Here is a 288358-nt window from a genome sequence, read left to right as displayed (position 1 = left end):
GAACACCGCCTATCAGAAAGAAGGAACGAACGCCGCAAGTTCAGGAGTCGATCGTATTTTGCCGGCTCTTCCCTACCGGCTCTTCCTACTCCATCCTCACTTCCCAAGGAAGAACCCATGCAAATCGGGGTCGTCTGGGGTCCCCTCACTGTAGAACAACAACAACGCTGTAAAGAGTAGGGCTTATGCGCATATTGTGCTTCTGAAAAACACTCTATCCAAGATTGTGTGGAATTTGCTGGCCGCCGGCCGGGAAACGAATATCCTCGGAATTAAAAGGGACGAATTCCCGAGGATACCTTTCCAGTCCCTATGTTTCACTAACAGTTTCAGCCTCCAAGATCCCAGAGACAGAGGACTCTAGATTTATGGTGCTCACTGTACAGCTGCTTATCAATGGTGTATGGTCGGATACTTTGGCCTTGTTAGACTGCGGCGCAGCAGGGAATTTCGTCGATACGCACTGGGCACTCAAGATGGGAAAAAAAAGAATCGGAAAACCGGAGAGCCAAAAGGTTGAAGGGGTAGATGGAACTCCGTTGTCATCTGGACCGATCACTAAACTCACGGAAGAAATCTCAAGATCTCTCATCATTCAGAAATCATAACCTTTGACATTATCAGGGCCGGCAATTTCCCAATCATTCTGGAAATCTGATGGCTTCGTCGACACAATCCTCACATTGACTGGGCAAAAAATCAGCTGGCATTCGAGTCTGAATTCTGAAGAGATCATTGCAGTCTACAGACTTGTCCAGTTCGGGTCCAGGCTGCGATCCCTACCGGGAATCATTTGGTGGGTATTCATGCCTTACTTGCGGAATATCACCCTTATCAGAACGTATTTTCTGAACAAACCACAATGGAACTACACCCACATAGACCATAGGATTGCGCAATAGAGCTGACACCTGGGGCACTGGTACCCTTTGGACGGATGTTTTCTCTCTCTCTGGTAGAAAGGCAAGCACTTCGGCAATATCTGGACAATAATCTCAAAAACGGCCTGGTTCAACCCTCCAAGTCACCCACAGGGGCTCCCCTCTTCTTCATCCCAAAGAGGGATTCATTGGAACTCAGGCCATGTATCGATTTCCGGGGTTTGAACAAGGTCACAATCTGGGACAGATACTCGATGCCACTAATTTCCGATATCTTGGAAGCCATCACCAAACTCGACCTACGCAGTACCTACCATCTCTTGCGCATTCGAGAAGGGGACGAATGGAAGACCACATTTCGCACCCCATTCGGCCTCTACGAGTACCGAGTGATGCCGTTTGGGTTAGTGAATGCGCCTGCGGTGTTTCAGAGATTTATGGACCGTTTGTTCTCTGATCTCATGTTCATGACTGTCATCATCTATCTGGATGATATTCTGTTTTTTTCTAAGGAACCAAGACATCACACTCAACATGTCTTGGAAGTCCTGCACCGGCTTCAAGTCAACCATCTATTGGTCAAACTAGAAAAATGCGTGTTTGGGGTTACCTCGATACCTTATCTGGGATTTGTGCTATCCCCGGAAGGGGTGTCCATGGATAAGCAGAAGGTATCGGCTATTCTGGACTGGCCCAGGCCCTCCTCTGTGAAGGAGGTCCAGCGATTTCTGGGATTGGCTAATTATTATCGCCGTTTCATTCAGAACTTCTCTAACGAGGTTCTCCCCATCAACTCTCTCTTAAAGAAGGGCACACTTCCATTCCATTGGACTCCTGAGGCTGAAAGGAGCTTTGAATACCTCAAGGGCCTTTTCTGCTCAGCCCCGATACTCAAACACCCCAATCAATCCTTGCCATTTTTTGTCAGAACTGACGCGTCAGCTGCTGCCATTGGGGCGGTACTGCTCCAGTCATTTGATGGGGTTGAACATCCCATTGCATATCTTTCTAAAACACTAACTTCCAGCCAAAGAAACTATTCGGTTCTTGAGAGAAAATTATAGCGATGAAGCAAGCATGCGAAACCTGAAGGCATGTACTCCAAGGCGGAGATAAACCTTTTACCATCCGTACAGATCACAAAAATCTAAAGATCCTAGAATCCATGGAGTGTGTAAATTCACGCCAGGCCCGATGGGCGCATTTTTTCGCACAGTATGATTTTCGCATCACCTACCACCCTGGAAGTCAAAACATCTTGGCTGACGCTTTATCCTGGAAAGACACTGGAGAGGCCATCACTTCAAGTCGTGAGCTTATGTTTCCCAAACCTCGCCAAATTTCTGTTGTGGACTCATTTCATGCTCATTAAAGAAGCATCTATACAAATGCCTCCTCAGTCTCTGCAGGGTTTCACTCAAAGGGATGGACTCTAGTTCAAGAATCAACAACTCTATCTCCCCACGGAAGATCTCAGACTCAAGGCTATTCATTGGTGTCACGACAGTCTCATCGCAGGTCACCGAGGAGTGAAGGGTACACAGGACCTAGTCGGACACTATTATTTTTGACCACAGATGGGAAGCCGGATTGCTGAGTATGTCAGGAGATGCCCGGTATGTGCCAAGGCGAAGTGCCAGACAGGCAAACCCATTGGTCTCGTGGAACAGCCAGCAATTCCCACTCGTCCTTGGGGAGTAATTACCACCGACTTTATCATTGACCTACCCCCATCTGCGTCAAGTACATGCACCATGATGACGAATAACTTTTTTTTACTAAGATGACCCATTTTTCACCGCTACCTAAGTTACCATCCGCAGAGGAGATGTCTCAGGTCTTTCTCCGGGATATTTTTCGCCTACACGGTATCCCAGACAAGATAATCTCGGATCGGGAACTCAGTATACCTCGAGATTCTGGGCAGCATTTTGCCAACACTTGAGCATGGAAAGAGCTCTTTCGTCTGGATATCACCCACAGACTAACGGCCAGACGGAAAGGGTCAACGCTACGTTGGAACAATATCTCCGCTGTTTTTGTAATCACCAACAAGATAACTGGGCATCACTTATTCCCACAGCAGAATTTGCCTACAACAATACCAGACATTCGGCCACCAAGATGTCTCCATTTTACTGTACTTATGGTCTACATCCTAAAGGCTTTCAACCAGGATTGGTTAGTCGGACAACCATTCCAGCAGTCGAGGCGGGTTTGCATGCCATTCGAGAAGCCCATGTCAGCGCTTCAACTAGCCGCGAAGATTCTGCACAGTACAACAAGAGACAAGCCGATTCACATCGCCAGCTTGGCCCTGACTGGAAGGTGGGGTCTAAAGTCTGGCTCTCTACCAAGTACCTATCCCGATGGGCCCATCCATCCAAACTGTCCCCCAGATATATCGGTCCTTTTTCTATTCTCGCCAAGATCAACCCTGTTTCGTACAAACTTCACCTTCCTCCTAATTTGAAACGTTTTCACCCAGTCTTTCACGCATCTCTTCTCAAGCCTTTCTTTCAGTCTCTTGGACGCTCCACACAGAACCACACACACCTTAAAGCTGTTGGTGAACAGGAAGAATATGAGGTGTCCCATATGTTCGACTCCAGGTACCATAATGGTCACTTGGAGTACCTCATTGGGTGGAAGGGGTATCCCAGATCCGAGGATTTGTGGGAACCCTTGTCACACATCCACGCTCCACGGTTGCTTAGAGCATTTCATCGCCTCCACCCGGGTAAACCGGGGGGGGCCCTCGGACGGGGGCATACTGTCATGTGCCCGAACACATGGAGGTTATGGCGGCGGTTTCGATGGAGCGGGCATTAGATGTTCCAGGTCTAGTCTTTTTCACGTTCTGGTTGTGACCGTCGACAGCCGAGAAGTATTTACTTCCGGGTTGTCGGACTGTCGGCACATTGCAACGTCTTAGCGTCTCTCGCTGCCTTGTTGCTGTACGCTGTGTTTTTTCTCCTTTCCCTGTTCAGTGGTTACTTCCCACTGTTCCCTTCTGCTTTCTTTTCTCCCCCTTCGTGGTACTTTCGGTTCGGCATTTCTCTCTCTTTATTTCCCGGTTCCCGCATTTCGGCGGGAACCCCCCTCTCACCTTCGCTTTGCTCTCGCTCACTCTATTTCCTTACCTGGACAGTCCTGGTCCCTTCTCCTGCTTCCAGCCCACTTACTTGCACAGTGAACTCCGGTTCTGCGGAAGTTGTTTCATCCGTTGTTCTCCCCTCCATTCCACTTGGAGCCGTACAACTCTCCATTCCACCTGGATGTTCCGGATTCTACAAGGGTTTTTTTATGCCTGTGGCTTTTTCCCCAAAGAATGCCTTTTTGCAATGACGGGGCCGTCGCGGCCACAGTTTCTTGGGGCCGCTGTGGCTTCCCACCGCGGAAGGTTCTATTCTTCAGCTGCGCACACTTCCGGGAGTCCTCCAGCTATTCTACAGAATCAAGTTCATCAGGTGAGGAGACGGAGGTGGGAAGCGGGTTGGACAATTCTGACTCAAGTTGTGACATGATGTTAAATGGGTTTGGCCCTTATGACTGTCCGCCTCAAGCAAATTGGTCACAAAGAGGCTCTGTAGGAATTATTGACTGCATATATGTAGACATTGAGTTATTTTCGAAAGTTGAACTGTTTACAATTGAAAGAAAAGTATGTAGCGATCACAGAATGCTATGTCTACAGTGGTCTACAACAGCATGACAATTAACAAATACAAAACAGAAAGGGTCGGGCACCCTATTTGCTAATAATAGTGTCAATTGAGTACGATGGACTGAAGAATCTATCCCAGAGCTAGGTCATCTGTTAAATGATGCATTTAACAATTCTAAAACTTATCAGGTTTCCAGTGCATCCATTTATTATGACATCATACACAACATTGGGATCCTATGATATTAAACAAAAAGTTTATGTTCAAAGAAATCATACTTATGACCCGGAAATAAAGAATAGGAAAACACTATTTCGCAGTGAAAAACGTGAGGCAGCAAATCTTCCAATAAGTGTGCGATATAAGACACTAAAGCACATAAAAACCACCTATAAAAACTGGATACGTGCATACAAAGCTCATATGATGCAATCTGATGGTGAAAAAATGCTAGAAATTATGAGAGATACGAATACAGCTCAAATGTGGCAAGTAATTAAGAAAGAAGTGTTAAGCAAGGGTGCATCTTGGCGTTGGATCTATTTAACCTATTCATTCTAGACATGGGAAATGCGTTCAATGACATCGAAAGTGATGCCCCGAAGTTAGGCTCTCAAAAAATAATGTGGATTTTGTATGCTGATGGTTTGGTGCTTGTATCTCAAACTCCTCGAGGATTGCAGAACTTGCTTAACTGTTTAGATAACTACAGTGTCAAAAATAATCTGACTATTAACACAGATAAGACACAAGTGGTAATCTGTAAAAAAATAAAAATCAGTAATCGTACTATAAATCTAAGGTGGTCTTTGGGCAAGCAAAATCTTACTGTTGTAGATAGCTTTAAATACCTAGGCTTGCCGTTTTCAGGAAGCTTAGGAAATTCTATAGAGAAACTGACTCTAGATGCTAAAATCCGAACGCTGGCCTCACAGGCATCCATTTTGATGCGCAAATATGGTAAGTTTACCACCAAACATGTGATGACTTTTTATAAACAAAAAGTGATTCCAAAAGTTTCCTATGGCTCTGAAACACAACTGCCCAAAGCAAGAAACTATTGGGATCGATATGAAGAAAAATGTGGAAGTCAGTCTTCAAAATACCTGGCTGCACACCAATTTCACTCTTGCGATATGAACTAGGTGCTATTTCAATCTACTGTCAGATAATTTGGAAAATGTGTAGCTTCTTAAGAAAATGCCTGTTAGGTGCATCAGCAAAAAATATTTTAAATTCCATAGCACACTATCTTCTGACCTCATTAGATAAGTTTCCTAATGCTTGGTACAAGTGTGTCCTAATTGCATTGGATGATGCTAATATATCCCTAGAACTGCTGATTCTAAACCCAGCTAAAGCTAAGTTAGCAGTATATCGACAAGATTGGATTGACATGAAAACTCATGTAAAAAGTATGCTGATTATTCTATCTTAACATTTGGTCATAAAAATTTAGGAGCAATGGAAAAATATCTGCAAAAGTGTCCCTCAAGCTATGTTAGATCACAAATGCTGAGAATACGATTAAACTTATATCCAACTAATGAAATTCTTGCTAGACGTGGAATTGTACCAAAAAGTCAAAAGTGGTGTCGTTTTTGCAAGAACAATAAGCAGACAGAGTCTTTATCTCATTTAGTAATTAGATGTCCTGTGTTAAACTTTCTGCAACATAAATATGTTAAGAACTCATTACAACTCTTCTGTTGTCGATCAGAAGAAGAGATTTGGGGCTATGTAGTAACCAGTTGTACAACATCAATGCACATTGCATTAGTTCAATTTGTGTCTGCTGTTCTGCCAAAGTGAAACTCATTTTATATGAAAATTGCATGTATTCTTTCTCTTCTTTTACATTTTGTAACTGTAAATGTATGTGTAATTGTTGTGTTGAAAATATGCTTTTTGTTTCATTTATTTTGTACGTAATATTTGAAAGGTTGAAATTCAGCCAAACAAATAAGAAATAAAATAAAATAAAAAGATCTGTCCAGGTACATCCAATGTCATCCAAGGATAACCACGGTGGCCAAGATGGAAACAAAGGGCAAAAAGCCAAAATCCAGCTAGAGTTGGATGCAATGATCAACTAAATGACATAGCATGAGGGCATGGTATTCAATCGGCATGGGCAGCAGGCTAGTACTGCAGTCAAGAAAGTACAATGGACTGGCCTAACAATAAACATCAACACTCTTGCCGAGGTCCAACGTACCACCAAAGAGGTGAAGAAGAGCTGGAGGAATATGAAGTGGTGCTCCATAGAGTAACTAGTGGACCAGCATGCTCATGGAGGAGTGCACTTGGGGAGTGTTGCCAACAGAAAACCAGAGTACACCTGGAGAGGAGGTTGCATTAGCAATGCTGCATACAGTTGCAGTTAAAGGCACCCATGGACTAGACACAGCAGACCAACAGCCAGGGGAGCGTTTGCAAAAGTCCATTGTCCTACCTTTATGTGTTGACATGTGTTATGTTATGGTACTGTGCAGTGGACAGTGATGCCAAACTGTGCACTCAATATATCCCCGCTCCAGAGAATGTATAGTGCATTGAATGTCACAAGCAGGCCAAATGGTGTCCTTATGTGTGGTTTATTTTTAGCTTCACAATGTTCACACATGTGGATTTGCCTACAACACTGCTATAGTGATGGTGTGTGCACTGAGTTTGGCCACGCCTACTTAGTGTAGGTTAAAACAAATGATACCATGGGAACATCCTTTAGATTAATCATAGACAGTATCAACAACTCTATGAATGAGTGGCTGGATAGCAGCATCTATGACCTTAGGTACACATTTGTATCCCTTGCCATAGGGTCATGACAGCATATGTGTGCAGTGCTTTACTATACAGGTATACTACATTCCAGTGCATGTGGCGATGTGACTGGGTGTGAAATCAAGGGGCTATGAGTCACTCATCAATCCAAGAGTAATGATCAGTGCAGACATGTTTTGATTTGTATCTAGCAGATCATGACATATACACACCAATAACCCTCCCCTCTCCCAGTTAGTTTCAGCTCCACAGGAAAGCCCTAGTGCCAAATAAGATCCAGGAATGCCACCGCTTGGGGGCGACAATGAACAGAATCAAGTCCTAGATGACCCTGAAAAGCAGAAATTCTTGCTGCTACAACATATCTGTAATCCTGGGTGTGGTTGCCCTCCATTGTTCCTCATTGTTGCTGTTATCATCTTGTAGGATGAACAGGTGATGTAAGAGCCCAGCTACAACCCACAACACCAGTTTTTAGACAATGCTGGGAGACCATTTACTAACTCCCAACACCCTATGGCAGTATCACCAATTATCGTGGGCGGTGCAAGACACTGATCCAGGGTACTGCAGATGTTGAAGCAGAAGACTATTTCAGATTCAGGGATCAGAATAGGGACCACAGGTGTACTGGGCAAGAAATAGGAGGAAACTCAAGAGTTGGGAAATCCAAACAGTTGACCATGGCTCAGGCAGCAAACAGTAACAAAAAAGGTCAGACATACAGATGCAGACAGTCAAAAGACAGAACACCTCATAAAGGAAGACTGCAGAAACAGTGGCAGAAGAGTAAGATTCAATGTGTGTCCTCGACAGTGCAAGTTATGAAACAAAGTTATTGGATCAATATTTCAGTTTGAAACACCTGAGTTACCAAGATGATGCTGAGCCTTGGTGTTATTGTTATCCGGACAAAGTGTGAGGGTGTGGTAAACCTTGCATTCTGCCAGCAGCTTCCGTGTTCATAACTATCAACCATTTGTCTCGCAAAGGCGGGTGAAATCACCTGATATTGTTTTTGGCGGGTGAGACACCCATTGGAATTAATGGGCGTGCAGGAGGTTTGGCGGGTGAGTCAGCCCTTTGCAAGGCGGGTGACACCCGCCAAAAGCGGGTGAGTTGAGAGCTATGCGTGTTCCTCGCCACCTGCACAACCTTCTGAACCTGGCAGCGCCCAAGAGGCAAAGTCATATGGTGCTTCTTCATCTTCAGCATGATGTCGGTTAAAATCACTAGGGCGGGAAAGTGTTTGGATGCCAACAACCCCACTAACAAGACACCAGAGCAGATGCAGGCGCCAGGAACAGGATACGTGAAAGCGCTGCAGGAGAAGTGAAGCACTGCCCCCCTTTTCTGAAGTCTAAACACCATGATTTCCATAGTAATTATAGATGGGCAAGGCACGTTAACCTGGAAGGTATGTTCCATTGTGTGATGACCTGCTGCATAACATTTCCAGTCGCTGAAAACAATGCATGTGTCTAAACAATATCTAAGACTTATAGATGGAGCTTATTTCATACTCCAGTTGTCTATCAACATGGATCAGGGATGATCGTAGGACTGCATGTTTGCCAGATTCTGGGATATATTGCTTCAGTATTGATACGCAGAGCACAGGATGCTTTTTCCCATGCTGCTGAAAGGTTAAGGCAGTAGCTTACAGAAAAGAGATAGCTTCAAATGTAGAAGGGACACAAATAGTGTGGTGCCAGTTCCTGGGGGTGGGGGCAGAGAGTCCAGTTCTTAGAGTTAAGACATACCTTGCGTTCAACCTGGTATGCTCTGGTGTTCGTTTTTTGGGCTTGCTTGTTATTTTCATTTTGGGCTTGCTTGTTATTTTCATTTTGGGCTTGCTTGTTATTTTGCGATGCGAAAGACCGCAGATGATGAATTATTGTATTTTCTGCAGCATTCCATCAGGTTTAAGCACCACACTGGCAGCTTTGGGAAGCAACGGAAGCTTTTTTGAGTTGCAGGCCTATTACAACAGCACACATTGTAGTCATTTGCCAAATGTTTTGAGTTGTGTTAAGCTATCTCGGCTGTATCCAGATGTCAGCCATACCATTGATGTGCAATGCGACTCTACAGGCATGGTGCTTTATGCTGATGTGGCGAAATATCATGGGCAGGGCACTGCTGGAGGCAGCAACTAAGGCAAAGTGTCAACCTAGTCTTATGTTGGGTGATGGAAGAAGAGATGGAGTGTGTCAAATCCAAGTACTTTTTGGAACTAAAATAAGCGTTAGGGTGAGAGCAATGAGGCTCCCATTCTGCCTAATGCAACCATCAAAGAGGGGGAATTTGACCTGACCAGGAGGTGCAGCCCGCAGAGGTGAAGCATGTTGATGACAGGACAATGGTTCCTTTTGAGTTCTGAGTACAGTGTTGGGCTCTGAGTTTCTGATGCCTGGCTTTAGGGAGAAAAGTCACAGAAACCTGTAATAACAAAAAAAAAATGGAAATCCCGTCCTCAATGCTTTATGGATGAAATGCTGGTGGCCAATAAATCAAGAAATTATTAGTCATGCTTTCTACAAGCCCACACTCCCCGAGTGTGACAGATTTACAGCTGTGACAGGGAATGTTACATTTTTTTTTTACAGTTTTAGGAGCTCTAAAAATGGATTCTGCCAGGAAGGTCAGATGTGCTAACTAATTCTTTGTTTTCAAAACTGGTGTTGGCGAGTTTGTACCCAGGTAGGCATGCCAACTATTGGGTGTTTACTTGAATTTAGCAACATCCATACGTATTACATGTGAAATAATGGAGGATGAGTTCTTCCCAAAGTTCCAGGCTGGAGACCACAGGTAAGTTACATGAGTGTTCATTCCATCCCGATGTTCACTAGCAGTATAAGTGTATGATACACAGACGCAGGCACTGGCAAATCCATACACCGCTACAGCTTCCACCATCTGCCTCTCACAGAACACTTGCTCACTCAACCAGCACACAGCATTCGATAGAACCTTCCACACAACAACTTCCAATAACATAATGTATGGTCCAGCACATTACTACATATCTCCCTCCATTCACCAAGCACCACCACACACACCTTACAGCATCTATCCCTCTGCTCAACGAAATGTTGGGACCACAACAAGCTACCTGCTAAGAACTGAACAGGACCAGAAAGGCAAAAACCATAAAGTACTGTGCGTCCTAGAATGTGCCCACAACAAACTGCAAACAAACGGCTGGTAGGCAAAGCTAACAAGGATGACAAGTTAACGTTAACAAGGATGACCAGTTGACAAACACTACCTCCACCTCCACTCCCAAACTGGACACCAGTTCAAACTCCACTTCCTCCTTCAACCGCCACCAAACCAGAGCAACAACGGCATGGCGTCCACTGAAATAGCCAAAGGACACTGGCACTAAAACTGCCACCACTACCCAAAAAGGATGACTATAGATAATTAAACAAAAACTCCCTTTAGCCTGAACTGTGCCCAAGAACCTCAGGCCTGCCCATACCTGAGCAGAGACTTGCTCTCCATGAGCAGAAAAACTACCTACAAACCTGATCATCCAAAGAAAAACGAGCCTCCTTTTATCCTGGGCTGCACCCCAGAGCATCTGTCCTGCCACACCTGAGCACTAACCTGCTCTCCTGTAAGCACATTTTCCAACCAACCTGAATCCTGTTGGACAGCATTCACTGTAAACAAATATTTTGACCAACCGGTTAGAGGGTTTCTGTCCCACTCTAATGCACCCGCATCAGTCAGGGTTCATCCTAAGCCGTCAAACACTTAACATACGAAAGTAACCCATCTAATAGAAAAAGGTCCACAAAACATCGGCCCTCGTCACTTTCCCTCCCTCGACATTGAAAAAGCTTTTGACCTGGTGGAATGGTCATTATTGTTTAAAGTCATGGAGAGGATGGGCCTGGGTGCAGGATTTATTAAGATGGTCCAAGCAAATTATAGGTCCCCTTCGGTGAGGCTTTTCATATTATTTGGAGTAGGTTATGTACCTTCAATGGCTATGTATGTATTATATGCTCAACAAAACTGAATAACCAGAGTTAAAAAAAGAAAGCACAAGGCACACTGCACCAGGAGGTCCTTTTAAATGGTGTTGCAGATTTGCATCACTCAGACACAAACAATTATGGTGACATCACATGCGGGAGGTGGGAAGAGAGAAGTCAAAGTAATCGTGCTATAGTTGTTCTTTAATGCCCCATGCAACTGGCACACCCAGATTTATTCCCAAAGAAATGCCACCTCCTAATAGCACAAGGTTTAGTGCATCTGGCCCTATTTAGCTTGTGTAAGTTGTTTCAGGCCCAATCACCAGTATTCCATCTCCTGACCATCCGGAAGTAGGCAGCATCCTACTACTGGTCTGTGTACTGCCCTAGCCAAATCGAACCTGCCTACTGTTGATTTTGCACTGCCTGAGCTAAAACCGTACCTGCCTATTGTTGATTTTGCACTGCCCTAGCCAAATCGAACTTGCCTACTGTTGATTTTGCACTGCCTGAGCTAAAACCGTACCTGTCTATTGTTGATTTTGCACTGCCCTAGCCAAATCAAACCCGCCTACTGTTGATTTTGCACTGCCCTAGCCAAATCGAAACTGCCTACTGTTGATTTCGCACTGCCTGAGCTAAAACCCTACCTGCCTATTGTTGATTTGGCACTGCCCTAGCCAAATCGAACCTGCATATTGTTGACTTTGCATTGCCCTAGCTAAAATTGATCTTACACCTACCATGCTCCTTACGGCGCTCCTCCTTTTATTGTTCCACTCCCTGCCATCGGAAATAACAACCTGTACTCAGCCACACTCGTATCCGATACGGCTGACTCACCCTCAGCCACACAACACTATATTTCGCCTCAGCCTTGCCCCCCAGACTCTGCGCATTGCGACCTCTGCTATGACACCCATCCCTGGCATCCAACACCCCACCACCAACTTCAATCCCTACCTCAATGATCCAGCCCTCTGGCTGGAACACTTCGCTAGCAAACCTTCTCCAAACCAACCATGCCCCCCATCTCTCAGAAATAAAAGATTAGGCACCAGATTCCGCATACGCCCTACTCGCTGCAACCTTCCCAAACAATCACGGCACACACTCCCTGACCCACACGCTGCTCCTTACAACTGCAAACCCCCCAGAGACGCAACTGCCTATCATCAAAGGCGCCCTTATCAATGCTAGATCCCTCCCTGCCCACGCCCTAGACATAGCAGACCTTATTACAACGTCAGATCTTGACTTCATCGCCATAGCCGAAACTTGGCTACATGCCGCGTCTGGCCCTTCACTGTCCCTCGTCATACCACCTGGCTTTAGCATAATGCCATGTGACCGCACCTCTACCCCCCACGCTAGAGGTGGTGGCCTTGTCATTATTCATAAAACCACTTTGCACGAAACGACCAATGCCAAACTCGAGTCAGCTGAACTATAATCAGTCAAACTCACTAAACCCTACCAAACAGCCACCCTCCACTTAATCTACCAGCCCACAGGCCCTTCGCCCTCCTTTGTCGGCGACCTATCCACCCTCCTCCTTGATAACGCCAAAACTAACTCACAAATCATCATCCTTGGCGACATCGGACTCGGTGACCCTAAAGATCCTACGGCACTTGATCTGGAAAACTCCCTTTCCAACTCCGGCTTCACCCTGCACATCCATGAGCCCACGCATTCCAAAGGCAGAACCCTTGACTGGCTAGCCATCTCTAATTGTATTATCAATGTCTTGGCCATTACCCCCTGCCTCTGGTCAGACAACCACATTATCACCTTCAATATCGAAGCTGCCCCCTGCATCCCGACTGCAATAGCACCTGCGCTCCCGACCAGAAACAACAAGGACATAACCAAAGATAAACTCCTCCCTCTACTACTCCCTACACTCAAAGAGACCACAGACTCCTGTAACGACCCAACTGCCCTAGCTGACATCTATAACTGCACCATGCTGACAGCTATAGACTTTCTGGCCCCCATCAAACTGAGGAAGGCCAAACCACGCGCACACTTGAACTCCTGGTTCACCCCTCAGCTAAGAGCACTCCATAAAACCAAACGCCGCGCTGAAAACCGATGGAAAAGCCACCCTTCTGACGCCCATAAAGATAGCTTCTTCCTGGCCTCGCTCACCTATAAAACAGCCATTATAGAGGCGAAAAAAGAATCCCTTAACAATCACATTATGCATGCTGACTCCAACTCTAAGGAACTATTTAAGATTCTAAAAGAGCTCGAAACCCAGGTTACCCCCCCCGACACCTGCATTAAAGACAGCAATTGGTGCACCAATATTCAGGCAGCATTACTGAATAAAATCACCATGCTTCAATCCAAGATCACAGCCAAACAAATCAGCCTGAAACGGGACAATCTCCCTCCCACCTCCGGAGGGGCCCTCGACCCGGACGTCCCAAACTGCAAACGATTTGCTTTCTCACCTCTCACTATTACGGAGGTAGAAAACATCATCCTGAGGATTAAACCATCCAACTGCCAGGGCTATCCCTGCCCTGCCCCAATTATTAAGGAATCCGCCCACGATCTGGCCCCTTTTATCACATCCTTCATCAACGCATCCTTTAAAATGGGAACTGTCCCCCACAACCTTAAGGATGCCTGGGTGATCCCTCTACTTAAAAAACCCTCCCTCGACCCCAGCATACCGACCAGCTACCGACCCATCACCACTGTCCCGTTCCTGTTAAAAATTATAAACCGTGCAGCATACCTGCAAATCCAAGAGCACTTGGAATCCAATAATCTTCTCGGCCTTAGAGAATCTGGCTTCCACCCCAGACACGGAACAGAGACAGCTCTACTTGACTTAAAAACCCAGATCGAAGTGTTAAAGGACAACGGTAAACTCTCCATCAGCTACGGCCAGGATTAAATCATTCTTGAGTAATAGATCTATGCGGGTCTTCTCTCAATCTGCAGCTGCAGATCCTTCCCCGATTCACTGCGGTGTCCCCCAGGGCTCCTGTGTGTCGCCAACGCTCTATAACATCTTCACAAAACCACTCTTTGATGTACTTGACTATCTGGGCGTCTCTTATACGAACTACGCTGACGACACCCAGATACTCATTCCCATCACTGGTGACACCAAGGCCCTGAATGAGGTCTACCTGGTCATCCAAGCCTGGATGTCTAAACACCAGTTATGCCTCAACGATGACAAGACCGAGCTCCTCATCTTGGGCACTTCACAACGTCTTAGTAAACTTGAGCCATCCTACCGATCCTCTATCATCGATGGCAACACCATCCAAGTCTCGAAAGACACCCAAACCCTAGGCGTCTATCTTGACGCCACTCTATCACTGTGCCGACAAACAAATGCAGTCAGATCCTCCTCAGCCTACACTTGCAAACTAATTACAGCATGCAGGCCATTTCTGACCACCCCCAACACGGTCACCTTGGCCAGAACTCTCAGCATGGCCAAAATTGACTACGGGAACGCCCTCTGCCTTGGAACGAGCCAAGAGAATTTGAACAAACTGCAAATCACCCAAAATAACGTTATCAGAGCAGCCCTAAACATCCCACAAAACCATCACATTTCGGAGTCCAGATCCAACCTACACTGGCTATCGGTCAAACAGAGAATCTCATTGAAAGTCTTAGGCCTCACTCACAAATGCCTAGCTAACCTAGCACCACCATACCTTTGCAGCCGGCTATCCCGACATGCGCCTTCCCGCCCGCAAAGAACGGCTCAGACCCACTGCCTAACCATTCCTAGGTTCAAACTTCAAATAGGCGGGTGGATCAAGCTTCCCCGTCCTAGCCTCCAAGTTATGGAATGCCCTCCCCCTCACCATCCGATCTGAAGAATGCTTCAGCACCTTCAAATCTAAAACCAAATCTTGGCTCTTCAACCAGCCATGATGTCTGGACCATCCCCGGGAAATGCCTGTCCTTATCTACGACCTGTAAATATGTATATTGCTGTATGCCTCTAATTCTTTGTACTGAGAATGTGTTGAATATATGTAATTGTATGCTTAATTAACCATGTCCAAAGTTGCGCCCTGATGCCTCCGGGCCTGATGGTGCACGTTACAAATAAAACAAATACAAATACAAATACTGTACACCACCTGAATGCAACAAAACTAGCCGCAGAGCAGAAGAATATCCCAAACCCTAAAGAATGCCCACAGTGAAAACCTCAACCACCAGGGCTTAAGTATCACAACAAGGTGACACTGTACAGAAACCTAAGGTTAAGACCAATCACCACACAACAATGTAACTCCTCCTCAACAGACATGCAAATCACAGCAGAACGGACCCACACCACACAACTACCATAATGGGCTCCATTCGCCAACCATAACAGCAACCAAAAGCTGGCAACACCGGGCATCTCAACATATAACACAAGAACTGTAACCAACAATTTGATCCAACAGTTTTACCCCTAACAACCCGTACTATGCACCTCACATGGCAGATAACACCTGTAACCAACAGTTTTAACCAACAGTTTTACCGCTGACAACCCATACCCTGCTCCTCACATGGCAGACAACTGTAACTAAAAGTTGGCCATGCACCACACACCAACCTCCTCAACTATAACCAACAGTCAACCATGCACCTCAAATGGTGCCCAACCGTAAACAACAGCTATGAAACTCCAACAGTCAACGAGGCATCTCATATGGCATTCGACCTGTAACAACAGCTACGAAACTCCAACAGTCACCCATTCACCTCACATAGTCCCCAACCATAAACTACAGCTATTAAAAACCAAACACACCCTGACTGTAAACATCAGAAATCCATGCACCTCACATGACCACTGACTGTAACCAACAGTCAACCATGCACCTCACACGGCCACAAAACCCTTCCCAACAGTCACCATGCACTTCACAGGGCCACTGACGGTAACCAAAAGTCAGCCATGCACCTCACATGGCCCCAAAGCCCACAATGTTACCAATGGCCTTGACCGAACTGTAACAAAAGATACTGGCACCATCTGAGCCGCCCGGTGCTGATAAGACACACCATATACCTAAAACATCCAACACACCCAACGTCAAACCACTGATACCAAATAGCAATGGACAAACAACCGAAAACAACAAAACCCAAATTTATGATAGATTCCGTCCGCACCCTTAGTTCCTCCAGAAGATGTCAATAAATGTCCAACCAGAAACACCCACATATGCAGTATCAAACTGGATGGCAATGGACCTCTGCACGGCCACAAGTCCCACCATTTTCAGCAGACCTCCCTGCTCCCTCAATTCCCCAAAGCTTCCAGCAGACCTCCCTACTACCTCATGTCCACAATGAGCACAACCCACACCCACTTTACCCCAAAATATGCATTGAAAATAACACAACCTTAGACGTGTGAGAATACACAATTTCTGAATCCTAACACCACCTACAACCTAAAAGTGAGGACACAACATGTACACACCATCATCATCACAGGCCCCTAAACCTAACATGCCCCCCTCCACTCCCTAGAGAAAATGAATCCATCCACTAAACACCAACAAGGCCATAGCACAAAACACAAACAGCATTCTAAACAACACCAGCCTCCCCCATGTACAGCAAACTAAGACTATTCTTATTCCTCCTCCATGTTGCACAAGTTCCTGAACTCCTGATAGAAATCCCAAAGATCAGGATCCAGTTCCTTCAGAGCAACAATGAACCTCTTGCAGGGTGGACACACATGACCGCCATCCAACCCCTTCGCACTTCAGACAACAAACTCCTCAGAAATATCTACTTGCCCATCTATCCAATGCCTGTATCCAGTGGTATAATGGCCACCGCTGACATCCATGTAATGCTCTTACCCCTTCCTGAAAGGCACACTGTGCGGTCACTTCCACCAGATATACAGCGCTGGAAGCAGTGCAGACCATCATGCCGCCCCATGACCTGGCCCTGCTTATTATATCTTCAGCATTGGCTACCATTGTGGCACCACTTGTCTTACACCCCCACAGGGCCCTGTTCATCCACAGTGTTCCGCTCCACCCCCAACACACTGTGACCAGACACATGATGAACATTCCCGTTGTTCTCCTTGCTCATCGCCATTGGTGCATTGGGTGACATCATCAGTCTCTCCCAGTCCAATGTCATGAACAGTCCTTCTATACCCGGCATTGAGTCCTGCAGGCAACGCCATACCCTTCATGGACCCTCCTTAGAACTCAGTGCTTCCCGGCCACTGCCTGCAACTCTCATTGGTCCCCAATGCACCGAAAATGGCCCCTCCCCCAATATCCAGCCACTAGCAAGCATGGCAGTTGGCTCACCGCCCCTGCAGCTGCCATCACAATCTACTTTCTGAAGCACCACCTGGCCTGCAATCCACCAAGGACAGGACTATCCAGTGTGGGTCTCAGACCTCTGACTCCTGAAACCTCCTCCTCTCCCTCTCTCACCGACTAGCCTGCAGGTCCGGGAGCCGCCTTCATTCTTTGATGGCACCACAATTGATGGTGTATGGATGGCCATCAGGGCAGTGTATGTGTTGTCTGCTCCTCCTCTGCCGCAGCTTCAGCCACAACCATAGTCCCCTCCACTCATGGACTGCCGACTTCACCAACTCATCGCCAATGAAATAATGGAGGATGTGGTTTTCCTGAAGTACCAGGCTGGACACCAGAGGTAAGTTACTTGAGTGTTTATTCTGTCCAATTGTACAATAGTAGTATAAGTGTAAGATACACAGACACAGGCACTGGCCCATCCATACACCAAGCCAGCTTCCGCCAACTGCCTCTCACAGAACACTCACTCAACCAGCACACAGCATTCCACAGCACATTCCAGACACCAGCTTTCAATGACGTAATGTACAGTCCAGCACATTACTACAAAAACCATTGTACTTGTTGCTGGGCATCAGTAATTGACATGACAGCATCATGTTAGAGGCACCGGAGAAACACTTTTACACAGTGCCACCGTTGATATGCTCACTAAAATGTGTAAACCTGATTTTCATTGGCAATCATACTACACATGTGATAGAGATTACAAGCATTCCAGGCAGATGGCCTCCTAAAGATTTCATGCTGGACGGTCAAGAATCAAAGTATTGTACATTTAATTTTGCCCTTTTTGGAATAAAGTGAACAAAGAGGTTCCAGGTATAACTGTACATCCACAAGACTTGTGGCAGTTTGGTTAAATATAATAATTCTGCTAAATCTAGTTTGATATGGTCTTTGAGAGGTACAGTTAGAAGTGACACAAACTCATCTGATGTCTTTTTATTGTGCAACTGGTTTCTTGTGACACAAACTAAGGTCAGAGTTTCAGTATATCACTCTCTGGGGCTATGTTTCTCCCAAAACAGAGGTGCTCATTTTGCTCTCTGCTGGGAAGGCTTCACACCTTCCCAAGTGCACATGATATGCCCTTAGTTATACAGAGGGGATCAGTGCTACATATTAAACCCAACCAGCACAAGGGGGAAATCAAATCAGGTCTGTAATATCTGGAGTGCCTTTGGTGTAAGTCAAACAGAGAGAGGGAGCAGTTTAGAGTAGCCTAGGAGAGATGCTACAACCAGGAGAGGAGTTAAAAACTGTTGGACATTCCCTGGTCACACACACTTCCTGTGCCCCCTTGCCACTTCGTGTAGACAAGGCCCTCTGGGAGCTGACACTGTAGGTCAAAACCCCTGTTACAGCATCTGGGATTGTCCCACTACAGAGGGCTTGAAATAATCCAGTTAGCTGTGGTAAAATGACTATGCAATGGAGTGAGACCCCCCCCCACCCCTTATTTTAATCATCCTTGCACTCAAGAAGAAGACATATTTAACTAGAAAACTACTGAAATAGAGTCTACACAAAGTTCTCAGCCACAGGGGTGAAGATTAAGGTTTCCAAGGATGGAATCAGATCCTCCCCTCAACTACATCAGAGGAACATTTGATGTGACCTGCTGATGGCAATGCTTGGAAACTGGCAACCAGGATACTGGCTGATGAAATATCAAACATTGAAAGTGCCCTTGCCAACCTTCCAGGACAGGAAGGGCAGATGAAAAACTGCCCTATCTTCAGAGACCCTAGACAGGACCTCACAGAACACCAAGGACCTGCTTCTGGAAAAGGAGGACCTGCTATTTGGAACTGGTACCCCAGACCCTGCCTGCTGATGGGGCAACTCTTGCAAGTGCCTCTGACAAATGTTATGACTGGGAAATGTAAAAAAAAGGCTCACTTTTCCTCTGAGACCTTTGACAAGGTTTCACAGTATCCTAAGAACAGAAGCTGCCTGTGGCTCTCGCTGCATGTGCACTACAATGACCAGAACATCGCCTCTTTGTCTCAAGCATCTTTTAACTAGGTGTTGTTGCCACTTTTAGAACTGAACCAATTTTGAAAATCCTTGAACCTGATTTGACACACTGGGCATTTCCAAGAAACCCAGGTCAACGTGGTGAAGCTGCAGGACGAAAAATAAGATATTAAGGTATCTATTATGGTTCTGTTCTCCTGACCTTGTTCTATGGCAGCCAGGGGCAATTAAGTCCCCTAACTTCTTGTGTTTTAATAAAAGACACTATAAGCCCTCATTACAAGCTTTCAACGGGACACTGGCAAACTGACCTACTATTTCCATCGCAAGATAACCTGGAATTATTGGGATAATGCAGGTGGCAGAAATGGCAGTACATCTCCATTCCCTCGAGTTCCATAGGACTCCATGGAGGGAATTGCCAGTATTTCCAGTGCCTGGAAAACCTGTAGTTTGCTGGTCTGGGAAAAGTGCCAGTCATGGTATTAACGCCACTTTTACTGGCTTTTTTCCAGACCAGCAAACTTTTAATGACAGCCATAGACTCAGCAGTGAAGACAGGGTAGGGCCTGAACAGGCATAGCCCACCCAAAATCTTTAATGTCTACTCAATGCTGAGCAGCATTGATGGTGGTGAGATAGAGGCGCACCAGCTACACAATGCATATGTGGAAGTAGGAAGCTCTACCTGCTTCCTGGATCCTGTCTGCATGGAGTCCTGGAGCCAGAGTCCCAGAGAATGGCATTAAGTCTGGAGCTTATTGGGAATCAGGAAGGGGAAAATATATTTTGTATGTGTGTATGCAGTGTTCATGAGAAGATGTTGGATTTGAATGTATGTATGAAGGTGTGGATGTGAGAGGGTTTTAGGTGTCAGTACATGTATGAATGAACGTGTAGTGTGAATGGCATGTGTAAATAAGAATGCATTGTGAATGTTCTGGGTGCATGTGCAAATTATTGAGAAACGTTGAATGGGTGTCTGACTGGTGGGCGAATGGGCATGAATGTGTGTGTGCTCATATGAGGCTTGGGTTAAAGGAGTATTAGAGCATGGACATTTTCTTACAGTGGCAATATTAGACAAAGACAACTTATTACATGGAGGAAGGTGTGGTTTGTTGTGTTTCTGTTTTACTACAATGGGGCAGACAAGCTGAACATGCTCTTACTGTAGCATTGCATTTTTCATTGGTGTTAAGGGCAAAGCCAACATGATATGTTTTCTTAAATGGCCGAGCGGAGGGGGGATTGTACAACCAACAAGGAAATAATCTTTTTTTTTTTACAGTGGCATTGCACTTTTACTGGCATTAAGCACAAAGCCAACATGATGTACCGGGAGGATAGCTCAGCGGCAACGTGCTCGCCTTGGAAGCAAGACGACACAAAGCAACACAGGTTCAATCCCCGTGTCTACGCTTAGAAACCTCTGGGTATTTAAGCGCGTTATAAATACGCAACTAAGACAAAAAAAAACAATTATGCAACTAAAAAGCAAACACTTCCTGTAAAAGTGCTTCGATGCCTGCGGGCTGTGTGAGCGCTTTAAAAATGTAAAAAATTAAATGGAATGATGAGTGAGGATGATTTGTGATGCAGCCAGGACGTTTTCTGTTGCTATTGCATGGCTATTTCTAATGACATAAATGGCAAAGCCAATGTGATGTGTGTTCTTACATGTTGGGAAACATTTGTGGCGCAAGCATGGATAGTTCTTCTTACTGTGGCAAGTCATTTTTACTGGCATTAAGGGCAAAATGTACAGGACTATGTTCTTATGTGGAGATAAAATAATATATTAGAGAAGTCAGAATGGACATATTTTATTATAGTATCATCACTGACATTATGGGCAAAGCAAACCCGATATGTTCTTATGTGGTAACTCTGTCACATATTGATGAAGCCAACATGGACAAGTATGGGGACAGTCAGCATGATTTTTTTTACCTGCATATGGTTGGCAAGGGGATCATGAAAATGCTTATTTTCAATGTTGGTGAGTTGGCATCTAATGGAGCTTTTCATGACTTATCCTATGAAATCAATTGTAAACTGGATGTTTTTTGTTCTTATTTTTTCACAGAACGTGAAATTGTCTAAAATCTTTTCACAGTGGGAGAACCGCCCCCCAAATGTCCCTTGGTTGTTTTCGGCTCCCTCGGTCCATCCCACATACTTGGCTGATAATGAAGCCCTTCCTTCTGTGGCTGTTACGCAGAATTATATGCAGTACCCTTTGGGAACACCACACACAATTAAGACTACAAGTGACAGTACAAATGCACCTTTGGTACAAGCCTGTACTACGCAGTAAAGTGGTAGTGATGGCTGAGCAGCCAGACTTATCTCAAGAGCAAGTGAGCAGTATCAATAGTTACACAAAGGACAGAAATTAATACGATTCAAACAAACACTGACTCAAGGTTTCTGAGTAAAAGAATATACATTAATTTACACATCAGTTGTATAACATCTCACTAAAGTGAAGCAGTTGAGAAATCACACTCTTAATACACCACACCACTCCCAATAGATTGTGGACAAGTTAAGCTCAAAAATGAGTGTGAGCAGAATGGCACTCCAACAAGTTAAAAAGGGAGGGAAAGACAAAGTTAGATACAAATTGAGCAGCAACAACAGGTAAGTAAGCAGGGCAATCTAGAGAGAGGAACTACAGTGATGGAATCAAATCAAAAAGCCTTAGGGCCAAAGTCAACAGGACAAAAGTCTTTTGCTCAAGATCACACAGTTCAGGGTAGTTTTCAGTTGAGTCTTTGCCATGAGTTCTGGACGAAGTTGGTCGGCAGAAAACCTAGGTTAAAGAGTAGAGAAGGACAAGCCCTTGGATTGCAGAAAGGTTTCACACACCTTCACCGTGGCTAGGCGAAACGAACAACCGGATTTGCACAGTACCTTTAAATGGAGAGGAAGCTGTAGCTGAGGCGGACATTCCTGGCAGGTCCTGCAGGCTCAGGGTTCCTGAAGCAACTGTCAGACTGACATGAAGTAGGAAGACTGGAGGGTCCTACATTGACCAGGGAAGAAACCAGCAGCAGAGCAAAGCAACAAATAAATGGTGCGCTCCTTAAAACCTAAGCAGGGTCCGACCTTCCTGGTTATCCGGTTCACTGTAGCTCTGTACAGCGAATTCGACCAGAGGAGGGTCTCCTGGCTTGCAGTTTGGGTGAGCTGGTTGGTCCCACCAGCTCAGGGGAAGAAGAAGCCTGGTAGATCTTCTCTGTCTTTGGAGCTTGAAGATTCAGACCTGCAGCAGGGCTTCACCGGTGGGTTCAGTCGTTGTAGGGGTCCTCTTCTGTCAGCTCCTCTTCAGTTCTTTCTTTCCAGTGGCGACTCTGCCTTTCCAATCCCAGAGACCGGTTTTTTATGCAGTTTTCCCCCATTCACACAGCCTGGCTGTCAATCACACAGCAAGGTGGCTGTCCCGCCGGGACAGTCAATTAGCCAATCAAACAGGAGTGCGACTTGGGTTACCAAGGGAACCCATGGCAGGGGTCCTAAAACCCCTCCCTCACATCCTGCCTACCCAGACTTTCAGGCACCTAAGGAGTGCTTCTGTGGAGAAGCCCGTGAAAAGACGGTGAAAAAAGGAACCAAACCTGGTTTGGCGCGCGGACTAAAATACGAGAAAGACTTTTACAACAAGAAATGGTGAATAAACCCAGCCAGAACCGTATTGTTTAAGTTGGATGCTAACAAGATAGCCTAAAACAATACCAAGTTTATTTAAGATAACCGCGGTAGGAAAAGTAATAGTTAGTTACCACTGCCACCAGCCAAGTCTTGATGAAAAGGGAGTGAAACACTGCTCCAAGAAAAACAGACAAAAAGGGATAAGTATTAACCCTTTCCAGTACTCTATGTAAGATAGCGTGTACTGGATCTGTGGATTTTAAAAGACTGATAAAGTTAATGGCAACTCGACATGTTCTGGGAGACAGTAATCAGTCCCAGAAAATGGATTCTGAGTTGGGAGGTCTAAAAGACAACCCTGTGTCACTGCACTGAAGGTGCTGTGTAACACACAATATAAAGATGTTGCCTATGGAGTAGTTGAGGCTCCACAGTCTATGAACACAAGAAAATGTTAAACACACACAGCAAAATACATGTAAGAGTGGGAAAAAAGGGCTCACACTCTTACTAGGTGAACACAATAAATCCGAGCAATCCAGCAAAGCTGCTGAGGGACTCAGTAGGTAAGGAAAATTAGCCATGCTTGAGAATTCTCCCTAACAAGAATGTTTTGACCTTTTTCCTATTTAATTTAATTCTGTTCCACAAATGCAGAGTTCACCCGGATTTGTAAAGGAAACGTGTGCCAATTAACCTCACTGGGACCTCCTGTTCCCCATGTGAGCAGTACACTCACAACAATGCTTCTACTGCGTTATGAGACAGTCAAAGATATTTCATGTCTCCATTTGCTCCATAGTTAAATAATGCAACTTATTATCTTCGTAGAATTTGCCATTAACAACAATTAAAAGTGTCCCCGATATTACACACTTTAGTGAAGTGGTAAAGCCGTGTTTTGAGCTCAGTCGGCAATTTCAGCATTTCGCCTTCATCACCTTATTTCCCTGTTCTTGCAGCAAGGGTTTCCGAAAGTTTTACTTTTTAGAATGGAAATAGTACTGTTTTGTAGACATGTTTTTAAAATACCAAGATCACAAAATCAACTAACCAAAGAGTACACTGTTCGGATCTGACGCTGCATCCTGGAAAATGCAGTAATAAGAAAGTGTCCAAAGGAGATTTTTGAGAAAGATACCCCTCGTGCTGGATTCTGGGAAAACTAGGACACTTTGGAAAAAGTGCAAGTCTATCCAAAAGTCTTTTCGTGAAAGAAAAACCTGATGCTGCAACCTCTGAAATATTGAAAACAGCAACTAGAGTAAAAGACTTTGAGAGAGGGAGAGCAGTCAAAATACAAGACAGTGCATTCTGGAAAATTGCATTAATTTTCCAAAGAAGAAACAAGACAATCGGACTAGAAATGCCATCCTTACAATACTGCTGGAAAGCCTTTTCTCCTCTTCTTGACCCCTGCAAGTCTCTGTTGAGACTCCATAAAATGGCCCTTCCCATGTCCCTGCAAGGGCCTGGAGGTCCATCTAAATACAATTCTGAAAACAAAAACATTACTCTGTGGGGCTTGATGGGGGATTTTACTGGTCCTCGGTTGAGGATAGCCTGAAAGCCCAGAGACGGCTTTAGTTACCTACTCAAATGTGTGCCTTCGCTCAAGAGAGTGAAACTGAGTTACGCAATATAGTCACACCACAATGTTATTTCAATGATGTTTGCTTGTTGGCACGCATAAAAAGATTACATTTTTGTTTAAATTCAAATTTGCAGAATAACAACTTGCACCAAACAACGACTGCATGCAGGCAACCTTGTTTGTACTCTGCATGTTGAACATACTTCTACAGCTATGGCTGGTAAAAATATGTATTTGTCAGCTTGGTTTAGCATGTGATTTGTGTGGTGTTCATGTCATTGCTTTAGAAGAGTATTATGTTAGCTCTTGAAAACCAAAGATGAATACATATGTGTATCAACCAGAGCGGAGAGGATTTGCAGCCAAATTCCACAATCTCAGACTGGAACCCTGGTTTCACAATGTGTTATCCTATGTAAGCCATTCTAGCTTGCTGTACCTTATCTAGGAGGCCTCAATATGGAAACACCAAAACAATTTTCACAGTGAACGCTATTAAAAAAAAACTATTCATATATAGCATGTTCAGCATTTGCGTCTTGGCAACATCTTGTTATGTAACTTCCCATGATGCCCCTCAGTATCAAAGAATAAAGTAACTTTCTGCGATGCCACTTCCACTTATGTAATTATGCATGCAAATTAATGGGCTGCCTGTGCCATTTGCACCACAGGTCCTCGTACAACCTCGAACCAGTCCTGGCTGCAACACAGAGTACATGTTTTGATTGGGAAAGAAGCTGAGTACGGAATTATTTTCACAAACATGTATGTAGTTTTGGAAAGGCATAAATGCAGTATGCTAAGACTTTAAAAAGAAAAGTACATTGCTGTGAAACACAAATAAAAAGTGCAAGGGATCATCACTACAACAAAGCACCACGGCAAGTCATAGCTAGTTCTCTGGCAGGAAATCAGCTGTGATTCTATGACAAGACTGGAGGCGAGCATTATGTTTCAACTTCTTTATTACTACCCTTCAGCAGTTTCAACAACTGTAAAAACAACAACAAAGAAATGTCCATGTGACTTTCACTTTAAACTACAAATCCCAAAGTCTCTGTAGTCCTTCCTTCTCTCCAGCTCAGTTATGGCCACATCCTGTCCCTGAGCTCCTCCTCTTCTTTTACTGCTCTTCAAGCAGATAAGTGATTTTTTTTCTACCTCCCAGCTATTGTGTGTTAGATAGGATTACTGTAAGATTTAATGAAGTTGAAGATCTGAGAGTCTTCAAAGCATGCTTGCGCAGCATAGTATGTGTTTTACTCTAATGGCTTTACGCAGATAGGAAGGTTTTTGCAGGACTTCGGTCGGAGCGCGAGTAGCCTCCGTGGCATGCGCGAGCGTTGTGCGCGATTATATTCGGCTGCCTCATAGCAGCATCAGGAGCTCCGGCGGCTGCTAGCCCCGTGCCGTATTCCCGGCACACCAGGGGTGCGTTGCGGGGCCGCGGAGCTCCCTCGAGCCGCCCCTACAGCGGGAGCGGACACGCTTAGGTTTCCCCCCCTCCCTTGGGGAGGCGGGGTGACCGCCAGACGCATCGAGCCCTCGCAGAGGGCCGGGAAGGAGGACTCCGGCCCCCACCCTCGTGGGGGCAGAGTTTTCGAAGCGCCGAGCCCCGGCAGCAAGATCCTTCCTCTGATCGCGACGGAGCTTCATTGCGGCTCCCAAAGGCATTGTTTTTCTACCCGTACCCGTGAGGCACACGGCGAGCGAGGGCCTGCGTAGTCTCAGGAGAAGGCGGAAGGCACGGGAGCTTCCCGCAGTGTAAAAAAAAAAAAAGTGTGCAGAACAGTGCGAGCAAGCACACATATACAAGGCTTCCGCCTCAGAAAATAAAATACAGACCTATAAGCCGTTACAGGCTCAACAGATCAAGGGAGTCGGTGCAGCCACAAAAAAAAAAAAAAAAGGAGACTGAGTATATCTCGAAGAGACACAGAGGTTGTCTCAGAGCATCTGCTAGGAAGTGGGCAGCATAAGACACCTACAAGAAGGTATTGAGGCACGCAGCACCCCTATCATATCGGAATTCGTGTGGAGTGAGGAGGAGCAGTCCCTTGACTTGGCGGCTAGTTTCAAGGAGGTGCTGGGGAATTCCCTAGTAGATGCAGTGGCACAAGGGGTGAGACCCTTACAAGAAAGGCTTGAGACACTGGAAGCCATGCTTCACCAGCCTACCGAAAGCACCAAGAAGCCTAGCAGCTTGCCCATCGAACTGGAGCAGGGTCTAAGGGGAGTATTCAGGCCCGCAAGAGGAAAGCCTCTGCAGACCCCCAGGGCCCTACGGATGGGGCGGATGATAAGGCCCCGGAGGTCACCGACGCCTTTGCGAAGCTTAAGCAAGCATACTTACAGCGTCAGGCCGTGCCGGACCTCATGACCCCCTCTCCTGGGGAAGAAAATGAAGGAGATGATGACCTAGGCTCGGAAGAAGAGCCAGAGGAAAGGGGTTTGTCCCGTCTGGAGCCGGAGGAGCCAGTCGACGAAGAGTGGGCGAAACCCAGTGGAGGCAAAAAAGCCCGAAAAGAGAAGCACCTCGATGAGGAGCAGGATGATATGTTCGACCCGGATACTATCAGAAACTCAAGGTCTTCCGACTGGCAGCCTTCTCCAAGAGTGGCTCAATATATGGCAGCAAGGCTGCGGAAAGCCTTGGATAAAGAAGTGCGACAGCGTCTTCGAGCAGAATGCCCCCGACCAGACTTGCCGGGGAAGGTAGCGGAAACCACCGAGTTAGATCCGAAGATGCTCACCTTTGTTTCGAAGACCAATAAAGATCCCTGTAAAGGGATTGATAGGTCAGTGAAGAGTTGCCAGGAGAAAGTCCTGGATTTAGCCGGCCCTCTCGCTAAGATCATGGACTTGGCGGAGAGAGCGAGAGACACTGGTGAAGAAGTGGACCCAGAGGCTCTTGCCGGATGGGCCCAAAGAGCAGTGTGCCTCTTAGGAAACGCAAATTGCGCTATAGCCTCTGAGAGAAGAAGAGGGTTACTCCTGAAGATTGACTCGAAGCTCAGTGACCTGGCATCCTATGAGGCCGGAGAGGCAGCCCAAGGCTTCTTATTCGGTGAGACTTTCGGGAAAGAAATGGGCCGCTTCGTAGGCACATATACGTCCCTGGAGAAAGCACAGGCGTCCATTCGCAAGATCTTCCCGTAGAGAGTTTTTGCCGGGACCGGCCGTTACAGGGGTCGCTCGACCGGTCGACAACAAGGAGGCAGAAGACCCCGAATCACAGAGCCCAGTACTGGGAGAACAGGCAGCAAGACACCTTCTTCCCGGCCAGAGGTCGCAATAGAGGACGGCGAGGAAGAGGTGCCGGATGTGGCCAAGGGTTCACGCCAGGTAAGGGCCATTACTTACCCTCCAGTGGGAGGGAGGACAAGTATGTTCTGGGGAAACTGGCGTGCGCTTTCCAGCGATGCCTGGATTTTGCAAACCGTCAGAGGTCTGCAGTTAGAGTTCATGCAGGACCCAGTGCAGGCAAGGGCGCCCCATCGCCCGCAGCTAGCGAAGGCAGAGCTAGAGGCCCTCAATGCCGAATTGGAGCAGTTAGTGAGGAAAAATTTCCTCAGCAACATGTTTCTCGTTCACAGGAAGGAGAAAGTTCGCCCAGTTATCAATTTAAAGGAACTGAACGGATGGATAGTGTACCATCATTTCAAGATGGAGGGGATCCATCAGCTCAGAGATTCCCTGAGAGAGGGAGACTGGCTGACAAGGTTAGACCTAAAGGACGCATACCTGACAGTGCCTGTGCAGGCGTGTTTCAGAGGTTTCGTAGCTTTTCGCTGGAAGGGACAGTTCTGGCAATTCAAGACAATGCCATTCGGGCTTGCGTCAGCGCCTTGGGCGTTCACGAAATTAATGAAGCCAGTAGCCGCAGCCATCCGAGAGAAAGGGATTCGGCTGATCATATACTTGGACGATCTATTACTGCTGGCGGAAGATCGGGGGGCGCTGGAGTATCAGACGCAGTGGGTACTAGACCTGTTGCGATCACTGGCGTTTCTAGTGAACACAGAGAAATCGGATACCAAGCCAGCACAAAGGTTAGACTTTCTCGGCTTCATCCTGGACACAAGGAAAGCCACCCTGGAACTTCCAGCAAGGAAGATCCGAGACATCAAGAGAGAAATCAGAGCATGTTTAGGGAAGAAAGTGATTTCTCTGAGAGTTTTAGCGAGAATTGTGGGCCTCCTAGCGACCTCCATACAAGCCATTTTTCCAAGTCCCTTACACTATCGAGTCTTGCAAAGATTGAAAATCAGACACCTACGACAAGGGTTGAGATATCATCAATCGGTTCCACTAGACCAGGAATCCATCACGGAACTGGAATGGTGGTTGCAGAATATGGATGCCTGGAATGGGCGTGCCATATTCGGGGACCGGCCGGACCTAGTGATAGAATCAGACGCCAGTCGTATAGGATGGGGAGCTCGATGCGGAGAGCTGCAAACTTGAGGGAATGGAGCTCAGAGGAGGTGAGCCTGCACATAAACTGCTTAGAACTCCTGGCGGGCTCTTTCGCGATAAAGGCATTCACGAGAGACAAGGTTAAGTCATGCGTACTGTTAAAGATGGACAACATTTCAGCGGTACGTTACATAAACCACTTAGGAGGGACGAAATCCAAGATGCCAGCCGAGCTAGCGAAGGATTTCTGGCATTACTGCCTGAGGTCCGGGACGCCAGTGACAGCGGAATACTTACCCGGAACACTGAATGTGATAGCGGATTGAAACTCACGCTACCTCACAGACTCCAGCGATTGGAAGCTGGATCCAGCGGTATTTCAAACTCTGAATCAGCGATGGGGTCCGTTTCACACAGATCTGTTTGCCTCTCGCCTCAACGCTCAGATACCCAACTACTTCAGCTGGAGACTAGACCCAGACGCAAGAGGAACTGACGCATTCCTGCAGGACTGGGCAAGCGAGGCGCACTACGCGTTTCCCCCATTCATGATGCTGAGCAGAGGGCTAGCGAAGTGTCGGAGGGAGAGAGCAGAACTAGTGCTGATAGCACCACTGTGGAAAGCTCAGGTGTGGTTCCCGACGCTGATAGAGCACCTAATAGATCTGCCGAGAGTCCTCCCGGAAGGGGAGCGATTGCTCACGGACCCAGTTGGGCAGTGTCATCCTCTGAGAGCGAAAGGGACTCTCCCGCTCATCGCGTGCAGGATATCAGGTGACGATGGGAGCTGCCAGGCATTTCGCAGCAAGCTGCAGAACTTATCGCCGAATCCTGGGCTCCATCGACTAGGAGGAGCTACGACGCGGCTTGGGCTAGGTGGACGAGCTGGTGCAGAGGGAGAGGTTTTCATCCCATTTCTGCGCCTGTAGTGGCGATTCTGAATTTTCTAGCGCAACTACTACAAGATGGGAAGGCATTCCGCACTGTAGGGGTGTACAGATCTGCGATTTCTGCAGGTCATGTACCGATTGAGGGTGTGCCAGCGGGTGAACACCCAGCAGTCTGTAGGCTCGTCAGAGGTGCTAAGTTTAAAGTGCCGCCAGTTCCCAGATATACGGAACTGTGGGACGTGACGAAAGTACTGAGATTATTAGAAAGCTGGCCAGCTAATAGATATTTGTCTCTCAAGCAGTTATCAGGCAAGTTAGCGATGCTATTGTGCCTAGTGTCTTGTAAGAAGGTGTCCGATGTTAGAGCATTAGAGATTAATAGGAGGACGTTTGGGCTGGAAGGCGTAACCTTCATAGTAGTGCAGAGGACCAAATCAAATACATCCACAGTGCACTACCCCTATTTCCCAGATAATGCTAAATGCTGCGTAGCTAGCTGCATCAAGGAATACGAAGCTAGGACGGCAGAGAACAGAGCGATGGGTACAAATCAGTTGTTAATTGCGCGTAGGAAGCCTTTTCAGGTGGTCAAAACAGCTACCATAGCGAGATGGGTTAGAGAAGTGATGTTAGTATCAGGGATTGATTTGCGACAGTATGGTGCGCATTCAGTGAGAGGGGCCATGGCGTCTAAAGCATATAGGACAGGAGTTCCCTTGCAAGATATTATGGCAGCAGCAGACTGGGCGTGTGATCGTACCTTCAGAGAATTTTTTTTTAAACCAGCTGAAATTATAGTGAGTGCAGTGTTGGGACAGCTTTGAACAAGCATAATGCTCGCCTCCAGTCTTGTCATAGAATAAAGATTACCCCTGCTAACTGCGCAGGGAGTATTAATTCTATTAAAGACTAGGAGGCGAGCATTAGTTCCCACCCGGGACTGTTTGATAATCATATGGTATGTAACAGTGTATGGTTATGATGACAAACTAGGTGCCACCCTGACATTATATTTCTGTTTTCTCTAGGGGAGGAGCAGAAGAACAATTGAGAGAATGGACTAGGAAGGACGACGAGAGTTCAGTCGTTCCAGAGTTATTATGTTGGAGTTTAAGAAGTCCTTGCTCAGTTGGCGGGACGTGAAGTTTGGGTATCAAGACATTAAGAGCACGTAAAAGAGAGGAGGAGCTCAGGGACAGGATGTGGTCATAACTGAGCTGGAGAGAAGGAAGGACTACAGAGACTTTGGGATTTGTAGTTTAAAGTGAAAGTCACATGGACATTTCTTTGTTGTTGTTGATACAGTTGTTGAAACTGCTGAAGGGTAGTAATAAAGAAGTTGAAGCATAATGCTCGCCTCCTAGTCTTTAATAGAATGAATACTCCCTGCGCAGTTAGCAGGGGTAATCTTTATTATGCGCCCAGATTCCCTTGGGCCAGGTGCGCAATACAAATAAACTAAATACAAATACAGAGCCCAGCCAGCATACACTTCAGAAGCCGAACTCAGATGCAGCTGAGGGGAAAGATGGACATCAACTCTATCCAAGAATTTAAACTTAGTAAGTGACAAACGTACACGTTGTTCAGTCCCAGCTATAAAAATAAACATCTGTAATAAGAAATTGTTTCATATTTAAGTGAAACAAGTCGTATTTTTGCAGGGAATGCAGGGGGTGGTGGAGAGGGGGGGTTGTATGTGCTTTTACATGCGACTTAAAATTGACTGCAAATCCCGAGCTTTAACAAGGCCTTAAACAGTGAGTGATGCCTGGCCTGCTGGTCAGGGGTGCTTTAAACACGGACCAAAAAACACATTACAGCAGTGGTCGAAGTGGGGGGAGATTGGAGCAGTGCTCCTCTACTTTTTTTAATTAAGTTTTACCATTTCAATAACTTTATTTTAAAATGAAACAATTCCGGAATGATTTTGCTGTGTAGGAAGAAGTTGAAAGGTGCACTTTCAGTGCACTGCACTGAGCGTTCGCTTAAACAGTAGGAGTATGTGTTTGAGGATTTATATTGTGTGGGGGGGGGGCATGGTGATAGGTTTTGTGGGGAGTTGGGGCAGTACAGTAGGGAACATAGTTCCACTACTTTTTTTATACACTTCGACCACTACATTACATAAAAGAAACTCATTAAACAACGAACTGTCCATGCCTCGTTTTAAAAGACATAATTTGTGTGAATTCCAAATCCGTACTGTAAAATTTATTTACCGAACTTTAGGCCTCAGAAATGGTGTACAGTAGACCGTGATCCCTCCCTCTTCACTCCTCTTGACATAGTCTACGACCGCAGTCGTGGGAGAAAGGAAGCCCTGTCCTGAGCATGAGCTGTGTGCAGCCTTAATTGGGCCAGAGAACACTCGCACCCAGCTGCCGGTGCTTTGCTACTTTTCTGGCCTTCTGCCACTGAAAGGCACTAAAGAATCTTCACATCCACCTCAACAGCATCCCGCTGACTCCAAGAAGAGATAATCAAAAATAGAATGTGCTGCCTCAATTACAGACTGCGGCCCTAGGCCTGGGCCTAAATGGCCTGATTGAAAATACGTCACTGGGTTTACGCCTGCATGAAAATCTCATACAGGTGTAGAAACAAATGCTTTTCTTAGTCAGAAGAGGAAAGCAAAGTGAACATGACGTCTCTGCTTTGCTGCCCTCCAATGCCTTGGAACTGCACATTTATGCTTTCACTTTCCACTCTGCTACTTATAAAGTGACTCTTACATATCTCCTTGCAAAAAGAAACTAAGCTCTCTTTGTCAGTAAGATGATAATGTGGTGTCAAAACTGTAGTAGAAAGGCAGCTTTTTTATATGAATGCTGCTGAATACTGCAAGGTCATAGGTAGTGGAGGGCCTGAGGGTGACAGAAAAGTCAGCCTGTAACGTGCACGCCGAAAAGCGCACATTTAATGTACTGAATTAAAGGTGTATTTTCTTCAGACTGCCAACATGTGGGCAGCAGCACAACCACTGCAGGTTCAAAGTCCATTTCAAATGAAAAAAATAAAAGTGATGTTGAAAGGTCCTGAGTGCTTCCATGGGTGCTACCCATTTTGCTGGAAGTAATCATGCCCCCCCTCAGAGCATCCACCTAAGCCTTGCACCATCCTTACATCATTGGCACATAGCCACATCCTCTCACAAACCAGCAAGTTTTGAGCAACAGCATCTCCACGCATTGCAGGCTTTATCCACTAACAGCAGCTGGTTGCAGTTTATCATTCTTGTATTTTTTTTTAAAAGACTTGCTGAAAGCACGAAGCATAGGGGGCAGACTAAGGTGCAAATGAGTTATGGGCCACTGCAGTCCCAATAAGGGGGTTGGAAGAAGTTTGTTTTTGGATCCTCAGGGGCACTGTAAGCATTTCACTGTTGGCAGGGTAGCGTGAAGGGGCAACGTTAGGGCCAAAGGCATGTTATTAGTGGCGTGCACACTGGTAGCACAAGGTGCAAAGGTGTCACATGGGGGCTGAAATGAGGAGAGGTGGTTCGAGATGGGAAAGAAGAGTGTGCTTTAGTGCCAAGAAGGGGGTGAGGGTTGCTGTAGTTTGTATCTGTGTCCCAAGGGCATTGGAACCATGTCTTGTATCAATGAGAGGGTGCAATGGCACAGTTGGTACTGAGCACATTGCCAACCAAATGTGCTAATTTAGTGACTTCACAGAAAATTATATTACAGAATGAGTCTTTGATACTAAAGGCAGTGTGCCTCCATCTCCCCTGCCCATTCCCCTGGCACAAAATATCCCTCCGCCCAGCCCTCCCACCCGACCTGATTGGTCCTCCTCTACTGCCCACAACACAGGCCCAAATATCAGGTTGCAGGCACAAGACCCGCGCCATTACCACAGCCATCCGAAGCCAGGTAAGTGTGTGCTGCCCCAGCCCCATAGCCAGCTTAAAAAATATGCATTTGTGCTTAAAAAAGCACGTTGAGCGCGGTGTGCCTCCCTCTCCCCTGCCCGCTTCCCCGGCACAGAAAATCCCACCTCCCAGCCCTCCCACCTTACCTGATTGGTCCTACTTGCCTGCCCACAACACAGGCCCCAAGACCAGGCAGGCACAAGACCCGCGCCATTACCGCAGCCATCCGAGGCAAGGTAAGTGTGCGCTGCCCCATAGCCAGCTTCAAAAATATGCATTTTTTCTTTTAAAAGCATGTTGAGCGCGGTGTACCTCCCTCACCCCTGCCCACTTCCCTGGCACAAAATATCCTGCCTCCCAGCCCTCCCACCCAACCTGATTGGTCCTCCTCGCTTGCCCACAACACAGGCCCAAAGACCAGGCTTCAGGCACAAGACCTGTGCCATTACTGCAGCCATCCAAGGCCAAGTAAGTGTGTGAACTGTGAATGGTAGCAAGTGCTATACTTAGTGAGAATTGTGAACATTAGCCTGTGTCGCATTGAGACAGAACTGTGAATGTTAGCAAGTGCCACACATAGAACTGTGAATGTTAGCAAGTGCTACACATAGAAATGTGAATGTTAGCAAGTGATACACTTAGATAGAGTTGTGAACATTCGCCTGTGTCGCACCCAGACAGAACTGTGAATGTTAGCGAGTGCCACACTTAGAACTGTGAATGATAGGAAGTGCCACACTTAGTTAGAATTGTGAACATTAGCCTGTGTTGCACCAAGACAGAATTGTGAATGTTAGCAAGTGCCACACGTATAACTGTGAATGTTAGCAGGTGCTACACTTAGATAGAATTGTGAACATTAGCCTGCATCGCACCCAGACAGAATTGTGAATGTTAGCAAGTGCCACACTTAGAATTCTGAACCTTAGCAATTGCCACATTTAGTTAAAATTATGAACATTAGCCTGCATCACATCTACTCTTCAGGACTCTGATATCTAGGTCTGGCCTCCACCTTTGTCTATTGTATGGTGAAACATTATGTATTGTGAATCCTATGCCTCTCTTCCACCTTACGGGACTCTCAGGTCTAGGTGTGGTCTCCATCTTTGTCTATTGAATGGTGAAACGTAGTGTGTTGTAGAGCGTGGCCCTTTCCCCCACTTTGCAGGACTCTCAAATCTAGTTACAAGACTCCATCTTTGAGTATTGTATGGTGAAACGTAATGTATTATGAAACCTAGGCCTCTCTCCTACCCTACAGGATACTCAAATCTCAGTGAGGCCTACATCCTTGTCTATTGTATGGTGAAACATACTGTATGGTGAGACCTGGGCCTCACCCCCACTATACAGGATTCTCAAATCTAGGCATTTAGCCAAACTGCGAAGGCCAGCTGCGAGACATACAACCCACTAACCAAAAAGCTCAAAATCTCTGCATACTTAACTCATACAAAAACCCACACAAACACCTCTCGCACAGCAAGCCGCATGCACTTCACCACATCTCAACAACAAACAAACAAAACATTAGCTGCACCAACAGCACACGAGGGCTGATATCAATCCGATACTCGCACCAAAGCTCAGTGCACAGTGTTAACCCAACTGAAGCTGCCAACATGACACCACTTCTCTCACCATCCTACTCCCTCTTCACCTTACTAACCCAACCTGCCTTCTCGTTTACAGATCTGCTTGAGAACCTGGGGACCAACTCCATTGGTGATAGTGCGCGGTACAAATACCTTTATCATTTAACATTAACATTTAAAGGGCAGCATGTTGAGCTACATTAAATGAAATACCCGGAAATTAAGCAAGAGACAAACTTTGTGATGGTGAATACTTGAAAGGTCACAATTATTGTATATGGATCGATAAAGTCTTTGCTACTCGAAATATTTTTTTCTTATCTCACTGTGCCCTCCCTGCCAGAAGTGATTCAGGTAACACTGTCCAATAATGAAAAAAATAAACATACATCTTGGTAGTGCAAGTTATATTTGCTTAGCTTAGCATATCTGGCACATTTCTATGGTTTTTCAATTGTACTTGTAACAATAATGTCCCTTTAACAAAGATTTTTCACTCAATTTCATATGTCTTTATTAGTGCAACTTAACCATAACATCCCTTTAACAAAGTTTTTTCTCACAGAATATATATATATATATATATATATATATATATATATATATATATATATATATATCAGTGAAGAAACCTTCTTAAAGGGACGTTATGGTTAGGTTGCACTAATACAAACCTATGAAACTCACTGAAAAAACTTTAAAGTACGTTATGGTTACAAGTAAAACCAAAAACCCCCAGAAAATCACCAGTTATGGTAAGTTAAGCAACCATAACTCGTGCCACCACGTGCACTACTAAGACTAACACCCAGGACATCAAAGATGACATCTACAAATGTCATTGATGACATCACTGATGATATCACATATCTAGGACACTTGTTTTTGTTCACTGACATATCTAGGCCAGGTGTTTTTGTTCACTGATAGTCAGAATATGAACATTGAAACGGTGCTATTTATCTATGGTTGCTTAGCTTACCATAACTGGTGAATGAAGTTTTTTGGTTTTACTTCTAACCATAAGGTCCCTTTAACAAAGTGTTTTCACTGAATATATATTGTATATAGCTTTCAAACCCCAAGTGTACCTTAGATGACAGATAGGAATAGCCACCTGAAAGTTTGGTGAACTCGGTCAGGAGTTCAGCTTCAATAGATGATCTAGAAATAGTCTTTGCTTTTATCCGATCCCCATGGGTAATACCCTGTGCATTCTGGCATAGAGCTGACAGTCCCTCCCATCCTCCCCATCAAGTTTTTCACTTGCTGAAGCCATGGCAGGGATCTACCTCCTTCAGCCTCCAAAATATGGCGAACAGCTTCCTGATATCTATACAGCTCTCGGACAGACCAAAGCCTCAGCCAAAAGAACACCGGTTTAAAACTAGCCTCCCTTTGGATGGGTCTGAGTCCCAGTTGCAGATATATTGGGGTACTCAGGCTTGATTTAGGAAGACCCAAGAGTTTTTTTAGGAAGGATATTTCCGACACCTCCAATTTATTACAATCTGCATTGCATCATATTTTGGAGCCGTACATGACTGATGATCTAGCCTGTGTTGAAAACATTTTAATTATGGGGAAAATAGGCCCTTGACCATGGGAGTAAAAATATGTCACTAACCCCCCTGTATTCTTCTAAGTGCAGGGTGAATTCACCCATTCGAAGAGGCCAATTCCCTTGGTCATTGAACCTCAGACCTAAGTAGTCATAGTTTTGGACTTGCTTGTTAATGGGCAACCGCACTTTCTTAAATTTGCTGAATTTTGGGTGAAAAACCAATACCTTATTTTTACAATATTTATCTCCAAATACAGCTCAGTGCATTTGTCCACAAAGGCCTCCAAGGTAATTCTAAGGCCTTTAGGCGATGTTGCTAAAATAACTGTGCCGCCTTCAAAGAGATGCAGTGGGCATGTCTCAAATCCCATTTTAGGGGGTCAAGGCATTGCATCCTGACATGCTCTACTACCTTGTTGATGTACAATGGCAAGAGAAGGGGGGGGGCTAGGATACATCCCTGCCTCATCCTTCTCTAGAATTCAAAGGGGTCAGTGAGGTCCCCACCCATTCCCCACCTAACAGAGGTGGTGTTACCAGAATATAACTGGATAATTATCTGATCTGTAGGAGGCCAGATGGTATTCCCCTTTTTTCTAAGATTTTCCAGAGGGTTGGTCTCGACACAGAGTTGAACCCAGTCTTGAGGTCAAGAAAGGCAGAATATAACTTCATCTTCCTCAGAAGTGTGTACTTCTGTGTTATCATACTGTGTTATCATATGCAAGCGGAATGCCTGTTCTATTCTGTTAATTCTAGGTTGGGGTACCGCCTGTAGGTGATCAATAATCTCATTTTGCGACACCCAATCCTGCAGGTGCTCACATATTGCTTTCACAAAAACTTTCCCTGCCCCATCCAATAGCAAAATGGGCCTAATCTTCAATGGGTCCTCCCTCCCACCCTTCTTATAAATTGGAATTATAATATGTATAATATAATAATATATAATATGTATGCAAGAACTACAAACCTCCTTTAAGAAACATATTTTTGCAACACATACTTATGTCTGTCATTATCAACAGCGCATGCTGGGGATGGAAATCATCATTCAATTGCCTGCGGCATAAGGCTCCACCATGAGCCCAGTCAAACCAAACCACCCCTATTATTCACTGCACCTACCCTGCATCCTAGCTCATTGTCCACTATACCCTAATAATGTAACCAATGGCCAGTCTCCAAATCCAGGGGCCACTACTCAGACACCAAATGTATATCACTAGTTTTTCTACTTACATTCTTACACTTTGGAAAAATAAAACACAAGACATATTTCCAAAAACATGCTTGTAAGTCCTTGCTAATGCTCGTCACGCAAGTTTATTGTAATCTAGTCTGCCGCTGCAGTCTGTAACTGCAAGCAGAATATTTGTTCGCATTCAAACCTACCACTTTGCCCATGCTGCATGCCCCAATTAGTAAATCACAGTACACATTTCTCCTTGCTGACGGCCAGGCCCATTGCCCAGACACAAATGTTATATCACTGTTTTGTATACTTACATGTTCACACTTTGAAAAAAAAATCAGGATATATTTCTGCAAATTCATCAAACAGCAACGAAGTTATAAGCAATCTAAAAATGTTGAGATCCCCCTCTAATTTTGCCCCATCTTGACAAAATCCCACCAAACTTTGCAAAAACATTCATCTCTAGGTTTAAAATCTGATTGCAAATGTGTGTGCAGATTAATCAAATGGCACCACTTTTATAAGCCTTTAAAATATGTTGGGAACCACCCTCTAATGTTGTTCCCTCTTGACAAAACAGCTCCACCCTTTGCAGAACCATTCAAAGTCAGGTCTAGAATGAAATCCGAAAATGTCATGCAGTTTCATTGAGTGGTGCAAAAGTTATAAGCCATCCAAAAACTGCTTTTCACCACCCCTGTAATGCAGAAATAGGCATAGATGGCCCCGAACATGTCAGACGTTCACAAACAGCACACGACCGCCCCAGCCAGCTAGACTGTTCATGAACATCGGGGTTGAAAAAACACCTGTTTTTCAGGCTTTATAAGTCCTTATTCTATCCCATCCTCATTAATCTCACCTTCCAAGAGATTGTTTCATTAGTTTAGCAAATGCAATGTTGTGTTTTAATATGTTTTTACGGCACTCTTCACAGACACCGTCTAGGCCAATCAGCTGCCCATCCATGGACCGAACAGGGAAGTGACTCCGCCGACCGAACCCAGATATCACAAATTATTTTGACCTACTGTTTGGCATTTAAAAAAAAAGAAACTACTGGACGGATTTATACCAAATTTACAAAAGCACGCTTTCGAGACGAAGCTCCTGCTCCTACCGCAAATTTGATGAAAATCTGTCCAGCGGCTTGGTCTGTAAGCGTGAGCCAAATGCTTTTGCCATTTAGTCTATGGGAAAAAAATCAATTTTGGGATCCCCCCTATAACTTTGCCCCCCCTGCATGAGACCTCACCATACTTTCCAGGATCAATCTGACAGGGCCATATACTTTTTTTGTAAAGTTTCATGAGGATTCGTTCGGGGTGGGGTGGGGGGGGCAAAGTTATAAGCCACCCAAAAAGTGCTCTTGTTATGGGTTGAGCAACATAACCATGACTAGAGTGCCGGTACTGCAGGCCGCCCTATAGTTAAGGTGAGTCGGAGAAACATAGGAACCCCTCACAATTCTATTGTTAATACCTTTTGATTTGAGTACTGGATTTGGCTTAAATTTCAAAAATAATTAAAAGTCTGCGCCCCCCCCCCGACTACAAAGTTTTGTAAGGATTTGTTAAAAAAAAAAAAGTTACTAAGTGTAAAACATTATTTTTCCCTATTATGCGGCCTACTTCCCATTCATTTTCCCACAGACAAAATCGGTCAATATTTGCCAAAGCGCACAGCCTAAGCTGCTGGACAGATTTGGACCAGGTCCAAAAAAACTTGGCCACGAAGCATTGACTCACGATTCATGCATGGTTTGTGGTTATTCTCTGCTGTAGTTATTTTAAAATTTGATGGAGAAGGGGGCGCCCGCTTCCCCAAAAATGACAGTTATATTTTCCTTGGTGCCCTGCAGCATCATGATTTTCTGAAATAAAACAACCTCTTCTTGTTTTTCTCTAGATGCAAGAGATATTTGTGGCTGTAGATGAGGTTATGGGAAAATGAAACACAGTAAAAAGCTATTTGCAGGTCAAAAACCATACAAACACCATCAGGGTAGAGGTGGGGTGATGGCGAGAAAGCAGTGAGTGGAATTTGGGAGTTGGAGGGAGTCCAAGGACTGAGTTCACAACACAAAGCTTTGCGTTGTCTCGGCTATAGTCGACATATGAAAACAAACTGCATCGCAGAAGCAGCGTGTGCTCTCAGGTGAAAGGGAGAGGGCAGGGAAGGTGAGGAGGCTGCCTGGAGAGTGGGGGGAGCTGACACAGATGAGGGAGGCACTTGGTGATGGCCTGGCTGTTTTGCTGATATTTGCCGCTATATCAGAGGCTACAAAGGACTACAGATTACCGAAGTATGCGTAGTTCAGTATCTGCTGATGTCGGGGTGAAAAATCACTGGCTATGGCTGAAGGCTATGGCAAGTGACTCAATTGCTATCCAGGTCTCCCATTCATGCAGTGACCAGGACAGACTCTGCTTAGCTTCAACGAGAGGAAGCAACCAGCCTGCTTTGGCGATATTGCCTGATACATGAATCAAACTTACAAGATCTCTTAGATGAATGGGCAGGCCCTTTTCTTGCTTTGAAGCTAAGCAGGGTCAGCCCCTCCTTGAAGCTAAGCAAGGTCAGTCCCGGTTACTGCATGGATGGGTGACCGAATGGTCATCTGAATTATTTACTTTTTTTAAACCGTGCTACTGTCAGTCCTTGCACTCAGAGACAATGTTATCCCTTTTGCTGGATCCTTCCTCGCTTTGAAACTAAGCAGGATCAGTTCAGGTTACTGCATAGATGACAGACAGTCCAAAGTCCTGAATGCCATGTGTTTTCTTAGTTTTAAATAAATCATAACATATGGCATCCGCATTTTTATGAAACTGAACAAATGAAATTTCAAAAAATCACATTTATGCTGAACACTGCTATCAAAGAACCCTGGCCTTAAGGAGTTTGAGACGCAGCACTTAACCATTATGCTACAAAGATGTAATTGTTTAGATTTTCAAAAGTTTCTTACCTAGCCTTTTATCATTGAACATATTAAATTATAGGCTAAGTATGAAATGTATGCACCAAGAAGCACCAAGCTATGGCTTGCCCCTGAGCTCTGGCAGATCAGGGTTCAAGGCTGTACATTTTCCAAATTTTATTTTACTATTTTATTGTAATTAAAAGAAAAGCAATGCAAATGGGAGGTGGCAAGGTTTGTTGCAGTGCAGTCCTGTGATCGTATTTAGCATGAGAGCATTTAGAAGTGGCTGCAATACCAGCAACGTCCAAACATCCCTTGCACCAAAGAAACAGCGCCAGAATGGCTTTCTCCCAAAAAAGGGCGTGCCAAAATGATGGTGCTGAAAAGGGGTGTACCACTTGGAGAACGCTGCTTAACCAAAGTGTGAGCTCCATGCCAAATAATTTGATCTCACTGCGCATTGCCTAAAAACTTTGTGAGTTCTGAAAGTTTCAAATATCTTAGAACACACGACATCAGCATTATTTATTTTTAAATCAAGCTACTGCCAGTCTTTAAAAGTTTTGCACTCAGAGACAATTCTTTTGCTTTTTGCTGATTTGCATTCTGCTATTTGTGGCCTCACAGTCTAGATGGGGGTAACAATGCCACAATTGTACAATTTTGCCTGACATAATTCTATAAGGAATTATATATTTGAGTGACACTATGGTATGTGTACTTTTGCAGTTACATTTATAAAGCAGATTATTGTTGAAAGACAGACATGGTGGTGAGGAGGGGAAATGATGAGAGGACATGTAAGTCATGAGTATTTGCCTATGATGTGGCATGAGAGTTTGCAATCCTGGACACTGGTACAGTTATTTTCTCCTAATTATGGCTGCTTTTTAAGGCACCAGTAAAGGACACATGTGGGAGGAGAGTGTAACTTTTTTCAGAGAGCGGAGCCAACCCCTTCAGTTTTTTTGAGGTTGGTAAGCTTGCTCAAGTATTTGGATACCAGGATTATGTTCCCAGTGCAGACGCTTACCCACAAGACCACAAACACATATTGGGATTTTGATGTCCATGGAATATTTCACTACAGATTGCTGGTTTTAAAAGGTGAGCACCTTTTATACTTTGCCAGCATATTTATTGAAAGATTTCCTCTCTCAGATTTTTTTTCTGGTGTTCATTACTTTTTTTAAATGTCAAATGCTATTTTGTCTCTCGTACTATATTCTAAGAAGAAGGTCAATTGAACTGCATTTGTATATTTCACTTAAAAATATGCGGCCACTTACTGTGCTTATATTCATGGGTACCAGCTTTTGATTTTTGCAATGGGGGCAAAAGTACCTGGGCAAATGTTATTCTTGCAGCCGATCATTTTTTACTCTTTTCTGAGCTGCTTAAATGTGGGTTGTTGGGGTTGTGCAATGTATCACAACAGTCACCAAGACACCGGCCATAAAACAAGGGGTTTGTAGCACGCTGCCTAACCAAAGTGTGTGATCCTTGGCACATCATTTAATCACACAGGGCCTTAACTAAAAGCATTGGGTGTGCTCAAAGCCTGCAATGTTTTATACATAATAGAAAAATAGGTATTTGTACAGCTACAGTGACATTGAGAATGACCCAGATCCCCCTTTCATGCAATAACCAGGACAGATCCTGCGTAGCTTCAAATTGAGGAAAAGGCCAGCCCCCTCAGGCCATGCTGTCTAATAAATGACGCAAAGTTACAAGACTACTTAGAGCAACGAGGACTGAGGGGGCTAGCTCCTTCCTCACTTTGAAGCTAAGCATTACTGTGCGTATATTCATGGGTGCCAGCTTTTGATTTTTGCTAAGGGTGAAGAAAATACCTGGGCATATGTTATTCTTGCAGCCGGTTATTTTTTCCCATTTCAGTGCTGCTTAAATGTGGGGTTGTGCAATATATCACAACAGTCACCAAGAGACCGACCATAAAAAAAGGGGCTCGGAGCACGGGACAGGACATTTCGGTATGGCCAGTTAGGTGCACGTCGTTATGGCGTGACCATTTCGCAGCAGGTTCTGTTTGGGCTCGCCCAGTTAGATGCAGCCAGTTGGGGCTGTGACCTCTCAGTGCAAGGATGTTTTGGTGACTTGGGCCTTTCTGCCCTAGCAGGTTGCATTATCTCTGGTGTGAGCATTCAGGGACTTGGCTTCACTTGCGCTTATTGAGTATAAACTTCCCCACCCCCTTCAATTGGACGTTCTGTCCATGGACACCGCAGTATGCTATGGATGGCATGTGCCACATCCGAGTCTTTTGAAGAATAAATAAATTAAATTGAGTTAAAACTCCCCCCAATCCCTTCGATATGATGTTCTGTCCGCGAATAAAGCTGAAGTCAGTGGACACTGCACGTATGATCTGGGTCATTAAAGGATGCCTGGCATGTAAAGGGGGCTGCAGAGACCATGGACAGTCATTTGTGTCTGTGGATTTCGGGGGATCAGCCAATACGTTTTCCTGGGTGTGGTGTACAAGAAGAGAGGGTACCTGGAGTTTTGTTTGGTGCGAGGACTGAAGATGGCTCTGGCTATGTCTTTGAGGAGGCAGTGTATGGATTTTGGGGGACTCTTGGATCCATTGGCTGAATGTATATTCAGGGCACTGTGGATTGGCTGAAAATCTTGGATTTCATGAATGTGAAGTCTTATAGTATGGAATGTAAGTAATGAAGTGGGAAGAAGTACTCCCATTTTGTAACCAAAAAACTCCAGAAATGTGCCAGTTATTTCAACAAACATGCGTGATGAGTATCAGCAAGGACCCAGAAGGTATTGGAAATCTGTCTTGCGTTTTATGTTTCCAAAGTGTCAGAATGTAAGTGGAAAAACTAGTGATATATATTTGGTGTCTGGGTAGTGGGCGTTGCCCTTAGCAAACACGAATGTGTACTCTTATTTGCTTATTGGGGACTGCTGAATGACCAAAGTCCAAGCCCCATGGATTTGGAGACTGGCCATGGCTGCAAGCCATGAGCACTGGCCATTGGTCACATTATTAGGGTATAGTGGACACTGAGCTAGGACGCAGGGTAGGTGCAGTGAATAATATGGGGGGTTTAGTGGAGCTCGGGTCATGGTTGACCCTCACGCCGTTGGCTATTCTATGATGATTTGTATCTGCAGTATGCACTGCTGATAATGATTGACATAAGTATGAGTTGCAAAAAATGTGTTTGTTTCATAGAGGTTTATAGTTCTTTCGTATATATTAAAAGAGGAATTATTAATAACTTATATACAGTGATGTAACTACTCCGCTCAACAGTTAGCAAGTGGCCTCCCACCTTGGCATCCCTTGGCACTTTCCTTCTGGGCTCCCATAAGCACTTGCACATCTGTACTGCACTTCTTTCACTGCACAATGCATATGTGCATTTGTTAAGTGGCAGTTGGTGTGTAGAAGTGTAATATGTTGATAGGGTTATATGTAGAGATTTTGAAAGTGATTTGTAGATGGATGTGTGACTGTTCAAAAGTAGACAATGAGGGAGTGTTACCAATATAAAAATAAAAAGTACAGAAGAGCTATCCTGTGCGATGGTCTCCACATGCCATCCAGGTCTTTTAATGATGCATGGCCTGGAAAGGGGACTGCATATAACGTGAATAGTTCTAAAAGCCCATGGATTATGCTCCTTATTGTAGGCTGAGAAAAGTATTTGGGAGAGAAAATGTTTCTGTTCTTTACCATTTTTCTCTAGTTTACAATTGTCTGTTATTTCCATTGGTATAATACAAAATGCTAATGGAAATGTTGGAGAATCTTATTGAGCCTAATCACTTTGTGAGAATTGTAAAGTAGGTGGAGTCTAAAAGATCATTTTATTTAGTTCTATTTTTTAACTGTGAAAGGTGGTTCCTAAAGGAACCTTTTTTGGTATTTTTTTATTTTGTATTTTTTTTTTGTAGGAGAGACCGGGAAATAAGGTGGGGGAGTGAAATGAGGGAATGGAAACCAACCACAGATAAGGAGGCGCAAGCGCACAGGGCAAGAGGTTGGGTGTGTGTTAAATGCAAGGTAGGGGGCAGTTTTTCTCATGGTCCTTGATTACAGCCTAACCGGTATCAGAGCAGTTCTGTTGTTAGATCCCTCAGCTGCTTTCGATACGGTTGACCATGCCACTTTGCCTCTCTGCGGCTGGTCTTTCAGGTCAAGTTGTAAATTGGTTTAAGGGCTTTCTGGTTGATAGATCTCAATCCGTATCCTTGCCCCCTTTCCGTTCTGATGCAGTACCTTTATTCTGTGGGGTTCCACAGGGCTCTGCACTCTCCCCTATACTGTTTAACATCTATATTAGACCCCTCCTGCATCTTATTCAATTGTACGGGTTCTGTTATTATTCCTACATGAACAATACCCAAATTCTTGTCCGCCTTGACCTCACTGGGAGCCTGGATGGGAAGTAACTGGCTAAAACTGACTGTCAGTAAGACTCAGGTCTTGGTTGTGGGTACTGCATCCCCCACCTGTTCTGGACCACTGAGTTCTGGCCCTTGTCACTTGTCACATCAGTAAGAAACCTGGGGGTTAGATTCTCCTCATCCCTTTCTATGGATGAGCAAGTGGCAGCGGTATGTAAATCCAGCCATTTTAAGCTCTGCATTCTCTGTAAGGTTCTTCCTTTTGTCCTGGCAGCCTGCCAGGCACCAGTGGTTGCTGCTTTAGTTTTAAGTGTGCTGGACTACTGCAATTCCCTTTATCTGGCCCAGCCTCGCTACCTGATCCAGCAACTTCAGCTATTGCAGAACACGGCAGCCAGAGCAATCTTTCATCCTCCCTTTCAAACACATATGTCTCGTTTACTTAGGAAACTGCACTGGCTTCCAGTAGCAGACAAGATCTCCTTCAAGTCCTTGTGTATTGTACACAAAGCGTTCTACGGGAGCGGTGCGGAATATTTGCAAACTAAGTTTTTGTGCTATGTACCTACTCGAGCCCTGCGCTCTCAATCAGCTCATCTGGTAGTAGCACACCGTTACCGTTGTGCTCATACTGGAGGACGGGCCTTCTCCGTGGCTGCTGCGAAAGCCTGGAATGACCTTCCTTTTGCTCTTCGCAGCACTGCTGATCACCTCCTGTTCCGTTGTCTATTGAAAACAACTTGTTTAAATAAATCCTTGCCTCTGTTAGATCGTCCTATCCTGCTACCCAGTGCCAAGATGCCTTAGGGTGTACGTGTGCTTTCCAAGTTTGGTTAACATAACATAAAATAACATAACATAACAGCCTTGAAAGCACTTCAGAACTGCTCCCCCCTGCAGAATGGTGTGTTGCAGTATATACAGAGTACTGTTGTCTTGGAAAGATATGGATCAACAGCCTCTTTTATGGCTTGCAAGGTAGCTGGTGGGATCTCCTGCCCCACAGAAGTGGCCTGTGTGCTGGCAGTAGCGGTTGAGGAAGATGAGGTAGAAGGCGAGAGCCTACTACTTCTTGACAAAGGAACAGCCTAAGAGCAACCCGCTGGTTGGATTTTGTGTGGTGTCCCATGGAGATGGTCCCGTAGGAGTAATTCCCAGGTTGTCCATGACTGAGTATGTTGCACTCAGTGCATTTAACCTTTGTACATCCCCAATCGTGGTAAAATACTTCCACAGCTATGATTCTCTCTGGGTGCTGGAGGTAGTCATTTCCTCTATTTCATCTTCCTGGTCCTCTTGATTGTTTTGTGCATGATTGTGCTTTTTCCACTGTGGAGGTCCTCCAGGCAGTGGTGGCTCCTGGGGAGAAGGGATGGCCATGGCTGAGGCAATTTTAAAAGTTGAATAGCAGTTGTTCTAATATTGTTCCAAGCATGTGCTTTCATCTGGATTGCAGATGAAAATCCATAAGAATAGGTCTAGGAGATGTGCATGGGTACATTTTCAACTTGAAATGTCCTAGATCAGTGGAAATATGCAAATTGAAACTGTTTGTGAAGCAAACACGCATTCGCAAACATGTCATTACACCCTGCACATGGTATCTTGACACTGTTCGAACAGTCCGCAGTGACGCCAGAGGTCCGCAAATGTCAGTGGACAAGAAACAGTGTTAAAACGTGACTCTGAGTCTGTAGTCAATTTCAGTGTCCACGGACACCAATTCAATGGCAGGGGGTTCAGGGTGAATTTTGTTATTTGAAGGTGTACTGTATGTGCTTGTTATATGGTTTAATTATGTTGTGGTGGTTGTGGCCTGTGGCCAGATTCTTGGGGGCATGGCAATAGGCCATGGCTCTAGGAATCTGGCCACTGTCCAAAAGTATTATAGAAATATGTGTATTGTAATTATAGGTACTGTAGGGGAAGTAGAACGTATGTTGTATTTATGATTGCCAATTTGGCATGGATACATACACACATCGTTCATTAGGGATGTGCTCTTGTGAAACATGGTTGCAGAGAGTGCACATATGTTTGCACGTGTATGATATCTGGAATATTTCATGTATAGGGATGTTTTTGGTTTCCAGTATTGTAGTAAGTACATTAGGAATTATTGTGGATCTTCCTGCCTGTTTATGGTAATTTATACCATTTCCAGCACAGTAGCCCAATTACTGCTGTGTACCTGAGATACTGTAAGTGTTGTCATGATTATTTGTGGCATTTCTATGAAGGATGAGCATTTGCAAACAAAACTGGCCCGGGCCGTTTAAGTAAATGTTGTGAACAATTGATGGTAATTGGAAGAGAATATTGATTGTTACATTTTCATAGCAATTTACTGTAGGTTGTGTTGCTGAATGTTAATGGAGCAGTGAGTTGTACCTCTGCATTGTTTGATGGGCCTGCACATCTTTTTTGCAAAGAAATATTTTTCTGTTTGTCTTCTGGTGGAAGTGCAGTTGAGTTTGTAATAGACAGTTTGTGGTTCTATTATTTGATGGAGAAGTACTTGGTAGTTGTTTCTTTGGTGTTATTATTGTGAGATGTGTTATAGGTTCTGTTTGTATTCGTGTTCATTTTAACGATTTAATTTCTTGAGCTACAGTGTACATATCTAGATGGGGGATGTAAAATACACATAGCCTGTTGTTTTGTACCATGCAAGTGATGTCAGCATTGACTTTGTTTGCATCAACGTTAACGAGGAATAGACCATTAAGTGTACAGAGATGTAAAAGTGCTACAAAACTCATACCTTTGTGAAAACAAAAATCAAAATATCGAGGCTGAGTACCCCAAAAGGAAACATACCAAACACTGGTTACAAGGCAACATACAAAGTACTTTATTTTATACTGAATCCAGTTACAAAAACAGAGCAAAATCAGATAGCTATCGGCCCTCAGTACAACACAACTAACTCCAGCGTGGTTCAGTGTGTTCAGTGAGAGATGCTGTACATTAGAATGCATTCACTTTTTATACACTTGGTGGGCACGATGTCCAGCCCCACTTCGGGTTAATATTCCACTTAATACATCACCGATCTAGGGTTTGTGCCAAGTCTCGAACAACCGCATATAACTAGTTTGCCTTTAATACATGTGTCAACAAGCCTATACAGCAACGGTGTATTCTAGGATTTTCCATGCAGGCCTTCTCAAACATTAATACAATGTAGTTAAACAAGTGTTCTACGTTCAGTATTTGAATACATTGTTTCAACATATGCTTGTGGTTTAGTTTCATTGCACGAGTAATACTTTTACACACAGGTCAACGAAGGACAAGGTCTCAGTTCTCGACCTCAACAAGTGGCCTGCAGGCAAGTTACATATTAGCTATGTACAGAGGTCAAGATGGCCATGTTGTATTTTGGAATGACATCGACCACCATTTCAACTCACAGGGTGACTTTTACAAAGCGAATCCTAAAATGGCGATTGGCCTAAAATGGCGGCTTACATTGATTTAAGGTCAGGACCTTGCAACACGGATTTTCGCAAGCGACTTTCGAGCAGTTTGCGTAGGCCAATATACATATATTTATTGCAATAGGAGGCACGATATAATTTCTCTTTTGACAAACCCTCCTTTTGGCCTATGCCAAATGCTAAAACTACTTTGGATCTCCTTGCAAATAACTCCATGCATCATCGTCCATGCACCCTGAATCACTGTTGGAAATATCTATTGCCATTAGGTCATTTGCTAAAATTTCTTTCAACACATATTCTTTGGAAGTTTTATCCGGGGCATACACTTTATGTCCTATTGAACCTATCGCTTGTGGGCAACATCCCCCTAGCATCGAACACATACCAGGTAGACACTGAATACAGCAACAAAGAAACAACAGGATTCCCAAAATAATTAGCAAGACTGAAAGTACCTTCCAACCCCAAGATCGCAAGAAGTCCCAGAACCAAGCGCTTAGATCCCAGTTTCCCTCAGGAACAAGCACTTCGGAACTAAGGACGTGCAGATTCTGTATTGTCTTGAAGATAGTTGGGGAGGAATCTGGACGAAAGCACAGCAAGCGGACCCTACTAATTTACACACTCCACCACGCTCAGCCAGAATGACATCTAATGCCATCCGGTTTTGAAGCGCTACTAGTCTTATCGCCTTTTGTTCTAACGTCATATTATAGTCCGTGGTCCAGTTGATGGTTCTCTCCAGTACTCTCGCTAGCTTTCTAATATCTTCTGAATTCGCTATCTGCCCCCAAAATGGCACAACTGATTTAGCTATATCTCCCACCGTGGACGAACCTTTGAAACTTCTCTTGTACTAGCTATAAACACCCCCAGGTAACAGGATCCCTGCCAATGCCTGGGCAACCATGGGAATGTTACATTACCGCGGACAAAGTAGACAGGTTCGCCTACCTACAAAGGTCTTTTTTCCCCAGTCAAATTTGCGACTTTGGCACAACCTAGAAAATTTCCCATTGACTGAGTTCCATTCCTCTGTATGCAGAAGGAGACTGAATCGGGGCTATGATTAATAGTGTAAGAAGGAGGCATGGCATCCTTATTGCCTATTGGGCCATTCTAAAGGAAATCAAAGATTGGAAAGGATGAGACAGTTTATCAGAAGGCCTAATAGAAGCAACATTCGGTTTACTCCTGTTTGCGAAAAGCGAGCATCCCAGGGGAGTTAAAACACGTTTCTCAAAACTATTCAAATTGGTGCCATCAAAGTTCTCTGAGATGCTATCATTCCACCAACCAAAGAACAGTGCTCTAAGAGAAGCATAGCAAGCAGTTGTCAAAGGTAAAGGATGAATATACCTACCTAGCCCCTTATCCCCGTGTTGTGGTAAATGTGAGCAGACCCAAAAGTTAGATTTATTAAAAATGGCATGCGTAGCATTCATGATAAGCAGTAGAGTGCTATTGTGGTACCTTTGCCTATGCTGAGAATCCCTAGGGGATAGAGTATGCAAATGTACAAAGGGAGTAGGAACAATAGGTGTACTTTCAGTAGACAACAAAAGTTCTAAAGAATGAGTTTCCTCAAGGTACCACAATCCTGAGGCAGTGACTATTAAAAACACAAATATCATTATAAAAATACAGCAACACATTTTCAGGGCCCAGGCATTTTGTCCATTGTCCCGGTTGGTCACACCCTTATTTACAAGTCCCATACAAGTGGTAGCTGTAACAGGCATTGTAGTCTTCTAATGGATACCCCAATGTTCGTTGCTGACGACCTCCCGGTCGAGCGACTTCTTAGTCCTTCCACAAACCTAGCCAACAGAATCCCCTTTCTCAAATTTGGACAAAAACAAGCCTTCAATTATCCTTTTCTTCTTCAAATGCACAGCTGAACTGTGCCGTAAGTCTATTTTCTTGGACGCAGATTGTACCTTAGTTTTCCCAGTACTGATTGATCCGGAAACAATATGTCGTCACTTCCTGCTGGAAGCAACGTGTCGAAAGCAAGTGAAGATGGCGAATTTGAAATAGCAGTTTCCGGATGCAAAACTTTTGGAGAGTGTGGAGACAAAATGGCAGCTTCCCCAAGCCTCACGGGCTCAGAGAGATTCTCCGACACACTCTCTGTGCTACTTACTGCTTTGGGATCGTTGGTTGCAGTATCAGCGAGGGGTTCTGTTTCTTCTGTAACGTGTGGCACATGGTGAGGAAGTTTCATACCGTGGGACGCGTGGATCCAGTTCTTTCTCCCAGCGACCTGCACCGCTGTCTGGATGACCAACAGGACTTGGAACGGCCCACGCCAGTGAGGCACGAGGCAAGAGCAGCGCTCGAACGCTTTGATGAGCACCCAGCTTCCAAGCCGTATGCTGTGGCCCGGGCCCTCGCATCGCACAGGTAAAGCTTCTCGTACCTGGTGATAAAACAAATACAGATTTTTAGTCAACTGGCTACAATAATATGAAAGTAATACATTTTCAACATTTCTCAATGCATTGCATTTAGGAAGGTTCCCAATATTGGCAGGTCTCCCCATTACCACCTCAAATGGAGAGAGCCCAGTCTTAGTTTGACGGGTTGTATGCATGGATAACAACACGATCAGTAAGGCGTCCGGCCATTTTAGTTTGGTGCCCGCACACGCCTTAGCGAGCTTGTTCTTAATGATACAGTTGTGTCTTTCTACTAGTCCGGCGCTCTGAGCATGTCTGGCTGAATTGAACCGTTTGTCAATTCGTAATGCCATACATATCTGCAGAATTACAGCAGCGACAAAATGTGGACCATTGTCCGACCAGATAACTCTTGGTAGCCCGAACCGCGGGACGTATTCCCTTAACATGATTTTTGCAGTAGTCATAACTGTAGCATCTTTAACAGGGAAAGCCTCAACCCATTTACTAAAAGTGCAGATAACCACCAGCACATATCTCTTATTATCACATCGTTCCATTTCAATAAAGTCAAAGTGGATCACTTCGAAGGGGACAGAGGGTGGCCAAAAACTTCCCCTTGGAGTTACTGTCCCCTTTCCCACTTTGTGTTGTAGGCAAATCATGCAATCCTGGACGTAGCGCTGGGCAATTTTCGAAATCTTGTCATTTACCCAAACTTTCTCATCTTCTGGCCACATACATGCGTAGGACCATGGGCCATGATGACCATCATCATTGCATACGCGTCAGGGAGTAGCCATTTCCCTCCCACTATATCCACCCAACACCCGTCTTCATCAGGTTTCCCAAAGCCTTCAGCCCACCTTTTGAATTCTTCTAAAGTGGCATCAGCTTGGATATCCCGTACAGACCCAACACCCTCATCCATCGCATAAGCATTTACAGTCTCCTTTAAAATGTGCATCTCCGTATGGAAATCGGTAGCAGTTTGTCTAGCTATCTGATCAGCGAAAGCATTCCCTTTCCCTATATCATCTATAATCTTTCAGTGTGCTGCACATTTCATAACTGCTAACTGAGTAGGGAGCGCAAGCGCTGAGAGTAGTTTTACTATTAGGGAGCCATGTTGGATTTTGATACCATGTGAAGTTAGGAACCCTCTCTCTGACCAAAGTCTCCCAAAGTTGTGAACCACCCCAAAGGCATACTGACTATGAGTATATATATTTACTGCAAGCCCTTCGGAAAGTTCACAAGTTCAGGTTAATGCTATAATCTCTGCGGCCTGTGCAGAATTATGCGTGATTCTCTTAGTTTCCACAACCGTGCTTAATGTGATCGCATAAGCTGCTATGGATGTACCATCCGGAAGTTTGAAGCAGGAGCCATCACAAAACAGCTCTATTTGCGGATTATCCAAAGGAGTGTCTTTCAAATCAGTTCTACCCTTTGTCTCTTGTTTGGTCGTATACAAACAATCATGTGGCACTTCATCGCCAAAAGTAGTATCTTGCGGGAAAGGTAGGAGTTCAGCCGGATTAAGAACACAACACCTCTTAATTTGAATGTGAGGAGCAAACAAGATTAATTCATATCTTGTCAACTGTGCAGAAGTGAGGTGTTGCGTTTGAGTTCGGTTCAGTAGAACATCTACAGAGTGAGGCACCATCAGGGTTAGATCATGGCCTAGGACCATTCCCTCACTCTGTTTTACAGACGCAGCAGCAGCGACAGCTCGCAAACATCTTGGCAAAGTGCATGCTAGAGGATCAAGGGTGGAAGAAAAGTAACCACACGGCCTATTCTTCCCTCCATGTTCCTGCATTAATACAGCCAAAGCACATCCATCACATTCATGCACAAACTACACAAAGGCCTTTTCATAGTTTGGTGTGCCCAAAACTGGTGCAGAGCATAATGCAGTCTTAAGCAAGTCAAACGATTGCTAGTGTTCCGCATTCCATGGCAATGGTGAAGAAATGCCCTTCTTCGTCAAAGCCAACATCGGTTTGATCACTAGTGAAAAAGTTGGGATCCACAACTTACAGTAAGAATCCATACCTATCAAGGCTCTAACTTCCTTCTGTGTATTTGGGACAGACATGCCAGAAATGTGTTTTATTCTTTTAGGTGTCAATCTTCTTCCCTCCTTTGACAGGAGATAGCCTAAATAGGCGACCTCCTGACAACAATATTGACATTTTTTAAGCGAAGCTTTGTGACCATGCTGAGCTAGATGGATAAGCAATAAGACAGTGCCCTCCTCACAGTAACTCTCAGAGTCAGCAGCTAAAAGCAAGTCATTAACGTAGTGAAGCAATGTACAGGTAGAGGGCAATTCAAGGGTATCAAGTTGTTCTTTCAAAGCCCTACTATAAATGCTAGGACTCTCTGTGTACCCTTGAGGTGCATGAGTAAATGTGAACGAGTGTCCCCGTAAGGTGAACGCGAACAAGTATCTACTATCCTTGTGTATAGGAATACTAAAGAAAGCATTCTTTAGATCCACCACACTAAAGTAAGTAGCTGTAGCTGGAATCATGGTTAGGATTGGCGTTACATCAGGCACAATTGGAAATTGTGGAGCCACAACGTTATTAATGGCACGTAAATCAATTATGAAACGGAATGGAATTGTATTATCGCCTTTCTTGTGCACAGGTAAAATCGGACTTTTACACAAACTTCATGAAATTTCTTCAATCACCCCTCGATGCACAAAATCGTAAACAATGCATTTCAAAGCTTGCTCGCCCTCAACTGAAATCTTATACTGGGAATGCGTGGCAGCTCAATTCCATGCTTCAAAACTATCTTAACAGGTCCAATCTGTAAAACACCGACATCATTGTCATCAATAGCCCACAAGCTCTCTGGAACATTAATGAATTCTGGCGGCAAAGATCTAGTCAAGAATTGCGAGACAGAAGATTGCTGTGGTGAAATTGTCAAGCGCACTCCATCAGAAGAACAATAAATCACTGCATTTAATTCTTTTAACAGATTCAACCCCAGAAAGTTCTCTCCACAATTCCAAGTCAACAGAAATGGACAGTGGTCCGTAAAGGGACCAAAAGAAATAGGTACCGGCAAAGAAACCGGACAAACAACTGGTGTGCCAGAAAACCCTACAGAAACATTGGTTTGCCCTGACAGTGCAATGTTTGGAACCCTTGAATGATCAATGGAACACTTCTGCGCTCCAGTGTCTATCAAAACTGATGTTTCCTATTTCCCACCACCATTTCAACGTAGGGACCTTTCTGATTGACGGGAATAGGTGTAGGTTCCAAACCCTGCTTCTGGCAATCCTAATGAATCAGAATGTCATCAAAAGGAAGCTCTTCAGATAAATATGCAGCAGAAGGATGATCAAATATGGTCCTGGTGTCCACACTCGAGATCTGATTATCCTGTGAAAAAGGTTGCTGAGGGTCCTGTGCAAACTGACCTCTACCAGGGCCCCCTACACCCGGGCGATCTCTGGATCATCAACCCATATTTCCAAATGTATTATTTGACCTTTGTTGAAGGACGGGGCATTGTGCTCGCCAATGACCCTCTCGACGACAATAAGCACACTGGTTAATGTTCACAGGACCCAAGGGCACATTCCCCTATGGGACATACTGACCTCTAACCTGAGAACTACCCCCTCTGGGGCCTCTAACAATTTGCTGTAATAGCACTTTAGTTTTCAAATCGCTTTTTCGTTTTTCAACCCAATCTTTTTAATTATTGACACGGTTCTTGTAGCACTGAGCCATGTGCAGTACTTCTTTTTGTGATTTCGCCTGCCAAGCGCTCTCAAAAGACATAATTTGTGACTGGATGTCAGGCAGCAATGCTTGCACAAATTTGTCCACGAACAACCTTTTCCCAGACTCTGTGCCTATGTCTTGTCCACTGAAATCAAAGAATACCTGTTCGATCCGATTAAAGAACTCGGTAGCACACTCAGACTTTCCTTGGACACAGGCCGTAAATTTGTCCCATATAATTCTTTTTTCTGGAATATAGTTTTCAATTTTGCAATAATTCTATCAGGCAAAGTTAGTATCACCTGAGGCGGTCTTTCACCAGCTGGCCTTTCTCCATCGAGTCTAGTTATATTCACCCATGTATCTCCCAACTCTGGTACATCGTCAATAGTTCTAACTTGTTTCCACAAATCTACGGGCAGGAGTACAGGGAATAACAAATCAATATCGCCTAAGGTGAATACTGGGGATTGCAAGACAGACTCTATTTCTTTATAGAATCCTGATGGATTTTTCCTAATATCAGGAATGGATTGCCTAATAGTATTCACTTCCTGTCTTGAGAACGGGACGTGAACGAACTGTGATACATAATGTGCAGGAATGTTCACAGCAACTATTCCCTGTGCAGCATCGGCCGCAACCTCAACCTTCGGGACAAATGTCGGAGGAACCTCTCTCATAGGCAACTGAGAAGTAGGTGACTCTGAACGCTTACTAAGCAACAAAGTTAAATCGAGCACTGAAGCAGTCGAAGAAGTGTCAAGTGAAAAGCTCTCTTGTAAATACTCAATAACTCTGTGGGACAACTAATCTTTCTTTTTACACAATCATCCTGTAGGTACTCTATCATTACCTGTATCACTTTCCTCTGCATTTCTGGCGTATACTGACTATATGTGTCATATACTTCAACTGGAGTTATCAACATATCCGAAATCCATCTAAGTGCTTCCTTCGTACAAATTCGTGCTTCCTTAGATATCGATTTACGACAAGGAAGGAACCGTTTCTATACATACATACTTTCCTCCTCGTCATCCTCATTCTGTAACATTTCTAACTCTTTTCTATACCCAAATAACCTCTCGACATGCTCATTTACCTTCTCCACAGTGTCTCTAGAAAACGCTAAAGTATTTAGATCCCTTAACCCTTGAGGGAGATCTGTATTATTTAATTTTCCCCACATTATACATAACTGAATCCCTAACCCTTCAATAAAAACATTTTTCTCAGGAAAATTATCCATATTACAAAGTGTGGCAAGAACACTAGCTTGATCATCCTTCTCCATACAATGCTTAGCCCATGGAATTAACTCACGTTTCTTCTCCGGTGGTACAGTATTACGAGTGACAACCTTTGACCCTGCACCTCGATCGATTACAAGCGGCTCAGGACCACTTGGAAGAGAGGGAACAGGCAAATTCAATGGAGGTACTGTAACTGGTGCGATAAGAAGAGGTGGAGGAGCTGGAGGAAGGGGAACATTAGGAGGAGCAGGAACAACGGGAACAACAGCAGGTAGAGCAAGAATAACAGGAGGAAGAGGCAAAGCAGCAGGAAGAGGAACATACAGAGTTGGTGCAGAGGCACCAGGCCTTCGTTCATTTAACAATTTATATATAAATTCACCGGAAGCATGGAGGTCTTTGGACGGATATATTTTTTGAATTCCAAGTGAGAAAGCCCTGTCCATATTTCTAGTTGATTCAGAATGTTTATCTTGGTCATACAATAATGCTTTTTCGGCATTCGTCTTATGACGGCACGCATGCTTCTCTCTACTTTTAAGTTGTTACAACGCTTCTTTTTTCCAATTCTGCAAAACATCAAATGCTGCAGGTCTAGCCTTTTTCTTTAATAGAATTGACTCTAAATACTCAATACGAGGGATTTCGAAACTACCATTGATTGGCCACGAAGTTCGAAGGCATGTCTGGTTTGTCTGTGTCAAATGTCATTAAATACTATACTTCCAATGCCATGCTTACAGTACATAGTACATGCCGGCAACCCCTCCTGTGGTGCGGGATGGCTAAATTCCAAAGATTGTCTATCGCTGCGGAACAATGCCCTGAAGCAGGTAGACAATTTCCCAATCATATCAAATTATTGGTGTTACCTGGTCAATAATTTTGTCTGCAGATCCAATGCGGCAAATTCAAATTTTCAGGGTTGAATTAAGAGTCGGGTCATGACTCACCTGAACAAACCTAAGGAGGTCCGATCGGATTTCAAAGAATCTTACCTAACTAATCTTACCTCGTGTATGGTGATTTCGGCAAATCTGTCCACCTCGATAAGTGGACCCTCGTCAAGATGCCATCTCAAACCACAAGCTAATCGTCCAGGGATCGGGTCGTGCAGCGCTGCTGAGGTGTCAAGTCTCGTTCAGTGGGGCCCCTTTTTGTCACACCGTCCGATCCCGGTCCGATAGCCTACGTCAACCTTCAACAATCCGGCATCAATCTTTTGAGCAGCTTGGCGTAGGCCAATATACATATATTTATTGCAATAGGAGGCACAATATAATTTCTCTTTTGACACCTTCTTTAAATACTGTGCTGCCAATGTCAATGAATGAGTGATCTAGGGTTCGACCTTGAGATTTTTGAATAGTGCCAGCATATTCAAGAGATGGAAGGAATTGTTCTCTGTGTACGTGCATGTCTTTGAGAAGAAGGAAACATGCTATTGTCTGGCCAATTTCTTTAATTTGTCAAAGTGGACGTTGACAAACTGAATGCTGTCATGTGGATATGTTTGGAAACCAACACCTCTACCAATTGCTCCATTGACTAAACCTTGTTCAATGCCAAGGTTAAGTTTTAGAATTACTCTGCACTTTAGACACAAAGTTCATATTTTTTCCAATCCAGCTGTGATGGAAATACATTTTTCTAAGCTTCTAAGCTTTTCTAAGCTTTTTAGTCGTGTTGTTGCTTGTTGACACATATAGAGTGTCGGTATCCAGTTAAAATGTCGAAAACATTTGGTCGAATGACAAAAATGTCATAAAAAAATGTGAAATGCTTTCTTTTTTTATTTGCATGTTTTTTTTTGGTTTCCGAAAGTAAAAAAATAAGCATTAAAACAAAAATAAAATTTACAAAGGGGGGTTAGGGGGAACCCCCCCATTTCGAACAAAAAACAAACAAAAAAAGACATTCACATTTTTTTTTCGACATTATTTTTTCGACATTTTGACTTTCGACCAAATGTAACTCGAAATAGTCACTATAAACCTAGAGTGTCGTGCCATGCATTTCTGGTTTGTCTGCGGAGCTGATACGCAGTATGGGTTGGAGTTATTTTTTAACATTGTCTCATTGAATTCACTAGAGCTTGCAAGGTTTGGCATTAAGGACATGCATTTTATATTTTGTTGAGTTAAATTTTCCATGACATCAGGGGCAGATGTGTTTCCACCATATAACTCATGGATTAGTCTACTATTCAAGATGGATTTTGCATCTTTAGTAAGCCAACAAGTTCCAATGATTTTTAAAATGTTAGCATAGATGAGGTCTGCAGACTAACGTTTTGTTGTAGGCAGTTAAACCTGTGGGGACAGTTACAACAGCCGAAAGGTTGTTGTTCGTTAAGTTTTGTAGAAATATGCTGATTATTTTAATTAAGAACGTTTTACTGGAGCCAACTTTACCACTTACATACAGACGCAGAGGTTTATGATGTTTATAGCTACAAGTTTTAGTTTCATGTTAAAAAACATGTTCAATTAATTCTAGATAAATGGTGAGTTGTTCATCATTTAGCTGTGATTTTAGCACTGACAAGTCTTCTTCAGATTGTTTAGATTGATACATGATATTTTCCACCTCTGTCATGGCTATTTCTGCTTCATTTAGAAAGAGCGATTCTCCAAGTGGTTCTTGGTTTGCTGTAAGGGAAGGTTGACTGCACTCAGGGGTGTCTGCATCTTGTTGAGCTTCAATTGTTTCCTCTTGTTAGCGTCATTGTCCACAATGTCTTTGCATTGTTTGAAATTGGCATTTGTTATATTGCTTTCATTTGCATTGAATGCAGCTTCAAATGAGTCACAGTCACCTAATCATTCTTCTTCTTTTCTCCAAGGTTTAAACAGTTGGAGTAAGGGCATGTAATAAAGTGCTCTATGTTGCAGAGATTTCAATGATACATGTATATAATTAGGCTGGGTTTGATAAGTTTGACTAGCTTTCCTTCACAAGTTGAGACTGAATATTTCCCAGTTGTCTCATCTGTTGTCTCATCCGGTGTGACATTGTTTTTGTAGGAGTAGTTTTGGACTATGTTGTACAGGTACTTTTGTTTGGGTAGTATTTATCAATTCAGTTTTTTTTTTTTAATATCCTGGTTGATGGGATCATTTGTGGCTATTATCTCTAGGTAGGATTTTAGTATTCTCTTTCAGGATGAAGCTGGACCAAGGTTTAGCCAGACTATGAGTCAGGATTTGCCATGTAAGGCTGTACCTGTAAAATGGTTTTCAGCTTGGTAGCATCTGCATTCTCTAGGGGAGAGCATTTTTTATACCGAAGCTGTACAATATTTGTGACAGCATTTTCTCATGCGATATGTTAATTGCAGACGTCTTCTTAGCTCTCTTTTCTCAGCATAGGTGAGATAGGCTGCGACATATCTTGCAACTGCAGTGGAATTGTCTGCAATGTAGTGTATGTTTATGTTTGCATTCCACAAGAGGGCAATGATTGCGTTGTAATCATTGATGTACTTGGATGCTTCGTCCCTTTTAATGTTGTATGTGTATTTATGGGATTTCCTTTCTACACTGTGTCTAACAGAAGACATGAAGCTATTTGCTTATCCTTTTTTGCAAACTGGTCTAGGGAAGCCAAAGTGACATTTGGTATACTATTTACCTTTGTGTTATATTAACATTGGCAGTATTTGCCACACTTATGCTTTTGTAAGTGTACGATTTGTGTATACTTAGATCACTATGTATGGTTTCTGAAGGGATGTCGCAGGCAAAGTAAAACTGTAAAACAGTGGCATCACTGTCATGGCCAAATTTGGGAGCATATTTTAGCCACAAAAGCTTGTGGGTGTGTTGTGCGGCTCTGGATTGATATTCTTTTCTCCAAACGAAGTATTTCACTTCTCTGAGTGGAGGGGTAGTTTTATTACAGATGAAATGCAGCATGGCAATGAAGCAATGGTGAAAGAACCTTGATGCATTGACAGGGTCAAGACAACAGAGTTCTCCTGTTGTGTATATATATATATATATATATATATATATATATATATATATATATATATATATATATATATATATATATATTATATATTCCATCTTTATTTTGGTTTGCAGTGTGTAAGAAGTTGTGCAAGTCCTCCCATGCCTACTCTGCACAACTTAAAGTAACAAACAATATGGGTGGGCCTGGGTTCCTTAGCATACAACATACATCAGCGTGACGTAGGAACCATTATTATTTTGTACCACACATGTTTGCCAAAGATTTGTGATACTTGAATATGAAACTTCATCTTTGTCTTTTATTTTTGAAGTAGTTTTGAAGTGGACATGTTTAAAAAATTAGAGCCTGTTTTTAATGTGTGTGCAACTGAATAACATAGAGTTGTTAGTTCACCTTCGAACATGAGGTGGGAACGTATTCTACATTTTGTCTAAATCTGAGGTCTTCATAAAATATTTCATGCAAGTAAAGATGTTGGAAAGCCCTTGGAAGTGGGGATATTAAGTTATTAGTGATTGCACGTGATGGCATTTGGTTATTGTCAAACTTTTTATTGCAGTATGTGCAAACTATTTAAGGGTCATTTATTTTGTAATTATTTTTTGCTGTTACATATGAAGCTAATGGGAAACATTGGGATTCCTCATTGTCCTCTATTTTGTAGGCCATATCTACTTTTTTATGCTTTTCTCATGAAAAGTTCTGCGACAACAGACACATACTTTGTCTGGTATTTCAGCAGATGTGTTTTGAAACATAGCCATTACTTTTTTGTATGTGCTTGTTAGGAGATTGGTTTTTGTGGCTTTCCTTCATGTTTTCTAAAGTTACCGCATTTTCTAAGTAAACTTCAGTTCCAAAATATTAACTTTGGACGTGCTTTATTTTTTGAAGGAGTTCTTTGGCTGTTCAATGTAGGAGAATGTTCTTTAAAATATGCAGTTCTAGAGCAGAACCTTTTGCATAGATATGCCTATGCACAAGATTCTGCATATCAGAATGGTGTGTTGCTACCATTTTGATGTAGTTGAAGGTGCTCTTTCAAGCCGTTCCTGAAATGCAGGCTAATAAATGTCCTTGTAGCCCAGTGTGGCTGCGCACTCGGCAGTAGTCCATGGTTTGTAAAGTTTTTATTCTACTTTTGTTTTATGGTTTCACATAGTGATTGAGGAATTGCCATGAAGATTTGAAGGATTGTTGACGTATGTTACACATTGAGCTATATGTCCATCTGTACACAGGATGGTTTGTATGGTAGAAAGGGGCATTTGGTTGAAAGATTGTTGGGCACGCTTTTTCTATGAGGGATTCTTTTGCCATGATGGTGCCTCCTACCATTTCATACCCTCAACCTTGACTGTCTACAGCAATAGTTTTTTTTTTTATTATTGTTTATACGCCACTTCATTAGAATATGGTTATGTGCTGCTTGTGAGAATCCATTCACCTTCACAGAACTTTGAAAAGGTATCTTTATTGACATTGTGCATGTTTGATATGATATGATATGATTGATATGATTGTTTATTTATATAGCGCCTATACACAGAAGTGTTTCAAAGCGCTTCAAGGAGGGAGGGAACATAGGAAATACAGTACATTCAGTAAAGTCCTTGAGCAATATAGAATGTGGAAGAGAACTACCATAATAGGCCTGACGACATTTCTGATAGTGCAAGTGCCAAAAAACAAGTAGGGTAGGAGGGAATGGAGAAGGGGAACAAAGCAAGCAGTAACATTACTATGTCTGTCGACAATTTACGCAGTGCAGGAGGAATACAAGAGGAGGGTTGGGAGGGGAGGGCAAGGATAGAGGGGGTGAGCGGGAACAAGACAACTGCTGAGCCAAATTCATCAGATAATTTAGAAGCAGGGGAGGGGGAAAGGAGAACAAAGGGTAAGAAGGGGGACAGACAAGCAACTATCATCGGTCAAGGAACAGATGATAGGAGTAAGTGCAAGGAGGGAAGACCTTGAGGAGTGTTTAGGTCCCCAGAGGAGGGGGAGAGGCAGGCAAGTGAGAGTAGGAAGTAGAGTGGGAAGTAGAAAAGGGTGGGTTTGAGGTGCATAGGACAGGGTAGGCAACTCAAGAGAGTGCGTAGGGTCAGCTCAGAGCAGGGGTAGGAAGGTCACGAAGGTCCGGAGGCAGGGGCAAGAAGTGGACATGCAAATGGCATTGTCAGGCCGTAACGGGACCAAGTCTAGGCAGAGGTGGGCATGCTTAAGCATTTAAGGAATGGGAAGAGAGAGGGAGGGACACGACCAGAGGGAGAGGGGTGGAAGGGTCAGAGCAGGTGTACAAGGCACAAAGTATGCAGAAGTAGGCAATCAAGGTAAGTTAAAAACAGTGAATGCAACACAGGAACATGCATAGATAATGGATCAAGCATATGCAGTGCGTTTGTTTAGAGGAAGGGTGAAACATGAATGAGGTACGGGTAAATCCCCCAAAGCAATGGAGGGCAGATGTGTGGTATACAAAATTATTGCAAGACCAATACAAGCAGTATTAACAGTGTTAAGTTACATGAATCCACTGCGGTGGAATTAGAGACTGTAGATGACCAGCTCAAACAAAAGTCAACTGGTGATGGAGGGCAGTGAAAGAGTCACGTTGGTGCTGCAAAGTCAGATAACAACAGTGCTGGGTTTTTCGGTAGGTTCTGGGGGGAAGGTGGACATGGAAAAGGAGGGGCAAACGCAGGTGCGTGCACACCTTACCTGTGTGCCGTGACTCAGCAACAGGTGTTGCAAAGAACGCTGGGTGACCAGGAGGGTAGGCTGCAGGCAAAGTCCATAGACAAGTCCATGGAAAGGACAGGGAAAAGACAGGAAGGAGCCCTTAAGCGCTGCCCTTAAATGTGCGGACCCGGCTCCGCCTCACGGCTAGGTCGGGTCTCTGCATTTGAGGAGGGCAGGGGCCAATCAGGAGGCAGTAGAGGGGGACGTGCCTCCAAGCACCGAGGATGGTGCAGAAACGCAGAAGGAAGTACGGCGGCCATCTTGGCATGGCCTCGTCGGATGCTGCAGGGATGTAGAAGACAGCATTCCGGTTCCCACGGTGGTCGAGGGGGCCATCCTTCCAGGTGGAGGGCACAGGGAAAAGACAGGAAGGAGCCCTTAAGCGCTGCCCTTAAATGCGCGGACCCGGCTTCGCCTCACGGCTAGTTCGGGTCTCTGCATTTGAGGAGGGCAGGAGCCAATCAGGAGGCAGTAGAGGGGGACGTGCCTCCAAGCACCGAGGACGGTGCAGAAACGCAGAAGGAAGTACGGCGGCCATCTTGGCATGGCCTCGTCGGATGCTGCAGGGATGTAGAAGGCAGCACTCCGGGTCTCACGGTGGTCGAGGGGGCCATCCTTCCAGGTGGAGGGCACAGGGAAAAGACAGGAAGGAGCCCTTAAGCGCTGCCCTTAAATGCGCGGACCCGGCTTCGCCTCACGGCTAGGTCGGGTCTCTGCATTTGAGGAGGGCAGGGGCCAATCAGGAGGCAGTAGAGGGGGACGTGCCTCCAAGCACCGAGGACGGTGCAGAAACGCAGAAGGAAGTACGGCGGCCATCTTGGCATGGCCTCGTCGGATGCTGCAGGGATGTAGAAGGCAGCATTCCGGGTCCCACGGTGGTCGAGGGGGCCATCCTTCCAGGTGGAGGGCACAGGGAAAAGACAGTAGAAGTATTTCTTGTAATCTATTGATTAATTTAGTTAGTGGTTTCATTCTGTTTAAAATTAATATAAATAACTTTCTCTTTAGTAGAAATGCGCTGTCAATTAGAGCTTCAAGGATTAGTATTCTGCTGTCATTTTTAAGGGTAGATCGTGACTTTTCAGCTGTCTTTATAAGATTGTGAAGAACTCTATGGTGGAACATTGTTTGTAAAATTATTTTTTGGAATGCTTTACTCTGGCTACATTAACATTGGTAGATATACTGTTAGGTTCATTGGTAGCTTTGCTTTTGTTTATTCATTTTTTTTTACTTTTAGTTTTGGAAGAGGACCCTGACTTTTTTTAGTGGTCGTTGGTTTAGTTTTGTTGAGTGAGGTTACAAGCTGTTTTGTTTTAAAGTTTTCTCTAAATTGTTTGAGATGTGCATGACTATATGGCTTGTGTTTACTATTATCTGCTTTATTTTTTCTTTGTTTTCTACAGAGTTGCTTTTTAGTAGGCATGAGGTTCTGTCTGTTGGGAAAAATGAAAGTTTGAGTTTGAAAATTGTGGAATATACATATATGTATTTTGGATGCGTGTCCGGGTGTGATTGTAGAGATGAAGATAGTCCTGTGTGATTGTGTAGTGGGATTATAGGTGTAGTTTGGAAGGTTGTATGGTTAAGAGTCTGTGCAGGTGTGATGGGCTTGGGTAAGTGAGTAAGGGAGTGGTGCAGTGATTGCATAATTAGGGACATTATGATGTTTTGAGGAAAACAGTGGGTGCTGCACTGGTGATATTTAGATGGAAATAGAAAGAGTGAATGTTGCCATATATGATGAGTAAGAGTGAAATAAATGTTGTTGATTTGAAAAGAATACTATAGACTGATATACAGTGCAAGTACACTGTTACATTTAAAAAGTTATACATTGTATATTAAAGTATTTACTTTTTAGGATCTGAAGAGTGTTCTTTTTTCGGTAGTTGTCTTTGCCAATCTTCTTCTTTCCTGTAATTATAAAAGAAAGTTAGTGGCTATATGTGATAATGTTGAAGTACTTTTAGTAAGCAAGGTTATTTTTTATTAAGGTTGGAGGAGTTGGTGGGAAAGAAAGTTAATGAAGTTGTGTTATGGGAGGTGTAACTATGTTGTTAGAACACTTGCATTATGTAACATGGCAAAAATGGATCTGAGAAAATGGTGTATATCTAGCTTATTTGTGTGCTGCTAATTTTAATACAAGCAGTGCTGTGTCTGTGGTGTAATGTGTTACAGTATTTTTAAAGAATAGGAAAACTGTGGCCTAATGGTAATGCAAAGCAATGGCAGATTGTTGCTGTAGTAGTGTTTAGTGTTTTATAGCAGAGGTTGTGAAAGAAGAGTATGTTATATCTAAAGTGAAATGGTGTATGTAGATACTTTGGTGGTATACACATATGTGTGAGCAGGTGGAGAATGGTGGCAGTGTAAGGGATGTAATGAGAGAGGTTGGAAAGTGTGACATTTATAATGATTGGAAAATGGAAAATGCGGGCTGTTTTTAAAATGTTTCTTTTTAGGAGCATTTTGATGAAAGTTAAAAAATGTAGATATGCATTTATATCAGCACGGTGTGTAACTTTTTGGTAAAAGAAACAAAAAGCAGGTGGAGAAGATTTGTATCAATGTTAAGTGGCAGTTGGTGTGTGGAAGTTTAAAATGTTGTCAGTACACACACATTTGCCAACATGACCCATTGCAATATGTCGCTGCTTATAAAGCCTTGGTGTTTTTCTTTGCATTTTGGGAGTTGTACTTGCACCTTTTTCCAATAGACAACTTGCAGTGCAAGCCGCAGAATGCATAGAAGAAACTTGGACTGGATTAACACCTACAGATTGGAATGGATGATGGTAGCAAGTATGCTGTCAAGACCGGCTAATTCACCGTTCCCTTCTCCCAACTCCTCCTCACCTGACGTGTTCAATGTGTCTGAAAGTAGTTCTGTCTTCTTTCTCCTTCTAGGTCTTGGTGGCTTCTTCTCCTTCTTTTTTTTGGATGTAAATAGGGGCGTGTCTCCCCGGTGGCCACCATGACCGTAAGGTGACCTAGTCTCTGGGGCGCCCGAGGAGTAAGCCCCCCAAATCCAGGGAAAAAGCTGATTGGCTGAAAAAAAAACAGTAGCTGATGGTATTACTGTAGAGGTGGCGGAATGTTACCAGTTGCAATCTTGATCCTTTTGTTGTGAAGGGTTGATGACCCAATGTCCAAATGCAGGGTTGGCGGAAACAGCAGTGTGATTAGAACCTAAACAGTATGTAATGTTTACCACCAAGTTCAAAGATAAGTATTCGCAGAACGGTAAGAAGTGCTGTGTCAGGTAACACCGAAGAATGCTAACTGGTAGCAGAGAAGGGTTAGCCAGCAGCACAGTGTCCAGTACTCCAGTGGATGCTAGATGGCAGCCATGAAGAGTCTGCAAGCAGCGTGGTGTCAGGACCCCAAATAACGTTGCATGGCAGCGGTGAAGAGTCTGTAAGCAGCGCAGCGTCAGCACCCCAGAGGACGCGGTATGGCAGCAGTGATGAGTCTGCAAGCAGCACGACATAAGGACCCCAGTGGACTCGGTATGGCAGTGGTGATAAGTCTGCAAGCAGCGCGGTGTCAGGACCCAGTAAGGGGTCAAATGTATAAAAAAAGGTAACACGCGAGTAGAGAGAAAAAAGAGAATACCGCAGAATTATTAGATAGAAATAGTATGAAATACAGAGATCCGTTAAGGTAAGTATAGGTAAGTGTGGGTATTTGGGTCCTCCTGGTTTGCCCGGATACAACCGGTGGAACTTTTGGACTAGTTCTGGAGCATGCACATGAGATCTAGGTTCCCATGTTCTTTCAGATTTGGGATATCCCTTCCAGTGTACCAGATAGTGTAGTGTCCCACGTCTGTAACGAGAATCTACCAATCTGGCCACCTCATATTCTTCGGGTTCTGATGGGGGGTTGATTCTGGTCCTCTTGACTGTTCTGTGAAATGGATCTTCCACATAGGGTTTGAGAAGTGACACATGAAAATCCGGGTGGATGGACCGCTAAGGCAGAATCACTTTACTCCATATTAGGTGTATCTCCATTTAAGCCAAACCCTCCATGGCTGATGCATTACATATGCATGTACTGTGAAGATATTGAACTTCCATACACTAAGTGGCAGTTACAAATGTTGGAGAAATATGTTGCAACTACTTTTTGTATATGTGCATTTTGTAACTAGTGATAATGCTCCTTAAAACACATTTACTTAAGTGCTCAGTATTTTCAATGTTTCATTTAATTTAAATGTGACACTTTCTAGTTACTAGTTACTAGTATCCCTCACAATTTGGGTCAGGATGCGCTAGAGAAGCTTTTATTACAAGCAGGATCAATAGGAGCAAATAAGGAATTTCTAATGGTTCTATTGAAATGTATTTCTACTAATTCATGCTTTGAATACAATGGAGTCTATTACAACCAACAAACCTGCACCACAATGGGTGTGACAATGGCACCAGCATACGCAAATTCGTTTATGTATGACTTTGAAACCACCTGTATAATTGGAAAAGCACAATGGAAAGTTCACCTGAAGAAATGGGTAAGATACATAGACGACACCTTTGGAGTGTGGTCAGAAAGTAAAGAGGAATTGGAAGAGTTCTTGGTATATCTAAACAATATAGACAGCCGTGTACAATTTACTATGGAAATCGGAAACCCAAACGTACATTATTTAGTGGCGAGACATTTTCATGACAATGGCACACAGTTGAACAATTAAGGTTTGCAGTACTAGAAGTCGTACCAACAAGTGGACAGAGCATAGACATGAAGAGACGGAGAGCCCAACAAGAGACATTCTGGATCCAAAGACTTGATGCGTTAGCACCAGAAGGAATCAACGAAGAGTTTGACCTGAGTTGTTTTTTATAATGGCCTCATGAATGGCTATAATATAATGGCTAAATGTATGTTTGGTATTTTGAAATCTCAACATTATTTTACATTTTATTTATTTTTTATGTTTTATTTTATTATTTATTATTTATTGTTATTACTTTTTCCAGCATTGGAACTATGCTTTATTCCCCTTACTACAGCAAAATATCAACACAATAAGCCATTTCATTTGTTGTACTTTGGACGTTGTGCTTCTAACTCTATAGGGAACACTTTTCTGCTTCATCTCTATTATTTTGACACACAATTACATTGTCTAAATCCGACATGATTCATAACCACATTGGTAATCTTTTCAATAACATTGATGGTTTGGTTGTGAAAGAAAGAGTTACAACCATGAGGGCACTAAGTGGGAACTAGTAGCCTAACAGAAGTGCCATATGATATGTGCCAAGGTACTATAGGAACTCCAGTTTATATACAGTCACCGCTACCTGTACCTGATTATAATAATATAAACATTTGTGCAATATTAGACACAGGATAAGATCAACAGTCCAGACACTCTGTAGATATTTACAGCCTTATACAATATCATGATTGAGTCATAAACTTGATAGAAGAGCAGGAAGTTCAGAAGGAATGTACATATGGATCGTGTTTGGTGATGATGAATCATACATAGCGGTATGATGACAATATATGGATAGATGCAAGATATACTCTTCGTTCAGATCATGACAATATATTGATTAGAATGCAATAGTACATAGATTTCGATTAATAGTATACAGTTTAGGTGGACAATTCAGTACCTATTAGTTGTATGAACGTTGAATAATTATAAGGTATACACTTTTATTCTTTTGCCACGAGGTATGCTCTCCGTATTCCACAGTACTATTTACACAGATATCAGATTGTTGACTTTTCTTGTGTTAGTTCTATGTGAATTATTCACGAGTAAACTTAAACCTATCCAAAATTGGCTGGCGGAGTTCTTTCCCCATTACCATGACAACGACATACACAAATGAAGTAAGTCGGCCATACACACATTGAAATACTTGAACGAACATGCTGAACTTGAATCTGCGTTCTATTTAGGTTAGAACATAGTCTCTGTATCCATTCGGGTTGCGCACGTAGAATTTGAGATTCTTACGAGTTTGCATTTCTTCCCTTTCTTTCAGAATGCATTGTGATGCTATTTCGAATCAGGTCAGTGTCTCATACAGATTAAGTTAGAATAAAAGAGAAGAAGAGAATTACTATTTACTTTGGTAATGTGCATATGAAAATTTTGACGCTTGCTCTTTATTTTATTTTTCACCCGGGTCCCTTTTTGCCAAATGTTGTGTTGCACCCACGACGGTAATGTATTATATTAAACATACATTCCAATTTCTTTCATGGTTGTGCATTAATATGGACATTTGACCTTCGGACATGGTGGGGGTTTGTACTCAATTCAATGGTCTGTAACAACTAACTAATACTGCTTATGGACATTAACTTGGTATATGATGTCTTTATCAACTGATGTGAACTTAAATTATTTCTCTGTGTGGAATATTAATAATGATTTTTTGAATGACGGTATGTGTCATGTGATCAAATTGTGCATATGCTGTTCTACTGCATTACTTTGATGGTATATTATGATTATATTACGATATGTGTGGATTTGTGGACTTCTGTACGTACATGAACATAGATCTATTGTAGAGATCAATTCTTTGGCATGATATATATTATCACAGGCCCTGAAGAAGGACATTGAATGTCCGAAATGCAGTGGAATTAGGGTGTGCAGCCCACACCGCTGGCCTCAATGCCAAACTCTCTTCACACTTTAAAAATGTTGCAATTTAGGCCTGACTATTTTTTATTTGCATTCTGGGACTTGTAGTACAAGTTGTGTAATGGGAGAAGTGGTTTTAGAAGTCACAAAATGCAAAGAAACAAGCCACAACATGACAAACAGCTATAGTTTGTAATGGGTCATGTTGACAAGTATGCATGCACTGCCAACATATTAAACTTGCACACACAAAGTTCCACTTCCACTTAATGTGACACTTTCAAATTGTTGCAATGTAGGCCTGGCTAGTTTCTATTTGCATTCTGGGACTTGTAGTACGAGTTGTGTAGTGGTATTAGAAGTCACAGAATGCAAAGAAAGAAGCTGAGACATGACAAACAGCTGTAGTTTGGAATGGGTCATGTTGGCAAGTATGCATGTACTGCCAACATATTAATCTTGCACACACAAAGTTCCACTTAACAATGTTGTATACATCTTTGTTCTCAGTTTTTCCTTTCCTTTTAGAAAAAAGTTACACACATATGAATTTTTTTAACATTTATGAAAATGCTTCTAAAAGGAAACATTTTCAAATGTACAGCATTGTAAGTAAATGCCACTTGTTGTGAGCAGGTGCTAAATGCTGCAATACATGGAATTTGAACGATGGGTTAGAAAAGACAATATGCTTATTGAGCATCTTATTACAGGTTAAGTGTCAGGAACCCTGCATATATACATTTGTAAAAGAGTTAACAAAAATACTTAAAAGTATAAGCATACCTGTACTATGTCTTGTTAGATGAAGATGTTGTTGAATCTGCAAATAGAAATCCTGGAGAGTTTCACAGTAGCATTTGATGCAGGTGGCTCTGAGTAGCAGGACACATGTACTCTGAGAGTTCAGGAGTACATCTGAATTGTTGAACTGAGATGACAGAAATACATGAAGACTTTTTGGATGTGATTGGTGGATGGATGTGTGACTGTTTGAAAGCAGACAATGAGTGAGTGTTACAAACATGACAGTAGAAAGGGTAGAATGGCTGCCCTGTGCTACAGTGTGCCTGGGCACTGCAGTACTCCGCGAATGGCATGTGTGACATCTGGGTATTTTAAGGATGCCTGGCATGTAAAGGGAACTGTGGGGATTAGCCAATGAGGTGTTCTGGTTGTGGTTTACAGGAAGACAGGGTAGCAGGTGTTTTGGTTGTTGTGTGCAGGGAAGATGGCTGTGGCTATTGCTAGGAAGAAGATAAATGTGTGGGTGGTGGGAGATTGTTTAATGAATTATTTGAAAGGTTATACTGAATCTTGAAGATTCACTGCTAATATTGTGCAGGGAATGGACGTTTGGTGATATACACTTTCTGGGCTAAACTGGGTGAGTTTATTTTCTTTTGTCAGAGTATGGATCATTTCCAATGTCCAGATAGTATTATTGTGCATTGTGGAGGAAACAGTTTGGGCAATGTTACTCCAGTATCTTTGCAGGTTGCATTAAAGGATATGTTCCGAAGCTTCATGGAACTATTTCCACATGCAAAAATTATTTTTCCTGAAACAAATCCAAGGGAAATATAGAGATGTCTAAATGTGTTTTGTGTACAAATGGCAGTCAGGCACCATGTGAATGAAGGTGTATGTGTTTTTTTGAATGGCTTAGGCATAGCATCTTTTCCAAGTGAACATTTCATGTTGGATGGTGTAAATAATGTTTGATAATTAAGTGGATTTAAATAATATTGGGATTTCCGCCAACATCAGGGGATCAGCCAATAAGCTAATCAGGTTTCCTGGGTGTCATGTGCGATGTGGAGGAAGACTGGGTAGCAAGAGTTATAGTTGTAGTCTGCAGTGAAGAGGGATGTGGCTATGGCTTTGAGTAAGCAAACTGTCTAGATTGTGGGAGACTGGGGGATCCATTGGCCAAAGTTGTATTCTGAGCACTGTGGATTGTCTAACAATCATGGATTTGATGGATTTCAAGTTTCATGGTACAGATTTCGAGGAATGAAATGGATGGAATGCCTCATGTTTTGTGAGAATATGGTTAACTTAAAGCATCCGGGCATCATTTTAGTGCATTGTGGCAGCAACAGTGGGGGCTATGTTACCAGGAATTTCATTAGAAATTGCAATGAAGGAAACATTTGGAAAGTTAATGGAACTGTTTGCACATTCAAAACGTTTTTTTCACAGATAGCCCAGAGACAAATGTTGATGCATTCCACAAAGTGAGAAAGCAAGGCCCAATGTCAATACAGTTGTATGTTGTTTTTTGTGGAATGTTGGTTGAACATCGTTCCATAATGAAAATATTAAATTTGATATTATCAACATTTTTTGTAGAGATGGAATGCATCTCAATGATGTGTGAAAACGTTCAAAATGCATTAAAGCAGTTTGTGTGAACATACAGAATACGGATTAAAGTATTCTTTGGTAGTTGAAGTAAAGAAAGGAAAAGCGGAAACAAATTGGAAACAATGAAACTGCTCCCCCCTACAGAATGGTGCTTTGCAGTACAAACATAGCACTGTCACCCTCGAAAGGTAAGGGTCAACTGTGTTCTATATGGCCTGTGAGGGGGCTGCTGGGATTCTCTGCCCCAAAGAAGTAATCTTTGTGGTGACAGGAGTGGTCGAGGTAGATGGGGCAAGGCCGTCAACCTACTTTTTCCTGAGAAAGGTATTGCCTTTCTCAGTGCACCTGGGGGCTGGATTTGGTGTGGTGGGGTATGGAGGGGGTCCCGTAGGAGCACAGCCAGGATTTCTGTGACTGAGTGGCACTCAGTGCGTCTCACCTTGGCTGCGCGAGCCTTTCGTACACCCCCAACTGTGGTGAAAAGCTGCCAAACATAGGACTCACTCCGAGCACTGGAGATAGGGAATTCCTCTACCCCATCTTCAACTTCCTCTTGATCCCCATCTGTATCTGCATGCCTTTAACCTCTGCAGGCCCTTCAGGTTGTTGTGGTGTTGGTGGCAATGAGTGAAGCCATTGGTGCAAATAAAGGTGGTCTGCAAAGCAGGTGTCACTGCTGATGCTCTCTCATGGATAGCCAGATTGACAATGACTGAAAGTAATGGATGGGTCCCTTCAGAGGAGCTGTCCACGTACTACTGAGTCTAAAATAGGCCTTGGAAAGTTGCAAAAAGTTGACAGACCAACTACGAATGTGTCTAGGAGCTCTCGAAGGGTACAGTTCTAAATTGATACACCATAGATTGGCCGAAAATGCAGTTTCAAACTGTCACGGTTGCAGTCACTTGATGAAATCCAGGAGCGTCCGTGGCCATGACAGCCATCGGCAGTCACCATTGGGTGAGAGACTCAGGGTGCATGCATGTGAGTGTCTGTAGAAAAGGAGAGCTGTCCTTGGACTAATTAAAAGTGTGTTATGCAAAACTGGACATGTGCAGACATTGCATGCTGTCCAGGGACACCCCATTTTGAGATAAGAAACCCAGGGTGTCTGTTCTCAAAATGGGGGTGTCCCTGGATAGAGGTATAGTCTGTGGACTATTACTTGGAGTTTTAAACAAAATAAAAATGTGACAGAAAAATATAAAAGATATTTATAGTATACAAAATAAAGGTATTTATGAAAGGGATGGGGCATCCGAATTAGAAACAAAAATGGGTGGATTTGGAATGTCTGTACAATAATGATCAGGGGAGGAAGGGTGTGAAGTTTCATCAAAGCGTCTGTCACTTATATTTTGGGAATTTGATGGGGATGATTGCTGGGGACAAGGGGGACAATTGCAAGAAGGGCAGTGATAATATACATGTTTTACACAATTTAGCGTCATTACTAACTTTATCCAATTTTACAGACAAAGGGCCTCATTACAACCCAGGCGTTAAGGGGTTAACGGCACCGTATAAGGTGTTGGCGCCGTTAAACCCTTAACGCCTGATTACGAGGTCTCTTTGCGGGTTGCACTTTCACGCCTGCTTTTAGCAGGCGTTAAAAAACCAACCCGCAAAGGGACCTAGGAGCTAATTACGGCACCGTAATTTACGGTGCCGTAATTAGCGCCTTCCCCAGTCCCATTGAGCCCCATGGGGCAAAAATGGGAATGGGGAAGGGCCATGGCGGCATGGGGAATTACTGCCCCGCCAACCTTGGAATGGGGTGGTATTTCCCCATTCCACCATGGCGGACTCGTTACAACACCGGCACCAACCATGGTGCTAATAGTGCCATGGTTTAGCGCCGGGGTTGTAATGAGGGCCAAAATCATGATTTCATCATGTACAGTTAGGGAAAGAGATTGGGCCTCATTCTGAGTTTGGAGGTAAGTAACCGTCCTTACCGGCATGGAGCAAATACTTTTTCCATGAAGTCAAGAGCCAGCTAATAGAGGGCTATTAGAAGTTTGCGTGCACAAGCTTTGCGCCATGACATTATGACATGACGTAATGACATTACAGCCATGCCTTTAAAGGCCTAAAAATAGCCCTTAGCGGCATCATGTAAAGCACAGACAGACACTACCGGCCTAAATTAAGACGGCATTAGCGGTCACTGCTATTAGCGGTGACCACTAATAACGGCCATCTTTAAAAACACAATCCATTGCTATCCTCAGCACCCAGGACCTGGAGTATATTGCTGTGTACCTACATCAACCCACAACTACCATATAATGCCCAAGGCAGTGAAAAAAGGCGCCTCCCACCAGCGCAAGGAGCGCTTTAATGAAGAAGAGCTCACCATGCTGGCAGAGACCCTGGCTGAGAATACCAATGTTGTATTTGCTCAGAGCCTCAAGAGGGAAGCAGTCATCAAGAAGAAGGAGATCTGGGCACTAGTTGCACAAAGAGTCAGCGCGGTTGGCAACACCCCCCGCACAACTAAGGATGTCCGCAAGAGGTGAGATGATCTGCGCTTGCGAGTCAGGAATATCCTGTCCGCAAACAGGAGCCAAGCCATGGCCTCTGGTGGAGGAGAAAGCTCTCTGATAAATCTGACCAGGTGGGAGGAGCAACGTGCCGGCATAGAGGCCATCGAAGGCGTGGGTGACATGAAGTGTGGCGCCACCTCATCGGTGGAAGAAGGATAGTGTCCTAAGAAAACACTGTAATACAGAGTCTGATGATAGTCAACCAATATGTCTGTCTAAAGAGGCAAGCCATGCCCCAATACATACACATTCCCAGCCTAGTTGTCGTCCGCAGCAAAGACACATGTCATACCTGACACAAATCACACTAAGATGTCAATGGCATAAGTCACACTGCATACAGGCCACAACAGATATGCATGTCACATAGCATACGTATGCCCCAACATGAGTGACCCCGACGGAAGCCTGCATTACCCACCCATATAGCAAGCAACGTGATCATCCAAACTCCACTGCCTATTCCCCTCTATTGTGTAGATGAGCAATTATACAAATGTATGCATGATGCTTCTGAAACCATCACTCATGCCATCCCTCTCTCCGACCCTCATAGGCTCAGATCCTGACAGCGAGGCCCGTTACTCACCCCCACAGCCAACAACACCCCGGAAGAGGGCCACCCCCGAAGAGTGCCAGGAATGAAGGCAACAGGCCTTCCACCTCCAAAGCCCCACACAAGCCACGGCAGGCACTGAAGAATAAACCTCCTCAGGATGCCATGGCACTAGTCCCGTGAGGCCAATCACCACGATACACACAACTCCTGTGACACCGGCACAGGAGACAGTTGAAGGGGCACTCTCCGCAGAGAACAGCTCTGTCGGGGAGGCAGCAGCTACAGCACCCCTGACTGATGACAATGTGCAGGGACAGGTGTCTCTGCCCGTGGAGGACGACTCCTCCGACCTGCCAGCCACACCAAGTCCGGCACCATCCCCCCAGCTCACATCGGTCGACTCCGACCACGGCACCACCCCAGAGCAGTCTGGTGGGGAGTACATCCAAGGGAGCATGAGTCCCATAGAGGACCCAATTGCATTTGAGCATGACACACAAGCACCCTTCACCTCCACTGGTGTACTGGTGGGGGGGGCAGCAGGCAGGGCACGCTTCACAGCGGCAGGAGGAGCTAACTGCACTGGTGAGACAGTTTGTCACTGACAATGCCCAAGCAAGGCAGGAGTGGCGCGAGAACACCGCCTCTCTGGGGAAGATCATTGCGGATAGCACCAGTAGACTGTGCAAGGAGGTGTCTGCCCAGTGGCAGGTCCTCAGACGCATAGCAGATCCAATGGAGGCTAAACGTTCGGCCCCCCAAATGGAGAAGGTGGCCACCCCATCTTCCTCAAGCTGCACACAAACCAGCCCACTATGCAGATCGGCGCACACCCTGCACCGCCCAGACATGCCGCCACAAGGTGCAGGGAGTGGCAAGATGTAGACTGGCTAGCCTGATGAAGGCAATAGACAATTGCTTGGACACCATGCGTGGGGGAGTTGTAGGGGGAGGTGGAGGGGGTTGAGGGTGTGTGGGGGAGTTGTGGGGGGAAGGGGAGTGGGTTGAGGGTGTGTGGGGGAGTTGTGGGGGGAGGGAGAAGGGTGTTGAAGGTGTGTGGGGGAGTTGTGGGGTAGGAGGGGTTTGGTGGAGGGTTAGTGCACTTTCATCTTTATTGGACAGTTAAATACACCTGTTGTGTGAAAAAAATATCTTGAGTGGACATTCCTCATTGTGCATGTGTAATTTATTCATATACAGTGCATAGTGTATGTGTACTCCCACACCCAGTGCCCTCTGTCCAACTATCATGTCAGCTTCTGCAGCCATGTGTGTTAGAAATATTGTACAATCACTGACTGATGCACAGCACATCCCTCCTGTGCATTGGCACCGCGATGATGTGCATCCACATGTTCTTCATCCCCTTCATCATCACCAGTGGTAGCAGTTCAATGTCAGGGGGCAGGGGCACATTCCTTCAGATACACATGTTGTGCAGCATGACACATGCCATGATGATCTTGGCCACCTTCTCATGCCTGTAGAGGAGTGCAGCTAAACCGTGCCTTGAACAGTCCAAAGGTCTGCTCAATGACCACACGGGTACGGGTGTGGGAATGATTGTAGTCCTCCTCGTGCCTGTTCTGTGGGTTTCAGACAGGGGTGAGGAGCCATGGCTTCAAGGGGTAGCCACTATCACCTGCATGGGCGACAATGAAAGGTATATGGCAGTGATTCATGATGGACAGCTATACTAGTCACACATGCCTGCAGATTATCGTTGATCACATGCACATGTCCCTGGTTGTAAGCACGCCATTGTTATGCCCTCAATGTGTCCTGTGCCATGGACAAATGGTGTGGATTGATACACGGTGTGCACTGCCTTGATGTTGCTCATGCATTGTGGACGCATACAGCTGTGTTTGTGTCAAATTTGTGATGTGTTGTGTTCTGTAAGATTTTCTGACTGGCAGCGTTGGCAGTAGGCTCTGCAATATTAGGCATTCAGCACTGATTTTTCCCATGGTGACATGCTGCACTACTGTGGTTGTGGCGGCCATGTGACAGACAGTGGATTCCCTTGGTGGTTTTGTTCAATGGACTCCCATGGATGCTTGCCCTGTGTGGTGATTTGCTGGATACAGCAACATAGTGCATATTCACTGCAACTTGCTGCAATGGTGTTACAGAGGGTGAGATCCGCTGATGAGTGGTGCACCTGTTGTGGGATGTGGGGTGGTTTACTGTTTGGCATGTTGTGATAGGTGTCCACCTTACTTCATTCCTATGGGATTTGGTTTTCATGTTCTGTTTGCGATGCTTTGGGGCACAGTGTTTAGTGATGTGCACATGGTGCTGTCACATCAACATTGACACCATGGTGGTGTGTCATCTCTCCCCGCATTTCACTGCCATGTGCCTGTCATGCAATTTACCAGGCAGCCAGGCACGTCGTCCTGCATCTCACTCCATGTAGCGTGGTGGCGTGGAGTTCCGCAGGACCATTGAGTCATGAGTTGATCCGGGATATCGGGCACAGCAATGTGTGATGATCTTGCTGGCGTCACATACCATCTGCACATTGATGGAGTGGTATTGCTTGCGGTTGCGGTACTCCACCTCCATGGTATGCGGGACCACCAACTCCACGTGGGTGCAATCGAGGGCACCTATACAATTTGGCATGCCTGCCAGTGCATGGAAGCCAACTTTTGTATCAGGAATCTCCTGGGGAGTCCGTGGTAGGGATATGTAGTCCCCTGTGTGCTTGAGGAGGGCATCCAGCACTTGGTTCAGAATGTGAGAGAATAAGGGTTGTGATATGCCATGCATGTGCCCCACTGTGTGCTGGTAGATGCTTGTGGCAAGGAAGTGGAGCACTGACACTACCTTCAGTTGAGTGGGGATGGTGGTGCATATTTCAATGAGGCTGACAATGTCATTGTGTATCATGTCCACGATGGTGGTGATGGTGTCCCGGTCCAGAGGGTACAGGGTGTGGATCTGCTCAGGGGTTGGGTTGAATGGACTGGCTCTGATGCGAGGGATTGGGGGCTGCCTGCGTGGTACCACTGGCTGCACTGGTGAGACATGCTGGGCCTGTCTCACCCTCCTTCTCCTCCTGCGCCTCCTCTGTGGTGGCTGTTGTTGCTGTTGTTGTTGTTTTTGCTGGTGTAGCAATGCAAGCATGTCCTCCATCCCCAGTATTGCTACTACTAGTGGAATCATTTTGGTGTGGGAAGGGGTGTGATGTGGGGATGTGCTCCTTTTGTGCTGGCCCAGACTCCAGTGTCTCCACCTGTGGTGATTGTGTGCACCTGACGCAGTTGGGAACGCTGCACATAGCATTTTACAGTTGGTTCACGATGCCGGTATTGCTGGCATGCAGGTATCCCCTATTAGCGCCTTCATGATGCCGGTATTTGCATGTCCAGCTAACTTGTGATGTCCTCCCATTAGCGGCATGCCAGTATTGCCGGCATGATGGGCCGCGTGCCCGCGCCCTTGCCGCTATTAGAGGTACCGTTGTTAACCTCTAACACCCGGGTCTTAGGTCGGAATAGCCCGGAGCAGTATGCAATGCTGGTAATCCTTTACCGGCATTGTTTTTCCATTACCTCCACCCTCGTAATGACCCCCATTGTCTTTGTCATTCTTGGAATTCTCCATAATTAAATGTGGGTGTTGTTTGTTCATGTAAACTATGTACTATAAGAAAAGAAGACATTATTATTTTACTGACATCTGTAGAAATTGAGCAAGAGCAAGAAAGCACATTTTCTTCTGCCATTTTCCCCAGTATCCACGGCTATAACAAACAGAGGCAAGCAGTTTCATTGGTTGTTTTCATATGGGCGGGTATAGAACATTGTGCTGACATTTTGAATAAAAGTACAACACAGAAACAACGCGTGTTATGGGGGAATTTGAGAGGGTGTTAGACCACACAATTTTACAGGAATTTCTGTAAAATAGACCACACAATTGTGCATGTATTTCTGATCCCATGCCCTCACCACTACCCTAGTCTCATTTGAACTTTTAAAGGTTGGAGGCCACAGCTATAACATTCCCTTGGGTAGCCACGGCTATCAATTTGACTTTATAAGGCTTTAAAGGTTGTGTAAACCAATGTGTGATTACTTCACTGAAGATACATTATGAAACATGCCTTATTTGAGGGTGGTGTTTACTTTCCACTGTGCTGAGTGGGTCCTGTGTCATTATCAGTTGTGAGGTTGAAGTGTGCATATTAGATATTTGGATATTTGACGGGATATTTGTGGAACATTTTATCTGTTGAAAAATTGATAGAAATACTGACGAAGACAATGACAACTCTTGCACTGATTTTTCAGGTTCTGAATCACTTACTGAACATTGTGGAGGAATAGGTGATTTAGATATACAACTAACAGTGATGTGGAAGAAATTGGGGAATATTTTGAGAAGCATTGGCTAAGTTCTTTTTTGGGTTTGAGGATGGTGGTGTGACAGATCTGCTGCATGCATGATGTGTGGAGAGAGCTTTTTTGGTAGGGAGCAGAAGATATTTTATTTTTGGGAAAAGTCATTTAATACAACATCTAAGGAGGCAAATTGAATTTGTTTTTTAAACCTCAAGTGGAACTCATAAGGGAATTTAAGAGTGTGACACATTGGTCCTCATTACACGGATGGCGGTAACCATGGCGCTAGTAGCGCCATGGTTGCCGCCGGAGTCCGGCATGGTGAATGGCGGGATTACCGCCCCATTCCAAGGTTGGCGGGGGCGGTAATTCCCCATTCACCATGGCCCTTCCCCATTCCCATTTGAGCCCCCATAGGGCTCAATGGGAATGGGGAAGGAGCAAATAACGGTACCGTAATTAGCGATACCGTTATTTGCTCTGAAGTCCCTCAGCGGGTCCCATCCTTAACGTGTGGTCTGACCACACGTTAAGGACGGGACCCACTGAGGGACCTAGTAGTAGGGCGGTAAGGGATTACCGGCACTGGTGCACTTACCGGTGCCAGTAATCCCTTACTGCCATCCGTGTAATGAGGCCCATTGTCAGAATTAAAAAAAGTACTCAAAATTTGCTGAAATACTACACTACCCCATAACCTCAGCCATAAAAAGTGATGAACACCATCATCGCAGTTATAAAGAACAATTCTGAAAAATATATTTCAGCAGAATGGTAGCAAGTGGATTTGAAGCACCACTAGAAGTTGTGGCTTCAACAGTGGTTGAAAGCGTTGCAATGTTGGATGGAGCTGCAGATACTCGCGGATGTGACAAACAAGGCCCATGCATCCTCACCTTATGGTGTTCAGGGGCCTTCCTGTATGCATCAGAAACATCGTTCCAGTGGACACAAACTAGATGATTTATAAGCACAGATGTGCCCAAGCTCTGTGATGGAACATTCAAAGGCCAACGTCGTAGCAGATTCTGGCACAAGGTGCATAACACCTACTCTTCCTCCTTTCGGGAACAGTGTTCCTTGACACGGAAGTACCTCTAACTTACAACAGAAAATAAATACAAAATAACTGACCCCATAACAGTTTGCACATACTGCAATATAAAGCTTGGCAATAATCAAATGCTATCATGTGCTATCACTAATAACTTAGAATATTCCCACTTCCAAAGGCTCTCCAACAACTTAACCTATATGAGAGCATTATAATCCAAACAGGCCACTCATTTCAAACTATAGGACACCATCAACTGAAAACAGCAAAATTACCCCCATCTGAGTTACTAAAAAGTATTTGTGGCAAAGTATTATATTTGCCATTAGATTTTATAGAACATATAGAAACTCTAGGAGTACAATGGCCGATAGATCAATCTTTGATTGTACTAGTTAATGGTGTACCAACAAAAGACAAACTATGTGGCAAACACTAGGTGACTTAAACAAAGTTAGAGAAACCCTACAACATCTCAAAGAAAACAGTGAATACTACAAAGTTATAAAGATAGAGGAAATCTTAAGAGAAACCAACCAAATATTTCAAGATTCACTGCCAACTGGACAATTTAAATGTGTAGATCATGTTACTGCAGCCAACATTTTATCCCAATATACAATTCACCCACTACACTCTAAAAACACCCTAGACGATGCATTAGAAAGATATCAAATGCGTCAAGCCGAAGGATATCCAATAAGCATATGGGAGGAAAGTGTAGAAGCATGTTCTTTTCCTCTATTCTTTCATCCAGGAAAAGAAGGAAGATATGATGAAAGATCCACACAAATTACTGCATCAGAATATCACTTTTTACGAATGTATTTTGAAGACCCCAGATTCAGACAAAATATAAAATACATTTTCTACCTCCTGTTTGAAAGTTAACTAGTATGTTATGGAGTTGGAAACACATTAAAACAGGCTCTAATTTTGTAAGCATGTGCGCTACCCAACTGCTTCAGAAGATAAAAGAAAAAGATGAAGTTTGGAAGTCAAGTATCACAAATCTCTTGACAAACATGCAAAGAAAAGTGGTTCCATCATCACAATGATGTATGTTGTATGATAAAGAACCTAAGCCGACCCACATGGTTTGTTATTTTAAGCTGTGCAGAATATGCAAGGGATGACTTGCATGATATGATAGTTTATTTATAACGTGCTCAATACCCAGAGGTTTCTAAGCGCGGACCCGGGGATCGAACCTGTGTGGCTCCATGTCGTCTTGCTTCCAAGGCAAGCACGTTGCTGCTGAGCTATCCTCCCATGATATCTTACTTACACTAAGTTTGTACGTTATGTTCCTAACTGCTCTCTGCGGCTTCTGGTCTGCTCTGTGTGCCTTCTTTTCGGCTTTCCCGGGTAGGCGGCTGAGCATTCTCAATTGCAGCAGCGCAGCTGTGAAATGCCCTCCCACTATCGGTGAAAATGTTATCTAATAATATTATCTTCCGGAAAGCCTTAAAGACTTTTCTGTTCTAGTTAAGCATCTCTTCCAATCGGCCTTTCTGTGCCTTGGCTCCATGACCTCCTCTCCTCTCTAGCACCATGATGCCTTTGGGCGACCACGCGCTGTACAAAATTCCATAACATAACATAACTGCAAACCAAAATAAAGAGGGAATAGATATAAAAACACAAGAAGAACTGTGTTCTCTTGACCCTGTTAATGTATCAAGGTACTTTCACCATCTCTTAACTGCCATGTTGCATTTCATCTACAATAAAAGTACCCTTGCACTCAGAGAAGTGGAACACTTATTTTGGAGAAAAGAATATCAATTCAGAGGAGCACCACACATCCACATGCTTTTGTGGATAAAAGATGCTTCCAAATTTGCCCTTGACATTGATGCCACTGTTTTACAGTTTATTGAAAAATGCATTACCTGCGACATCCCTGCAGAAACCACACATGGTGACCTATGTACACAAATCGTACACTTCCAAAAACATAAGTGTGGCAAATACTGCAGATGTAGATATAAAAACAAAGGTAAATACTATACCAAATGTCGCTTTGGCTTCCCTAGACCAGTTTGCGCAAAAGGACAAATAGATAGCTTGATGTCTTCTGTTAGACACAGTGTAAAAGGCAAATCTCCTAAAAACACATACAACATTAAAAGGGACAAATCATCCAAGTACATCATTGATTATAACACAATCATTGTCCTCTTGTGGAATGCAAACATAGACATAAAATATGTTTCAGGCAATTCCACTGCAGTTGCAGGATATGGCACCAAATATCTCAACAAAGCTGAAGAGCTAAAAGACCTCTGGGATGACATATCATCTGACAAAAAACGTTCACAAAAACTGTACAGCTTCGCCATAAAAAAGCTCTTCCATAGAGAATGTGGGTGCTATGATGCTGCACAATGTTTGACAGGTACAGCTTTATATGGCAAATCTGAAGACATTGTCTGCCTAAACCTTGGTCCAGCTTCATCCCGAAAAAGAGTACTACAATCCTACCAAGAGATAGAAACAATAGCCACAAATGATCCCAACAGTCAGGACATTTTGAAAAACAATGTAATTGACACAAACAACCCATACAAAGGTACTTCTTTGGAAAACATAGCCCAAAACTATTGCTACAAAAACAATGTCACACCAGATGAGACAACTGGCAAATATTCAGTCACAACTTTTGAAGGAAGCCTAGTAAAACTTACAAAACCTAGCATAGTTAATCACATTAATTTATCATTTAAATCTCTGCAGCATAGATAACTTTATTACATTGCACTACTGCAACTTTTAAAACCTTGGAGAAAAGAAGAATAATTATTAGGTGACCATGACTCATTTGAAGCTGCATTCAAAGCAAATGAATGCAGTGTAACATATGTCAATTTCAAACAATACAAAATAAGTTGGACAATGAATGACAACAAGAGGAAGAAATGTAAGCTTTCCTAGATAAAGATACTCCTGAGGATAGTTAACCTTCCCTTGCAGGAAGCCAAGAACCACTTGGAGAACCACTCATTCTAAATGAAGCTGAAATAGCTATGACTGAGGTAGAAACTACCATTCACCAATTTAAACAATCTGAAGAATTGTCAGTGCTCAAATCACAGCTAAATGATGCACAACACACCATTTCTCTAGAAGTCACTGATGAACTTGAACATGAATGGTTTTAAACATAAAACTAAAACATGTAGCTGTAAAAATGCTTAACCTCTGCTCCTGTATGTAAGTGGCGAAGCTGGTTCTGGTAAAATGTTCTTAATTAAAATAATCAGCAAATGTCTACAAAACTTAACACACAAAGTCTAGCTGCCTACAACATAGGAGAAGCTGCCACTGAAGTACGCAGAATTCTGAAACAAGTGAAAGCGCTCCTGATAGATGAAGTAAGCATGGTTTCCAACCTCATTTTATCTTTAATTCATATCAGAATGCAAGAAGTCCTAAAAACGGCCATGTAGAACTGTTTGCGGGAAAACACCTCATTGTTTTTTGGAGACTACCCACAGTTAACACCAGTAAAAGGTCAACCTATTTTAATAACATCAGGGCAAAAGCAATCCCATAACACGCTGGGCAGCATTGGAAATGTACATTTCTGGTAACATTCTGGTAACATTTTCGCTAGAGTACCAACTCAAAACATGCATCAGTCTGCATATCTTACCTATTCTAACATTTTAAAAAGCATTATAACTGGTCTGCTTACTAAAGATGCAACACCCATCTTAAATACTAGACTCTTGCAAACTGTAATCAATTCAATGATACAGTGTTAAAAAAATGAAATGCAAACCATACTGCATATCAACTACACAGACAACTAGAAGTGCATGGCATGACACTCCAGATGTGTCAACAAGCAACAGCATGAACAAGTAGCTTAGAAAAATGTATCTTCAACATAGCTGGATTAGAATAAGTATTAACTCTGTGTCTAAACTGCAGAGTAATTCTAAAACGTAATCATGACATAGAACAAGGTTTAGTCAATGGTGCAATTGGTACAGTTGTTGGTTTCTAAACATATCCACAAGACAACAACATTCAGTTTGTGAACATCCATTTTGATAAACTTGCAGAGTAAAAAAAAGCTACACGATAGCATGTTTCCTTCTTTTCAATGACATGTATGTACGCAGAGAACATCCTCCCTATCTCTTGCATATGCTGACACTATTCACAAATCACAAGGTCTAACCCTAGAATACGCATCGATTGACATTAGTAGCACAGTCTTTAAAGAAAGTATGAGTTACGTAGCAGTATTCTCGTCTGCGTACACTTGATGCTCTATTCCTAGTTAAGCTTGATGCAAATAGAGTCAACGCTCGCATTCCTTGCACCCTGGAATACAACAGGCTATGTGCACCCCATCTAGATATGTACCAGGCACTTCAAAAAATAAAACCTTTAAAAAGAAAACTAAAACAAACAGCACCTATAGCAGATCGCCCAAAACTACTGCTAAAGAAACAACAAACAACTGCTGCTCCTTCAAATAATACAACCACAAAACTCTCAAGACCAAAATTAACTGCATGTCCATCAGAAGACAAAGAGAGAAATGTCTCTTCTCAAAATCAACTGCAGGCCCATCAAAGGTTGCAGAGACAAAACGTTACGGTCCATTTAAATTCAGCAACACAACAGTAGCAAATTGCAAAGCAAATTTACCAATTAATCTTCTCTTCCAATTTCCACCATGTGTTCACAATATTTACTTAAACGTCTCTGACCAGTTGGGTTTCCAAATGATTGTCCTTCATAGAAATGCCACAAATAATCCTAACAGCACTTACTGTGTCTCAAGGATAAGGCAACAATTGGACTAATGTATAGGAATTATAAATATTCACCATAAACACACAGGAAGATCCTCAAGAATTCCTAATATACTTACTACAAGTACTGAAAACCAAAAACATCCCAATAAATTAAATCTTCCAGATTTAATACATGTGGAAACATACATGCACTCTTTGCAACCATGTTTCACAAAAGAACATCCCTACTGAATGATTTGTGTATGTATTTCATCAGGTTCTGTAATATATTTATTATAAGAACTGACATAGAGTAAGTATGGTTTATTTCTCTTTATTTTGTTCTTTCATTTTGTGTTAAACAGAACAGTTACTGCCTTTTTGTACATATATTCTTACATGTCAATAGATCTCCATTAAATCTATGTTTATTAAAACCTTGCATTACTTTTTCTATTTATCAATGTCCTTTAACAAGGGATGAAAGTGTCTGACTTTTGTGTGTGACACTAAGGCACTCTTTCAGTGACAAATGAGTGCTTTAGAATCGCATAATGGATAGAAAGCACATTTCCATATTGTTCTGACGGTTTCTCTGAGACCTGTGGCACAGAAATGAGCATCACAGACAAAAGGCTACTCGTTTTAATATGTGTTTGTTAAAGGTTGAATTGAATTTTAAGCAATAAAACAAAAAACAAAACAAAAAAAGGCTACTCAACAGGGTTTTTTGAAAGCTTTGCCTGGATCACTAGTGGTAGCAATGTTATAGCAGTCAAGTTCAACTCATAGGAGGCGGACAGTTGGTCATTCATTGTAACCTTTATACATTTAAACAAGATAATGCAAATACAGAAATGTTAAAAAAAATGATTTACATTCTGTGAAGGCACATCAATGCTGCCAGGTTATGATAAAGTAGACTTTCTTTTGAAAGAGTGTGTTCCAAATTGAGGACTGCAACCTTACCTATTAAGCTAGCATTCAATGTCCAGGTGCAACTGGTCCTGCAGGTGCCAGATTTGGCTAATAGTAAATCTGTGGTATGAGAGGGCCTGTATACACGAAACCTCTTTTTGGAATCAACAGGTGACATGAACTGCTTTCTGATTGTTGTGCCAAATTCTAGTCCTGTTGTTGTGGTAAAACAGCATTGGGTATTGCCCCAATGCTAATAAAAACGGTCCCTTTCTAATTATCCGGATGACACTCGTAAGAATGTGACCCATGGTAAACCTTGCTAGCAGAAATCTGTGAGGCTACAGGCCCTTAGCAGTGCATGGTTCTGACCCTCGAGAGGTTGCAGAACAATTATGCATACTTGTCTTCTCCGTTGGTGTAGAAACAGTTCCTGTGGTCTGTGGAACTCCTAAAGCGGTGTCTGTATCACAGTAAACATGAACTACTGAGACTGAGGAGGAATGAAGTTTATTCAGGGGGAGAAGGGCCAGTTCTGGGGCCAGATTACAGACACGTTGCACTGGTGCAAGTGCAAAGTTGCACGGTATTAGCACTAGGGCAAAAGTTGCCCTATTTATAAACAAAAAACATTAGGACACATTAGAAAAACATTAAACCATGACAGGTGCAGTTTGGCATATTGTAAGCACCAGCGCAAACATTGCACTAGTGCATTAAAGTTGCATTTATACTAAATGTTTGCACCAGGGCAAAGTTTGCCCTAGTGCTAATACAGAATGGTATTAGCACTAGGGCAAACTTTGCCCTGATGGAAACATACATCACAAATGTGTCTTTTCTGCACTAGAGCAATGTATGTCCTGGTGCTTTGACTATGCCAAACTGCACTTGTTGTTGTGTAGTGGTTTTCTAATGTGTCCTAGTATTTTCTTTTAAATAGGGCAAAGTACCGTGTAACTTTGCACTTTCACTGGTGCAGAGTTTCTGTAATCTGGCCCCTGGAGTCCAGTTTTGAGACCTATTACAGTTTGTTCATGTTCTTTGCTCATAATTTGCTTTTTGTCATATAGGTCTGAGACTCTGTTCAGTACTGTTTCTCGGATTGTCCAATGTCTGCAGCTCTTTTTGTCGGGTTTGCGCAGGGACAAGCATGAAGGTCTTTCATTGGGAGTCGAGAGTCGTGGGATTTGCAATTCACTTACCGGATCTAATGGAGGGAGTTTTGAAGCCTAGGTTTTCTCTGGTTGCTTGGGATTGTTATATTCACAGACACTGGCTAACTCTCCATGTTTAATTGGTCTTGACTTTCAGTGTGTCTTGGTTTTCTTATGGGTGTCTTTCCCACGGTCAAATTCCATTGTTTGGACATTATGGATGCAGACTCCCAGCTAGTAAATAGGGAATTGTGGATGTGAAAAAAACACTCAGCTATCAAGGGGAAGGGTGCATCTTTTCCAAAACTTGGCAGCCAGTTTCAATTGTGTGTCATAAAGGAGCTCTTACCTTATTTAATGTGGCCAATGGCCTTCACGACTTTGATCATTTAATAGCCATCAAAACAATGGGGTTCTTGTTGATAAAAGGGAAAGAGACCTAAAGGGTGGGACTCAATCAACATATTTGAAATGCACGAATGAAGAACACCATGTCTTCGCATTCAGGTCTGGATCAATGGACAGATTCTGGGATTCCAGAAAGGGATCCATGAGCAGCAAACAATGGCAGACCATGTTACCAAATCCATTCAATAAACAGGAAAGCATGGGGAATAAAGAGGTGTTAGAGGCAAGGGGGTACATTATGCAATATTAGACTGGACATTGGAAATGGTGATGTACTCTGTGGATGGGAAGTTTCACAGTGCTTCAGTAAGTGTTGAAAGCCATGATGGGGTCGGCAACATCCATTGAACACTAGGTTGGGTGCCATCTTAGTTGAGGATTGAAGAGGAGTGAAACAATTTGCCATCCACCTTCTTGATGGCATTGGTATCTTGCAGGATCATACAGCACATGAAAGAAGACGGGCACCACAGAGAATCACTGTGATCATTGCCACCAAGAAAACACAGACTGGGTGAGGTTAGACCTGGCGGTGACAGCCACCCTATCACTGGGTGGTTGAACCATTCAACATTGAAACTGGTATGGGCCTCTTATCACTCATCTTTGTATGTTGCCTCCCTGATGTAGATTACATCTAGAAATCTAGACATCATTCAAATATCGGGCCAGATGCTGTGTTATATCTGTAGCACTTGCTATTCAAGAGCAGGCAGGAGCCATGACCATATGTGTACATATGTGTGTCCCATTCACTCGTCAAGTAACAAAGGAAAGCTGTTCGACTTGTCACTGGATTTCATAGGGAGGATTCTGGTAGGGTCACGCCCGAGGTACAGTAAGATGTGCACTAAAATAGATGTACAAATACACCATACACTGCTAACAACAATAGAGGCCATACGCTTCTCTCCACCATAAAATGCATATCCATGAGGCACTCTATGAATCTTACCAAGGGGTCCTAATACATAGTGCCTCATTACGATTTTGGCCGTAGCCATGCCACTATTGGTGGCATGGCTGCTGCCAAAATCGGGTCCGGGTTCCCAGAATGGCAAATTACCGGGCCATTCCGAGTTCGGAGGGCCTGGTAATTCCTCCCTCCAGGAACCCGGGCCGGACCTTCCCCATTCCCATTTCAGCCCCCATAGGGCTGAATGGGAATGGGGGAAGGAGCTAACAACGGGCCGTTGTTAGCTCCCTCTTCCCCTCGCGGAACCCGCTCTGCACGTCTGGTGAAACCAGACCTGGTGAAACCAGACTTGCAGAGCAGGTCCCGCGAGGGGACCTCGTAATGTGGCGGAATGGTGTTAATGGGTCTGCATCCTTTTGCGGCACCCGTTAACCCATTCCGCCACTCTTGTAATGAGGCCCATAGTCTCATCCTGAAGGAGTAATCGGATTCAGACATTTCCAGGAAAAATTGTAAACCAGTTAAGGAAAAAAGAAGAAAAAATCAATATCGTTCGAAGACATATAGTTTCAGACTCAATTTCACTCTGATAGCTCTCCATTTCAAGTGGAGGGAAACAATGATATTGTACAGATGTGATATGCAAGGACAGCGACGAAAATAGTAATGTTAAGATCATCCGTAGTAATATCATTATGAAAAAATGTAGTGGCAGTAATTGCACTCATGATAACTGGACCGTGTGGAAGATGTTTGTTTACACTAGGAGATTGTTGTAACATTTTCTGGAAGAAAAATATTCAAATTTGTTCAGTCAGTAAATTCAGGAACACTGCGAAGAAACGTAGTCCATAATTCATTTCCTTTGTCAGTTGAAATTGTGCCCTGCAGGAAAGCAAAACGAGCTTGGGTACTTTAGCAAAAAAATGTTGACCAAGAAAAAATATTTCCCAGAGTAAAATGACTTTCAAATAATGAATGCGTGCGTATTTTCTGCCTCTTCAGATGGTAAAATGCGTGTGCACAATTAGGGTTATTACAGCTGACACTGTAGGCTATGTTCAATATGGACAAATGCAGAAATGAAGTAGTCGCCCATTAGACATCTGGACATGTTAGCGAAGAGAGGCAGAGTATTCCATGCAAAGATAATGCGGAAAGAAATGCACGGGCCCGCCAGAGAACATTGTCGAGTTAATGTTATTATTTTCAAGCAGTTGGCAATGTTAATTGAAATGAAGAATAACTAAATCATAAAAGAGGAAAGCAAACTATTTCAAATGCGTTCTTTCGATGCTATAAATCCCGCCTCACCAGCATAAAATGTGCGGCATTATTGCCAAAAATGCTATAAAAAATGTCCCTTGGAAAACTTGCTCAGAACCAGAAAAAAATACAGGAAAATTAAGCTTTTTTAAAAAAAATTCCCTGATTACTTGCTCACTCTTCTTTTGCCCTAGAGCACATGACCAATGCTAGCATCCACCGATTCACCCGTCGCACCAAAGTTGAAGATATGAAGGAAAATAACACAAATAAAACAGAATCAATAATAGTGTCCGGCAAATGTGAGACCTAAAGGGTTGTGAGCCGCAGATAGGCAGCTGTCAGGCAGGCCACATGCCGATATGTGTGAAGGATTACCTTGCCGCTTTTCCAGTCACGTGATGCCACTCGGGTTAGGTTGAGTTCAATGATCCAGTGAAACGGGTTGTTAAAGCCGCCCTGAAGAGATGTAAACTGAACAACAACAACAACAACAACAAAAACACATGAACTAGCACGCATGTCTTAAGATGTAGGTCAAGTCGGCATGTATACTCCGATGGTACATTGAAAATATGGTACATATTTTGTTCATGATAGCCATGACTTGAAAGACTACACAAGAAAACGTCATCTGAAGAAACTTCCAGAATCATATTGAGTACACCCAAACACTCACTAAGCTGTACCTCTGGACTGTAAGTATCTGTGTTGGTTCTCTCCATATACGTCTAACTCTACCTATAATAGTATATCTTTCTGTTGCACTTCAACTCCTATCACATGGCGTGGACCCCCAAATTCACATGTGATAACTTAGTAGTGTATTAGTGCATTGGAGTGATGTGTTCACTCATGTGTGTAGCCTTGTTCTTTTCTCATGTCTTTACCCAAGCATGGATTCTGCTACTTGATGATCCAACCTTCTCCCCACACCCCGGCTCTGTGTCATCAAGCAGTCAGTTCATTTGTTTGTGAACATGGGGTTGAGTGGGTCGTGCCAGCATTTCATACAGGCCATGAGTGTTGGAGTCTGATGTGCAGTTGCATGCATCCGTCACCTCTGGCATTATACAAGTGCTTTCTTGGCATTGTTACATGGTCTTCCACGCAGATCACAATTATTATCATCCTACAGTGCATAATGAGCTTAATGGATTGGGTGTGGCATGTAAGATGGTCACTGAGTATTTTATCACCAGGTAAGGCAAATGGGTCATGATTTGTACACAGTGCAGTAACATGCATGCTCATATCATATATAAGTCATTTATAATGTGCCTGTACACATCTGTTTCTAGGTAAGCAAGGGAGGTATGACTCAGAACAAGACAAACAAGCTTACTAGGCCTTGTGTCATTCAGATTGTGCAAGTCTGGGAAAGCTAAGGGGGGGAGGGGAAGAGGATGGGGCAAGTCGAAGGAGGGGAGGGGAGAAAGAAATCAGGGCAGCAATGCTCTGAATTAGTGCAGCCAGGAAAGCGTGGCTATAAGTAAGTGCAAGGAAGCAGGGGACTGTAGGGTTTACAGTTACAGCCCCTAGTTTGTGACATGATCAGAGGCAGTGCGGGGGAGACCGGTCAAGAGGAGCCAGGAACCCAGTGGGACTCTGTGGGTAACCAAGCAGTAAGTCAGTGCAGCAGACAAGTGTGACGGCAGGGGAGGGAGGCAGAGAAAGTAGAGGAGAAAAGGAAGGTTTTGAGCTGACTCTGGAACTTCAGGAGGTCCAGCTCATGTTTGAGAGGGGCAGGAAGGCACCTTCAGAGGAAAGTGATCTGCCCCCTACTCTCTGCCTGGAGATGCGTCTGACACTCAGAGAGTTGGAGGTAGCAGAGCAAAGGGCTTGAGAAGGAAGGTTTTTAGGAAGAGAGTTTTGAGTGTAGTGCATGCCCAGCCCCAGGAAGCCTTGTGGGTGATGCAGAGGGTATTGAACTTGATCCTTGCAGTTACCGGGAGCCAGTGGAGAGATTTCAGGGCTCGAGAGATATAGTGCCTTGGTTTGAGTCCAAAGATAAGGCTTGCAGTCCTGTTCCAGATTAGTTGCAGAGAGCCGAGTGTAGAGGAAGGCAGATTGAGAAAGAGGCTGTTACAGTACTCCAACCTAGAGAGAACCAGGGATCTGCAGATTGGTTTCTGGGGGGAAACTGAGAAAAGGAAGTGTACCTCTGAGGAGGTGCAGCTGATAGTGGCACGTCTTGGAAAGGTCTGTGATATGAGGGGAGAAGGAGAGAGTGGAGACAAAGATGACACCAAGGTTTTTTGCCTCAAAGGAAGGAGAAGGTAGAGGGCCCATAGAGGGCGGCCTGAGTGGGAGAGGGAAAGCTGGATCAAACAGGGGTCCCGATGAGAAGGATCTCTGTCTTACTGGCATTAAGGCAGAGATCATTGGAGGCACACCCATCCTGAATTGCGGATAGACAGTCTGGAATGTGCGAGAGAGGAGAGGAGGCTGTGGGAGCCAGAAAGAGAGCTGCATCCACATAACACTGAATGTTAGAGCAGAAGTTGGAGATATGGTGGGCCAGAGGGGTCACATAGAGATTGAAGTGCCAGGGTGAGAGGTTAGAGCCCTGGGGAACACCACATGTGGAGAGAGAGGTGGTGGAGAGAAAGGCCCCAAGTTGACCTGGGAGGCTAGGTCCTGGAAGAAAGAGGTCAGCCACTCCGGGGCCCTTATCTGTGATGCCCAGGTACTCACATAGTTGGTTGATAAGGATGGTGTAATTGACTGTGTCGAAAGCAGAGGAAAGGTCGCAGAGGATGAGGATAGAACGGGAGCTGGTGTTGAGATTGGAGAGCAGATCTTCAGAGGTGTTCAAGAGCGCAGTATCTGTGCCACTGGCTGCTCTGAAGCCAGACTGGTGGTCATGGAGCAAGCCAACAGTTTCACTGTGGAGAGTAAGCTAGCAGAAGGCCAGCTTTTCCAGAAGTTTGCCCAGGAAATGAGTGGTAGAGATCGGGTGATAGTTAGCTGGACAGGTAGGAGCGGCAGAAAACTTTTTAAGGAGGGGGTGCATAAGAGAGTGTTTGGGGAGAGAAGGGATAGCAGAAGTGCCAAAAACTGATTGCAGAAATCACCCAAGGCTCGAGCGGGAGTGTCAATGTGGTCATTTATGGTTCTGGAGGAGCAGGGGAGCACATGTTTGGTTGACACTTTCATAGATTGGACTTGTCTAGAAACATTGTCAGGTGTTATCAGAAAGAAAGAGGAGAAAGAGGGGAGAGAGGAAGAGGCGGCCAGAGGGGAGCTGTGGGCAGAGGAGGGAAAAGAAGAGGAGAGCGAGGACAGAATGTCCAGAGTTTTAGTAGTTAAGTGAGAAGCCAGGGCTGCACAGAGAGCCTGGGAGGGAACAGGAGAGGTGGAGACTGGAGGAGGATTGTCCAGCTCCTTGCAGATTTTAAAAAGTTTAGCCGTGTTGTTAGAGGCCGCAGAGACACAGGCTTGAATGCAGACTCTCTTCTTGGTCAGGACAGAGAGTCTATTTTGCCGTTGGAGCAGGCTGCATGCCAGTTTGTCAGAGGATGCCTCTGAAGCCCTCCACTTTCTCTCAGCCACCCTGCACTTGTGTTTCTGGGCGGCGAGGTCAGAGTCATACCAAGAGTTGCACTTGGAGGTAGATTTCAGACGGATTATCATGGCAGGGGCAAGGATGTCCACAGTTTTGTAAATGGCAAGATGCAGATTAGAGAGGGCTGTGTCAGGGTGTGTGTCATCCGCAGGAGTAGGAAGAGCAGAGAAGAATGAGGAAAAGGCATCAACTGACACACGCTTCATGGGACGAATGACAGAGAAGGTAGGTGGCAGCGTTGGGATGGGCTTTGCCTGGGGGGGCACAGAGTGTCAGGTGAGAGGAAAGAACAAAGTGGTCAGTCTAAGAGAGAGGTGTAGTGAGACAGTTAGAGAGAGGGATGACTGAGGAGATTAAAACATCTGAGGTGTTTCTGGCAGTGTGTGTTCGACCGGAGGGTAGAATGGAGAGAGAGAGAGAGAGAGAGAGAGAGAGAGAGAGAGAGAGAGAGAGAGTTGCAGAGGTTGCCAAAGAGCCCTCTAGAGGGATCAGAAGCATCCAGGTGGATGTTGAGGTCTCATAGGTGAAGAAGTTGAGAGGTAGAGGCAAGGAGAGACGTGGAGAGGTCAGCCCACTCTGAGAGAAAGAGGGCATCCTGGCCATGTGGCCTGTAGATGGTGGCCACAGTCTGAGAGAGGCCAGGAGGAGAGATAATGAGCCTGCAGACCAGGCATTCAAAGGAGGAGTAGGCCTGCATAGGAATAACAGGGGCAGGCACCCACTCCAGACAAATGGGAGCTGCTCCCCCTCCGGGTTGGTTGGTTCTGGGCACAGAGAGGATCTTGTAGCCATCAGAGAACAGAGTGTCAAAACTCGTGACAGAGTTGACTGATGACAGAGGTGTCTCAATGAGAATGAGGACATCCAGGTCAAGGTCTTCAAGTGGCTGGAAGGTGTCAGAGTAGTGTTTGACAGCGGACAAAGAGTTGAGAGTGGCAACCTGGAGCATGTTGCCACATTTGAAAATCCTCCGGGGAGGGGTACAGGCTTGAGGTGCACCCGGCGGAAGAGGTAGAGGTGCCTGAGAGTGGGCAGAGGTGATAGCAGGTGGTGGCAGGGTAGCCAGAGAGGAAGAGGAAGGTGCCAGAGAGGAGGTAGTGGAAGGAGGTGCCAGAGGGGCCAGAGAGGTGCTAGTAAGAATAGCAGGAGTAGGAGGGAAGTTGATACCACGTGGGAGATGCCTATCAAAAAGAGCAAATGGGGCTCAGTGCCCTGGACCAAAACAGTGCCATTCAAGTCAACATTAATGATGGTCTTGGAGGAGTGTAAAAAGGCCAAGAGGTTGAAGTGGGAGAACGGAAGAACAGGCTCCCGCCCTTCCCCTCTCGCGCTTGGCCTAGAGGATCACGGCCTAGACACCCGCCACGAGAGGAGTTTGCCTATCTACCAGACGACCAAATACCCTGGTACAGGAACATACGGATGTGCCCACCTACCTGCCCAGCAGCCCGCCCTCCCCATGCCGACACCTGCGGCATGGATCAACTCGACTAAACCTACACGTCGTTAGAGATGCCATGACGACCTAGCCAACGGTCAGCACACCTGTGCAAACATGCACACCGGACACTCCCACACCAATCCACACGAAGAACATACTCAGTGCTATGACGTAGGCGACAGACATACCCACGGACGTGCATCTTTATTATTTTCCACATAGGCTCTCAAAATGCAGAAACGCAAGACGCATAATGAACTTATCTAAAAAGGCTTGCTCACGCTTCTTCTAAGAACCATGTACCATAATGAAGAATATAACAGAGACACGATACTGAGGATAGAGCAATATGATACCGTAACCTAAAGCACTCTGCATCAAACGGTTCCACCTATGCACCAGGCCCAAGTAGGCCGCAAGCAAAAGCTTCCATGAACATTGAATGAGTAAGAGCTCGGTTGCTGACCCTGCAGAATGAGCCCGGCGAAAGCACACAGCCAAGGGCACGATGTTGCAATCTTGCACGCCGCAAGCCAACGTCAAGGTCGCACCTGCAAGATAAACCAGGCACACAGCGGGAAAAACAGTATTAATTGTGCTGAATTTTGCCTCAAACACGGTCCCAACTCACGTGACAAAGCCAAACCTGACAGGATGCCAAGCCCAGCAGGAAGGAGACGCCTGAATCCCACATTTCAAGACACAGGCAGATACAATTAAAAGACTCATTGGACATCTGCAGCAGTGGGAGTAGTCGACCTCCCAACATATGATTAAATCCTCACATTGTTTACACCTACCCATAGTAAAACATTGTTGCAAATGACAGGTGCACCGCAAGCTGGGAACAGCGATAGTCCCAGACTGGGAGGCTCGCGAGCGGACCAATCAGAACATGGGGCTTTTATCACTGACGCCATTAACATTGACCAATCCTCAGAGGTCTTCATGTAACAATTTTCATGTATCAAATTGAAGGGACAGCCCAAGTATATCACCTGACTAACCCTCAACCACTAACACCGTTCTCTATATGTATGCTATACTTACCCTACCACTCGAGTAACCAATCCAGAGTGGAAATAGGTTTTTTGCTAAACTTTCTAAGGTGACGCAAGTAGCGCGTCATACTAAGGTAAAAAGGGACTGCGAGCCCCACGATTGTGTGTGTGTCAGGACGGACGCGTACGATCCTTGACCCATCCCTGCCGTTTTGTCTAATAAACAGCAGAATCACCTTGCTTCTTGCGTGTGTCTCATACTCTATCTCTTATGGGATATACGGGAGGAGTTGGGGCCTCCCTGCCCGGAGGTCTACGGACGGCCTGGCGACCCCGGCAGAATTTCCCCCCGACAAGTTGGAGGCACTGCTGAGATCTGTTTAAGATCTGCTTTTCTATTTTATTTTTCCAGGTACTCCTGTTGCGAGGAGGCCCGGCGGCGCGGCCCCCTCTGCCGTTGCCCCCTTCTGAGAACTACAGGACCATCGCGGAACTGCGAGAAGACCGGACAGCGCAATCCGGATATTGGCCTTCGGGAGCCGGTTGAGAAGTATCCCGCCCGCGGTTGGCGAGTGTCCAGACGTGGTCCAGACGAGGGAAGGTGGCGAGCCGCTTGGAGGGGTGCACGCAGTCGAGCGGCCCCGCATCAAGCGAACTTGGTGAGCATGTCACGCATAACAAGCAATGTGAAATTGTGAGGGAGGGGGGAGGAATTAAATACGGGAGGTGGGAGGTGTTGCACAATTAGACAATTAGTGTTGGCAATGAAATTAATGGTAGCCGAACGAGTGCGAGAGCAGTCGGCTACGTTACGCGAGAGAGGGGGTGGAGCATGAAAACATCACGTGCGGCCGCTCGTAGACACTGATTGGCCTAGGTCGCGACTACGTGTAAGGGTGTGTGTGTGTGGTTTCCTACGATTTGGCATTTATTGATCAATGAGTAGATGAGGATCCCTATTGTTCGAGCAAGAAACTCGATAGGTAGATGACGTTTCCCTGTAGGCGGTAGCTAGTTAGTTGCCCAATACGGAAGATAATTGGCTGGTTAAGCCCTTCTGTCGAGGGGCGTATCACACGCGAGGCGACGCAGCGTGCGCAGTCCGATTATATTATTGATTACCTTGTTCCAGGAGTGACAGGAAGACAGCTGTGAGGTTAACGGGGGTAGATTGCAAGTGTATTTTGGACTTAAAAAAAAATATATATATGAAGAACTTACCAGTAGATCGAAGAGATTGGTGGCGTCACCAGTAGGGCTTTCATAGGATATCCCGAGCACAAGGCATCTTTCTTTCTGAGAGTGGTGGGGAAGAGAACTGTGGTAAGGGAGTGGAAACGGAGATAAACGGTAATGAGTTGATCGGGGAAAGGCGAAACGGGGGACGTGGCTGCGCACGGAGAACGCCGGCCACGGCAAGTGTAGAAGAAGGAGGAGGAGCAAATGAAAATAGGGTGACTGTATAAGAACGTCACAAGGGGTACGCAGCCGCATGGGGCTACGTGCGCCTCGGCCGCAGGGGGCCGTAAGGGTGTTGTGTAAAGGAAGAAAGAAAGAAGAAAATATACAAAATGTAAATACTATATTTTAATAATTTTCCTTAGCGGACTATCGCAAGTCCCCAAATTTACGGGGCCAGGTAAAGGTATAAGGCTGTGTATTGTAAGTGTTAGTAAGATAATAGCTACCAAATAGGGGAAGGATAACAAGTGAAGCGCTACTATGTCACACGGGACAGGATCGGGAGGGTGGGGGAACACCCTCACTACCCCACTACAACACATATGTATAACACTGTCACCCCATAGGGAGAAACTGATCAAGTATAGCATAGAATGGACACAGGGGACAGACAACAAAATGATAACACCATGGCCGCCTAATGGTAGCTTCGATCCATATACCCAACATTCACTATTAAACCATCTGCATAATACATACAAAGGGAAGAAGTTGACACACCAGATGGAGGTGTTTAACTTATGGAGGATGTTCCAAGGGTCTCGACCAGGACCAAATGGAATGTTCACTGTGGGGGAAATACCGGAAGAAAAAGAGATTACGGAGGAAGGAGAGAATGGGGAAAAGGGGAGTGAAGACCCAAAGAACATGGGGAACAGACAAGAGGGAGGAGAAAAGAATAATAACTCAAAAGAAAATGAAATAAAGAAGGAACAGAGCAACGATATACCCCTAGCAAAGGTAGTGAAAACAGAGGGAGGGGGGTTGTACCCTTTAAGAGAATCAGGAGAAATAGAAAGAGGACAGGTAAGGGCGGCTGAGGGGTACTCGAACCCGGCATACAGCCCGCCACCATATGTGGCTCATAGGAAGATGCCAGCAGGGGAGGGGAGGACGGGAGAAGAACAAACTGTGGAAATAGGACATGATGAGTGGGTAGCTGCACAGATACTATTAAAATTACGAGGTTCATTAACAGGAGAAGAGAAGGAGGTAGTAAGGAAAATAGACGAGGATAATACCAGGGAGAGTGGAATGAGAGGGGAAGAGCTGTTACGACAAAAGGAAGAGATTTTGGAGGAACGACTAGCAGAGTTAAGGGATGAGCAGAATGAACTGATCAAACAGCTCGAGAGGGAGGAAAGCGAGAGAGCGAGGGAAAGGAAAGAAGGTAAGAACGAATTGGAAAGAATAAGGGAACGAACTGAGGAGCAAAGGAGAGAAGCTGAAAGGGTAAAAGCAGCAGCAGAAAGGGTATCAAGAGCAGTGCTACGAGAGAGGAAAAGGGAAGAAGAAGAGAAAGAAAAAGAAATGGCAATGTGGAAGAAGAGATTACTATCAGAAACGACTAAGAAATACGAAGAAGGGAGGGTGATAGAGAGTATATTAGAAAGGGAGAGGGTGAGATGGGAAAGGAAGAAAGAGGATGAAAGGATATTGGAAAAGATGAGTAGTGAAGTAATGGAGGAATTAAAAAGGAAAAGGGAGGAAATTGGTAGAGAGATGGAGGAGAGAAATGAAGGGGAAAGAGAAGATAGGAGAGGGGAGAGTGAAGTAAGGGGGTATGTATATAGAGACACAGAAGTAGCAACAACATCAGCGCAAACGGGAGCAGTTGGTAAAGGAGAAAAGGGAGAACCGGACCTAATAGACTTAACAACAGTAACGATCAAGGGGAAAAAGACAGAGTGGGGGCTGCCATTTACGAATGACTTTTGTAGTGAGGAAGAAGAAGTAATGGAGAAGGAAGGAAGAAATAGTGAAAGGGAAAATCTAGATAAACTATACACCACCCGGACCAATACAGACTCACCATGGATCTGTAGGAGAAAGGATGAACTCGAGAGAAGTGAGGAGGAAGAGCAAGGAATAGCGGAAAGACAGACACATGAAGCCACACCGTCACCATCACACCCTCCCCCATCCCACCCTACATGCTCAACCACCTCACGCTCATTACGTACAATCAAACTCGCGCCCTTCACAAACGAACCGACACCCTATGCAGGTACGCTTAGAGACCTCCCTAGACGCAGGCCGGAAGGACGAATACACACGCCCACATTAAATACAGGAAATGATGGAAGAAGGGGAAAAGATGGAGAAGAAAGAGTTACGAGCAGGGGAAATATGGATGAAATTGACAATGTAGGAGAGAGGGAAGAAGAGGAGGGGTGTGAGGACTCGATTTTATGGAACCCAAGGGGTAAAACGAGACACAACTTAATGCCACTTCTGGAGAGGGGAGGGGTTAGACCACAATACGTCCTTTGGAAGCATACAGACAAAGAAAATATAAAGTGCAGGCTCCCATCATTAAGTGGTGGTGCAGGTAAATGGATATATGAAATGGAAAAACACACCGCAGGACAGAAACTGGCAGTAGGAGATGTAAAGGGCCTTCTAATATCAATATTAGGGGATGCAGCGGATGACATTTGGAAGAGAGCGGGATTCACTGGGGTAACAATAGCAAACACATCGCACGATGGGGCACCATTCGCAAACTGCAGACACGCACTATGGCAGGCACTGAGGGTACAGTACCCAGACACATCAGACATAGGAGCAATCACCTCACGCAAAATGCGTGAGGACGAAGATCCTGTTGATTATATCCAGGAAATCCAAGAGAAGTGGCGCATGGAAACTAGAGAACAATGGGACAAAACACCAGCAATATTTTATCATATATTAGTACAAGGGCTCCCAGAAGGAGTTCAAAAACAACTGAAGAAAGTAGTGGGAATGGAAGCAAAAGCATGGCCAGAAATACAACTGACAATAGTGCATCATTGCAGGACATGGCAAGGAAAAATGAAACAAAAGGAAGAGGACAGGAAAACGAAGAGGCTAAATTAGTACAGAAAAAACTTACTAAATACACAATGGAAGGGGCACTAATAACTACACCTACAACAATGACCCAAAGCCCCACACAAGTAGTGGCTGCACAAGATCCCTCCCAAGTACCACCCTCACAGACTATAACACAACAGGTGCCGCCACTCCAACCATACACGACCAACATGGGAGGAGGATACTCAATGCCAGGAGCTGGGTATTATAATTATGACAGGGGAAGAGGAGGAATTATGAGAGGGAGAGGATACGGATATAACACACAACAGCAGGTGGGAGGACTTAGAAATTCCTACCCCACCGGGCAACCAGTATACCAGGACAACACAGGAAGCTTTCCATGGCAGAGTAGGGAACCACCGGTGTGTTGGAGTTGTGGATTAGTAGGGCACATGTCACGCACGTGTAGAGTAAGACCAGGAACACATCATGGAGCGAACAGGGACAACCAAGGCCAACACAGGAACAGCAGGGCATACAGCAACAGCAGACGTTGCAACAGGGAAATGAACAGCAACAACTAATAACACAACAACAGCCACAGACATATTCACTGCCACAACAACAGGTAGCAATAACACAACAACCCCAAGCACAACAAACACAACTGGGTAGGGTGACGGTCCTGGGACACAACCCTTACACAGGAAATGGTCAATCGTTGTACCCTCAATAGGACAGCCCACAGACGGCCTTGGTGTGTCCCATCCTGTCAGTAACACCTAATAGTGCGGAGGAACCACGCATAGAGGTAACGATAGGTGACAAAAAATTATCATTCCTTGTTGACACCGGGGCGACCCGGTCTTGCATAAGGGAAGGTAAATTTTAGATGTCGGGCGAAGCCATGAACACCCAAGGATTCTCTGGGGCTAGAGGGTTGGTTCCCTTTACTGATAACATTCCCTTATCTATAGGAGATTATGACATGTCAGTCCCACTTTTATATTATAGTGCCTCACCAGTAAATATACTGGGGAGAGACATCATGAACAGGTTGAATATGATGATCTCCTTTACGGAGGATGGCATAATTTGCTCTACTCCAGGAATTAACATGCTCACAGCATGACAGATTATGCAAGCATACTGCGGACAGACAGCGATTAGGGCTGAGCCAGTAGATGGCGAACTATTCCAGTATGGGACAGACATGGCATTTGCATGGATGCCAGGGATAGAGGGAAAGATCTGGAGGAGGCCAGCAGCCTATTTGTTCAGACCAGAAACACCAGCCAATGAACCAGAAGGAAAGGTGGTTCCAGTGGACATTGAGAGCATTATAGCAACAGCTGATTACATTGCGGTACATGCCCAGGACAGAGAAGGAAGAGCATGGAGGGCAGTGATAGCACTAGCAGAAGGATGTAGACTCACCCAGGTGTCAGATGAGGAGCTGTTCTCAGAAGAAAAGGAGGAAGGTGAAATGGTGTTTATGATGAGTGTGGAAATATGGCTAAGAGTGGCGTACAAACAAGTGGCACAGAAAATTGCAATGGCACTTGAGGCACCACATCCACCCCAGTTCCCTTCTTTGAGGAGGATATGACAAAAGTACCCACATCATTATGGACTACTAGACCCTATGACGTAGGGTGCATAAAAAGCATAGTGGGAGTAAGGATAAAATTGAAAAAAAGTGCAATACTCCCCAGAGTGAAACAGTACCCACTATCAAAAGAGGCAGATGAGGGCATATATGAAACCATAATGGCCCTTATAGATAATGGCATATTGGTCCCCTCAGAATCACCATGTAACACGGCTGTATACCCAGTGCGCAAGGCTAGAGGGGGGTCTTGATGCTTCATACAGGATCTCAGGCCCTTGAACAACATAGTAGAAGCAGAATACCCCATAGCCGCAAACCCGGCCACAATATTGTGTGGCATTCCAGCAGAAGCATCACGATTTACAGTGATCGACCCTAAAAATGCTTTTTTCTCAATACCATTGCACCCAGACTCACAAGATCTGACAAGCTTCACTTACAGAAACACAAAGTGGAAACACACCAGATTGCCACAAGGGTACTGCGAATCAGCCTCAATCTTCAACAGAATAATACAGATGGATTTGGGTAACATTGAAGTGGAAAGCACAGTGTTGCAGTAAGTCGACGACATAATAATTTGCAGTACAAACGAAAGAACATGCAGAGAGGACTCATTAAAGATGCTGACAATATTGGCTGAAAAAGGTTACAAGGTAGACATGGAAAAGTTACAGTACTGTCAAGAACAGGTACTTTACATTGGTCAGCTCATATCCCAACATGGAAGAAAGATTGCACCACAAAGAGCACAGGCCATTTCAAAAACGCCAGTGCCACAAACAGTGAGGGAACTGCAGCAGTTCCTGGGTCTGTGAAACTACTGTAGAGCATGGGTATTTGATTACAGCTCATACATAGGATCCCTGCTTGAGGCGTTAAAGGAAGCTAATAAAGGGGAGAAAAAGTTGGGGTGGACAATGGAAATGAAAGAAGCTTTTGATGAACTGAAAGATGCGATATCAACTGCTCTGGTACTGGCAATCCCAGACTATGAGCGACAATTCTTTATATTTTCACATTGTGACTCAGCAGTAATGAAAGCAGTGTTGGCTCAAAAAACAAGCATGGGCTACAAACCATTAGCATTTTACAGTGGCCACTTAGATCCTGTGATGTTAGGTCATTTCCCTTGCGAACAAGGTCTCACCGCAGCTGCTTTTGCGGTAGAGAAAGCATCAGCAATCACCATGGGGTGCCCAACTACACTGTTTGTGGAACATGCACTATTTGCAATATTGAATAAACCTAAGTCCACCCTAACCACGCAAAGGGCATCAGGTTATGAGATCATCTTATCCAGAGCTGAACTATCAATTGTTAGATGTAGCACGGCCAACCCTGCAAGGTTCCTAGCAGAAGTAATTGAGGAAGGAGATTATGCACACGATTGTACGCAAATCACTGAAATGTACTCATGTACTAGAAAGATTGAAGAGAACGCACTAGAGGGAGGTGAGCTCCTGTTCATTGATGGGTCATCAACTATCGACCAAAGGGATGGTATAAGGAGGACTGGGGCAGCAGTGGTAAAAATGATGGGGGTACCGGTGTGTGTGGCAATGAAATGTGTACAACTACCACAGCATTATTCCGCTCAAGCAGCAGAATTAATTGCACTAATCTTGGTGTTGAAGGAAAGCTTTGACAAACGAGTGACCATATATTCCGACAGCGCATATGTTACGTCCACTGTCCACTCAGGGCTGTCGAAATGGAGAAGAAGAGGGTTTAGGAGAGCTGACGGCACTCCAGTGCAACATGCCCTCCTATTGGCTGAACTAATTGAAGCAATAAATGACCCCCAAGAATTAGCTTTGGTCAAATGCACCACACACACCAATGGTGAAGACCACATTTCAAAAGGGAATGCAGCAGCAGACGCACATGCGAAGTATGCTGCATATTTTGGTGAGATATGGAACCCCCCAGAGTCAAAGAGAGGGAGAGGGAGGGGAATGGCTAAGGAGATGTTGATAAGAGAAGGGTACACCCATCTCCCAGCCACACAGATAATGGAGCTACAAGCGGCTGCACCAATGGCAGAAAAAGAAATATGGGTAAAAAGAGGATGCACAATGTCACCAACTGACGCACTATGGCGCCAGGGTGACACTGGAAAGATTGTAATACCACTGGCACTATTGAACACCGCCCTGAGCCAACTACACCACCCAGCCCACACAGGCAAGGAAGTAATTGCAGCACGAATTAGGGAAGACTGGTTCTGCCCCAAGTTAAATTCCCTTGTGTCAAATTTTATCAGCAATTGTCTCACATGTCAACAGTTTACGGCCGGTCACACTCTGAAGGTGATAAGAGGTACTATACCCCGGCCAGAGGGACCCTTCCGACATCTCCATATTGACTATGTTGATATGATCAACGTATGTCAAGGAAATAGGTAAATGATTGTAGTAGTATGCCCATTCTCGAGGTGGATTGAAGCAGGGCCCTGTTCACACCCAGATGCATTCAGAGCAGCTAAATTCCTAGTGAGGGAGGTCTTCCCCAGGTGGGGAGTGTGCGAGTTACTGCGGTCAGATAATGGCCCACATTTCGCAAACGAAATGTTCCAGCACATCACATCCTTACTGAACATCAAGCATAAATTTGCATGTGCATACCACCCACAGGCCAACGGTATATGTGAACCCCTGAATGGCCTATTAAAGGAGGCAATTGCAAAAATACAGCAAACAACAAAGAAGAGTTGGTTGTATTGCCTTCCACTAGCCCTATTTGAGCTAAGGAATAGACCAGGTTCCGGCCACCACCTCACCCCTCACGAGGTGGTTACCGGACGTCAAATGCGCCTTCCCCTAATGCCAACATCAAGAGCATTTACCGACCACGTAGTACTGCAAATGTCCTTGGTGATGAAATGTACCAATATGTGTCTTCTTTGATTACTAGTGTAGTGTTTGTGTCTCAACAGCTCGAGCGCACGCGGGGCGGGTCTAACAGCGATCAACAAGAAGACACGGATAAAGAATTGGAAAAGGAAAGACTGTGCAAAGTTGCTAAAGGTGACCACGTACTACTTCGCAATTTCAACAGAAAGTGGAACAGCCCACGCTTCACTGGCCCCCATCTGGTAGAGGAGGTATCAACGAGAGCAGGAAAGCTACAGGACAAACGTGCCTGTAACCACCTACACGACGTAAAGATCTACAAACTCCAGACCCGCCCCAGCGCCACCGACAGGGCCACTGGAAGAACAACAACAGCGTCACCAACGGAGGAAGAGACTTCTACCACAACTAACGGCCTAAGTGTCCCCATACCCTGCCACCCCTCAGATTCCCCAGAGACAACTACTAGAAAAGAAAGTGGTGATCCCCATACCGCCCACCCCATGGTTACACGATTAAAGAGTAAAGAGACTTCCACCAGTTGAGCCCCAAACCCTCTGCCCATTGACCCCCTACCCACTGCGTGATAACTGAACTGAAGGACATTGTCTTGCAAATATACACATGTAAACACCTGAATGTTCTCTTTCTTTTCTCTCACACATGCAGGTACAGCGTATTATTGTACTACTAAGAAAGTAGATAACTAACAAATTCACTGCCCAGGAGTAGATAGTACCCTCAGACGATAATTACCCGGAAGAATTGTCACACCAATTTGTATATGAAATAAAAAGGCCAACGTACCTGAAAAGAAGGAGGGTACGTGTCTACTACATAGCATTCCTCTTGGCCATAGAACATTCAATGGCCCACCTCCAACCATACTTGCCTGCCCTAAGAGATAGATCGCTTAGATTGGCGTGGGAACAGCTCCTTGCCTGGGCACTGAATGACTACTTGATAGGGAGAGCTTAAAAACGATAACTAACACTAATAACAAGCATATTAAGAATTTTCAGGCGGGCAACTGTAACGTCGCAAGAATAAGCTGCCGGACTGCAGCAAGGTAAGAGCAAAATGCCGGTGAAATTAGCATCTGTAATAAAATTGATAGGGATTTTAATTACCACCGGGTTCTTGGCTGCCTCTGTATGGCAGTACAGCTATGCTATCAATATTATTGCTGTACCCAAACCTAATACACCCCCACCCCCAGCTGCAACAGGTGTTACGTCAGGTGGTACTAGTAAAATCCCACACAAGGAAAATAGAGTTAAACGCAGCACATACTCAGATAATAAAGGTATTGACAACTACATACAAGATTCAGCACACATCTCAAACAACATATGGTACCAACACATGACCCACATAGGTAAGCAGACAACAGAAGACAGCTGCTACGTTTGCTCATTAATCCCATACGCCATGAGCGCTTCCCGAACATTTGTTGCCACGGAGATAGATGAAAAAATAGCACGATGTATAAGATACCTGGCACTGTTCCAGACGAAAGGAAGATTTCAAGGGACAGTGGTGCAACTGGTGTGGAAAACACGAGATACATATCCATATGAAAACAACTTCCTCAAGACTTATTTGAGTTACCACAAGAGCAGTTTACATGCTGAAGGATTCTGGTGCATAACAAGTGGTCCTGAAAAAGGAGAAACAAAGAAAGTATCACTACAGTACCTACCATGTGATTGGTACGCCACTGAAGTCCCTGGTAAAAACGGATGTTGGGAAAGACCACTGATGATAATAACAGGGAAGGTGTACATGAACAACAAATGGGACATAGGAGTGGTTGGCAGCAACATGGTAACAAGAGAAAATATTTCAACTATTGATGGACACAACCATAGATGTTGGGCGACTTGGGTCAAGTACGTACCCATGCTCACGTGGATGGAGAAGGATGAAGACCCAATAACAATACTGCCGCTAACTGCGCCTAAGGTATGCTACCAACATAAAGGGGAGGTGGACGTAGGATACAACACCAACTGTGAAAGCGTGATGGAGTTACCTGAGGGGGGAGCAGGAACAGCAGTAGTAATGGACCATTACTGGGCCTGTGGAAAAAAGGTATACCACACACTGCCCCCTCTGTGGAATGGTATATGCACAATGGTGCACGTTAATGTACCATCACTAGTGGTACCCCATAAACATGTCAATGTGGCGAACTTCCCCAAAATGGATGAAGGGAACAAGAGGAAGAAGAGATCTGTACAACCTCAGAAGGGGCCAGAGAGCAAAACCGACGGCAATAATACTGTCCTGAATAGAAAGAAAAGACAAGGAGAACCTCTGACAGGAAATTACCTATGGGGAAGGTCGGAAACAGCACTCACTTCAATTCCACCAGAACACAGACTATTCAGCAGAGCAGCAATGTTCTTCTCCTCAATAATACATCCAGGACTACAGGCTTCCGCAAACGCAAAATGGCTCCAGATAACTCGATGGGAACTAATGATGACTATTAATTCTACGGTAAATGGATTCAACGCAATAAAAGAGGAACTGCGAGCTGTGAGGATGGTAGCACTTCAGAACAGATATGTACTGGACCTCCTCACAGCAATGGAAGGAGGAGTTTGCGCTAAAATAGGACAATCATGCTGCACATTCATCCCTGCCAACGATGCTGACAATGGTACACTGACAGAAGCAGTTTTACAATTGGCCCAGATGCACTCGAAAATGATGGATGAAAGTAAAGGTGTGAAAAAGGATGAGAGCTGGTTTTCAATATTATGGTCATGGACGCCATCTTGGCTGTCAGATGGACTGAAGATTATAGTTGGATGTACTATTTTGGCTGGAGCTACACTGATCATAATAAGATTTTGGAAGGCCTGGAAGGCACGCACCACAGACGAGATGATCGAAATGGTTGGTATGCACCTCTTGATGCCAACAGATGACGGCCAACACACAGGCACAATCATAAAAGAGAGAGAGAAGTTGCGCAACCAGATCATCACCAACCACCTGGACCCACCATCTGTGAAGCTTGAAAACCCAAGAAACCCAAGGAGCTACATAGGGAAATGGGTATACTGCACTCCTGGAGGAACCTGTGCATATATGTATTGGTCATTTGAAGACCATGTTAACCACTATGGACATTTGGGAGGAATAACTAAAATATGGAGAGTGAGAGGAGATAAAGAAAAGGATATGTTTGTGGTCGACAAGTCGACCAGAGGGGGGACTGAAGTGGGAGAATGGAAGAACAGGCTCCCGCCCTTCCCCTCTCGCGCTTGGCCTAGAGGATCACGGCCTAGACACCCGCCACGAGAGGAGTTTGCCTATCTACCAGGCGACCAAATACCCTGGTACAGGAACATACGTATGTGCCCACCTACCTGCCCAGCAGCCCGCCCTGCCCATGCAGACACCTGCGGCATGGATCAACTCGACTAAACCTACACGTCGTTAGAGATGCCATGACGACCTAGCCAACGGTCAGCACACCTGCGCAAACATGCACACCGGACACTCCCACGCCAATCCACACGAAGAACATACTCAGTGCTATGACGTAGGCGACAGACATACCCACGGACGTGCATCTTTATTATTTTCCACATAGGCTCTCAAAATGCAGAAACGCAAGACGCATAATGAACTTATCTAAAAAGGCTTGCTCACGCTTCTTCTAAGAACCATGTACCATAATGAAGAATATAACGGAGACACGATACTGAGGATAGAGCAATATGATACCGTAACCTAAAGCGCTCTGCATCAAACGGTTCCACCTATGCACCAGGCCCAAGTAGGCCGCAAGCAAAAGCTTCCATGAACATTGAATGAGTAAGAGCTCGGTTGCTGACCCTGCAGAATGAGCCCGGCGAAAGCACACAGCCAAGGGCACGATGTTGCAATCTCACACGCCGCAAGCCAACGCCAAGGTCGCACCTGCAAGATAAACCAGGCACACAGTGGGAAAAACAATATTAATTGTGCTGAATTTTGCCTCAAACACGGTCCCACCTCACGTGACAAAGCCAAACCTGACAGGATGCCAAGCCCAGGAGGAAGGAGACGCCTGAATCCCACGTTTCAAGACACAGGCAGATACAATTAAAAGACTCATTGGACATCTGCAGCAGTGGGAGTAGTCGACCTCCCAACATATGAATAAATCCTCACATTGTTTACACCTACCCAAAGTAAAACATTGTTGCAAATGACAGGTGCACCGCGAGCTGGGAACAGCGATAGTCCCAGACTGGGAGGCTCGCGAGCGGACCAATCAGAACATGGGGCTCTTATCACTGACGCCATTAACATTGACCAATCCTCAGAGGTCTTCATGTAACAATTTTCATGTATCAAATTGAAGGGACAGCCCAAGTATATCACCTGACTAACCCTCAACCACTAACACCGTTCTCTATATGTATGCTATACTAACCCTACCACTCGAGTAACCAATCCAGTGTGGAAATAGGTTTTTTGCTAAACTTTCTAAGGTAACGCAAGTAGCGCGTCATACTAAGGTAAAAAGGGCCTGCGAGCCCCACGATTGTGTCTGTGTCAGGATGGACGCGTACGATCCTTGACCCATCCCTGCCGTTTTGTCTAATAAACAGCAGAATCACCTTGCTTCTTGCGTGTGTCTCATACTCTATCTCTTTTGGGATATACAGGAGGAGTTGGGGCCTCCCTGCCCGGAGGTCTACGGACGGCCCGGCCAACCCCGGCAGAATTTCCCCCCGACAAGGTCCTCCCACTGAGTGCCACATTAGTGGAATAGGAGGAAATTGGAGAGAGAGCTCAGACCATATGGTGGGTCCATTGCTCTGGTGAAGGAACAAGAAATAGGATGTCGGTGAGGCTCTGTCTGGAGGAAGCACTGATGTAGGTATCAGCAATAGGGAGGCCAGGGTTGGAAACCAGGATGTCCCTCTTGAACTTCTTTCTTCCAGACTTAGTGAGACAGATAGGATAGGAGATAGAGTAGCAGTTAGAGACGATGGGAGAAAAAGAGAGCACCATAGAAGGTGCGAAGGAGGAAGGTGGGAGGAGAAGGGCACGAAAGCAGAGAGAGAGAGATTCACAGACCAGTGACACACTGCAGGAAGCGCAGAGGGGGGCAGGTCACAACAAAAAGGGAAGACACAGAGGTGAAAACACAGGAGGAGAAAACAAGTGACTCACAACAGTACAACAGCATGTGTGGAACCATGTTCGTGCATGTGCTTTGTCTAAAGGGCATCCTTTTTTTGTGGGGTCAGTGCTTGTGAGTCCTTGATTAGAATAACATTGGTCTTACACCATCTGATGGAACATGTGCATGTCTTAACAGTATATTTGCCTTCCACGCAGTGTCATGGGGCATGTGGTTCTGAGGTTCCTTATGTGTGCATGATGTGTCACCTTTCATGTTGGGGCTGAGGGGGCAACATTGCCTTTGTCAGTCAACCCCAGCTGAATGTGATGTGCATGTGTTGATAAGTGTGCTCAGGTGTGCATATGCATGTGTTCTGTCTCATGTAGTCTCAGTCTCCCATGTGTAGGTAGAAAGTGAGGTATGTGGACACAGGAACCATCAGGGAGATGCCTTGAGGGGGGCATTCATGGTTGATGTCAGGTCTATGTATTGATGATCACAGAGGGGGCTGTCTTGAGGCACGTGTGGTCATTCTGGGTAACAGATTGGTGTCAGACTGTCACACACTTTACCCAAGAGATGTTGCAGGAATATGTCCCATGCATACAATTCACTCACCCTCAGCCCCAGTCTCTACTCCTCAAATTCCCTCAAGTATGCTGACATCAATGACAATCAGTGCCTGCTCTTCTCATCGCTCGAGATTCAGGTGATGGTGATCCTCCTGTTTTCGCCAGACACGCTGTGGTTCCTCACAACAAAGTGTTGTCGCTATGGCATTGGCATTTTCCGAGATAGCTTTCCAGATCTTGTTGCACTGGCTTTGTGTGATCTTTATACATTCAGAACCCACAAGGTGGTCAGCCTCCTTTGTGACACCCTCCACTAAAACCTTCAACTCCTTTTCAGTGTACTTGAATTGGTGCAGCTATGTCGTGTGTTGGAATGCAAGTGCAATGGCCTAGTCAGGTGAACAGGCGAAGAGATTTAGACTGCGAAAAATATATTAGAGGCATCCAAGTGCTAGCAGTTCTCATTTGACACAGCAGAATGAGCATTTATTCATTTGTTCTTAGCTTTGACACATAGAAACACCATATAGCCATAAAGAAAGAGCAACAATGTATTTATGTTGCGGTTGCAGAGGTTAAAGATAGGGTGATGTATCTACTATTTAATGGTAGTTTACAATGTTATGTTTTTTAAGGGATGTGCGGGTAGGTAGCTGACGTATGTAGGCGTATGAAATGGAGTCAGAGAGGTGTTACAGTAAAGGTGAGGTACGGGGCTACTGTAGCAGGAGTTTCGCCATGTTGGATTCTAGGGCATGTTACAGGATGTGTTTTTGAAAGTAGGAGAAACAGGCTCTCCTTCCTTCCTCAAGAGAAAAGTTATGATCTCAAGGTCACAGGCAGTCGATAACAGTTAATTGAGTCTAGCTGCAGAGCTTGGAGGAGCAGGGAAGGCAATGTTGGGTTCAGGGAGGAAGGGTAGGGTCAGTGGTGGGGCCGGGGGGGTAAGAGAGGTTGGCCCCCGCATTGGCTTCCCCCAGTTAACCAGTGTTCCCCCCAGCTTCCAGCTGGCACCCTATTATTCATCCCCCAATAGCAAATCTGCCTATTGCAACTGGGTAGGAATGTGTTTTTGAAGGTTAAATTCATGTGAGTAGGGTATGGGGTTCCATGATGCCAAGAGGCCTAGGGAAGATGTAGGGCACTAATGCACCCAAAGAGCGGTCATCTTCTTTCATTGCAGGCACCACACTCAAGGGACTAATAAATAAGCAAAATTCAGACATATGGGTGGTGCCCTGATCTCGTTGTTCATGGGCACCTCGGTTCCCAGGGACATACGGTGGAGACGTGCTAATGCTGTACCATGATTTGGGACAGGAGGAGCAAAGTGTCCTGGGATTACAAACCCCCCAAACGAGGAGTCGCAAAGCCTACTGATCACTCATTCCTCATATTCCCCCACATCAAATTAAGTCCAAGTGTTAAACAAAGGTTTCATTTTATGCCCAGATGATCATGATTATTTTATAACTCAGATAGAGTTGCAACAACTTTTTTGGTAGATACATCTATAGCAGTATTTTCTAGAGAATCCATTGTAAGACCAAAACCCTAAACTTTACAAAATCCAAGTACTACAATATCAGGAGACGACAAAGTTCAATTATAAAAGAAATAGCAGATGATCGGAGTCTGACTCTAAAACCGGCTGACAAGGGAGGCGCAATAGTCATTATGGATACCACTTACTGTGACATTAAAATCAATGAACTATTGTCAGATCAAGATACATACATTAAAATCGACCAGGATCCTATTAAAGACATCACAGCTATGTTGAAAACTGTATTAGATCAAGCCTTGGAAAATGAATGGATCTCTGAGAAAACTAGAACATTTCTAACTAATGAGCATCTGATCACTCCTGTCTTTTATGGACTCCCTAAAATACATAAGGTATTACAAACTCCACCGATGAGACCCATTGTTGCGGGAACGAATAGCGTCTTCAACCCCCTTGCAACCTATGTGGATAAAGCCTTGCTACCCATAGTACAGAGTACTAGCACCTATTTGAAGGACACTATGGATTTTCTCAACCATCTTGCTACACTTACAACCATCAAGGCGGACGACACACTAGTCTCCTTTGATGTACAGAGTCTATATACATCGATTCCGCTTCAGGACGGACTGGAAGCATTAGAGTGGGCATTGCTGAACAACAATTGTGAAGCCAACAAAACTTTTATTCTGGAACTCAGTAAGATTATACTGGTTAATAATTATTTCAGAAACAAATCACAATTCTATCTACAAGCATCAGGCACATCTATGGTCTCTTCGATGGCCCCAGCGTATGCTAATCTGTTTATGTTTCATTTAGGGAGCAAACAGATACTTAATGCACAACAATGGCAACAGAACCTAATAACATGGAAACGCTACATAGACAACATCTTTGTCATATGGAGTGGTTCCAAAGACGATCTACAAACTTTTTTGACATTCATAAATCACCTTCACAATCGGATTAAATTTACAATGGAGGTGGGAGAACCCAAACTACACTTTTTAGACGTTGAACTATGGATTGGACAAGATGGAGTGATTATTACGAATGTTTATCACAAACCGACAGATGTCAACAACTCATTACACTACCTGAGCCATCATCCAGTTGATCTAAGGAATAACTTACCATATAGCCAGTTCTTACGGCTTAAAAGAATAACGTCAGACACTACGACATTACAACAAGAAAACCAGCTGCTGACCGAGAAGTATAGACAAAGAGGCTACCCTAGCAACATCATTGAAAAGGCTAAAGACAAAGTCGATAGACTTGAAAGAAAGGATCTCCTTATTAATAAGAACAAATCAAAGGACATTCCATTTCTCCATACCTTGAGATACTCTGCACAAAGTCATCACATTACCAGAATTATCAAGAAAAATTGGAATATTATCAAAATGGATCCACAACTGGACAGACTATTCCCGAAACCGCCCCTAATTGCATACAAGAGGGGAAGGAACTTCAAAGATGAACTAGTGAAAGCAGAAAAGATCAAACAAGACAAACAACAGACTTTGGAGAAGAAGATGACAGGCACATTCCCGTGCTTAAATTGCGGGAACTGTAACAATGTGATGAAGGGGAGCTATGTGAGGCACCCCAACAGTGGACAAAAAATTCGATTGAATCATTACACCACATGTGACACCAAATCAGTAATTTATGGTCTCAGTTGCCCCTGCGGTATTTTTTACGTAGGTCAAACCATCAGGAAAGCTAAAGAAAGATGGAATGAAGACAAGAGTAATATCCGAACCAACAGTACCAGATCTCCTGTCGCTAGACACTTCTCTTTGAATAAACACACAGTAGCCCAACTTAAAGTAATCATTTTGGAGGAAGTGAAAAAATTACCTAGAGGGGGAGACCATGACAGACGCATGGGGCAGAGAGAATTACATTGGATTGAAAAACTGAATAGTCTTTCCCCCAACGGTATGAATGAAGAATTTAATTTGGGTGTTTTCTTATAAGCTTCCTCATGAGCTGACTGCTATACTTTCAAATGTTTTTTGATGACCAGCTGTACTAACACAAACATTTTTTGAATTGATGTTTATAAATATCCAACACTAGCACAGCTCCCTTACCATCTAAGGAATAATCTCTCTTGTTGCAAATATATCTAGACTATTAGATTGTTTGTGTCCTGAACACCACCAATACTTAATAGGACTTGTATTTTCATTGTTTTATCTTTTGTCGTCTTGAAATAATGAAATGTATACACACACCCACATTAATGCCACACGTTTGTAATCAATTGAAATAAAAGAAAGACATTCAGTTTCAACAACAGATAGACTGTGAGCAGGCTGGATTTTTCCTCTAATCACAAGTCGACGATAATTCTAAATACTATTCTAGATTCATGTCAAAACACAAGGGACCTACATTACTCACCAGCATATATGTTCAAAATATAGATTCCAATTTAGCCTTGAAGACTCTACCCTGTCCTGCTTATGCCACACATTGTATCACGTCAAAAGTAAACATTGTGACGTCAAGACGTTCACACGCATTGACGTCATCAGGCTATATAAACATCAGAACGGCCATTTTTGTTCAGTTGCCGTTCGTATGAATTTCAACATAGGATACATGCACAAAGACGTCCCTTTTTGAGGTAAGCTAAGTTAGAACTTTATACTCACCACATAGAATTATCCTACAGGATTTCGGTAACTGATAAAAATAGCCCCTGATAAACCTCTTTCCGTTTTACAGGGCCCACGTTTTCATTGATCGTGCTGCTAAGATCCACCACAGGAGCGTAGAGCTTTAACAAAGTGGGAGATTACCCAAAATCCATGTTACAGGATGTGTTTTTGAAAGTAGGAGAAACAGGCTCTCCTTCCTTCCTCAAGAGAAAAGTTATAATCTCAAGGTCACAGGCAGTCGATAACAGTTAATTGAGTCTAGCTGCAGAGCTTGGAGGAGCAGGGAAGGCAATGCTGGGTTCAGGGAGGAAGGGTAGGGTCAGTGGTGGGGCCGGGGGAGTAAGAGAGGTTGGCCCCCGCATTGGCTTCCCCCAGTTAACCAGTGTTCCCCCCAGCTTCCAGCTGGCACCCTATTATTCATCCCCCAATAGCAAATCTGCCTATTGTAACTGCGTAGGAATGTGTTTTTGAAGGTTAAATTCATGTGAGTAGGGTATGGGGTTCCATGATGCCAAGAGGCCTAGGGAAGATGTAGGGCACTAATGCACCCAAAGAGCGGTCATCTTCTTTGATTGCAGGCACCACACTCAAGGGACTAATAAATAAGCAAAATTCAGACATATGGGTGGTGCCCTGATCTCGTTGTTCATGGGCACCTCGGTTCCCAGGGACATACGGTGGAGACGTGCTAATGCTGTACCATGATTTGGGACAGGAGGAGCAAAGTGTCCTGGGATTACAAACCCCACAAACGAGGAGTCGCAAAGCCTACTGATCACTCATTCCTCATATTCCCCCACATCAAATTAAGTCCAAGTGTTGAACAAAGGTTTCATTTTATGCCCAGATGATCATGATTATTTTATAACTCAGATAGAGTTGCAGCAACTTTTTTGGTAGATACATCTAAAGCAGTATTTTCTAGAGAATCCATTGTAAGACCAAAACCCTAAACTTTACAAAATCCAAGTACTACAATATCAGGAGACGACAAAGTTCAATTATAAAAGAAATAGCAGATGATCGGAGTCTGACTCTAAAACCGGCTGACAAGGGAGGCGCAATAGTCATTATGGATACCACTTACTATGACATTAAAATCAATGAACTATTGTCAGATCAAGATACATACATTAAAATCGACCAGGATCCTATTAAAGACATCACAGCTATGTTGAAAACTGTATTAGATCAAGCCTTGGAAAATGAATGGATCTCTGAGAAAACTAGAACATTTCTAACTAATGAGCATCTGATCACTCCTGTCTTTTATGGACTCCCTAAAATACATAAGGTATTACAAACTCCACCGATGAGACCCATTGTTGCGGGAACGAATAGCGTCTTCAACCCCCTTGTAACCTATGTGGATAAAGCCTTGCTACCCATAGTACAGAGTACTAGCACCTATTTGAAGGACACTACGGATTTTCTCAACCATCTTGCTACACTTACAACCATCAAGGCGGACGACACACTAGTCTCCTTTGATGTACAGAGTCTATATACATCGATTCCGCATCAGGACGGACTGGAAGCATTAGAGTGGGCATTGCTGAACAACAATTGTGAAGCCAACAAAACTTTTATTCTGGAACTCAGTAAGATTATACTGGTTAATAATTATTTCAGAAACAAATCACAATTCTATCTACAAGCATCAGGCACATCTATGGGCTCTTCGATGGCCCCAGCGTATGCTAATCTGTTTATGTTTCATTTAGGGAGCAAACAGATACTTAATGCACAACAATGGCAACAGAACCTAATAACATGGAAACGCTACATAGACGACATCTTTGTCGTATGGAGAGGTTCCAAAGAGGATCTACAAACTTTTTTGACATTCATAAATCACCTTCACAATCGGATTAAATTTACAATGGAGGTGGGAGAACCCAAACTACACTTTTTAGACGTTGAACTATGGATTGGACAAGATGGAGTGATTATTACGAATGTTTATCACAAACCGACAGATGTGAACAACTCATTACACTACCTGAGCCATCATCCAGTTCATCTAAGGAATAACTTACCATATAGCCAGTTCTTACGGCTTAAAAGAATAACGTCAGACACTACGACATTACAACAAGAAAACCAGCTGCTGACCGAGAAGTATAGACAAAGAGGCTACCCTAGCAACATCATTGAAAAGGCTAAAGACAAAGTCGATAGACTTGAAAGAAAGGATCTCCTTATTAATAAGAACAAATCAAAGGACATTCCATTTCTCCATACCTTGAGATACTCTGCACAAAGTCATCACATTACCAGAATTATCAAGAAAAATTGGAATATTATCAAAATGGATCCACAACTGGACAGACTATTCCCGAAACCTCCCCTAATTGCATACAAGAGGGGAAGGAACTTCAAAGACGAACTAGTGAAAGCAGAAAAGATCAAACAAGACAAACAACGGACTTTGAAGAAGAAGATGACAGGCACATTCCCGTGCTTAAATTGCGGGAACTGTAACAATGTGATGAAGGGGAGCTATGTGAGGCACCCCAACAGTGGACAAAAAATTTGATTGAATCATTACACCACATGTGACACCAAATCAGTAATTTATGGTCTCAGTTGCCCCTGCGGTATTTTTTATGTAGGTCAAACCATCAGGAAAGCTAAAGAAAGATGGAATGAAGACAAGAGTAATATCCGAACCAACAGTACCAAATCTCCTGTCGCTAGACACTTCTCTTTGAATAAACACACAGTAGCCCAACTTAAAGTAATCATTTTGGAGGAAGTGAAAAAATTACCTAGAGGGGGAGACCATGACAGACGCATGGGGCAGAGAGAATTACATTGGATTGAAAAACTGAATAGTCTTTCCCCCAACGGTATGAATGAAGAATTTAATTTGGGTGTTTTCTTATAAGCTTCCTCATGAGCTGACTGCTATACTTTCAAATGTTTTTTGATGACCAGCTGTACTAACACAAACATTTTTTGAATTGATGTTTATAAATATCCAACACTAGCACAGCTCCCTTACCATCTAAGGAATAGTCTCTCTTGTTGCAAATATATCTAGACTATTAGATTGTTTGTGTCCTGAACACCACCAATACTTAATAGGACTTGTATTTTCATTGTTTTATCTTTTGTCGTCTTGAAATAATGAAATGTATACACACACCCACATTAATGCCACACGTTTGTAATCAATTGAAATAAAAGAAAGACATTCAGTTTCAACAACAGATAGACTGTGAGCAGGCTGGATTTTTCCTCTAATCACGAGTCGACGATAATTCTAAATACTATTCTAGATTCATGTCAAAACACAAGGGACCTACATTACTCACCAGCATATATGTTCAAAATATAGATTCCAATTTAGCCTTGAAGACTCTACCCTGTCCTGCTTATACCACACATTGTATCGCGTCAAAAGTAAACATTGTGACGTCAAGACGTTCACACGCATTGACGTCATCAGGCTATATAAACATCAGAACGGCCATTTTTGTTCAGTTGCCGTTCGTATGAATTTCAACATAGGATACATGCACAAAGACGTCCCTTTTTGAGGTAAGCTAAGTTAGAACTTTATACTCACCACATAGAATTATCCTACAGGATTTCGGTAACTGATAAAAATAGCCCCTGATAAACCTCTTTCCGCTTTACAGGGCCCACGTTTTCATTGATCGTGCTGCTAAGATCCACCACAGGAGCGTAGAGCTTTAACAAAGCGGGAGATTACCCAAAATCCTGACTACGACCTACTGATCAGGTAATCATCTATACCCTTTCTCTAATGGACATGTTTGAGAATGCAAACATGGTTGCAGTTATTTTACATCTTTACTTCTCATAACGATAGGGATTTACAACCCCCTTTTTTATATTTTTCTAAATATATTTTTTTAGGATTGACAAAGATATACCGATCAAGATGGAATTTGTATCTCCAATTGAGACCACACTAAGAAATGAACAGGTGATTATACATTAAGAAAAATCCAGTCATGACAGACAGGGATTATGATGTATCATTATGATTAAAATAACAATATACTTTCTACTGTCGATACAGATAAATTGAAGAGAAAACACGTCTAGTAGACATCTTCTGAAGAAGGGGTTCTATTCGCCCCGAAACGCGTAAGGCATACAGTACATTGAAAACCTTGACTCTGCCTACTAAGACTCATTGGATTAGGAGTTCAAATCAAGTACAAATTGTCTACTATAAGTCATTTGAACTGTAAATGTTAATGTTTGGTTGTCTGGACTATGAAAAATAGTTACTATGAATACCATGTATTGTAAAAATCAGTTTACTTTAGGTTTTATAGGTTGATTATAAACTGTGACAAATTGTACGTTGAATTATTATTTGTCTAAACCAACCCCATTTGGGGCACACAATTCATGGATGACGAAATCATCCCTTTATAAAGTTTTATTTTTGAAATTACACAAGAGAATTTAATTGTGTTTTCAACTACACGGGTGTGCAAGGGACGGGAGTGTTCCACAAAGGTTGTGGACACCTGCTGTTTTCACATAATTTGGTACAACCCAGTGTCAGGGTTGATATTCTCCCCTGCACCCCGCTAAGTATCTTAATACTTCCACCTCATTTAAACTAAAAGGTGTGCACTAGGCAAACTTGTTTGAGATCCTGTTGAGTTTGGACATTGTTTTGCTTTAAAGTAAAATACCACAGAAAGCGACACTCAATACGGTAGAAGAACTCCTGCTTTCGTGTGACAAGGGGGTATCACTCCTAATTCTTTTATTCTGTGGTGCACTGAGATGGCATTAACTGAAAACTATTTTCAATTTAACAATAGATTTTACCAACCGATACACGGCACTGCCATGGGGTTGGCCGTGTCACCTATTTTAGCCAATCTATATGTTGAATTTCTTGAAAGAAGTAACATATTGAGTGATGATGATCCCTTCAAGAATAACATTGGAGTTTGGAAGAGATATATTGATGGTGACTGGCAGAGTGACATGACGAGCATGGCAGCATTTTTCAAGTGGCTTAACAAACAAAACCCCTACTTGAAATTCACAATGAATAACAGCAAGGGAGAGCTGAATTTCTTAGACATCACCATCTATGCTGACAATGAAGAAAGGATTCTCAAGTGAAACCGTTTCATAAAACTACAGATGAGAACTCACTTATGGTATATGACAGTTTCCACCCGAGAAACATCTGGGAGAATTTACCAGTGGGACAATTTTTAAGGCTGAAGTGTAACAGCACAAATAGAGACGAGTTTGAAAAGGAGGGAAAAGTACTGAGTGCGCATTTAAAGGAGAGAATGTATTCAAAGAAAATTGTCAAAAGAGCTTTTCAAAGAGCTCCAAATAACAATTGTGAAGGTTTATCGGAATATAGACCAAAAGTTGAGCCTAATGACTGTATCGTGTTTATGAGCATGTTTAACGCAATGTCCAATCAGGTCAAGAGAATAGTCAATAAGAACTTGCATATCTTATCTAACAGAACTAATTTGATTGTCAACCCTAGATGTGCATTTAAAAGAAGCAATAATTTGTTAGAACTGTTAACTAGGAATGATATATATGAACCAGACAGTCCACCCTAACAGAGGCATGGGCCTGACAAGAATAATGGTCCATAGCGCCTGTGGTAATTGTAGATGTTATATTTCTACAGCTAGAACCACAATGGTAGACATTGTACTGAATACTCTGTGGTTACAATGACAATTCACTACTTACAATACCCCATGGGTTATCTATGTCATATGGTGCCCGTGCAGAAAGCTCTACATTGGCAAAACAGAACGACCAATCACAGTTCATATCGGGGAACATAAAATTTGCATTAGGAATAAAGTATTAACAGTGCCGATGGTGGGACACTTCCTGTTGGCTTGTCATACTTGCGATGATGTGAAGTGGTCAATACTCATTAAATTGTACCAGAGGTAAAATATACAGTGAGATAACCAAAGGTTAACAAAAGAGGAAACACAGATGATTTTTCTAACCACGAGCCATGTGACCGGTATGAATAACAATATTGATTGGCACAACATACATTAATGCAAGCTGAGACTGATAAAAAAACTATTTGTTGACTCCGCTTCTAATGCTACAAGTTTGATCTTGAATAGGTGCATCAATAGTGCCATTGCATAGTATTTAATTTTGGATCTCCATTGTTGTCCTTAATTTAGTTAACTGCCAATAGATTAACATCAACATCTGGGAATCAACTAACCCCATTTTTCCTACGGGGAAACTAATGTCAATCAAGATGACCATCTCACCCACGAGTACACTGAACATGCACCTTATCTACAGCCCCCCCAGCCCAATTTCATCCTTTGAGGCTGACATAGCTCAACTCATGTCCACCAATACCAAGACTAATACCCACACCATTATATTAGGGGACTTCAACCTGGGCTTCAATGACCACAAAGACCACCATGAACTGACCCTAGACAATACCATTTCCTCACTAGGATTCACGCAATGCATACATAACCCAACACATAAGAAAGGCCGCACCCTAGACTGGCTTATCAACTTTAACTGCAACACCACTATCACCTCCAACTCCCATTGTCCCTGGTCGGACCATCACCTAATCACCTTCAACATAGACAAGAACTGCTCCCCATGTGCCCACCACACTCACCAGAAACGAAAGAACGATCACAGCCAAAAACATCCTCCCACTGCCCAGTCCCCTTACAACCCTTCACTCCTATGACACCTCAGCACTAGTCGACCTTTACAACCAAACCCTGCTAACAGCCCTCAATAAGATATCACCCATGACTATTCGCAAAGCCAAACCCCATGTACACCTCAACGCTTGATACACACCTAACCTAAAAGCCCTCTGCTATCTGAAAATAACACTGGAATCAAATTGGAAGACATTTCCAACATCATGGAATAAATGTGCCTTTGCTACAGATAACTACAAGCAGGCAATCCTGCATTCTTAAAGCACCGCCTACAACGAAAGAATCTCAAATGCTAAATCTAAATCCAAGAACTCTTCCCAATCCTGAGAGAACTTGAGTCCCCAGTTACACCTCAAGAAAAGTTGCAACAAAGATGAGAGATGGTGCTGCAGCATCCAAAAAGCCCTAACTGACAAAATCACCCTCCTGCAAACAAGGATTGAAGATAAAAGAATCAGCCTTAAGCTAACCAAACTGGCTCCCTAATCCATTTTCCACAAACTGGACAGACCCTTTGAATTCTTTCCGATCTCCAACCTGGATTCCGAAAAAAATATCTCTAGCCTTAAACTGTCAAGACAATACATGGCCGGCCTCTCTAACTAAAGAATGCGCACCTCAACTGACACCATTCAACACTAGTCTAATAAAATACATCCTTCGAAAGTGCCTCGGTCCCTACCAATCTCAAAGATGCCTCACTATTAACAGGCGGCTGCAGCTTCCTGGTGATAGCGGCCAAACAGTGGAATAACTTACTGGCAACACAGAGATCTGAAATCTCCGATTGCGCATTCCGCAAACACCGCAAAACTTGTCTGTTAACCCAGGAACTTGATAAATAATATCCCCACCCTGTCCTATTCAGCAACCAGACCGAGTATTATAGCTTGACCTGTCTCTCTCACCTTGTATCGTGTTACTGTTGGCAACTATGTAACCCCACCACATGAAAACAATTAATTACACTGTGCTTTTCTGTATGATATCGACAATGCAATGTCTGCCACTGGCAATGTGTGTAACCACTCTATGTACTGCATAGTATTGTATTGCACTGCAACACTACAAATACGTCAATTGCAACTCTGTAACAACTGAAACGCTCTCTTTGGTTTATTTGTCATGAAATGCAGCTCGATGCTTTGAGCAATATATAAATACCAAATAAATAAATATATAAATAATCACTGATCTCTCCCTATGTTCGTTTTCCCTCCAAAATGACCGCTATATACTATGTGAGTTACATATAGATGCGGTCTAATCGTGGATTACTTAACACGTCATGCTAGATCACGGCACGGTAGAATGATGAGTGCGTGGTTGTTTGAAAGCCGAAACTAGTGAGGAGCTGGTGGCCACGTTACAGACATGAAGGTTTAAGTAAGTAAAATTGCTTGCATTGAGTCTTCAATCATGCATCACCAGACTAGATGCTAGTGTTTGTCTATCGCCTATCCAGTCCCTCAGTAGCCCCGGTACTAACGTACATGGTTGGCCTTCTTATTTTGGTCCCTCTTTATTGGGCTACACAGCTCCTTCCATTCACGCAAATTGATATGTATACGAATAACACGTGGAATAGTGAGTACATGTAGGGCCTGATTCACATAACATTTTCCTATGGTATTGCACCATTATGAAACACTTCTGTGAATCAGGCCCTTAGAATATTCTTCTCTATACTGACTGTGAACAAGAGTATGCATTCCTGTCACACTATGCACTAAAACTATCTATAATCTGGTTATGAACTGACCAGTTTATGTGCAGAAATCTAAGTAGACTAGAAACAACGAGCACTGCAATGTTTCATTTTAATTGTAGATGGTGTCTGGTGCCTACGTTGTGAAGAGAGGAATGTTTGCACTAAGAAGTCCTTTATAGAGCATTGATTATCTACATTACGAGCAACAGGTGGTTAGTGGTCGAGCTATGTCAAGAAACTTTAAAAGACTAGTCAATGCAGGTCAATACCTTAAAACCAGTGACTTTTGGTCACTAACCTCTGCTCCATATGTCTATGCCTATTTAGGTAGGAAGCAGTGTGGGGTATTGAGACCCCCAGATGCACTGCTATTGAAAATTAATATAATAGGTAAGTGTGTGAGTGCCATGATAAATGAATTGGGCATAAAGGTGCAATGCAACTAACTTTGTCGTTTAATCAATTACCAACCATTAGCAACTACTAACAAGTTGCTCTTGTTCTTGTTTATATTCACGGTACAAAGCATCACAAATTGATTGAGAGCAAGATACACCCTCCTCAAAGACCAGTGGCTACATAGAAATCCATTGCAAACCTCCTGAAAAAGTTCCTCCAATTGCACATAGTATTGGTTGTATGGGAATGAAACATGTTGGGTGATTAGGAGCTATATTGATTATGCTCTACGAATTCTATCATTTTAGCTTTTTGTGGAATTGCTTAAAGGTTTTGTTGTCTAATTTGTTTTCCAGTGATGATTAAGAGTGATGTATTTGTAAATGTATTTTTTTGCGTCTCAACAACATAACTGTGGTTGTATGACACATGAGTGCGAAGTACTAATGGAAAGTTTTAACAGTGCCTGTTTTTTTGTGTTTTCTTAACAAAATGATATTTACGTAAAATGTATGATATTTTTAAATGAATTAGGGTAAATTGAATAATTTTTCCCTTCATATCTGCTCTGTTTCGTTATTCTCTGTAAGTAGAGTGAACCTCAGCATCCGGTCCTTTTGTTAAGTTTTTTAGGTTGTTACCAGGGTTGACCGGACTGCTTACCACCCTGGAGTTCACCTTGGTATAATGAGGGGGGCCATTGTATTATGAAAGCAGAGTTGACCTTGCTATCCAGACTTTGAACAGGATTCGACAGAGGGGTGCACATCACGGAATCGTCAAGAATGTTTTACTCATTAAAGAGATGTATTATGGTAACAATGTACTAGAAAGTTAATCAACTCCTATGTTTCATGGTGATGATGTAGTAGGTCACATGTTTAGGGGAATGTGTTTAGCTAATGAGTCACCAACAGGGAATGGCTTGTAGAGTATAATTAGAATTCTGTACAGGTGTTAGACAATGGGGAGTGCAGGATCATGTTGTAATCTCTTTTATTCATAGTTCTGTTAATTTGCGGTTTTCTGCTATATAAGATCTAACTTCTTTGGGTGAGGCGAGCTCAGTGTTAGTTCGGCTCTCCAGGACTGTTTTTATCATTTGGGTTTTGGGTCATTCACCCTGCACGTAGCATGGTCCTCATGTGTGCCTGTCTGTGTTGGGCTGGGAAGGTGGCACATTTGTGGGGCAGCGAGTTGCCAAGTAGTGGCGGAACCAGGATTGAGGAATTGTCTATTGTGCTAGGTTTTGAGGGGCAAAATAGGATGTGATATGGTGACTCTGGGACAAAAAGGTGAGGTTGCAGGTGGAAGTACATGGAAGGTGGTGCCAGTAGCTGGGGTGGGGTGTGTGCAGGGGTTTATCAGTAACAGATGTCAGGTGGTGCTGGGGCAACGGATGCCAAGAGATCCTGTAGTAAGCAAGTGTCAGGGGTTTCAAGCGCCAACAAATGTCAGGTGGCCCTGAGGGCAGAAGGGTCAGGAGTTCAGGGCAACAGATGTCAGGGATCCATGGAGCAGAGGGCAGGGGATCCTGGTGGCAGTAGATGTCAGGGGGTCTTGGGGCAACAGGTGTCAGGTTGCTCTGGGCGCATAGGAGATCATGGAGACCTGGGGGACATATATATTAAGTGGTCCTTAAGTCAACGGCTATCAGGGTGTCCTGGCATGGTGTCCCAGGGGAAACATATGTCAGGAGTTCCTAGTGCAGGGTGGTTTAGGGGATACTGAGGACAAGAGATGTCAGTGGGTTTGGTAAACAGGTGTCCCAGGGTAAACATATGTCAGGAGTTCCTAGTGCGGGGTGGTTTAGGGGATACTGAGGACAGGAGATGTCAGTGGGTTTGGTAAACAGGTGTCAAGGGGTGCTGGATGCAGGGGGGAGGCTTAGGGGGTCTTGAGGGCAACTAGGGCCAACAGGTTACAGGGTATCTTTTGGGCAACATATTTCAGGGATCCTGGGTACAGAGGGGGGTCAGGGAATCCTTGGGGCAATAGTTGTCAGGGTATGCTAGAGGCAACATATGTCACGATGTCCTTGGAGAAATAGGTGTCAGAGGGACCTGGAGCAGAGGAGGTCAGGATCTCCAGCATGCAACAGATGGCAGAGGGCCCTTGGGGTGGGGGTTGCTGGGAGGCAACAGATGTCAGAAGGTCCTTGTGAAGTGGGTTCAGGGGGCCCTTGGGGAAGGGGAGGTCAGGGAGTCCTGGGGCAGGAGGGGGCAGGCATCCTGAGGGCTATGGAGTTTAGAGTGCTCTAGGGGCAGGGGAGGTCAGTGAGTCCGTAAGGTAACAGAATTTATGGCCTCCTTGGGCAAACATATGTCAGGTGGTCCTGGTGCAAGAGGTGTCAGGAGGTCGGGGTCAACATAGGTCAAGGAGCCCTGGGGGTAGAAAAGGACAGGGTGTCCGTTGGGGCAACGCATTTCATGGGTTCTGGGGAAGGGAGGATCATAGGGTCCTAGGAAAAGAGGAAAGATGGACGTTCTGGCAATATTGTGGAAAGGGTTCTTGGGGGCAACAGATGTCAGAGGTACCTGGAAGTAGCAGATGTCATGGAATTCTGGGGGCCAGGTGGTCCTTGGAGCAGGGGAGGTCTGGGACACCTGGGGGAATTATATGTCAGGGATTCCTATGGGCAACAGGTGTATGGAGTGTCCTGGGGGCGGGGAAGGTCAGGGAGTCATAGGGGCAACAGATGTCAGGGGGTCCTGGTGGCAGGAGGAGTATGGTGTCCTGGTTGCAGGGAAGGTCATGCTGGGGGATGGGGTAAGGAGGTACTAAGGAAGGGGAGGTCAGGGATTTCTTATGATGACGGGGGTAGGGTTCTTGTGGCAGGTTATATCAAGTTGCCCTGGGGGCAGGAGGCATTCGGGAGCCATTGCATGCAGCGTAAATATGAGGCATATTTACCTCACTTTTATGACAAATGCGGCCTTCCAAGGCAGTACTACCAATCTGCTTTGGATACCCACGTATGGCATAATAAAGTGAAAATTAGGAGTATACATCTGGGTTTGCAGTGTTGTAAGAATAATGCTTATAAATATGTCATAGTGAACATGAGACTTATCCAACTTTTGACAATTTCAGAATACATTAGCTAGTTTGCGTTCTATCAAACTTTCAAATATTATCTGCGAGTCAGCTGACATATTTGGAGATGTTCAAGCAGGCAAGAATGTGGAGAAGATCTGTAAGGATATTTGGCGTGTTACAGCACAGAGTACAGCACTACTGCACAGGTAGCATTTTTTTTTGATGCAGCACCACCACATGGGTGTGGTGCATTGCTATATGTGTTGCCAGAGTAACATGGACATATAAGTAAAGACAGGCTATTCAGTCAAAAACGATTTTTACATATAAGATGCAAATCTATTTTTACAGTTAAAAGCACACATGTGCACATTCAAAAATGCACACTATTTTTCACCTGAAATGCCTATGTTGCAAGAGACACATTTGAAAATTAATAAATAACCTTATTAATAGCTTACCTGACTAATAAAACTTCATTTAACATACCCCACTAATAAAAATGTGTCTCCACTGCAGAATTAGGCCTACTCTGAAAGTAAACTTTTAAACGCACATTCATTTTTTTTTCTCTGCTGCTCTGTCCACATAACTACAGGAAGCAAAGAGCTCGAAGGAACAGGAAATCAGTTTGTTACAATTTTTACTGTAGAAATGAGCCATTGTGTAGTGAGGGAGGAGATGACATGATTGATTCTGATTGGAGCAGTGTCATAGCAAGTATCATGCTAGAGGCTGTGATTAGAGTTTTGCTGGGGAAGCTTGAGGAGAGGGGGAGGAATCGAGATCTTGCAGAGCTGGGAGAAGGACCTGTTTCCTGGCTGAAGCATTCCTGCTGCAAAAGCTGAGAATTCCAGGCAATAACCCCGGTTTGAGAACGGCAGACGCTTCTTTTCACTGGGGTTAATCTTCAAAGGAGCCAAATTCAGAAAGAGAATAGCCGGAGAAAACTCATGCTGAACAGATAAGGTTATTACAGAAGTGTGGGAGCTGCGCGAAAGTGTGCAAAACTGTTCAGTCAGTGTATTCGAGGGAGTCCCAGTCCCTTATCAGCATATTTAATGTTACCAATTGAATATATTCTCGCAGTTCTCTGTTCATTTTATCACAAATAATGTTGTACCATTTCATTTATTTCTGTAAAAAAGGGTTAAACTGTGTTTAAATGAAATTTCTATAATACAAAAATATCTGAAAACAGATAGCTAGTGTGTATTATTTCTCTCTTTCTTTTTGCATGGGAAAAGGTTTAAACGTGGGTAGATTTTTAAACAGTGCAATTGTCATTTTAAAACAGATGTGTGCATGATTATATTCAGTATGGACAGTTGTGAGTGACTGTTTGTAGCATAGCTTGTTGGAGGTACATGAGCCAACGGGAAGAGAGACTCTCTGGACATAGTTTCATACCGTATATAAGGTAGTGGAAATTACCACAAAAATACCACAATAGCCCATGGTGGCACACAACACTAACACTGAAAATGTGGTATCCCTAAAATGTAGGCCTGAAGTCTCTCTAGTGATCAAGAACAATCTAGATAAAAAACAAGGGATGTTGGATATTGGGGCCACAAATAAACCAACCACTATACCAACCAACCACGCAAATTATCGCACACATTATCTAAATAGGTCTGAATTCTGAAATAATGCAATGTATTATTGTTATGTGTGATCCAATATGAATACAGAGAGTGATTATTGCTAAAGGTTTTTTGGCGGTAAGAAAATACCGCAAAGCCCCAAATATCCGCAAAATACCCAACATATTTATGGTGCATTGCAGGCCGGAAAAGTGATCATAGAGTACCTACTGGGTGTGGCAAGCGTGTCTCACACTGCCATTTGCACATTAAAGGGAACCCATTTTATAATAGCATTGTGCCACTAAAAACGAATATCAGAATGTCACAAAGGGAAACCACATTTTCAGACCTAGTGCAATATTTAGAGGCAAAGTTGTTTGCACATGGGACGTGGTCGTCGAACAGCACCTTAGAATGGCGTGACCGCATTCAGGGTGAGGTGCAGAAAGAAAAACTAGACAATATTTTTGCAGAAGGCAGCATAATTCAGGTCTGCCTTACAAGATTATTGAATGCAGCCGATAAAAGTGCAGAGAAAGACTGTTTAATACGGCTATGCGGCAAAATATGGTTTATTTTGAATAAGTCCCTGCGAATGCAGGAGAATGATACCCAGCTAATTAACAGGTTAAAGACTGAATTAGATGGGGCAAGTACAAATCAGGAAATGTTAAGAGCAGAATTGGATGTATGCCAAAAAGACATGCAATTAAAATGCAGAGACTTTGATGCTCAGTTATCCAAAAGCAAGAAACAATTTGAGGATAGTGAGCAAGAATTGGTACACTTAAAAGCCTTAGTGGACCACATTAGACAGGATAAAGATGAGGTTGTTTCAGAAATGCAGATTTTACAAAAAGAACATTGTGAAAAAGAATGTGATCTCCAGAGTGCAGAACAAGAAATGATTAAAATGATTCAAGAAAGAGACAAGAGAAATAAAGAGTTCAATGAATGCCAAATGCAAATGTGCAACATGCAGGAGGTGATTAATAAGATGATTGATGAAAACAACTATTTGCAAAATGAAGCAAACAGACTCCTTAAAAAGTGTAAGGACTTAGAACAGCAAATGTGCATTCCCAGGTCCCAGGAGAGGCGGCAGGGTACCACATTCAATGGAGTGGAGGTGAATTCTAGCTCTGCCCAAAGAGCTAGTGCTCCAGTGACTGGGCCGGTGACTGAACTTGGTTGCAGCGCCCTTGTGGGTTTTGATACTCCCATTGGGGGCAGCCACCAATCTCATACACCTGAAAACAGGGTTGAATCACAAAATAGTGCAATTCCATGCATTGCAACAAGTAGCCCCATAAAAATAATGAAATCCATTAAAGCCCTGATCAAACCATTTAAAAAGGGATGTGAATGCTGCATTGAGGATCACTTAGAAGCGGTGCATGACATTTTTAAAGCACTCCAGATACCTAAGGAACAGTACAGACAATATTTTCATTTAACTTTAGATGCCCCGACGGCCAGCATCATAAGGGGATTAAATGAACAGCAGAATATGACCTGGTTGGAGTTTGAAAAAGAAATTAGGTTTCATTTTTCTCCTTTTCAGTCATTGCAGGAGGCAAAGAAAGTCGCTTACACAATTACTGCTGGACCTAATACATCCCCTCGCCAATTTTTACAAGACTTAAAAATAGCATTTTCTCGCTTTGATGTATCTTTTGACCCAAATTCCAATGGGTTTAAAACTGCATACTTCTATGGGCTACAGAAAGACATCATATCCCAATTGGTCCGTGAATTTGACCGTGACAAGTCCCTTGAATGGATTGTACATCAAAGCACAAAACTATATGAGGTACTCTATTGTCAGGGTAGAGAAAGTGATAAAATGATAGCTACTAGACCTAAATCTAAAGAACCCTCAGCCACAGTAATGGAAATCAGGTCAGCCAAAATGTCCCTTGAGTCTGCTCAAAGCCAAGGTAAAAATAATGTGACACCTGAACAAAGGGGTAATCAACAAAGATCGCCATTTCCTGTACCAATGTTCCAATCACATGATCCTAGTAATAGAGAGAGCTACATCAGCCCTAGGTATTTAGGGGACAGACCCCGGGTAGGATATCGGCCTGATATGGCAGGTATGAACAATAACCAGAGACAAAATCAAGATCAAAGAAATGATGGTCCCTACCGGTCATTGGGGACACAGAGCAGATTTGATCCCAACACCATGATATATGGTAATCAGGATAGACCCTGATATGTGGATCGATTTACTGATAATGGAAATCAAAATAGGGGCCAGTACCCACAATCTGAGAGACAGGACATGAGACAAAACGTGAACTACAATCCACGTCAGTACAATGATTCCCCACCAGGGGACTATAATCAAAGGATGGGTGCAACCCGCTCCCCTCCACAAATGAATCAAGAGTTCAGAAACCATCCCAACCGACATCAATCACCTGAGAGGTATCAGAATAGATCCAATCAGGGGGAAAACAACCAATATCGACCTAGGCCACAGAAAGAGGATTCTAGAGAGATGGAAAGGTTCCAGTGCCTTGAGGCCTAAGTGAAAATGTTAGCTGAGCAAATAGGAAAGCTCTATACAGCGCAAAAACAACCTTCCAAAGAGGGGGCTGATGGCCATAGCAATGACCGGGGGGCTTCCGAAAAGTGACTAAGTACTCATGATAACTGCAGTGCCAAAATAACAGATTGCTCTGATATAATTTTGCATAACGACTCTGAGATGCCTAATGGATTAAAAATGAAAGTGCCAGTAAATTAACTTGTGACAGAATGTGCAAATACTTCTAAAAAAGTGGTACGGTTTAACCTAGAGCTAAATAAAACAGTAAAGATGTGCACACATGAAAAAGAAACATTAGGAATTCCAAAAGAACAAAGGGACAGATTTAAGAAAAATGACTCATGTATGGGGAATACCAGTGAACACGGAGTAAGTGGGGATGCTATAGCTCCTTCCCTGGGCAAGCAAAACAATGACCAAACACAACAGAAAAAGGAAATACTCAAAAGGAGGGTACAAGTCAATCACCTGAAGAATTCTTTGAGCCACATATTTTTGAAGAGGCTGGAAGGGCTGGTATCACACTAAATGATCACAAATGCACAGAATTAAAAAATGACAAATTGTTGAATGATGTTGTTACACATGTTCAGTTGGAAGGTTGTAATGTGGTCTCTGATGTTACCCAGATGGATGGGCGAAAAGTGGCCACACTCCAAAAAACCTCTGATCATGGAGAAATGAATAAAGTCTCTCGCGCAGAAATGGGTAAAAAGGCGGGAAAAATGTCTTTCTATTTACCAATGTGCTTAGCCAAAAGTGAAAAAGACCTGAGAAAGGTGAGCCCTGAAATCAGTAAGAATTCACACTTCTTATGTGTATTAGAGGAAGTTGAGGACAGATATTATGCACCCATCACTGTAGATGAAAAATGCCACAGCTTTGCTATGATTGACACTGGCGCACAGGCCACAATTATGTCCAAGGAGCTGGTAAAGAGTATCAATGAAGGGAGACCCCCACAGAGTCAGATCACAGTGAAAGAAAATCAAGGTCCGGTGCATAACTTTAATGGGGAGGAGGTGCCCATCATAGGTGTAACTGAGGTTGACATAAAAATAGGAAAGCACAGAATGAAACAAGAGGTATTGATCACATCTATTTGTGAAATTCCATTTCTGTTGGGGACAGATTGCCTGAAAAGATTGTCTCCTCTCATAGATGGGGTGAATGGAGTGCTGTGGTCCTTAACCAAAAAACCATTGAGGCCTAAGAAACTAAAATCACAAAACAGCAATATAAATGAATGTCACACCGTTGCCAAAACAAATGATGCTGTGGAGATATATCTCCAGAATAGCTGCATACCTAGTGTCACTGTTATATTAATGTGTCAAGACAAAATGCAGAGCGACAATGAAAAACTACCTGTACAAATATACTTGGACCCAAGGAAAAATTGGCAGACTGCCATAGATCAGCACACATTACGTTTTTATTTAAAAGAGAAAATATGCAAACAGAATATTGCTCCTAAAACAGATTCAGAAAAACACATTACCACTCTGGCAGAAATACACATGGAAGATGAGCAACCATGGGTTCATGTTGGTATAAATGACTATTTTAAAACAATAAAAGCCACTTTAGCGCTTGGACATGAAAGGAGTTTCATTAATGAGAAATTGTTGCAAAAAATAATGGAGAGGGAAGAAATCCCGAAATTTAGGATTAAAAACCAATATGTTTCTGGGTTGGACAGTCCAGACTTTGAAAACCGAATTGCAGGCAGATGCATGCTTAAAATTAGCATTGGGCAGAAAACAATTTACCATAATGTATGGATAGTGAGTGGAGCACAAAATGAATTTTACATGGGCAATGACATCATGCACAGAATGTGTATGGTGTTAGATTTCCTTAATCAAAAAATATGGTCACGCCTAGGTGGTCCGGCACCTGAATTTGAAGACAAAAGAAGGGCTTATCATTGTGCACAACTGGTTCCTTATGCAATCGAATTACAAATGAGGAAAGATACTATTATTCCTGCATTTACAAAACAGTTTGCAATAACACTGAAATGCAAAAATGGACAGCAGATGAAAGGCTCTGATGCATTTGTATGCCGGAATGAATCCATAAAACAGCAAGGCCTGTATTATGAATACATTCCATTGGTAGACATTGGTGAAGGATCTGTAAAAATTATGGTAAATAATAAAGGTTGTCAGGATATTCATTTAGAGGAAAACTCCCCATTAGGAATGGCCATACAAAAATCACATTATACGGCAGATTTAAATAACATGGTGATTGGAAATATCCCTGAAAAGTATGTAGATGCCAAGGGTGAGTTGCCAGAACATCTGGACTGTCAACCCAAAGGAATATTTAAAATTCATTCTGTGTATCCTTATGATTCAAATGAGACAGTGTGCTGCCATCAAGAGGATTGCATAATATTTAATTTAAATGAAAATGAAACAGAAAATCAGCCCATTGAAGTGGAAGCTGATATGCCAAAATATTTAAAAGTGGCAGCTTTACAAAAAGACACAGCCACACAGTTAGAGGAAAGCGCCGAGATTCCCTTACCAGAAGATTTTCCAGAATTTTCCAAAATGGTAGAAGAGCAGATCTCCTTAGCGGATGCGTGTGAAAGCAATGAGGATAGGGACAATCTGAGGGAGATATTTATGGAGTTTAAGGATGTATTTGCAAAAGATGCTTATGATTGTGGTTTAACTGATTTACATGTGGCCACACTACCAGAAGGGTGTAGCAGAAATCCAGTGTTTGTACGCCAGTATAGACTACCGCTGGCATGTTTAGAATCATTGGCAGAGATTATTAAAAATTTGGAATCGCAGGGAATCATCAGGCCCATTCATAGCACATCCAATACACCTATTTTAGGTCTGTTAAAGCCAAATGGTCAATGGCGGCTATGCGCAGACTTGAGAGAGTTAAATAAAAGAGTGCCAGTATCTAGATGGCCACTGCCATTCATTGATCAGGGCCTAGCTCAGGTACATGGTTCAAATGTATTTACCACATTAGATCTTACCTCTGGATATTGGTGCGTGCCATTGACAGAGGAGATACAACATTTATTTTCCTTTACATTTGACAGGACTCAATACGCCTGGCTTAGAGCTCCCTTCGGGTACATCAATAGTGGGAGTGAATTTGGCATATTTTTGAGAAAGGCCATGCCGGATGCAGCGGAAAGAGGAACAATACTTACGTGGACGATGTCCTGATAAAAAATGAAAGCCTGAAAAGCCATTTTGATGAAATAAGACATGTGCTTGGCCAATTGCAGAAAGCAGGCACCAAAGTATCTTTGCAAAAAGCACAATGGTGCAAGAAAAAAGTGAACTTTCTAGGGCATGAAGTGACTGAGCATGGGCTAAATCCACAAAAGAAGAAAATAGAGGCCATACAAAGATTAAAAGATCCTAAAAATGTGAAAGGAGTAAAACGTTTATTAGGGATGACAGGCTATAACAGAAAGTACATTGAAAATTATGCAGAAATCACTCAACCATTGACTAAACTGCTTAAACTGAATACTCCCTGGAAATGGGAAAAAGAGCAGTCTGATGCAGTGGCTAAATTAAAGGAATGTCTTGTAAAGGCACCATGTTTAGCATACCCCATAACGGACAGGGATTTCTTTATAGAAATAGTTTTTTCTGAACATTGTATGTCAGCAGTGTTATCACAAAAACACGATTTGAATCACAAAACCATTGCCTATGCAAGTAAGGCATTTTCCCAAGTTGAAATGAAATTTAATGAATGTGAAAAGGCCCTATTAACCACTGTGTGGGCGCTACAACATTTCCGCCCCATTGTTCAGGGAGAAAAGGTGATTATTGAAACAAATCATCAACCTTTAGTAAAAGAATTAGATCAGGTAATCTAGCGCAGTCCAGAATCACTTCATGGACGCTGGCATTACAAGGTTTTCCCGTAGAAGTGAGATATGGACAAAATAAAAAGAACCCAACTGCTCAAGGGTTAGCTGACTTACATGACTGCGCAGCTGAACAAATCTGGGATTTACGGTTACCGTTGGTTTTGTTGGCAATCAGATCAACTCCTGCCAAAGCAATAGGTGTTAGCCCCCATGAGGTCTTAACAGGTAGGAAAATGGCGTTACCACAACACCTACTATACAGAACACATGAGCTGACATTTGTGAGTGCATCCACAGTTCATGAGTACATTGATGAACTGAGGAGGCATTTGCAACATGCATTTGCTTTTGTGCAGAGAAATCTGGAAAGAGCTGCTGACAGTGCAAAGTCTTATTATGACAAAAAGACATCAGTAAAGGAATACAGTGTAGGGGATCAGGTGTACAAGTTTCATTTTGGAAAAAGTAAACAGAAAAATTCTAAATTTCTAGCAGCCTGGCAGGGGCCATTTCGAATTATAGATAAGGTCTCTCCTGTAGTTAAAAAAAATGAAGGTGAAACGGCAATAGAGCAGTTCGTCCATGTAAATCAAATCAAACCATGCCATCCCAGACATGAGATCAGGCAGCTTGAGCATGTAGAAACAGATAAAGTCCATTGAACACAAAAAGAGAAAATAAATGGGTACAATCAGGAGGCAGTGACAGAGAAGTTAAAAAGTTGATTGTTATAATGGCACATAAACACTGTAATATATGTAAAATATATAATATAAAAAAAGTAAATAAATAAATATATATATAATGGAAGCTCATGGTTGGTGTGCAGAGCGAAAATGTATTAAATATTGAATGCTGTTTTATATATGCTTGTTTTCTTTTTAACTTGTGTTTAATTTCAGAAAAAAAACCAAAAAAAAAACAAATGTTTTTACCAAGCATGTTTTATTTTTGGCAAAAGGGTGAAGTTAGTATTGTGCTATGTACTTAATGTGTTTCTTTTCTATTTGATTTAGAAAATGAACATTATTTGGTCGGAGGTTCCGGGATCAGAGGCCACGGGAGACGATGGAGTCCTGGAGTCCCTGGATGAAGACCAAAAGATGCCTGCCTCCAGGTGGAGGTGAAGACAAGATAACCAGAATGCCAAAAAAGATGACTCCTATGGATCCAAGATTGCCAAGATGAAAGTGTACTCGAATGAACCAAATAACATTGCTGGTCGGGACATATCAGAGGCAGACAAGAGTCCTGACATATGGAGTTCCAAGTATTTATTATTTTAATTATTTATTTTAATTTGTTATATTAATTATTTGTTTTAGTTAGTTGTTTTATTTTATTGTTTTTAATTGACTTGTAAAATCGAAACTTAGAGTAATACCACTTCCACTGAGAAGGCAAATGTAGAACATTTTGTAAACTAATAAACTCAGATGAATACTGTGTTGATTGCAACTTTTTCATTGATGCACATGAATATTCGTTTTGTTGGATTGCTATATGGTGAAAAGAAGAAAAAGAACAAGTTGTTTTTAGGAATTGGCTTGGATCGTAGCCAAGTTCTAAAAACAAAAGGAGTGTATGTAAGGATATTTGGCGTGTTACTGCACAGAGTACAGCACTACTGCACAGGTAGCAATTTTTTTTGATGCAGCACTACCACATGGGTGTGGTGCATTGCTATATGTGTTGCCAGAGTAACATGGACATATAAGTAAAGACAGTCTATTCAGTCAAAAACGATTTTTACATATAAGATGCAAATCTATTTTTACATTTAAAAGCACACATGTGCACATTCAAAAATGCACACTATTTTTCACCTGAAATGCCTATGTTGCAGGAGACACATTTGCAAATTAATAACTAACCTTATTAATAGCTAACCTGACTAATAAAACTTCATTTAACATAACCCACTAATAAAAATGTGTCTCCACTGCAGAATTAGGCCTACTCTGAAAGTGAACTTTTAAACGCACATTCATTTTTTTTCTCTGCTGCTCTGTCCACATAACTACAGGAAGCAACGAGCTCGAAGGAATAGGAAATCAGTTTGTTACAATTTTTACTGTAGAAATGAGCCATTGTGTAGTGAGGGAGGAGATGACATGATTTATTCTGATTGGAGCAGCGTCATAGCAAGTATCATGCTAGAGGCTGTGATTAGAGTTTTGCTGGGGAAGCTTGAGGAGAGGGGGAGGAATCAAGATCTTGCAGAGCTGGGAGAAGGACCTGTTTCCTGGCTGAAGCATTCCTGCTGCAAAAGCTGAGAATTCCAGGCAATAACCCCGGTTTGAGAACGGCAGACACTTGTTTTCACTGGGGTTAATCTTCAAGGGAGCCAAATTCAGAAAGAGAATAGCCGGAGAAAACTCATGCTGAACAGATAAGGTAATTACAGAAGTGTGGGAGCTGTGCTAAAGTGTGTGAAACTGTTCAGTCAGTGTATTCGAGGGAGTCCCAGTCCCTTATCAGCATATTTAATGTTACCAATTGAATATATTCTCGCAGTTCTCTGTTCATTTTATCACAAATAATGTTGTACCATTTCATTTATTTCTGTAAAAAAGGGTAAAACTGTGTTTAAAGGAAATTTCTATAACACAAAAATATCTGAAAACAGATAGCTAGTGTGTATTATTTCTCTCTTTCATTTTGCATGGGAAAAGGTTTAAACGTGGGTAGATTTTTAAACAGGGCAATTGTCATTTTAAAACAGATGTGTGCATGATTATATTCAGTATGGACAGTTGTGAGTGACTGTTTGTAGCATAGCTTGTTGGAGGTACATGAGCCAACGGGAAGAGAGACTCTCTGGACATAGTTCATACTGTATATAAGGTAGTGGAAATTACCACAAAAATACCACAATAGCCCATGGTGGCACACAACACTAACACTGAAAATGTGGTATCCCTAAAATGTAGGCCTGAGGTCTCTCTAGTGATCAAGAACAATCTAGATAAAAAACAAGGGATGTTGGATATTGGGGCCACAAATAAACCAACCACTATACCAACCAACCACGCAAATTATCGCGCACATTATCTAAATAGGTCTGAATTCTGAAATAATGCAATGTATTATTGTTATGTGTGATCCAATATGAATACAGAGAGTGATTATTGCTAAAGGTATTTTGGCGGTAAGAAAATACCGCAAAGCCCCAAATATCCACAAAATACCCAACAGATCCGACGCTGGCATTCCAGAGAGGGCCCAAAAACATACTCTACTGCCTCGTGCAACAACAAAAACTCCCTCTGGGGTTTGGGGAATGCTTTGTAGGACAACTGTAGATGCTGGAAAAATAATAGTCTGTTCCTAATAGATAACAGAAGACACACAAGAGATAGAAGACAAGTATTCCTAGGGTAGATTAAGTAAGTGGGGAAATGGGGGGAATGGGGTAGAAAGCTGCATGGTTGTCCTCTGGGGATAGAGAGGTGGCCACTTGGGTGGGGGGAGGGATCATTCCCAGTAGCACAATAAAGACCGAACACCTAAACAAAGGAAATACTTATTTGGAGAACATGTAAATGATACATCATACCACACACCAGCATTCCGGGCAACTCTCACTTATAGGGCACCCTACCCTAATGTCAATCATTTTAGATTTAGTTTTAAAATAATGTGTTTTTAAGCGTTTTAAAATGTTATTTTTTTTAATCAATGTTCCTACTGCGGATTATGCAGTTTATAGAACTACAAACCGTAATAAACAGACAAATACAATGTATTGTTTGCCCCGAAGATTTTCAAATCTATATCCTGCAGCCCACAAGCAGAGCTTTGCTGAGGACCGTCAGCATACTGACATATTGTATTTGCTATTTTCTAAAGGATACATGGAAAACCGAAATATTTGGGGTTGTTTATTTCCTCTCATGAACTTTCACTTTTTTAACAGAATGGGTAAAATATATAGGCACAATGTTTGCTTTATCTGTAATACCTTCCAAGCTGCATGTTTATGCTGCTACTTGTTTAAGCCTAATATATCAATTACAAGAACATCCGTCGGTAATTGTATTAGCATATTCTATTTGGCAGCATGCAACCTTGTGTATATTTGGACACAGCTGCACAGCCTATTTCAGCTTGCATAGACTTTTGTGAAATCACTGTGAGCAAACTCACACTAAGGACCTAATTTCCCATTGACACATTATTTTGTGAATCAGGCCTTGAGTGTGCAATAACTTGGCAACCAGGTTATCCAATAAGCCTAAATGACAACCTCATAAGGCCGGTTTAGAGACGGACATGTGAGTAAACACAAGCCTTTGCCTTCAACATACACATATTGTACACCCAGATCATAATATCGCTGTGTAATGTGTTTCTATTTTCTCCCATTTTAGCAGGATGTGAAGGTAAAAGGGGAGACAAGATTCATAAAGGGGAGACAAGATTCATCAAAGAACACAAACACACAAAGGATTTAAGTCACCAGCTCAGGTCTTCTGGCCATACAGACATCAATGTTATCATTAGACCACATAGTCAAGCATGTAGAGAAACGCAATGGCTGCGAACTCTCAATGTGGTTAATAACCACTGAACAGGTTATCATGCCTTGTTCTTTCGAGAGAGGGGCGCCTGCTACCTTTTTTGTATATGTAGAGAAACGTGACTCACACTGATTTATTATATGTATTTCCTATTTCATTTTCTGGAGGCTATGTTTGTACAACTGCTTTAGAGAACAGAGGTATTTCCAGCATACAGCGCCATCCATGGTGATTTTGTAGTTAAACATTTGATGTTAAATTACGATCACATCAACGGAATTGGAACCTTAAGGTGTGTTGCTGTAAAGATAAGTTCTAGAGGGAAACTCCTTGACGTCGGGGCAATGTGTTTAGTGGGATGGACAAAGGGTCAGGTGCATGAGTGTTGGCATCTGGAGGGACTTTTTTGGTTGGGGAGAGCAAAGGAGATATGTGTCAGGAGTGGTCATTGTTGTGGAAAAGAAGCAGAGTGTTAGACTTTGAGTATTTAAGTGATTCACTAAAAAGGGACATTATGGTTCAGTTGCGCTACTAAAAACCTGTGAAATTCAGTAAAAAAACTTTGTTAAAGGGACATTATGGTTCCAAGTACAACCGAAAAACCCTTGAAATTCGCCAGTTATGGTCAGCTAAGCAACCATAACTTGCACCACCACCGTGCGCTGCTAAAACTAACACCCAGGACATCAAAGATGACATCAGAAATATCATTGATGACATCACTGATGACATCACATGTGCATTTACTTTTCATACAGGGGGTTGTGCATGTAATGTTGGCAAAAAAGTATCAGGGATTGTCGGGTGATGTGTAATAAACTACTTACTTCATCACACAATCTAGTGTTCATTGTAGTACAGGAACCTTGTCATACAGAAATGTAGATATTGCCTACCGCATACACCACAGAGGTGCTATATCTGTAATTTTCTGAAGAAATATAATAAAACAGTGAATGCTTCTGTATCAGACTTTTCCCTAGTGTGAAGCATGTACTAAATAGCTAATGATGCATCACTTACTACATATTTCTACTAATACACACAAAACATAAAATGAGTACATTGCATACAGATATGGGGCTTATGTATGGAGAGTAAAGTAAGCAAACAAGAGGCAGTATAATTAGCAACTATGTTTAATGTACATGATTGTATTCACGTACAAAAATTATTGCTGTGCTTCAGGCCTGCTTCTTCCCCTATATATGCACATCATAAGATGCGATTAAATTCTAAGGAAAGTAGTGTAAGAACATGTGAGAATAGCAATATCTATAAATGCAATAGCTTTTGAAAGTTAAGTGTCTGGCTGTCAGTAAATAAACCCACCTGGCCTACATATGGCAGTGAACAAAAAACAATGGCCTAGACATGTGATGTCTCCCAACAAAGTAGGTGAACACACGTAGCCCAAATGGAAAGCACCAAAGTGCAAAAGTACCATCCTACACATATCTCTGCAAATTTGGAGAATTGTCTCTACATTGCAGTCAGTCGCAGCGCTCTACACCACCTAAACTCATGTTACATCGAAATTGTTTGCCACATGCCTACATTGAGAATAGTGCTGTAAACCATGGAAAAAAATATCTCAGAGCACCAACACCCTGACTGTCTCCACCTCTGCCATCTTCACTACACACACTCTCTTTCTACACAAATCAACAATGTCAACATCTGATTGGCTGATCCCTACAGTCCCCTTTCCATGCTGGATTTGCTGTAAAACCCTGTATGTGGCACGCCCTACCCATGGACAGGCGCTGTGTCCGCGTGGCACTTAACTCTTAGCCAGCCCTTCTACCCTTTCCACATCACTCGTCAATCCATTCCCTCATTGGACACAGCTAAGCAGTCGCACAACCATCCACCAATCACATCCAAGACCTATACATCTAACTCCATAATCAGAGTTCCGCACTTCAAATGCACTGTTGATCACTCTGAATACAAGTCTCATATCATTGCAAAGCACCTACTACAAAAACTACTGTGCAAGTCTTGAGGATTTCTACTTACAGCTCCATGCATACCCACATGCGTAATTACAAAGTACAGGTATACATATTTTATTCAGAGTACATGTACAACTCTTATGCTTCCATATAAACAAATGAATGCCACTAAATATGCATAGCCAATAAATACATATGAATGTTCCCGCTTTAAACACGAGACTCACAATTTTTCTTTGAAAAATCGCACTACTTCTTACTATCTGCCGCATAACCTATACATACGTACCAATCCTCCCGATTTACGCGCGAAACTCGATTTTTCATTAAAAAATTTCACCATTTTTTACTGTCTTCCGCAAAAATTAATGCTACTCCCAATGCGAACGTATGAAAAAAATAATTATTGCTGTGATGACATCTCCCTCTCAGGTGCTCCCGACTTTTCGCATGCCTACTTATAATATGAAAGTATTCAAATTTTTCCCATCTACTTTAATGTCTTATCACTTCCAAATCTCTCTGCTATCTAGAGCAAACAAGGGAATTTCAGGAAGTTAAAATTGTACTAATTTGCGAAACAGGTTGAACTAACATAGTGCAAATAACATACAAAGGCTGCACATAGTCAAATAAAATGCACGCATACACTGTGTTGAGATATCAAAAGGGAATACTTCCACAAAAGCATAAAAATGAACGTGTACATTAACATCACTGCTATAAACACACAACATTACTAACTTCTTCCTTTTACAATTGCATTGAAGACCACTCTCCTGAAAATCAACAGCAGCTACACTACAAACAACATATCCGAAGAAACCTGCTCATTCCACAAAAAAAAGTAAGTACAATACTACCTTCATATTCTTACTGTTCTTCAAAGAGACTGTGTGGGTCATTCACATAATTTGCGCACCAAAAAAAACATCGATTTCTGAACCATTCTGCCCACAAATCCCCATTTATTAAACAAAGATTAACAGGCAGAATGGCACACAAATCCCCGTTTTTTGGAACACAAATAACATACACAAGCCTTAGAATGTCAGTACTACAAAACAAATAACTGTTTTAATTTTATACCATTACGTTTACTATTAATGCTTCTCCTCACCAATAGCTCACTTGCTACTCTCAACTGAAGCACAGTGTAGTAACATACAAACAGAAAAATAGACTTCCCAAATCATAGTAACTGGCCAATGCACATTCACACACCACTACAAACATCTTTTCCATCAAACTCATACATGCATGCACACAGCACACATACATTGTAATACAGACCAACCCATACCTTCTTTTTCAACAGACCCCAAAGAATGCCTACCAAAAAGCAAGTCCATAGAAAGGAACGCAGAAATAGAGCAAATGAAAAGAAAAGTGTCCATAGTAAGCATCCATCTCTACCAGAGTTTGTACAAAACGTTGAAACAAAACAGCTAATGCAGTCATTTAGCGAAACAAAAGAAGCTTCAACTACAGAAACTTTGCCTTCTCTATCAAAATGTGGCACGAAACAGAAAATGCTTAACAAGAATTTGGCTACCACTACTGCTAACACGGCTCCTATAAATCCTCATATACTAGGAAGAAACCATAGTAAAAAAAGTATTTTAGCAAAAATATTCCACCACAGAGTCCTTCAGAATCTAATAAGAAGCGAAATCATCCACAACCCTTAAAACCTACCGTAGAAAATGTATTCTAGAAGCTCTCGTAGACAGTGCAATCCTTCTCAAAAGGAAGTTATTTATTTTAGTTTTAAACAGGATGAAACCACTAACAAAACTAAGTACTAAACTACAAAAGAAACTTCTCAATAAACGGAATGTCAACAAAAATAACTTCTTAAATATTTGTGGAGGTGAATGGAGTCACACGACGACCACAGAACCATATTTTAATGAAAAAGCATACAAACAAATTCAAACAAACACAATTGCCATCCATAGCAGTGGACAAGGATTTGAAAAAATCAATAATACCATCATGGAACAAGAAACACTGCTTACAAATGTATCCCCAGAAAACTCAGAATTACCTCTCCATTCGACTAAACCAAAATGTTCACTATACAAATGGCCATGCACGTCAATGTGTAACATTCCCAACAAATCTTTCAAATCTTTACGCCAGTTCCTCAATCAGTATGTGAAAGGTAAAGACAAAATCAAAATGAAAGTGCAGCAAAATATGGATACCTCTCCAGTGCGCACATACACAGGACTACAAGGACATTCATTAGCTTGCATTTCAGGACCTATTTGCAAAAGCACCTTCCATGATATCAAAATGATATCAACACATTATTCAAATGGAAGAAATCTAGTGTATAAACTGTACTATGCTAAAAGTCCAGCTTTAGAACTAGCCAATTTAAATAACACTCTTCTGCATGGTACACCCAAATACCTACAAGAAGAAATGGACCGTATCCAGAGAAAATAGATTAGAAGTGAAAGCCTATTACAAAATGCCATAGCTTTAAAACAGACTAGCAACAATTCTGCACATGGCAACCTTCTATTACACACATACAAAAAAGAAATACAAACATTTTAAAGTACATCCACTGAAGTACCACCCCATGTGTGTGTGTGTTGCTGCAGAACTTTTTACAAAAGTATCACAAAAACTATAGACGTAACATACAAAATAGAAGACAATGAAGATTCCAAATGGTTTGAATTAGCTCTCTACCTTTTAGCAGAAAACAAATACGAAATAAGTGAACATTTAATATGTTACAGTTACTGCACTACAAAACTTGACAACAACCAAACTCCATCACGTGCTATCACAAATAACTTGGAATTATTCCCACTACCAAAACCCCTGCAACAACTCAATTTGTATGAGAGCATCATAACTCAAACAGTACACCCATTTCAAGCAATAATACGACTTCAACCAAAAACAGCACAATTGCCTCCCTTTGAATTGGTGAAAGGCATTCGTGGCAAAGTAGTTTATTTGCCATTATATCTGACAGAAAATGTGCACACTCTAGGAGTGCAACATCCAATAGAGCATTCTTTAATTGTCTTAGTAAAGGTGTACCAACAAAAGACAAAGAAAATTGGCAACAACGTGTGGATTTACATAAAGTTAGACAAGCCTTGCAATATCTGAAAGACAATAATGAATACTACATAGAAATAAATATTGAAGAAAGCTTAAGGGAAACAACTGAAATAATTCAAGAATCATCAGAAACTGGTCAATTTGAACTTCTGGATCCTGCTGCAGTATCCACTCTTTTGAACCATTTTACAATGTATCCATTGCACTCTAATGAGAGCATACATGATGCACTAGAAACTTGCCAAATGCGACAAAGCAAAGGTTCACCAATGAGCACATGGGGAAAAAGTATAGAAGCACATGCTTTTCCACTACTATTTCCTACTGGCAAAGGAGGAAGATACAATGATAGACCCACTCAGATAACAGCATCAGAATACTGCTCATTATGAATGTATTTTGAAGATCCCAGATTTAGACAAAATTTGAAATACATATTCCACCTACTCTTTGAAAGTAAAATAGCAACCCTATGTTACGGAGTGCACACATATTGAAATCTGGAACCCACTTTCAAAATATGTCAGCTACACAATTAATACAAAAAGTGCAAGAAAAAGATGATTTTTTACAATCAAGCATAACTAATCTGTTTGCAAACATGCATGGTACGAAAGAATACTGGTTCCGACGTCACAGAGTGTACGTTGTATGATCAGAAACCTTGGACCACCCACTTGGTTTGTTACATTAATGTGTGCAGAATATGCATGGGAAGATTTACATAATTTCCTACGCATATTAAACAACAACAAAACCAACATAGATATACTAACACCTAGAGAACTTTGCTCTCTAGATCCTGTTAATGTTTCAAGATATTTCCACCATCGTTTCATTGCTATGCTACACTTTATTTGTAATAAAACTGTTCCTCCCCTCGGAGAAGTGCAACACTTCTTTTGGAGAAAAGAATACCAAGCCAGAGGAGCACCACATATCCACATGCTTTTATTGATTAAGGGTGCACCTAAATTTGGTCAGGACAGTGATGCCACTGTTTTGCAGTTCATCCAAAAAACATGTCACTTGTGAAATCCCTTCACAAACCACACATAGTGACCTTCATGGACATATTGTACAATTTCAAAGAAACAAATGTGGCAAGTATTGTCGTCGCAAATACAAAAACAAAGGGAAATACTACACCAAATGCTGCTTTGGTTCCCCTAGACCAGTTACAGAAACAGGTGAAGTGAACAACTTCATGTCTTCAGTTCGACATAGTGTTAAAGGTAAATCACCTAAGAACACACATTTCATAAAAAGAACAGAAGAATCAAAATATATCAATGATTACAATGAAATCATTGCCCTCTTATGGAATGCAAACAAAGATGTGCAGTACATTTCAGACAATTCCACTGCAGTTGCACAATATGCTACTTAATAAAAGCAAAAAAAAACAGAGCCGCAAGACCTCTGGAATGACCTAGCATCAAACAAAAACTATCTCAGAAATTGTACAGCCTAGGCATAAAAATGTTCTCTCATAGAGAATGTGGCGCCTATGAAGCTGCAGCTCGTTTAACCGGTAGTGCTTTGTATGGAAAATCAGAAAATATAGTATGGCTAAGTCTTGGTCATGCTAAATCTAGAAAAAGAGTTCTCAAATCATATGAGGACATAGAAACAATAGCCAGAAATTATTCCAACAGCCAAGACATTTTGAAAAACAATTTACTAGACACATACTACCCAAACAGGAGTACCACTTTGGAAACCATGTGTCTATACCACATAGCCCAAAACTTTGCATACAAAAATAATATAAAACCTGATGAAAGCAAAGGTAGATATAGAGTGACAGATTGTGAAGGCAGCTTGGTGAAACTTACCAAACAAAGCTTAATTAATCATGTCAAATTGTCATTAAAAACTCCTCAACAAAAGAACTATATTACATGTCCCTGACACAACTTTTTAAACCATGGCGAAAAGAAGAAGAGATACTAGATAACTATAACTGCTATTAAGACGCTTTCAAAGCAAATGAAAGCACTATCACCGATGTGAACTTTATGCAGTACAAAACAATGTTGAACAATGAACAGCATATCACATACAGGGGTAGCCACCTGACATTAGTTAGAGCATACTCTTGGTACTGTATGCCTTTATTCAAAAAGGAGGTTGTGGTGTTTGCAAAGGTCACCACTAATCTAAACTTGTGTCAAAGTCTAAAGGACCCAAAAGGGCTGAAAGCTACACGCACATTCATTCGTACATGTGAGCACAAAAGTTATACAAGATGTAAATTTATTACAACAAACTCATCGACCAACAACACTCAAGGTATGGCAATTTGATGCTTTCGAGAACAATCAGGTAGCATTTTAGAGACATGGATCATGAAGACCTTCTGCAGCAGAAATTTCACAGAGGTGTAGGTTATTCGCATGTACTTATACTTCATCAAGAAAACACATTAGTTATAGACTGATGAATAATAAATGCAGAAAAAACATAAAATTCATTTACATCAATTTAGTGCAGTGAAGCATGGTGATAGACTGTAGTGAGGCATAAGCATGTCTAGTAGGCACTATATTCTAGTACAAACACAAATGTATAGACAAGGTGCTTGTCCTTATAGAGTCAAGACAAGACCTATATGTATTAGACATTAGTCTGTTAACTATAGGTGACCAACCCTTGGTCTACGTTGGGAACAAAGAAAAATTCCCAAAGGTGTATCTGGGGCCAGCACGAGTGGAGCTGGACCCTTGGACATTTCGGCTTCCCGGATATGGTGTCTTCTTCCGGGCCAAAGGATTGTGTCTCCCTATGGGTGGTAAGCACAAGGTGAGGGAGTGTTAGACTGAGCACAAAGTGAAGGGTGTCACAGGTAGTGCCAATGCACAAACCTGTGTGGTTAAAAATAATAAGTATTAAAGTTAAAAACAACACAAAAGCAAGCCAACAATGAACAGCAACACAAAGAAGAACTCCAGGCCCAACTAGATACGGATACTTCCAACAGTAGTCAACTTTCTGTATCAGGAAGCCAAAAACCACTAGGACAGCCACGAATAGCAAATGAGGCAGAATTAGCTATGACAGAAGTGGAAAACACCATGTGTCACTATGAACAAGATACAGAAGACTTAACTGTACTACAATCAAAACTTAACAAAGAACAGCACACCATTTTTGAAGAAGTAACAAAATAAATGGCACATGGTGTACAACACGAAAATAAAGAATGTACCTGCCAAAATTACAAAACTATACTGCTGAACGTCAGTGGTGAAGCTGGATCAGGCAAAACATTCTTAATCAAAATCATCAGCAAGTTCCTTCAACAATTGACAAACAACAAACTGTCAGCTGTTGTAACTGCCCCCACAGGTTTAGTTTCCTACAACATAGGCGGTGTCACTTTACACCGATTACTACTCCTTCCAGTAGAACACCAAAACAAATTAGACTATTACAAACTTCCTACAGAAGCTGTAATGGAACTACACAGAGTATTAAAACAAATGAAAATTCTACTAATAGATGAAGTGAGCATGGTCTCCAATCTAATGTTGGCTTTAATTGATCTCAGATTGCAAGAAGTACTTAAAACACACTATGAAGAACTCTTTGCAGGAAAACACATTATCGTTTTTGGAGATCTTCTACAATTGACACCAGTGAAAGGTGAACCTATTTTTAAAACCTTAGGACACAAACCCTGCCGTAAAACTGTTGGCAACATAGGAAATGTCAACCTTTGGCAACATTTCTAATACAGAGAATTAACAGAAATCATGCGTCAATCTGCAGACATCACTTACGGCAACATTTAAAAAAGTATTAGAATTCGTGTACTATCTCAAGAAGCACAAGCAATGTTGAAAACCCGGCACATCCATGTACTTTATGGCGATAACACATGTGCTACTGATGTTATGGATCAATTAGCGCACAAAAATGTCAATTGTATGGCCTTAACGCCAACTCTTGCAAGCTGTTCCAAATTCAATGGATCAATGTTAAAGAAAGAAATGCAACCAATAATTGAAATTTGCTCCACAGACAAACTGGACGCACATGGTATGACACTACCCATGTGTCAGCAAGCCACAACAAGACTAAATGCCTTAGAAAATTCCATCTCCAATACAGCTGGGTTAGAAAAAATATTAAAATTATCCTTAAATTTTAGAGTAATGCTTAAACGTAACCTTGACGTGGAGCAAGGACTAGTTAATGGGGCACTGGGTACAGTTGTTGGCTTTCAAACATACCCACGTGACAACGACATTCAGTTTGTCAATATTGTCTTTGACAAACTTGCAGAAGTAAAAAGGATAGGGCGCTCAACAGCTCGATTGCTTCTCTTCAAAGACATGTATGCACGTAGAGAACAATTTTCTGTAACTCTTGCATATACAGTCACCATTCATAAATCCCAAGGTATTACCCTAGGCAAAGCATTGATAGATATTGGAAACACCGTCTTTAAAGAAGGGATGAGCTATGTAGCACTATCACACTTACGTACACTTGACCATCTATTTCTAATCAACTTTGATGCAAGTAAAGTGAACGCTGATATTTCTTGCATTTTAGAATACAATAGACTACGTTCACTGTACACCCCCCATCTGAAATCATATCCTGTTCCACAAAAAGGAAAACGTTGTAAAAGAAAACTAATTCAAACAGAAATGCAACAGGATCTGACTGCAAATCCTTCAAAGAGAGTAAGAGAAGCTAATACTTCATCAATTACCACAACCAAAGAAGAACCTATTAGTGAAAGTAAATCAGGTACTTCTTCAAAGAAGGAACACAAACTCTGAAAAAAATCACTCGGACACAGAACTATCTAGTCGATTCAAATTTTCAAATGAAACTGGTGTAAGTTGCTACGCAAATGTAGCAATGAATATTCTATTTCAATTGCCACCAATTGTTAACAACATTTACTTACACAGTACAGACCAATTGTTTATGCAAATGTTAGCCCTTCATAGAAACACAACAAACAATCCTGACAATACATATAGTGTTCACGGAATAAGACAAGAATTGGACTACTGTGCTGGAATGGTGAGGTTCACTATAAACTCACAAGAAGATCCACAAGAATTTCTAATGTATTTACTACAAGTACTGGAAAACAAAAAACATACCTATAAATGAAATCTTCCAGATTTCATACAAGTGGAAACATACAAGCACTCTCTGCAGCAATGTGAGATAGGAACACATCCCTAATGAGCGATTTGTGTATGTAACCATACCTAATTGTGAATCCATTCCATTTCAGATTATGTACTATCTTCAATTCAGATAATCGTTCCACCTTACTGATACAAACACATAGTAACTACCTAATACTAATGCTTCTACGTTACAATGCAGATGGTACCAAAAACAACTGCAAGCTGACTGGATTCACACGCGGTCAAGTATCTCTTGGTAAGAAAACCTTCACACAGTAGGTATAATCTACCACTCAGGAGCCACAACCAATGCTGGTCACTACACTGCATATATTAAAAAGAAATGTGGATGGTTTGAATGTAGTGATAGTAGCATTACTCTAAAGCAGAGATTACGAGCAAATCTTACAAACGCTTATTTAATATTCTTAAAGCCAACATTTAATAACTAATGTGTACTTCAACATTAACAAAAATTCAATTAAAAGACTATAAACAGTTAGAATACGCCAACAGGTATCTAACTGTTTAAAAAATCTGCAACAAGTCAACATATAGAACATTAACCAGAAACAACAAGTGAACACTCAAAGGAAACAAAGAAATAGTTTGTAGCATAGCAAAGAAAGTTTTTTTTTTAAATCCGACAAGGATTTTTTTTCCCCCAGACCTAATGATTTGAAAAACAAACACGGATACTGAGCAAAATGCACAGTACACTGGTTTGTAAACTAAATATGAGGGTAAAAAAAAAGCTAAAATGTCTATTATAGAATGAAATAAGTCTTTATAAAGTACAAACACTAACATTCTATTTTCTTTTATCACAGCAATTGAAAAAGAATATTTCCTCCAAGTACTAAAGTCATGTAAAAAATATATCGAATCTCGACAAATGAAACAGTAAGTATACTTTCAGACATTTCATAAATATTCAAATCTATACGTGTGATCTATGGCTGTAATATGGTGCAGTGGCTGTGGCCAGGGCCTAGAGACTTTGATGTATCACCTACGGCCTACAGCCTGCGCCCATGCAACCAAGACTGTAGGTCTTACTCACAACCACCGCAGCATATGAAACCCATGGTGGCTTTTAACTTCACTGCTTATAACTTTGGTCTTGGGTGCATGGCCAGCGGCCATGCACCTAAGACTCTAAGTCGTGCACACAACCACCGCACATCATCACACGCATGCTGATTTATAACTTCAGTGCTTATAACTTCAGTCTTGGGTGCATGGCCTTTGGTCATGCACCCAAGACTCTAGGTCCTGGCCACAACCACTGCAGCATATCACACCCATTGTGGCTTATAACTTCAGTACTTACAACTTCGGTCTTGGGTACCCCAAGACTCTAGGTCCTGGACACAACCAGTGCAGTAAATGAAATCCATGGTAGCTTATAACTTCAGGGCTTATAACTTTGTTCTTGGGTGCATGGACTTCGGCCATGCACACAACTTCACTTCTTATAACTTCACTGCTTATAACTTTGGTCTTGGGTGCATGGCCGCTGGCCATGCATCGAAGACTGTAGGTCCTGGCCAAAACCACTGCAACATATCACACCCATTGTGGCTTATAACTTTAGTACTTAGAATTTTGGTCTTGAGTGCATGGCCTTTGGCCATGCACCCAAGACTCTAGGTCCTGGACACAACCACCGCAGTATATGAAACCCATGGTATTCAATTCTATGCTGTATCTATGGGTGTGATATGCTGCAGTGGTTGTGTCCAGGGCCTAGAGCCTTGGGTATATGGCCTACGGACTACAGCCTACGGCCATGCACCCAAGACTCTAGGCCCTGGCCACAACCACTGCAGCATATCAGAACCATGGTGGCTTATGACTCATTGTCACACCCATAAAATGAAACATTTTAACTGCGGCATATACTCAATTTTCAGCCAAGACTCTAGGCCCTGCCCACAACCACATCATAGATATTCGATTCTATGGGTGTGATGTATAGGTGTGATATGCTGCGGTGGTTGTGGCCAGGGCCTAGAGTCTTGGGTGTATGGCCTATGGCCTAAGGCCAGTGACCATGCACCCAAGACTCTAGGCCCCAGCCACAACCACCGCAGCATATCACACCCATGGTGGCTTATAAGTCATTAGCACACCCATAGAATGAAACATTTTAACTGCAGCATATACTCAATTTGCGCCCAGGACTCTAGGCCCTGCCCACACCTACCAGATAGATATTTGATTGTATGGGTGTGATGTATGGGTGTGATATGCTGCAGTGGTTGTGGACAGGGTCTAGAGTCTTGGGTGTATGGCCTACCGCCTATGGCCTGCAGCCATGCACCCAAGACTTTAGGTCCTGCCACAACCACCGCAGCATATCACACCCATTGTGGCTTATAACTTCACTATGTATAAATTTGGTCTTGGGTGCACGGCCCATGCACCCAAGACTCTGGGCCCTCCCCACAACCACCTGATCGATATTCGATACTACGGGTGTATCTATTGCTGTGATATGCTGTGGTGGTTGTGGCCAGGGCCTAGCGTCTTGGGTGTATGGCCATCGATATTTGAATCTATGGGCGTGCAGTATATAAAACCCATGGTGGCTTATAACTTCAGTGCTTATAACTTTGTTCTTGGGTGCTTGGCCTTTGGCCATGCACCCAAGACTCTAGGTGCACCCAAGACTCTAGGCCCTGCCCACAACCACCTAATAGATATTCGATACTACGGGTGAACCTATTGCTGTGATATGCTGCGGTGGTTGTGGCCATGGCCTTGAGTCTTGGGTGTGTGGCCTAGGGCCTACGGCCATGCACCCAAGACTCCACGCAGCATATCACACCCATGGCAGCTTATAAGTCAGTACCACACCCATAGAAACAAACATTTTAACTGCAGCATCTACTCAATTTTAATGTTCGCTAACACCACGTGTGTCCTTAGAACAGTTTCAACTTGCCTGCGCACAGCACGGACGGAAATACTATCCTTATGAGACCCCTCATTTTCAGTAATTACAAACATCCCGGACAGCGCGGGCATGACGAATACATCATTAGCACCTGCCGCCTAAACAAATGCAGTATTTCACCCATCTCTTACTCTCTAAACCTCCCCAAGCGCTCTGACACACCAAAACACCCCCCAAAACAGCATTTCGCCTCTGTTCGCCGCTGCGCTGTCGGCGGATCCAAGATGTCGGGCGCATCCAAACAATCTGACGCACATCACGCGTCTGAACCAGCCAATCGGAAGACACGTTGCATGTACGCGGTCATGACGCAAGCCCCTTAGCCAATCGTTATCTTGCCTGCGGAGCGAACAGGGAAGTGTGACCATGGACATAGATATCACTATACTTTTTTTGCAAAGTTTGGTGTGGATTCGTCCAGGGGGAGCGGAGTTATAAGCCACACAAAAAGTGCTCTTCCTATGGAAACAGCAATTTAACCATAACTACACAGCCACTACCATGGCTGTGTAATGTACCTGGGAGGGTCTTGGAAATGGGGAAGGACTAGAGGTTTGGCTGGGATCCAGGCAGTAGCGACAGGTGAGTAAGAGAGGTGTCCACAACATAGTAAATGGAGTCTAGTTGGCTTTGGAGAGGAAGAATGTGAGAGACCTTTGAGGATTAGAAAGGCTCTCACTAGAGTGTAGAAAATGTCTCTGATATGGAATAGTATAACTCTACATGCCACACCTACAGATCACTGTTCCTAACTGCATGCTTTAAACAAATCTTAAACTCTGAGGGAAAGGGATGATGTTCATGAGGTTCAGGAGGATAGCTCATGGGCAACGTGCTCGCCTTGGATGGAAAACAAATGACATTGAAGGACGCAGGTTTGATTCCCGGGTCTGCGCTTAGAAACCTCTGGGTATTAAGAGCGTTATAAATAACCTATAAATAAGTATCAACATGTATCCGTGCTGATTTTCATGTAATTTCAATTTCCTTCATTTGGAATGTAACTCAGATTGAGCGTTAGTTTATGGAAAGTCTTATCATGTTTGACCTTTAGTCTAAATGTACATAAGATGCAGGTTTTGTCAGCAAGAGGTTAATTCTCATTGTTCACATCTGAGGCTTTATATCCCACTAATTAAATAATGATTAGATACATTTTCATTAAAAAACGTTCTAAGACATTGGGCCTCATTACACGGACGGCGGTAAGGGTTAACGGTCACCGTTAATGGCAACGGTGACCGTTAACCCTTACCGCCGTACTACGAGGTCCCTTTGCGGGTTGGAGGAACTAACGCCTGCTTCTTGCAGGCGTTAAGTACCAACCCGCTAAGGGACCTCGGAGCTAATTACGGCACCGCAAAATTGCGGTGCCGTAATTAGCGCCTTCCCCATTCCCATAGTGCCCTATGGGGCTGAAATGGGAATGGGGAAGGGCAATGGCGGAAAGGGGATTTACCGCCCCTCCGACCTTGGAATGGGGCGGTAAATCCCCTTTCCGCCAAGGCGGTGCCGGTAATTTACCGGCATGGTCCAGGGTGCTAATAGCACCCTGGATTACCGCCTTCCGTGTAATGAGGCCCATTAACTTTGAATATTCCTGAGGTCACAAGCCTCTGTAGCACTAGTATAGCTGTTTAATTCTCCAAATCCCTTATGATCTGAACACTATTTCTAGATTACATTTTCCTTATCACTGAATTCAGCACTACAAGACCAGTAGCGTACTGTTTTAATATTGGGCATGGTAACTGACTTGCTTCTGGGAGTTAATTTACTGGTAATGTGAAGAATATTCATTGATAGCTGTAGGGCCAAGAATGAAGGATTCATTCAACCACTCAACCTCAAGAGGTCAAAAGAGAAACCAACAGAAGGACTCTTTAAATCCCAGAATGAATGCCTTTACAATCGGCCCCATCACGAGTTTGGCTGTAACCTTTAAATGCGGCAGTAACGCTATTACTGCTGCATTTAAGGGTCTGCCAAATCACAGGTTTGGCAGCATTTACCCCCAGCTGTGAGCTGGGGGTAAATGCGCTGGGAATTTGATGATTTTCAGCGCAATTACAGCGCGGTACTACCGCCGACGTTAATCGCACCGAAAATTCCCCATCGGGTCCAATGGGGAATGGGGAATTTCCCAATGGGCCCAATGATGAATGGGGAAATAATCTGTGATCCGGCTCTAATCTGGGTTTGGCGGTAACACTATTAGCACTGGCGGTATACCGCTCAACTCATGATGAGGCACATAGTGTCAATAATGGATTGTAAACTGGAAGCATAGACCAACTATGTTGCCTCTAGGATAAGAACAGTTCGAGCCTTCCCATGCAGCAGCATTTTCCTATTATAATATTCTGAAAATCCAAAGGGAATTCAAGAGTGACGTGAGGGTAAACTCTCAAGTTAAGCACAGCACAATGGACCAATGCCAAGAAACTGTCAGCACACAAAAAGTCCTTACTGCAGAAACTCACAGGAGGAACTGCATGTTGCTTACTCCTTATGAAACAAGTAGTAGTAGAGAGAGACTGTCCAATTGTAAATGGAATGGACAAACGAGTATAGTCAAATTAGATTATACTTTTGAAACCCTGACATTTCTAAGATGGTTTCCACACTGATGGTACGATCTAATGAGTCTAGCGATAAAGCAATATTAGAATGATGCCTTGAGATCGATATTGAGAATGATGTCCATGTCTGATTGGTGATGCAGAAGTAAACATGGGTGGTGATAGGGTTATATGGTCTGTATGTAACATTGCCACAGTGAGTAAAGTTATTATGTTGATGGATGGGCTGTTGTGGGCAAGACTTCGTCTAATGATGTCCAATGAAATCGAATGGTGGATTGCGTCCCTCAGTTCCTCTATAGCAGTGCGGGCCAGGTTTATTGTACTAGAGAGCGTGTCTCTCGTAAACACACATACGATAAAGTGATTTGTGACACTAAACGCTTGCTTAGAGTGAAAATGTGTCAAGCAAAGAGGTTGGGAATAAGCACTGCAGATTTAGGTGGTGAAATAAGAAAGCTAAAAAATGAATACACTAAATGGGTGAAATGACGGTGGTACGCAGTACAGAATAAGTATTGGCAGGATATGGTGGAGATATTTAACAGCAAGAACATTTGTCGGATGTGGAGGCTGGGGAGAAATACCAAAAAGCGACACCCGATGAAATCATTAGTCCTATTAGTGGGAAAATGTGGTCTGGTTTTATCAGTGGAAAGTAGGAGAATCCTGAACTTAGCCATTCTAGTGACTGACCCCAACTGGGTGGGGCATGCCAGATTACACTGGATATTGATTGAGGTGCTGTTTGAGCAATTATTGGCAAGGTAAAAATGTCAAGGGCTCCCGGTCCTAATGACTTAGCCAACATCGTCCTGAAGAAGGACTGTGAAGTTTGGACAAATGTTCTGGCATTGCTACTTGAGAATGTGTGTCAGGAGTGAAGCATCACTGATACATGAAGCGGACAGTCTTAGTCCCAGTGCCGAAAAAAAATTCTCGCCTTGAGCAGACAAACTACAGATTTCTCTGTAAAACTTTTGCAATGCTGATCTTGAGAGAGCTAAGTAGATGGCTGAGGAAGCCAATACTTAAGTTCATATCAGACGGGTTCCTATAGTAAATTCGCAACAATTCACGATATATTGGTTGGTGTTAAACTTGCTGATTAGAGCTGCTTGTAAGAAGGAACGGCCTACACAATGGTGGTTCAGAGGCTGCTGTGGCTGAAGCTGGCCAGATAAGTGATACCAGAATGTCTTCTTGAATTGACCATCCAACTACATGAGGAAACGAGCGCTAGTGTTGCGTTGAGCAGTAGGGGGTGTGACAAACTTCCAAATGGCGTCACTTCTCCCCAGAGGGGAGCCCATTTCCATGAGGCTAGGGAGGGGAAGCCACTCACCAATAGTCCCCCTAGGGGTGTTAAAATGCATTAATGGAGAGGAGCTCCCCCTCTGGGGATGAGGACGTGAGTCCAGGACATGGCCCCTTTAACGTCTGACCCCACAGGGTAATAAAAACACCCAAACCTTCTCTACCTAGGCTACAGTCTGAAACCATGGGCCTCGTTATGAGTCCGGCAGTAACCCTGCAAGTGCTCCGGTGGGTTGCCGCTGGACTCGTAATATTTTTCTGGCACCTGACTGCCCGGGAAGTCAGTTGCTAGTAAAATGTAACTCCCTATTCCCAAAGAGTCCAAAGGGACTCTATGGAAGTGGGGACTCAGAAGTGCTGGCACTTCTGTGAGGAGTCTGCCTACCATGGCTGCTGCGCCCGGTAGGGTCAGACCTGTCAGACAGGCAGACACGTAGTTTGCCTTTCTGAAAACAAGGGTTCTGGTAAGCTTACTGGCACCCTTATTTCCGAACCGGCAAACTCATAATGAGGCCCATGTGTTATTGTAAACTGTCAGACAATCTTGCTGTAATGAGTACAGGGATGAAAAAGAACCAGAGCTTGTTACAATTGAGTAGCAAGAGTACTTGACCAGCTGTTGTCAGTCGAAGTGATGTTAGAATGGGCAGTCTCCGCTATTTAAACTAAACCGCAAAGAAGGACTGTGGTCTGGTCAGAGTCGAACAAGAGTACGAGAGGGTCCAAAGAAGGAGACTGACGTGAAGGGTGTGGTTTGTTGGAACACACAAACACGTTGTGGTTGTCAGCAATGTGTCAGCAATAGCAGCAGTAACAGTACCAAGTGGAGAGAGCATCTTTCAAGTCAGCAGTACATCTACATTAGTTGTAGTAGTAGAAGAAGAAGGTGGAAACTGGAGGGCGAGAGAAAGACCAAAGAAAAGCGAAACTGGTCCAGCACCCTACTAGCCCGGGAGAGGGAGACCAGGTGAATGGAGCTAGTACCGGCCCATTCCAAGGTTTGCGGGACCGGTAATTCCCCATTCACCAGGGCCCTTCCCCATTCCTATTTGAGCCCCCATAGGGCTCAAATGGGAATGGGGATGGTGATAATAACGGTACCGCTAATTGCGGTAACATTATTAGCTCTAAAGTCCCTTTGCCGGTCCCGTCCTTAACGCCTGGTAAAACCAGGCATTAAGGAAGGACCCGCAAAGGGAACCCGTAGTAGGGCGGTAAGGGTTTACCGCCCGCCTGGTAATGAGGCCCAGTATCTTGCAAGTTGAACGAAAGCCGGCATAATTGAAACCAGGAGAAAGCAAAGCAGTGGCATGAGTGGACCCTGCGGTCCGGGAATGACAACAAATCTGGCAGCACTGGCCTACCACAGAGCTGCATAGGCGATTATATGAGAAACAGCCACATGTGTGAGCAAAACACTACCTGAAAGTGCTGGTCAGTCAGGTCTGGATGAACACTTGAACTGCCTGTAGCCAAGGTTTATGAAGCCAAGCAGGCCCCAACGAAAGAAGAAGAAAGAACCAAATCATCATAGAACAGCTCCAGGAAAAACCAGTGAAATGTTCCCCACCCTAAACAGGGAATAGGAATGGGAGAAAATCTGGGAGGGAGCTGTGGAATATTTAATTGGAAGTCAAAAAATATCTAAACAAGACTTACTTTAAACCCTGCGCTAGCGCTCAGGCCTCTGCCACCAAAAATCGAGGAAACTTTGGAAGTTATTTTCAAAAAAGGCCAGCCCCAGACCAAGGGGTCTTTGAGAGCATCTTTGGGGAGAACAGTAGTATCATGGTGTATAGCCTGGAAACTTCCATCCTCCACGGCACGTGCCTGTGAGCCAGAAGATATCTTTTGCGACACCCGACAGTACACAAGAGGTCGTCTTCCTTTCATCTTCTTTTCATCAACACCAGACCCCACCAAGAGTCAGTGCCCCTTTGAAACCAATGGGACACATGTCTTTTCTAAAAAGAAGAGGAAAAGAATCCTTTGTGCCAAGCCTGTGCTGGAGATAATGGTTTTTCGAAAGACCAAAGGGCAAACCACAAGCATCTTCATCGTTCTCATCGGGCAATGAAAAAAAAGATACAGATAGAAAAGGGCAGAAGAAACCCTTGGAGGGGACTACTAAATTTGTTAAAGAAGATGAATTAAAGAAAGCCTGGAAGAGGATTACAAAGAAATGGCGAGAATGCTAGGAGAAGGGAGTCATTCTCCTTGTCCCACCTGGAAATCGTGGAACTTTGTTTCTTTTGAACTGGGGAACTTTCCCTTTGTTTGTGAAGCTTGAAACATTTCCTGAGCTTGCAAACACTGTACCCTAGGAGACTCATAGCCAGGAGAAAGGAGTCATTCTCCTGGGTTTTGAAAAAACTCTTTTTTCTTAGATAATGATTTGTGTTTAAGTTGTATGGATAGAATAGGAGTTTGGACTAGGACGTGAACCTTTGATTTGGACTACACGGACTTCCTGATTGGCCGAGTTTTTAGTTTGTTTGAGGTAGGGAAACAACCTCTTGTTATGGATACATAGGTTTGATCACTAAAGAAATAAAAGTCTTTAACAACCATTAGTACCCGGTCTGGGTGTGTCCACGGGATACGCTGAAAGGCGATTGGCTCATTTCCGAGCCATACCTCAGTGTAATCCCGTGGACGCACATACGTGCACTGCCTGCGTTTGTTCCCAGCGGGGGGCGTGGCAGCCCCTTAGCCAATGAGGAGGCTCGAAATGTGGCAATCCCCGCTCCGAGCCTCCACATGGCTGGAGACTGCCTTCGTCCCCTACCGGGGACTCAGGTAATTGAAAACGATCTCAATGTGCTTCTCTCCTTCAATATCTCTAATGTTGCTCAAAGTAAAAGTCTTGATCTACCAAACTTGCTTGCCCCTGGCAACTTGCTGCCTTTGCCTGCAAGAATGATCAGTAACCCCAACTAAATGTGCTTATACCCCACCAGAAGTCTGAAGGAAGTTCAGGAAGGTTCAGCCACACCAAATATGATAAAACTAGATTTCTGCTCCATATGAGTGACATCGGTAGTTATATTACATACTGCAGGAACCCCTAATGAGTCATATCACCGTTATAATTACATACCATGAGCGTTCCACACGAGTTTCATCGCTGACAGTATTTATTCAAAAGCAGGTCAGCATGCAAGCCTCACGTCGTGTCCTTGGTCTTTCTCTCCTTTATTCATCCTCTAGTATGAGCGATGAATATGATATGATATGATATGATATGATATGATATGATATGACATTTATAACGCGCCTATACACAAGTGTTTCAAGGCGCGACGAGACAAGGGAGGGGAAAACAGTGGAAGACAGACAACGATATTACTAGACCAGGTGACATTGAGATCGCGCAAGTACGAGGGTAGGGAGAAAGGGAAGAGTGCAAGGGGATGGGAATGGGGCAAGTGCAGTGCAGTACATGGGAAGAAGAATAAATACGATAAATAAAAACAGCCTGATGGTGGCAAGTGCAAGGTAAGAGCAGACATAAGTGCTGGTGAGGGGATTTACTTATTCAACCAATAGCCAACAAACACGCAATCCATGAGGACAACGTACAAAGAATCAAACAAGCCACAGCTCCTGGGAGATCGATTCATAGTAGGTAACCCCATTTGTATGCATATATTAGATATACTGTACACAGCGGGTTTAATGGGATGTTTCCCGTGCTTATGGTTCAAAATCTGTGTATTTCTTTCTGTGCTCAGATTACAGATTAGATGAAACAAAGTCGGGTCTCTGTACCGCAGATGACAAACCCGTCCTCGGCCAAGATACAATCCTCTAATGCGTGAGTGTCACCACTATCTAGCGTCTGGTTCTTAAAGTGTTCACTACTCTTTGGAATGGGGTTCTGTGGTGCTAGACACATTCCAGTGTTCACCATCACTACACCCCTCCTCCCCAGAACACACTTCAACGAATATTCTTAGAGGAATCACATTAGGGCTTGTATGCGCACCCTCACATTCGTGATTTTGTCCAATGTCGATGTATTGAGGTGGATATTTAGGGGCCGATTCATGGAACCAACGTGCGCCGAAAATCTAGGCGCAAGCATGCGCAAGCATGCGCAAGCGGAAAAAAACAGACGTGCGATTCATGGAAGTCCCTGCGCGTGTTCACCGCGGGATGTGCGCCAAACCCGTGCATGGCGCACAAGTCACTGCAACATCGCGAAAGGCGTGCGCGACAGTGCGCGACGCGCACAGTGAAAGCGCACAACCTCAGCGCACACAGCAGAAAGTGGGCGGGACATGGGGCGTAACGTGCGGAATGGGGAACAACACGCGAAAATAAGGGCGTAACTGGGGATGCACTGCACGGAAGCAGAGGTAACGCCCACACGCACACGAACCACACGTATTCATGGAATGGAATAGGGCAAACCCACGCACAGCCAAAGCCGCGCACAAGCTGAAACACGTCCGCCACACGAAGGCAGGCGGTAGAGTCCCAGCGCATCAAAAAAGTGGCGCCGCGGGAAGTAAAATACGCGATTGAGCGGGGTACGTGTATTCCGGGTGTGTGCGGGAAGTGACACGCGCGATTGAGCGGGGTACGTGTATTCCGGGGGTGCGCGGGAAGTTACACACGCGAATGAGCGGGGTACGTGTATTACGGGGGTGCGCGGGAAGTTCCACACGCGATTTGGCCGGGTACGTGGATTCCAGGGGTGCGCGGGAAGTTCCACACGCGATTTGGGCGGGTACGTGTATTTGGGGGGTGCGCGGGAAGTTCCACACGCGATTTGGCCGGGTACGTGGATTCCAGGGGTGCGCGGGAAGTTCCACACGCGATTTGGCCGGGTACGTGGATTCCAGGGGTGCGCGGGAAGTTCCACACGCGATTTGGCCGGGTACGTGGATTTCGGGGGTGCGCGGGAAGTTCCACACGCGATTTGGCCGGGTACGTGGATTCCAGGGGTGCGCGGGAAGTTCCACACGCGATTTGGCCGGGTACGTGGATTTCAGGGGTGCGCGGGAAGTTCCACACGCGAGTTGGCCGGGTACGTGGATTTCAGGGGTGCGCGGGAAGTTCCACACGCGATTGAGCGGGGTACGTGTATTTCGGGGGTGCGCGGGAAGTTCCACACGCGATTGAGCGGGGTACGTGTATTTCGGGGGTGCGCGGGAAGTGACACACGCGATTTGGCCGGGTACGTGGATTCCAGGGGTGCGCGGGAAGTTCCACACGCGATTTGGCCGGGTACGTGTATTTCGGGGGTGCGCGGGAAGTTCCACACGCGATTTGGCCGGGTACGTGGATTTCAGGGGTGCGCGGGAAGTTCCACACGCGAGTTGGCCGGGTACGTGGATTTCAGGGGTGCGCGGGAAGTTTCACACGCGATTGAGCGGGGTACGTGTATTTCGGGGGTGCGCGGGAAGTTCCACACGCGATTGAGCGGGGTACGTGTATTTCGGGGGTGCGCGGGAAGTGACACACGCGATTTGGCCGGGTACGTGGATTCCAGGGGTGCGCGGGAAGTTCCACACGCGAGTTGGCCGGGTACGTGGATTTCAGGGGTGCGCGGGAAGTTCCACACGCGATTGAGCGGGGTACGTGTATTTCGGGGGTGCGCGGGAAGTTCCACACACGATTGAGCGGGGTACGTGTATTTCGGGGGTGCGCGGGAAGTGACACACGCGATTTGGCCGGGTACGTGGATTCCAGGGGTGCGCGGGAAGTTCCACACGCGATTTGGCCGGGTACGTGTATTTCGGGGGTGCGCGGGAAGTTCCACACGCGATTTGGCCGGGTACGTGGATTCCAGGGGTGCGCGGGAAGTTCCACACGCGATTTGGCCGGGTACGTGGATTCCAGGGGTGCGCGGGAAGTTCCACACGCGATTTGGCCGGGTACGTGTATTTCGGGGGTGCGCGGGAAGTTCCACACGCGATTTGGCCGGGTACGTGGATTCCAGGGGTGCGCGGGAAGTTCCACACGCGATTTGGCCGGGTACGTGGATTTCAGGGGTGCGCGGGAAGTTCCACACGCGAGTTGGCCGGGTACGTGGATTTCAGGGGTGCGCGGGAAGTTCCACACGCGATTGAGCGGGGTACGTGTATTTCGGGGGTGCGCGGGAAGTGACACACGCGATTTGGCCGGGTACGTGGATTCCAGGGGTGCGCGGGAAGTTCCACACGCGATTTGGCCGGGTACGTGGATTTCAGGAGTGCGCGGGAAGTTCCACACGCGATTTGGCCGGGTACGTGGATTCCAGGGGTGCGCGGGAAGTTCCACACGCGATTTGGCCGGGTACGTGGATTTCAGGAGTGCGCGGGAAGTTCCACACGCGATTTGGCCGGGTACGTGGATTCCAGGGGTGCGTGGGAAGTTCCACACGCGATTTGGCCGGGTACGTGGATTTCAGGGGTGCGCGGGAAGTTCCACACGCGAGTTGGCCGGGTACGTGGATTTCAGGGGTGCGCGGGAAGTTCCACACGCGATTGAGCGGGGTACGTGTATTTCGGGGGTGCGCGGGAAGTGACACACGCGATTTGGCCGGGTACGTGGATTCCAGGGGTGCGCGGGAAGTTCCACACGCGATTTGGCCGGGTACGTGGATTTCAGGGGTGCGCGGGAAGTTCCACACGCGAGTTGGCCGGGTACGTGGATTTCAGGGGTGCGCGGGAAGTTCCACACGCAATTGAGCGGGGTACGTGTATTTCGGGGGTGCGCGGGAAGTGACACACGCGATTTGGCCGGGTACGTGGATCCCAGGGGTGCGCGGGAAGTTCCACACGCGATTTGGCCGGGTACGTGGATTTCAGGAGTGCGCGGGAAGTTCCACACGCGAGTTGGCCGGGTACGTGGATTTCAGGGGTGCGCGGGAAGTTCCACACGCGATTGAGCGGGGTACGTGTATTCCGGGGGTGCGCGGGGAGCAGCACACGTGAATTGCACGTGTGGGTCCTCCCAGGTGTACCCTCTACACCCTCCACGGCCCCTGCAGGTGGCTCACACCACAGGGGCCTACCCAGCACATGTCCTGCAGGCACCCCATCCACCATGGCCATGCCCACCAGCCAACCCACATATCAACTAGCACTACTGCCCACCAACGCATGTCCCCCTGCACCCCCAGCCACCAGGGGCAGCCTCCAGCAGGCCCCCACCCATGTCTCCCCCCACCCCCACCCCCCAGCAGTGCAGGGGCACCCTCCACCAGGCCCCCACACATGTCCCCCTGCACCCTCACCCCCCAGCATCCAGGGGCACCCTCCACCAGACCCCCACTCATGTCACCCATCACCCCCACCCACCAGCAGTGCAGGGCACCCTCCACCAGGCCCCCACACATGTCTCCCACCACCCCCACCCCCCAGCAGTGCAGGGGCACCCTCCACCTGGCACCCACACATGTCTCCCACCACCCCCACCCCCCAGCAGTGCAGGGGCACCCTCCACCAGGCCCCCACACATGTCCCCCTGCACCCTCACCCCCCAGCATCCAGGGGCACCCTCCACCAGACCCCCACTCATGTCACCCATCACCCCCACCCACCAGCAGTGCAGGGCACCCTCCACCAGGCCCCCACACATGTCTCCCACCACCCCCACCCCCCAGCAGTGCAGGGGCACCCTCCACCTGGCACCCACACATGTCTCCCACCACCCCCACCCCCCAGCAGTGCAGGGGCACCCTCCACCAGGCCCCCACACATGTCCCCCTGCACCCTCACCCCCCAGCATCCAGGGGCACCCTCCACCAGACCCCCACTCATGTCACCCATCACCCCCACCCACCAGCAGTGCAAGGCACCCTCCACCAGGCCCCACACATGTCTCCCACCACCCCCACCCCCCAGCAGTGCAGGGGCACCCTCCACCTGGCACCCACACATGTCTCCCACCACCCCCACACCCCAGCAGTGCAGGGGCACCCTCCACCAGGCCCCCACACATGTCCCCCTGCACCCTCACCCCCCAGCATCCAGGGGCACCCTCCACCAGACCCCCACTCATGTCACCCATCACCCCCACCCACCAGCAGTGCAGGGCACCCTCCACCAGGCCCCCACACATGTCTCCCACCACCCCCACCCCCCAGCAGTGCAGGGGCACCCTCCACCAGGCCCCCACACATGTCCCCCTGCACCCCCACCCCCCAGCATCCAGGGGAACCCTCCACCAGGCCCCCACCCATGTCTCCCACCACCCCCAACCCCCAGCCACCAGGGGCAGCCTCCAGCAGGCCCCCACCCATGTCCAACTCATGTTCCCCACCCAACATGTCATCACAGTCCAGATCCCTGGTCTCCATGGTCAGCCCCCAAATGCAAAACACCCACCCGAGTATTGCATCCACCCACTCATATTCTGCAATTACATCACAGAACACCAATTGCAAGTTCCAAAACAAACACATGTCCCTCACATACACCCAATGGGTGTCAGTGATTCTCTAAACACATAACATGAAATGCATGAAAACAATGAGACACCACACATTGAAGTGCAACAAATAAATAATGTATTAAAGGAAAGATGAATAGAAACAAAAATGAAGAAACAGAAATGTGAATGGAAAAAAATGAAAAGAAGCATGTCCGTTCAAAATAAAAAAAAAATTAAAGAATATAGAAATCCAAAGTAATGTAGTACAAAGTCAATGTCCACCAAACAAAATCCAATGTGAAAAAAAAATTATAAGCCATTGATCCATGGATAATGTCAAAAAAGAAAGTATGTACAAGTCCACAACTATGTACAATGCAAGAAGCCAGGGTCCATCATCCCAACAAAATAAAGGAAACCTAACTAACTACACTAACTAATAAAAAAAACTATATACAAAAATGTGGCCAATGTCCAAAAGGTCCAAATGAAATAAAAACAAAAATGAAACTTAACCCTACCTACATAACTATGTACAAGGGCAGCGGGCTAGTTCCACGGCTCACTTCTGGATGTGCCGGGCCAGGGCATCATCGAACTCCTCCTCAATGTCCCGGAGGCGGTCCTCCTCCATGGCCCCGAGGGTCCGCAGGGCCGTCGACGTGTCCACCTCCAAAGCCCTGCGGATTGCCTCGAGGCACTCGACCCGCCTCAGGGCCCTCTGCATGGAGTTCTCCGCCCTGACCATTGAGAGCCGTGCCTCTTCCGCCCGCTGCCGCTCCGCATCTATGGCGTGGCCCAACCGCTGCCACACGGAAGACACTTTTTGTCCTGGGTCCTCCTGCCCTCCGGCCGATGCCTGCCCCTCCGATGTCGAAGGCCCCGAGCCTTCATGGCTCCCACCATGGTGCTGCTGCTGCTGTGCCTCTGCCCCTGCACTGCCTCCTGCTGCCTGCACATCCTTCGCCGGCTGGGGTGCAGTCGTTGACGTAGCCACCCCTGCTGGACGTCCGACTCCCGACTGCGGCAGGGATGCCTCCTCCACCAGCCTGGCCGCACCGTCAGAGGCAGCTCCACAGGGCACCCAGGTGACTGATGGGTGGGAAGATGGCACAGAGGACGACTGGCGCGTAGGGGGTCCAGCTGAGGAGGGGGTCGAGGCAAGCCCCATCAGACGGAGGAATCCGGCCTGGGTGACCTGTCCCAGCAGGCTGACGTGGTCAACGAGCCATTCGAGATGATGTGCAGTCTCTTCATGAAAAGACTGCAGGTCACCTCGCATGGCCCGTTGACTCAACGCCACTCCAGCCAGGACAGGCTCAACCCGGGCCTGGATAGCCACGTCCGCAGGCAGAGGAAGGCCAGTTGATGTCAGCTCATCCCCTGCCTGAAAACTGGTCTGGACATGGGCATCCCTGCTGGTGCAAGATGATGCAGGGACAGGATCAGGGACAGGATTGCACACAGGCACCTCCACGGCGGCCTGTGCTGCCTCCTGTCCCTGGTCCTGCACTGCACCACTAGCACCAGTGGGATCCCCACCCCCAGACCCCGTCTCCGGTGCTTGCACGGCCTCCTCCTCCACCAAACCCCCCACCAACCTGGATGACTCTGTGCCATCTTCCCCCGTTGGGCCCTGTGGGGTCCCAGCTGCCCCTTCTGCTGCCGAGGAGTCCAACTGCAACCTCCGCCTCTTGGACCTCCCCCCGGCAGCTGCGGCCTGGGACGCGGCACCGGACTCCTCACTCCCCGACGAGATGACAACCTGGGAGGGGAGCCGGGCCTTGCGTCTCCGGCTGGCGGTGGGATCCCCGCCGCTGTGCTCCACAGCACCTTCTCCGCCCTCTTCATCAGTTGACGCTGCAGACAGGGAGAAAAAAAACACAGGCATCAGGGCACTGTACAATGGACACATACACACATGACAGTTGTACATGAGTGGCATTGGCAAACCTCAGACATGTCATCACAATCCCCAACACACATGTCATTACAAATTGCACACACGAGCCATACCACAGCCATGTTGCAACTGCCAACACCATCCATACACATACAACAGCATCAGCAGCCAAAGGTGAGCCAGACATCACATGCAACACAGGAAGTGCACCACACATGTACACACCAACCACCACACTTGCATGCATGTGTACACCTCTGCTAAGTGTCGCAGTGATCAGACGGGCATCCATGTCACATCTGCCAATCAGGCTTCCACATACCGCTGTCACATGCATCCATGTTGCATCACTGTTGCACCCTTGTCAAATACACACACATGCACATGTACACAGCGCTGATACAATCAGCTGAAAACAACATACATGCGTGACATCACGGACATATCTACTCACATACACATTCATACAAACTTGTGTGCCCACACAACTGCATTTGGCATGCAAGCCCACACACACAGGCACCATCCATGTCTCACACATTACAGCCCTCGCATGTGTCAGCCCCACGGCCCTGTACACCCGCACCCATACTCGACCCCATACAAACAGATGTGCAACCTGCACACTACTGAACAATCACCACACGCACTGCTCACAATCAGGATGCATGTACACTCACCGCTCGACTCCAGACGGGTCTGCCTCTCAAGGACCTGGACGTGGAGCGCTGGGGATATGTGTTCCAGGACCCTCATCTGTTCTTCCGACAAGTGGCCCCGGCGCCCCTTGGCATCCGCTGCCTTCAAGAGGCGCCGGGCCTTGGTCAGGGTCCTGGACCTGAAGTCCTCCCAGCGCTTCTTGACATGTTGGAAGTCGCGGACTGCCACCCCCTCCGCGTTGATGGCAGTCACGATGTCAGTCCAGATCCGAGTCCGTCCTTCCTTGTCGGCGCGGCAACTTCCGAAGAGGGCATCATACTGCCCCAGGACTTGCTCCACCAGGACACCAACTTCGGTGGCACTGAAGCTGGTGCCCCTCTGCCTCTCTGGCCGGGGGTTGTCAGTGGTCACAGATGGAGTTTGCCCCGACATGACAACCCCAGAGGCAGGAGTGGGTGGGCAACTGGGTCCTGGGGCTGGGCTGTGGAGCGATGGAATCCCAGTCGGGAGTCTTTGGTTCCAGCAGGGGTGGTCACACCAACAGCACCCCTGGCTGATGTGCAGGCAGCAAATGGCAGGGCACGTGGGCAGCAGGCAGTCAGGCAGCAGCAGATGGCAGGTGGGAGCGTGCTCGGGGCTCTGGGGGGCAGTAGTTCGGCCTTCTGGGCAGGAGCATGGTCTTCCGTGTGCTTACGCGTGGCCAGCTTGATACGGAGTGATTTGGCACGTGAAAATTCTGCACGTCAGCGTGTAATTCGAGGAAAGGCCCTTAGCGCGTAAGCGCGTCTGCGCGCATACGCATTTTCATTGGACCAAAGGCCCTCAGCGCGTGAGCGCGTCTGTGACGTGACGTGCGAGGGAGTATCCCTCATTGCACGTGATGACAGTACACACGTGGATCCCAACCAATCGCGTGTGAAAGTTCACGGGACCCCGGAACACACGTACCCCGGCCAATCGCGTGTGGAACTACCCGCGCACCCCGAAACACACGTACCCAGGCCAATCGCGTGTGGAACTACCCGCGCACCCCGAAACACACGTACCCAGGCCAATCGCGTGTACGCTCGCTCCCCTCCGATCACACGCGATGACACCCGAATACGGGAAACCAACGAGTCCGCCCACACGGAGGCGTCCTGCGCCCGCGCACAGCATAAAAGTGCGCGCAAACAACAAACGCGTATATACAGCGACGATGAATGCCCCATTTGTTGCTGCAGTGATTGTGGGACACCGCAGGAGGAGGAGAATAGCCAGGGCACGCATTTTTGCACCACGGACAGGCCTTTTTGGGATGCCTGACGACCAGGTCTACGGCAGGTATAGGTTTCCACCCCATATCATCCTAGACCTGGTCAGGGAGTGGGAAGATGACCTCACATCCCCCACCCTTTGCTCCCAAGCATTGAGCCCCTTGGAGAAGCTGCTCAATGTCTTGCATTTCTTGGCCACTGGGTCGTTTCAGCGGACCACTGCCATAGTGGGGGGGGTCTCACAGGCCACGCAGTCACGCTGCCTACACCAGGTACTGGCAATCATGACAGCGCGCCCCTCAGTCCGCAGGCACATATACATGCCCAGAACACCCGCAGAAAGGCAGGCCGTTGTCCTGGATTTTTTCAGGGTGGCACACTTCCCCAAAGTGCTCGGTGCCATAGATTGCACCCATGTGGCCCTACGTCCACCTAGGGCCACTGAGCACATCTACCGAAACCGCAAGCACTGGCATTCCATCAATGTACAGGTGGTATGCGATGCAAAGGGAATCATCACCTCTGTGTATGCAAACTACCCTGGCTCCACCCATGACAGTTTCATATACATAATGTCCGCCCTGAGCCGGGCCCTGGAAGCTGGGCAGCATGGCGACACATGGCTCCTAGGTGAGTACAAATGCCCTTGCACATGCATGCAAGTCACACACAGACAAATATACCAACCCTAATAATCTGAACAATTATCACCTCCCCAGGGGACAGTGCCTACCCTCTGAGCAACCACATGATGACGCCAATCCGGAACCCCACCACACCACCCCAGGTAAGATACAACGCTGCCCATATTGCAACCAGGGGCATAGTGGAGCGCACATTCGGAGTGCTCAAGTCACGTTTCCGCTCCCTTGACCGCTCTGGTGGGCAACTACTCTATGCACCAGCAGTTGTGTGCAGGATCATTGTGGCAGCATGTGTCCTGCACAATGTTGCAACACGGCAGGGCGTCCCGGTGGACATGGTGGTGCCCCCACATCCCCAACCACAGGCACAGGCGCTGCCCATGGGAGGGGACAGGGCACGTGGCGAGGTAGCCCGGACCCAGCTTGTGGCCACATTTTTCACCTAAACTCCAACCCCTGCGGAGTGCACACAGGCCTGGCACATACCAGGTGACAATCGATGATGACAAAGTGACAGTCAACTGTCACAACCCTACCACCCTGAGATAGTTGCCATGGAAGTGCCACATCGTCTGCATCCCTAGCTACTTAAACACAAGCTATCCTGTGCAACCAAAATGCACACATGACATGTGACATGACATGAGCCATACACAAGTATTACAAGGCACAATGAGGCGGGGGGGGGGAACAAGGGAACACAGAGAACGGTACTACTAGGCCAGGTGTCATTGTGATTGTGCAAGTGCAGGGGTAGGGGGAAGGGAAAAGTGCAAGGGTGGGGGGGAGTCCAGTACAGGGGAAGTAGGCCAAAAAATTATACATAGGTCGCCTGGTGGCAACTGCTAAGGTAAGTGCAGACGAGTGCTGGGAAGGAAGGGCTGTAGGGATAGAGAGACAGTACTGCAGTGCAGGGGTTGCCAGGGTGGCAGTGCAAGTGGACAGTGGCTGGGCCAGGGACCGAGGTTGGTGAGAGTGGCCCAGTTGCAGCTCCTGTGCAGTTCCAGTGAACAATTCTGCAAGGGAGAGGCAGAGAGTAAGCAGAAGCAAAGAGGAAGGTCTTGAGGTGCTTCCAGAACTGGAGATGGTTCCCCTCAAGTTCAAGTCAGGAAGTCTGTTCGAGGGGGAGGGCCCTCGAACAGATGAACAGATGAAATGACAGACCAACAAAATGTCCCACCAAAAATAAGTCGATTCCTAATGCATTACAACAGTCGTAGACGTAACATCACAATGAATGCCTGGCTATATGCACATGATGCATTGCAAAATGAACACTGCAGCTCATGTGTGCAATGTCCTACTCCTGCATCACACTGCTCAGCGCACAGCACAGTGAACAGCCATTGCGTGTGATGCACACCCTGAGCATCACATCTAAGTGACAGACTACATCAAAAATCAAATTAGGCATGTACTCGAACCATAATCGGTCACAGAATATGTGCTGGCGGGACACAGTGGGCACCAGAAGGCAAACAGTGTACACGTGGATATGCAAGGGTGGGAGGACATGGAGTGCATCCGAGTGCAAGTGTGTGGTTCTGCAAGGACATGCACTCCACATATGCATGTGCACTCAAGTGACCATCAGTGTTCCCTACACATCACATGTGAACATCCACCATGTGTACACCCCAGCATGTCAAACCACTACTATCCCCTCGCACCTGAAAGGAAAACACAACACATGAACAGGCATTGATCAGCAGAACACAACATGTACATAGGACAACAACATTACAATGTCAGAGTTCCCATCACACTGCAGGGCAACGCAACTATCAACAACAACCCCCCCCCCCTCGCAAATGACCATGACCCACTGAACAACTGCACCTGGGTCATGGAGCCTCCAACCCTCATTCCCACCTGGCCACAGGATCACCTTTACCCTTCGTGTCCATCTCCCACCTTGTGTGTAAAGAGATGCCTGAACCCTCAGAATCCACACTCATTTCCAAAATCACATAATCCAAGGCATGAAAAGGAACCCAAACACCCTCCAGTAGATGACTTGACATAGCAGTACGTCTCAAAGGCCAAGTACTACCACAATGATGCAACAACCAAGGTAGCACAGCAAAACAATGTCACGACAGGATGTGAGACATGTGTGGTACATGACATAGGATGATGCACCATGAATGGATGTGTACTGTCACAGATCCCCTGTACAGGCGCTGGAGTCTCATGAAACAACCACCCACACCATGTCCCGGGTGCCTGCAAGGTCAAACTCACACAGGCCCCTGAGATCCTGGTGGGGAAAGAGGTTCAGGGATATGCAGTCAGGACAGGTGTAGACACACTGGATGACTGGAATGCGTGGCAGGTGAGGGGAGTAGGAATGACACATGAAACCAGGGAATGCACGAAAATGTACAACCTGCATGAACACATGCACAATCCAAACAAACTTGGACATCATTGTCATGGCCTTCTGTAGTCCAGGCTCAGGAGTGGTACGAACCAACCACCCCCTCTAGGGTTTTGGCGCCTGCAAGTTCGGGGCTTACACAGGCATCCGCAACCCCAGTGGGGAAAGAGGGTCAGGGAACATTGCTTGGATAGGCATGGGAAGCAGGAACACCGGGTAGAGGGTACAGGTTTCGAAATTGCATAGGATCACGGGTGATTAGGGTAAAAAACATACCAAATAGGACCACACATACATCCATGCATCAGTACACTCCCCAGCAAGCCTATGCAGGGCAGTTTGTAAGAAAATACAACAAGACACTTAGCTCTGGTTTTGAGTGCTGGCCTCCTGCCTGCGCACTCTCAGGTCCGGTTACAGGAGCACTGCAATGCTGCAAAGAGAGACACAGTCAGCAACCTGTACGTGCCAATTACACAAAAACACAACACAAAACATGCCCCATAACAACATACAACTCTACAAACAGACAATCTGTGCTCCATGCTTCGTACCCATATATAACATCACCCCTGTGACGGGTCATTCACAGTTAATGCAGTAAGTCAGCCGCTGGTGGGTGCGTGGCAAATGGAACACCAATGTGTCACAATTCACACAACATGCAATGTTCCCTGGGTAAGCAGACAGACCCATATGGCAAGCCATGACTACAGAGCAAGTTGCGTACCACCATGACCAAAACAAAGTTGCCAGTGCATTTATCATGAAGTACGTGGAATAGACATGCACTGCACCCGAGTATGTCCCTTGCTGTATGTCCCTGTGAGCTGCCCCTTTCCATGTCTTGGAAGGCTACATGGTTGATACAAGTGCCTCAATGAACCTTGGTGTACCGCAGGGTATGTGCCACTGCCCCCGCATGTGTCCCAGACAACCCTACTATCAACAGCCATCAGTCCACAAACACATCTGAGCTGCATTGTGTGCTTCAACACCAATATTTGTCTAAGCTCACCCTCAGTGCTGTGACTAAGCCTGCACGTGCAACTCGCCTGGTGCAAGCTTTGCTGTCTAGTGGCCCCCCTGTGATGCTCACCTTGCCTGGAGTTCCTTGGAACATGTCAGCAGTTCTAGGATGTGGGTCTGCAATCACTGTGGCTCTGCATGTGCACACATGTGCATGTGGGCACCAACAAACGGGTCAGGAATTACGTTGTCCAATGGGCCATGTCTGCTGGCAAAGGTGCTCTGGTGCCTCATCCCCCTGCAGAAAGTGCATGAAACACATGATTAATGCATCAAAGTGATCTGTGTGTGTCTCATCATGCATCTCATTACTTGACCATGTCAGAGAGTCACATCACAAATCACACCATCAGTCCGTCTTTCACCTCCAAAATGTGGAACACTATCTACAGCATGATTTGCAACAAGCACGTGTACAGGAAAGATATGAAACATAATACACAATGCATAGCAATCAATGTCCACATTAATCATGACACGCCCCATCTAGCAAAAGCTGAACAGTGGACAATTACACCTAAATCATCCCCACTAGGGGTGTCAACACAAGTCAAAAAGCACCAGACATGCCACAGATATGACAGTCCAAAGCCCTTGTGTAAAATTCTGTTACACCGAACCATCCTTGCGAGCCCATGGATAAGGGAGGCAGGAGTGGCATATGTGAGTCAAGGAACCCAAGCAGCAAACACATACACAAGACAACCATGAAGGGCCCAGCTGGAACAGACAGTGGATGCCTTCAAAAACCACAAGGCACCGCACTGTCACATGTAAGCACAATAGACTACAAATTTTAAACTAACTCAACTATTAACTAATTACACTAACTATGGAAAACCTACATTACCTATTTAAACTAACTATCAAACAGAAACTTAACTAACTAAACTAAAAGAAAAATCAAAAATGGCCACATACGACCCGGGGGGAGGGGAGGCACCCAGGAGGGGGGAGGTACAGGGTGCTGCTCAACATCCACATGCGATGATGCTGAGCCAAAAAAAAATACCTCCATGGGCTCAACGCCTGCACAGCACGACCTATGTGGGAGATAGATGGTCGTCCGAGTCTGGCTCATCCTGATAAGGAGGACGTGGCACAGTAGCCTGGCCACGCCTAGCCGCAGCTTGCCCCTCGTCGGCAGCAAGTCTGCCGGACAGGTGAGCCTGGTTCTGTGTGGCGATGTTACATAGGTCTGCATGCAGGACCTCACGTGATACACGTGCTTCCTCTTGCAAGGTAGCACGTGTAACACTGAGTTCCTCCTGCAAGGCCTGGCTGGACATCCGCTGTACCTCCCGGCAAGCCTGTAGCTCAGCCGAGATGGTGCGCTCAAGCTGTGCAAACCTCTCCTCTGCCTGCTGCCTCTGGGACATCATAAGGACACCCAGAGTGGATCTGAGGGAGGCATACTCCTCCCTCAGGGCATCCATGTGCGCCTCTGCGTGAGCAGCAATTGCTTGACGCAGAGACGACATTTCAGCCTGGCGTGCCCTGTCTGAGGCCGCCATGCCCAGCCTGAGTGAGCGGGCCGTGGACCGTGCCGCCTGCTGCTGGAGAAGCACCTGCCTAGCAGGGGGAGCACAGATCGGGCCACACGCTCCATGCTGTCAGCGATGTTCTCCATTGCTGCCCCCTGCCGTTCTGAATTGGCAGTCATGTCTTGCTCCCACTCAGTATACAGCGGTTGCGCGCGGCGACCGCGTTGCCGGGCTTGACCCCTGCGGGACCCAAGGACCGGGGGTCCTCGCTGTGTTGGCACCGCCTGCGGCTGCACGACTACATGCCCCCGTCTACGTGATGTCCCAGGCACATCAGTGACTGGTGTGGAGGGTGACCCTGCGTCCCGATCCACCACGGGCGGAGGAACCAAGACTGTCTGATCCCTCAGTGCAGGGGTCGCAGACAGAGGAGTGTCCACATCAGAATCACTCACCCCTGACACATGGACTTGATGGTCATCCAACTCAACATGGACGTCAGAGTCGTCATCAAGGCTGGACTCATAGGCAGCCAGAGACAGGATGGACTGCAGCACTTGGGGGTTTTCGTGGCCTACCACCCCACGACCCCCACTAGTGCCGGGTTGATGTGGTCTTACCAACCCTGTGTCTGGCATGACAACACCATCCTCTGCATCCATTGCGTCATCACCTGAAAAATAGAGAGGAAAAGGTCAGTACACATGTCAGAAGCACACAACACACACACACACACCGACAGCAAAGGCATCTGGCAGACATGTGACACACAACATATGACCTTGCATGCATGCTGGGTCTACTTAGAATAGCTTCTGTGATCAGACCTGTTGAAAGGTGGCAGTTTGCATGGAAGTGGGTCTAAGCAGTGCAGAAAATGTGTACGCCACTCACTACCTACATGTACAAGCACTCCATGGTGTGTGCCAGGAAATGTGAAGGCAGTGCAATGTCAAAATCAGACATCACGTGCATTGTGTATTCAATGTGTACCATGTCTAGAAGGCAAGCACCCCTCCACCCCAGTACCAAAGCAGGGATGCCTAGCATGGTATCAAAAGGCTGACCATACACCTGTGTATTGACAAGCAGTGTTGACTGGCATCAACAGCTTAATGTGATTTCAATTACAACACTGCAAATGATGCTGGGACAGTGGGCAGGACACATGATGGAAGATCCGGAGGCCGGCCACGTGTGAAGAAGACACGACAAGAGTTGGACAGAGTCATTGGCCATTGAACAGGCTGAGGCCTGTGAGCCACACAGATTGTCAGAGCCTAAACATGTGTGCAACGCAGGACTGAGCCACAGTTGACATGGGGAGGCCGATGATATGGCAGGCAATGTATGTAACCAAGGACTCATATTACAGTGATCATCCAGTCAAGGACACATAGGGGCATGTGTGCAATGCACATGGAGCATGAAGGGGCACTCATGTCCCTGCGGGACATCTGACCCATGCACAGTACAAGTGGGATGCCCTGCATCGAGTACTAAGGCTGTACCACACGGCATATGTCTGGCAGTTTCTAAGCTGGATGTTAGCATCTACACAGGACACATGAACATGAAACTACACATTGGCAAGAATGTAGCAGACCAGTGCAAAGGTGGAACTGGGGTGCAGAGTGGCGGAGGAGGGGCAAGGGAGCATGGCCACATGGAGTCCCGCATGCAGGCAGAGGAGACACGCATGACGGTGGCATTGCATTACTTACACATCAGAACCATGTACAGGTCACATGTAGCAGCAATCATGCACAACACATCCCACAAGTGAAACACACACGTCCTCAACAACTACGCATCAACACTCACTGGACTGGGCATCAAAGTCCAGCATCTCTCCCACACCTTCGACCAATTCTGGTGGTATGAACTCCGCAACGAGAGCCTCATGCGGAGTGAGTTCTTCCTCCTCTGGTGCAGGCCCACCGCCAGTCACCAGAGTCAAGTTGTAATTTGAGGCACGCTTGGCCTTAGTGCTGCGCTTGATGTCATTCCAGCGCTTTTTGCACTCCTGCGCCGTGCGCACCTCATGGCCGAATGAACTGACATGTTCCGCCACATGCTTCCAGTGGGTGTCACGTTGGGCAGCCGTAGTCTGACTATTGGCACCCACTAGCATGTCACGGCTGTGTCCCCGCACGTAGTCCACGAGGAAGTCCAGTTCCTGCTTACAGAAAGGCTTCTTCCTCGACGTGCAGGAGGTCGTGGCTGTGTGTGGGGTCCCAGCCTGTGCTGCAGATGCAACCTTCCTCCTCTTGGACTGTGGCGCAGACCCTGGCTGGCTAATGCCGCCCTGACCAGTATGGCCAGTGGGTTGGGTGGATTGAGCCGAGGGAGTGGCAGGTGGAGGGATGACCAAAGGCCTGACTTGTGTCAGTGGCAGCTGGGTGCCCACTAATGGACCCTGCGCAGCAACATCAGCTGTGGCAGGGTCATTGACCGCAACGGTCCTTGTTGGCAGACTCACAACCGGGGTGCTGTTGGGTGCATCTGCCCCTGCACTTGCCAACACCCGGCTGTTCGGGGCAGCAGATGACATGACTGCCCCAGGGACACGTGTCTTGGTCTGAGCAGCCCGGCCTGCCCCAATGGTTTCCCCCCTGGCCTGTTGGAGATCTACCAAGGGCTCTTCAAGTGCCAACGCAGCCTGCGCTGGCAGACCCTGAGCCTGGGTGGCGGTGTCCACAACTGCACCTGCAGCTACCGCTACCCTTGGGCCCGTGGCAGTCGATGAAACGGACTGCCGGGTCATACGGGTGCCAGTGCCAGATGCAGGAGCTGCATCCCCTGAACCACAGGGGGTGGTGGCATGGCTGCACCAACACATGGCACAACATTGTGCTCAAGTGGCGCACCCCTGCCTCTTCCCCCTCTGTGGCTGCCCTGGACACCCTGGAGTCCCCCTACTCCCTGGTCACCACGGCCACGTCCCCGACCACGCCCGCCACGAGGAGGACGCCCAGCTGAGGCGCCCCTCACCTTTGGTAGCCTCCCTACCATGGCACAGATGTAATAGTGCTGGCACAGATGGAGTGGTGCCAATGGGAGGTGTACAGCACAATTGACCTGGGCAATTGGGGTGAAGGGGGTGGGAAGCAAGATGTTAACAGCCCCCCTGCACCTGCAAGGCTGTATGTGACCCCGGTGATGTGTTGACGGGTCACGCAACGCTCAGGCACCCCAAAACTGCAGTAAAACCGTGCACGCAACCCTGCAGCCTACGTGCGTGGATTAAACCTCCCGCAGTACGCGGTGGCACCCAGTAACACGTATAACGCGTACGCGTGGGACACGCAGGCTACGATGACATCGAAAATGGGTGCGATACACAGGGGCACCCGCAGTGGGAAAAGGAGCGTTTGCGACTCACCGTCTGACTAGCGCGATGCAGAAAAACACGCGTAGCCAATACCCCCGCCAAAAGAAGAGATACGTCCTTGAGAGCTGTGAAGTAGATGGCGCGCGAAACGACTGGAAGCAGCAACACACGTCGGTCTCCACGAAAGGCACGTACAGCGAACAGCTGGGCCCGCTCACCTTTAACCCGTGCTGAGGGAAACGCACGCGCGCGTCACGTCACATGCGGACGTGCACTTTTTCACGTTTGATTACGCGCATTACACGCGGACGTGCAGTTTTTCACGCGCGCACGCTTATGCATGGACCCTTTCCTCCTATTACACGCGGACGTGCAGTTTTTCACGCGCGCTTACGCGCATTACACGCAGCGTGCAGATTTTTCACGTGCCTATTCACTCCGTATGAAGCTGGCCACGCGAAAACACACGGAAGACCACGCTCCTGCCCAGAAGGCCAATTCACTGGCCCCCAGTGCCCCAAGCAGCCTCCCACATGCCATCTGCTGCTGCCTGCCTGCCTGCCTGCTGCCACCGTGCCCTGCCATTTGGTGCCTGCACATCAGCCATCTGCAGGGCTCCAGTTGCTGTGTCCACCCCTGCTGGTACAGAAGAGTCCCGACTCAAATGACATCGCTCCAAAGCCCAGCCCCAGGACCCAGTTGGTCACCCACTCCTGCCCCTGGGGTTGCCATGTCGAGCACATCCACATCTGACACCAGTGGCAACCCCCGGCCAGAGGGGCAGAGGGGCACCAGCTTCACTGCCACCGAAGTTGGTGTCCTGGTGGAGCATGTCCTGGGGCAGTATGATGCCCTCTTCGGATCGTCCCGCGCCAACAGGGAAGGACGGGAGAGGACGCGGAGGGGGTGGCAACCCGCACCATCCAGAAGGTCAAGAAGCGCTGGGAGGACTTGAGGTCCAGGACCCTCATGAAGGCCCGGCGCCTTGTGGAGGGGGGCCGGGGCCGCATGAGTTCCATCCAGTTGAGGGTCCTGGAACGCGCACACCCAGCGCTCCACAGCCAGGTCCTTGAGAGGGAGACCCGTCTGGAGTTGAGCGGTAAGTGGCCAAGCATTGCTGTGTGAGACAGGGCATGTTGCAGTGTGCTGGTTGTCTGATACTTGCCTGCATGTGTGACATAGGCCATGTACGCATGTATGTGTGCAGGGACATCATGGTAATGCATGTGCGACCTGTAATGTGTGAACCGCATGGTTGTTGCATGTGTTTGAATGTGACATGGGGAGCCCTGTGCAGATTGCACACATGACAGCATGGAAGTCTCTGTTCCTGGACATGGGTGGGGGCCTGGTGGAGGGTGCCCCTGGTGGCTGGGGGGTGGGGGTGCTGGGAGACATGAGTCGGACATGGGTGGGGGCCTGGTGGAGGCTGCCCCTGGTGGCTGGGGGGTGGGGGTGCTGGGAGACATGGGTGGGGGCCTGGTGGAGGCTGCCCCTGGTGGCTGGGGGGTGGGGGTGCTGGGAGACATGAGTCGGACATGGGTGGGGGCCTGGTGGAGGCTGCCCCTGGTGGCTGGGGGGTGGGGGTGCTGGGAGACATGGGTGGGGGCCTGGTGGAGGGTGCCCCTGGTGGCTGGGGGGTAGGGGTGCTGGGAGACATGGGTGGGGGCCTGGTGGAGGCTGCCCCTGGTGGCTGGGGGGGTGGGGGTGCTGGGAGACATGAGTCGGACATGGGTGGGGGCCTGGTGGAGGCTGCCCCTGGTGGCTGGGGGGTGGGGGTGCTGGGAGACATGGGTGGGGGCCTGGTGGAGGCTGCCCCTGGTGGCTGGGGGGTGGGGGTGCTGGGAGACATGAGTCGGACATGGGTGAGGGCCTGGTGGAGGCTGCCCCTGGTGGCTGGGGGGTGGGGGTGCTGGGAGACATGAGTCGGACATGGGTGGGGGCCTGGTGGAGGCTGCCCCTGGTGGCTGGGGGGTGGGGGTGCTGGGAGACATGGGTGGGGGCCTGGTGGAGGCTGCCCCTGGTGGCTGGGGGGTGGGGGTGCTGGGAGACATGAGTCGGACATGAGTGGGGGCCTGGTGGAGGCTGCCCCTGGTGGCTGGGGGGTGGGGGTGCTGGGAGACATGGGTGGGGGCCTGGTGGAGGCTGCCCCTGGTGGCTGGGGGGGTGGGGGTGCTGGGAGACATGAGTCGGACATGGGTGGGGGCCTGGTGGAGGGTGCCCCTGGTGGCTGGGGGGGTGGGGGTGCTGGGAGACATGAGTCGGACATGGGTGGGGGCCTGGTGGAGGCTGCCCCTGGTGGCTGGGGGGTGGGGGTGCTGGGAGACATGGGTGGGGGCCTGGTGGAGGCTGCCCCTGGTGGCTGGTGGGTGGGGGTGGTGGGAGACATGGGTGGGGGCCTGGTGGAGGCTGCCCCTGGTGGCTGGGGGGTGGGGGTGCTGGGAGACATGGGTGGGGGCCTGGTGGAGGCTGCCCCTGCACTGCTGGGGGGTGGGGGTGCTGGGAGACATGGGTGGGGGCCTGGTGGAGGCTGCCCCTGGTGGCTGGTGGGTGGGGGTGCTGGGAGACATGGGTGGGGGCCTGGTGGAGGGTGCCCCTGGTGGCTGGGGGGTGGGGGTGCTGGGAGACATGGGTGGGGGCCTGGTGGAGGGTGCCCCTGGTGGCTGGGGGGTGGGGGTGCTGGGAGACATGGGTGGGGGCCTGGTGGAGGCTGCCCCTGGTGGCTGGGGGGGTGGGGGTGCTGGGAGACATGAGTCGGACATGGGTGGGGGCCTGGTGGAGGCTGCCCCTGGTGGCTGGGGGGTGGGGGTGCTGGGAGACATGGGTGGGGGCCTGGTGGAGGCTGCCCCTGGTGGCTGGGGGGGTGGGGGTGCTGGGAGACATGAGTCGGACATGGGTGGGGGCCTGGTGGAGGGTGCCCCTGGTGGCTGGGGTGGTGGGGGTGCTGGGAGACATGAGTCGGACATGGGTGGGGGCCTGGTGGAGGCTGCCCCTGGTGGCTGGGGGGTGGGGGTGCTGGGAGACATGGGTGGGGGCCTGGTGGAGACTGCCCCTGGTGGCTGGTGGGTGGGGGTGGTGGGAGACATGGGTGGGGGCCTGGTGGAGGCTGCCCCTGGTGGCTGGGGGGTGGGGGTGCTGGGAGACATGGGTGGGGGCCTGGTGGAGGCTGCCCCTGCACTGCTGGGGGATGGGGGTGCTGGGAGACATGGGTGGGGGCCTGGTGGAGGCTGCCCCTGGTGGCTGGTGGGTGGGGGTGCTGGGAGACATGGGTGGGGGCCTGGTGGAGGGTGCCCCTGGTGGCTGGGGGGTGGGGGTGCTGGGAGACATGGGTGGGGGCCTGGTGGAGGGTGCCCCTGGTGGCTGGGGGGTGGGGGTGCTGGGAGACATGGGTGGGGGCCTGGTGGAGGCTGCCCCTGGTGGCTGGGGGGGTGGGGGTGCTGGGAGACATGAGTCGGACATGGGTGGGGGCCTGGTGGAGGCTGCCCCTGGTGGCTGGGGGGTGGGGGTGCTGGGAGACATGGGTGGGGGCCTGGTGGAGGCTGCCCCTGGTGGCTGGGGGGTGGGGGTGCTGGGAGACATGAGTCGGACATGGGTGGGGGCCTGGTGGAGGCTGCCCCTGGTGGCTGGGGGGTGGGGGTGCTGGGAGACATGGGTGGGGGCCTGGTGGAGGCTGCCCCTGGTGGCTGGGGGGGTGGGGGTGCTGGGAGACATGAGTCGGACATGGGTGGGGGCCTGGTGGAGGGTGCCCCTGGTGGCTGGGGGGGTGGGGGTGCTGGGAGACATGAGTCGGACATGGGTGGGGGCCTGGTGGAGGCTGCCCCTGGTGGCTGGGGGGTGGGGGTGCTGGGAGACATGGGTGGGGGCCTGGTGGAGGCTGCCCCTGGTGGCTGGTGGGTGGGGGTGGTGGGAGACATGGGTGGGGGCCTGGTGGAGGCTGCCCCTGGTGGCTGGGGGGTGGGGGTGCTGGGAGACATGGGTGGGGGCCTGGTGGAGGCTGCCCCTGCACTGCTGGGGGGTGGGGGTGCTGGGAGACATGGGTGGGGGCCTGGTGGAGGCTGCCCCTGGTGGCTGGTGGGTGGGGGTGCTGGGAGACATGGGTGGGGGCCTGGTGGAGGGTGCCCCTGGTGGCTGGGGGGTGGGGGTGCTGGGAGACATGGGTGGGGGCCTGGTGGAGGGTGCCCCTGGTGGCTGGGGGGTGGGGGTGCTGGGAGACATGGGTGGGGGCCTGGTGGAGGCTGCCCCTGGTGGCTGGGGGGGTGGGGGTGCTGGGAGACATGAGTCGGACATGGGTGGGGGCCTGGTGGAGGCTGCCCCTGGTGGCTGGGGGGTGGGGGTGCTGGGAGACATGGGTGGGGGCCTGGTGGAGGCTGCCCCTGGTGGCTGGGGGGTGGGGGTGCTGGGAGACATGAGTCGGACATGGGTGGGGGCCTGGTGGAGGCTGCCCCTGGTGGCTGGGGGGTGGGGGTGCTGGGAGACATGGGTGGGGGCCTGGTGGAGGCTGCCCCTGGTGGCTGGTGGGTGGGGGTGCTGGGAGACATGGGTGGGGGCCTGGTGGAGGGTGCCCCTGGTGGCGGGGGGGTGGGGGTGCTGGGAGACATGGGTGGGGGCCTGCTGGCAGGTGCCCCACAGTGCTGGGGGGTGGGGGTGCAAGGGGACATGTGGCTTGGCTGGGGGGCATGGCCATGGTGGATGGGCTGCCTGTGGGACATGACATGGGGTGCAGGGTAGTCCCCTGTGGTGTGGGATGCCTGCAGAGGTCGTGGAGGGGGTAGAGGGGAGACCTGGGAGGACCCACACTGCCAATTCACGTCTTGAACTTCCCGCACACCCACCACCCGCGCACCCCTGAAATCCACATACCCAGGCCAATCGCGTGTAGACTTTATCGCGCACCCCTGAAATCCACGTACCCAGGCCAATCGCGTGTAGACTTTCTCGCGCACCCCTGAAATCCACGTACCCAGGCCAATCGCGTGTAGACTTTCTCGCGCCCCCCTGAAATCCACGTACCCAGGCCAATCGCGTGTAGTCTTTCTCGCGCACCCCTGAAATCCACGCACCCAGGCCAATCGTGTGTAGACTTTCTCGCGCACCCCTGAAATCCACGTACCCAGGCCAATCGCGTGTAGTTTTTCTCGCGCACCCCTGAAATCCACGTACCCAGGCCTATCGCGTGTAGACTTTCTCGCGCACCCCTGAAATCCACGTACCCAGGCCAATCGCGTGTAGACTTTCTCGCGCACCCCTGAAATCCACGTACCCAGGCCAATCGCGTGTAGTCTTTCTCGCGCACCCCTGAAATCCACGTACCCAGGCCAATCGTGTGTAGACTTTCTCGCGCACCCCTGAAATCCACGTACCCAGGCCAATCGCGTGTAGTCTTTCTCGCGCACCCCTGAAATCCACGTACCCAGGCCAATCGCGTGTAGACTTTCTCGCGCACCCCTGAAATCCACGTACCCAGGCCAATCGCGTGTAGACTTTCTCGCGCACCCCTGAAATCCACGTACCCAGGCCAATCGCGTGTAGACTTTCTCGCGCACCCCTGAAATCCACGTACCCAGGCCAATCGCGTGTAGACTTTCTCGCGCACCCCTGAAATCCACGTACCCAGGCCAATCGCGTGTAGTCTTTCTCGCGCACCCCTGAAATCCACGTACCCAGGCCAATCGCGTGTAGACTTTCTCGCGCACCCCTGAAATCCACGTACCCAGGCCAATCGCGTGTAGTTTTTCTCGCGCACCCCTGAAATCCACGTACCCAGGCCTATCGCGTGTAGACTTTCTCGCGCACCCCTGAAATCCACGTACCCAGGCCAATCGCGTGTAGACTTTCTCGCGCACCCCTGAAATCCACGTACCCAGGCCAATCGCGTGTAGTCTTTCTCGCGCACCCCTGAAATCCACGTACCCAGGCCAATCGTGTGTAGACTTTCTCGCGCACCCCTGAAATCCACGTACCCAGGCCAATCGCGTGTAGTCTTTCTCGCGCACCCCTGAAATCCACGTACCCAGGCCAATCGCGTGTAGACTTTCTCGCGCACCCCTGAAATCCACGTACCCAGGCCAATCGCGTGTAGACTTTCTCACGCACCCCTGAAATACACGTACCCAGCCCAGCCGCGTATGGAAACACCCGCACACCCCTGGAATACACGCTCCCAGCTCTGCGTTTGCTGCTGCCCTTTGCGCTGGGTTGGGGATTTTGATGGCTTTTCCCTGCGCGAGAGGCGTTCTTGGAGGCGTAACTGGCGCTGCTGCAGGGTCGCTGCGCAACTGTGCGCCACGGCTGGTTTTGGTGGCTGGAATCCATGAATACGCTGTGCGCGGAAATGGATTTTAGCGCACGCGGCTGGCGCAGGGATTCGCACGCGCACACTGTGCGCCAGCCGCGTGCGCCACTTGTGCGCTGAATTCTATGAATCGGCCCCTTAGTCTTCTCCTCTTCTTAGGTCCCTTTCCCTTGCTCCCCTCCCGCACTGGGTGTCAGGGCTTACCACAGAAAGGATCATTTGGCCTGTTTGCAACACTTGCCCTCATGTTCATTTGTATATATTCACACACTTTGCAACTTCAGGAACAACCCAAATGTTTTTGACTAACCATAAAACTAGGTAAAGTCACAGATTAGTGACAACCATTAGTTTTCTTCTTTTTTTAGGATGTTGAACATACATTTGCTTGCTCTGATGAGATGTAGCCACGCTACCTATGAAAAACCTATACTCGTTGTCTGAGACTAGTGACTCAGATGACTCAATTGAACTGAACGACAGCACCAGCCCCAATACATCAACACACGTGTCAACAATCCAAGACATTTTCTATTTAGACATCTTGTGTGTTTTGTTTCACCATTTATGGATGATTCTTATTTTTTCAACACCTGAGTTGTTTCCTGCACTTCTCTCATGAAGAGTAGCAATGAATGAACGCACAGATGATTGAGTAATAGATTGGGTGTTCATCATTTTAGCTTATTGGATGTGTATGAGTACTTGGGCCTAGAGATGTCTTATGGTACACGCTACAGCAATATAATTGAGACCATGTCTAGGAAAGTCAAACAAATTACCCCATTAGTGCACAAGTTTGCGGATCAATATGCAGGCTTTTCTTTGGGGGCATACTTGCTCTTTACAGGCAGTGGTTTTGTTCCTCAGTGATATACGAATTGGAGGCATTGGCACTAAGGGACTTGAAATGGCTGCAAACTATTAAGGGTTTCTTCTGGCTAAAAATCTTGGTGCTCCCCTGCTCTACACCAATCAAGTATGTCCATCTCGAATTGGGACTAGTTTCCCTTAAAGCCATGTTATTGAAGTGGAGCAGTGAACTTTTTCTTACTGGCAAAACCTGGGGCCTGTTATAACTTGGAACCAAGTGCAAATACAAACAATCTGTTTGCAATATCAATCAAAGATCTGTGTGCTACGATAAATTGGTTCCCTGATTTTAAATGATGCTCACGTTTTTATATGTTAAGGGGAGCGCTTAAGAGAAGGCTTACCAAATGGGATTGGGTGAACAATTATGAGCATTTAATGAAGTTACATGGTTACTCACAGGTACACCAGGTTGTGCACATTTAGAAGAGGCCACAACTCTACTTGTTTAGATATCCAGGCCCTACTGTCCGTAAGCTTAACCTCCAAATTCGTATAAATCAGCTCCCAGTACAGGCTATTTGTGGTGCGCCATGGAACTTACCTCAGGAAGCAAGATTTTGCAGAATCTGTAAAATCCAGACATATAAGGCGATCATTAAACATTTGTTTATGGAATGTCCCAAATTGGGTCCCTATACTCTGGGTAAATTGACACACGATCATGACTCAATTGGTTTTGGACCTATTGCCTCAACATTGAATCTGGTGCAACACACATAGCAGTTTACAGGGTATGGAAAACAGTACTGAAACATTTATATGGTAAGTCTTAACATTTTTATTAATTTGTTTCTTAAAGTTTACTAGGATCTTGATTGATTTAATGTTTTAGAAGGTGTATGAATTTATACATTTGTTTTTTACAAATGTGTTGTAATGAAAGATGAACCAATGATAGTATTTGTAATGAAGTCTTGATTTTTTTATGAGATAACATTTTAAAGTTTCTTGAAAGAACTAAATACAATAAACGAATAATATTGTATGTGAAATCACTTGATTTTTGTAATAGAAAATGCTGTTATAAACATATGACAGAGATAAAAAGGAAGTGTGTATAACTTTGTTCATGGCATTTGCCATCATTAATCACTAACACCAATCTTCTAGCATGACATGTGCATTAAGCACTTTCTAAGATAAGTGGCAAATGCTTGTCTCGGTTGTTCACTATATTTAGTTTTTCGTGCAGTTCGAGGTCAAGCCATGTCAAGTTGTTTGTGTAACTGCTGGTTCAAGTTAACAAGTGACATTCCAGCGGTTCAAGTCAGAGTCAGCCGATAAGCAGTTGATTTGAGCTGAGCAGGTTGTGAGGCACAATACATTTTCAAGCCAGGTTGAGATGCAAGCTCACTGGATCAAAGAGTTTGGTTGAATGCCAATGGCAGTACCTGCAGGTTTTGTGGTTCGACCATTAGAGAACTAGGATTGAAAGCATTCTGTCTGGTCTTGGCTCTCAGGGTGCTGTAAATCCTAGTCCATGTATTACAGTAGCAGATTTGTTTTTGTTCTTGTAACTCCCAAACATGAGAGAGGCTGGTACACAACTGTAGCAGTCCTTCGACTCAGTGATGTCTGGGGTACTGTTGTAGCTGGCATAGAGGCAGGTTTTTTTCCATCATCAATTCAACCCCACTGTTCCCTGGAGATGGCTAGGGAACAGAGCAGACCTAGGCCTTAGGCAATCAGTCTTCACCTCACTCCCGGAAGACATTTGAAAGTTCAGCTCTCCCAAAAGATGCCCAATGAATTCTTCCTTAAGTGTTTGTCCAAATGTGAATCCAAGAAGGAGTGGGAAACCACTTATTTTACAGTTAAAAGTCCACAGTTGATTGCAATAAAGTTATCCTGCTTTAGTTGTCCAATCCCTGTTTTTGAAACAAATGGACTTTGCCCTCTGACATCACAACCAAAGTGTTTTGTGCTACATGAAGTGGAGGAGACAGGAAGGATAGATAGAGGCAGAGAGAAACAGGATAGTGAAATCTTCCTCCAGCTGCAAAGCGCTCCCTCTGTCTTACACTAACCCCGTCCCCTACATTCTCAATATAAGCAAAAGCCTTTAGATATGCAACACCCTAGTGTGAGGCGTCTCCTGTTGGGAATGGGTGTGCCCTTTGATTCCTGTTCACAGGGACGCTTCCTGTGGAGTGGCTAAATTAGCAAGGATAGGGTGTCGGGGGATAATACACATAATCATTTCACAGCTGAGCTCAACTCCCAGGGCTGACACATGTGTGATATCAAATTGATGTTACTGTAATCATTATGAGAAAAACATTCACCATGTCATAACTCAGGTATAACTTATATTTAAAGATGTATTTGCCACCAGGACCGTAAACTCATACTTATAGTGTTTTGATACAGGGAAAATGTCCTAAATGCAGACCCTGTGGTACAGAGACATTGTTATCAAATGGGCACTAGTGTCTTCTGAACCTGCTCTGTGCCACTGTTAGAGCAGGCATGGCAGATCAGGATACCAATGCATCAGAGCGCATATACACACTATATTTTGAATGGAGCTTATGAAAGGGGAATATGATCAACAGATTTTCCTGTCAGAGTTGGAATTACGCACATAATTGTATTACAAAATCAAAATCTACATCCTTGCCAGTTGGCAATTCCTCACAAAGGGAATCCTCTTACCATTACACGAAGTGTGTTCAAAGTCTTTGGCCCCCAGGAAGAAAGTCTTCTGCACCACTCTTGACATATCTGGAGGAAGAAATATTTAAAAATCTTGATCTGAGCATCTGAGACACTTTCCAGAAATATACAACTGAAACCTGATCTGATGACTAGATGATCACCCAAAAACGAATTGGCTGACAAAGAAGGGATGTTGTAAACCCATCTCAGCAGCAGTTAGGTTTAGATTACAAATATTCCACTTTTCAATGAGGCACTGCATTTATATACAGCTTGGTGAGTGCTATGCGAAATGGAACAATGTATGTATACAGACATGTTGAGCATTCTTTTTTAAACATGTGTTAATAAACTTCAAATCCTTAAATTGATTTTTTTTTTATACAAGGAGTGAATAATTGATGTGTGATTGTATATTTGTAAACAGAGGACAAATATAGGTTGAGATTTTGAACTTTTTGCAACTCTCATAATATGAGATCATGTCTTTGCCTGCTTGATAAGTCCTAATGGTCTTGTAAGGCCTATACGTAGTGATGAGTTTACTTAGCCTCAAAGGGAAAACGTTATATGGGCATGCAATCACAGATTGTATGCAGCTTCTTACTAAAAGCCTATGCAGATCTTGTTTGACTAGAGATATATGGTTATAACATTTCAGGTTTTGTCTCATACTATTTTTGAGAACTGTGTCTACTCTGCTGTACACACAGAGGGAAAAATGCTAATTTGGCAAACGTTCAGTTTAGAATTTGGAGCAGCATGATGCAAGATTCTATAGAACATATAGATTCTGAAAAAAACACACATTGCATAATGCAATAAGTGGACTTGATGGGAGGGGTACCATATTGTTAGATAGTATAGTTCTCAATCTTCTCAACTAAATTCATCTGGGTAGCAGTTATGAAGGACTGAAAATAAAAGGTGCCAAAGTCATAGATAGACAAAGCAGAGCGAAGGAGATGGTGGAGTCGAAGATGACACCAAGGTTCTTAGCCTCACAGGAAGGAGTAGGAAGAGAGCCCAGGGCTGCCGGCCAGAGAAAGAGAGGAAAGGGTGGAGCAGGTATCCAAATGAGGAGGAGCTCAGTCTTACTGGCATTAAGGCAGAGATCATTAGCGGTGCATGCTGTGGAATTGTACATAATAAAGAAGTCATACACGGCATATTAGTATGACTAGCAGGTTTATTGGGAGGAGCCCCCAGGAGGCCAACCTTCATGGACAGGACATCTTCGTGTATGGTTCTACTTGACTGTTCTAGAACCATACACAAAGTTGTGGTCAAGGTAACAGAACATATGTACATCACAGGAAAGTAACTATGTACACGCACTTATTATAGTACCTAACATCATGACATCTTCCCTTCTACAAATAAATAATAATTGAGGTTTTATATGTAGTAAATAGTTATCAATAAAGTTTAACACTAATACAACTATGTATACACATTCTCTTTTAACTCGCACAGTCATAGAAAAAGGATACGTTTCCTTGAATGTGATTCTTCACATTAACGCATGAGCATATGAATAGGTGGTCCCATTAATTTTCAATAATATACATAGTCTTGCTTGTAATTTGACACTCTTTTTCTCGATCTTGACGGAAAACAATTATCTTCAAGTGTTATCCCATGTGATTCCTTATTTGTTAATTTCTCTTGTGTATCTCCCGTGTCCATCAGTCTTCGGTCCTTGAACTTATCTTTAAACATTTCTTCATTTGCATTTTGTTCTCTTTCATATCCGAATACTTCCTTCTCCCTTGCCAAGATTACATCATTACAAGACCATTTCTTACCATCCTCTAGTAACACCGACTTTTTTGAACAATCTATTACTCTTTGTGGAGGACGAAATCTTGACTCTCCTTTCATCACTAATTTGGGTTCTCTCACTCTAACCCAATCTCCTTTCTCAATTTTACACTCTTGCACGTTTTTGTTTGTCATAATAATTTGTGTACATTTCTTGTTTCCTCCTCTTTGTTATCCAGGCAGTCCTAAACCTGTTTGTAGCAATTCTCCCTCTCATCAAAGTGAATAGTTCTTCCTCCGTTACTGAGTGTGGGGTAACTTTATACGTGTTGAGAGCTTCCTTGAGCGTCTCTTTCCAAGGTAGATTGTTGACTACGGCTAACTGAATATTGCCTTTTATGAAGCGATTAATTCTTTCTACTAATCCATTCCCCATGGCATGGTATAAGGCTGTTGTATTGTGCTTTATGGCTCTTTCCTTTATAAAATTGTTGCACTTCATGTGACATAAAATGAGATCCATTGTCAGATATCAATTCCTGTGGCTCACCTTCCCTGTTAAAAATTTCTTCTAAAAACCGTATAACCTTCATGGCTGAAATTGACTCTTCAAAAATTCCACACTCCACCCACTTGGATGTATAATCAACCAAAACGATAAAATAAACTTTTTGAGGTCCCAAGGTTTCATACGGCCCAGCTATATCAATTGCCAGTTTTGTCCAAACTGTGCAGGGAATCTCTATTGGTTGTAATGGCGTGATGTGTGTTGATTTATCTTTATCGCTCACTGCACGTGCTGTACAATCTCTGACCATAGCCTCCAATTCACCCCACATATTGGGCCACCAGTAAGCTTATCTTACTCTCCTTTTAGTTATATTCCTCCCTACATGACCTTCGTGTGCAATTTTCATAATCTTTTCTCTCATAGTCACAGGTGGTATTATTGGATCCCCACGATAAGTACATGCATTGTCACTAGACAATTAATCTTTTATTTTCTCCCAAGATCTAATATTTTCTTTGATATCCTTCCAACCATTTTCAATAGCTTTCCTTAATAGTTTTTGTTCCATGTCTTTGTCTCTGGCTTCAATCCATTCTTTGAAAAACTTGGATGTACATGTGCTATTATGCATTCCATGTTATGATCATCTGTTAATTCCTCTTTGTCATTACAACCTCCCCAGTCATCATCACAAGGTAAGCAAGAAAAACAGTCCGCTACAACATTTGTTCTACCAGGGGTGTACTTTATATTAACATTGTACTGCATAATGATCAGTATTCACCTCCTTATGCGTGGAGATGTCATGTGAGGATTTTTCCAATTCTCATAGTCACAGATGTACGATAAGTACATGCATTGTCACTAGACAATTAATCTTTTATTTTCTCCCAAGATCTAATATTTTCTTCGATATCCTTCCAACCATTTTCAATAGCTTTCCTTAATAGTTTTTGTTCCATGTCTTTGTCTCTGGCTTCAATCCATTCTTTGAAAAACTTGGATGTACATGTGCTATTATGCATTCCATGTTATGATCATCTTTTAATTCCTCTTTGTCATTACAACCTCCCCAGTCATCATCACAAGGTAAGCAAGAAAAACAGTCCGCTACAACATTTGTTCTACCAGGGGTGTACTTTATATTAAAATTGTACTACATAATGATCAGTATTCACCTTCTTATGCGTGGAGATGTCATGTGAGGATTTTTCCAATTCAAAACATGTATTAATGGCTTGTGATCTGTCTCAATCTCAACAGCTATGCCCCAAATGAGTCCTTTGAAGTGTTCTAAGATCCATTTAACTCCTAGGGCTTCCTTCTCGATAGTCGAGTAATTTTTCTCAGCTCCTCTTAACATTCTGGAGGCAAAGGCAATGGGAACTATTTCACCATCTTGTACTTGCTCTAATACACTCCCTAAGCCTATGTTGCTGGCATCCACCGATATTCTGGTTTTGGCACTTGAGTCAAACATCTTAAGTGTTGGTGCTTTGTTAACCAGTTCCTTGATCATTCCCAATTCCTTCTTGCATCATTCTGACCAATTAAACTTTATGCCCGTGCACATCAGGCTTCTCATCCGTTCAGTCCTATTAGAGTAGTGATCCACGAATTTAGAATAGTATTCTGTTAAATCTAAAAAACTCTGGAGTTGATCCTTATTGATAGGATCAGGCATCTTGACAGTGCACCATTCCTGAATTGTGGCCAGACAGTCTGGTATGAAAGAAGAAGCACTGGTGGCTGAGGGAAGCCTGAAGGAGAGCTGAGGGTCATCCCCATGACATTGAAAATTGGATCAGAAAGTAGCGATGCAGTCAGCAAGAGTCAAGATTGGAGAGCAAGTCTTCACAGGTGCTCAGGAGAGGAGTTTCCGTGCTTCTGGCAGCTCTGAAGCCAGACTGTTGGTCATGGAGGCAACCAACATATTTAGTATGTAGATTAAGCTGGGTGAAGGCCAGCTTTTCCAAGAGTTTGTCCAGGAAAGGAGTGATGGAGATCGGGCAATAGTTAGCCAGAGAGGAAGGACTGGCTTAGGGCGTTTTTAGAAGGGGGTCCACAAGAGAGTGCTTAAGGAGGGAGGGGAAAGTTCCAATGTCAATGGAGTGATTGCAGAAATCAGCCAAGGCTGGAGCAAGGGTGTCGATGTTGTTTTTGATTGCTCTGGATGAGTAGGTGAGAACCTGCTTTGATGAGATTTACATAGATCGGACCCGTCTGGAAACATCATCAGGGGTGAACAGGAGAAAGGAGGAGAAAGGAGGAGAGACGGCCTCAGACAGGCCAGGAGTTGTAGAGGAGTAGGAAGAGAAGGTAGTAGGATGCAGGGTGGCCAGGATGTCCGGAGTTTTAGTAGTGAAACGAGAGGCCAAGGCCGTACAGTGAGCCTGGGCGGGAACAGGAGAAGTAGAGACTGCAGCAGCATTGGCCAGCTACTTGCAGATTTTGAAATGTTTGGCTGAGTTGTTAGATGCTGCAGAGGTGCTGGATTGGATGCAGGCTCTCTTCTTAGAGAGGACATAGAGTCTGCACTGCCTTAGGAGCAGGCGGAGGCCAGTTTGTCAAGGGGTGCGCCCGAGGCCCACTATTTCCTCTCTGCCACCCTACACTTGCGTTTAAGGGTGGCAAGGTCGGAATCATACCAAGAGTTGCACTTGGATTTGGGCTTTAAGCGGATCCTCATGACAGGGGAAATAACATAAAGAGTGTTAGAGATAGAGAGATGAAGGTTAGAGAGGCTGTGTCAGGGTGTGAGTTAGGCAAAGTTGCAGGAGGAGGAGAGAAAGTAGTGACAAAAGCCTCAAGGTACACAATCTTCATGGGTCAGATGACCAAGAAGGTAGGTGGCAGTGCTGGAGCCCGCTTGACCTGCAATGGGGAGAAAGGAGAAAGTGATCACTCCAAGAGAGAGGAGTGGTTAGAGGGTTAGAGAAGGGGAGGTCTGAGGAGAACAGAACATCCAGGGTGTGCCCTGCAGGGTGAGATGGGCCGGGGGGGGGGGAAGAGAATAGAGTGCTGCATGCAGAAAGGAATTGCTTCAGAGTGCAATGGGAAGATGAGGAGTAGATGTGTGACTGGGGGAAAGGGGAAGGAGAAGATGGGCATCAAGGATTGAGAAAACATAATTCTCCGCCGGACAGCAGCTGCATCCATAAGCCCCCAGCACTGAAATTGGATACATGCATGAGCCAATTGGATATGCTCCTCTGTAAAAAAAGGTTCCAGCCCTAGAGCATCCAATCAGAGTAAGGCCCTTGGCTCCTACAAGGCAGGTTGGGTAGGACTGAATAACAAAGAGGGTGTTGAAGACCTTCCTGTGGTGCTGGTGGTTTCCTTTGAGTTTGAGGTTTTCTAAGGGATCTTTCCATAATCAAAACAAGTTCTCTTTTTCAGACTCTCTTTTGGAATACCACATTGATTCTCTCACTGCACCCTGGCATGAGGTACCATGATGAAAAATGTAGATTTCTGAGATCATGTAGTTGGGACATCTGTACATATAGCCCAGAGTATGGAAGACTCTGGCAAGAGCTGCATTCTAGAATTTAATTCTACCTTCCCCTGGTAATCAGTGGGGGGTTCTGTACTATAAAGATCAAGGAAGAACACTGCTGCTCTGCTTTAGGAAACTTGCAGAGGTGTCATGTTTTAATTTAGGAAACCCTTTGTGAATGGTAGTTCAGCCATCTCATCTGCTCAATAACACTATAATAATTATTTCCAATTTGGGTTGAGGATTGTTGGTGTATTGTGTAACATGGGCACCTGATGGTGGGCATTCGTTTTCAAAAGCTACATTTGGAAATGGAAAGCCTCATCTGAGTCAAAGGTAACTCCAACATTGCTTGCAGTGTCCACTGGTCCTCACATAAGTGGCCATGTGATTTGCCTGTTTTAGAAATGTCCAAGTAACACATATTTATGTTTCTGTATTTAGTACTCTCAGTTGAGTTTCTGGTGGACATCTCTCCTTTTTTTCTCTTTCCCCTCTCTGCCCTAGTCTTATGCATCTGTTGTCCATTGTCTTTCCCTGGTATCCCACTGTCTGCTCTTAAGACAGATTTTCTCAGTGAAATTGTCAGTCTCCCATAGCACAGGAATATGGAACACAGTAAAGAGGTTGTTAAATTCTGCAATCCTGGATGTGGGCCTGGAGAGCTTTGCAGGATGAGAGGGTGGCCAACTTCTCTGCCTGTAGGTCCTCTCCATAAGATCCCCATCCCTAGGCTTTGTAGGTTTCTCCTTCGGCACTCCATTTTTTAAGGCACCTGCATCCTTGTCCACCTCCTACTATCATCTGCCAGCTCTGCATCACAGGTTATTACTTATTTGTTCACGGAGTACTTAATTGATTTTTCGATTAATTCTATCTAACTATTAACTCTCCATCTCTGTCTTCTCTCCCCTTTCATAACCATCTTTGATCCTTATACTCTTCTTCCCACTCCACTCTCTCTGTCACCTTTTTATCACTCTCTACGGCCATGTTTCTCCCTCAGCCATCAATTTCAAAGTTTCTGCATGCTCTCCTATGTTATTCACTCCTTTGGATACTAGTTTCAATGCCCTGCAGAGCATTCGTCTTCCTCTCACCTTCTTCAGCCCTTTGGGCACTATAGTCACTGTTCTCCAGGTCGCTCTTCTTTATATCCCCTCCATCACCTCTTGGGGTACTGTCACAACTCTCATAGTTTCTTTTCTTCCTCCCAATTTCTTCATCTCTTTGGATACATTCTTTGCTCCTCAGAGCACTATTCTTTCTAGTTTCAGACATAATAACCTTTATGAAGCTTTCATCGTGTTCACCAAACTGTGTTGCTTCTTCTTCCCTCTGAGTACCCCCGTGAATTCTATTACTAGTATCCACAACTTCTTAACTCTTTTCTTACTCTTTCCTAGCTACTTCCAATATCCCCTTCTTCACCCCTTTGTCTTGGTCACTACTTTCCCATTTAATGATGTTTGCATCTCACTATGCTTCTACACCCCCTAGACTCCTTCTTCTCACCTATGGGCACTACCCCCTCACCTCCCCTTTTTAGCTCAATGGTCACTACATCTCTCCCATCTTCTCTTTCCCTATTGGCGGCAACTTCCTGTCCATTCTAGGAATCCTCCTATGTCCTAATTATTGGAACAATTATGGCCAACAATCGTCTGGTCCATGCTTTTTTCACCAGCTCTCAACTCTTTGGTCTGGTCTCATGGGTCTCTACTTCAGCTCCTGGGTACCAGTGTTAGGGAGAATTCTCAAGAATGGCTTATTTCCCTTACCTACTGAGTCCCTCAGCAGCTCTGCTGGATTTCTAGGATTTATGTTTTTCACCTGGTAAGAGTGTGAGCCTTTTTTCCCACTCTTACATGTATTTTGATGTGTGTTTTAACATTTTTGTGTTCATAGACTTTGGAGCTTCATCTACTCCATAGGCATAATCTGTTTACTGTGTGTTACACAGCACCTTTAATGCAGTGACACAGGGTTGTTGTTTTCAGACTTCCCACTTTTAAACTCCATTTTCTGGGACTGACTACTGTCTCCCAGAACATGTAAAGTTGCCATTGACTTTATTAGTCTTTTTATAAGCACAGACCCAGTACAAACTATTTTACATAGAGTATTGGAAGGGTCAATAGTTATCTCTTTTTGTCTGTCTCTCATGGAACATTATTTAGTTACCCTTTCTTCAAGATTTGGCTGGCGGCAGTGGTATCTACCCTATTTTCCCTACCGCGGTCTATGTAAATAGCCTTGGTACTGTTTTAGGCTAAGTTAGTAGCCTCGAACTTAAATCCGCTGGACCCCATTTACTTAGGTTCCAGCTGGGTTTATTTGCCATTTCTTTTTGTAAAGGTCTTTTTTGTGCTTTTCTCTGCGCGCCAAACCAGGTTTGGTTCCTTTGTTCACCGTCCTTTGACAGGCTTCTGAACAGAAGCCCTCCTTAGGCGCCTGAGAGTCTAGGTGGACAGGATGAGGGAGGGGTTTTAGGCACCCTGCACAGGGTCTCCTTGAAAACACAAGTCACACTCTTGTTTGAATGGCTAGGTGACTGTCCTGCCAGGACAGCCACCCTGCTGTGTGATTGACAGCCAGGCTGTGTGAATGGGGGAAAACTGCAAAAAAAGCAGGTCTCTGGGACTTGGAAGGTAGAATCGCCACAGGATCGAGAGAACCAAAGAGAAGCTGAAGGAAGAGGAATACTGAAACTACTGAACCTCCCGGTGAAGCCCTGCTGTGGGTCCGAATCTCCTGAACTTCAACGACAGAGGAGATCTGCAAGGAATCTTCTTCCTTGAGCTGGGTGGGACCAACCAGTTTGCCAAACACCAAGCAAGGCCACCCTCCCCATGTCGAATTTTCTGTGCACAGCTGCAGTGAACCGGATAGCGAGGAGGACCAGAGCATGTTTGGGTTTTAAGGAGTGCACCTTTTATTCGTTGCTTTACTCTGCTGCTGGTTTCTTCCCTGGGCAGTGCAGGACCCTCCAGTCTTCCGACGTCATGTCAGTCTGACAGTCGCTTCAGGAACCGTGATCCTGCAGGATCTGCCAGGAACCTCTGCCTCAGCTACAGCCTTCTTCTTCATTTAAGGTACTGTTCTAACCCGGTTGTTCGTTCCGTCCGACCGCAGTGAAAGTGTTTGAAATATTTTGCCAACCCGTGGGCTTGTCCTTCTCTACTCTTTTAAATAACTTTTCCGTCAACCAACTTCGCTATGAACTCTTGTCAAAGACTTAACCATGAACTACTCTGAACTGAGTGATCCTCTGCAAAGACTCTGAACCATTAACATTGTCCCAGGCCTATTGATTTGAATCCATCCTCATTGTAGCAAGCCTTTTCTAGATTGCCCTGCCTACTTACTTATTGGTGCTGTTTAATTTTGTATAACCTTGTCTTTCCCTCCCTTTTAAATTTCTGGAGTGCCATTTTGCTCAACCTTCATTTTGAGCCTAACTTGTCCAGAATTGATTGGGTGTTGTGTAGTATATTAAGAGAGTGATTTTTCTGCTGCCTTATTTAGTGAATGAATGAATGTGTAAATACATGTATATTCTTTTACTCAGAAACCTCAGTGTCAGTGTTTGTTTGAACCATAGTAATTGCTGTCCTTTGTGTAACTATTGATACTGCTCACTTTACTCTTGAGATAAGTCTGGCTGCTCAGCCATCGCTACCACTTTACTGTGTAGTACAGGCTTGTACCAAAGATGAATTTGTGCAGTCACTTGTAGTCTTAATTGTGTGTTGTGTGGCCAAAGGGCACTGCATATGATTCTGCCTAACAACCAGGACTGCCCATGTCATGGGTCTTGATAGATTTCTTTCATTTCTTTTCCAACCTACTCCAAATTAACTCCTGTATTCACTTTCCAGTCTCCAGCTCCTGCTCCAAACACCTCCATTGCCAGTCGGAGCTTGTGGACTTTTATTTGGCTTCTGTCCCTGTAAAGACTGGAGGGGGGTTAGCTGCACTCCTGCACTCTGTGTGGCAGAGTAGAAGTACAGAGCACCCCTGCTAACGTTCTCTATAGGGTAGCAATGGATGAGCAACCAAGGCTTAAGCTCTCAGGAGGTGATGTGGGCTAGTTCTTAAGTACAGTGTATGTAGTCCCCATACTCCCACAAAGGAATGTCCACACACTATTTTATGTGATAACACAGTTCTTTATATAAATAAGGTTAAAAATATATACACAATCAATAACACACTTTGTGCTTTGGCAATAATAATATTATAAATATGTATATTGTCTATATGGTACCACAGTTAACTCTTGACTCCTTTAAAATACACCAACTGCTGACAGTTTAAATGACATACAAGTCAAAATAGCAATGTGAATCAACATCAGACATAGGAAGGAAGACAAGTTAGGTTAAACAATGGCAAAATAGTTTGTCCCATTACCATGAAACTGTTCTGTGTGAGGATCCCCCATCTGGGAAACCGTTACATGAAGTGTATCGAGAAGCCCAGTCCATATATGTTTGAAATAGCCTTGCTTCCTGCTAAAATGTTCTGCTTCCCCAATGTACCTGAGTTTAGCAGAGTTTCTTTGACAGTTCATCTGGGAATCCCTCCTTGTGAACTCCCTTTCAAGCAGGAGCCACAAGGCATCGAGATTCCTCAAAGAAAATGTGAACACTGTCATTGAGAGAGCAGGATTGACCTCTGCGGTGCTCATCGACGATCGGTCATAGACATCCGGTGAAAATGAGGTGTGTGGTGCACCTCGATGACAAGAGTTTGTTGCCGCAAAGTAGATCGATGAAGAACGTAGGCCCGACAGCGGGCGTCGGGATTCCACCACGGATGGCTTCTTTCGGATCTTCATTGGTCTGTATCTTTGTGGATTTCAGGTGGCGGGAAACCCAGTGGTGGATTCTCCTCGGCTCATCGACGACCTCAAATTTATCTGGCGGGACAAAGCGGTCAACGCTGATGGCAAGGAGTCCTTCCGTTCAAATATTTCAGGCAAGAGGTGAAGAGTTGTGGCTTTGGTCATCAAGCAGCATGGCGTCAAGCTGTCCCCGCTTCTGGGAAACATGACTCAATGGGCTTCCAGTGGTTCAGCAAACCTCTGAATGCTGGTCAACGACGATGGACTATTATGTCCGCATGCTTCACTTCTGATTTCCTCTGCGGCCCCCATCTCCGGTTGACAGTCTTTCGGGACTGGCTTCCAGGGTGCACTGGTGAAGATTAGATTTTGCAAAATGTTCCTAGTAGCTCAGGAATAGGTCTCCTAGCCAGGTCCTCTCTTGGATCAGTCCTTGAAGACTCAACAGCTTTCGGATTTCATCGATGGCAAGCAGCAGCAAAACCTTCTTCTTCCAGATGGGCTTCAAAGTTAAGCATCAACTTTTGACTTCAGCTTCTGAACAATTCTGGTGAGAGGTCCCCAGATATACTTTTCTGTCTATCATTCACACTGCTGAGCTAATCTCAGGCAGCCAATCATTCAGAAGGGCATTCATGCAGGCAGGCAGATAATCAGGCTCACAGTGCATTCAGGCCAGTCTCTCCCATCTAGACAACCATAACAAGGAAGGTGGATTGGGGCAAGCACCCAGGCTTTCAGCACACCACGCCACATTCATATCAGTTTCGGCAGGGCTTTCTCATTCTTTGTGTCACGCACAGAGATAAAAGATACCCATAACATGGAATGCATATTGGTCACACACTTCATTCACCCAGGTCCCACCCCAATGGTGTACCCAAAACAACTGGGAAGGCTCCAGCCAGTCTGGCCTGGACTTCCCCACAATGCCATATATGGTTCTTCCACCCAACATCCAGTCAGGGGAAGGGACAGAGTCAGGGCTTCCCAGGACTTTGGGAAAAAAAGGTAACAGGTAATAGAAACCAAGAGGCCATCAAGGCCATCTTGTCTCCTATAAGGAATCCATTGATTCCTATGGCAGGGCCTGGGTATCCCAAAATGGAGGGTGCTCGGAGCACCTGTCAAATTGAGCATGGAGCTGCAACCAGCCCATACCCTGATCTGTGGGCCACTCACAGGTGCCCAAAAACATACACTAGGGGTAGAGGGTTGTACCCCCACCCATGGGTTCCATAGGGTATCCCAAGTTTCTGTTCACCACAACCAAAAAGAGGAAGAGATGCACTGCCAGGATTCCAACATGGACTCCTGTGCAGAAAACAATACAGAACACACATGATAAGGGAGTACAGGATAAGGACATGGAGGCCCTGTCCCTCCAATGCATTTCCAGCATCAGAGTCCCATCTTCCAGCCTCTCTCTGATGGAGAGGAACCCAGGTGTGTTAGCTATGATGTGGATTGGCGTTGGACCCCACCACTAGGGATGGCATACAGCTTGATGTGGAACTTGGGGTTGATGCATCCCTCACCTTGGTTGGTCCACTCTCTGCCTTTCACACCCTCACTGTGCCTTCTAGTCTATATCTTAGATGAAGGAACTCTGATTTGCCACTACATGCATATGGTGTAGGGATTGGCTCATGTACCACACACCTGAGGATGGTTTACAATTCTGATTTGGGTGTAGGGCCTAGCTAATCGCTTGTTTTGTGTGGTACTGCCTGTGGCTATTATGGCCCAAATGTGCCTTTTGGCCCCCCCGCACCCTCTTTCATGTTCTTACCTGATTGTGGAGGCCTTGTGCAATGGATGACTGGCTGGCTGATTGTCAGCTTGCCACCCTAACTCTGGTACCTCTGATGATTTACGTGGGATTCTTGCTCCTGTGCCCCAGAAGCTGAACATGTAGGTGTTGTTGGTTCTATAGAGTCAATATCCTCAAATCTATTAAAGTTGCAGGTCAGCCTGTGGTGGCAATGGGACAGTCCACTGCCCGAGATGGGGCCTAACTGGGGTGACCAGATGATCTTCCAATATCACCCCTGTGCCCCTCATCTGCTAGCTTGGGGAGGCACCTGACCCATTGATAAACCCACTACAAGTCTGATTCACAAATATTTACACTCAAGACAATTATGAGATGCACATGAGCCACACAGGTTTGCACGTGCTACCTTATTACTGTGTCTGGAGCACCCCTAAGAATCCCTTAAACAGATAAGTCCCTCTCTTGTTTTTCTAAAGTAATATGGGCCTCATTATGAGGTAGAAGGCCACGGAATTAACGGTGCCGGTAAGGGACCGGCACCATTCATTCCGGGCCGCCCTATTACGAGGTCTGCAGCGGGTCCCGCTCTGGAATGCCTGGTCAGACCAGGCGTCCTTAGCAGGACCCGCTAGCAGACCAAGATGCTAACAATGGGCCCATCATTAACAGGCCCATTGTTAGCATCCTCCCCATTCCCCAATGGGGATGTACCGGGTCCGGGTCCCGAGAATGGGAATTACCGTGGCCGCCAAAGTCAGCATGGCCCGGTAATTCCCTCCCTATTCCCGGACCCGGACCCAGACCCGGACCCGGTACCTGGTATGGGGGTAGCCATGCCGCTAAAAGCGTCATGGCTACCTCCAAACTCCTAATTAGGCCCATAGTCTTAAAAATAATTTGTTATGAGAAAGCATTTTTATTTTATTACAGTATATCATATTCTCCTATTTGTCAATGTTTATTCTGTAAATTGTAAGACATAAAATCTAGTATGTGTAGGTTCCAAGATTCTCTCGAAATGTGTACCTTGTATGCAGACCAATGAATGACCTGCTGAAAGGTGGCCTAGTGTTGAGCAGTTTATTTTTTCGTGTTTGGAAGATTTAGGAGGCAACACATTTCGTTAAGAGGCTCAAATACGTTTTAATTGGCTTTTCACCATAGTCCCCAGTGAGACACGAGCCACCCTCTGCTCTTCATCCTATGTGATAGTCTAAACGACTCCTGCATTTTCCATGGATACTGTGACACCATGGCCTAGGGGTCTGTATCTAGCAATGGGTGCTACCCACTTCAATTAGATGTGGCATTTGGACCCTCTTCGCTAGATTGAGCTGGGCAGACCATGCACGCCATTTCCACAGCAACCATCTGATATCTCTTTGCCAACTGACACCAGAAGTCATGCAGATTTGTGGAGCATCACATGCATAGTCAGAATTTTCGCATTTCGGCTGTCGCACCACACTCTTCCCTATTCACGTTTGATCCCGAGTGCCGATTAACTGCCCCCTTTTTGGCAACTAGGGGAAAGAATATGAAGGTCATAGAAATAATTGAGAAAATATTTAGGCATGTTGTGCAGTGACTTGTTAATGGGGGTAGTGATATCATGCACAGTTTGACATGTAGGATGACCTTTATGCTAATTGCTCCCCTCTTTCAAATTATACACAATGCTTGACGTTAAGTGGATGACTGAAAGGCAACATGTTGTTATACATTTGCTCGCTCAAGTACTTCTATGTTAAAACCATCTATGACACCAACATGGGATGCCATGGTTCTCCATGGATGCGCTAATATGTGAAAGCCAGTGATTTGGTTGCGGGGTCTGTCAGCCGGAAGGAGTAGCCACCATTCTCTTCGCGAGATGCCATGTAATGTGGTGACCATATTATCTTTTGTGATACACAACATGAAGGTTTATATATGAATGTGCTTCGTTTTTGTGGGTGAACACATGATGCATTTGCTGCCCAATCATTGCTCATCTCTTTGAAGCAACTCATGGTTTCTTAGAGGAGTGCACAGTCCCAGATGGTACCAAAGTCAGTGGGCCTCATTACGACCCTGGCGGAGGACCATGGTGCAATTTGCACCATGGTCCATGGCGCAGAGCTGCCAACTCCGCCATGGGGGTTGGCGGACTCACCGCCCCATTCCGACCTTGGCGGGGCGGTTAGTCCCCAATCCCCATTTACCCTTCCCCATTCCCATTTTTGCCCCATAGGGTATAATGGGAGTGGGGAAGGCGTTAATTACGCCACCGTAGATTACGGTGGCGTAATTAACAAGAGGTCCCGTAGCGCCATGGATTTTTCCGCCTGGAAAATCCGGGCGTAAAAATCACCATGGCGCTACGGAAAGTCGTAATCTGGCGGAGAGGTACGCCATGCATTACGCTGGCGTAAACCCCTCTCCGCCAGGGTCGTAATGAGGGCCAGTGTGTGAAGAATCATCATTAAATACGTTAGAGGGATGTTTTTGAAAATGAAATCCTAAGGCTACGCAATTCATTGACAATATTGCTAACTACGCACAAAAAGGGCATCCCCTCTTGGAAGTCTATCGTTAAATAGAATACATTGAGAATATTTGCTATCGTTGTACACCCCCCAAGGAACTCTCGTCATGCAGACTGAAACATGGCCATGACTAACAACCAATATAAGTCACTTCTATGTTTTTCAATCTATTGTGATACAATGCTGTTGGCAATAGATTGAATTTAGCAATCCCTTTAAAGTGAATAACAAACTGCTGTTTATGAGCGATGCATTTAAATACGCCAAATATCAGGATAGAAACCCTTTACCTGAATATTCCAAAATGCCCTTTTAACACTTTACCTAAGGACTTGTTAAAGTTTCCCACCAAATATTATAGAAACAGTTTCATGAGATACTGCTTTCATTTTCTTGGGATGCTTGCAAGGTGAGATCCACATCGGAAAATAGCTAAAGTAAACAGATGTTGTTGTTTGTTTAAGGACTCGACTGAACTGGACATGTTAAAGCACTGGTTAAGTAGTTGCATAGCAACAAAATCGTTAAGAGTGGATATTCTTTACGTTTTGTTAATTACTTGTATTTTTTTAATTCAGATATATTTTGGGACTATTTGATGGAAGGGCTTCAGCTTTGGTTAATTTTGGCTTTAGTAAGATATCTGATTATAGTGCACGAATTGGTAGGTGAATTAATTTCAACCTTTTAATCAATTGAATGGAAGTGTATATATTTTATATGAGTACTGATGGATTAATAATCCTGATAGATTTGTTGTTTAGATTTTTATATCTAAAAGGTTTCAATAAACTAAACACAAAAAAAGAATCAGATCATAAACAAGAATACCCCTCCACGCAGTCAGTGTCCTTTCAGGTGGCAATGTGCTGATGCCAGTGGGAGCTCATTCTTTGTTCATAGTTCCCCCTATCGGTACCCCTGTGGGGCTTTCTTGAACCTCTTATGCCCTTCAACCATGAGGCCACAAAGTGATGCTTACCAAGTGTGGAGAAGACGAGATATGCTTGTTCAGTTACTTGACCGTAAATTCCCCAAATGCAGTTTTCCCATTCTTTTACAATCTAGACCTGAGAAACATAGTTCCCTTGTCAGAAAACACAGTAGACTAAGGCAGCACTACGTGTTAGCAAGATTAAACTTTGTTGGTGAATTGGTCAACGCAACAGTGGATTTCAAATATTTGGATGGGCATATTTGTAATTTCTGTATATGACATATTATGGTCTAATATAATATATTTATATTATCCTGGACTCCTCTTACTCCATTTATCTTTACTCAGGTCAGTTGTTATCAATTCTATAGCTATAGTGGGAACCGATACTGATTTAGTTCAATTCCACTCATTTGTGTTTTCTTTGTAGATCATCCCGGGGAAACTCAACTCCACTCCAATATCTATCTAGGTAGTTGTCCAATCATTTCAACTGTTCTAATCACTTGTATAATATCAACACTGTCTAATATCTTGGTATTCTTGGTATATCAGAATATACTTGCAATTCAAAAGAAATTCCATTTAAGGAATGACAAGCTTGGTATAGGTATGTTAGCAGAAGTGACACATTCTAAGTAAACCAACAGCATTTGGAAACCAGATGCAACTCCCAGGAATGGTGCTCTAACAGGTGAATGCAGGGTGGATCGGCCATTGAAGACGTAACTGCAGGGTCACCAGTTTAGCCACCTATAATGGAAAAATCTTGAAATTGTTGATCAGCTCAATTCTTGGGAGTGATTCCTTTTCAGAGGAAAAAACAGATGTTGCAATGTGCTGAACAAGCCATAAATGGGCCACTAGCCCGGGTTGATAGGTTTGTGTAAAGCAAGGGACTTAACAGTGACTTAGGGCTGCTACTGTTCCGGTCTGCGTGGTATGGTCGCAGTTACTGCTATTAGCAATCTGGTATAATGGCTGGGGTGTGTTGGAGTAGATGGATTTTATCTCAATAGAAAGAAGAGGTTCACTTTGCCTGAACCATATTAATGTTAAGAATTAAAGTGATATTGTTACAATGTTACAGTTTTGCATGTATCTAGGATACTTAACTGAGGTTTGTTAAAGGTTACTTTTAGTGTTATATTGTGTCTAGTGTGAAACATTGTAGATGTGCATGCATGTAGCATCATAATGAAGATTGTGTGAACATAATATGGGAGCATATTGTGCAACTTAGCGCAATGAGCTTTAAAGCGCAGACAAAGGCTCTTGAATGAGGGGATTATGAGGGGATGCAGTAGTTTTGAACACACATACATTAAAATAAACATGCAAAAAACCTGCTGGTCATACAGGGCAGGTGACAGCTGCAAGAACTTTGGAGCGGCCATTTGAAGCTTAAATAGAATGAAGAGCGTGGGCCCAGGGTTTAGGTTTTAACATTCTTGAGCAAATGACCAAAGAAGCATCTGACACCTGGCACTGTCAGTCTAGGGTTAGTGGCTAAAACTGTAAAAGGTTGACTGGGGCGGAGATGACTGCTGGCCTTTGAGAAGGTGAAATAGATTAGCAGGAAAATTATTATAATGGGAACACAGGCCAGTTGGATTGAACTGGTGGTCACATAATGAAATGGTGCACGAGGATGCCAAGAATGAAGATCCAGAGTGTCAGTGCCTGATTAAAGGAGCCTTTTGTTAGCTCCCTATAGCCTCATAAAGTGCCCATACATAAACCATGCACATCAGATCAAGTGTTGCAGATCTGTGACCAAGTGAAATTCCATGCTAGGGTTGTGTGTCTAGCAGAAAGAAACCCAAGAAGAGGGTTGGGCTTGTATTTGTAATATCATGAAAATTGTATGCCTAAGGGGATGGTTCCAAAGTGAAGGCAGCCAAAGAGCCATGGGGATTAGATGTCCTTGTATAGGGCCAACCCATTGATATTGTGTGTGATAACTTTGTAAGGGAACATGAAGGAGATGTGGGAGTGTGTTAACTGTTCTGGAAATGTATATATACGGTATCTGTTCTGTGGTTCAGAGAGACTGAGGTTAGTTTGAACTCCAAGGAGTTGTCTAGCCTCTCTCCCAGTGGTTGTTGCAAAATAAACTTGGTTTAATGACAACATGCATTCACTTCTTGAGAGGTGGGCTATTTTAGAGTACAGGGATCTGAGGTCAGCCCTTAAAGTACTATCCTGTCGGGAAAAAAAACATCATGTGTCCTGTATGCTTTATCACCACATAAGATATAACCCACAATAAAGATGACTATAATAGACATTGGGAAGTGGGCTCACAGACGATCCCCTTTGCCATGTTTTTGGTGACCTGTAGGTGACGGTGGTAGCGCATATAATGTTGTAGAGGAGGCAGGAGGTAAAAAGAAGGATGGTTTATGAGATAATCTAGGAGCCTAGGAGTAGGAAGATATCCAGAGGAGCAGGCATAGGTGCAGTGGAGCAGTCATTAGTTTGCTTAGATGGCTGATTATTATCAGTGAATTAAATCCCAATGCAAGTGAGCTGATTTGCTGCACCTCGTAGCATTCATTCTACCTCCTTCTGTGATGCGATAGCATTTATTTATTTATTTATTTATTTATTTATTCCATTTATTTTACGCCCGACCCTGGGGTATCACGGAGTAGTGCAGACATATTAGTTACAAATCAATGACATTGAAGTTACATACATTATACATACATTATCATACGGTTTTAGGCTGGCAAAGGTGAAAAACATTAGTTACGCTTACATGAGAGCACAAAGTTGATGATGCTGGTATATGCATTTAAAGAAGGGTTAAAGTGGCTAAGTAGTCATTACCTAAAACTGGTTGAACAACTAGGTTTTTAATAGTTTTTTTATCTCTGGAAAGAGTCTTCCTGTTTGATATTTAGAGGTAGGGTGTTCCAGTGGTTAGGGGCCATGACTGGGAAGCTACTTCCCCCCGCTCTTGAGCTTTTGTAATGCGGGATTGCAACGACTGAATTTTCATTCGATCTGAGTGGTCTATTGTATTCTATTTTTCTTATGACGTTGTTGATGTAGGTAGTTGCTTTCATGGCGAGACATTTGTTGGCGATGCACAATGATATGAATATGACTCTAGCCTTGATTGGTAGCCAATGGGTTTCCCTCCTAATCTTAGAGATATGGTCTGACTTAACCCTAGGGATATGGTCTGACTTAACCCTAGGGCTGCTCAAAGAGCTTTGTTGTGCATGAGTTGAGGTTTGCCATGGTTGATATCTGAAGTGCCTAATAGGAGTACATTGCAGTAGTCCAATTTGGATAATATCAGGGCCCTGGCTAGGGTGATGCAATTGGTGGGCGTGAGGAACTGGTGGCTGAGGGCGATCAATTTGGAGGTGTAGGTGGTAGATGAGGATAGGGCATTTATAGGTTTTGTCATAGTTAAGTTAGTATCTAGATAGACTCGTAGAGTTTTTACCTGTTTCGAGACTTGAATCAGGGTGCCATCAATGTTAATTGATGTGTAGTCAGGGTGGAGGGTGTTGATTTTAGCTTGAGAGCCCACAAAGAGAATCTCAGTTTTCTCATTGTTGAGGCATAAACTGTTCATAGCCATCCAATTTTACATTAAGGCACAGATTTTATGAATGGCCAGTCTGTCTTGTCATAGTTACCTGTAATCAGTATGAGGATCTGGGTGTCATCTGTGAAATTTCTGTAGATGACACCCATAGCATCTAGGGCTGAGAATAGGAGCTTAGTATACATGTTGTAAAGAGTGGGCGAGAGACATGACCCCTGGGGAACCCCAATGGGGACTGGAATGGGATCTGCAGCCTCTTTGCCGATAGATACTCTGGACGTGCGCTCAGCTAGAAAGGATTTAACCCAGAGGGTGGCACCTTTTGAGAAGCTGAAGGCATTCACTAGTGTGGCACACAATTTGTCATGGTCCACAAGATCGAATGCTGCCGATAAATCCAACAAAAGTGGTATACAGCGTTTACCTGTATCCCTGATAGTATCTAATGGATTTTCAGGTTGAGGAGAGCCATTTCTGTACTGTGGTTGGGCCTGAATCTGGATTGTCTGGCACCCAGTAACTGGCTTTGTTCTAGGTGGGCTTGAATTTGGTTGTATGCTATTTTGTCAATGATCTTGAGCAGAAATGGTACCGTAGTTATGGGCCGGTAATTGGTAGGGACTGGTGGGTCCAGTGAAGGTTTTTTTAGAAGTGGGGTTACCCAAGCTTCTTTTATGTTGGCTGGAACCATATTAGTGTTGAATGAAGCATTCACAAAGTTTGTGATAATCAGGGTGAGAGTGGGGGCACACAGTTTGACTAGCTGTGCTGGGAAGTTATCCCCTTTGCAGTTGAATGTTTTTAGTTTACAGATGGTGTCAAGGACTAATTTTTGAGTCACTGGCATAAAGTGGAATAGTGTGTTCATATTGTCGTTAGTTGAATTGATGGAGGATTTGGTGGTGTTTTTATCTGCTAGGATTTTTCTTTTAGTGATAATTTTCTTTTGGAGTAAGTCAATTTTGGAGGCTCGGGCGTTTTGGATAGTGGTGCACCACTCTTTACTAGAATTGACTGTTGGGTGACTGGGTTCGGGTTTTCAAATTCCCTAAGAATGGTGAATAGCTCCTTCGAATTTGAGGTGGCGATACTAATGTGGGTGATATATGCGTTAGCGTTGTGAGTTATGATAGCTGTTTTGTATGCTTTCTTGGTAGCTTTTAATGCCAGAGCTGAGTACATTGTGTGAGTTTTTTTAATGAATATGCTCAAGGGATCTTTTTGTGCGTCTAAGCTCTACTAATTCGTCATTGAACCAGAAACGAGTGCATTTGTCAGCATGCCGTGTTTTGATAATAATGGGTGCTACTGCATCAATAGTAGTAGTGAGGCTCTCATGGTACATGTCTGCGAGATGACACAGGTTTTCACTTGTAGTGTTGTGAGTAGTCAAAGCATCTTTAAGTAAAGGGAATATGTTATCAACAGTATGTTTCCTTAAGTTTCTTGTTTCGAATGTGTCCATTATTATGGGTTTAGGGACATTTGTTTCATTATTGTTTAGAGTGATGTTGATACACTGGTGATCAGTCCAAGCTACAGGTGCTATAGACTCTATGGATACTTGGGTATTAAGCGTGAGTACCCAATCAAGTATGCTACCCTTGTTGTGGGTAGGAGCTTGAACTTCTTGTGTGAAGTTCATATCTTTAAGTGCAGTGTGGAAGGTTTCTGCTTTCAGATCCTTATTATCCTCGAAACCTAGGTTGATATCCCCAACGATAATGCATCTATTATTAGGTTTGATGAAGGAAGTAAGTAGTGGAGGGATGTCTAAGTTCGGGTGGGTCTTGAAGTTAGGTGATCTGTAAATTACCAAAATATTGGTTGTTGTTTTGGGGTTATTAGTGAGTTTGGCTAAGATACATTCATATCTTTCTAATTCGTCCAGAGGCCATGGTCTGATGTGTAGTTAAGTTTTGACTGTTATAGTCACGCCGCCTCCTTGACCATTGGTTCTATTGGTTCTGAGAATTGTGTAGTCAGGAGGGATGGCGATAGTTAATTGCGAGCCAGATGATTGGTCCAGCCAGGTTTCTGTGACTATTGGTAGGTCTAGGTTTTGTTTGGTGATGAGATCATGGATCTCAATAGCGTGAGCTCCAAGTGACTGGGCATTGATGAGAGCACATTTGAGGTTAAGTGGAGTCTATGGCAGGGTGGCAGGGGTCGTGATCTGAGTTGTCACACCAGGGGATGTGCAGGGTTGTTTCGATACGCCTGTAGTAGACAACTTCTGGTGTTTGATGTTGTTGGGACGACTAATTTGATGCTCCTTTTGCAGGGCTAGACTTTGCATGTGCCATGGAGTTGATTTGTGCATGATTTTAGGTGGTGTAACCTAGTGAGGCCCAAAATTGGATAGGAAGTTATGGTGTGTGCATGTTCTGTGGTCATCATGGGGCTGATGTTAAGCAATGCTAGGTTATTAGGGCAATGTAATGGGCATTTGGTATTGTTAGTGGTCTGAATGAGTGGGAAGGGTGGGGTGGTAGGTAGGAATGGGGTGGGGCCGGGGATAGGATGATGTAGGTAGCAACCTATTCTAGTTAGGCCATAATTATGGGTGAGGAAATAGTTTCCTGTACACGGTAGGCAGTCTTCTACAACACAATATGGGAACATGATAACAAGCAGGAGACCTAGCATGGTTATATACTGGGTGGAGAGCGAAGGAAGTGATGCTAGGGCACACAAGTCAACAACGTAAACTAACTTTGAGATACATTATACTTTCCATAGATTGGCATGCGTTGACACTATCCACTTTGAGATAATAGCAGTATCCCAGTATAAGGTAGTGATCCTAAGGGTGCAGTGCACCGTATTACCACTATTTTGCTGCTTTATTTCTTACATAGTGAGAGTAGAGGTATATTAGAGTCATACAGTGAACCTACATATAACAATCGTCTAATCACATATTCTCAGCATGCTGATACACCATGGAATGGAAGGCTGCCCAAAGTATGTATAATTCATAGGTTTTCCACCTTTTACTCTTTAGTGTTGCAAAGTCATCCCATCAGGTAATGGTGGGCCTAGATGTGGACCCCTGAGCTCTCTTAATATAAAGACCCAAACTACACCTCACTAATGGCACCCAAAGAATCTGAAACATATAGAGGGTAATTCATAGAATTCAGCGCACAAGTGGCGCATGCGGCTGGCGCACAGTGTGCGCGTGCGAATTTCTGCGTCAGCCGCATGCGCTAAAATCCAATTCCATGCACAGCGTATTCATGGATTTTAGTTTCCAAAACCAGCCGTGGCGCAGAGTGGCGCAGCGACCCTGCAGCAGCGCCAGTTACGCCCCCAATCCCTCCCCGTGCGCCATGCACAGCGCACAAATCCCATACATGGCGCACAGGCCCCCAACCACGAAAACGCCTGTAAAAAACCTGCGCACCCCTCCGAATACACATACCCTGCTGCACGGGGAGTGTCACACGTGATTGGAGCGGGGTACGTGTATTCCTGGGGTGCGTGGGAAGTTTCACACACGATAGGCCCCGTGCCAGTGGGGTATGTGTATTCCTGGGGTGCGCACAGGAAGTTTCATACGCGATAGGCCCTGTGCGAGTGGGGTACGTGTATTCCTGGGGTGCACGGGAAGTTACACAAGCGATAGGCCCTGTGCGGTGTCCTGGGGTGCGCACGGGAAGTTTCATACGCGATAGGCCCTGTGCGAGTGGGGTACGTGTATTCCAGGGGTGCACAGGAAGTTTCACACACGATTGTAGAGGGGAACATGTATTTCGGGGGAGCGCGGGAAGTTTCACATGCAAAATGCCCTGTGTGAGTGGGGTATGTGTATTCCTGGGGTGCGTGGGAAGTTTCACATGCGATTGGAGCGGGGTACGTGTATTTCGGGGGTGCGCGGGAAGTTTCACACGCGAAATGCCCTGTGCAAGTGGTGTGCGTGTATTCCTGGGGTGCGCGGGAAGTTTCACATGCGATTGGAGCGGAGTACGTGTATTTCGGGGGTGCACGGGAAGTTTCACACGCGATAGCCCCTGTACGAGTGGGGTACGTTTATTCCTGGGGTGCGCGGGAAGTTTTGCACGTGATAGGCTCTGTGCGAGTGGGGTTCGTGTATTCCTGGGGTGCGCGGGAAGTATCACACACAAAATGCCCTGTGCGGATGGGGTACGTGTATTCCTGGGGTGCGCGTGACGTTTCACAAGCGATTGGAGCGGGGAACGTGTATTTCGGGGTGTGCGCGGGAAGTTTCACATGCGAAATGCCCTGTGCGAGTGGGGTACGTGTATTCCTGGGGTGCGCAGGAAGTTTCACACGCGATAGGCCCTGTGCGAGTGGGGTGCGTGTATTCCTGGGGTGCGTGGGAAGTTTCACACACGATTGGAGCGGGGAACGTGTATTTTGGGGGTGCGCAGGAAGTTTCAAATGCAAAATGCCCTGTGCGAGTGGGGTACATGTATTTCTGGGGTGCGCGGAGAGTTTCACACGCGATTTTGCTGTCAGAGCGGGGAACGTGATTTTCGGGGGTTCGCAGGGAGTCCTACACGTGAATTGGCAGTGTGGGTCCTCCCAGGTGTTCCCTCTACACCCTCCACAGCCACTGCAGGCAGCCCACACCACAGGGGACTACCCTGCACCCCTGGTCATGTCCCGCAGGCAGCCCATCCACCATGGGCATGCCCCCCAGTCAAGCGACATGTCACCTTGCACTAGTGATCACCAACTCATGTTCCCCAGCACCCCCACCCCCCAGCAGTCAGGGGCACCTGCCAGCAGGCCCCCACTCATGTCCCCCAGCACCCCCACCCCCCAGCAGTCAGGGGCACCTGCCAGCAGGCCCCACTCATATCCCCCAGTACCCCCACCCCCCAGCAGTGAGGGGCACCTGCCAGCAGGCCCCCACTCATGTCCCCCAGCACCTCCACCCCCCAGCAGTCATGGGCACCTGCCAGCAGGCCCCTACTCATGTCGGACTCATGTCCCCCAGCACCCCCACCCCCCAGCAGTCAGGGGCACCTGCCAGCAGGCCCCACTCATGTCCCCCAGCACCCCCACCCCCCAGCAGTCAGGGGCACATGCCAGCAGGCCCCCACACATGTCCCCCAGCACCCCCACCCCCCAGCTGTCAGGGGCACCTGCCAGCAGGCCCCCACTCATGTCCCGCAGCACCCCCACCCCCCAGCAGACAGGGGTACCTGCCAGCAGGCCCCCACACATGTCCCACTCATGTCTCCCAGCACCCCCAGCCCCCAGCAGTCAGGGGCACCTTCCAGCAGTCTCCCACTCATGTCCCACACATGTCCCCCAGCACCGCCACCCCCCAGCAGTCAGGGGCACCTGCCAGCAGGCCCCCACTCATGTCCCCAAGCACCCCCACCCCCAGCAGTCAGGGGCACCTGCCAGCAGGTCCCCACACATGTCCCACCCATGTCCCCCAGCACCCACGTCATGACGATCCTCAATCATGGGCCTCATGGCCACCCGCACCACACCCCACGCCACCCCAGCCCAAAGACCCAAACAAGTATTGCATCCACCCACAGAGAAATGGCCATTACATGATACAACCCGAATGGCAAGTATGTACATGAACACATGTCCATCACACACACACAATGGGTGCAAGTGAATGTGAAAACCCATATCATGACATGCATGAAACCAATGAGAGAATACCACACATCGAAGTATGAAACAAAAATGTATTGAACACAACATGAATGTAATGGAAAAAAAAATCAATAATGGGAATAATAAATAAAATGCAGCATGTCCGGAAAAAAATAAAAAATATGAAATCAGAATCCAAAGAACTCCAAATGAAAATTTGTCGAAAGTCTCAGTCCAACAAAGCCAATCCAAGGGAAAAGAAAATATGAAATCCATTGCGCCATGGTGAAATTAAAATAAAAACAAGAAACATCCACTGTTCAACTATATACAAATCACCAGTCCAGTGTCCATGAGCCCAACAAATGAAATGAAACCTACAAAAAACACTACCTAATAATGCACTCTATACAAAAATATGGTGCATTTTCCAAGCGGCCCAAAATAAACAAAAACAGAAAGGAAACCTAACACTATCTAGCTATTTAAAATGGCAGCAGGCTAGTCCGACGGCTCACTCATTGATGTCCCGGGCCAGGGCATCATCGAACTCCCGCTCAATGTCCTGGAGGTGGTCCTCTTCCATGGCCCCGAATGTTCGCAGGGACAACAACATGTTCACCTCCAACTCCCTACGGATTTCCTCGAGGCACTCGGCCCGCCTCAGGTCTCTCCGCATGGAGTTCTCTGCCCTGACCATTGTGAGCCGTGCCTCTTCTGCCCGCTGCCGCTCCGCATCTATGGCGTGGCCCAACCGCTGCCACACGGAAGACACTTGAAATCCGGGGTCCTCCTGCCCTATGGCCGATGGCTGCCCCTCCGATGTTGAAGGCCCCGAGCCATCATTGCTCCCACTATGTTGCTGCTGCTGTGCCTGTGCCTGCGCCCTGGCTCTTGCTGCCTGCATGTCCTCCTCCAGCTGGGGTGCAGTTGTCGTGGTGGCCACCCCTGCTGGACGTCCGACTCCCGACTGTGGCAGGGATGTGTCCTCCACCAGCCTGGCCGCTGGGTCAGGGACAGCTCCACAGGGTACCCAGGTGACACATGGGTGGGAAGATGGCATGGAGGACAACTGGCGCGTAGGGGGTTCAGGTGAGGAGGGGGTCGCAAGAAGGTCCAGCACACCGTGGAATCCAGCACCGGTGACCCGTCCCAGTAGGTCAACGTGGTCAAAGAGGCATGCGAGACGATGTACAGTCTCTCCACGAAAAGACTGCAGGTCACCTCGCATGCCCCGTTGACACAACGCTATCCCACTCAGGACAGGCTCAACACGGTCCTGGATAACCACGTCTGCAGGGAGAGGAAGGCAAGTTGTCGTGCGCTCATCCCCTCCCTGAAAACGGGTCTGGACGTAGGCATCCCTGCTGGTGCCAGATGATGCAGTGACAGGATCAGGGACAGGATTACACACAGGCACCTCTGCGGCGGCCTGTGCTGCCTCCTGTCCCTGCCCCTGCACTGCACCACTAGCACCGGTGGAATCCCCACCTCCAGACCCTGTGTGTGTCCCTTCCGCGTCCTCCTCCTCCACCAAACCCCCCACTAACCTGGATGACTCTGTGCCATCTTCCTCCGTTGGACCCTGTGGGGTCTCAGCTGCCCCTTCTGCTGCCGAGGAGTCCACCTATGACCTCTGCCTCTTGGACCTACCCTCGGCAGCTGCGGCCTGGGATGCGGCACCAGACTCCTCACTCATCGACGAGATGACAATCTGGGAGGGAGCCGGGCCTTGCGTCTCCGGCTGGTGGTGCGATCCCTGCCGCTGTGCTCCACAGCACCCTCTCCGCCCTCTTCATCAGTTGACGCTGCAGACAGGAAGAGATAAAACACAGACATCAGGGCACTGTACAATGGACTGATACACACATGACAGTTGCGCATGAGTGGCAGTGTCAAGCTACAGACATGGCATCACACTCCACGACACACATGTCATTTCAACTCACACACATGAGCATTTCCACAGCAATATTGCACCAGGCAGCAACATCCATACACATACAACAGCATGAACAGCCGAAGGTGAGCCTGACATCACATGAAACACAGGGAGTGCACTAGACACGCACACATGCCACCACACTTAAATGCATGTCTGCATCTCCTCCAACTGTCGCAGTGATGCATTCACCATACATGTCACATCTGGCATTCAGCCTTCTACATATCAGTGTCACGTGCATCCATGTTGCATCACAGTTGCACACTTGTCAAATACACAAACATGCACATGTACACAGATATATGCAGCAGGAACCACCATCCATGTGTGACACCACAACCATGCCAACGTACATACACAGAAATTCAAACATGTGTGCTGCCACACATGCATTTGCACAGCATGCTTACCAACATACACCATCGATGTGTCTCACACCTAAGAGGACTCACACGTGGCAGCCTCACGCCTCTGTTCATACACATCCCTATATGGCCCTACGAAAACACATGTGCAACCTGCACACTACTGGCACACCACCATGCGCACAGCGTCCAATCAGTTTGCATGTACACTTACCGCTCGACTCCAGACGGGTCTGCCTCTCAAGGACCTGGACGTCGAGCGCTGGGCATATGTGTTCCAGGACCCTCATCTGGTGGTCGGACAGGGTCCTGGATCTGAAGTCCTCTCAGCGGTTCTTCACATGGTGTAAGTCGCGGACTGCCACCCCCTCCGCGTTGATGGCAGTCATGATGTCCATCCAGATCCTGGTCCGTCCTTCATTGTCGGTGCACAAACTTCCAAAGAGGGCATCATACTGCCCCAGGACTTGCTCCACCAAGACACCAACTTCCCTTGCACTGACGCCGGTGGCCCTCTGCCTCTCTGGCTGGGGGTTGCCAGTGGTGCCAGATGGTGTTGTGCCCGACATGGCAACCCCAGAGGCAGGAGTGGGTGGGCAACTGGGTCCTGGGGCTGGGCTGTGGAGCGATGGTATCCCAGTCGGGAGTCTTCGGTTCCAGCAAGGGTGGTCACAGCAACTGCACCCCTGGCTGTCCTAAGACAGCAAATAGCAGGGCATGTGAGCAGCAGGCAGTCAGGCAGCAGCAGATGGCAGGTGGGAGCGTGCTCGGGGCTTTGGGGGGCAGTAATTCGGCCTTCTGGGCAGGAGCGTGGTCTTCCGTGTGTTGTTGAGTGGCCAACTTGATACGGAGTGATTTGGCACGTGAAAATCTTGCACGTCAGCGTGTAATTCGGGGAAAGGCCCTTCACATGTAAGCGCGTCAGCACACGTACGCGGTTTCATTGGACCAAAGGCCCTTAGCACGTAAGCGCTTCTGTGACATGACTCGTGCGGGCGTTTCCCTCGTGACGTGGGCATAGTGGTTCAGCGCGTGTGGAAAAACTGCACGTCCGCGTGTGGATGCGTGTAAGCCAAGGGCGTTTCCATCAACATGGGTGCATGTTCATCGTACATGTCCAAAAACTGCACGTCCGAGTGTCAGCTCGTGTAATTGGAGGAAAGGGCCTTAGTCAGTACACGCGTAAGTGATGCTGTATGTGTGGGCTGCTTTAAAAGGTACGTGTAGGACCCCATTCCCTTGTACGTGCTTTTCGTGTTGAGCGAGTGGGTGAATTTGGTACTTCTTGTCGGTTCACACGCGATTACTTCACAGTGTTTCAAGTTCGTACTCCCTGTTACCTCTGACAGCCTTTTATTTTTCTTGGGCCTGTTTCCTCAAACAGCGTTCACTTCTTCTTTTGTCCTGTCTCCTCAGACAGCGTACAGTTCTTCTTTTGGCGGGGGTGTTGCCTACTTGCACACACGCGCATTTTTTTCACGTTCTTTTTCCAGGCAGACGGTGAGTCGCGCACGCATTTACCAACTGTGCTTGCCCCGTGTGTCGCGTACCCCTTCAGAGGTCATTGTAGGCAGCGTGTAACACGTGTACGCTTGTTACTCTGTTTCTGGGTGCCACAGCGTAGTGCGGGTTCATTTTTCCACGCACGTGGTCTACAAGGGGTTGCGTGCATGTTACTTTCTGTTTTTGGGGTGCCTGTGCTTTGCGTGACCCGTCATCTTCCCCCAGGGGTCACAGACAGCCTTGCTAGAGCACTAGGGTATGAATTCCATCTGGTACCCTACCCCTTTCAACCCCAATTGCCCAGGACAATTGTTTACTGCAACTCCCATACGCACAACAACATAAGTGCCATGTTTGGGAGGCGACCTAGTGGTAAGGGAGGCAAAGGTGGCCGACCTTCAAAAGGTGGGCGTGGTGGACACGGTAGGGGACGTGGCCAGGATTTGCAGGGTGCTCCTAGACCCCCATGTGTTGAGGACTAATCAGGGACACCCATGCCCCCCCATGGTTGAGGGAAACGTAGCTGACACCATCCCAGCTCAGCCCTTGTTGGACCAGCCCATTGTGGCACCTGAGCCGGCACAGGATGACTCCCAGGCTGACTTCCAGGTCAGCAAGTCTAAGCCACGTGTGTCGGTGCAAGTTGGTGTCACCAGGCCACGTGGATCTAGGGCAGCGATGGCATCTGCTGCCCCAAGTAGGCAGGGTGGGGAGGCTGCAGGGGCAGCTGCAGCTCTATCCACCCCAGCTCTGAGTCACCCAGCTGGGACAGTGTCGGTCCTGGTCCATCAAACTGATTTTCCCCCTGCCAACATTACACTTCAGCCAATGCCTGCACCAAGACCTATGGTCATTGTGCCTTCACACACTCCCTGTACCCAGTCCACCTGCGCTTCTGCCCCTACTGACCAGAGCGGCGCAAGCCACTCAGGCTCTGCTCCACCTTTGAAGAAGAGGAAGAAGGGTGCTCTGGCACTACAGGCTGAGACCCCAGACACGGCTACACAGTCGGGCATGTCAAGGAAGCCAAGCTTTAATGACCCCGAACTTGATGCACTTGTGAGCTATGTGTCGGCACATAGCCGTGAAATGTTGGTGACTACAGAGTGCAAGACCACACCTGGTCAACGTAGGGCACACTGGCAGACCATCGCGGACCGCATAAGTGCCCTTGGGTTTGTGAGGCGCACAGCTGATGATTGCTACAAGAGGTGGAATGACCTGAAACGCAGAGCAAAGAACAAGCTGGCCTCAAATCATGCCGCTACTCTGGTGGCTGGTGGTGGGTCTCTACAAGAGGACAACAAACTCACTGAACATGAGTCTGTTGCTGGGACCTTCGTCACAGAGGAACAGATCCAAGGTGTGGGAGAACTACCTGATTACGACGCATTGTCCGGTGAGTGCCCATGCATGTGTGTGTAATCCATGTGTATGTTGTTTGGGTGACGGGTTCTGATTGAGTGCCAGGTGAGGGTGTGTACTCCTGAGTGTTATAGGTCACCCATTTGCTTCCTCCCATACATTCACGTGCCTTGGATTTTGGTATGACTGTATCCCTTCTGCCCACAGTTGCCAATTAGGCCCACATTAGTGCACTTTACCTTGAACTGTCATCTTGCAACTACATTGTTCAGATTTTGTAAGTGTTCATTCAGGCTGATTGTTTCCACTCTCCCATTTTTGCTACACCTTATTCTGCCCTATTGCAACATATGTGATATGCTTTGGTCATTGTTTACAGCCCACACTCTGCCACTATTTTTACCTGGTTATGTTAATGATTACAACATTCAGGCCGATGGAGTATTGGGCTGCAGAAATGTTTTGTTAGGGCCTGTTTGCATGTGGAAGATGACAGATGTTTCCTGTAATGTTAAAGTGACCAACCATTGATCAGCCCACAATGACTGTGTTATTGGACACTGGATGTGTTTCAGTGTGTGGCACATGCATATTTTGCAACACTATTCAGCATCAATCTTTGCATCATGTCGATGTGACATGGATGTGTGACAGTACTCATTCACTGACATATTGCTGTTGTTTTGTAATTTACCGTGGCTATTCTACATGACATCTGTGTGGTGGCATGTGTCATGTATGTGTATTGGACATGCCACTCACAGCCTGATGTGTGATGCCAGTGCTACCCAACATGCTGCAAATGTGTTGCTTTTCCATCTTGCTCTCCCCAGTGTCTGCCTTTTTGACTCCACTTCTAACTCTTTGACAGTGCAAACATGGCAGGGTTATAGTCATGTGGGACATGTGTAAATCATGTACTGGATCTCTGGCTTGTCACGGCCTATGTGTGTGCTATGGTGCTCATGCCTGTTTCCTTTTGTTGTCTTTCATGTTTTTGCAGGTGATGACACACTTGGTGCTGTTGAGGTTGAGGAGATGGTGCAGACCCAGGAGGAATCTCAGGCAAGACTGGGCACCAGTGGGGGACGTGGTGTGGTGGTGGGTGAAAACCCAATGTTACTGCAGACCATACTGTCCACGGGAGCCCCTGTGTGCACCTCCTCAGACCTCTATTCAGGTGCTGTGTCGGATGATGAGACTTATGTGCCGTCGCAGGTAACAGTTTCTGGCCGGGTTTCTGTTCTGTCCAACCCACCTGGACCAGGGGTAGAACCCTCTATGGGGATGTCAGTGTTGTAGGTCAGCTTTTGGCGGTTACGGATGCAGGGTCACACTCCACAGCATCTGATTCTGTTCCTGGGCCAGCAGATCAGAGGGGGAATGCAGTCCTGCAGCCTCAGGCAGTGCCAGCACAGCAAGGTGCAGATCGCCTTGCCACAAACAGGTGTGGTGCCCGTCGATGCGGTGGCCGTGCGCCACAAGGAAATACTGTATGGGAAAACTCCATATACGGTATGGCAACCCAACAGGCAGCATCAGTAGAAATGATGGCTCAGGCAATGGAGAGGGTGGCCACTTCCATTATCCCCCCTGAAAGGCAGATGGAGCAACAACAGGAGGCAACAGACTCCATTTGCCAATCACACAGGGAAGACATGTTGGTGTCCAACAGGGACCGACGGGCGGCACTGGAGACTCTGCGCAAATCCATATCAATAGAGATGAGGGCCACAGGGAAGCCCTGAGGGTGGAACTCCATAACCTCAGGCAGAGTCTGCTTGAACTTGAGGCTTCCCCAAATGTTAGGGCAGAACAGCAGCTGGACCTCACACGTTCGCTCTCAGCTGAGCTGCATGCAACACATGAGGAGATCCGGGCATCACGTGAGGCCATGCGTGCAGAAATGCAACCCGTGATGTGCTGCACGGGGATCTCTGCACTTTAATCCTCCAGAATCAGACCTTCCAGACCCGCATGCTTGCTGCCATGGAGGACCATACCAGGTCTTTGTATGGGCTGCCTCCCATAGTACCACCGCCTCCTAATGCAGCAGCAGAGGATGAGCAGAGCAACAGCAGTTCTCCCACAAAGGCATAGCCGTGCAGGCCATGACCCCAAGGAGGTTTTTTTTTTGCAACATCCACGTAGGTGGGTGTTGGTGTGCACCCTGTCCTCGAACCTCCTGGGTGGCCTCCCCAACATCCCCCTGGCCCCCACATGGCCATTTTTGATTTTTTTTTTTACAGTGTGTTGCCTTGTGTGGCTCCCGTGGGCATCCACTGTATTCCGGCTGGGCACATGCAGGCTTGTCCTGAGTTTGGTTTAGATGCTTGGGTTCGTGAGACACACACCCCTCCTGCTTCCCATTTCCATGGGCTTGCAAAGGGTGTGACCATGTGACAGTGAATTACACAGTGATGTTGGGCTTCCATGAGCTGTGTGGGCAGTCTGTAGTCAATACTGTATAGACATCCCTAGTGGATATTGTTGTTGTATTGTACACTGCATGGTGTATTGATATGTGCTTGTGCATCCAAGTCTTCCTCCTAATTTGCAGGTTCCTTCCTCATGTCTTCACAAGGCCATCTACTTTGCATATGCAGTTCATGTTGTATGAAGTACACTGAGACATTTGCGTGGCAGCAACACTCTACAGTTGGAAGGGGTCTATGTGCTGGCGTAGTCAGGTTGTAAGACTACCACTACTTGAACTTAGTACTGTCATGTTTTTGCATTTTTCCATGGTGTGTCGCAGCATTGTGTTGGTGGTAAGTATTTGGTAATGTGTGCTGTTAGTTATACATTTCTGGGAGCATATTGTGTGTGGGCAGTTTCCATTAGGGACAATGTACTTTGTGACACTTGTGTCAGGTCTTGTGCATTGCTTTGTTTGCTTTCGCATTGCATGACATGCCATGGTGTGTTTGGTGGTGGAGCTGGGGAGGGGTTGGGTGACATGGGGCTGTTCTCATGCTGTATTTAGCAAGGCGGTAATGAATTTAGCAGCATAGATGTATGTATTTTGATGATACAGCATTGGTGGTGTTTGGGTAGGTAGGGATGCACACAATGTAACACTTCCAGGTGACCAATCTCAGGATGGTATGGTTGTGACAGTTGAGTGTCCCTTATGTCATCATCATTGATTGTCAGCTGGTATGTGCCAGGGCTGTGTGCACTCAACAGGGGTGTGATTTTAAGTGAAGTAATTAGCCACCAGCTGCGTACGGGCTACCACACCATGTGCCCTTTCCCCTCCCATGCGCAGCAGACGTGCATTTGGTTGGGGATGTGGGGGCACCACCATGTCCACCGGCAGGCCCCGGCATGTTGCAACGTTGTGCAGGACACATGCTGCCACTATGATCCTGCACACTACTGGGGGAGCGTATAACAGCTGCCCAACAGAGCGGTCAAGGGAGCGAAAGCGTGACTTGAGCACTCCGAATGTGCGCTCCACTATGCCCCGGGTTGCAATATGGGCTGTGTTGTATCTTACCTCAGGTGGCGTGGTGGTGTTCCGAATTGGCATCATCATGTGGGTGCTCAGAGGGTAGGCACTGTCCGCTGGGGAGGTGGTGATGGGTATCATTAGTGGGGTTGTGACATTACTCAGTATCTGACATGCATGCATGTGCAGTGGCATTTATAGTCACCAAGCAGCCACGTATCGCCATGCCGCCCAGCTTCTAGGTCCCGGTTTAGGGTTGACATTCTGTAAATGAAACTGTCGTGGGTGGACCCTGGATAGTTGGCATATACTGAGCTGATGATTCCCTTGGCATCACAAACTACCTGCACGTTGATGGAATGCCAGTGCTTGCGGTTTCTATAGATGTGCTCAGATGCACTGGGGGGACGTAGAGCCACATGGGTGCAATCAATGGCACCTAGCACTTTGGGGAATTGTGCCACCCCATAGAAATCCTGGACAGCAGCCTGCCTTTCTGCAGGTGTTCTCGGCAGGTATATGTTCCTGCGGACTGATGGGCGTGCATTCATGATGGCCAACACCTGGTGTAGGCAGCGGGACTGCGTGGCCTGTGACACCCCCCCCCACTATAGCACTTGTCCGCTGAAATGATCCAGTGGCCAAGAAGTGCAGAACATTGAGGACCTTCTCCAGGGGGCTGAGTGCTTGGGAGCACAGGGTGGGTGATGTGAGGTCATCCTCCCACTCACTCACCAGGTCGAGTATTATATGAGGTGGAAACCTGTACCTCCCATACACCTGGTCATCAGGCATCCCAAAAAGGCTGGTTCTGGGTGTAAAAATTCTGGGCCTGACTATCCTCCTCCTCCTGTGGTGTCCCACGACCACTGCTGCTAGGAACGGTATATTCATCTTGGCGTCTGAGCTTGTTTGTTGTTTTCGTGCACTTTTATGCTGCGTGGGTCCACGTACGCCTGCTTCCTGCTAGCGTATGTGTTTCCGGATTAGCGCGTCTTTTTTGGCGCACGCCTTAGCCCTGTTGGATTCCATGAATATGTGTTGTAGACGCGCGTGTGGGCGTTCTGCGCATTTGCCTCCTGTACATCCCCCATGACGCCCACATTCCGCGTGTTACGCCCCCTGTTCCGCCTACTTTTGTTGTGTGCGCTGCGCTATGTGCGTTTAGCGCACGCTGTTTGGAGACGTGTGTGCCAGCGTGCGCCACGCAGAATTTTAGCACACATCCAGGGATTTACATGTGCACGGACTTCCATAAATCGCTGTGCGCGGGTTTCGCTGCGATTTTGGCACTTGCACTGCGATTCGCACGCTTTCGCACGCTTGCGCCAAACATTTCAGCGCATATTAATTCCATGAATCGGCCTCATAATGTTTTGCTAGTGGTCTTGTGCAAAATGGATGTTATCTAGGCTTAACTGACCATTTTGGAGTACGACCAATCCTGATTTTCATACGGTTTCTACCTTCTGTACCGTAACAACAGGATGAGGAAGTATGGTTTGGAAGATTGTCCAGAACAATGTCAGTATTTATTACTGATTGCCGTGAGGGGAAATACTATTTTAGCTGAGAAGCTTCCAGTGTCTCATCGTGGGTATCTGCCATAACTGTTGGAGTTGCACGGTGCAGAAAATCCATACATGACTGACCAGTGTGTAGATAAATAGGCATGTTCCATTTCGGAAGGTATCTAGATGCAGGCTGCAACTCAAGAAGAGGAATCAAATCCCGAGGTGGTCTTGGCTTTTTAGGGAAATTGTTTCTTCAATAGTATCCAGTTATGCCCCAGGAAATTGCTTCCTTCATGTTACAGTTTGCACATTAGGCAACTGTCACATGACAACTTGGGGACAGGAAAGCAATAGAGCTGTTTCCTCCCCACGTTTACTGTTGAAAAGTGTGAATAATTGTGGAAAAACGTTGGAGGCAATAATGACCACTATAATGGAATGACATGGTTAGTAATAACTTGCTAGTACAAGCTGATAGGTCAGAGGGATGCAACTGACTTCAATGAAGACTTAGGGCCTTTGCTGACAGGTCAGCCTGCTATTGCATCAATTATCACCACTATCAAGTAACAGTAACTTTGCATGTGGCTAAAGGCACAGCATTGCAGATGGCAGACGGTAAGTGGGGTCCTTGATGGGAAAAAAAGGAAGTGGAAATCCAGGGCAGAGAGTGGTGGATAAGTGATCAGCCCTCAGCTTGCTCAGAGAGCTGGCTTCTATAGAAGAAGCCCACTATCTAAGTGAGGTGTTAGGCTGCACCCTACAAGCCACTTGCTAGTGCTAGATCTTTCCAATGTGTAAACACAGTTGTGCATGTGGAGGTTACACCAAGGTCCCCTGCTTCACTTGGCAATTTTGTATGTGCATTTCAAGTGAATCAGTGTGGACACTAGTACAACACTTGGCTCTTGCATCGTCGTGCTACCTCAGGCAATTCATACATTGTACTTGTGTATTGTGCCACCAGATCCTAAGGGTCATCAACCATTGTGGAAACTAATTCCCAATCATCCATTGCACTATCACCGTATTGGATCAGCCAGCTATCAACAAGCTCTCTGGCATGCCTTGACTGCTAATGTGCCAAGGCTCTTGCCATCAATATATACACAGCAAGACCTATCTATTGCTTAGAACATAGGTGGCCACATCCTCATGGCATCCACTATAATTGGGGCATCATCCTGCTCCAGTTTTTATTACTAGGCATATGGGATTAAAGAGTATTTATACAAGGTGTAGGGTCTCAGAAATAATGTTTCTATGCACACAAAAAAGGCCAAACCTCACTTTCAGTTCAGCCAACACCAAATTTAGAGATGAGATTTTGGATGGTTACCCCTGGACATTACCCCAACCCTTTGGAAGATATGTTAAAATAAATGCCTGTTTCAAATGGGTGACCAGAGCTACTCCCATCAGGGTTCAATACAACTTGTTATTTTGGAAGATCTCAAAGGAAAAGGGTACAGAGGCAAAGGCAGAGTTTGGTATAGAAGAGGGAATATTTGAGGCATAGGCACATTAAAGCTGGTGCATGAACAAACACCAGACTAGTTGATAGATGTTCATTGTCAGAGGTGCCCTCAAATAAGTCTACGTATCCTTTGAAGAATCACTAGTGCCTGAGAGAGCTCCCTTTTTCTGCAACTTCCTCTTCATGGGGAACCCACTGTACGGCTGCAGTGAACCCCTGAATCCTCTCACTTTGCAGTCAAGAATGTCTGAAACTAGCTTGACGTCTTCACAGAACAAGATGAAGAGCAGGGTAGCTCTCCTGCTTGTGGCCTAGATGAGCCTGGTAAGCGTGTCTCCAAAAGCTCCTGATGTCTAACAAACACAGCCATGTCAATTTAGCTCTGTGTGTTTGGGACAATCTATAAACAAACAATAGGGAACATCTATATGACATTTAAAGTATAAGGGTTCATAAATAATGGACAAAGTGAAATGTTTGCATCTTATGTGGAAGTTACAGTCGAGGAACACTGTGTACTAGCTGCTGGTTCCCCAGGGGTAGCACCTGGTCACGAATGTCCATGAATTAATCAAATCAGAAATGTTCGAAGGATAAAAATGGAAAAGTTATTTGAACGAAAATAGCTTTCGGTTTTGTCTTTTGCTGACATTTCCGACAACCCATTCCCCCCAAGCCCCTTACTCAACTTCTGGAGGCACACAGCGAAGTGTGCCACTGCCTCTGCCATCCAGGCAACCCCAAAAGTCCCGGAATCTCGATGAAGGGTAGTCGGGGACAACCCCGCAAACCCCTCTCCCCTTGATCTACATTTTTGGGATTCGTTTATTTTTTAAATGCCATATTATGCATGTTCTTCCCTTCGTTTTTTTTTTTCAGTAACATATACGGATACCCCTGGTCACTGGTTAATGCTGGATACCCAGGAGCTGCTTTTAGCTCCTGCTTTTCAAATCTTACTTTCGGTCCCTGAAGACGTGTCATGCAGGTGCTATGAGCTGACTCACGCAATGTCGAAATACAGATTTCCACTCACTCTTACAGAAAACGGACAACGATTCCCCATCAGCAAAAGCAGATTCACAAATCTGCCTGCTGCTAATGCATGAAAGATGCCAGATTTATTCATGTGCCCTCCATTGACGACAGATAAACCCAAGCAATGCTAGGAGCAACAGCTTCTTTATTGGCTTTTTAATGAGTCAGAAACTGGCATACCGGGGTCTATGCCATTTTTTCGAGAGTGCAGATTCCTGGCAGTGGACTACAGACAAAACAAAACACCCACCATGTCCCTAATACGAGGTTTATGATAAAAACGTTGGGGCAGTTGTAGGGCCGGACAGCTTTGGGTGGATGGGGTGTTTATATCTCTTGGTGACTTGAAGGAGGCCCTGGGCCTCCCTAACCTCTCCCCCTTTCGATATCTAGAGCTCAAGGGTGCCTTTACTGAGAGCAGATGGGGAGACACAACCGATTTTGAGAAATTCCTCATAACACACAAAGATACCAAGGGGGTGATATCGCGGCTTTATAGCTTTTTGCTGTTCTCTACCCCACGGGACCCCCCATCTTCCCAAGTACAATGGGGGAAGGACCTAGGCACCCCGTAACGGAAAAAAAGATGGACCAAGATCTGTAGGCAGTCACACCGTTCCCCAACTGCACCCCAATACCGCCACCAGGCCCTGAAGTTGATACACAGATTGCACTACCCCCCACAGAGAATAGCCAGAATGAGAAAAGGTTACGACCCCCACTGCTGGAAATGCCACGTTGAAAAGGGGGACTATGTCCATATGTGGTGGAAGTGCCAGGTGGCACAAACCTACTGGAGTGAGGTCCTGTCATGGATAAGAGGAGTAGACGGAATGGTGAGAACTCTGTCCCCCTGGCTGGTGTTGTTCGGTATTGAGGTTGTGGGGGGCCCCAAGGTGAAACACGACCACATGTTGCAGGTCATGCTAGTCGCGGCTAGATGTTGCTGGGCCCAAAAATGGGAATCACCCTGACCTCCTGGGGAGGGGGAGTGGGTAGCGAAAACATGGGCAATCTACAATATGGAGTATTTGACCCACCTGATCGATGAATCCAAATCGAACATCGAGGCCCTATGGCTGCCTTTTTTGATAAATACGGGAAAATAGCCTGAGGCATGAGTAACCATCTCAGATGTTCCTCTTGATGGGAACAATACTATCGGGGCAACCCCTTTGGAGTGGGAAGAGATCGATTGTTACAGGAAATGTGACTTTTATATGTTGGACCTTGTTTTTTGAGCACCGTCTCTCTTTCGGAAGCAACCCTATGCTCGCATTGCATCTTCAGATGATGTGCTGGACCCTGTTGTCGTTATCACCATTAAACCATGGCATGGGATGAGGGGCGGGTGTGGGAGGTGGGGTGGGGGGGAAAAGTTGTGACCTCACTTTGATATATATTAATGTTTGCATTCTTTTTTGAATTATGTCATAATTGTAAAACTCCAATAAAACCAAATTTTCAACGAAAGAAAAAACATTGAGGCAGTGCATAACGGAATACATGTATCACGAGGGGGTTCAGCTTCGTATGTGTACTGTAGACGCTGGGGGTAAAAAAGAAAATGTTTCAAGGCAATAATCTTTTTCTTACCTTCTGTCTTAGTGTGTTCAATGTTGATTAGGAATGTGTGCATTAACAGAGAATATCAACAGCACACAAAAGAAAACAAAGCTAGAATTCTTAGTCTAAATGCTGCCTTTACATAATACGAAACATCATTCCAAAAATCTGCATCATCACAAGTCATTAACAAAGACATGGGCCAGACCCATGTCCTCATTGCGATTGGCTGCAACCGCACGCTCTCTATGAGATCAGAGCAGAGGGAGATCTGGGGTTCTGGGGGAGAACAATAGGGATTCTGGGTTGAGACAGTAGGGCGGAATGTCCAACAGGGGAACCATCTCGAGCCAAGAAGGATGCCATTTCGTAGTATTCTTGGAAGGCAGAAACAGCACTGGCAGAGGTATTGCAATGCAATGCAGGAGAGCGAGACCAGAGAGGAATGAAACCTGGCAGCACAACACAGAGACTCAGAATCAGCAGTAGGAAAACAGAGCTTGGAGGAAACTGTGAGGATTTTCGCCTGGAGGACGTCCTTTCCACGAACACCGCGGCTTGCCTGTCCCATAGGCACTAAAAAAGGACTTGGTGTTGCTTCTGCCTCCTACTTAAACCCTTCAGCCTGCGCACTCGCGCGCGCACCGTGGGAAGTACGGAAAGTACTGTTTACCTGTTGTGCCGTCTGTTGCAGTTTGGACCTTGATGGCATTTTGAAGTGCTTTTCCTTTGCTCTGCAGGAAACTGTGAGGATTTTCGCCTGGAGGACGTCTTTTCCGCGAACACTGCGGCTTGCCTGTCCCAGGCACTAAAAAAGGTGACTGTTCTTTACACGAGTGCCTCGTGAGGATTTACCACATACGTGTATTCTACGTGTACGTGTATTCTATGAGTTCTATGCGCATTTACCTGTAGGCGGTGACACGTTTGCCCAAGTACAATTGCTTCAACATTATATTCTGTCTCCCTTTCTGTTTAAGGACTTGGTGTTGCTTCCGCCTCCTGTGGATTGCGACGCCCCCTCCTTCCTATTACCGCCTACTTAAACCCTTCAGCCTGCGCACTCACGCGCGCACCGTGGGAAGTACGGGAAGTACTGTTTACTGTTAACTGTGCGACGTGCGATGTGCAGGCTGTGGGGTAGGTGTGTGGTTTCCACTTTTATTGATTCCAACTTATTTGGCTTGTGAAACAGCTTACGCAAGATAATTGAAATGGTGAATGGCTTGCGCTGTGGGCGGATGATTCAGAGAGAGCGGTAAGAACACTGATGTATTTAGGTACCTACCAATAGTCCAAATGTCTGTCCACAAAGGGGAAATGATTCAGAAAGCAACGTTTGTGCCTAATATTCTGACGCGTTGTGCAAGCATGGCATTGGCTGTAGCGACAGCCCTGCCTGGCGCGTCAGACACAGATGATGATCTAATTGAAAGTGCATAGTCGTGTAAAAATGTCTGTGGGAGTGCTTCAGGCATGAGCAATACAGTTTTTCCTGTCTCCTCCCAAAGTCTGTATGAAGGGGATAGTACCTTGGCTCCCGATAATACATTACCATGTGATTTAAACTCAAGTATGCTGTTTGATAACAAACCCCCTATTTTTAGTACAGCAGATCAATCCCTAAGGGGAATAACACAACATCTTGAAACTATCACAGAGGATGAGGTTAACCAATACTCTAGCAATGTTCAAGGAAATACAAACAATGAGCATGCTAGTGTGAATGCGCTCATGTTTCTTGAGCTCAAGAAGCAGTCTAGACTACTGAATGAAATTGTACTTGCACTAAGAGCCTTACCCGAATTGTGCTCTAATATAATGAATGAGTGGGAAGAAAAAGGCAACAAAAAAACCCTAAATCAGGAACTGGTGTATCAAAATATTTGTACAGGTAGCTTACCAACATGTAATCAGGACGCTAGTAGTGCACCGATACTTATTTCTGATAACACAATTTTGGGCCAGGATGTCCGAAATGTACCTATACTTATATCTGATAATACAATCCTGGACCTTGAAGAAGTACTTGCACAACAGTCCAAAGTTAATGCGTTCTCAGATGGCACAGAAGATAGTGAGAAAGGACTGAATATGGCGAATGACCCTGTGATAACAAAAATTTCTAAAAAACAAGCGAAAAAAGCAAAAAAGAAAAAAAATCTTTTTCAATCTAAGGGTTTAAACAACAGCTCTCTTAAATTTATGAGAAATATGGACATGCAATTTGATGGAACCACAAACAAATTCTATGCCCAGTACTGTAAGAAGGAAGCATATATCATATGAAGGCATAACAGAAATAGGAAATAAACCTGAGAAAGATTATACTGAGGGTGCTAATAGACTAACAGATGCTTTAAAACACAAACAGGTGACAGATAGGATTGATAAAAATCTTAGACGTATGGAAAGAGGTGTGGCTGACATATTTGATATTTTTAAAAATCCAGAAATGCAGTCACGCACCAATACACCATCCTCAACAGGCATCAGGTCTCCTTGTGTACCTCCTCACTTGATGAATGATAATGTGGTTAGTGTTGAGGATCTGCAAATACACGCTGTATCCGGGCCTGTAGTCAGCGAAATTCCGAATACACAAGTAAGAACTGTTACTCAGATTCCTATGGTCGAGCAAGACACGATGAATGTATCCAAGGTGGTTGGACGCGCGCCCCCCCGAATGGTTTTACAGAGCAAGATGTTTGCTGTATGGTTGAAAACATCTTAAAAAAACAGAGGCTGAGTGAAAATACGGTAGTTTTGCTGAAAGTCACTAAAAATACTCTGTATGATGATAAACTGAATGACATCTTGGCTCAATCTTCAAGTGGGCCTTTGAATATAGACCTTCGACCTAAAAATGAAGAATGTGTGCAGACCCAGAAGGGTCTCACTGAACAAGAGGTTTGCCGTTTGGTTGAAAATATACTAAAAAACAGAACTTGAGTGGTAATGTGGGTGTCTTGTCGAAGGTTACTAAAAACATCCTGCATGATGATAATCTGACCGATATCATGGCTCAAACATTATGTGAGGACCGAAATGTAGACTCCCGACATATAAATGAAGAACGTGGGCAGACAAGTAACTCAGAACCAGAGGCGGCTATAAAAGATGCAGGTCATGGTCTTGAAGGGGTCTCGGAACATAATCTGGGAATTATCGTTGATAACCTCTTAAAAAAGAAATATACCACAAGTTATAATGGTTATGCTTTGAATGAACCTAAAGAAAATTCTTATTCAGGGGATTTTGTAGACACTACTCTTATGACGTATAGGTTATATGAACCCTATGCAGAATGCCTATCGTTGACAATGGGCCCGCGCCTACAAGACATAGTGTGCAGAACGATCCGCCATTTGGACATTTAAGGGCACCGGCTTTTCCATAGGAGCATAGTTTAATTATGTATTATGTACTTGAAGAAGTTGGTCCTAGTTCTTTGAATAGACCATATATATTGAATTTATTTAATGAAATCCCTGAACTTTGCCTGATAACATCGGCGGATATACAACTTGTGGACTTCATTCATAATCTGAGATATGGTTATGTAAGGTTGACTATCAAATCTCCCCTGATTAGAGCGCTTCTCTTAAAGGAGGCAGGCTCCTTACAGAGGAGAGGCTTCGATGTTATACCTTACAATAATTCTGTCAACTCTAAGCTGCCAATGTACAATGGAACTCCCGAGATTAGAACATCTGACTTACCTCTAATACAAAATGAAGGGATGGTGGCTATCAATGAAGCTAAGTCCTGTTTAAAGGACATGCAAGAGTGGTCTTGGCTTGCACTGTCCTTACGAGAATCCATTGCACAACTGAAATCGGTCCCTAAACCACTTTAGCACGAGGTCTTATTTCCAAGTTGTATCATGGAATACAAGGGGATATAAACATCTTTTGTTAGACAGTGTGCAATGTGTGAAATTTAATGAATATGACTTTGTGTTGTTGCAAGAAACCTGGGTCACCTCTGGCTTGTACATTGATGGTTTTAATACCCTAGGATTAGCTGCAAAAAAAAAGATAGAGGTAGACCAAGTGGTGGTTTGCTGCTGGCTTAGAGAATTGATACGTGTATTAAACGTCTGGATAGTTCTTTTGTACTGGATTGTGCCATAAGAGCTAGTTTTGAATTGATAACAGAGGCTGGAATTGCTCATTTGTTGATGTTCAATGTATATTGGAATACATGTAATGAGAATAGATGTGAATTACAGGAGTTTTTTGACTATCAAAATGAAGAGATATGCAACTGGCTTTATTCATACCCACAAGGTTTTATTTTGCTTGCAGGGGATCTGAATGCGGATTGTTCACCTACAAAAGCTGAACAGTACCAGATACGTGCCTTTTCATCCAATCTGGATAGTAAAAAAACTAGAGGTTGTCAATGGTTGGATTTTGGAAAGAGTTGGGGCATGGAACCAGTCTACAATATCATGCCTACTTGGGCTGCTTGTGGGTCATATTCCATACTAGATTATATATTTGTGACCACTCATGAGAAACTGTACTGTAAAAAGCTGGAAGTTATTGAAAATTGTAATAGTGATCATGCAATGCTAAAGCTGGAACTCCCTTGGAGTAAGGGTAATAATGAAACCATGTCCTTTCCTATTCAAATTGAAGCATTTAATTATGGCAAACATGTAAAATGGAATCGTGGAAAAATGGAAAAGGTTAACTACATTTTTTCACAGGACTTTGCATATTCAAACTATGAGAAAAAGTTGATCTGCTACTCGGTCGATAATTTTGGTGATTATATTGAAGATATCCTACATTGTAGCAAGGTGCTCAGAAGTGATAAGACAGAATCAATTAAAGTGCACACACATACATTTGCTGAGACTGTAAAAAAGCAAAGATCACTTTGAGAAAACATATCAGAAATATGAAGAGAAAAGATATGGGGGAATCAGAGAGGAGTCTAAAAATTAGGCAATGTAAACAAAAATATAAGAACTGGATCAAGAGTATCAAAGGCGGGCTGGCTCAAAAAGATGGAGAGGCAATGTTAAAGACCACGCATGGGAATAATAATACCAGCTTTTGGTCTTTAATAAATAAAGACCACAGTAATCAACAGTGTTTACAACTGAACCCCATTGATGCTGGGGTATGGTCCAAGTACTTTGGTTCTTTATATAAGTCTCCGGAATATTGCTTGTGGTCTGAGGTTTTCATAGATGCTGTATGGCAATTGGACACATCCATTCTGAATATCAGAAGCCTAATTAAAAAAGCGAAGCCTACCTCCACCCCGGGTCCCAATCTTTTATCTTTTGCCAACCTAAAAAATAATATGGACCTGTGGTCTAAGATCCTACATTTTTTATTTGTGGACATTTGCCTTAAAAAAAGATCCCAAATAACTGGAAAGTGTCATGCTTCTATTTAAGAAAGGTGATCGTCTGTGTCCCAAAAATTACCGCCCTATTTCACTTATGAATGTGGAGTCAAAAATCTTTGCTAGTATGGTACTTGAAAAACTGAAAATGTGGATTGATAACAACAATATCCTTGACTATAGGCATATTGGTTTTCGTAAATCCATAGGTACTGATGCTGGAGGTCTGCTGATGGTTGAGTTAATGAGTGCGGTCAAACAAAAAGCTATGAAGCATTTATATATTGCATCCATGGACCTTAGTTCCGCATTTGATCTCGTTGACAGGCCCACTTTATGGAAAAACCTTGTCAATGTTAGGCATAGATAAAGACCTGTTAGACATAATTATTCATCTTTATACAGAAACATCAATTAGAGTCAGACTAAACAACAAAGGAAACATGTCTGATATTATTCCCACTGAGAATGGGTTTAAACAGGGCTGCAGATTAGCTGCAACACTCTTTAATCTGTATGTGTCTAATGCAGGCAGGTCCTTGGATTTCAGTGGTCTAATTGGACCCAAAATTGGAGGCTCAATTGTTAGGTGGGTGTCATATGCTGATGATTTTTTATTAATGGACTGCACAAAAATCGGCCTGCAAAAGCTTATAAATGATTTTGGTTTGTTTATTGAAGAAAGAAAACTGAAAATTAACCCGAGCAAAACCATAATCTTTCACGTGGGCTGCAAAAGTCCAACTCCATTTTTTTCGTATTGGACCTGTAATGGTGCTAAAATCAAAAGACAATCTGTCCTAATCTGGTTGGGGTATGTTTTTTCCAGTAATTCCAGTAAAGTAATAAAGACCAGACTGATACGAAAAGCAAAAGTAGCTCTCAACCAAATAAAAGGCATTGAAAGAACATATGGCAAATTTACTCTCGAACCTTGCATCTTGTTTTATAGGCTTAAGGTCTTGGCAAGATTGTCCTATGGGTGCAAATTTTTCTCTAAAAACATGTGGTCCTTTTTACGCCAACTGGAATCTATGATAAGGCAAAAAGTTCTATACTATGTTCCAAATTGTATTCCTTTAGAGCTAATAAGATAAGAACTTGGTGTACGATCACTCAATAGTATCATGTTTAATAGAAAATTGGCTCTATTAAGAAAATGTTTGGTAGCTGAAAATGGCACAATTTATGCTCATCTGAAACATGCGTCAAATGGAAATTTTATGCTTAATCTAAAAGAGGACTGTGAGAAGAAACTTCTTGATTTGGGTCTATCGGTAAATACACTTATCAAGTTTCCACACAAAGTGAAGGAGGTTGTTAATGCATTTGATTGGTTGGAGAACAATGTAGTTCTGCTAAATTCAAAGCTATACACTGAAAGTGTGTCATATTGGAAATTCTGTCCTTACCCGGAAACATATCTGAAAAAATATCCTTCAAGAGAATTTCAAAACTATTACATGCGATTCAGATTTAACGTTTTAAGCACAAATGAGATTCTCTTTATTCTGGGGTTGAGCTCCTGCGGGACAGAAGTTTGTTGGTTCTGTAAATCAAAAGACGTAGGTGAATCCCTAAAACATTTACTTCTGGAATGTCCAAATCTTCGTGAGAAGAGATTGGAAAGCTTTGCACATTTTGTCTATAATACAGCTGGAGTGGATAGAAATAAACTGTGGTGTGAAATGCTTCATGGTTCTTCTATCGCCTTGAAAATAAAAGTCAACGAATTTTTGAAAAACATTTGTATGTTGACATAAACCTTTGGTGCCTAAATGGATGATGCAGAATGTGTTATAGTTTAAAAAGGTCAATGAGCTTGCAAGGTGGTTATATATTTTGGATTGGAGTAGGTTATTTCTGTATGTTGTATTTTAATGAAATTGAAATGTATAAATAATGTATTGTGAAATGTTCTTTTCTTTAATGAAATCTGTTTTCTGTACATTGTGATATCTGTGTTTATTGAAATCTGCTGTTTTTTGTATATATTTCTCTTTGTAAAGGTTTGAATAAACCAAAACAAATAAATAAAAATAAAAAATTAACTAAGACATGGCATCCGAGCATGTCCTTATGTTATTTTTAATGTAGTGCAATTGTTCTCGGCATTCCCAAGATTTGGTTTTATCTGTAAAAGCAGCTGTCCTTATATTCCTGCAATGTTAACATTCTGTCCTGGGTTAAGCAAAACCCTATTTCAACTGCTCTTTGTTTTGGAAGGGTCTTGCGCTGTGTATTCTAGAGGTTCTGTCTTGGACAAAGCAGCTTCATTTGTGCATGGGAGATCCACCCATGCTTCCATCAACAAGTGAAACCATCATTTCTTTGGGGAAACTGCACAGTAGGAATGGAAAGTTAGCAGTGCATTTAAAAGTTATTCATTCTCTATCAAATTATTTGATCGATCCAATTCATATAAAATACCTTAAAGTGATGGTGTTGATCATCCATGCACCGGGAAGAGAAGTTGTCTTCTGCTACCCCAATGAATTTGTTTGCTGCCCCTGTGGGTTGGCATTCTACCTCTGCTTAAAAGCCAATCAGGGAGCAGAAGCTTGAAAATTGAGAAAGTGGTGCTTGCATATGTGGCCTAAGAAAAAGAGTGGCAGAAGCACCCCACCTAGTGGAAGAGTCATCGAGGAGGCAAAGAGAACACTTGCATGCTAGCAGCTTCATTCAAGTAAAGGTCACAACTGCTCATGCAGTGCTCCGTTTCTGATGACACCTCACTTTTACTCACCAGCCACCCGCCCTGTAGACTGTGCGGCCCCCCCTCTCTCATTAAAAGTTGTTGCAGTGTTGCTGAGAGTTATCTCCTGCAAATGGGAGGTGGGAACGATGAAAGCATCTTAGACAAGGTTCTACACAGGCAAGTGAGACATATGCATGCTTACCCTGGGCATTGCTCCTCTACGGGCACCACTAATGTGAGGGCCCATCAGTAGCCATCACTCCCACTGCTACAGGTGTGAGGAGCTGATAACGTCATTGGATAAACAGAGACAACAGACCACTGCCCTGTTGCTTTCCAGTGTATCCAGCTATAGCCAAATACTTTGGCATCTGTCTGGGTAATGTACATAGTAATCCTTAACAATGGTTTGTGTACCTGGCAAATTGAGGGCCGCCTTTGACAATGATAAAAGCATGTGGACAATTGATAGAAAAAAAACGTGTAATTAGGACAGAATACCTGGGCAGTCAATGGCAACAGAACAAGTATCTGCATCGATGTCAATATTTGGAAGTATGTTAAGTACCTACCCAAGCTATGGCAATCTCTGTGATTTTGATGGCAGTCATTTGCAATGGGCAATAACTGGAGGAGTTGCCAAAAGTTCTTTGCAATAATACAAGTGCATAGGAAGTTTAAGGTAATCCTGAACATTTGGCCAATACACGGTCAGTAGACGGCAATTAATTTGAATAGGGGAAGAACCTCATAAGTAGATGTCAATGTTTGGCAATGGTTAGCAGGTTTGGGAATGGAGGTATTGCCAGTGGAGAACAGGGATGCTACACTCATATCTGTTAACCTTTTGAGTTGCCAATGTAGGTGTAAAAGAGGATTTTGTTAAGGTGGGTAGGAGCTCCATTGACGCCTAGGGGTGGGGAAGGGGATTGGTGTGTGCGTGATTTGATTATAGGGCTGGAGACATGTTAGGCGGAAACATGTGCAGTTCCCTCGGGGACCACTGCAAAAGATTTAGGACTACAGGTGTTTGGCAGTAAACCCACTTGGTAGCAGTCTATACCACACAGATTCACTTGGTAGCTGTGGCTGTGCAGTCAGACTTCCCTCAAGAAGGGTTAGACAGTATGTGGAGTATACAAGATAGGGCAATTCTACACAGTAAGACAAGCAAACACGCGACAAGGCTTTGGTGTAAAGATATAAAGGTATTTATTTATAACGACACATCTATGTAAAACACTCAGGCACTAATATGGCAAAACAACTTCAATCGCAATTACTATCAGAAAAAGATCAATCCCCCTAACAATAGTTCAACAAGTCTAGGTTCAACGGCATCACTTATTTGCAGACAGAGGTGTATGCTTTAACCAAGATGGCACTCTAGTATTCGTTAGGACGGGAGAGAAAAGGCGGGTTAAGAAATCAACTTGATACAAATACTTGTAAGAACAAAGGTGCAAGGCAAGAAGACAAGAACCACGGTAGATTCCAAAAGTTCAGAGGCCAGGCCCACTCGGAGAGAGGCAAGGCGAAATGTCCCAAAAAGTATCTTTGTGGAAATGCGTTCGAGTCTTTGTAGCAAATTGTTATGGCAGATTGGATCAGTTCAGAACAACACGTTAAAGAAAGCTTGGAGGCGACCCTATGGAGAGGCGAGGATTAAGACACCCCACTCTATCCAGCAACAAGGGAAGCCAGGCGGACACAGTACCTTGTTTGTGGAGAGACAGCTCCGGAGGGCAGTTGTTCCTGGTGGTGGATGCACGTCCGGTCTTTGCCAAGAGAAGAGATGATCTCGTCGTCGAAGGAAAGTTGAAGATCGTTGCACCACCAGGGAAGAGACCAGCCGCGGAGTGCTCCGTCACAAGGCACCACCTTTTGGTCGCGGTACAGGGGTAGTGGCTATCCGGTTGCAGAGGTGCTCTGCACGGGCAATTCGACCACTGCGTCCTGGAGCGAAGAAAAAGCAAAGTGGACTGGTTGTTCCCACCAGTCAGGGGAAGAGACTCTCCGGCAGGGAGATCTCCTCTGTCTTCGGGAAGTGGTGAGTCGGTTCAGCAGGGCTCCGGAGGTGTCGTCGTTGCAGGTCGGCTCAGCTTTACCCTCGTCAGATTCTTAGGTCCTGTGGTGACTTCTCAAGATCCAGCCCCAAACGCCCTGCTTTTATGCAGAAAACCCCCATTCATTCAGCCTAGCTGTCACTCAAAACACGTTAAGTGGTGAGCGGGGAGGCTCACCACTTGGGCCAATCACACCAGAGTGCGACCGGAGTTGGCAAGGCAACTCGGTCTAGGGTGCCTAAACCCCCTCCCCACCCCTGTCTTCATCCTCGGACCATTACTGGACTCACTGGGACTTGGCATTGGTGCAAAAGTGGTGCATATCACTTTGCATTGCAAAAATACATGTTGCATCACTCTGTGCATCAGGGTGTTTGTCTGCACTGCAAAGTCACTGCGCAAAAAAATTTCATGAATCATCCTATTTTTTGAAATGTCTTCTTTGGATGTCGCAGAGGACTCCATTCTTTTTTGTTCCTCTGCCTATTCCGTCAATAATACAACGGAAAACAGCCAGCATAGCCTTCAATTCCTCAATGCACCCTGAGCACCGTTTCACATAAAAAATGAAGTCTAACATCTTAACACTCATTCCACCCTGTCTAAAACACCTGAAGACTGCATCAGCCACTCACTGCTCAGCACCCATAGGCGGTCCTGGGGGGGGGGCTAAGGGGGATATAGCCCCTGATCTTTTGGTTGTAGCCCCGGATAGAATCTCAGGAGCTACAGCCAAAAGGCTGGCTAGCCTCCAGTCCTGACAGCTCCGACATTAGCGTAGCCCCGGGTGTTTTCCAGACCTAGCAACACCCTTGTCAGCACCATTCCCGGACACGTTCAGAAGGTAGACTACATGAGCCCGAGATAAACACCCCAAGTGAGCACATTATGAAATAACACCTACGCTGTCACCTACTTATAAATTACATGTGAAATAACCTTATTAAATGTCACTTTGATAACGGCATGGGGTAACTTGCTTTTAAACTATGAACTCTTTAAGTCATGCTTCAATGCTTTGTCATTCATCAGCTCAAACAAGACATCTGGTTTAATCTGTTCCCTTAGATGTCTCAGTGCTTGAAGTTACGTTAAGTACCCAGTGCGGAAAACAAAAGAAAAAGGCTTACCTGTGGTTGGCTGGATTTCGAGCCTTACTGCATGGTAATCCTGAGCAGACAACAGCGTGTAGCTCGCTCCCATCTCCGACAGCATTTTTATTCCAGAATGGCCACCATGGAAAGGGAGAAGTGACTACCCTTTCCATGGTGGCCATTTTGTTTGTTTACTTTTTTTCAAGTTTCTTCAACGGCTGCATGGAAAAGGAGAAGGGACTACAGGTAGTCCCTTATCCCCTTCCATGGTGGCCATTTTCTTTGTTTACTATGACCACCATGGAAAGAGAAAAAAGATTATGTTTTCTGTCCATGGCGGGCATTTTTTTTAAACGCTTTTACTTTTTTTCGGCTGCTGTACGCAACGCGGCTCGTAGCTGGAAAAAAAAAACATTAGTAGCCCGGTTTAACAGGCCGGGGAACTAATGGCAATATGCCCCTAGACTGCGTGCCATTACCGCATTAGGTAATGGCTGGCAGTTTCAGGGCATATTTCCTAAGTAATATTTACCAATTGAAAGTATTCAAAGAAAGTAAAACTCAAGGACTGAGGCTGTACGACTCATGCTGGTTAGATTACTGTTTTCCTTTGAAGGTTGAGAGGTTATTTGTGAACCACCATTCAATGAAAGTTATTTATTTTAGTGTTATAAATTATGTTGGTATTATCTTTTTCTTAAATAAATCGTTTGGCAAGGGCTATACAATTTTCGGTTTCAGAGTCAAGTGGAAAACGACATATTGCTTTCCCTGGGGCTCCATTACCAAGTTTTCAATAATAGTTGTTAAAATAATGGTGCTCTTGTCCATGCAGCAGTGATACTCTTGATGATCCGTGAACATAATGGCATATTCTAGTCTAGTGTCTAAGTGACACACATTGCCTCATTAAAAATCAAACCTATGATGCAGTTCCTATCCAGTCTGCACTGTGCCTTAAAACCTCCTTCTTTTATGTGTGAGCTGCGACATATTAAAGTGGGCTCCAGTGCTATCAGCAATGGCCTTGTCTTTTAATTTCTGCCATTCACCCACTTGCCCTTCATCACTGCATCTCAAGCTCATAGTCCCAATAAAAGGAAAGCTGATTGCTGGGCTGAACTATGTGTGTCTCTCTTAATAGCTATCTCATGGGAAGGGATCAAAAATGATGCCACATAATTGCATGACCTCAAAGGGCTGTGGGTGTAATAGGATTGATGGAGACCAGAGAAGCGTTATGAGAAGGGCACCTGAAGAGATGAATCGTTCCCATACTATAGAAATAAAAGATAAAGTGCTAATGCATGTAATAAATGCTGCATACAAGTTCGGAAACCTTGCTAAACGGCAAGAACATGTATCTATTTTGCAGGATTTTTTCATAAAACACATCTAGCACCAAAGAGCAGCAGGTGACTTTGCCGTCTACATTGTAGGTAGATTGTAGACTATCCAGTATGGCGTGTGAGGTCCATGTAAGACCAGATCACAGAAGCTCATTTGCAATGGCATTAATCATGTCATAGGGAGTTTATACTGAACAGGCTTTTCAAAGATGAACAATTGAATGAATATTGACATGTTGTAATTTCTCCAGACTGGCAATGCTTTTGGCCAAGGGCCTTAATCTATTTTTTGGACCGTAGTTCATCAGCTCAGGCAGTAGACGACAACTTCTGGTTTACACTTTTTTTAATAGCACAGTGCTACCGAAAACACGTGTGTCAAGTATGTTTCTTCATATTTGTGGTGTTTAAGGAATGGTAAAGGATACAATAGTAGTTATTAAATGGAACTGAGGTGACTTCAAAATCTATCTACCTCATTTTGATTTGTATACACACATCATTATACAAACTCACTTTTAGTTTTCACTCTGTTATGTGATGCCACCCGGCGGGAGAAAAGCCATTGGTAAATATGGAGATATGACCAGAGGCATGCCTTAGACAGTGCATCATTGTTCTTGTATGTGCCTGTCTGCTGCAGGTCACATCCATGCCTCCTTGGAGCACAGACAGTAGACGGCTAATCCCTTTTAGAGTGTCATTGCAATGGGACAGGTTTGCAGCCTGTCTTCACTCTCAACTATCTTATGTGGCGATCAGGATCTAGCCAGACTCTGTCATTAAAAGTCGTTGCGGTGTTGCTGAGAGTTATCTCCTGCAAATGGTAGGTGGGAACGATGAAAGCATCTTAGACAAGGTTCTACACAGGCAAGTGAGACATATGCATGCTTACCCTAGGCATTGCTCCTCTACGGGCACCACTAATGTGAGGGCCCATCAGTAGCCATCACTCCCACTGCTACAGGTGTGAGGAGCTGATAACGTCATTGGATAAACAGAGACAACAGACCACTGCCCTGTTGCTTTCCAGTGTATCCAGCTATAGCCAAATACTTTGGCATCTGTCTGGGTAATGTACATAGTAATCCTTAACAATGGTTTGTGTACCTGGCAAATTGAGGGCCGCCTTTGACAGTGGTAAAAGCGTGGACAATTGATAGAAAAAAAACGTGTAATTAGGACAGAATACCTGGGCAGTCAATGGAAACAGAACAAGTATCTGCATCGATGTCAATATTTGGAAGTATGTTAAGTACCTACCCAAGCTATGGCAATCTCTGTGATTTTGATGGCAGTCATTTGCAATGGGCAATAACTGGAGGAGTTGCCAAAAGTTCATTGCAATAATACAAATGCATAGGAAGTTTAAGGTAAACCTGAACATTTGGCCAATACACGGTCAGTAGACGGCAATTAATTTGAATAGGGGAAGCACCTCATAAGTAGATGTCAATGTTTGGCAATGGTTAGCAGGTTTGGGAATGGAGGTATTGCCAGTGGAGAACAGGGATGCTACACTCATATCTGTTAAACTTTTGAGTTGCCAATGTAGGTGTAAAAGAGGATTTTGTTAAGGTGGGTAGGAGCTCCATTGACGCCTAGGGGTGGGGAAGGGGATTGGTGTGTGCGTGATTTGATTATAGGGCTGGAGACATGTTAGGCGGAAACCTGTGCAGTTCCCTCTGGGACCACTGCAAAAGATTTAGGACTACAGGTGTTTGGCAGTAAACCCACTTGGTAGCAGTCTGTACCACACAGATTCACTTGGTAGCTGTGGCTGAGCAGTCAGACTTCCCTCAAGAAGAGTTAGACAGTATGTGGAGTATACAAGATAGGGCAATTCTACACAGTAAGACAAGCAAACATGCAACAAGTCTTCGGTGTAAAGATATAAAGGTATTTATTTATAACGACACATCTATGTAAAACACTCAGGCACTAATATGGCAAAACAACTTCAATCGCAATTACTATCAGAAAAAGATCAATCCCACTAACAATAGTTCAACAAGTCTAGGTTCAACGGCATCACTTATTTGCAGACAGAGGTGTATGCTTTAACCAAGATGGCACTCTAGTATTCGTTAGGACGGGAGAGAAAAGGCGGGTTAAGAAATCAACTCGATACAAATACTTGTAAGAACAAAGGTGCAAGGCAAGAAGACAAGAACCACGGTAGATTCCAAAAGCTCAGAGGCCAGGCCCACTCGGAGAGAGGCAAGGCGAAATGTCCCAAAAAGTATCTTCGTGGAAATGCGTTCGAGTCTTTGTAGCAAATTGTTATGGCAGATTGGATCAGTTCAGAACAACACGTTAAAGAAAGCTTGGAGGCGACCCTATGGAGAGGCGAGGATTAAGACACCCCACTCTATCCAGCAACAAGGGAAACCAGGCGGACACAGTACCTTGTTTGTGGAGAGACAGCTCTGGAGGGCAGTTGTTCCTGGTGGTGGATGCACGTCGGGTCTTTGCCAAGAGAAGAGATCATCTCGTCGTCGAAGGAAAGTTGAAGATCGTTGCACCACCAGGGAAGAGACCAGCCGCGGAGTGCTCCATCACAAGGCACCACGTTTTGGTCGCGGTACAGGGGTAGTGGCTATCCGGTTGCAGAGGTGCTCTGCACGGGCAATTCGACCACTGCACCCTGGAGCGAAGAAAAAGCAAAGTGGACTGGTTGTTCCCACCAGTCAGGGGAAGGGACTCTCCGGCAGGGAGATCTCCTCTGTCTTCGGGAAGTGGTGAGTCGGTTCAGCAGGGCTCCGGAGGTGTCGTCGTTGCAGGTCGGCTCAGCTTTACCCTCGTCGGATTCTTAGGTCCTGTGGTGACTTCTCAAGATCCAGTCCCAAAAGCCCTGCTTTTATGCAGAAAACCCCCATTCATTCAGCCTAGCTGTCACTCAAAACACGCTAAGTGGTGAGCGGGGAGGCTCACCACTTGGGCCAATCACACCAGAGTGCGACTGGAGTTGGCAAGGCAACTCGGTCCACGGTGCCTAAACCCCCTCCCACATCCCTGTGGAAACCCAGACAGAATGGCACCACTTTGGAGAGCCTCTGTACAGAAGCCCGCCAAAAGTGGAACAAAGGGCTCAACCTTTGGTTTAGGAGTCACAGAGACGAACACAGACGCCATTTTAAAAACCGAGTTCTGGCAGAAAATACCATCCGATAGACTTATTTAAGATAAGTAAACCGATGGTATGTTAGAGATTAATGAGGAAAAAGGTATCAATCTCCAACAATGGGAAGAATCCCATAGGGTTATTTTCGGGGTCGTATATAACATGTAGTTTCCACTGCCACCAGCCAAAACTCGACGAGGGGGGACGGGACAGTGCCCCCTCGAATAACAGACCCAGGAGTAATCGAATTACCTCTACTAGTACGTCCACAATAGGATGGTTTGTACTAGTTCTGTTAGTAAATTTAGGTCTAGTAAAGCCAATGGTGACTTTACATGCCCGGGGAGACAGTAGTCAGTCCCCGGGTATGGAGTCTATGATGGAGGTCCGCTAGGACGCCCCATTGTTACGGCACGTAGGGTGCGGTGTAACACACATAGAAAAACATATGAGAACCTATGGAGTAAAAGACCCCATAGCCCATAGAACACATTGACATCCAAAGGAATTACACACATTCATGTCCAAGAGTGGGAGAAAAAGAGTATCACTCTTGGCAGGATGGAAAAAACAAACTCCAGAAATCCAGCAAAGCTGCTGGGGGACTCACTAGGTTAGGAAATTCAGCATAAACAGAGAATTCTCCCTAACAAGACACCTGCCAAAAGCGGAAGAGTTGCCAGGTATGTACACTGGTATACAGCAACCCTCCTCATGTAGCCAAAAATCTAGGAAATGTATTTGAGTATTATTTAAAAAAGAGAACAAAATCTGTTGGCAATGCGTGTTTATACTTAGCACGTGTCAGCGCTGGATTTTCGTAGTACTGCTAGAAATAAGTTGTATTTTTACTGAACTCAATGGAGCTGTTAGAACTGTCCTCAAAATGAAGGAACTTTGAGTTGTAGATTTGAACCTGTGAATTGCATTTTGTGCATACGTTTCTGAATCAGGTGGAAAATGTATTATGAGTTAGCAGGTACGAGATTAAGTACAATAAAAAAAGAAAAGCAGAGTTATCAGAAGTTTCCAGAACTTAAGAAAGCCCAGCTCAAGCATAAGAGGCGTTGGAAGGGTGTTCCAAAGAGAGGCTCCAGCTGAAGAGAGACACATGCCTCCCGCTCTATGTTTCAAAAAGCCTACGGCCATGCCACCAAGAATCTTGCTACTGACCACCACCACCAAAATCAAATTAAACCATGTAACATGTATGTACAATACACCTTCAAATAACAAAACTCGCACTGAACCCCCTGCAATCCAAATGATCTCCACGGACACCAAAAGCAACTGCACACTCAGCTGTCTGCGGATCAAACATGGCAACCGTTAAAGAAATAGGGTGCACCGCACAGTTTTGAGCATCCATTTAGGTGCGTACAGTGGCCGCGGACATCACCCTGCCCCCTGATTGGCCCAGATGTATCCCCGGACTTACTTTTTGGCCATTTTTTAAAAAACTATAAGGGGCAAATAACAGTGTGCAGGATTGCAAACTCTGTTGCCACATCGTGGGCAAACACTCATGACTTACTTGCCGTATTCTGCTTTGAAAAGTACACATATATTCTAACTCAAATATATACATCATTTTCATTCGATGGTAGGTAAAATATGTACAATTGTGGCATTATTCCCCCCATCTTTACTGGCAAACTACAAATACCAGAATGCAATTCGGCAAAAGGCAAAAGAATGGTCTCTAAGTGAAATACTTCCAAGGAGTAACATTAGCACGTTTTTAAAAAAAAAAAGTAATGCCGATGCTGTGTGTTTTCTTAGTTTGTTATGAGATATATAAAACTAGGAAAACACACGGCATCCAGAACTGTGGACTGTCTCCCATTCATGCTAGTGAACACCAGGGATCACAAACCTGACAATACCAGTACAGGTATTGCCAGTAAAGGTCCTTGTTTGAATTGTGGGAACTGCAATAACATAAAAAAAGGCCCTGTGGTTTTTCATCCATGCACAGGTGAACACATCATACTCAGAGAATGTTATTTACTGTATTAGGTGTCCCTGCAGAATTTACTTTGTTGGAGAAACCAAGAGATGAGCAAAAATATGATGGATATAACACAGGTCGGACATACGCACCAAGAATGAAAATTATTTCGTAGCCCGCCATTTCCATGAGAAAGGGCACACCATAGTGCAAATGAGATTTCAGGTGCTAGAAATGATATGTTACAAAGGATATCGAGGAGACATTGCAAAGAAAAGAGTGCAGAGAGAGACATTCTGGATGCACAGGCGTGAGTCCTTAGCACCCAGCAGAATGAATGAAGTATTGAACCTACACTATTTTCTGTGAGATGCATCTTTGACTTTTTAATACATATTGGGCCTCATTACACGGATGGCGGTAAGGAATTACCAGTACCGGTAAGGGTACCGGTAATCCCTTACCGCCTTACTACAAGCCTTCCGCAAAGGGACATTGGAGGTAATTACGGTACCGCAATTTGTGGTACCGTAATTACCGCCTTCCCCATTCCCATTGAGCCCTATGGGGGCTCAAATGGGAATGGGGAAGGGCCAATGGTGAATGGGGAATTAGCGCCCCGCCAACCTTGGAATGGGGAGGTAATTCCGCCATCCACCATGACGGAATCGGTAAATTACCGGCGGCAACCATGGCACTAATAGCGCCATGGTTACCACCTTCCGTGTAATGAGGCCCATTGTGATGGTCGTTGTCTACACACAATCTACCATGCATGTTTTGCTAATGAGCTGCCTATTCCTGGCATGCAGATTCTGTTGAGCTTGACATACCACATTATCATTGTTGTAGTCATTGGTTGCTAGCTAGATACCATCATCACACACAGCGTAAAAATTATTTCTATTATCCACAGATATGATAGATATAATGCATGCTCTTTCTATGACACGTTAGGTGGCCTACTGGTTATCCTACACCCACATGGGTAGATACTACTACTGGCACCGGTTCTACTGTACTGTACTTGTACCATCAGGCTCTTCACGAAGCACCTGAGTTGGCAATAACGTTGCGGACACTGGTACTTTTCAGATGATGCACGAATAGACTTACCACTCTATATATATAAGACACAAATAGATTGGCCCAGATACCTCAGTAGTTGATTTGGCATGACATTGATCAAGTCCTACATGGGTTTTCTGGCAATTGCACTCTAAGCAACCTGTTTTGCCCGTTATAGGCACTCATACAAGTACATCCATTACTGTGAAATTCTGCAGATAAATAGCATGTACTATGTACTATCCTTATCAGACCGTGCAGGCACTCAAAAACATATGGTGCAGGCACCGCAGTGGACATCCGCTCAGGGACCTTGTGGCTACTACCTACCCATCTTCGCTATCACGTGTGCGCTCATGTGACCTGCCACTAACTACACTTAAAGCATGAGATGGGATAGGCACAAATGAGTAGGCGAGTCGGAGCAACACATTCTCACTGCTATCGCAAGTAAGATAACATCGGACCTAGGTTGGGCCATACGTTTTGGGTGCAGTGTGCACTGTAGATATGACATTGTGGCCTTATGTTACCTTATTTAAAGCATTATATGCAGTTGGTCGCGACACACACTTTGGATCACTTATTGCTCTCATTGTAATGTACACTCTGCAGGGTGCAGAGCTTGATGGGCAGCAGATGATGTTATCTACATGTTGAGACACTCTGACCACCACAAGCATTCTATGTGCTAGATAGATGGAATTTTCAAAATTGTGTTTAATTGAGAGACGTTAGATATGTTTGTGGGGCATTGTATTACTGGTCAGCTATAGCTTTGACATGGATTTAATTAATTGTCTCATTCCGATCTGTTCATTTTTCCCTCTTCTCTTTTCCTTTCCTTTTCCTTTTTCCTCCTTGTTTTGATTTATTGATGTCCCTGACATGTGAAAATGTTCGAAATTGGACCATGGCATCATTGATATTTGACGATGCACTGTTACTTTGCAACCATGATGCTTATCGCATGGGGCCTGATTCACAGAACAGGTTCCAATGGGATTGTGCCATTATGAAATGCCTCTGTGAATCAGGACGCACATTTGTAATGCCGGTGGCTGGATAAAATCACTACATGCATTGTACACTTGTCACTAACTCACACTTTTTACAATGTATGTATTTTTCTGTTATCAGCACAGGGTTGCCCTTGCTCCACTAATTATTTGGGTTCCCGATGGCTTCCTACATGACATGGACAGCTATATGCCCTGATGATGGACTACATGTTTGAACTGCATAGGCATTGTAGCAATTTGGTATTGGCTGCAGTATAGTGGTCAGCACATTGAATACAACATTGTTTTGTCTCAACTAAAGTGTGTAGTTAGTTCCTTTCTTCAGCCAACTAATGCAACAAAACTACCAACATCGTTAACAAATATTTCTCTGGCTTTAAGCTAGATGAAGGGTGTGCAAACCGCACTGCTGGATTTTACAAGCCAAGGTCCACAGTTATGTTGTTTTCTTGAATGCCCCATTCAGAGACATTTTCCACAGGTTCCACAAATTTTGACATTAATCAGAACAACCATCAATTCATTGAGAATACTGAACCTATCAATAGTGGTGCACGCTTACACCTAGACTGTATTACATTGACACTTACTACTACATTTATTGACATTTGAAGTATAGTGGCCTGAAGTGGTTGTGGCAGCACTGCAGTAGATTATGCATACGGTTGTGAAGGTTTTCTTGCCAAGAGATACCTGGCACTGTGTAAAGCGAGTGAGGTTACAGTTATTTTAGGTACCACCTGCATTGTATCTTAGACGCATTAGTCTGACATATTGGCCATGTGAATGTATGTGTATTCTGGAGAAAATGTCTGAATTGCAAAACAAGCATAATATGCCATGATTTGCATTCTGCAGAAGGTGGTGAAATGGAATTCTTTCCGAATTTTGTATGTATACATACACAAATCGTTCAGTATGGAGGTGCTCTTGTGAAACTTGGTTGCAGAGAGTGCATGTATGTTTCCACGTGTATGAAAACTGGAAGATTTCATTTACAGGGATGTTTTGTTTTTGGTTTCTAGTACTTATAGTAAGTACATTAGGACATTGTGTGGATCTTCCTGTGTGTTTATGGTGAATGTTACCATTCATGTACAACAGTCCAATTCTTGCCTTATACCCGAGAAACTGTAGGTGCTGTCAGGATTATTTGTGGCATTTCTATAAAGGACAAGCATTTGCAAACACAACTGGTCTGAGCCGTTTAAATAATGTTGTGAATAATTGGTGAAAATTGGAAGAGAAGATTGTTTGCTACATTTGCACAGCAATTTACTCCAGTTCTTTTGCTGAATTTAAATGGACCAGAGATTTGTGCCTCTATATCCTTTGATGGGTCTGTGGTTGTCTTTTGACAAGAGATATTTGTCTCTGTGTCTTTTGATGGACATGCAGTTGGTTTTGGACTAGAGAGTTTTGTGCTTGTATAGTTTGATGGACCAGCAGTTTTTATTTGAGTTTTTATTGGTATTGTAGGTATATCTGGTATTGATTCTGTTTTTGTTAGTTTTCTTTTTTGTCTATGTTTTTGAGGTAGAGGGTACATATGTAAATGGGAGTGTACAGTGCACGTAGCCTGCTATATTCTAGGAATGAAGGAATGTCAGCATTAACTAGGAATAGACCATTGATGGTACAGAAACATGAAAGTCCTATGTAACTCATACCTTCTTTGAAGACTGTGCTGCCAATGTCGATCAATGATTGGTCTAGAGTGAGACCTTTTGACATTTGAATAGTGACAACATATGCACGAGACAGAGAGAATTGTTCTCTGCATACACACATGTTTTTGAAAAGAAGGAAACATGCTATTGTGCAGCCTATTATTTTAAGTTCTGCAAGTTTGTCAAAGTGAATGTTTACAAACTGAATGTTGTTGTCATGTGAATCTTTTTGGAAGCCAAAATCTATAACAAATTTTATGTCAAGGTTACATTTTAGAATTACTTTGCAGTTTAGACAAAGAGTTAACAGTTTTTCTAATTCAGCTATGTTGGAGATATATTTTGCAGAGCTATTTAGTCGTGCTGTTGCTTATTGACACATACGGAATGGCACACTGTTCACTTGTAGTTTGTCTGTGGAGGTGATATGCACTACGGGTTGCATTTCTTTTTACAACATTGCATCCTCTAATTGGCTACAGCTTGGAAGCGTTGGTATTTAGCACATGTATTTCCGATTTTGCTGAGTTAATTGTTCCATGACTTCAGGGGCAGAGGTCTTGTGACCACACAGCTCATGGATTACTGCAGTTTTTAAGATGGATTTAGCATCTTAAGTAAGCAGACCAGTAGTAATGATTTTTAAATGTTAGCGTAGGTTGGATCTGCAGACAGACAATTGTTTTGAATTAGTTCTCTGTAGAGAAGAGTTGCCCGAGATTTACATTCCCAATGCTGCTGAGTGTATTAAGGAATTGTTTCTGTCCTAATGTTTTGAACATTATTGACCTTTTACTGATGTCAACTGTAGGAGGACTCCAAAAATAATAATGTGTTTTCCCTCAAACAGTTGTTTGTAGTAGTTTTTTAGGACTTCCTGCTTTCTGAGATGAATTAAAGCAAGCATGAGGTTGGAGACCATGCTTATTTGATCATCAGAAGAAGTATCATTTGTTGCAGAAATCTGTGTACTTCAGTAGCAGCTTCTGCTGACAATTGGTAGCATTATAATTAGTGCTGTTGTTCAACTGGTAGGAGAAGTAGTCGGTGTAAAGTGACACCTCCTATGTTGTTGGTAGCTAGACCTGTGGGGTCTGTTACAACTGCTGAAATGTTATTTGTTAAGTCTTGTAGAAATGTAATGATCATTATTATAAAGGAGGTCTTTCCAGAACCAGCTTCCCCACTTACATACAATAGCAGAGGTTTATAATGTGTACAACTACAGGTTTTACTTTCATGTTTAAGTCCATGTTCAATTTATTCAGTGATATCTAAGCAAATGGTGAGTCGTTTATCATTTAGTTGTCATTTGAGCACTGACAAATCTTATTAAGATTGTTTAGATTGATACATGTTGTTTTCTACTACAGTCATGGCTAGTTCTGCTTCATTTTGAATGAGTGTTTCTCCAAGTGGTTATTGGCTTCCTGTAAGATAAGGTTGACTACATTCAGGAGTCTCTTTATCTAGTAGAGTTTCATTGTCTTCCTCTTGCTGGTATTCATTGTCAAACATTTGTTTCTATTGTCAAAATTGATATTTTGTATACTGCTTTCATTGGCCTTGAATGCAGCTTCAAATGTGTCATGTCACCTAATCATTCTGTTTCTTTTCTTCATGGTTTGAAAAGTTGCATTAGGGCCATGTAATAAAGTGTTCTATGTTGTGGAAATGTAAACAATAACTTTACTTGCCTGGTAGGTTTTATTAGACTTCCTTCAAAATCTGAGACTGAACATTTGTCAGTTGACTTGTCTCACATAACATTGTTTTTCTATATGTTGTTTTGGGCTTTGTCGTACAGGCACATGTTTTACAAATCTGTACTTCTTTTTGGATTGTATGTTTCAATTACATTGTTTTTTTTAAATGCCTTGGCTGTTGGGATCATTTGTGGCTATTGTTTCTATCTCTTGGTAGGATTTGAGTACCCTGTTTGTGATGAACCTTGATCATCGTTCAGCGAAACAATGTTTTCAGATGTCCCATATAAGGGTGTACTTGTTAAACAGTCTGCAGCTTCGTAGGACCCGCATTCTCTTTGTGATAGCATTTTGATAGCAAGCTGTACGATTTTTGTGACAGGGTTTTGTCAGATTATATAATGAAGGCAAGTCCCTGAACGCTGAGAATACAAACCGCTTGGGAAGAAAGGCCCAAGTCTATCTTGTAAGGATAACACGTTTTAATCTCACACGTAGATGAGAGCAACAGCAAAGAACTCTGCTGCTAAGAATGTTCTGCCGAAAAGTAGTACAAGCAGAAACTTATAAAGAAAAACATTGTCATTAATGATGCAACATATACAGTAGAAACTCGCACGGCTAGTTGGTGATCACCTATACATGATCAGCCTGCTCCATAAGAGATTCCAGGTTATTGGTTCCAGCCCAGTCCGTCCACCTTCCATCACGTGGGTGCTGAGGTGATCAGCTTCTTCCCACGTTGATGGCCAAAGAGCAAATTAACTACACTCATAACACAATGCTACTTTATCATTCTACTGTGCACCTGACAGGCCTTAAAACGGGCACAAAGGAGATGGCACTCTAACCTGCACACACACATTTTACTCACTCCCTTCCATGTCATCTGGCTCCAAGGTCTCCGCCCTCATTTTGAACTATAATGTATCCCTCCCAGCACCTCACAATACAAATCATACGATAGTCACTGAACGATGTGCGCTGTCTGGCCTCTTCAAACATTTCAGGACTTGTTACTTTGGGATTGGTCGTCAAAGGGCACCTGGTGCCATGGAATTCATGGATCTTGAGCTTTAGTCAGTTATATGGGCTATAACTTGTGGTCTCCTGGGGATGGGCCCAGTCATGCTTTGGCCAGTGTGAGATAACATTCGTACCAGGCACCGGTCTATGATCGCGGCCTTGTAAGGCAAATTCCTTGCGAATAAAAAAACATCTTTACAACTCTGTTAGAACAATGAGTGAACTTTATGGTGGTTGGGGGGCTGAGTTGTACTTAGGTTTCCCTCGTCTCACAATTAGGGCTTAGTTCATGAAATGCTGCATTTGTCGCACAGGCCCTGTCTCCAAACTATGGTCAGTAACATCTGACACAGAATGCACTAACATCTACACAAAACGGCAGTCTTGCTCACTCCTTGGCCTATACTAAGTGGGTTGATTATATTGGAGTGGGATCATACCACTGTCCCCCCTCCCACCTGGACCATCATAGTGTTTTGAATGCCTCTCATCTTACTCTAAAGTGCTTAGGGGGGTGAGACAGGGTCAACCACTTTCCCGACAATATCATCCCAAAGCTCTTTTAGCTATGCCTTCTCAGCTTTGGTGTGATAGCCTGTGACATATCTTGCAACTTCAGTTAAATTGTCTGCAATTAATTGAATGTCTATATTTGCATTCCACAAAAGGGCAATGATTGCATTGTAATCATTGATGTACTTGAATGTTTCATCTGTTTTAATGTTGTATTTTGTTTAGAGGATTTCCCTTTTACACTGTGTCTAACAGAAGATATCAAGCTATCTACCTGTCCTTTGGTGGAATCTGGTCTAGGGAAGCCAAAGTGACATTTCATGTAGTGTTTACCTTTGTTTATATATTGATGTCGGCAATATTTACCACAATTATGTTTTTGGAAGCATAAGATTTGTGTACATAGGTCACTATGTGTGGTTCCAAAGGGATGTCACAGGTTATGCATTTTTAAATAAACTGAAAACCTGTAGCATCACTGCTGTGACTAAAATTGGGAACATTCTTTATCTACAAAATCATGTGGATATGCCAAAAGAAGTGTTGTACAGTGGAGGAGTAGTTTTATTGCAGATGAAGTGCAGCATGGCAATGAAGCGGTGGTGAAAGTATCTAGGGTCGAGAGAAAAGAGTTCTCATTGTGTTTTTATGTCTATTCCTTCTTGATTTTGGCTTGCTTTATAAGAAGTCATACAAGTCATCCCGTGTATATTCTGTTCAACTTAAAGTAACACACCATGCAGTTGAGTAGCTGATATCTTTAACAAAAGAGAACCTGTTTTTAATGTATGTGCAACTGCATTATATAGAGTTGCTAGTTCACTTTCGAAGAGGTGGTGGAAAATGTATTATACGTTTTGTCTAAATCTCAGGTCTTCAAAATACATTTGTAAAGAACAATATTCTGATGCACTACTTTGTGTTGTTCTTTCATCATATCTTCCTCCTTTTCCTGTAGGAAAGAGTAGAGGATAAGAATATGCTTTTACACTTTCCTCCCATATGCTCATTGGAGATCCTTTGGCTTGAGACATTTGATATGTTTCTAATGTATCTTCTATGGTGTTTTTGGAATTTAGTGTGTGAATTGTATTCTGGTCTAAAATTTTGGCTGCAGTAACAAGATCCACACGTTCATATGGGACAAATTGTGTTGAATCTTCAATTATTTGGGTGGTTTATTTTAGGTTTTCTTCTATGTTTATATATCTGTAGTATTCATTGTTTTCTTTGTTTTCTGATTCTGCACTGGTTGCCTGGCTACCCTGCGAACCACAGGCCCAGGTCCCTGCCTCCCCAGTTGCTCGCCTGTACTACCTCCTGGCAACCCTGCATTTGGGGATGTATCTGAAACACTACAGTCCCCCTACCTGCACTTTCTAACACTTGTTGTCCACACTAATCCCCTGCACTGCCATCTGCTGGCAGCACTTCTTGTTTTTTTGATCTCTTGATCCGATGTCTAGCACTTGCTCCTACCCCCCTTCCCTTGGCACTTTTCCCCATCCCTCTCCCCTGCACTTGCGCAATTTCAATGTCACTTGGCCTAGTAAGATTGTTGTCCTGTCCTCTCTTTGTTCCCCTCCCTTGCCTCGCAGTGCCTTGAAACAAGGGTTTATAGGCGTGCTATAACTGTCATATCATATCATATCATTTTAGATATTCTAGGGAGTGTCTAACTTTGTTTAAGTCAACTAGTTGTTGGCAAATTTGTTTGTCTTTTGGTGGTTCTCCATTAACTAGTACAATCAAAGGTTGTTCTATTGGCCATCCTACTCCTAGAGTTTCTACATTTTGTTTAAGATCTAATGGCAAATATATTACTTTGCCACACATGCTTTTGAGTAATTCGGAAGGAGGCAATTTGGCAATTTTTGGTCGAAGGTGTATGATAGCTTGAAATGAGAGTAAGGTTTGAATTATGAGGCTCTCATACAAGTTAAGTTAATAGTGATAGCATGTGATGGCATTTGTCTATAGTCAAGCTTTGTATTGCAGTGTATGCAAACTATTGAGCAGTCAGTTATTTTGTATTTATTTTCTGCTGTTAGATATAAAGCTAATTGGAACCATTGTGATTCTATATTGTCCTGTATTTTGTAGACCATAGCTACTATTTTATACATTTTTATAAAAAGTCATGTTACAACAGGCACATACTTTGTCTGGCATTACATTAGATGTGTTTTGAAATGTTTCTATTTCTTTTTTGTATGTGTTTTTAGGTATGTTGGTGTTTGTGAGGGTTTCGCTTATGTTTTCTAAAGTAAATTAATTTTGTAAGCCAACCTCAATTCCAAAATGTTTACTTTGCATGTGTTCTTTTTCTCAAAGGAGTTCTTCGGCTGTTCCATGGAGAAGAAAGTTCTTTGATTTTTGTCATTCCAGAGCAGGACTTTTTGCGTAGTACACTCTATGGACAAGGTTTTGCATAGAAGAATGTTGTGTTTCTAACATTTTGATATGGTGGAAGGTGCTTTTGCAAGCAGTTACAGAAATGCAGGCCAATTAATGTCCTCTCAGTCCGGTGTGTGTATGGGGCAGGTGTCCATGGTTTGTAAAGTTTGTATCTACTTTTGTCTTTTAGTTTCACATAGTGATTGAGGAATTGTCGTAAACATATGAACAAATCTCGGCGTCTGTTACATATTGAGCTGCCGGTGCGTTTATATGCTGGACGGCTTGTTTGGACAATGGGGAACATTTTGTTGAAAATTTGTTTGGGAAGTTTTTTCTATAAAGGTTTCTTTTGCCATAATGGTGTCTGCTACCACTTTATAGACTTGCCCATTATTGTCTAAGACAATTGGGTTATTTGTTCTTTTTATAAGCCTCTTCATTGAAATATGGATCTGTGCTGCTTGCGTGAAACCATTCACCTTCACAGAAGCTAGAAAAGGTATTTATATTGATATTGCACATGTTTAGAAGTCATTTTTGTATTTTATTGATTCATTTAGATAGTAGTTTCATTCTGTTTCAAATCTATATAAATAATGTTTTCTTCAGTTTAAATGTGCTGTCAATCAGAGCTTCAAGAATTCGTTTTCTGCAGTAGTTTTTAAGCATAGAATGTGACTACTTCGATTTTATATGCGATTGCTAAGAACTCTGCGGTACAATTTTTTTTGTAAAATGTAGTTTCTGGAATGTTATTCTGTGGATGTGTTAACATTGGTAAATACATGTGTTAGGCACATTTTTAGATCTAGTTTGATGTGTTTTATTTTTTGAATGTGGGAGCTTACATTTTGTACCGCTGACTTTTTTTTGCTGCGTCACTAGCTGTTCTGTTAGAATGTTTTCTATAAATTGTTTGAGGGGTGGATGACTATATGGCTCCTATTTCTATCTGCTCTGGATTTTCATTGTTTTCTATGGAGTTTTTAGTAGGCATTCTATTTTGTCTGTTGGAAAAAAAGAAATCCTGTGTTTGAAAAATGTTGATTGGTTAGACATGTGTTATTGTATAAAAATGATGGGTGTGTGGCTGTACATGTAGATGGATGAAAAACAGTGCTATGCGATTGTGTAGTGGGATGATAGGTGTGGATGGGGGGGTTGTAAGATTAAAAGGTTGTATAGGTATGATGGTTTTGGGTAAATATGACCTTGTAATCAGTAGTGTTGTATAAAATAAGTATATTCATGTTATGGGGAATGGGTGATAAAGTATTGGTAGGAGAATGGGTTGGGCAGTATTGGTGTTAGTAAGGGAGTGGTGGTGTGATTTAATAGGTGGGAATGTTATGCTATGTTGAGTAAAACAGTGGATGCTGTAATGGTGTGTTTTATTGTACAGGTATGAGGGTTGTGTGGGTGTAATTGTAAAGGGGTGAGGAAGAGTGTGTATGAGTGTGTATGAGTGGTCATGTGTGTTAGTAATTTAGAATGCAATGAGTGTGAATATTTTTGCATTGGAATTGAGGACTTGCGGTGGATAGGTTTATGGAAGATTAAAGAAATTAAATTGTATTATGGATGTTCATGAGAGACAGATGTGCTGTTAGGCAATAAGGAATTGGTGGTCTATTGAATAAAGAGCAAGGTTGAGATAGGATTAGAAATAGTGTGAATGCTGCAATGGAATGAGTAAGAGTGACTGTATGTTATTTAAATTAGAGCAATATCTACGCTATATTAATATACTTACGTTGTAGGACATAAAGAGTATTCTTTGTTATGCAGCTGTGTTTGTCAATCTTCAATTCCTGTAATTGTAAAAGAATATTAGTTGGTATATGTGCTAATTGTGAAGTAGTTTAATAGCAAAGGTTGTTATTTATTGAGGTAGGAGGAGATATTGAAAAAAAACAGTAAATAAAGTTGTGTTATGTGCGGTGTGCTAAAGTGTGTTAACTATGTTGTTATAATGTGGGGTGAGATTACATAAACTTTGCACTGTTTGAAGTCGAATGTTGCCCGGTATTAGCAGTAGGGCAATGTGTGCCTTATTTTTAAAAACAGTTGTGTACATATAGTGTAAAAAGGATACATTGTAGTGCATTTTGCAAACAGGGAAAGTTTGCACTAGAGCTACTATTGAAGGTTAGTGGCTGTATATTAGCTGTACATCAACGTTTGCTTTGATGTAGAAATGCATGAAAAAATGTATTTTTTTGCAGTCGAACAATTTTAGTTCTGGTGCTTTTAAATTGAAAACTTCACTTGTCATGGTACAATGGATTTGTAATGTGCAGGAGTGTCTTTAAAAAGTAGGGCAAACTGTGGCCTATTGGTAATACTGTTGAACTTTGCAGTTGTAGCAGTGTATGTTGTTCGTATATGGTGTGCTATAGTAGGGGTTGGAAAAGGCTAGCCTTTGTTAGGTAGGGAAAAGTGTTGTGTTTGGGTTTGCATGTTTTTAGTAGGAATTAGTTGAAAGGGAAAGATATATACATACATATGCTTGTGTACCATATTTGTGAATTTGCTAAATATTGTAAATATTGTAGCCACTGTGTTAAGTGGCACTTGTTATGAAGTTGTAATATTGTGCCACTACATGAAATGTGGTCGTTTGGGGGGTAAATCTCTATATTTAGATGTAAGGAAAGCTGATGTGTTTTAGTAATGCCTAAATTCCTTTGTATTTGAATAAGAAATGTACAGTGTGTAGGTAAAATGTTAATATTTTTGTAAAGGAAAGGAAATGTTGGTAATCATTAGTATGTTACTACTAAGTGGTAGTTAATGTGAGCAGGTGGAGGATGGTGGCACTATAAGGGATGTGATAGTAAAGGTTGGAAAATATGATTTTTATACATATGGAAAAATGCTGTTAAAATCAAAACAATGGATATGTGCATTCAGAGCTCCACCATTTCTAACTTGTTTTTACAAGTAAGGGACATGTAGTTGCAAAAGATTTGTAGAACACTGTTAAGTGGCAGTTGGTGCGAGGAAGTCAAGTATGCTAGCAGTGCATGCAAGTACTTGCCAGTTAATATGAACAGATGCAGAATGTTGCAATACATTGGCATTTGATATCGGTGGTTTAAAAGAACATATGCTATTTGAGGTGCATATCATAGGGTAAGTGGCAGCAACCCTTTATGCATATTTATAAAGGTGTGAAGAAAATTACTTTAAAAAAATAGAAGCATACCTGAACCTTGTCTTGTTAGATGTAGATATAGTTGAATTTGCAAATTGAAATTTGGGAGAGTTTCACAGTATGTTTTCATGCAGGAGGCTAAGCATGAAAATAGACATGTACTCTCAGATTTTAAATGTATATCTGAAGCATTCAACTGAGGTGACAGTGTTACATGTAGAGTTGTGGAATGTTATTCGTGGATGGATGTGTGACTGTTTAAAAGTAGCCAATGAGGGAGTGTTACAAGCATAAAAATAAAAAGGGAAGAAGGTCTGCCCTGTAGATGGTGTCTGCAGATGTCTGTAAAAGTCCGCAGACTTGCACGTGCCATCCGAGTCTTATTAAGGATGCCTTGCATTGAAAGAGGACTGCAGAGACCACGGACAGTTGCAGACATCTGAAGACATCGAGAATTAGCCAATCAGGTTTTGTGGTTATTGAGGAGGAGTTGAAGTCTACAGGAGCACAGGGTCAAAATTGTTTTCTTTCGTGTGTGTGCTGTGGTGGACAGTGTTAGGCGGAAACCTGTGCAGTTCCCTCTGGGACCACTGCAAAAGATTTAGGACTACAGGTGTTGCGATGAACCCGCTTGGTAGCAGTCTGTACCACACAGATCCAATTGGTAGCTGTGGCTGAGCAGTCAGACTTCTCTCAAGAAAAGTTGGTCAGTATAGGGAGTATACAAGATAGGGTAATTCTTCGCAGCAAAACGAGTAAACACGCAACCAGGCTTTAGTATAAAGATAGTAAGTTATTTATTAATAACAGAATGTCTACGAAAAATACTAAAGTGAACCACGGCAAACAAATCAAAATACAATTACTCTGCAGGATGGAATAAAGCTCAACCCCCCGAAACACTATATCGACAACTCTAGGTTCTACGGCACCACTTATTTTCAGACAGAGGTGTATACCTAAACCCAGATGACACTCGAATATTTTTAGTGAGGAAGTGAGAGAAGAGAAAGGCAGGTAACGAAGTCAACACGGTTCGTACTGAAGCGGGTAAAAATGCAAGGCAAGAAAGCATTAATCACACTAGATCATACAGCTCGGCGGCCAGGCCCACTCGGTGAGAGGCAAGGCACGATGTCCTGGAAAGTCTCTACGGATGATGCACTCAAGTCTTGTTTAGCAAATTGTTTAGCGACAGGTTGAACCAGTTCAGAACAAAGAGTGAATAAAGCTTGGAGGCAACCCAACGGAACGGAGAGGAATCAGATACCTCACACGAACCGATCGAAAAGGGAAGCCAGGCGGTTTACGGTACCTTGTGGGGGAAGACAGCTCCGACGGGGGCAGTTGTTCCTGGTGGGGGATGCACGACGGGTCTTGGCCAAGAGAAGAGATGCTCTCGTCGTCGAAGAGAAGATGTCCGGTGCACCACCAGGGAAGAAACCAGCCGCGGAGTGCTTCGTCACAAGGCACCACCTTTCGATCACGATGCAGGAGTAGTGGCTATCCGGTTGCCGGGTGCTCTGCACGGGCAATTCGACCACTGCGTCCTGGGCGATCAAAAAAGCGCAAAGAAGAAGAAGACTGGTTGTTCCCACCAGCCAGGGAAAGAGCCTCTCCGGCAGGGAGATCTCTTCTGTCGTCGGGAGATTGTGAGACGATTCCGCAGGGCTCCACCGGAGGTTTTGTCGTGCAGGTCGGCTCAGCGTTACCCTCGTCGGATTCTTTAGGTCCAGTGGCGACTTCCTGAAGATCCAGTCCCAAAGGCCCTGCTTTTATGCAGACGTCCCCCATTCATTCAGCCTAGCTTGTCAATCAACACATGCTAAGTGGTGAGCGGGAAGGCTCACCACCTGGGCCAATCACTCCAGAGTGCGACCTGAGTTGGCAAGGCAACTCGGTCCAGGGTGTCTAAACCCCCTCCCACACCCCTGAGGTAACCCAGACAGAATGGCACCACCTTCGCGGGTCTCTGTCCAGAGGCCCGCCAAAAGTGGAACAAAGGGCTCAACCTTTGGTTTCGGAGTCACAGAGAAAAACACAGACGCCATTTTACAACCCGAGTTCTGGCAGAAAATACCACTCGATAAACTTATTTAAGATAAGTAGATCGGTGGTACGTTGGAGATTAACGAAAAACAGTATCAATCTTCAACAATGGGACGAATCCCATAGGGTTATGCTCGGGGCCGAACATAACAAGTAGTTTCCACTGCCACCAGCCAAAACTCGACGAGGGGGGACGGGACAGTGCCCCCTCGAGTAACAGATCCAGGAGTAATCGTATTACCCCTACTAGCACGTCCACAATAAGATGGTTGGTACTAGTTCTGTTAGTAAATTTAGGTCTAGTAAAGCCAATGGTGACTTTACATGCCCGGGGAGACAGTAGTCAGTCCCCGGGTATGGAGTCTATGGTGGGGGGACCTGCTAGGGCGCCCCCATGTCACGACACGTAGGGTGCAGAGTGACACACATAGAAAAACTTATGAGACCCTATGGAGTAAAAGACCCCATAGCCCATCGAACACATTGACACCTCAAAGGAATTCCACACATACATGTCCAAGAGTGAGAGGAAAAGGGTCACACTCTTGGCAGGATGGAAAAAACAAACCCCAGAAATCCAGCAAAGCTGCTGGGGGACTCACTAGGTTAGGAAATTCAGCCTAAACAGAGAATTCTCCCTAACACTCGCCCCCCCCAGACTAAGGGACAGGAGGATTTAATCCACTCCTGGATGAATCTCATACCTCTAGTCGATGATATACATCCTAGAGAGACCATCAGCATTTTGGTGGTGACACCCTGACCTGTGCTCAATGGTGAAATCGAACCCTTGCAGGCAGATCGACCATCTCAGTAGTTTTGGGTTTTCCCCTTTCATTTGCATTAACCATCTCAAGGGTTGGTGGTCAGTCTGAATAACAAAAGTAGAACCATACAAGTACGGCCTAAACTTCTTCAGAGCCCACACGATAGCAAAGCATTCTCTTTCGATTGTTGCCCACCTTGTTTCAGGATCCTTCAGCTTACGGCTGATGTAGCAAACGGGGTGCTCCCTACCTTTCCCATCCAGTTGACTGAGTACGGCACCTATCCCTACATTGGAAGCGTCTGTCTGCACAATGAAGTGTTGGCGGTAATCAGGAGCTCTGAGTACTGGGGCTTGGCAAAGAGCCTTTTTCAGGTTTTCAAACGCCTGATTGCACTCCTCGTTCCATTTAACCTTTTTAGGGAATTTGGGCGAGGAGATGACATTCAGTGGAGAAGCTATGGTCCCATAGTTCTCTATGAAATTCCTGTAATACCCGGTGAGGCCTAGGAAGGCTCTCACCTGAGTCTGAGTAGTCGGTGTTGTCCAATTTTGCACAGCTTCAATCTTACTGAGCAAAGGCCTTATTTCTCCACCGCCTACCTCATGCCCAAGGTAGACTACCTTACTCTGTCCAATTTGGCATTTACTCGCCTTTATGGTCAGATTGGCTCGTCCAAGAGCCTGCAAAACATCTCTCAGGTGGGTTACATGTTCGTCCCAGGAATTGCTGAACACTGCTTTGTCATCCAAGTATGCCATGCAGAAGTCCTCCATCCCGGTTAGAACCTGGTTTACCATCCGTTGAAACGTAGCAGGTGCATTTTTTAGTCCGAAAGGCATTACCGTAAACTGGTATAAACCAACGGGGGTAGAAAATGCAGTTTTCTCCTTGGCATGGTTGGTCAGGGCTATTTGCCAATAGCCTGACGTCAAGTCAAATGTGCTGAGGAACTTGGCGGCGCCAAGTTTATCCACCAACTCATCTGTTCTTGGCAAAGGATGGGCATCAGTCGTGGTGACTGCGTTAAGAGCTCTATAATCCACGCAGAATCTAAGTTCTTTAGATCCGGCCTTTGGTACTAACCCAACTGGGCTAGACCATGGACTAGTAGAGGGCTCTATTACCCCGAGATCAAGCATCTTGCTGACCTCACCTTTGATGTGGGTTCTTACGTTTTCTGACATGCGATATCCTCTGCTTTTGACAGGCAGACAGTCACCAGTGAGTATCTCGTGTTGGCCCCAAGGGGTCAAGCCTGGTGAGAGCGAGAACAGGGAGGCAAACTGATTCAACATAGACTTGCACTCTTCTTGTTGCTCGGGTGTCAGATTGGAGGAGAGATTTACTCCTTCAATTTTTTCATCTAACGGTAAGCCTCTGAGGAGATCTGGAAGAGCTTCACTCTCTTCTTCTTCCTCGACCGATGCTAGAAGCAACGCTCCTACGTCAGGTCGTGAGACATACGCTTTAAGTCGGTTGGTGTGAAAGACTGTCGGAGCCTCCTTGGGGTTGCCCAAGTCCACCAGATAGTTAACCTCACCGAGCTTACCCACTACTCGGTAGGGTCCCATCCATTTATCTTGCAAGGCCCTCTGCCTTGTGGGGATCATAACAAGAACAAGCTGGTTTTGAGCGAACTCAACCATGTTAGCCTTTTGATCGTGCCAGTGCTTGACCAATGCTTGTCCAGCTTTCAAGTTATCGCTTGCTTCTGTCATCAGGTGCGACATTCTCCTCCGGAGACCTATCACGTAGTCAGTCACTCTGACTGGCTTGGGGGAAGGAGCACTCTCCAACCCCTCCTTAATCAGGGCCAATGGACCTCTGACGGGATGACCATAGAGCAGTTTGAAGGGAGAGTAGCCTACTCCCTCCTGAGGGACTTCTCTATAAGCAAAAAGAAGGCATGGCAATAGAAGGTCCCACTTACGCTTAAGGGGTTCTTCTAGAGCACCTATCATGCTCTTCATGGTTCGGTTGAACCGTTCTACCAACCCATTGGTTTGTGGGTGGTAAGCCGTTGAGAACTTGTAAGTTACTCCGCAGGTTTTCCACATGGCTTTCATGTAGTGGGACATAAAATTTGACCCCCTGTCAGAGATAACTTCCTTAGGAAATCCGACCCTAGTAAAAATACCAAGGAGGGCCTTAGCCACAGCCGGAGCTGTAACAGTCCTCATAGGAATTGCCTCAGGATACCTAGTAGCATGGTCTACTACAACAAGTATAAACCTGTTGCCTGAGGAGGTTGGAGGATCAAGGGGACCAACGATATCAATCCCTACTCTCTCAAATGGGACTCCCACAACGGGAAGAGGCACTAACGGTGCCACATTCTTGGACCCAACCTTACCAGAGATCTGGCAGGTATGGCAGCTTCTGCAGTGCTTTTCTACTTCGGCCCCCATTTTTGGCCAATAGAAGTAGAGTGAGAGCCTTTCCTTAGTCTTCTTGAAACTCAAGTGACCAGCCAAAGGAATCTCGTGGGCTAACTGCAAGAACTGTGGTCTGTTCTCTTGGGGTACTACAAGGCGTTTGTAGTCTCCAGGTGCAGACTCGGTCGGTTCACTATAGAAGAGGCCATCTTCCCAGTGCAACCTATGTTTCCCAGGCTCTTGCCCTTCAGCCTGAGTTTCTGCCTGACGGCGAAGACCTTCCAGAGTTGGACATTCTCTCTGTCCCTTACTGAAGTCTGCCCTGCTGGGTCCACCTTCTGCCAGTAACGACTGCAGCTCAGGATGGTCAACAGGATCCAGATCTCCAATGAGTTCCGGGCCTTCCATTAGCTCTTCTTCAGAGTCTAATTCTACCATGCAGGGTTGTACTTCCCCCTCAGCCTCAGCTGGAGGTGGAGTTACGGGTGTGACATTGGACAACCGCGGGGAAGTCCGTGTCGGCTGCATCGGAATGTGGGCTGTTGGTTTCGGTTTAGAAGTTTTAGGTTTCCCTTTGACTTCTGTGTTCCTAGAGACAGCGGCCGCCATTTCCAATGGAGCAGGAGTGATTTCTTTCTTCATCATCTCCCCGAGAGTACCGCGCAGGGTCCTCTCTCTTGCAGGTCTGGTTAGCTCCTGTAACCGTTTACTAGGAGGTCTGGGAGTATGCGATACAACTCCGAGAGTTTTCAAATCGTTACCCAACAGTACGCGTCCTGGTACCTCACTCTGTATGCTGACAGGTATCTTTACAGTCATGTCGTTACACTGGATGAGAACTGGTAATTGGGGAAGCATCTGCACAGGCCCTCCAGCTAACTTGGTGAGGCGTTTGGGTGCCTTAGCAACATCCTCAGCCTGAAAAAACGATTTATCCACCACAGTTATGCTGGCCCCAGTGTCCCTAATGGCAGGCGTCTCCTGACCATTCACCTGGACACTGTCCTTATAATACTCTTTAGTATTATCGGGGATAGAATTATAGACGTCTAAATTCTGTTGTTCCCACAACCCCAGAGATACTAAAGAAACGCTGGCTGAGACTCCAATGGGTTCGTCAGCTAGCAGTAGAAAGTTTCCACTTGCCATTTGGACTTCCTCCTCTGGAGCGAAGGCTAAGGAGACAAGCTGGACCCCTGAAGGTTTACCCTTACATCTGGGATCTCCTTTCACGTGATCAGTCGAGCCACAAACAAAGCATTTCCGAATGCTTTCTGGAATGGTGGCTTGTTCTGACCTCCTTCCGGTTTGGCACCAGAAGACACACTATTCTGCTGTGGTTTTCCCGGTGGCTTACCCTTCTGGTTTTGTTTGGGGCCCTCTTTGGAATGTGAGTTATTCGAATTCTCCTTTGAGTCTTTTTTAGGCTGTTTTCCCTCGTCCTTTTTCTGAGTTACCCCAGAATCCTTGTGAGTAGCCCTGTTGGCAACCCACAAGTCAGCAGCCTTAGCTAGAGCCCTGGAATCTAATTCCTTCGAATCAGCCAAGTGCTGTCTGAGCTCAGGAGAACAGGCATCATAAATCGACTCCAACATAAAAAGATTTCGCATACCCACGTAAGTGTCAACTTTGTAACCCTTAATCCATCCCTCTAAGTTTTTCAACCCTTCACTCACCCAGGTAGCCCAAGGGGTACCATCATGCTTTTTGAGGGTTCTAAACCTCTTAAGATACTGGGAAGGGGTCTTCCCGAATCTAGCTATCAAAGCTAGTTTCACACTTTCGTAATCCGTCTTATCCACCTCCCCCAATTCCAGTACCACATCAGTCGCAACAGGAGGAAGCCTAGAGAACAACCAGGGAAGCAACGCATTCCCGGTGATGTCCTGGAGCCCATGATTGTATTCAAACAGTTTCAACCAATCCAACACATCCAATCTCGGTTCGTACATACCCACTAATTCCTTCGGCATCCGGGGTCTTTTGGGACTGGAGCTCCTAGAGGAACCAGAGGAGAGAGAAGCATTTTCCATAGACAACTTTTTCATTTGTAACTCATGATTAAGCTCTATTTCCCTGAGTCTTAACTCAGCTTGTTTCTGCTCAGCCTGGGCATTCATTCGTCTGAACTCGAGCTCTTGGTTTCGTTCAGATTGAGCCAAGAACCGTTTATATTCTAATTCGAGCTTCATTTTTTCAAGTTCAAAATAAGCAGGGTTACTTGTGGGACCTGGTATTGGCCCCGTAGGCACAGTTGGTAAGGCAGGTAGAGGAACAGGTGAGACAGTTTCGTTAGCCTCGCCGTCCTCGTCAGCCTCTTCATCGCTATCATCAGAATTACGATTCAGATCAACACCATTACTGTTATCTACAGTTGCTGGAGAGTTTGGTTCCTCTGAACCAGTACCCAGACTTTGGTTCGCCAGCAATCTCTCTATCAGTTCTAACTTCTTGCCTTTTACAGGAAGATTCTCTTGTCTACAGAGAGCTCGCAGACTCTCAGTATTTTTATCCGACAAAGACTCTTGGCTGTACATTTCCATTGTAGACATGTTTTTTGAAAGTTGCTTTTGTAACGTTTTGTGGTTAGTCGTCCTACAGCGTCGAAAAACACTCTAAACTGTATACTCGATACTAATCCCACCGCTGTACACCAGTGTTAGGCGGAAACCTGTGCAGTTCCCTCTGGGACCACTGCAAAAGATTTAGGACTACAGGTGTTGCGATGAACCCGCTTGGTAGCAGTCTGTACCACACAGATCCAATTGGTAGCTGTGGCTGAGCAGTCAGACTTCTCTCAAGAAAAGTTGGTCAGTATAGGGAGTATACAAGATAGGGTAATTCTTCGCAGCAAAACGAGTAAACACGCAACCAGGCTTTAGTATAAAGATAGTAAGTTATTTATTAATAACAGAATGTCTACGAAAAATACTAAAGTGAACCACGGCAAACAAATCAAAATACAATTACTCTGCAGGATGGAATAAAGCTCAACCCCCCGAAACACTATATCGACAACTCTAGGTTCTACGGCACCACTTATTTTCAGACAGAGGTGTATACCTAAACCCAGATGACACTCGAATATTTTTAGTGAGGAAGTGAGAGAAGAGAAAGGCAGGTAACGAAGTCAACACGGTTCGTACTGAAGCGGGTAAAAATGCAAGGCAAGAAAGCATTAATCACACTAGATCATACAGCTCGGCGGCCAGGCCCACTCGGTGAGAGGCAAGGCACGATGTCCTGGAAAGTCTCTACGGATGATGCACTCAAGTCTTGTTTAGCAAATTGTTTAGCGACAGGTTGAACCAGTTCAGAACAAAGAGTGAATAAAGCTTGGAGGCAACCCAACGGAACGGAGAGGAATCAGATACCTCACACGAACCGATCGAAAAGGGAAGCCAGGCGGTTTACGGTACCTTGTGGGGGAAGACAGCTCCGACGGGGGCAGTTGTTCCTGGTGGGGGATGCACGACGGGTCTTGGCCAAGAGAAGAGATGCTCTCGTCGTCGAAGAGAAGATGTCCGGTGCACCACCAGGGAAGAAACCAGCCGCGGAGTGCTTCGTCACAAGGCACCACCTTTCGATCACGATGCAGGAGTAGTGGCTATCCGGTTGCCGGGTGCTCTGCACGGGCAATTCGACCACTGCGTCCTGGGCGATCAAAAAAGCGCAAAGAAGAAGAAGACTGGTTGTTCCCACCAGCCAGGGAAAGAGCCTCTCCGGCAGGGAGATCTCTTCTGTCGTCGGGAGATTGTGAGACGATTCCGCAGGGCTCCACCGGAGGTTTTGTCGTGCAGGTCGGCTCAGCGTTACCCTCGTCGGATTCTTTAGGTCCAGTGGCGACTTCCTGAAGATCCAGTCCCAAAGGCCCTGCTTTTATGCAGACGTCCCCCATTCATTCAGCCTAGCTTGTCAATCAACACATGCTAAGTGGTGAGCGGGAAGGCTCACCACCTGGGCCAATCACTCCAGAGTGCGACCTGAGTTGGCAAGGCAACTCGGTCCAGGGTGTCTAAACCCCCTCCCACACCCCTGAGGTAACCCAGACAGAATGGCGCCACCTTCGCGGGTCTCTGTCCAGAGGCCCGCCAAAAGTGGAACAAAGGGCTCAACCTTTGGTTTCGGAGTCACAGAGAAAAACACAGACGCCATTTTACAACCCGAGTTCTGGCAGAAAATACCACTCGATAAACTTATTTAAGATAAGTAGATCGGTGGTACGTTGGAGATTAACGAAAAACAGTATCAATCTTCAACAATGGGACGAATCCCATAGGGTTATGCTCGGGGCCGAACATAACAAGTAGTTTCCACTGCCACCAGCCAAAACTCGACGAGGGGGGACGGGACAGTGCCCCCTCGAGTAACAGATCCAGGAGTAATCGTATTACCCCTACTAGCACGTCCACAATAAGATGGTTGGTACTAGTTCTGTTAGTAAATTTAGGTCTAGTAAAGCCAATGGTGACTTTACATGCCCGGGGAGACAGTAGTCAGTCCCCGGGTATGGAGTCTATGGTGGGGGGACCTGCTAGGGCGCCCCCGTGTCACGACACGTAGGGTGCAGAGTGACACACATAGAAAAACTTATGAGACCCTATGGAGTAAAAGACCCCATAGCCCATCGAACACATTGACACCTCAAAGGAATTCCACACATACATGTCCAAGAGTGAGAGGAAAAGGGTCACACTCTTGGCAGGATGGAAAAAACAAACCCCAGAAATCCAGCAAAGCTGCTGGGGGACTCACTAGGTTAGGAAATTCAGCCTAAACAGAGAATTCTCCCTAACAGACAGATGGCTAAGGCTATGAAGAAGCAAAGTGTGTGGATGCTGGGATGGGTACATTGGTTACAGGTTTACACAGAGCACCATGGCATATCTGCTAATCTTGAATTAGAAGAATTGGAGGTCGCCTGGTGTGGAGTTCATGGATTAATCTGGGCAGCATTATTAGCATTGTGTGAGAATTTGTTTCAGTTTAAGCATCACAACATTATTAGAGTACATTGTGGAGGCAACAGTTTGGGGTCTGTGACTCGAGTATCGTTGCAGTTTGCCATGAAGGATACATTTAAAAAACTAATGGAACTGCTTCCAGCTTTGAAGATATTTTTTTCACAGATAACTCAAAGGCAAATGTGGAAAGATTCAAACTTGTTTTGTCCACAAATTGAAAAAGCCATGCAGAATGTGAATAAAGCTGTATGTGCTTTTTTACAGGATGTATGAGCTGCATCTTTCCACAAGGAGAATACAAATGTGATGGCGTGAAATCTTTTTGAAGAGATGGTGTACATTTAACAGATGTTGGAAATTAGAATTGTCTTTCAAATATTCAGAATGCCCTGAAACAGTTTTTGTGAAAAAATGAAAACTGAATATGTGAAATATGTAGTAAAGCATCTGTTAATACCTATAGTAGATAGAAACAAAAAACACAAACAAAGTTTGAAGCAGTTTTTGTAAAAATTATTTAAAAAAACAAATAAGTACAATACAACATTTGTTAGTATAGCACATAAAACCAATGTTAGCAGACAGTAAAAAATGTCAGCGGGCTATATGATTGTGCAAAAGGGGGGTGAGTCATTTTTTGATGGTAGTACAATATGAGTGGGCAGGGTGAAAGCTATATATAATGACTCTGCGCAAGAGGTTCTCTCTGCTGGTGTGCCAGATTTAGAATGACTAACAGAAAGGGGTTGGTCCCCTTGGAGGACATGTCCCCAGGCTACCATCCTGTCTGTGGACATAGGCATCAAAATAAGGCCTTGAAACGTTGTAAAGAGTTTAGGAATGACAAGTAGGAATGGTACTGGGAACTGTGGAAGGGCAGAGGTTTAACCTTAAAGTCCCTAGCATGGCCAAAAATAGATTTTAAAGATGTGTACAAACACTGACCACGGACACTTCATCACACACCACAGGCTCAGTAATTTCAGGAACGTTAGAAATGACATTACAAGACCGTGGACATCTGGCACAGGAAAAAGGGCATAACAAGTTGTAAAACGTTTATGGACGCACTGGCAATGGTGCTAGGAGGTATGCAAGTGCAAAGTTTGACTTTTGAAGTTCCTAGAGTGGACGAAAATTGAATTTAAAGATGTACGCAAAGCGCAGACATTGGCCGTGTACATGTCTTTGTGCCACGCAGGTGCGGTCACATGATGACATCGGGGGCATGCACAATGTCTGCAAACTACCATGCGATCCATGACATATCGCATACACGGTTTGGCTTCCGTGCCCAGACAATGGAATTTGCTAACAAATAAAAAGTGTGTTTTTTCCACAGACTTGGCAGTACTTTTGCGGACAATGAAACATCCATACAGCATAACTCGTATGCAAACATGCGGACACAAATATTGTTAGAGTCCACGGACAACAAAAAGGCATTTAAAAAAACACCTTGTTTATAGGTAGTGCAACATTATATTTTTATATTTACATTACATATTTAGCAAGACAAATATTTGTGGGACTAACATATACAGATTATATTTATAATTATGTATTTTAAGAAAGGGATGAGGAAGCGGAGTAGGAAACATAAATAGGGGAACTTGGAGGAAGAACATTTTCATGATTGGGGGAATTGGGGGTAGAAATGTCATCAAAACATTAATTATGATAATGTTCTGGCAATGATTGAGGTGATTGTTCAGGAAAAGGGTCACAGGAACATGTGCAGCAATGAAAATCAATATTACGGATTACGTGATTCTTTATGTAACTAGATAGTTCTAGATCTTTATTTTTTTAATTCAGACATCTGAGTGCATGATTTATTCATGTTGGTTTCAACAGTTTTTATTTGTCCCCCATTGGTATTTACAAGTGCTTCCTTATGATTACTGTCTTCATTTTATTCTTCTTGGACTTTGTGGAAAATAAAATATATCAACAATATGTAATTTAATAACGGATTTTCAACATACACTATTTCAGTGCATTTTAACATATTGGTGGTATTTACCGTTAATAGAGTGTTCATTGCTCATGTCTTCTTTAGGGAAGTACTCCTTTAGCCATTCAAGTGTGTTTGTCATTTCTGTAAAAATATGTAATGAATAATTTTAGTTATTAAAACATTCTTATGAATGTATTTGGTTGCTATGGAAAACATCATACTATTTAATAAAATGCCATAAGTATTTTTGTCCAAAGCCGTCCTTCCCACTTTACCTGTTATCATTGCTAGAGGGCGCTGTTGCTGTTGCCTTACGTATACAAGAATAAGACTTTAAGTTCATCTTCCAGGCGTATAAAATGTATATTTCTGGGCCCTCTTCCTGCTCTTTCTCGTGAGGCTAAGATCTGTGGTGTCATCTTCAACTCGACCCTCTCCTTCTCTCCTCACATCCAGGGACATCATTTGGGGGTCACCAGGGTTCACTTAGGTCTCCCTTGCTACCCCTATGGTCGCCCTTGCTACCCCTAAAAAAATAAATTGAAGGTCGCGGACTGTGGCCAATGACAGGCGGCTCTTTGTTTCTAGAGTGGGTGGCTTTCTTGTTAATGATTCTTTAAAAAAGCAGGAGTTCCACAAGTGCAACACTTTGAGCAGTGACCCTAAATAAGAAAGAATAGGAATGAGAAATAATGTGTCTTTCTGGAACTCTGTAAACTAATTGCGAGACTCATTTAAAGGTTTATTTCAGGCACATTTCAGGGGTGAGTAACTTTATTTAGTCTTAGTCTGTTCTCAAACACCTCAAATTCTCAATTCAGACAAAAACCTCCAACGAGAATTTAGAGTAGAATAAGCATCCATTTCTGACTATGTTTTTCGCTATTCGCTGTTTTTTTCTGCCGTTGTCTTTGTTATGATCATCACAGGACATTCCATCTTGGTGTCCTCGGTCACTTGACAAAATCCTTTTGTCTAAAAGCTTGTTTACAGTGTAGACATGTTTGACCATAGCACATAAAGTGGCCCTTGATTTCATTGTGCCACAATTAATGCTTTGTTGTAATGTATCGATCTGACAAATGTATGGGAGGACTGGTCCAGAAGACCCCCCTCCCATACCTCTTCTCCCCCGGTGAGGTTCATGGCTCACCGGGTGTCCTTCCTGCCACCAGGGCCCAGGTGGCGGGTGGGGCACTGGCTGAAGACATTGACCAAACCTGTTCAATTTAGCTAGGCACTGGAAACCATTTTGTATAATAGAAATGGCTTGAGTCCTGCGCACCGCCGCACGGCCCCCACCCTTGGAGAGTATCACTTATCCCTGTGGCCACAGCTCCCTGGCAGATCCGCTAAGAGCCCGTTCCCACGAGCAGACGGACATGAGCTAGTGTTAGATACCAACACTGTAACATTTCACCTTCCGCAGTGTATCGCTGTTTCCAGCATGACCTGGCCAGCAGGGCCTGGGTGGAAAAGAACTGTACAATGGTCCCCTGACAAAAGCAAAGTCCCCAAATACTAATGAGCAAACCACCTTTGATGAAAGCGTTCCCTCCACAACCTCTCTGACTAAAACACCTGTAGAATATATGAAAATGGCAGGATGGGTGCTCATATAACATTAGGGATGAAGCACCCACATCCCTGTAGCTATGCGCAAATGGTAAAAGCGTCCCGGTGGTTTTTCATGTTATGTGTGTTATCGAAAAGACTGCACCCCACAGTCCCGCGCCAAAACTGAACTAATGCTGCTAGAGTGCAAGGGAAGACAAATGCAACCATACTGAGGGCTGATGTAAGGGGTGCACCATATGGGTGTCCGAGTCCACTATGTGCCACTGCCGCCAGTCGCAGTGGCGGGTTGTTCCTGCGTGCTCCACCAACCTTACTACTACCTCACTTACCGTGTATGTATAAGCATATAACAAAATGTTGTAGTTGCTAAAAACGTAGTGTACAAGTAATGTGCTCAAACTGGTCATATAGATGGCAGCAGCAATGTCAAAAACGTGAGCTTTGGAAAGACTTAATGAGTGTTATATATTATATGAATGTTTATATCTCTTCCACCTAAAATCTGCAACACACGAGGAAAATACCTTTGTGAGCACATGCAAGGCCATTCCCCCTCCCTCCCAGTGAAGCCTACCAGACGAAAAAGCAGAGGCCTGTGCCGCACTGCTCCACCTCCCCCAATTTCGGCTGGAGCCGCTTCAAGCATTCGCATTCCCCCGCAGCACCCAAGGCCACAGCCTGCCACCTGAATTATTTACAACCCAGCAGTAAACCCCGGCCTTAAAACACAGATCCAAAGGCGCCCTTTCTTAGACTCCACGACCCTCTGGTCCACCCTAGGTTAATGGCCCCTGTAAAATTAGGACACCCAATATTATGGCAACATCACAAGAACACATCCATAATGACTTCTAACAAGACATGATAACATAGACCGCCTGTCCCATGCCCCTAGACCCAACCCCACGACCTCTGATACCCAGTCAACAGGATGGTGGTAACCATGTATTGACGAATCGCCGACAGACCCCACTCCAGGTGCATTCCTCCTGTGTTGCATTAACCTGTAGAATAATCTATTGGAAGATTTACCAGGGAAGATAATATTGCAATGTTGAATGACTGCGGTGTGCGTGGCCCTAGGGCAGAAAGTCAGGAAAGACATTCATCTCTGACACTGATCATGGTTGGCACAACAACACCGCCCGGATGAGCCCAGCTGACCTGCCAGGCCCAGCCCAACCCACGAGGGTAACCAGTGACGTCCTCCAGCCGCGGCAAACCACATCGCAGCAGCACCTATAGCTAGTCGTCGCCACCCAATCCCCACAAACTTGTGCCCCTTATAGCATGTAGGTTCTTATGACGTTTTTTGTAAATATATACGCCTGTCTTTGCTTTTGTCAGACAGAGCACTCTCGGAGTTTGCAGAGTTCTTTGCATGCCCTATTTTGATTGATAAACTCCCATTTAAGCTCACCCGCACTTTGTCCTGCCCTTATTCCCATCCTGGGAGAGTCCATTATTGTCTCTCTTTGCAGGGAGGATCGTGCTATCTAGGGACGCTTGCCTTCAGTGGTGACACCGAAAGCGTGATTTTAACTTCTCTCCTAATATATATATATATATATCCCTACCGTCCCCTTTGGCACAAAAATCTCCGGTCGAAAAGGGATACGCACGGTGTGCCGGCTCCGGGAGGCTGCCCGCCAATGGCGACCGGTACGCTCAGAAGTGCGCACTCACCAGAGAGAGGGTACGGGATCCCGGTTGAAAAATCCCCTTTGAGTACCGCTCGCCGGAGCCGGGGCTGACCGTTGAGCCAACGGCAACACTGCCTGGACGGACCCAGTTTCGGAGACTCTCGGTTCAAGACGGGCACGTGAGTATTCAGTGCGAGAGCAGGGGAGGAAATATAGGACGGGGAACGAGGCTGGTTGAAAAGGGGGCACTTTGGGTCTACTAAAGACCATCCTAAACTTTCTTTGCTTTTTCTTTGCATATGGCCATTAGGATTAAGAGGTGAACAGAGATAAAGAGACGGGAACCTAGCTCCGTAAGGGGGTGGAAGGCGGCGCCGCATAGTGCTATCTTGACTACTACTGGGAATATATGAAGAAGTGGAATATGAGATAAAGGTGTCTGGTAAAGGAAGACACGGAAAATACATTAGTGATTGCTACTATTTCTATTTTTCTCTCTGGGTTTACGGGTAAATAAAAGCGGCTTAGTACAAACAAAGATATAATAATAAGTAGAAAAATAATTTTACATCAAAACTAGAAAGACAAATATATATATATCAGATTAAGACGGACAGGGACAGTTAAAAAGGGAGTAAAGGGAGGACAAATTGGGCTGTGAATAGAGTGCTGCTTGTGAGTGTGTATGCATCGTATATGTCAGAACATATTTGATATAATAAGTGTGTAAAGGTGGTCAGAAATACGTAATTGTGGTATGGTTACGGTAAGTGTGACCAGGAGAAACATCAGAAAGAAGAGTGTAATGTGGTACAGTGAGTGTTCATTTCTTTGATCTACTGGGTTCAATTGTCACAGTTATTGATGGTTTGCTCTTGTACGTGCCCCCTAAAGGGTATAGAATAGAGGCTGTGTACAGCCATTCTCATACTGTACAGGTGGCGGGAAAACGCGCCAATGCTCAATAAGACATAAGTACGAGAGTTTACATGGTGACACGCTCAAAGTAAGAGACAGACATACATAGAGAGGTATACTAGCATCCAGTAAGTACGAAGTATGGGGGCAGAAACACCCTTATCACATATTTGTAAGAGCCTACCTGGGTACGCAGAACGGATTAAGAAATATCATGACCAGTGGATCACAGAGTTGAAGGGAGAAGGGTTACCTCAGATATGGCCAGAAGGGGGCTCATTTGACAAAAGCGTCTTAGATATTGTAGCCACATGCATTTGTTTGAAATATAAGGGGAAGCAACTACACAATAGGAGGGAAATATTAGACCTATGGAGACTGTTTGAAGAAATACCCCCTCCTAAGAAAAGGGAATCAGATACTGACCTACCATCCACTACTGACAACCCATTGCTGATACCAAAAGATGACAAGATACTTTCAGAAGAGAAGCACCCGGTTGAGGTAACTAGGTTGTACCCAATGCTAAACAAGCCAGTGCCCGCAGAAGGATATAGCGACCCAACTTATGTACCCCCAACGACAACCACTACCACTCAAGGGCCAACTGCACCACCACCATATGAGAGTCATAGGGAACGAGAGCAGGTAAGTACATCAAGGGTGGATATAGAGAAATTGACAGGGGATCTAGAATCCAGACTCTCTATAGCCAAAGATGAGCTCTCGAGAATCAAAAGTATATGTGAGCGGACTGCAATCAGCACCGCTAGATCAGAGCCTGCATCAGGAGCGCAGAGTGAGAATAGGACATTTGGAGAAGGATGGAAAAAAGGAGAGATACTGTTTAGGATAGAAGAAGAACCAACACGGATAATTGAACTAGAGGGAAGAGAGGGGTGTACTGGTGATGAGGATAAGGACCACAGGAGGCAGAGAGGAGCTATTGTGCGATATAGGGGACGACTTAGAAGAAGGTGAAAGGCTAAGTGTGGCAATGGGAGGGGGAAGCGAGGAGTTGGATGGCGCATGCTCAATGAGAACAATGGACGAGGAGTGGACAGGGCGACTAAGGAACAGATTGGGAAAAATGGCGCCATTAGGAAAATCCGGAGTAAAGATGAGTGCAAATACAACGACAAAGGGGAAGCTACAACTCCCATTGATACATAGAGGAGGAGGGAGGCCGAATTACATACCCTGGGCTCAGATGGACAAGGCCAATTTGCTCAAATTATTGCCCCCGCTATCAGGAGGAGCAAGCAAGTGGATATATGCCTTTGAGAAACACACAGCCGGGGTACCTCTAGCAATAGGTGACGAGAAGAGTTTGCTAGTATCAGCAGTTGGGGAACAAGGTGACAGAGTATGGGTAAAAGCTGGCTTCCCGGGAGTAACGTTAGACTGCGATCGTCATGATGGTGCCTCTTTCAATACAGAACTTGCCAGGGTGTGGGATGCCTTGCGGGAAACGTTCCCAGATACCCCAGATTTACAGTCGGTAATGCAATGTACAATGAATGACGGGGAAGATGCTATGGATTACATTTTTCAAGTCCAAGAGATGTGGAGAACCGAAACGGGCACGCCCTGGTATCAGTCAACATCATTTTTCTATTTTATAATAAAGAGGGGGCTCCCAAAAGAGGTGCAAAAAGCACTTGACAAAATAGCAGGTATTGAAGAAAAAGGTTGGCCCGAAATTCAAAGCATAATAGTTCACCACTGTAAACGAATAAAAGAAAGGGAAAAGGAGGTGGCACAGAGAAGATTGGCAGACAAAGCGAAACTAGTACAGACAAAGCTGGTGAAGGTCGCCGCGGCAGTAGCCGCGCTCCCACACAGCAGGGAGGGAGATGATGAGGGCAGTAGCCGCGCTCCCACACAGCAGGGAGGGAGATGATGAGGAGGAGGGGCTGTTAGCAATACAAGGAAGGATGGCAACGAATTGGACAGGAGCAGGACAGAGGCAGTGGAACGAGCAGGAGCAGAGTGGAGGTCCGCAGTGGCAAGAGTGGGCCCCTCGAGGGGGATGAGGTGGGTACAGGGGTCGAAGAGGGGGTGGACAAGGGTATGGGGAATGGGAGGAAATGGATGGCAGGATCCCAGGGGTGCACAAGGAAGTTGTTGGAACTGCGGGAGGTGGGGGCACTTTTCAAGAGAGTGCAGAAGTAGACCAAACAACGGGTTTCCGGAGGTAGAACACCATGGCCATCTTCATCCGGGGAGCCCATTTGGTCTCCCAATGGGACAACAACAAAGGGACCCAGAGCAGGGGTACCCTGAACAACGGCAAGGACACCAATACAGAACACAGAATCACCCTCAAAACAATGACACTATGCACTACACCCCAGGCAACCCTTTTGCGATAACAGCAAATGGAGCCCCAGCACCAGCCCCCTATAGCGGTGTATCAGTAGTTTCAGGGAGTGTGTTCAACCAGGGGGGGCTATGGGACACCCCGCATAGGACAGCCCACAGAGAACACTTGTGTGTCCTGTCCTATCTACCACCTACGATGCAGCAGAGGAACCATTGGTAGGGGCGCAGATAGGAGACAAGCAGTTCATATTCATGGTGGATTCGGTAGCGGAGAAATCATGCATTAGGGAGGGCCGGTTTCCGTTATCTAACCGGAAGTTAGAGACGCAGGGGTTCTCTGGGGCTGTAATTGAAGTTCCTTATACAGAAGCTTTGGATGTGACAGTGGGGGGTAAAACTGTAAGAACACCCTTACTGTATTACGAACAATCGCCAATAAACTTGCTGGGGAGGGACCTTCTTCGCAAGCTTAACATGACAATATCATTCACAGAAAGAGGAATAGTGTGTTCAACACCAGAAATCTGCCCATCACGTGTAATGCTGGTAGTACAGGCTCAAACAACTGCTCCGGAAATACGTGGCCTGCCAGTGGATGAAAGAATGTTTATTGAAGGTTTGAAAACACTGGCCCAAGTAGTTCCTGAGCTAAAAAAGCTGGATTGGAGAATACCCGCCAAATTCATCTTCCGCCCAATAGTGCGCCCAGACATAGCACCAGGGTCGTGGTATCATTAGACTTGCATGCTGTACAGGTATCAGCAAAAAGGATTGCAGTAGTTGGGATGGACATAGATGGATGTGAATGGCGCACTGTGCTGTGCGTCAACGCCAATATTGCCCTACGAGACTTATCTGATGAGGATCTCTTCTCTGATTCAGACAATGATGGTGAAATAATAATGGAAATAGCAATGCCCTGTGACATTTTGCTTCAGGCTAGGAAAACATTCCCGTTCAATTGATGGCAGTAGTGGGAACACCACCGTCATTTTTTGACGATGACATGCGACTGGTGCCAGGCAATTTGTGGACAACAGGCCCCCCTGATGTGGGCTTTTTACATGGAGTGATGCCAGTAGTCATAAAACTCAAACAAGGGGCAATCCTGCCCCGAGTAAAGCAATATCCATTGTCCCGCGAGGCAGAGGAAGGAATAAAAGAGACAATAAATGCATTATTAGCTGCTCAGGGAATAATAGTGCCTTCAAACTCACCATGCAACACCTGTATCTACCCAATTAAAAAAGCAAAGGGAGGGGCTTGGAGGATGATCCAGGATGTACGCCCCTTAAATGACGTCATACAGAAAGAGTTCCCTTTAGTACCGAACCCTGCTTCAATATTGTGCAGTATCCCAAAAACGGCATCACATTTTACAGTGGTCGATTTGAAAATTGCATTCTTCTCTATCCCCTTGGCTGAAGAAAGCAGATACCTGACAGCATTCACCTTAGGGGGAAATAGATACGAACATTGCAGATTACCACAGGGATACTGTGAGAGCCCAAGTATATTCAACCGCATACTACACGAAGACCTGGGTAATTTATCAGTTGAAAGCACAATCATTCAGTATGTAGACAATCTGCTCGTCTGCGCACAGAATGAAGAAACGTGCAGAAAAGACTCAGTAACACTCCTGTCACTGCTGGCAAACAAGGGGTACAAAGTGGACAAGGAAAAGCTACAATACTGTCAGGAAGAGGTCTTATACTTAGGGCAGCTGATATTGAAAGACGGAAAGAGAATAATCCCTGACAGGGTAGAAGCCATAAGATCAGTAAGAGAACCCACGACAGTGAAGGAGATGCAGAAATTCCTGGGAATGTGCAATTATTGCAGAGCATGGATATTAGATTATGCAGCATACACGAGACCATTACTGCAAGCACTCAAGGAGGCACAACACAAGAACAGGAAAATTGAATGATCAGAAGAGATGAGTGACTCATTCAAGTCACTAAAAGAATTTATTTTGAGTGCTCCAGTACTCGCCAACCCTGATTATGAACGCAAGTTTTTCCTATTTTCACATTGTAAGGGAACACTCATGACCGCTGTACTGACACAAAAGACTTCTCTGGGACACAAACCATTGGCTTACTATAGTGGCACCTTGGATGCGGTGATGCAAGGACACTTCGCGTGCGAGCAATCTCTCGCCGCCGCCGCGTTCGCCATTGAGAAAAGTGCCACAATAGTAATGGGATGCCCAGTCACACTGTTTGCGGAACATTCATTATTTGCAATACTTGAAAGATCAAAAAGTACACTGACTACACAGCGAGCAACTGCCTATGAGATAATATTGTCGAGCGCCAATATCAATGTGGTACGATGCAGGACAGTGAATCCAGCAACATTCATTACAGAAGCATGCACACTGGAGGACATGCAGGAACACAACTGTGCAACTTACACAGGGGAAACAGGGGAAGACACAGTGGTGTGCGAGAATGCCCTGAGCGATGGGGAGGTGTACTTTGTGGATGGGTCAGCATCAATCGACATGGACACGGGAGAGAAACATGTGGGGTTGGCGGTGGTGAGGTTGGAAGAAGGTGAGTATGAGACACTAGTGCAGTATCACCTTCCATCCCATTTCTCAGCACAGGCAGCGGAACCCATTGCCCTAGTAGAAGCACTACATGCAGCTAAAGGTTGTGCAGTAACAATATACACAGATTCAGCTTACATGACGACAACAGTACATGGAGGTCTGGCAAGATGGGGGCGGAGGGGGTTTCGAAGAGCAGATGGGACTCCAGTGCAGCATGCAAAATTGATAAAGGAGTTAATTGAGGCCCTAAAGGACCCAACAGTGGTAGCAATAGTGAAGTGCCAAGCACATACGTCCAACACAGACGTTGTGTCTTTGGGGAACGCGGCAGCGGACGCTGCTGCCAAGGAAGCTTCATACTTTGAAAAACATGAAACAGGTGAGTGCATGCTGCAGCACAAGACAAGTGAAGAGCTCCCAGAAGGATACAATGCGATGCCCATATCACAAATACTAGAGTTACAGGAAGGAGCAAGTGGCGATGAAAAGATGATGTGGGTAAAATGAGGGTGCAGCCAATCAGCAACAGACTTACTCTGGTGACAAAATAACTCAGGAAAAGTGGTAATGCTGGAGCTGACTATCGACCATACAGTGGTGAACTTGTGAGGGACAGCTAATAGAAATACCAAAAAGTGAGTTTTGGAATGCCACCATTTTTCTTTTGTTTTTCTTTTGTTTAACTTGGGATGGGGGTCTCCATCTTTCAAACAGTATAGAGATTTATACAACTATTGGGGATTTATGTCATTACAGATTGCGACCCATGCAGGATAGTGGAGTAGATGCCAATCTGCACTTAAGAGAAGTTCCCTGTGGAACATTGAATATGGGACAGAGAGATGTTTTAGTCAGACTACATCTTTCTTTATGATAGGTAAGACCTATTACTACTATTTTTTGACCGGTGAACTTTCTTGTCATGAATAGTAATGGGATTTTTGGAAATTTCCCTTATGTATTTTTGTGCCTTTTTGTACACACTATAGAGAAGAGAGGAATAGGAAACACACGAATTCCCGAAGAAATTGGGAATCTGCAGCCAGAACAAGCTCACGATTCATTAATGGGAAGAGAGGTATGTAATTATGACATACGTTTTTTTTCCTGCCATTTTAGGGATAAGGGCTAATTTTATGTAAATTAAGATTGAAACTTGGTTATTAGATACTAATAGGGTGTCCATTTCTTTGTTTAACAGGGCTCCCCCTAAAGAAGAATTTTTAAGCACAGCACAAGACAATTTTCCCCTGAAGAATGTCCTACATTATTGTACATCAAGGACAGAAACTTGTACACGTTTGGTTGTTGGTATTGCACCTATAAGAAAGAGGCCATGAGTAGTGTGGCATAGGAATCAGAGTGTGACATATACACACAGTGTATGATCCGAAGGGAGTTATCACAATAGCACTCACTTACGGTGTATTCTACTTGTGTGGTTTTTAACATAATGTATGTTTTATGTACTATGATCATTTTTATGATGGAATATATAGATTCTTAATAAAATTTTGTGATATTGAGTTTCCACTTTTTATGTGGGAAGAGTGTTTAGTGACACCTGTTTGAATTCCGGACTTTCTTTTTGTAGATAAAAGCGTATGCTCACAGAGCAAGAAGTCTGTTAGATCCCTACCTGTGACTTATAACCGTTTTGAGAACAGGCTGTAGTGTTCCTCCTTTTCATTTTCTGGCTACGCCAGGTGGGTCTTCGATGTTGTGCCAACGCAGTGCCGAATGGTGCAATGATGATGGTGACAATGGGCAACGCACACGGTACAATACAAACTATGCAGGAAGCACAGGTACCAACTGGTACAGATTACACGTCAAGATTCCAGATGGTGCCCTTGTACCATGACAAGGATATAGTAGATAAGCTATGGCACACTACAATTAAAGAACCCCGGGTACTCGAATGGTACGGGGAAGTGTGGGTGGACCTAGAAGGGGATAGCGGTTGTATATACCTGACTTGTAACCCAGATGAATATGCTAGGAGAGGTGAAAGCCTGCGAGGGGTATGCAGGGCATGGATGCCCATAAAAGGCACCCCCGCATGGGATGACGCTATAGCTGACGAGGAAGAGAGCAGGAGATTGGAGGATTTAAAGTATTCGTTACTTAAGTAACGAAAGGGGGGAAATGTATGGGAGGACTTGTCCAGAAGACCCCCCTCCCATACCTCTTCTCCCCCGGTGAGGTTCATGGCTCACCGGGTGTCCTTCCTGCCACCAGGGCCCAGGTGGCGGGTGGGGCACTGGCTGAAGACATTGACCAAACCTGTTCAATTTAGCTAGGCCCTGGAAACCATTTTGTATAATAGAAATGGCTTGAGCCCTGCGCACCGCCGCACGGCTCCCACCCTTGGAGAGTATCACTTATCCCTGTGGCCACAGCTCCCTGGCAGATCCGCTAAGAGCCCGTTCCCACGAGCAGACGGACATGAACTAGTGTTAGATACCAACACTGTAACATTTCACCTTCCGCAGTGTATTGCTGTTTCCAGCATGACCCGGCCAGCAGGGCCTGGGTGGAAAAGAACTGTACAATGGTCCCCTGACAAAAACAAAGTCCCCAAATACTAATGAGCAAACGACCTTTGATGAAAGCGTTCCCTCCACAACCTCTCTGACTAAAACACCTGTAGAATATATGAAAATGGCAGGATGGGTGCTCATATAACATTAGGGATGAAGCACCCACATCCCTGTAGCTATGCGCAAATGGTAAAAGCGTCCCGGTGGTTTTTCATGTTATGTGTGTTATCGAAAAGACTGCACCCCACGGTCCCGCGCCAAAATTGATCTAATGCTGCTAGAGTGCAAGGGAAGACAAATGCAACCATACTGAGGGCTCATGTAAGGGGTGCACGAAGATGCACCATATGGGTGTCCGAGCCCACTATGTGCCACTGCCGCCAGTCGCAGTGAGGGGTTGTTCCTGCGTGCTCCACCAACTTTACTACTACCTCACTTACCGTGTATGTATAAGCATATAACAAAATGTTGTAGTTGCTAAAAACGTAGTGTACAAGTAATGTGCTCAAACTGGCCATATAGATGGCAGCAGCAATGTCAAAAACGTGAGCTTTGGAAAGACTTAATGAGTATTGTATATTATATGAATGTTTATATCTCTTCCACCTAAAGACTGCAACACACGAGGAAAATACCTTTGTGAGCACATGCAAGACCATTCCCCCTCCCTCCCAGTGAAGCCTACCAGACGAAAAAGCAGAGGCCTGTGCCGCACTGCTCCACCTCCCCCAATTTCGGCTGGAGCCGCTTCAAGCATTCACATTCCCCCCCAGCACCCAAGGCCACAGCCTGCCACCTGAATTATTTACAACCCAGCAATAAACCCCGGCCTTAAAACACAGATCCAAAGGCGCCCTTTCTTAGACTCCACAACCCGCTGGCCCATCCTAGGTTAATGGCCCCTGTAAAATGAGGACACCCAATATTATGGCAACATCACAAGAACACATCCATAATGACTTCTAACAAGACATGATAACATAGACCGCCTGTCCCATGCCCCTAGACCCAACCCCACAACCTCTGATACCCGGTCAACAGGATGGTGGTAACCATGTATTGATGAATCGCCGACAGACCCCACTCCAGGTGCATTCCTCCTGTGTTCCATTAACCTGTAGAATAACCTATTGGAAGATTTACCAGGGAAGATAATATTGCAATGTTGAATGACTGCGGTGTGCGTGGCCCTAGGGCAGAAAGTCAGGAAAGACATTCTTCTCTGACACTGATCATGGTTGGCACAACACCACCGCCCGGATGAGCCCAGCTGACCTGCCAGGCCCAGCCCAACCCACAAGGGTAACCAGTGACGTCCTCCAGCCGCGGCAAACCACATCGCAGCAGCACCTATAGCTAGTCGTCGCCACTCAATCCCCGCGAACTTGTGCACCCTATAGCATGTAGGTTCTTATGACGTTTTCTGTAAATATATACGCCTGTCTTTGCTATTGTCAGACAGAGCCCTCTCGGAGTTTGCAGAGTTCTTTTCATGCCCTATGTTGATTGATAAACTCCCATTTAAGCTCACCCGCACTTTGTCCTGGCCTTATTCCCATCCTGGGTGAGTCCATTATTGTCTCTCATTGCGGGGAGGATCGTGCTATCTGGGGACGCTTGCCTTCACCTATCTCCATGGAATGCTGTTCGGGATGTTTCTTTGCATATAGAAGGTAACGAGTGCCCAGATTATGGGATGCTGTGTGAGTGCGCTGCTTTTCCTGCACTACTCTAAATCCTTTAATACACAGTTATGAACACTCCCAATGGTAAGTATTTTGCCAACCTGAAGCCTGAAAAGTAGATCCATCCAGGCTTGCCATTTGTCCAACTTTGTACCAGATCTGCAGAAGAACTGGACTGTGTTAAATCTCAGTTACCAGTTTGTTGGTATTGACTACAGAGTGTAATTTGCTTTCCAACTTGCTCATTTTAGTGGAGCGGTTGCACTAGCCATAGCCAGTAGGATAGGTCAGGGGTTTGACCGCTGGCTTATGTAATGTTTGTGTGACCTGAAGGCTGCGGGTTCTAATCCCGGCCGAACCAACTCAGCCCTTCATCCTTCTAAGGTTGATAAATTAGTACCAACACAGGTTAGGTGATATTGAATGTATATTTGTTCAATATAAGTGTTTACGCATACGTGCTATATAATAATACATTATCATCCTTTGGCCTTAGACATCTGCTTGCATTCACAGTAATTTGGTAATATGCGACTATACACACTGATATTAACAATACATATGATGATCCATCCTTGTATGAAATGTATATCACATTCCAGTGATAATGTAACCATATTTTTCATAGTGTACTTAGAAACATTGTTATGTGATGCCACTTCCTGTTTTATAAAGGGGTAAAAGGTTGTGTTCCATCACTCCCCGTGATGTCACTTCAGGGTGGGGTTAAATTAAATAATTTCCTGTGATATCATCAGAGGTCAGTGGTCATGTGATAGCACTTCTGCTACCCCTGGAATTTTGGTGAAATGACGTCCCTGCTCACATCTCTGACGTCTCTAAGAAGTCAAACTATCAGCAACACCTCCTCAGAGGAATTAATCCTTTTCCCACTTTCCCCCAGAAGCTCACTGTCTCCAGAGCGCTGGTCCTCTCTAGGCTGGACTATTGCAACAGCCTCTTTCTAAATCTTCCTGCCTCTACTCTTTGACCTTTACAACTTGTCCTTAGCCTTAAGCCCAGGGTTCGTATCTCTCCAGCTCTGAAATCTCTTCACTGGCTCCATGTGGCTGCAAGGATCAACTTCAAGACCCTCTGAGTTGTCCACAAGACTTTTCTGGGGCCTGAGACTCCTCTACTTCGAACTTTCTCTTCCAAAACATCTTCCTTCTTGACCTCTGTGCTCATCCACCTCCGACTCTCTAAGGGTCAGACGCTACTCCAAGCAGAGAGTTTAGGCAGATCTATCTCCTCGGCTGGGGCCTTCCTCTGGAACAGCCTCCCTGCCTCTCTCAAACTTGAGCAGAACCACCTCTAGTTCTGGAAGCAACTCAAGACCTTCCTTATCGCTTCCACTTTCTCTCTTTCTCACCCCTGCTGATGTACCTGACTGCTCCGTGCACTGGCCACCTGCTCCCCCTGTGAAGTTGGGCCCAGGTTCCTGCATGTCCAGTTGGCCTTGCTCTGCCATCGGGCTGCCCAGCACTTCAGGGTCTGTATCTCTAACCCTGCAGTCCCTTCTCTCTGCACTTATGAACCACCCGCTGGCTGCACTTGTGAGTTAACTGCACTTCCCCTTCCCCTCCCGCACTTCTCTACTTCTCTATTCCCTGCACTTGCCCAATCCGAATGACATAAGGCCTAGTAAGATAGTTATTTTGTCCTCCCTCTTTCTCCCTCCTTGACTTGTTGTGGCTAGACACACTTGTGTACAGGCGCATTATAAATGCTACATCTTATTATATCATATTTCATGTTATCACCGCTAGGGAGAGCTCTTGCCTTACGCATGCAACAGCAAGAATTCCAGTTCATCTTCCAGGCAAACAAAATGTGTATTTCAACAATTATAAAATACCATTAGCTCCAGAAAATGTCCAAGAGAGGGATCTCACTGTAACAGCATACTTCAAGTTGTATACACTAAGAAAATATATACATTAAAAAAAACACATAAACAGAAATTATTTTGAGCAGTATTTCTCTCACCAAATACATTTCTTTTTTTAATTTACTTATGTAGTTATTCATTGTAATATTTCTTGGTATATATTATTATATCAATAATATTCTTCATGTACGTTTTTAATTTTGACTTCTGGGGGTTCTTGCGCGGCTAGAAAATAGTTTCAGTCTGAGACGCCCAGCAAGGTCTTGCAATCCTTGTTTAATATCCTGCTTCTCAACTCTCTGTTTCTCTGTGGAATTCACAACATGATGGCATAAAGACTAGGGTAGCGACGGACCAAAACAGCGAGCTGTAATGAGCCCCTGGTACAGTGCACTGATACATCTGCTAGACCTGCCTGCTACAACCTCATAGACCTCGCCCTCCTACGTGTCACAACACTGTTGCAGCATAGAGTCGAGGTGGGCGGGCTGAATCGGGGTTCAGTCCTGTTGGACCCGGCCAGATGTTGGTGAGAGGCGCCCCCGACTGTGCAGTGACCTGCCGATGACACAAACGCATCAGGTGAGGCCCCCTCCGGTGTCATCGAACCCGGCCCAGTTGCATAGACCCAGCCCACTACCCAGATTCCTGGGCTGCTGCAGGGGCTGCTCCATTACAAATACCTGAAACGTACCAGTATTCAGGCTCCCGTGCCTATATGACTCTTATGTGAGGGGCTACCCACTGTTAAAGATGCACAGAGCACAGCAAGCAGAGTGCTACCTGGGGGGACCATTGCAGATGTCACCCCCAACCCCGGGTGCCCACCACAACATCCTCCCCATAGAAGTGGGAATACTGTACCCACAGACCCTTCAATCTGCATCAGACAGGCCCTGCGGCATGGCCCGCAGCAGGGTATACATCCTTATACTTACCTGAAACATATCAGTACTCAGGGTTGAACAGATTCTGTCTCTAGGCACATCCTCCCATACCGGGGCCCCTGTCTGACCCCCAACAGAGATGGGTTGCACCAATGAGGTTTACAGATAGTCCACCCCACCAAAGTGACATGGCAAGCCACACCACGAGACAAAGAATGGCAAAAAAGTGCATAACCGCAGCAGACATTGTGCAATGGGTAATCCCAAAAGACAGGCCATGATGGATTAGTTTGTGCGGCTGGATCAGCCTCAGTCCCCTCCAGTGCAGAGGCAAGGCACCACCCAATTGGATATATCAGCCCTAAACCAAAAACTATTGGCCTAGATAAGCAGCACAGCAAAAAATGATGTCCTTACTTGTAGGGTTGACATTTCAGCTATTCAAATCGATAAACTCTGCAACCGTATGACTGAGGTAGAGCAGCAGATAGGCGAAGGCAAGGATAAAGTGATTCCCCTACAACTGGAGATGGCCGCACTTCAACAAATGGTCAAGAAAGTGGTGGCGAAGAATGAAGACCTGGAAGGATGATCTAGATAGAATAACATCTGCATCTTGGGAATACCGGAGTCCACACCAGTCGATAACATGGACAAATTAGTGAAAAAAATGCTCATCGAGTCCTCGGGGAACCCCTGGTCATGAGCATGTTTGTGGTGAAACAGGTACACCGATTGTTGGTGACAAGACCACCTCCTGGTTTGCGGGAATGCCCCATCATTGCCAGAATATTCAGCTATTGTGACAGGGATATCCTACTCCGTGCAGCCAGAGACAGGAAAGAGCTACGATGGGGATCCGCTACTATTCGCCTTTTCCCAGACTTTAGCTCACAAGTCCAGGAACAGAGGAAAATCTTACAGGCCGTAAAAAACACGCTGCAGAGAAAGGAGGTTTGTTACTCAATGCTATATCCTGCCAAACTGAGAGTGGTCCACAATGGTACGTTAACCTGCTTCACCTCTCCTGAGGCTTCTGAACGCTTTGCAATGGACCTCCCCAGCCACGGTGGGTCACCTTGACACTCGCCTTGATACCATCATTGTCCCATTGCGGATTGTTGTCACTGCCCAGACACTCCTGATGTTTTGGTATAATATGTAATTTTATCGCATGGTTTATAACGGGGGTAAGGGCAGGGATCTGAGCACAGTGCAAGAAAAAGTAAACCAGCACCCACTACGAATAGGATATCGAATCAGTTCTCAGACTGGTCACAACTGAATCAAGTAGGTACGATAGGTCTGGAAATTCCTTACTACTGTTCGCAATATGGAAATGCCTAATGCAGTGGGGAAATTAGACAACACAATGCCAGTAATGGCATGGAATATACGTGGGTTTACCATTCAGAAAGAAGTCTGTCTGATAGCGAATTATGTCAAGAACCATAATGTAAACATGTTATGCCTGCAGGAAACCCACCTAGCACGAGAAGGGATCCTCCCTAGCATAGCAGGATGGGAAATACATAGGAACTGTTCTTCATACACCTCACACTCAAAGGGGGTGGCCACATATATACATTGCTCCTTAGAATTTAAACTACATGAACAAATTGGATACAAGGATGATCACTATATTCTACTGCCCGGGGAGATATCTGGACTAAAACTCCTTCTGACGAACATATATGTCCCTAACACAGATTCACCAGAATTCTTTCAACGTTATCCTAACCACATCCATAGATTCATGGACTATGACATTGTGTGGGTGGGTGATTTTAATATGGCCATCACTTTAGACCTGGACAGATCATCTACGCTGCAACTCACCCTACCTTGGACAGCCCAGACATGGACCGCCATAGCATACTATCATGGACTACATAATGCTGGTGCAGGATGCATCCCGCTGACAGCGAATACTCTTTTTACTCTAAGCTCCTCCAGATTAGGCTACTTCATGGTAACAGCACCCTAAGCTAGGAATGTTGTTGACGCTGTCATGCTTCTGCGAACCCTCTCTGACCATTCCCCGGTATTAATTCACATCACAGGACCAATTAAACCCCAAAACAATTACGCTGGCCATTTAGGGCCAGCGCCCTGGATTACGCTGTGTTCCGTGAAGAAATTGGGCAGGATATACAAACTTATTTTCAAACTAATGCAGGCTTGGTCCCTGACAAGGGGGTGAGCTGTGAGGCCATTAAGGTATACATTAGGGGATGTTGCATGTCAAAAGAAGGAGGGTTTCTGAAAGCTCTGCGCAGGTCCATGCTCACATTAGAGACTATCATTAAAGATTTGGAGACACAACAGGGATCTCAAGATTCGCCAGCGGTACGTAACACTCTGAGAATGGAAAGAGAGGAACTAAGTTTATTGGCTGCCAGAGAGGAAAGGTTTCTCAGAGATCCTATTGCGGCTGTAAAATACGGCGAGGGCGACCGGCCTAGTAGGACACTCTCCTGGACTATCAAGCAAAAACACCAAGTGGTTCCCATTATGGAGGTAGAAGACCTAAGTGGGAATCTAATGAGAGAGATTGTGGGGGTCCATGTAGTCTTTCGTGAATTCTATGACCGTCTATACACTTCCCAATTAGACGTAGGACATTATACCATAGTGCAATATCTAGACAAAATAGCCCTGCGAAGGCTGGACCCAGGGAGAGAGCTTGACCATACCTCTAATGGATGAGAAAATTCATAATGAAGTCCTCTCCCTCCAAAACAGAAAGGCCTCTGGCCTAGATGGGTTAATGGCTGAACTCTATAAGACCTACGTAGACCTCCTGTTGCCGCACCTGTGGACATGTATGAGAATGCTACATCCATGGGTGTCCTCCCCAAATCTACCAGAACCGCCCTGGTAACAATGATGCTTATCCCAGACAAGGATCCCCAAAACTGCACCTCGTACAAACCACTGTCCCTAATCAACAAAGATAACACAATCCTAGCTAAAATATTTTCTGACCACCTTCTATCCCACATGCAGGCGCTTGTACTTCATGACCAGGTGGGATTCATCCACAGACGGTCTACCCAAAATAATTTGTAGATGCCTATTTATGCTTATGCATAATGTCAACCTGGAATTCCCCATTGTTGTGGCCGCACTGGAGGCAGAGAAGGCCTTTGATTCTGTAGAGTGGCCTTTTCTGTTCGAAGTCCTACACTATTCTGGGTTTGGTCTCACATTTAAATGGTGGGTCCACCTGCTATACACTGTACCCATGGCCATGGTGTACACTAACGGAATTACCTCTGAATACATCTCTCAAACATGAGGGATGCACCAGGGATGCCCCTTGTCCCCAATCCTGTTCACCCTCGCAGTTGAGCCACTGGCCTGCTACAAACAAGAATATCATGCCATCGGGGCATAAGGATACAATCACACATCTCCAATGTATCCCTGTAT

The sequence above is a fragment of the Ambystoma mexicanum genome, chromosome 10 (assembly GCF_040938575.1).
Source record: "Ambystoma mexicanum isolate Mex_15411 chromosome 10, UKY_AmexF1_1, whole genome shotgun sequence".
Lineage (NCBI taxonomy): Eukaryota > Metazoa > Chordata > Amphibia > Caudata > Ambystomatidae > Ambystoma > Ambystoma mexicanum.
This window is presented reverse-complemented; position numbering follows the sequence as displayed.